The following is a 288,358-nucleotide window of genomic DNA, read 5'->3' as shown; positions in this document are numbered from 1 at the left end:
ATGACAATTGTCTGGTGACATCACCCCATTTGTCACTACAGTGGTCAGCAGATATGATCAGTATAGTGGAACACATGGAAGGTGTACGTGTACATGTCCTATATATGTCCATTGCCACAGGGATCATATGCCATCGTCTGGTTAGGAATGGAGTGTGGAGTAATGTTTCTTCCCACAATATGACAGCCAGCTTGCATTAATTACATTGTAAGTGGTTCCCAGATTGTTGTTTTCGTCCCGCACAGATATCGCCACAATGGAGTGATGAGGAATACCAGTTTACTGGCCACTCGTAGATCTTGATACCATGGAGGAGCCCCACATCATCATGGCCTATCGACTGAACCATTTGTGTATCAGGGTATTGGTTGCCCAGTTGAAGCCAGACCTCCTGCCGGGTTTGAGAAATCCCCATGCCATTCCTCCAACTGTCCAGGTGTTGTCAGTCCTACATTTTCTAGCCAGTGGCTCTTTTCAGGTTACAGTGGGGTTGGCTGTAGGGTTTTCACAGCCCCAGTTCAGCAAGGTGTTGCAGGATGTGCTGGATTCCCTACTCAAGCATGTGCACAGGTACATTAGGTTCCCACAACATCCTGAATTGCCCACTGTAAAAGCAGCTTTCTACAACATAGTAAATGTTCCACATGTAATTGGGGCCATGAATGGGACTCACATTGCATTGGTACCTCCGAGGACCAATGAACAGGTCTACAGAAAAAGGAAGAGTACATATTCGCTCAATGTACAAGTGGTGTGTCTTGAAGACGAGTACATGACACAAGTGAACGCAAAATTCCCAGGATCAGTACATGATTCCTACATTCTGAGGAACAGCAGGGTCCCTGCAATGATGTCACAGCTACAGGGAGAAAGGGCCTGGCTCATAGGTATGTGTACTACCCTCCATGTCAGACGTATGTACCCCTCAAAGCACAGTCAGCACTCTGCCCACCATTGTTACATATGGTCATGTTCCCTTTTCCACACAGGTGACTCCGGATACCCCAACCTGCCCTGGCTCCTGACACCTTTGAGACATCCAGCTACAGTATGGAAGGACAGGTACAATGAGGCTCATTGCCGGACAAGACGAGTGATTGTGCGGACTTTTGGTCTCTTGAAAGCTAGATTTTGTTGCCTTCATGTGTCTGGTGGTGCCCTACAGTACTGATGGAGGAGGGGGACATTGATGCTGGAGCAGTGTTTTGGGCCGGTGACTCTGATGCTGAGGGGGAGGCAGATGAGGATGAGGCACGTGACAACAGGACTGACCTGATTCATCACTACTTTCAATGATGCACAGGTATGTGTGAATTGTATGTTATCGTCACCAGCCAGTATTTGCATGCATCAAGGTGTGTGTGGGGACTACAGCCTTCCATCTTGGTTTCCAAGCTTGAAGGGTAGTAGGCTTACCATGAGCGGTAGTGATAATGCACTGCTGCTAAGTACTTGTGGAATGCTGGTGCCATTGCAGTACAACCTTATTGTTGTACCAAAGGTTTAGGGTCCTCAGTCTGCCTGTTTGGGATATGTTAGGAGGAATTGTCAGTCTTGTCCTGCTGTGTAGGCATGTCATGCTGCATTGTCAACAGCTATGTGGCAAGTCCCTATTCCTGACCACTCAGGGAGGTGAACAATAGAGGATGTTACCTATGTTACAACTTTCCTGTCCCACATGTGTGTGACTGCCTATACATACCCTTACATATGTAGTATCATAGCTGCTGGGCCTGTCATCCTGTGTATGTGTTAAAATGCTGTGGATGTATGTATTGTTTACATGCCTTACAACTCTGTGCCTGATTCCATTTCATTTTCCCTCTTAAGGTCACTCTCTGTCTGCAAGCTGATTTCTGTATTGTCTGTTGCCATCATTGACACTGGAAATCATTACAATTTGGATTTACTTACACACCTGCCTGGGTGTCGCACTACATCTGTCACTTCAACATTGTTGTGGTGCTGACATGTGTATTTGTTTGCTGCTTGGAAACAGGATTGACACTACATGCAATGAAGAGACATGCACCATAACTTCTATGAATTAGTGTTTATTAAGTGTATGGCATCACAGTCCAGAGGAGTAGGGTATTGGTGTGGGTGCTGATCAGAGTGGGTGATACAGCTGGCTGTCTCACAGGTCCTGTATCCATTTGCCCGGTATACTGTGTACTTGGTATTGGAGAGCCAACAGGGTGTGTCGCGTAGGCTCTCATTATTCTAATGAGACTACTGGATTTTGAGCGGCAGAATCGCCCGCGGTGTGTGAGACTAAGGGGGTCATTATGATCCCCGGCGGTTCAGCGCGCCATGCTGGTGGCGGGTAAAAAGACCGCCACCGGCATGGCGGGCTGAACCGCCATATAATACACACATGGAGGGCCGCCCTCCACCGCCCGGCTGCCTCCGACAGGCAGCCTGACGGTGGAAGGAATCATCATCCGACAGGGCAGCACTGCTGCCCCTCGGATAATGATCCCTACAGCCACCAGCCTTTCCCTGGCGGGTTCCCCCACCAGGGAAAGGCTGGCCGAAGGAGTGCTACGGGGCCCCCCTGGGGGCCCCTGCACTGCCCATGCACTTGGCATGAGCAGAGGTGCCCCTACGAATTCCAGCTCCATTACACTTACTTTGTAAGTGTGGGGAAGCCATTTTACCCATGTACTGGACACAGTACACCTGTCCAGCTGTGTCCAGCTTCATAATGGTAACTCCAAACCTGGGCACGTTTGGTATCAAATATGTCGGAATCATACCCCAATACTGTTGCGAGTATTGGTTGTATGATTCCATGCACTCTGGGGGCTCCTTAGAGGACCCCAGCATTGCTTCTACTTGTCTTCTGGGGTTCCAGGAAGCCTGCGCTGCTGCCACCCCTCAGACACGTTTCTGCCCTCCTGCTGCTTCACCAGCTTGGGCAGAGGAAGCAGAACAAAGGATTTCCTGTTGGGGGAGAGGGAGGCAACACCCTCTCCCTTGGAAATAGGTGTTACAGAGCTTTGGAAGGTTGCCTCCCCAAGCCACCTGTATGCTTTAAAGGGCACATTTGGTGCCCTTCTTGCATAAACTGGTTAGCATCAGTCAAGGGACCCAAAGTCCCTACTCTGGTGTGAAACTGGACAATGGAAAGATGAGTGGCCACTCCCCTGTCCATCACCACCCCAGGGGTAGTGCCCAGAGCTCCTCCAGGTGGCCACTTGTTTCTGCCATCTTGAATTCAAGATGGGCAGAGGCCCATGGGAGCATTAGAGTGGCCAGGCAAGTGATGTCACAGCCCTGCCCTAATAGGTGGTCACCCTGCTAGGTGACCAATCCCTCCTCCTGGGCTATTTAGGGTCTCCCTCTTGGGTTGGTCCTCAGATTCGACATGCAAGATTGCAGCAGGAATCCTCTGCACCATTTACTTCATCTTCTGGCCACCGGAACTGAAAGTGGACCCTACAGGAACCAACAATCTGCAACTCCAGCGATGGCTCCGCTCTGCAACATTGTTTCTTGGGCTCCTTCCAGCAACTGCAACATTTCACTGGCTGTGCATCCTGTGAGGGGTGAAAGAGTCACTCCCCTGCATCCGCAGGCACCAACTGCAATGACGACCGGCTGCGTGGATCCTTTCTCCTCAAGAAATGTATGGATCCTGCATCACAGGTGGTAGTCTGGAGTGGTCCCCTTGGTCTTCTCTACCAGGTATCCAACTTGGGAGATGGTGAGCCCTTTCTTCTCCTTGCAGGACAGTACCCCTGTGCACCATGACTGTTGCAGCTACCAAGGCTTGTTTGTTCTTTCTCCAAGGGATCTTCAGGATCCATGTAGCCCCGGCCTTCAGTACTCTTCTCTGTGAAGCACAGTCTCCTGCCTGCTACTCCAGCGATGTGGGACTCCTCTTCAGGTGTGCTGAGTGGGCCTCACTGCGACTCCTTTACCTGCTCCCCGTGGGTCACCCCTCTTGTTGTGACACTCCCAGCTGCTGAGGGTCACCTCGGACTCTTCTCCTTGGGTTGAGTCCTCTGGGCCTTGCTTGTCCTCTTCAGCCTTGCAAAACCCTCTTCTCTGACTCTTGCATTTGCCAAAGCTCATTGGTGGTTTTCCAGCACCACTGACCAACTGCATCATGACAGCTGACGATGGACATCACTTGCATCCCTTCTGGAACTCCTCTTCTTCTCCTGTGCTGCACTGCTGTCTTTCTTCGTCCACTGTCGTCCTTTACTGGTTCCACTTCCTTGGGTGGGGAACTGTCTTTAATATTCCACTTACTTAGTATATGGTTGGGTCTCCCCTAGGGCCTTCACTATTTGATATTGTTTTTACTATTTGCTATTGTTTTCTCTGCTAATCACTGACTTCTAATGTATACATAATAGTGTGTTTGCTTACCTCCTATTGGAGTATTGCCTATTCAGTATTTTAGTATTTGTGTTACTATAATAAAGTACCTTCATTTTTGTAACACTGTGTGGTTCTTTCGTGTGTGTAAATGCTGCTTGACTGTAGTGGTACTGCATAAGCTTTGTATGTCTCCTAGATAATTCTTGGCTGCTCATCCACAGCTACCTCTAGAGAGCCGTGGCTTCCTACACACTGCCTACACCTCACTAATAGGCGCTACCTGGACTTGGTATAAAATGATAACATCAGAGGTGCTCACCACAGACCAGGCCAGCTTTCTACAACTGATGCCACCCATTCTACTCTGAGAACAGTAGTATTTCCAAATCTACATCTCTCTGGAAAAACAATCCAAGTTGTTGGTGTGGAAAATAAAAAAATGATGGTTCAGGAAACCACCCCAGTGGTTCAAACAATCACCCAGTTAAAATAGGATTGTTTGAAGACAAGCAATAGTTCATATTTTGTGACCGCAGTCCAGTAAATCTCTGGGGAAAAGATTTGTTGGCAAAATTCAATTGTCATTTTTTGTACCCCAGCGGGAATAGAGGTTCATACTCAAGATGAAGATGCTCCCTTTAAGTTGATGAAAAATGAAGCATATTGGACGTTATTGTCTCTGTTAACAGTTGATGATCTGCCCTCGGATTTGAGGAAAACTGTTAAATACGAAGTGTGGGACTTTTCAGGAAAATAAATCGGACTAATAAAAGGGGTAGAAGCTGTCTGAATCACAAATGTGGAGTTTCTAAAGACTCCACAGTATAACTTGACCCCTGAGACGATTTCTGGAATAACTCCTATTATGGAGTCAGTGATTCAGCAGGGAATTCTGAAGGAGATCATGGGAAGTCCTTGTAACTCTCCCATCATGGGTCTTCAGAAACCAAATGGAAAATACAGAATTGTACAAGATTTGAGAAAAATAAATAATATTGTTGTTCCCTGTTACTCTGTCGTTCTGAATCCAGCTGTGATATTGTTTCAGATTCTATGTGCGGCTGAGCTGTTCTCTGTCACTGAGCTGTGTTAGGGTTATGAGGGGTAATGGCATTCGTGTTGTAACACATGCGTGGTAAAGGCAGGCGTCGCAACAAAATGCATTGTTCCAACATACAACCATGCCTGATCCGGTACCATGGGACATTCCTTCAACTGAGAGAATGTCTCTGTCGTACACTGGCCCTGGTAATGCCTGATTATTATAAATATTTTGTACTTTTCTGCAGTGAGAGGGAGAGCTGCACTCTCTCAGTACTGACACAAATGCATGGAAATGCCAAGAAACCAGTGGCATACTTTTCTGCTATGTTGGATCCTGTTGCTTCTGCTTTGCCTGTCTGCCTTAAAGCGGTAGCTGCAGGTGCGAAAATATTGTTATGGGTCATCCATTATTTGTGTACTTGCCTCATTCAGTCAAGCTTTTATTGACAAGGGCACACACTCAATATCTTATCAGCAGTAGACTCACAAAGTACGAGCAGGTGATGCTGGCCACAGAGAATGTAACAGTCAAACAATGTGGAATTTTGATTCCTGCGATTGCCAATGGTGGGTCAAGGATCAATTAAGTATTGTGAAGGAGACCACGATTGCCTTGATGTCACTGAACTATGTACCAAATCCAGACCAGACACACAGGACAAACCATTGTCTGAATCTGATTATGTCCTTTATACTGATGGTTTGTGTTTGTGAGACAACGGAGGCAGTCTGGGAGCAGTTGATGCTGGCTGTACTCTGTCTGGAGTTGTCAAAGCTTCTTAGCTTCAAGGAATATTTTCTCCCCAAGTAGCTGAATTGATTGCTCTTACAAGAGCATGTTGTGTCTCTGATCCACTGAAAGTGACGATCTTTACGTATAGTATGGCTTTGAATTTGTTCATGACTTCGGGCAACTGTGGTCTCAGCGAGGATTTATGATGTCTTCTGGATCTCCAATCCAGAACGGCAAACAAGTGAAGAATCTCCTTGATGCACTACAATTGCCTGAGAAGGTTGCAGTGGTCAATTGTCCTGCACACCACTCTGGAGATGACCATGTGACTTTGGGCAATAGGTACGCCGACAAGGTTAAAAAGTACTGCACACACAATGTCTGTACATCTAATGGGGAATTCATGAACGAGGGACTGGATGAGACTAGCATTAACCTCTTGTTGACAACAGCTGACACCTGGGATGAGGTGAAAAGGTTACAAGAATAAGAGTCTGAGGAGGAACATCAAAGTTGGTTTAGAGCAGGTTGTGTCAAAAGAGATGATGGCATTTGGCTTTCAATGGATGGAAGACCAGTATTGCCAAATAGTTAGTTGTCCCCATGAATTGACATTTTCATGGCCCTGCTCACATTGGTAGGGACTCTATGGTAAGGATGTTCAGACAAATTTGGTTCAATCCTGAATTCAGGGTGGTGGCTGAAGCGCTGTGTCACAGGTGTGCTGTGTGTCAACAGAACAACCTCGGGAAAAATTACTGCAGTTACATTGAGCCACATACGGAAACCAGAAGGACCTTTTTAAACAGAATTGATATGGATTTTGTTAGAAATTGGGTCTTTGGTTGGCAGTCAGGTTACCCCTGTCCAAGCAAGGACCCTCACTCTAGTCAGGGTAAGTCACACACAATCCAAATTATCCTGTGCCCACCCTCTGGTAGCTTGGCACTGAGCAGTCAGGCTTAACTTAGAAGGCAATGTGTAAAGTATTTGTGCAATAAATCATACAATAACACCATATAGCACCACAAAAATACACCACTCAGGGTTTAGAAAAATATATAATATTTATCTGGAAAAATGCAGGTCAAAACGAATAAAAGTCAATAAGTATATGTTGAGATATCACTGAAAAGTGATATAAAGGGGGTCATTTCAACCTCGGTGGTCTTTTCACAAGACCGCTGAGGGACCGCCGTGCTGAAGACCGCCAGTGCTGGCAGTTTTCCGCTCGGCGAATTATGATTGCTGGCAGCCCTCCGTCCTTTTCTGGATGGAGAGCCGCCAGCAGCCATACTGGCGGTCGGCGGGGAAGTGGAGGTTGCTCCACCTCCAACGCCCCGTCAACAGAACACCACCCACCGAATCACGTTACGTGATTCGGCGTGGCGGTGTTCTGTTGAAGGGGTGCTGGCAGCGGAGCAGCCCCCATGGATCCCGTTCCCTCCCGGAGGATTAACGGACCAGGTAAGTTGATCGTCAGTTAGGGGAGGGAGGTGGGGGGTGTTGTGTGTTGTATGCGTGCATGGGGGTGTGCGTGTGAGTATGAAGAGGGGGTGTGTGAGTGCGTGTATGCATGCGGGGGGTGTAGTGTGTTTGGAAATGTGTGCGTATCTGCCTGTATGTCTGTATGGATGTGTGTGTGTATGTCTGAATGTGGGTCTGCGTGTATGATGTGTGTGTGTCTGTTGGCATGTTTGTTCATGTGTGTGCGGGTATGTGTGTTGGTGGTGTCTGCATGCGTGTCGGGTGTGTGTCTGTGTAGTGATGTCGGGGGTAAGGGTGGGGAGGGGGGTCCTGCCACCTTTGGAGGGTGGCAGGGGGGTGGGGGGTGTCGGGGAAGGACTCGGGGGTGGGGGATTCCCTGGCACTGATAGTGCTTACCGACATGGATTTCATGGCGGTGCCCAACCCCATGAAATCTATGGCGGTCAGCCGGGTCATGATACCGCCAGCAGTCTTGTGACGGCCGCCGGGCTGGAGACCCAGGTCTCCAGCACAGCAGTCGTCTCCGCCCTGGCGGTCGGTTCGGAGAAGTGGCGGATGACCATGGCGGTTACCAATGTTGGAATTTTTTGCCGCCAGCCTGTTGGAGGTAAGACCGCCACTTCTCTGCCAAACGCCAGTGTCGTAATGAGGGCCAAAGTGTCTTAAGTCTTTTAAAAGCAAACAAAGTCTCTTTCACGCACAAAGTACATGGTTCGCGCGAAAAATCTCTGCAAAGGGAGGCAGAGGAGGAGAGGCGTGGAAACAAAGGGGGTGTGCGTTGATTTCTCAGGCCGCACACGGCGATGTGTTGTTTAGTTTTCACGCAGGGACGGCTGTGGGTCGATTTCCAGCGCTCGGTCGTGGATCCTCTTTGGGTTGTGGGGTTTTCAGAAGCCCGGGTACGGTGCGTGAATTTCCTGCGCTGGCAGGATGTAGTCACAGGAGCTGCGTCGATCCAGTGGGCGTTGCATTGAATTTTCTACCACACGGCAGGCGCTGCGTCGATTCCTCTCTGGAAGTCGGGCTGCATTGTTCCGGCTCGGCTACGCTCGTGCTGCGTCGATCTTCTCATTGCGAAGTCGTGCTGTGTCATTCCTGTTCGGTGTGGGGTGACATTTTCACTGCGGTGCAGGCTGATCGTTGTTTCTGGCAGGCTGTGCGTCGAATTTCACCGCAAAAGGAGTCCTCCTTGAAGAGATGAAGTCTTTTTGGTCCTGAGGAAAGCTCTACCCAAGCCCTTGGAGAGCACTTCTTCACCTCAGCCAGAGAGCACCAAGGCAGCAGGGCAATAGCAAGGCAGCAGTCCTTCACAGAAAGCAGTCAGGTGAGTCCTTTGGGCAGCCAGGCAGTTCTTCTTGGTAGGATGCAGGTTCTGGTTACAAGTTTCTTCTCCATGAAGTGTCTGATCTGGTAGGGGCAGAGGCCCTGTTTATATACCCAAATGTGCCTTTGAAGTAGGGGAGACTTCAAAGAGTGGCTTGAAGTGCACCAGGTCCCCTTTCAGTTCAGTCCTGTCTGCCAGAGTCCCAGTAGGGGGTGTGACAGTCCTTTGTGTGAGAGCAGGCCCTTCACCCTCCCAGCCCAGGAAGACCCTTTCAATATGCACATGTATGCAAGTGAGGCTGAGTATCCTGTGTTTGGGGTGTGTCTGAGTGAATGCACAAGGAGCTGTCAACTAAACCCAGCCAGACGTGGATTGTAAGGCACAGAAAGATTTAAGTGCAGAGAAATGCTCACTTTCTAAAAGTGACATTTCTAAACTAGTAATATTAAATCCAACTTCACCAGTCAGCAGGATTTTATATCACCATTCTGGCCATACTCATTATGACCTTCCTACTACTTTCAGATCAGCAGCTACCACTCAAACAATGTATGAGGGCAGCCCCAATGTTAGCCTATGATGGGAGCAGGCCTCAGGGATGTCTTATATGTAGAAAAAGGGGAGTTTTAGGCTTGGCAAGTACTTTTATATGCCAAGTCGAATTGGCAATGAAACTGCACACACAGGCCTTGCAATGGCAGGCCTGAGACAAGGTTAAGGGGCTACTTAAGTGGGTGGCACAATCAGTGCTGCAGGCCTACTAGTAGCTTTTAATCTACAGGCCCTGGGCACACATAGTGCACTCTACTAGGGACTTATAAGTAAAATAAATAGTCCAATTGGGTAAGATCCAATTGTACCATGTTTAAAGGGAGAGAGCCTATGCACTTTAGCACTGGTTAGCAGTGGTAAAGTGTGCAGAGTCTGAAAACCATCAAAAACAGTGTCTTAAAAGTGGAGGGAGGCAGGCAAAAAGTTAGGGGTGACCACTCTAAGGCTGTCAGATCTAACAGATTTCATTGAGATGCCTGTATGCAATGGATTGAAGTATGTTTTAGTCATTGTATGCATCTTTTCCTGTGGGGTTGAAGCATACCTAACTAAGCCAAATGATAGTCTCACTGTAGCTTAATTGTTATTGAGGGCCCTTATCCCTAGGGTTGGCTTCCCAACGTCTTCAGAAACAGATAAAGGAACTCATTTCAACAATGAGGGCCTACATTTATTGTGTACAGCATTACAGAGGGATCAGAAATTGCATTGCAGTTATGGATCTGAGGCTTCGGGTCTTGTTGAACAAGTGAATGGCACGCTGAAATCAAGATTGGCAAAGGTGTGTGCTTCAACTTCTCTGAAATGGCCTCTGAAACTTTACCCCTTGTGTTGATGAGTCTTCGGAGTGTACCTGATCAAAAGACTGGACTGTCCTCCCCACGAAATCCAGAGAATGCCAGCGATTCCTATGAATGCACTTGTGAATATAATTGATAACATGGTCCTAGACTATTTCAAAAGACTAGCTGATGTGGTGCATTCTATGTCTCATCAGGTTGGAAGAGTCACAGCCTCTCCACAACAGGAACAGTGCCATGTCTTCAGTCCCAGCTATTGGGTCTTGGAGACAAAACACATCAGAAAGACTTGTCTGGAACTTCGCTGGAGTGGACCTTATCAGATGATCCTGGTGACAACGACCACTGTCAAGTGCGGAGGTCTCCCCAACTGGATCCATGCTTCCCACACTCGTAGGATGGAGTGTCCCCTTGATGTGACAGCACCTGTCTCGGAACAGCCAGTAGTGCTCGAAAGACAACCGGCAGCAGGTCAGCCAAACTGCTGGGGACCAAACTGTGTCTGAAACAGCACTTGATAAAGGAGAAGAGGGTGAGGAACAAATCACGTCCAACTCTGAAACAGAACCAGTCGAAGTTTGCCTGAGGTGCAAGAATCAGAGTCTGAATCAGACCCCAGAGAAGGGACAAGTGCTAGCGGAAAGCGAGTGGAAACTGGAGACCATTGGCCTAGATGACAGGAGTGTGAAACAGTGAACCTGCCTAAAGGGTGTGTGCCATCAACAATTGCTGAGGAAACAGAAATTTTGAGCTGAGCAAAAATGAAGATTAGGGTGTAAAACTGAGAAAGTCAAAAAGAACAAGAGTACAGAGTCTCAGGTATTCTTCACCCGAATTGACCTTCTTTGCAAATGATGCAGATCAGGAATTCTGGGAATGTTGGCATCAGCATACTGGTTCGTTGTGATCGAGCTGAATTTGGAACTTTCATTGTCATCTGGGAATGTATTTTGTGAACATAGAGATATTTATATTGATCAAGATCGAGGATTAAGAAAATCACCTTGACCCCAGTAGAAGAAAGAGGGCTGTCATTTAGAAGAATACGGAGTAGGGTAAGGAAGTCTCATGAAGATTTATATGCGTTATTGCTGAATGAACTTTGAACGTTTGAGCTTTATTTCCTGATTGCATTGGTACAAGCAACAAAGAGATATTTTTTTGCTGCTATACTTTACTTGATAATAGATATGATTCTAAAGACGTAATGGAGTCAAATAGAGAAATAGATGTAGGTACATAGTAAGTGCTTTATTTCTTGTCTTGCTCACAATATTAATATCATTACTAGTGGGAGTGTTTCGCCCCATTAATCCTGTAGAGGGAGGGACGTCTTCTGATATTACTCCCCGAACTATTAGTTCTAGGAAAAGTAACAGGTTAAATGAGAAAGAATTACACATCAGTACATCTAGAGGAGATAATTCTGCAAATGTATATTTCTGTTTGTTATATGAATATGTAGAGAACATGAAGGCAAGGGACTGCTATGTATATACTCAGTTGCCTGCATCTGTTTCAGAAGGTATTACTTATCATCATTTCCCTGTGACTTATGGGATTTCATGCAGTTTGTTGTTGAGCATATTTTATGGGACAGGACATTATCAGTATTATTTTTCCAACTATGACATGGTTCTTTCAGAGGTTCCAATAGTTGAACATTTGAATAGACATCCAGCCCCTTTGGAAATAAAAATCATTGCAAGATTTTTCAAACCTATATCCAGCTTATATACCGTATATGCACATAGATACAACTTAACTTGTCTTTTATCAGATGTAGAAAAGAAGTTCTTGAATTTAGTTGAAGACAGGAGGAGAGAGTTGGAAGCAGGATCACAGTCAGATGAACTTTTCTGAAGTCAGAAAAGATGGAAAAAAGAAGAAATAGAACATCAGTTAGCTGGAATCCTAGCTGCTTTAGTTTTAGATTCTGAACATAAAGGGAGATTGTACATCTTGATGGAAAGGTCCACCACTGACAATGTGTTTGTGGGAAAGAGTGAATGTGAGCACACGTTTGAAATTCAGGGAAATTTCAAGTTGTATTTGAATGGAGAAGATGCAGTGGTTCCTGACGTTTTATTTTATTTGTGGAAAGTGGGCATTTTTTAGACTGCCAAAAGAATGGTATGGTACGTGTTATTTGGGAATTGTTTTCCCTAAGATTTATCATATTGAGCACTTTGATAATCCAGTTTCGACACAACTGGCATAAGCATAAGCGACATATGGGTGCAGGAGAAGTAGTTGGAAACATGTTTGATGCAATGATTTCATTTGTGGGAGTGATTTTGAACATTCTGAAAATCAGAAGGTTGTCTACTATCATTGACAAACTAGCCACTAATACTGATGGAGCGTTATTGGTTGCTAATACTGAAATGATAGCAATAAGATCAATAGTTTTGTCTAACGTAAAATTGACTTTCATTAGACATGTTGCTCACCAAAGAGGGCGGAGTCAGTCAGATGCTTAAAGTTCAATAATGCTACACTTTTATCCTGGATAAAAGTAAGGATTTGCAGAAGTATATCCAGAATATTTCAGATTTGTCAAGAGTCTTGAAAGAATTGGAAGCAACAGGTGCATGGGAAGCGACTGGGAATGGAATTTCTGCTATAGGCAAATGGTTTGGTAAACTGGGAAGTGGGATATTAGGGTTTGTGTGAAAAACATTGTTGATTCTTTTGACCGTGGCTATAGTTGTGTTTGTAAGATACTGAATTTTCCAAAGAATGAAAGTTCAACAAGGCAGAATGAGAATGAGAATGAGAATGGTGGTTAAATAGAAAGATAGTCAATGCAGATATTACAATGATAAGAACCGTTTGGAGGAATCCAGGTGAAAGTTGTTCAAACCAACTAAGTTTAGGGAGTCTCATTCAAGAATGAAAATGGTTTTGTGATTACTCTAAAAGTCATCAGAGGGAGGGTTAAAAGGTGTATCTTGGCTGTGCCACTACATCTCTGAAACAAGAACGTGAAAGGGTGGTCACTTTCTGGTCACAATTTGGTGCTCACATTTTGTATAACATGATGAAGTGCTTTTCAATAATTACTGCACTGCAAAGTATAGGAGTGGAGTCCACCATTACATGTGACATTTAAGTAATGTTTCCTGCGCATCTATTTGAAACTAAAGTTTGAAAGTATTATTCTGCATAATCATTTCATATATTCTCACATGTAATACTTAAAATTCATTTAATCTGAAAATATATTTTTGTTTTATTAACGTGTCTGGAGTGAAAGCCTACACATACATTTTTCTTTTCACAATTAACTTTCGATGTGGAGCTTGTTTTTCTTAAATGTTTTCTCTCTGAGATGCAGGTGATTGATAATGAGAGGGAGTTAACAAAAAGCTTATTGTACATGATAGATAAGAAAGCCTAAGATGAGCTATGCAAGGACGAAGAGGAATATTCTGGAAAGTGGCAGCCTTAACTCTTTTGAAATTGCTTAGACCAAAGAGTATCATGATTGAAAATACAAGGTCTCTGAAAGTTGTAACTTCTAATTAAAATTAATTGGGGGTTCAATCGAGAAGCTTCTACTGTGATGTCATCGTCTTGGGAAACTGATTTAAAGAAGGTTTAGTTAGAGAGAGAACACAGGTTCTTTTCACCCTTTGAGCTGAACGGACCCTTCTGAGGTACAGACCTCATATTTTATATTTGGCTTTAGGCCACCGTTCCTCTCTTAAAAGAATATTCTACTGAATTTCTGTTTGAAGACCCTTTCTTAAATACTCGTTTAGAATTAGAATAGTTTTGTTTTGATGTAAATGGTTAGGCAGGAGAGCTGCGTTCTGGTGCCCTAGAACCACATGCTTTTTCTGATTTTCTGTATATGGCAATTGAAGTCTTGGTCTTGAATATGCTGACTACGTTTACTATTGTACGACGCTTTAACTCTCCATTGGTGATTTCATATATCTATACTATGGATTTGGGACTCATTTATGTAACGTGGCCTTTGAGTCTGTAATCAAGACCCCTATGAATCTTCGATCTGACTCCGAAAATTATTGTGTGACATATAGGTTCCATTGGTGATTTTATATATCTATATTATGGATTTGGGACTCATTTCTGTAACGTAGACTTTGAGTCTGTAATAAAGACCCCTATGAATCTTCGATCTGACTCTGAAAATTATAGTGTGACATATGGGTTGCACAGAAATTGTTTAAATGATTTAATAACTCTCTCTTGCTACCCCCTCAAACTGAGAATAAAAGATTAATTGGACCCCAGAATTTGAGATAGGGCCACAGGCTCCCTCAAATTCAACTCTATCTTAAAAAGGTTTGAACAAACTCCTTTTTGCAGTATAGCAATATTTTGAAAAGTGTTAATCAATACATCCTTAGGGCTGATTCTCCTTTGGCATATCCTATGCTGTAGATATCTCAGTTCTGAACACCCAAACTGGAATATTTTTTGCTTTTAACGTCATCCCATGCTTATTCACTTTTGGTTTATCTCCTACCTGAAGTGATTTTATTGTAGTACGTCCACATGAACAGTGCATATTGTTATGTGTCAAAACGTTTGACAACAATAAAAACATGTTAAACAAATCCCATGCTTCTTTAAAATGTCCAAAACTTCCTTCACTGTAATCATGTGTTGTTCTACAGTGTCACCATAAATTAGAATGTCATCCTGAAAGAATTTAACTCCAGTCCAACCTCCCAATGGATTTGTCATGAGCAATTGAAAAACAGATGCTTCGGAACAAGGTTTTAACATAATTCTGTTAAAGTGTTATGTGCCAAAAGGAGTGATAAAAGATAGGAAATTAATTGAATTTCCACTAGGCCTTACTTGGTGATGTGCTAAATTCAGATCCAGATTGGTGAAGAATTTGGGGTCAGTTAACATTTCCCTATTCTCACCTATATTCAATATAGGGAATCTATTGTCTATAACTCTCATGTCTAATCCATGAAGATTAATTAATAGCCGAATGTTTTTGTTCTTTCTTTGAGCTATGACTACTTGAGCCAACCATTCAGTGGTTTCCACACTTTCAATGATTTTCTCCTCACACAGCCAATCTAGTTCGGCTTCAACAGCATCTCTATTACTGTCTGTAGGAAGTTGGCTCTGTATATACTATCTCAAAGTAAGAGATAGTGTGCACAGAGTCCAAGGGTTCCCCTTAAAGGTAAGATAGTGGCAAAATTAGATAATTCTAATGCTCTATTTTGTGGTAGTGTGTTCGAGCAGTAGGCTTATCAGAGGGTAGTGTTCAGCATTTGTTGTACACACACAGGCAATAAATGAGAAACACACACTCAAAGTCTTAACTTCAGGCCAATAGTTTTTATGTAGAAAAATATATTTTCTTAATTTATTTTTCGAACCACACGTTCAAGATTTGAAGTAAATACATAAAATGCAGGGTACTGGTAAGTTAGGAACTTTGAATTAGAGCAATGGCATGCACAGTTTTAGTAAAAATGGCAATAAGCTATTTTAAAAGTGGACACTGCAAAAATCAACAGTTCCTGGGGGAGGTAAGTAATGGTTAGTTTGTCAGGTAAGTAAGATACTTACAAGTCTAAGTTCCTGGGCATAGGCAGCCCACCGTTGGGGGTTCAAGGCAACCCAAAAGTTACCACACCAGCAGCACAGGGCCAGTCAGGTGCAGAGGTCAAAGAGGGGCCCAAAACACATAGGCGCCTATGGAAAACAGGGGTGCTCCGGTTCCACTCTGCCAGCAGGTAAGCACCCGCGTCCTCGGAGGGCAGCAAGGGCGATTTGTAGAACACTGGAGGGGACACAAGAAGGCAATCAAAACACACCCTCAGCGGCACAGTGGCGGCCGGGTGCAGTGTGCAAAGCAAGCATCTGGTTTTGTATTAGAAACAATGGAGGGACCCGGGGGTCACTCTAGCGGTACAGGAAGGGCACAGGGGGGCTTCTCGGGCCAGCCACCGACTGGGCTAGGCAGAGGGTCACCTGGTGGTCACTCCTGCACTGAAGTTCGGTTCCTTCTGTTCCTGGGGGCTGCGGGTGCAGTGCTTAGTCCAGGCATTGGTTCCTTGTTACAGGCAGTCGCGGTCAGGAGGAGTCTCTGGATTCTCTCTGCATACGTCGCTGTGGGGGTCCAGGGGAGTTGTCTCGGGTTACTCACGAGGTTGCAGTCGCCTGGGAGTCCTCCCTGTAGTGTTGGTTCTCTGGAGCTCGAGCCGGGGGCGTCAGGTGCAGAGGGTGAAGTCTCACGCTTCCGGCGGGAAGAGTGAGTTCTTTAAAAGTTGCAAGGAAGTTGCTGTGGGTGAACAGTGCCGCTGTTCTCAGGAGTTTCTTGGTCCTTTGGGTTTCAGGGCAGTCCTCTGAGGCTTCAGAGGTCGCTGGTCCCTGTCGGATGCGTTGTTGTGCAGTTTTGTTCGAGTCAGTGGACAGGCCGGTAGGGCTGGGGCCAAAGCAGTTGTCGTCTCTGTCGTCTCTGCAGGGCTTTCAGGTCAGCAGTCCTTCTTTTTGTTTCAGGTTGCAGGAATCTGATTTCCTGGGCTCTGGGGTGCCCCTAAATACTAAATTTAGGTGGGTATTTAGGTCTAGGGGGCAGTAGCCAGTGGCTACTGTCCTGAAGGGTGGCTACACCCTCTTTGTGACTCCTCCCTGAGGGGAGGGGGGCACTTCCCTAACCCCATTGGGGGTCTCAAGATGGAGGATTTCTAAAGGGAAGGGTCACCTCAGCTCAGGCACCTTAGGGGCTGCCCTGACTGGTGGGTGACTGCTCCTTGTTTTTCTCATTATCTCCTCCAGCCTTGCTGCCAAAAGTGGGGGCAGTGGCCAGAGGGGCGGGCATCTTTACTAGCTGGAATGCCCTGGGGTGCTGTAACAAAAGGCATGAGCCTTTGAGGCTCACCGCCAGGTGTTACAGTTCCGGCAGGGGGGTGAGAATGACAAAGGCACTCTCCCCATGTGGTCAGCAACTCATCTGGTTGTGGCAGGCTGGCAGAAACTGGTCAGCCTAGCACTAGGAGTCGAACTGGTATTCAGGGGGCATCTCTAAGATGCCCTCTCGGTATTTTACAATAAATTCCACACTGGCATCAGTGTGCATTTAATGTGCTGAGACATTTGATACCAAATCTCCCAGATTTCAGTGTAGCCATTATGGAACTGTGGAGTTCGTGTTTGACACTTACAATGTCTAAGGTTTTGCTTAGACACTGTAGGGGCATAGTGCTCATGCACATATGCCCTCACCTGTGGTATAGTGCAACCTGCCTTAGGGCTGTAAGGCCTGCTAGAGGGGTGACTTACCTATGCCACAGGCATTGTGAGGTTGGCATGGCACTCTGAGGGGAGTGCCATGTCGACTTAGTAATTTTCTCTCCACCAGCAAACACAAGCTGTGAGGCGGTGTGCATGTGCTGAGTGAGGGGTCCCCAGGGTGGCATAAGACATGCTGCCGTCCTTAGAGAGCTTCCCTGGCATCAGGGCCCTTGGTACCAGGTGTACCATTTACAAGGGACTTATCTGGGTGCCAGGGCTGTGCCAATTGTGGAAGCAAAGGTACAGTTTAGGGAAAGAACACTGGTGCTGGGGCCTGGTTAGCAGGGTCCCAGCACACTTTCAATCATAACTTGCATCAGCAAAAAGGCAAAAAGGCAGGGGGTAACTGTAGGAAAGTACCATCTTGCCTGGCATGTCACCCCCATTTTTACATGTATGTCAGTTTGTTTTGCCTGTCTCACTGGGATCCTGCTGGCCAGGACCCCAGTGCTCATAGTTTGTGGCCTGAATGTGTGTACCTGTGTAGTGACTAACTGTGTCACTGAGGCTCTGCTAACCAGAAACTTAGTGTTTATGCTCTCTCTGCTTTTAAAATTGTCACGGCAGGCTAGTGACCATTTTCACCAATTCTAATTGGCACACTGGAACACCCTTATAATTCCCTAGTATATGGTACCTAGGTATCCAGGGTATTGGGGTTCCAGGAGATTCCTATGGGCTGCAGCATTTTTTTTGCCACCCATAGGGAGCTCAGACAATCTTACACAGGACTGCCACTGCGGCCTGAGTGAAATAACGCACACGTTATTTCACAGCCATTTTACACTGCACTTAAGTAACTTATAAGTCACCTATATGTCTAACCCTCACTTAGTGAAGGTTTGGTGCAAAGATATTAAGTGTGAGGGCACCGTTGCACTAGCAAAGGTGCCCTCACATAGCTCAGGGCAATTTCCCCAGACTTTGTGAGTGCCGGGACACCATTACACACGTGTACTGCATATAGGTCAATACCTATATGTAGCTTCACAATGGTAACTCTGAATATTGCCATGTAACATGTCTAAGATCATGGAATTGTCCCCCCATGCCAAATCTGGCATCATGCATCCCCGGGGCTCCACTATGGACCCCGGGTACTGCCAAACCTGCTCTCTGGCGTTTTCTCTGCAGCTACCACTGCTGCCACCCCACAGACAGGGTTCTGCACCCCTGGGGTCTGGGAAGCCCAGTCCCAGGAAGGCAGAACAAAGGATTTCTTCTGAGAGAGGGTGTTCCCTTTGGAAATAGGTTTTAAGGGCTGGGGAGGAGTAGCCTCCCCAAGCCTCTGGAAATGCTTTGAAGGGCACAGATGATGCCCTCCTTGCATAAGCCAGTCTACACCGGTTCAGTGCACCCCCCAGTCCCTGCTCTGGCATGGAACTGGACAAAGGAAAGGGGAGTGACCACTGCCCTGTCCATCCCCGCCCCAGGGGTGGTGGCCAGAGCTCCTCCAGTGTGTCCCAGACCTCTGCCATCTAGAATCCGGAGGTGTGAGGGCACAATGGAGACCTCTGAGTGGCCAGTGCCAGCAGGTGACGTCAGAGACCCCTCCTGATAGGTGCTTACCTCACTAGGTGGCCAATCCTCCTTTGAGGGCTATTTAGGGTCTCTCCTGTGGGCTTTTCCTCAGATAACGACTTGCAAGAATTCACCAGAGTTCCTCTGCACCTCTCTCTTCGACTTCTGCCAAGGATCGACCGCTGACAGCTCCAGGACAAAGTAGCATAAAGACTACCAGCAACATTGTAGCGCCTAATCCTGCTGGCTTTCTCGACTGTTTCCTGGTGGTGCATGCTTTGGGGGCTGCCTGCCTTCATCCTGCACTGGAAGCCACGAAGAAATCTCTGTCACTGGTACTCTGGGACACCTCTCCTCCTGACGAGCGTGGCCCCTGGAACACAGGTGGTTGACCCAAGTGACCCAGACTGTCCAGTGGTCCAACTGTCCAAATTTGGAGGAGGTAAGTCCTTGCCTCCTCTCTTCAGACAGTAATCCTGTGCACCACATGAACTGCAGCTGCTAGGGCTTCTGTGCACTTTTGCAAGGAATCCTTCATGCACAGCCAAGCCCAGGTCCCCAGCACTCTGTCCTGCATTGCTCAACTCCCTGAGTTGACCTCCGGCTTCGTGGGACCCTCTTTTGTAGTGTTGAGATGACCGCCGTGCTCAGTCTCCTTGAACCCGTGTTCAAGGACTTCTGCGGGTGCTGCCTTCTTTTGCGTGGACTCTCTGTGTTGCTGAGGGCCCCCTCTGTCCCCTTTCCTAAGTGGCGACGTCCTGGTTCTTCCGGGGCCTGGGCAGTACCCTTTTTCTTCAACCGCGACCTTTGCAGCTACCAAGGCTTGTTTGTGGTCTTTCTCCAAGGAAACAACTCTGCATCCTCCAGCACTCCATGGGACATCTTCTGTACAAAGGAGAAGTTCCTAGCACCTTTCGTTGTTGCAGAATCTTCAGCTTCTTCCATCCAGAGGCAGCCATTTTGCACCTTCATCTGGGGTTTACTGGGCTCCTTCCTCCCCTGGACACTTTCACGACTCATGGACTTGGTCCCCTTCCTTTACAAGTCCTCAGGTCCAGGAATCCATCTTCAGTGCTTTGCAGTCTGTTGTGGTCTTTGCAGAATCCTCTATCACAAGTTTAGTGTGTTTCTGGGGAAGTAGTAGCAATTTACTCCTACTTTTCAGGGTCTTGGGGTGGGGTGTCTTGGACACCCTTAGTGTTTTCTTACACTCCCAGCGACCCTCTACACACTACACTAGCCTAGGGGTCCATTCGTGGCTCGCATTCCACTTTCTTAGTATATGGTTTGTGATGCCCCTAGGCCTATTGTATCCTATTGTATTCTACAGTGTTTGCCCTACTTTCTGACTGTTTTACTTACCTGATTTTGGTTTGTGTGTATATTTTGTGTATTTTACTTACCTCCTAAGAGAGTATATCCTCTGAGATATTTTTGGCACATTGTCACAAAAATAAAGTACCTTTATTTTTAGTAACTCTGAGTATTGTCTTTCTTATGATATAGTACCTATATGATATAAGTGGTATAGTAGGAGCTTTGCATGTTTCCCAGTTCAGCCTAAGCTGCTCTGCATAGCTACCTCTATCAGCCTAAGCTCCCAGAACACTACTTATTTACTAATAAGGGATAACTGGACCTGGCACAAGGTGTAAGTACCATCAGGTGCCCACTATAATCCAGGCCAGCCTCCTACATTGGTGGTGCAGCGGTGGGATAAGTACTTGTAACTGCTTTACCACTTTGTCATTGGTGCTTTTCATAAGAAAAACATATTCCAAATACTTAAAAATATACACAGTTAACCTAAACAGTGTAACTCTCTTTCTAAAAACGTTCTACAAAGTTTCTAAAAAGTTTTGAAAAGTTTAAAAAAAAATTCTCTTTTCTTTCAAAAATTTCTAAACTTTTTTCTCTCTATCCCAAACTCTTTCTTGTAACTATGTCTGTAATAGAGGCCACTGCTAAAGTTGTTCAGACAACTTATGGCAATTTAAACTTTAAAAGTTTGAGGGGTCTCTGCATAGAAAGAAGTTTAAGCATTGGTAAGAACCCTACCAAAGATCTTCTCCTTAGCCTTCTCCTAGAAAGTGACCAAAATCAGTCTGGCCCATCCCAGGATCAGGAGGTAGAGGAGGAGGGTATACAGTTAGAATCAGGGGAGGGCCCTGAGGACTCTGGGGACAGTTCCTCCAAAGACCTGTCAGCTAACAGGCCATCTAGTGAAGCTGGTAGTGGGAGGGGGTCACACATCAGTAGGGCACCTTTCACTCCAAAAGGCCAGGTAACTAGAGTTCAGGCAGTTAGATACAGGTCCACTTCTGACAATTCCCACATCACCTCTGTGTCAGAGAATTCCCAAGCCTCCCACCCGAGGATAACACCCTAGACAGGGAACTCAGAAAGATTAGGTTGGAAGAGGCCAGACTGAAGCTGAGACAGCAGCAGTTGGCCTTAGACACGGAGTTTCTAGATGTAGAGAGGGAGAGACAGAAGTTGGGGTTAGTTCCCCATGGTGGCAGCAGAAGTGGTGTTGATAGTCATCCTATAAGAAAAACAGATGCAAGAAACCTGCACAAAATTGTCCCAGGGAGGGGGATGACATAAACAAGTGGTTTGCTGCACTTGAGAGGGCCTGTATGGTACAGTTGGTCCCTCAAAGGCAGTGGGCTGCTATCTTGTGTCTATCTTTCACTGGTAAGGGTAGGGATAGACTCCTTACTGTCAGAGAAAGTTATGCCAACAACTACAAAGTTTTGAAAGATGCACTCTTAGATGGATTTGGCTTAACCACTGAACAATACAGGATAAAGTTCAGAGACACCAGAAAAGAGCCCTCTCAAGACTTTGTAGACTGTTCAGTGAAGGCCTTGGAAGGATGGTTACATAGCAGTAAGGTGACTGACTATGGAAGCCTATATAATCCTATTTTGAGAGAGCATATTTTGAATAATTGTGTGTCTGACTTGTTACATCAGTACTTGGTAGACTCAGATCTGACCCCTCCCCAAGAATTGGGAAAGAAGGCAGACCAATGGGTCAGAACAAGAGTGAGCAGAAAAGCTCATACAGGTGGTGACAAAGATGGCAAGAAGAAGGATGGTAAGTTTTCTGACAAGGGTGGGGACAAAAATAAAAAGCATTCTGAGTCTTCATCAGGCCCACAAAAATCCTCTGGGAGAGGTGGGTCCAAATCCTCTTCTAACAATCAAAAGAAGCCATGGTGTTATTTATGTAAAAGTAAAGGCCATTGGGCAAGTGATTCCACTTGTCCAAAAAAAAACCCACCAAGGCTCCCACCACCACAACCCCAACTGCGTCCTCTAGTGCCCCTAGTAATAGCAGTGGTGGTGGGAAGAATACTAAAAATAGCCAATGAAAGGGAGTAGCTGGGCTCACCATTGGTAATGTAGTTGGGGTTGGTCTTGTTAGGGAGACCACAGAGGCTGTTTTAGTCTCTGATTGTGGTACTGACTTTGCCACCTTGGTTGCTTGTCCCCTTAATACGGGTAAGTACAAGCAACTTCCCCTAATAAATGGTGTTGAGGTTGAGACCTACAGGGATACAGGAGACGGTGTCACTATGGTGATTTAAAAACTGGTTCACCCTGATCAACACCTACTTGGTCAGCAGTACCAAGTGACTGATGCTCATAACAACACTCTTAGCTACCCCATGGCTGTTGTGAATCTCAACTGGGGGGGTGGGTTACTGGTCCAAAGGAAGTTGTGGTAGCCGCTGATTTACCTGTAGGCTGCTTACTAGGCAATGATTTGGAGATATCAGCTTGGGCTGAAGCGGAGTTGGAGGCTCATGCAGCAATGCTGGGCATTCCAGGGCATATATTTGCTCTCACAAGGGCTCAGGCCCAGAAGCAAAGAGGACAGGGAAACTTCGATCCTGGAACAATGGACCAAGTGCTCCCAAAAGCTAGGGGTAGAAAGGGTAAAACCTTGCCCACTATCCCTCCGTCTCTAGAAGATTCCCCTTTTGAGGAAGAAGAATCCTCTCCCGGTGCAGGACCTACACCAGAGGAGCTGGCAGCAGACACTGCTGAGATTTTGGGTGCAGGGGGGCCTGCTAGGGAAGAGCTGAGTGTGGCACAGCAGACCTGTCCCACACTAGATGGTTTAAGACAGTGAGCTGTCAAACAGCAGAATGGGGATATCACTGATAGCCATAAAGCCTATTGGGAAGATAACCTGCTCTACACTGAGTCAAGGTACCCTAAACCTGGAGCTGCCAGGAGATTGGTCATCCCTTTGCAGTATAGGGAGTTTCTTCTGACTTTGGGCAGATGATATTCCTTTGGCTGGGCATTTGGGCCAGAGTAAAACTTGGGACAGACTTGTTACATTGTTTCACTGGCCTCATATGTCAGAGGACACTAAGGAGTTTTGTCACTCCTGTGTGACCTGCCAAGCCAGTGGCAAGACTGGTGGCACACCTAAGGCCCCCTTAATTCCACTTCCAGTGGTTGGGGTGCCCTTTGAGAGGGTAGGGGTTGACATAGTTGGCCCCATTGACCCTCCAGCAGCTTCAGGCAATAGGTTTATCCTTGTGGTAGTGGACCATGTCACTAGGTATCATGAAGCTATTCCCTTAAGGACCACTACAGCTCCTGCAGTGGCAAAAGCCCTCCTGGGATTTTTTTCCAGAGTGGATTTCCCTAAGGAAGTGGTGTCAGACAGAGGTAGTAACTTCATGTCTGCATACCTCAAAGCTATGTGGTGTAACTTACAAGTTCACTACCCCTTATCATCCACAGACAAATGGTCTGGTTGAGAGGTTTAATAAAACGCTCAAAGGTATGATCATGGGACTCCCTGAAAAACTCAGGAGGAGATGGGATGTCCTGTTGCTATGCCTCCTTTTTGCTTATAGGGAGGTACCCCAAAAAGGAGTGGGCTTTAGCCCCTTTGAACTTCTCTTTGGGCACCCTGTAAGAGGTCCCCTTGCTCTTGTGAAGGAGGGTTGGGAACAACCTTTAAAAGCTCCCAAGCAAGACGTTGTGGACTATGTACTTGGCCTAAGATCCAGAATGGCTGAGTACATGAAAAAGGCCAGTAAAAACCTTCAGGCCATCCAAGAGCTCCAAAAGCAATGGCATGACCAGAAGGCTGTCCTAACTCAGTACCACCCAGGACAGAAGGTGTGCGTATTGGAGCCGGTGGCCCCAAGAGCACTCCAGGACAGATGGAGTGGACCCCATCTAATAGTAGAAAAGAAAGGTGAGGTTACCTATTAGGAAGACCTGGGCACTGCCAGGAGTCCCCTTAGGGTGCTCCATGTCAATCGCCTGAAACCTTATTATGACAGGGCTGACTTAACCCCCTCTCATGGCAACAGATGAGGGGCAGGAAGAAGAGAGTGACCCTCTCCCTGACCTCTTCTCCACCACTGAAGCTGATGGCTTAGTGGAGGGAGTGGTGCTTGCAGATTACCTTACTGCTGAACAGAAGGACAACTGCTTAAATCTCTTAGATCAGTTCTCTAACCTCTTCTCACTGATCCCAGATACAACTACCTGGTGTGAGCACACAATCAACACTGGAGACAGTTTACCTGTCAAAAGTAAGATTTATAGGCAGCCTGACCATGTCAGAGATTGCATAAAACAAGAGGTACAGAAAATATTAGATCTGGGACTGATTGAGCCTTCTGAAAGACCATGGGCTAGCCCAGTGGTGCCTGTCCCCAAACCTCATAGTAAAGATGGTAAAAAGGAAATGAGGTTTTGTGTTGACTGTAGAGGTCTCAATCAAGTAACCAAAACTCATTCTCACACTATACCCAGGGCAGATGAGCTCATAGATACACTGGCTTCTGCCAAGTATCTAAGCACTTTTGACTTAACTGCAGGGTATTGGCAGATCAAGTTGTCAGAAGATGCTAAACCTAAAACTGCATTTTCAACCACTGGAGGGCACTATCAGTTCACTGTTATGCCCTTTGATCTGAAAAATGCACCTGCCACTTTTCAGAGGTTGGTGAATACAGTCCTGCAAGGTTTGGAAGCCTTTAGTGCAGCATATATAGCTCCACCTGGGATGATCATCTGGTCCATCTATGGAAAGTTTTGGAAGCACTGCAAAAAGCAGGCCTCACTATCAAGGCTTGAAAGTGCCAGATAGGGCAGGGGAAAGTGGTTTATCTGGGCCACCTGGTAGGTGGGGGACAGATTGCACCACTGCAGGGGAAGATCCAAACCATTATGGACTGGGCTCCCCCTACAACTCAAACCCAGGTGAGAGCCTTCCTAGGCCTCACAGGGTATTATAGGAGGTCCGTTAAGAACTATGGCTCCATTGTAGCCCCTCTTAATGACCTCACCAGCAAAATGATGCCTAAAAAGGTATTGTGGACAGCTAGCTGTCAAAAGGCTTTTGATGAGCTCAAACAGGGCATGTGCTCTGCACCTGTTCTAAAAAGCCCTTACTACCCCAAATAATTCATAGTCCGGACTGATGCGTCTGAATTAGGGATAGGGGTAGTTCTATCACAGCTTAACACTGAAGGCCAGGATCAACCTGTTGCTTTTATCAGCAGGTGGTTGACCCCTAGAGAAAAGCGTTGGTCTGCCATAGAGAAGGAGTCCTTTGCTGTGGTCTGGGCACTGAAAAAGTTGAGACCATACCTGTTTGGTACTCACTTTATTGTTCAGACAGACCACAAACCTCTATTATGGCTTAAACAAATGAAAGGTGAAAACCCTAAATTGTTGAGGTGGTCCATCTCCCTACAGGGAATGGACTATACAGTGGAACATAGACCTGGGAGTACCCACTCCAATACAGGTGGACTCTCCAGATATTTCCACTTAGACAATGAAGACTCATCTGGGCAAGGTTAGCCTTATTGTCACTCATTTGGGAGGGTTGTGTAGGAAAGTACCATCTTGCCTGGATTGTCACCCCCATTTTTACATGTATGTCAGTTCGTTTTTGCCTGTCTCACTGGGATCCTGCTAGCCAGGACCCCAGTGCTCATAGTTTGTGGCCTGAATGTGTGTACCTGTGTAGCGACTAACTGTGTCACAGAGGTCATAGCCATTTTACACTGCGCTTAAGTAACTTATAAGTCACCTATATGTCTAACCCTCACCTAGTGAAGGTTAGGTGCAAAGTTACTAAGTGTGAGGGCACCGTTGCACTAGCAAAGGTACCCCACATAGTTCAGGGCAATTTCCCCGGACTTTGTGAGTACGGGGACACCATTACAAGCGTGCACTACATACAGGTCAATACCTATATGTAGCTTCACAATTGTAACACCAAATATGGCCATGTAACATGTCTAATATCATGGAATTGTCCCCCCATGCCAAATCTGGTATTGGGGTGCCAATCCCAAGCATCCCTGGGGCTCCACTATGGACCCCAGGTACTGCCAAACCAGCTCTCTGGAGTTTTCTCTGCAGCTACTGCTGCTGCCACCCCACAGACAGGGTTCTGCCCCCTGGAGTCTGGGCAGCCCAGTGTCAGGAAGGCAAAACAAAGGATTTCCTCTCAGAGAGGCTGTTACACCCTCTCCCTTTGGAAATAGGTGTTAAGGGCTGGGGAGGAGTAGCCACCCCCAGGCTCTGGAAATGCTTTGAAGGGCACAGATGGTGCCCTCCTTGCATAAGCCAGTCTAAACCGGTTCAGGGAACCCCCAGTCCCTGCTCTGGCACGAAACTGGACAAAGGAAAGGGGAGTGACCACTCTCCTGTTCATCACCACCCCAGGGGTGGTGCCCAGAGCTCCTCCAGTGTGTCCCAGACCTCTGCCATCTTGAATCCAGAGGTGTGAGGGCACAATGGAGACCTCTGAGTGGCCAGTGCCAGCTGGTGACGTCAGAGACCCCTCCTGATAGGTGCTTACCTCACTAGGTGGCCAATCCTCCTCTGAGGGCTATTTAGGGTCTCTCCTGTGGGCTTTTCCTCAGATAACGACTTGCAAGAATTCACCAGAGTTCCTCTGCACCTCTCTCTTCGACTTCTGCCAAGGATCGACCACTGATGGCTCCAGGACACCTGCAAAACTGCAACAAAGTAGCAAGAACACTACCAGTGACATTGTAGCGCATAATCCTGCTGGCTTTCTACACTGCTTCCTGGTGGTGCATGTTTGGGGGCTCCCTACCTTCATCCTGCACTGGAAGCCATGAAGAAATCTCCAGTGGGTTGACAGAATATTCCCCCTGCTTCAGCAGGCACCAAACTTCAGCATCATCAGTACTCTGGGACCCCTCTCCTCCTGACGAGTGTGGCCACTGGAACACAGGTGGTGGACCCAAGTGGCCCAGACTGTCCAGTGGTCCAGCTGTCCAAATTTAAAGGAGGTAAGTCCTTGCCTCCCCTCTCCAGACAGTAATCCTGTGCACCACGTGAACTACAGCTGCTAGTGCTTCTGTGCACTATTGCAAGGAATCCTTTGTGCACAGCCAAGCCCAGGTCCCCAGCACTCCGTCCTGCATTGCTCAACTCCCTGAGTTGACCTCCGGCTTCGTGGGACCCTCTTATGTAGTGTTGAGATGACTGCCATGCTCAGTCTTCTTAAACCCGTGTTAAAGGACTTCTGCAGGTGCTGCCTTCTTGTGCATGGGCTCTCTCTGTTGCTGAGGGCCCCCTCTGTCTCCTCTCCCAAGTGGCGACATCCTGGTCCATCCTGGGCCCGAGCAGCACCCTTTTTCTTTAACCACAACCTTTGCAGCTAGCAAGGCTTGTTTGCTGTCTTTCTCCAAAGAAACAACTCTGCATCCTCCAGCACTCCATGGTACATCTTCTCTGTGAAGGAGAAGTTCCTCGCACCTTTTGTTGTTGCAGAATCATCAGCTTCTTCCATCCAGAGGCAGCCATTTTGCACCTTCTTCCAGGGTTTAGTGGGCTCCTGCCCCCCCTGGACACTTTCACGACTCTTGGACTTGGTCCCCTTCCTTTTCAGGTCCTCAGGTCCAGGAATCCATTTTCAGTGCTTTGCAGTCTGTTGTGGTCTTTGCAGAATCCTCTATCACGAGTTTAGTGAGTTTCTGGGAAAGTAGTAGCACTTTACTCCTACTTTTCAGGGTCTTGGGGTGGGGTATCTTGGACACCCTTAATGTTTATTACACTCCCAACGACCCTCTGCACACTACACTAGCCTAGGGGTCCATTCGTGGTTCGCATTCCACTTTCTTAGTATATGGTTTGTGTTGCCCCTAGGCCTGTTGCATCCTATTGTATTCTCCAGTGTTTGCACTACTTTCTCACTGTTTCACTTACCTGATTTACTTTGTGTGTATATTTTGTGTACTTACCTCCTAAGGGAGTATATCCTCTGAGATATTTTTGGCACATTGTCATTATACAAAGTACCTTTATTTTTAGTAACTCTGAGTATTGTCTTTCTTATGATGTAGTACCTATATGATATAAGTGGTATAGTAGGAGCTTTGCATGTCTCCTAGTTCAGCCTAAACTGCTCTGCTATAGCTACCTCTATCAGCCTAAGCTGCTAGAAGACTACTAATCTACTAATAAGGGATAACTGGACCTGGCACAAGGTGTAAGTACCATCAGGTGCCCACTACAAGTCAGGCCAGCCTCCTACAGTAACCATGCCAAGGAGGCATTTCCTCACACAACCCCCCCAAACGAAAGAGAATGAGACTAATCTTTCCCAAGAGAGTCTCCATTTTCTAAGTGGAAGAACCTGGAAAGGCCATCAGCATTGGCATGGGCAGTCCCAGGTCTGTGTTCCACTACAAAGTCCATTCCTTATAGTGATATGGACCACCTCAACAGTTTAGGGTTTTCTCCTCTCATTTGCATTAGCCATCTGAGAGGTCTGTGGTCAGTATGAACTATGAAGTGAGTACCAAAAAGGAATGGTCTCAACTTCTTCAGGGACCAGACCACAGCGAAGGCTTCCCTCTCAATGGCACTCCAATGCTGCTCCCTGGGGAGTAACCTCCTGCTAATAAAAGCAACAGGCTGGTCAAGGCCATCATCATTTGTTTGGGACAGAACTACTCCTATCCCATGTTCAGAGACATCTGTCTGCACAATGAACTGCTTAGAGTAATCTGGAGCTTTCAAAACTGGTGCTGTACACATTGCTTGCTTCAGGGTGTCAAAGACCTTTTGACAGTCCACGGTCCAGTTCACTTTCTTGGACATTCTCTTGTAGGTCAGTTCTGTGAGGGGTGCCACTATTGATCCATATCCTTTCACAAACCTCTTATAGTAGCAAGTCAAGCCAAGGAATGCCCTGACTTGAGTCTGGGTTTTTGGAGCTACCCAGTGCAGAATAGTCTGGATCTTGGGTTGGAGTGGCTGAACTTTGCCTCCACCTACAAGGTGACCCAAGTAAACCACAGTACCCTGCCCTATCTGACATTTAGATGCCTTGATAGAGAGGCCTGCTGTTTGCAGGGCCTGCAAAACCTTCTTCAGGTGGACCAGGTGATCCTGCCAGTTGGAGCTAAAGACAGCAATATCATCAAGATAAGCTGCACTAAAGGACTCCAAGCCAGCAAGGACTTGATTCACCATCCTTTGGAAGGTGGCAGGGGCATTTTTTAAGCCAAAGGGCATCACAGTAAACTGGTAGTGCCCATCCGGTGTAGAGAATGCTGTTTTCTCTTTTGCTCCAGGTGCCATTTTTATTTGCCAGTACCCTGCTGTTAAGTCAAAGGTACTTAAGTATTTGGCAGCACCTAATTTATCTATGAGCTCATCTGCCCTTGGAATGGGGTGAGCATCTGTCTTGGTGACAGAGTTAAGCCCTCTGTTGTCCACACAAAACCCAATCTCTCTCTTGCCATCTTTTGTGTGCGGTTTGGGGACCAAGACCACTGGGCTAGCCCAGGGACTGTCAGAGTGCTCAATCACTCCCAATTCCCGCATCTTATGGACTTCCACTTTGATGCTTTTCTTAACTTGGTCAGACTGTCTAAATATTTAGTTTTGACAGGCATACTGTCTCCTGTGTCCACATCATGGGTACACAGGTATGTCTGACCAGGGGTTAAAGAAAAGAGCTCAGAAAACTGCTGAAGGACTTGCCTGCAGTCAGCCTGCTGTTGGCCAGAGAGGGTGTCTGAATAGATCACTCCATCTACTAAGCCACCTTTAGGGTCAGTGGAGAGGAGATCAGGGAGAGGTTCACTCTCAGCTTCCTGGTCCTCATTTGTAACCATTAACATGTTTACATCTGCCCTATCATGAAAGAGTTTGAGGCGGTTCACATGGATCACCCTCTTGGGGGTCCTGCTAGTGCCTAGGTCTACCAGGTAGGTGACCTGACTCTTTTTCTCATGAACTGGGTAAGGGCCACTCCATCTGTCCTGAAGTACCCTTGGAGCCACAGGCTCCGGAACCCAGACTTTTTGCCCTGACTGAAATTCAACCATAGCAGCCTTTTGGTCATACCACATCTTCTGGAGCTGTTGGCTGGCCTCAAGGTTTTTGCTTGCCTTTTCCATGTACTCTGCCATCCTTGAACGTAGGCCTAGTACATAGTCCACCACATCTTGTTTAGGCTCATGTAGAGGTCTCTCCCAGCATTCTTTTACAAGTGCTAGTGGTCCACTAACAGGATGGTCAAACAGAAGTTCAAAGGGGGAAAACCCTACTCCCTTCTGTGGCAACTCTCTGTAGGCGAAAAGCAGGCATGGCAAGAGGGCATCCCACCTCTTTTTGAGTTTTTCAGGCAGCCCCATGACCATGGCCTTCAATGTCTTATTGAATCTCTCAACAAGACCATTGGTTTGTGGATGGTATGGTATGGTGTGGTGAATTTGTAAGTCACCCCACACTCATTCCACATATGTTTCAGGTAAGTTGACATGAAGTTGGTACCTTTGTCAGAAACCACCACCTTAGGGAATCCCACTCTGGTAAAAATACCAATGAGTGCTTTGGCTACTGCAGGGGCAGTAGTGGACATAAGGGGAATTGCTTCAGGGTACCTAGTAGCATGATCCACTACTACTAGGATATATTGGTTCCCTGATGTTGTGGAAGGTTCAAGTGGACCCACTATATCCATCACCACTCTTTCAAAGTGGACCCCCACCATTGGAAGTGGAATGAGGGGGCCTTTGGGTGGCCACCTGTCTTACCACAGACTTGACAGGTGACACAGGAGGTGCAAAACTCCTTTACTTTCTGGGACATATTGGGCCAGTAGAAATGGTTGACTAATCTCTCCCAGTTATCTCTGGATTGTCCCAAATGCCCACCAAGGGGAATGTCAAGGGCTAAGGTCAGAATGAACTCCCTAAACTCCTGAGACACTATCACTCTCCTAGTGGCAAGAGGTTTGGGATCTCTTGCCTCAGTGTAAAGGAGTCCATCTTCCCAATGGACCCTGTGAGTTCCACTGACATTTCCTTTTTCTTGCTCAGCTGCTTGCTGTCTTAGGCCTTCAAGAGAGGGACACATTTCTTTCCCCTTACACAGCTGTTCCCTTGAGGGTCCCCCTGGGCCCAAGAGCTCAACCTGGTAAGGTCCCAGCTCCAGGGACTCAGTTCCCTCAGGGAATAGAACATCTTCCTGGGAAGAGAGGTTCTGTTTCTTGTGCTGTGTTGAAGCTGGTTCCCCAGTCTTCTTTCCTTTTCTCTTGGAAGGTTGGGCCATTATTCCAGACTCCAACACTTCTTTTTCACCCTGAGCCCTGCACTGTGCCCTTGTCTTGACACACACCAGTTCAGGGATACCCAGCATGGCTGCATGGGTTTTGAGTTCTACCTCAGCCCATGCTGAGGACTCCAGATCATTTCCTAGGAGCCATGCTACTGGGATTGCAGAAGAGACTACCACCTGTTTCAGGCCAGTGACTCCTCCCCATTCTAAAGTTATAATTGCCATGGGATGGACTTTAGTCTGATTGTCAGCGTTTGTGACTGGATGTCTGTCCATCCAGGTGCTGTCCTGGGGAAACCAGTTTGTCTGTCACCATAGTGACACTGGCACCTGTATCCCTCAGGGCTTCCACTCTAGTCCCATTGATTAAGAGCTGCTGCCTGTATTTATGCATGTTAGGCGGCCAGGCAGCAAGTGTGGTTAGGGGTACCCCACCTCAGAGACTAATGTAGCTTCAGTGTGAACCCTGATTTGCTCTGGGCACACTGTTGATCCCACCTGGAGACTGGCTATTCCAGTGCTAACTGGAGTAGTAGTTGTGGGACTTTTCTTGGGACAGGCCTTGTTTCCAGTTTGGTGTCCATGCTGATTACAGATGTGACACCAGGCCTTCTTGGGATCAACATTTTTACCCTTATATCCATTTGAGGATTTGAGGAGGCTCTGGGCCCACCCTCCTGAGCAGGTTTTTCGGGCCCTGCAGAAGACTCTTTACTTTTTTCCCTTGAATGTCTCAACACTCTTCCCCTGGGGAGGCTTTGTGACCCCTTTCATTTGGTCACCCCCTGTGGAAGTCTTGGTCACCCTAGTCTTGACCCAATGGTCTGCCTTCTTTCCTAATTCTTAGGGAGAAATTGTACCTAGGTCTACCAGATGCTGATGCAGTTTGTCATTGAAACAATTACTTAACAGATGTTCTTTCATAAACAAGTTATACAGCCCATCATAATCATTTACACCACTGCCAGTTATCCAACCATCTAGTGTTTTGATTTCAACAAAATCAACCCAGGTCTGGCTCGAGGATTTTTGAGCCCCCCTGAGCCTAATCCTGTACTCCTCAGTTGACAAATCCAAAGCCTTCAATCAGGGTAGGCTTCATGAGGTTTAGGATTCTGCATCTTTACCAGAGAGTGTGAGGAGTCTATCCCTACACTTTCCAGTAAACACTTCCCAAAGGAGAGCACCCCAGTGAGATCTGTTTACAGTTCTGGTTGCACAAGCCCTCTCAAAAGCTGTGAACCATTTGGTGATGTCATCACCATCTTCATATTTTGTTACAATCCCTTTGGGGATTTTTTAGGATGTCAGTATCTTCTCTGACCCTAGTTATGTTGCTGCCACCATTGATGGGAGCTAAACCCATCTCTTTTCTTTCCCTCTTTATGGCTAGAAGCTGTCTCTCCAAGCCAATCTTTTGGCCCTCCTGGCTAAAAGGAGGTCATCCTCATTGAGGCTGTCCTCAATGTTTCCAGAGTTACTGGTCTCCCCCGTGGAAGAACCAGGAATCATCTTCCTGCTCACTAATTTCTCCCTCTGTCGGATTGTCCTCAGAGGGGTGGTCCTTGGCAAACTCTGCCAAAAGCTCCTGGAGCTTTACTTTGGTAGGGTTGGACCCAGTCTTTATATTTTTTAGCTTACAGAGAGGCCATAGGCATCCCTAGATGCAGGTAAGGGGTGGGGTTGAGTTCCACCACCATCTCATCTGTGCTAGACATTATTTCTCTAAAAGTTGGGATTACTTTTTAAGAATCTAAAAACTACTTCTAGAACTTAACTTAAATCCAAACTTTTACAAACTTTTAAACTCTAAAAGAAATGCTAACAGGGACTTACGCAAGGCCCTAGCAGGACTTTTAAAAATTTAGAAAAATAGTTCAAATTGCAAAAACCTGTTTCTAATGACAATTTTTGGAATGTTGTCCTGTGATCAGGTATTGGCTGAGTAGTCCAGCAAATGCAAAGTCTTAGACCCCTACCGCTGATCCACCAATGTAGGAAGTTGGCTCTGTATATACTATCTCAAAGTAAGAGATAGTGTGCACAGAGTCCATGGGTTCCCCTTAGAGGTAAGTTAGTGGCAAAATTAGATAATTATAATGCTCTATTTTGTGATAGTGTGGTCGAGCAGTAGGCTTATCAGAGGGTAGTGTTAAGCATTTGTTGTACACACACAGGCAATAAATGAGGAACACACACTCAAAGACTTAACTCCAGGCCAATAGTTTTTATATAGAAAAATATATTTTCTTAATTTATTTTTAGAACCACAAGTTCAAGATTTGAAGTAAATACATAAAATGCAAGGTACTCCACACAGGTAAGTTAGGAACTTTGAATTGGAGCAATGGCATACAAAGGTTTAGTAAAAATTGCAATACGCTATTGTAAAAGTGGACACTGCAAAAATCAACAGTTCCTGGGGAGGTAAGTAATGGTTAGTTTGTCAGGTAAGTAAGACACTTACAAGTCTAAGTTCCTGGGCATAGGCAGCCCACGTTGGGGGTTCAAGGCAACCCCAAAGTTACCACACCAGCAGCACAGGGCCGGTCAGGTGCAGAGGTCAAAGAGGGGCCTAAAACACATGGGTGCCTATGGAGAACAGGGGTGCTCCGGTTCCAGTCTGCCAGCAGGTAAGTACCCGCGTCCTTGGAGTGCAGACCAGTGGGGTTTTGTAGAGCACTGGGGGGACACAAGTAGGCACACAAAACGCACCCTCAGCGGCACAGGGGCGGCTGGGTGCAGTGTGCAAAGCAGGCACCAGGTTTTGTTTTAGAAACAATGGAGTGACCTGGGGGTCACTCTAGCGGTGCAGGCAGGGCACAGGGGGGCTTCTCGGGCCAGCCACCGACAGGGCAAGGCAGAGGGTCACCTGGTGGTCACTCCTACACTGCAGTTCGGTTCCTTCTGGTCCTGGGGGCTACGGGTGCAGTGCTGGTCCAGGCATCAGGTTCCTTGTTATAGGCAGTCGCGGTCAGGGGGAGCCTCTGGATCCTCTCTCCATGCGTCGCTGTGGGTGTCCGGGGGGGTCGTCTCAGGTTACTCACGAGGTTGCAGTCACCTGGGAGTCCTCCCTGTAGTGTTGGTTCTCTGGAGCTGGAGCCTGGGGCGTCGGTTGAAGTCTCATCCTTCTGGCGGGAAGAGTGAGTTCTTTAAAAGTTGTTTCTTTGTTGCAAGGAAGTTGCTGTGGGTGAACAGTGCCACTGTTCACAGGAGTTTCTTGGTCTTTTCAGGTTTCAGGGCAGTCCTCTAAGGCCTCAGAGGTCACTGGTCCCTGTCAGATGCGTCGCTGTGCAGTTTTCTTCGAGTCAGTGGACAGGCCGGTAGAGCTGGGGCCAAAGCAGTTGTCGTCTCCGTCGTCTCTGCAGGGCTTTCAGGTCAGCAGTCCTTCTTCTTGTTTCAGGTTGCAGGAATCTGATTTCCTGGGTTCTGGGTTTCACCTAAATACTAAATTTAGGGGTGTGTTTAGGTCTAGGGGGCAGTAGCCAGTGGCTACTGTCCTGGAGGGTGGCTACACCCTCTTTGTACCTCCTCCCTGAGGGGAGGGGGGCACATCCCTAATCCTATAGAGGGAATCCTCAAGATTGAGGGTTTTTAAAGGGAGGGGTCACCTCAGTTTAGGCCTCCTTAGGGGCTATCCTGACTGGTGGGTGACTCCTCCTTGTTTTTCTCATTATCTCCTCCAGCCTTGCTGCCAAAAGTGGGGGCAGTGGCTGGAGGGGCGTGCATCTTCACTAGCTGGAATGCCCTGGGGTGCTGTAACAAAAGGCATGAGCCCTTGAGGCTCACCGCCAGGTGGTACAGTTCCTGCAGGGGGAGGTGAGAAGCACCTCTACCCAGGCTTTGTTCCTGGCCACAGAGTGACAAAGGCACTCTCCCCATTCCCCATGTGGTCAGCAACTCGTCTGGCTGTGGCAGGCTGGCAGAAACTGGTCAGCCTAGCACTAGGAGTCGAACTGGTATTCAGGGGGCATCTCTAAGATGCCCTCTGGATGCATTTTACAATATATTCCACACTGGCATCAGTGTGCATTTATTGTGCTGAGAAGTTTGATACCAAACTTCCCAGATTTCAGTGTAGCCATTATGGAACTGTGGAGTTTGTGTTTGACAGACTCACAGACCAGATACTCTTTATGGCTACCCTGCCATCACAATGTCCAAGGTTTTGCTTAGGTCATGCACATATGCCCTCACCTGTTGTATAGTGCAGCCTGCCTTGGGGCTGTAAGGCCTGCTAGAGGGGTGACTTACCTATGCCACAGGCAGTGTGAGGTTGGCATGGCACTCTGAGGAGAGTGCCATGTCGACTTAGTCATTTTCTCCCCACCAGCACACACAAGCTGTGAGGCAGTGTGCATGTGCTGAGTGAGGGGTCCCCAGGGTGGCATAAGACATGCTTCAGCCCTTAGAGACCTTCCCTGGCATCAGGGCCGTTGGTACAATGTGTACCATTTACAAGGGACTTACCTGGATGCCAGGGCTGTGCCAATTGTGGAAGCAAAGGTACAGTTTAGGGAAAGAACACTGGTGCTGGGGCCTGGTTAGCAGGGTACCAGCACACTTTCAATCATAACTGGCATCAGCAAATAGGCAAACAATCAGGGGGTAACCATGCCAAGAAGGCATTTCCTTACACTGACTGCCACATTTCGAACCTTGCAGACAACCAGTTGGGGGCTCTTTTTAAGTTGAAAATGGTGAACATATCATTTCACACATCGAATCTTGCTAAACAAATCCAAGGTAACCTTTTCACATGCATATGTAACAATCTTTATTGACGTTGATGTTTTTATGCATGCAGTCACCCTGAGGGTTGTTCCACAAACCACCGGGACCAGTAGGCATGAAGGGCAGAATTGGCACGGTGGAATTCAGTGCTCGCCGAAGGTTGTCAAAGTTGGGCTAATTTGTCTGCCAAACAAACATGAGTTTTAGGAAAGTGGAGGGTACAAGCCTTTTAAACTGCACTTTCCAAGATGGTAGTCTGGGCATAGTATAGGGGGTCATTACAACATTGCCGGTAAAAGCCGCTTACCGCCGTGCAGAAGACCGCCAACACACCGCCGCGGAATTCTGCCACGGTCATTATGACCCACAGCTCGGAATCTGCCAAAATCCAGACACCCATACAAGTCCGCCACACCAAAGGTCAGTGATAAACTGGTGATAACAAAACCTCCACCGTCACGCCAACAGGAATAAGCCCACACTATCACGACCCACTAATCCACGCGGCGGTCTTTCAACCGCGGTATTCCATTGGCGGTACACACCGCCGCGCTCAAAATACACACACATTTACAAAACACAACCACATTGGACACTTACAAATACACACACCTGATACACATACACACACCACTCTCACACATCCAATACAATATAAAACACACACCCACATCACCCACAAACCCTTCCGACCACAATTGCGACTGAGGGCCAGAGAGAGACACCACCATCTACAAACTAGCATCCACAGGCTCTCAACACCATCACTCACACAAAATCCACGCACCTCACACAACACACCTCTAAATATCACCCCACACATCACAACACACACCACCCCACACATCACCCACACCACCCCATGGCACTGCAAAGACACCCCAGGTTCTCTGAGGAGGAGCTCAGGGTCATGGTGGAGGAAATCATCCGGGTAGAGCCACAGCTATTCGGATTACAGGTGCAGCACAGCACCATAGCTAGGAAGATGGAGCTATGGCGAAGAATCGTGGACAGTGTCAACGCAATGGGACAGCACCCAAGAACTAGGGATGACATCAGGAAGAGGTGGAACGACCTACGGGGGAAGGTGCGTTCCGTGGTCTCAAGACACCACATTGCGGTTCAGAGGACTGGCGGCGGACCTCCACCTCCTCCCCCACAACTGACAACATTGGAGGAGCAGGTCTTGGCTATACTGCATCCTGAGGGCCTCGCAGGAGTAGCTGGAGGAATGGTAAGTCACTCTTCACTACTTTCACCCCCCCACCTGCATGTCATCACATACCCCCACCCTCGCCCTCACCCCCATCACTCCTCACAGATGTCCCAATATCACAAACCACACTTCCCAAACCCAAGCCCTGCATGTAACACCAAAGCATGGACACACACCACCAATGCATGGCCACTACACATACCCATACACCCCCCTAAACCATTATCACACAAGGTCCTACACAGGAATGCAAGCACTGGGGTACACGGTCCCCCACCCATTGCACACCATGGCACACACAGATGCAATAATCATGCCTTTACACCCCTGCAGGACCCCTACCCAATGTCACCGGACAGGAGGGTCCAGATATGTCCACTCGACCCACAGAAGAGGCCCACAGTGATGACAGCAGCTCTGTCCAATTGGATCTAAATGACCAGACCGGCCCATCTGGGACTTCGGGACAGTCGGTTCCCCTCACACTGGCACAGGCCACTACAGAGCTTGCCCCCTCTGGAAACACCAGCGCAGCACCCACCCAGCGAGCCCATACCTCTGTCCCCAGGACACGTCAATCAGCAGTGTGTCCACCACTACAGGGAACCCAGGCTAATCCACCACCCTAACAACACCAGGGACCTGGGGGCAGTGGTAGTGGGCACACGGTTCAGAGGACAGAGGCCCAGGAACACAGGGGAACTGGGAGGGCTGCTGTGCGACAGGGGGAGGACAAGCCCAGGAACCCACTCTCCACGAGGCCCTCTCCAACATCATGCGAGCCTACCACCATTCCTAGGAGACAATGGCAACGGTACTGGCCAAGTTTCAGGAGACCCAGCGGCTGCAGGAGGCACAGTATTTGGGCTTCAGGGAGGACCTCAGATCCATCAATTCCACCCTGGGTACCATTGTAGGGGTGCTGAAGGAACTCGTCAACACCAGGAGGGACACTGTGGCACAACAAGGGGCCGCTGACACTAGCCTGGACGATGAACTGCCCACCACCTCCGCCGGCGCTAGTGGACAGGAGGCACCACCACAGGACCACCACACCAGCACCCCACCCCCTGCAGATGGAGAACCACCCCGCAAATGGTCCCTGAGATCCAGGACAAAGACAGAGAACAATGCCAAGACCCCCGCCAAGAAATGAGACCACCCCGATTTTCATCTTTCTGTCCCACTTTGTCACCCTGTCCATACTTAAACTGCCCCAGCTCCACTTCCTATGCCCCTTTGGACAATGCACCTGTGAGACTAATAGACTGGACTCTGCCATGGACATTCCTCTACCATCAGCCCTGACCATTTTACAACCCCATCCACTATTGAGCACTTAAATAAACACCCTTAAATCAAAAAACAACCCGGAGTCAGTCTGTGCTTTCGAAAATGTGTATTTGCAATTACAGTGGCAAAATGCTATATCAAATGTAATGTCAACATACCTATGTCACACAGCACTAGTCCATGCGTAAACAAAGCAGATGTCACACAGTGGGACCCACATCTGTGAAATTGTAAGGGAAAGTGACAACTCAGTGACCATACACTGGGTAAAAATGACAGACAGATGAGAGAGAGGTAGTAGAATTAAATCACATGTAGCAGGCTGTGTTGTCTTCTTACCTGTGTCTCACTGGAAGTATTGCAGGATCACCGTATTCCTGTTGTCTATGTCCTCTTCTTTATCTTCCTCGTCTTCACTGTCCACAGGCTCCACAGCAGCCACAACACCTCCATCTGGACCATCCTCCTGCAGAAAAGGCACCGGTTGTCGCAAAGCCAAGTTGTGAAGCATACAGCAGGGCACGACGATCTGGCATACCTTCTTTGTGGAGTAGAATAGGGAACCACCTGTCATATGGAGGCACCGGAACCTGACCTTCAGGAGGCCAAAGGTCCTCTCTATAACCCTCCTAGTTCGCCCATGGGCCTCATTGTAGCGTTCCTCTGCCCTTGTCCTGGGATTCCTCACAGGGGTCAGTAGCCATGACAGGTTGGGGTAGCCAGAGTCACCTGCAAATGTCGAGGGACACACTAACCCTTAGGGACAACCCCAGACCCAGACAACTATCCACACTGTATAGGGTCCATGTCCTCACCTAATAGCCACACACGGTGCCACTGGAGTTGCCAATCACATAAGGGATGCTTCTATTCTGCAGAATGTAAGCGTCATGCACTGAGCCTGGAAACATGACGTTCACATGGGAGATGTACTGGTCAGCCAAACACACCATCTGCACATTAATCGAATGGTAACTCTTCCGGTTTCTGTAAACCTGTTCACTCCTGCGGGGGGACCAAGGCCACATGTGTCCCATCAATGGCACCTATGATGTTGAGGGTATGTCCCAGGGCATAGAAATCACCTTTCACTGTAGGCAAATCCTCCACCTGAGGGAAAACGATGTAGCTCCGCATGTGTTTCAGCAGGGCAGACAACACTCTGGACAACATGTTGGAAAACATAGGCTGGGACATCCCTGATGCTATGGCCACTGTTTTGTAAATGACCCACTTGCTAGGAAATGGAGTACTGACAGCACCTGCACTTGAGGGGGGATTCCTGTGGGATGGCGGATAGCTGACATCAGGTCTGGCTCCAACTGGGCACACAGTTCCTGGATTGTGGCACGATCAAGTCTGTAGGTGATGATCACATATCGCTCCTCCATTGCCGACAGGTCCACCAGTGGTCTGTACACCGGAGGATGCCGCCATCTCCTCACATGCCCCAGCGGACGGTGCCTATGGAGGAGAACAGCGAGCAGAGAGTCAACCAACTCTGAGGTACGTAAACACAACATACTCAGAAATATTAGCAAATCGACATATGCCTGTATGAGTGTTTAGGCAAGGACTAGATATGTGTGATGCAGTCCAAAATAATGGCATGTGGGCCCATGAAATGGCGGCTGCCTGACCTGTAAAGTGGGACAAAGGGATATGAGGTAACTGCGCTGGTGTTGTACACCGTCGCGGTAGGCGATCGAAGACCGCAGCGCAATCCTGTATTGGTTAACATTGGACCCTATGGGTCCCAGGAGCCAATGACCATGTACGCCGGCGGTGCCGGTACGCACCGCCGCGGACGTGACTGCCATTTTCTCTCTGTTCAATCAATTGATACCTGATCTTCGACAGGAGAGGACCTACACTGCAAGTGCTGCTGTGACTTCAGTCTGGAAGAGACAATGGCTCGTGTGTCTGTGGAAAGCACGGAGGAGTTGGAGAAACTCATGGATGGGGTCCTCCCCCAGTACTCGCTACTCTACGGTCCTCCAGACAAACAGGTAAGTACACTGTGAGCATGCTGTATGGGCAATGGCTGTGTGGAGTGGTGTGGGTGAAAGATAGGGGGGGAGGATGAGGCGTGCCAGGGGTAGGGATGCGGGCCAATGACTGTGATGGTGCAGACGGTAATAACTTATCTTTTTCCCCTGTACTATTCATGTAGGTCAGCGCCCACCAGAAGAAGGACATTTGGCGTGCCATTGGCAAGGAAGTCCGGACCCTGGGGGTCTACCACAGACGGAGCACCCACTGCCGGAAAAGACGGGAGGACATTCGCCGCTGGAGCAAGAAGATGGCAGAGGCACAGCTGGGGATGGCCTCCCAACGTGGGAGGGGTGCATGTCCCACCATGACCCCCCTGATGTTCAGGATCCTGGCGGTGGCGTACCCGGAGTTGGATGGGCGCTTGAGGGCATCACAGCAGCCACAAGGGGGTGAGTACACTCTCATTCAGCTGATTCAGCGCGCAGTGGAGGTGTCTGGGTAGGGGAGGTGGGCTGTGGGTTTCCCTAGGCCAGGACGAGTGTACTAGTTAGGTCCCCTTTGTCTGGCAGACCCTGTGCCACCCCACCCCACCTGTGTACAGTGCCAACTACACCTAGTCAGGCTCCTGTGACATCCATGTGTGCAGATGTCGGCCATAGCCTTGTAGGCCATGTCTCAGGGATTGAACAGTGGACCCCAAGTGCGCGGCGTAGTGCAGGGGGCTTCTGTGTCTGTCGTGTCCGCCAACGGTAGCGGTAATGCATGCACTCAACATGTCTTTCTTCTGTCGTCGTCCCCTTTTTGTGGCCTCCCTGTTCTTGTGTGCATTAGCATCATCAGGCGGAGGAGCAGTGGCACCGGAGCAGGAGGGGGCTGCATCCCACATGGCCCTGGAGGGCGACACTACGGAGTCGGAATTTACCAGTGGGACGGAGGGCTAGGGGAGCTCCACTTTGAGGACAGGAGCTGACACCAGGGATACGGACTCCTTCTCTGATGGGAGCTCCCTTGCGGTGGCAGGCCCATCTGTGCCCCCGCATCTACAGGTACAGCCGCCACCCCCCCTACCAGCACCGCCCTCCCAGCAGCCCCTCTGCGTTTGCTCCGTGCCCGCTCATCCAGGAGGGTGGGCATCTCCTTCGCCCCAGGCACCTCAGCCCCTGCCCCTGTCAGCCCTGCTGCCCTCAGTGAGGAGGCCATTGACCTCCTCAGGTCCCTCACTGTTGGGCAGTCTACCATTCTGAATGCCATCCAGGGTGTAGAGAGGCAGTTGCAACAGACCAATGCATACCTGGAGGGCATTCATTCTGGTCAGGCAACCCAACAGCAAGCTTTTCAGACTCTGGCCTCAGCACTGATGGCAGCCATTGTCCCTGTCTCTAGCCTCCCCCCTCCAACTTCCTCCACCCAGACCCAAACCCCTGTACCTCAGCCTATCCCAAGCACACCATCAGACCAGCATGCACACACCTCAACACACAAGGGAAGCTCTGTGTCAGAGTCACCAGATCCTCGGGGTCCGTGCACGTTCCCAACACTTCCACCACAAGACAGCTCCAATACTCTGATTAGATTTATCACAGAGTCTAAGAGAGTCCAAGTGGGGAAAAGGGGATTAGGACAGGAACAGCTGGGAAGGAGACCTGTAGGAAGCAAAAGGTTAAAACACAACATCAAAATTACATCTCATGAAATCAGTACCATGCTACAACTCTAAGCTTCATCTTTTCCGAAAAACATGAACAACCCTAGAATAATCCTAAAACTGACTAGGCTTTAGATGACCGAATACCTGAGGAGGAAACAGGAAAAGTTAAATAGGACTTTCAGATTTAAGTACTTTCTTTAGCATGAGAATCAGGAAACACTCTGAGCAATTTCTAAACAACCATATGAATCTCCTTTTAGGAATACATATCAGGAACACACAGAATTACATCTAGAACTCTGGTATTGTTGTGTTCATCTCAGAAAAAACATTGGGAAGTAAATTGCGCACTTTGCAGATTTTTATATGAGTATTAAACACCATAAATGTTTTTGCACCATGAAATCACACAACGTAGATTCAAGGAATAAATCATGCGACGTGTCAACTTGAAATGCTACCAAGAAAATGTCTTAGAATGGTAGCGCACAGTAACTTACATTATTTATACACGAGGAAAGAATTGAGCGTCTTGCCGATTCAAATGCCACCATACAAAGGCCAAGAAATGGTAGCGCACAATGAATAACATGAAAAAACACTCAAGGAAAGAATCGCGCGTGTTGCCGATTCGAATGCCAAAAAATGGTAGCGCACAATGACCAGCATGAATTACACACGAGAAGTGAATTGCGCGTTTCGCCGATTCGAATGCCACCATGTAAATGTCAAGAAAAGGTAGCGCGCAATCAACAACAAAGTTAAATGCTCATGAAACGAGTTGCACGTCTTGCCAACTCGTAAAACATCATGTAAATGTCAAGAAATATCAGCGCGCAATGAACAGCAATGTAATAACGAAGTCAAATCTTTATGGAATAAATTGCGCGTCCTCCCTATTTGCAAACCACCATACAAATGTCAAAAAATGGCAGCGCACAAGTAATCTGTTATTCATTTAAGAATTAAAAGCAAGAATATGAAGATTCTCAATTACGGTGTTGGGAAATGTCCAAACACCGTCTTACTGCCTGGAAACAGTGATCACCAATGAGAGATGAGTGCAGAAGACTGGAAAATCCAAATAGGCCGCCGGGACAGGAGCTCAGGAAGAAGCTGCTGATCTGCACCGGGACCTCTGAATAGTGAGCACTGGAAGTTGGGCTGACTCTCTCTTATAGAGTCTTGGCCCAGCCTAGAACCACGCCCAGGCATGTTGTAGGGAAAGTCTCCAGAAGGCCCTGGAAAGGGACCACACCCTAACACACTCTGAATGTCTGCAGCAATACATTGTAAATGTACAGTATTTATAAGCACCTTAAAAATGAATCTTTTGGATGGAATTCTGCAATGCAAAAGGTTAAACAATAACATATCATCACAATGCATAAATTACTTTATTTTGCGAGTGTTGGGTTTTTGCATTCTAGATGCCCGTAGAGCGCGCACTGTCCTGGTGTTGACAGTACTTCCCTCTCCCAGGCGCGCTCTAGGGCCTGGTTTATCTGGATTGAGACGATGAAAGCGTCTCACAAGTACTGGAGCATGAACATCAGATGCGGAAACCCATGAATTACTTTCAGGGCCATAACCTTTCCATGAGATTAAGTACCATAGGTTACGCCCTCTCAGTTTAGAGTCCAACACTTTCTTAACTTCATATTCTTCTTCCCCCTGTACTAGAACAGGAGCTGGATGAGGGCGGACCTTTTGGACTGCCTTTTTGAAGAGGGAAGTATGGAACACTGGATGAATCCGTAATGATTTTGGCAATTGTAGTTTATAGGTCACAGGATTGATTTGTTGAAGAACAGTGTAAGGACCTATAAATTTGGGGTTGAAAGTGTGCTTCGTCTTGAAGTCTATGGGGGTGATTCTGATTCTGGCGGGCGGCGGAGGCCGCCCGCCAGAATTCCGCCACCATTATACCGCTCCGCGGTCAGAAGACCGCGGAGGGTATTATGAGTTTTTCCCTGGGCTGGCGGGCGGTCTCCAAAAGACCGCCCGCCAGCCCAGGGAAAAACTCCCTTCCCACGAGGATGCCGGCGGAGTGGGAAGGTGCGACGGGTGCAGTGGCACCCGTCGCGTATTTCAGTGTCTGCAAGGCAGACACTGAAATACTTTGCGGGGCCCTCTTACGGGGGCCCCTGCCGTGCCCATGCCATTGGCATGGGCACGGCAGGGGCCCCCAGGGGCCCCGCGACCCCCCCTACCGCCATCCTGTTCATGGCGGCATTCCCGCCGCCATGAAGGATTCCCCCGAGCAGCGGTAAGTCGGCGGTCCGCCGCGGTCAGAATGCTCGTGGGAGCACCGCCAGCCTGTTGGCGGTGCTCCCGTGGTCCGTGGCCCTGGCGGCCACCGGCCGCCAGGGTCAGAATGACCCCCTATATGTTTTGTGGAAAGCCACACTTTGTCACCTGGTTGATACTGCGGTCCCTCACAATGTTTCTTGTCATAATGCTTTTTGTATTTTTGTTTGGCTTTTTCTAAATGTTGTTGAATCGATTTCTGAGTTTGATGCAAATGTTGAATGATTTCTGACACAGCTGGAGTGAGAGAGCTTTCTTGAGGAATTGTGATGGGCAAGGTGTCAGGATGATAGCCAAACAAACCAAAGAAGGGTGTAACGCCAGTAGAAGTGTGGAAGGAGTTGTTGTAGGCTAACTCAGCTAACCAGAGCATTGATGTCCATGAATTAAGTGCTTTTTCAGCGTAAGCACGTAGGTATTGCTTCAAAGTCTGATTTAGTCTCTCCGTGTGACCATCTGTTTGAGGATGGTGGCTGGTAGATAGGGTAGATGTCACTTGGAGTGCTTTACACCATGTCTTCCAGAAGTTGGAGGCAAATTGCGATCCCCGATCGGAGAGGATCACTTTTGGCAGTCCATGATAACGAACCACTCTATTCAGTAAGATAGTTGCCAGTTCACTAGAGGTGGGTAATTTCTTACAGGCAATGAAATGTCCATATTTCGTGAGACTATCTACTACCACCAGAATTACTGAATGCTGTTGAACCACTGGCAGACCTGTAATAAAGTCTAAAGAGATGTGTTCCCACGGACGACTTGGGGTTGGGAGTGGGTGTAACAACCCTTTCGGTTTTGAATGACTTGTTTCAGTGCGAGCACAGACTTCGCAGTTGTTTACCATTGTTTTTACATCCTTTGTTAAGGTAGGCCACCAAAAATAGCGTTGGATTAATTCAAGAGTTTTGGGAGTACCAGGGTGACCTGCTGTAGGTATAACATGCAACCAATGAAACACTATCTTGCGAAGTTTGGTAGTGGGCACGAACAAACGAGCATTGTAAAAGGGTAATCCTTGCTTGATTGATCTTTTCGGATCTTCTTGGGCCCACGCCTGCCATTTTTCAACAGTGAATGAATTGCGGATGTCTTCAAAGAAATCTTCTGTTTTTATGATACATAGGACCTTGTCAGGAGTAATGATAGTTCTGGAGGTTTGAACTGCAGGCAATGTGGTAGACTCTTGGCGGGACAAGGCGTCAGCTTTGCGATTATATTTACCAGGCCGGAAGGTTACCACAAAATCAAACTCAGCAAAAAACAGCATCCAGCGTAATTGCCGAGGAGTCAAAAGTCTGGCAGAACTCATGAACTGAAGATTGCGATGATCAGTATATACTGTGACAGTATATTTGGCTCCCAAGAAATGATGTCTCCATTCTTTAAAGGCGTCACAAATCGCCAGAAGCTCTTTTTCAGAAATGACATAGTTCTGTTCGGCTTTGTTCAACTTCCGAGGCATGTAAGCTACAGGATGAAGCTGACCAGTGTCTTTGTTTCGCTGTGACAAGACTGCTCCTATCGCCACATCTGAAGCATCAGCTTCCACTATGAAAGGTCGATCTGCATCTGGATGAGTCAAGACTGGGGCAGTGGAGAAAGCTTCTTTCAAAGTTGAAAAGGCTTGGTCTGCTTCTGGGGACCATACAAATTTTTCTTTCTTTCTTAATAACTTAGTAATTGGAGCCACTGTCTGGGAGAAATGATTGATGAACCTCCGGTAAAAATTTGCAAACCCCAGGAAACATTGTACATCACGAACAGTCTTTGGGATGGGCCATTCAGATACGGCTTTTACTTTCCTTTCTGCCATCACCATACCTTGAGGGGTAAGGATAACCCCTAAAAACTCAACTGTGGTAACATGAAACTCACACTTGGTTAGCTTGCAATATAAATGGTGTTTACGAAGGGCTGCCAAAATTTTCTTGACATGTTGAACATGTTCATTCTCATTGTCTGAGTAGATCAAAATGTCATCAATGTAAACTATGGCAAAGATATTGAGGTACTCTCTAAGAACGTCATTTAAGAAAAATTGAAATGCTGCTGGAGCATTGCACGGACCAAAAGGCATGACGGTGTATTAAAAAAGGCCATATCTTGTTTTGAATGCCGTTTTCCATTCGTCACCCTCTCTCATTCTGACCAAATGGTATGCACCTCGAAGATCAAGCTTCGTGTAGATTTTTGCTTTCTTTACTTGTTCCAGTAAGACCGGAGTTAGAGGCAAAGGATATTTGTTCTTGATGGTGATTTTATTCAAGCCCCTATAGTCGATACAAGTTCGAAGCTCTCTGTTCGCTTTTGAAACAAAAACAAAGGAGAAGCTGTGGGAGACTTAGAGGGGTGGATGAAACCATTCTCTAAGAATTTATCCAAGTATTTTCGTAAATGTTGATTTTCATGTTCTGACAGGGCATACACACGACAGTTGGGAAGTATTCCCCCTGGGACTAGATCAATTTGACAGTCATAAGATCTATGAGGAGGTAAGTTCTCTGCTTCCTTCTCATCAAATACATCTTCATAAGACGAATACTGTTTGGGCAACTGAACTTCTTTCTCTGCGGCGGTTGCTATGTAAGAATGGCGAACTTCCGATTCTTGAGTCCTTTGGAGACAATGTTCTTTACATAGCACTGATGAGAACACGATCTTTCGTTCAGCCCAATTAATCTCTGGATTGTGATGAGTTAACCATGGCAAGCCAAGGATGATCCCATACTGGGGAGCATGGATCACGTCAAGGATGAGTTCCTCTTTATGTTTCTTTCTTTGATTTTTACCTTCACAAATTATTGTCAAGGGGACAGTCTGAAGAGTTATCGGACCTCCAGTCAAGAGTTTTCCATCAACTGCCTGGATGGTTTCTGGAGTCTTCTTTTCAATACATGAGATCCCCCATGCACGAACCAATTGGGCGTCAACAAAGTTTCCGGTAGCCCCAGAGTCGACTAGAGCCTTCTTGAAATAGGTCTTTTTCTTGACCTGAACTCTTATTCCCAATTTTAGATGTTTGGATTGTGAAGGATCCACGGTGACACCCAAGAGCAACCCTTCTCTGCAACTTGGGTGCTTTAGATTTTCATACTCGACTGATGCATTGGTTGCAACTTTCTGAACTGGGCCTCGCTTGCTCTTTGTTTTGATTGGACAATCTTTGGCGAAATGACCTTTTCGCCCACAATAGAGACATTGCCCATTTTTTCTGCGTAGGTCATTTTCGTCTTTGGTCAAAGGTCTCCTGATGGTTCCAATTTCCATCGGTTCCGGCATTCTTTCTCTCGGAGTTCTTGAGTCTTTGTTATCATGAGCATGCCAAGAATGTTTTTCAGTCTTTTTACGTGTTCCTTTTCGTTCATTTAAACGATGATCAAGCCTCAAGACAAGGTTTATTAAATCTTGACAGTTTACAGGTTGTGGGTCGATTTGCGCTAAGATGTCTTTTAGCTCCTCTTTGAGTCCCCTGTAAAACAAGGCTGCTTGTTTTTCTTCAGGCTAGGATGTCTCAGCCACCAGCCGATTAAAGTTGGCTAAATATGACACTAAGGGGGTCATTCTGACCTCGGCGGTAAAAGTCACGGTCATTCTGACCCGCAACTGGCAAACCGCCAAAAACCCGACATCCAGAAAAGTCCGCCACACCAAAGGTCAGCGTGAAACTGGCGATGACCAAACCTCCACCGTCACGCCAACAGAAATACGCCCATACCATTCCGACCCACAAATCCCTGCAGCGGTCTTTCAACTGCGGTATTCCATTGGCGGTACACACCGCCGCGGTCAAAATACACACACCTTTACAAAACACTACCACATTGGATAATTCAAAATACACACACCTGAGACACATACACACACCACACCCACACGCCCAATTAAATATAAAACACACACCCACATCACCCACAAACCCCTACGACCACAATTGCGAGTGAAGGACAGAGAGAGAGAGCACAGCATAGAGTACACCATCACACAGAGGCAAATCACAACATCACCCACACAATTTCCACGCACAAAACACTATACACCACCACACCCACCACACTCTACAACACATACACCACCCCTCACCTCATCCACACCACCCCATGGCACCCCAAAGACACACCAGGTTCTCTGACGCAGAACTCAGGGTCATGGTGGAGGAAATAGTTCGTGTAGAGCCCCAGCTCTTCGGGGCACAGGTGCAGCACACCAACATTGCCAGGAAGATGGAGCTATGGCAAAGAATAGTGGACAGGGTCAACGCTGTGGGACAGCATCCACGCAATCGGGACGACATCAGGAAGCGGTGGAACGACCTACGGGGGAAGGTGCGTTCCATGGTATCAAGGCACAACATTGCGGTGCAGAAGACTGGCGGCGGACCCCCACCTACTCCCCCAGAATTCACAGCATGGGAGGAGGAAGTCTTGCACATCCTGCATCCTGAGGGCCTCGCAGGAGTAGGCGGAGGAATGGACTCTGGTAAGTCAAATCTTCACTACTTCATTCCCCCCACCCCACCTGCATGCCAAATCATACCCCCACCCTCACCCCCACCCCCATCACACCAACTCCTTGCAAATGGCTCACCATCACATCCCACCCATCCCAAAACCTAGCCCTGCGTGCGTCCCCAAAGCATGGACACCCATCCCCAAAGCATGCCCACTGCACACACCCATCACCCCCACAAGCCACCGTCACAAAAGCCCCCACAAGGGAATGCCAGCACTGGGGGACACGGCCACCCACCCATTACACGAAATGCCACACACAGAAGCAATAACCAAACTCTTATACCCCTGCAGGACCCGAACGCCACCACACCGCCACGGAGGGTCCAGAGATGTCCATCCCACCCCCAGAAGAGGCCCCCAGTGATGACAGCAGCTCTGTCTCCCTGGACCCTGATGACCAGCCCGGCCCATCGGGGACCTCGGGACAGTCGGTTCCCCACAGACAGCCACAGGGTACACCAGACCTAACCCCCTCTGGGAACACCAGCACAGCTCCCACCCAGCGGGCCCATGCCTCTGTCTCCAGGACACGGCAATCAGCGGTGTGTCCACCACTACAGGGCACCCAGGTTGACCCACCACCCCAACAACAACAGGGACCTGAGGGCAGTGGTAGTGGGCACACCGTCCAGGGGACAGAGGCCCAGGGAAACAGGGGAACTGGGAGGGCTGCTGTGCGACAGGGGGGGGACAGGCCCAGGGAACTGACTCTCCAAGAGGCCCTCTCCTCCATCATGGGAGCATACCACCACTCCCAGGAGACAATGGCTACGGTACTGGCCAGGTTCCTGGAGATCCAGGTCATGCAGGAGCAACAGTACATGGGGTTCAGAGAGGAACTGAGGAACATTAGCTCCGCAATGGGGACCATCGTCGTGGCCCTAACCCAGATAGTCACCACATTGCGGGACCATGTGGCACCACAAAGGGCCCCTGTCACTAGCCTGGACCAGGAACAGCCTACCACCTCCGCCGGCGCTAGTGGACAGGAGGCCCCAACACAACAACGGGCCACCAGAACCCCACCTCCTGCAGAAGAAGAACCACCCCACAAGCGGAACCTGAGATCTCACAAGAAGAAGGGTAGGATTGCAAGACTCCCGCCAGCAAACGATACCCCCTGATGTCATCCCACTGTCCCACATTGTCACCCTGTCCAAACTTGAACTGCCCCTGCTCCATCCTTCCACAGGCATATGGACAATGCACCTGTGCGACTGAGAACTGGACTCTGCCATGGACATTACTCCACCATCACCCATCCCCGTTTTACAATCATGTTCCTTAAATTTAGCACTTGAATTAAATCACTTCTTGCACCAAAAAAATCTGGAGTCTGCTTGTATTTTGAACAAATGTATTAGACATAACAGTGCCAAAATGTTCAGTTACATTGTGATGACAACATACCACTGTCACACAGCTGTAGTCCATGGGCAAACAAAGCAGAGGTCACGCAGTGGGGCCCACAGCTCTGAAAACGGAAGGGAAAGTCACAACTCAGTTAACAGGAACTGGGGGGGAACTCAGACAGTAGAGAGGCAGGAGACTTTAAGTAAATGTAAAATGGCGTGGTTGATTCGTACCTGTGTGCTACTGAAAATACTGTTGTATCACTGTGTCCCTGTTGTCTGTGTCGTCCCCGTCGTCTTCCTCCTCTTCACTCTCCACAGGCTCCACAGCTGCTACAACACATCCATCTGGACCATCCTCCTGCAGGAAAGGCACCTGGCGTCGCAAAGACAGGTTGTGAAGCATACAGCAGGCCACGATGATATGGCACACCTTCTTTGGTGAGTACATTAGGGATCCACCTGTCATATGCAGACACCTAAACCTGGCCTTCAGGAGGCCGAAGGTTCTTTCTATAACCCTCCTAGTTCGCCCATGGGCCTCATTGTAGCGTTCCTCTGCCCTTGTCCTGGGATTCCTCACTGGGGTAAGTAGCCACGACAGGTTGGGGTAACCAGAGTCACCTATTAGCCACACACGGTGTCTCTGTAGCTGTTCCATCACATAAGGGATGCTGCTATTTCGCATGATGTACGCGTCATGCACAGACCCAGGGAACTTGGCATTTACATGGGAGATGTACTGGTCAGCCAAACAGACCACCTGGACATTCATCGAATGATAACTTTTTCTGTTCCTGTACACCTGCTCACTTCCACTGGGGGGAACCAAAGCCACATGGGTCCCATCAATGGCACCAATGATGTTGGGGATATGTCCAAGGGCATAGATATCACCCTCACTGTAGCCAAATCGCCCACCTCAGGGAAAACAATGTATCTCCGCATGTATTTCATCAGGGCAGACAACACTCTGGACAAAACCTTAGAAAACATAGGCTGAGACATCCCTGATGATATGGCCACTGTTGTTTGGAATGATCCACTTGCCAAACAATTGAGTACTGACAGAACCTGCACCAGAGGGGGAATCCCTGTGGGTTGGCGAATGGGGGACATCAGGTCTGGCTCCAGCTGGGCACACAGTTCATGTATAGTGGCTCGGTCAAGTCTGTATGTCAGTATGACATGTCGTACTTCCATTGTCGACAGGTCCACCAGCGGTCTGTACATGGGAGGATTCCTCCATCTCCTCGCAAGTCCCAGCAGACGGTGCCTAGGAAGGACAACATGGAGCACAGAGTCAAGCAACCCACAGGTACGTAACCACAGCTTGCACAAAACACGATTCACTATGCATTGAATGGCTTGTATGAGTGGCAATGCAAGGCCTAGGCCTGTGTGATGCAGTAGAAATTAAGCCATGTGGGCCCTTGAAATGGCGGCTGCCTGACCTGTGAAGTGTGACAATGGGATGTGAGGTCAATGCGCTGGCGTGGCACACCGTGGCGGTAGGCGGTCGAAGACCGCGGCGCAAAGCAGCATTGGTTAACATTGAACCCTATGGGTCTCAGGAGCCAATGACGATGTGCGCCGGCGGTCGCGCTACGCACCTCCACGGTACGCACCGCCGCGGGTGTGACCGCCATTTTCTTACTGCTTAATCACTCGAGACCTGATCATCCATAGGAGAGGACCTATACTGCAAGTGCTGCTGTGACCTCGGTCTGGGAGATACAATGGCTGCTGCGACTGGGGAAAGGGCCCCTGCCTTCACATCTGAGGAATTGGAGAAACTTGTGGATGAGGTCCTCCCCCAGTATGCGCTACTCTACAGTCCTCCAGACCAACAGGTAAGTACACAGGGAGCACGTAGTATGGGCTATGCCTGTGTTGAGTGGGATGGGTGTAAGATGGTGGGGAGGGGTGCGAATGAGGAGTGCAACGCACGACAGATGAGAGCATGTGCCAAAATGGAAGGTTGGGGAGGGGGGCCACTCACATCGACCATGCAGGAAAGTGATGATATTTCTTGTTCCATCCTGTCCATGTCACATAGGTCAGCACCCATCAGAAGATCGACATTTGGCGTGCCATCGCCAAGGACGTCCGGGCCCTGGGGGTCCACAACAGACGGGGCACCCACTGCCGCAAGAGGTGGGAGGACATCCGCCGCGGGAGCAGAAAGACCGCCGAGGCTCTGCTGGGGATGGCCTCCAAACCTAGGAGGGGTGCCACACGGCAATTGACCCCCCTGATGTCCCGGATCCTGGCGGTGGCCTACCCCGATTTGGATGGGTGCGTGAGGACATCACAGCAGACACAAGGGGGTGAGTATCAGCACATTCTGCTATATTAGCGCACAGTGGAGGTGTCCGGATGGGGGAGGAGGGCTGTGGCTATCTCTAGGCCAGGGCGGTTTCTGTAGGCTAGGCCCCTCCGTTAGGCATGGCCCTGTGCCCCCGCCCCCCACCTCTGTAGGGTGCTAAGTACAGATATCCATGGTTGGGCCTCACCTATGTGTGCATTTGTCGTCCATTGACTTGTAGGCCAAGTCACAATAATTGAGTAGTGTACCCCGAGTGCGCGGCGTAGTGCAGGGGGCTTCTGTGTCTGTCCTCTCCGCCAACGGTGCCGCCAATGCATGCACTCAACATGTCTTTCTTTCTTCTCCCCCCCCTTTTTTTGGTTTTCCTGTTCATGTGTGCATTAGCATCATCAGGCGGAGGAGAAGTGGCATCGGCGCACCAGGGAGCTGCATCTCACATGGCCCCGGAGGGCCATGCAACCGACTCAGAGTACACCAGTGAGACGGGGGTGAGGGGGGCTCCACAACGGGGACCCGTGGAGACGTCAGCGACACCGACACGTCCTCGGAAGGGAGCTCCCTTGTGGTGGCGGCACCACCCGTGCCCACCGCAACAACAGGTACAGCCGCCACCCAGCGCACCAGCCCCGCCCTCCCACCAGCCCCTCAGCGTTCGCCCCGTGCCCGCTCGGCCAGGAAGCCGGGCATCTCCTTCGCCCCTGGCATCTCAGGTCCTGCCCAGTTACCCCTGCTGCCCTCAGGGCGGAGATCATTGACCTCCTGAGGACGTTCATTGTTGGGCAGTCTACCCTTTTGAATGCCATCCAGGGGGTAGAAAGGGAGGTGCATCGGAGCAATGCATACCTGGAGGGCATTCATTCGGGTCAGGCTGTCCATCAGCGATCGTTCAACGCTCTGGCCTCAGCACTGACGGCAGCAATTGTCCCTGTGTCTAGCCTCCCCCCTCCAACTTCCTCAACCCAGTCCCACTCCCGTGTTCCTCTGCCTATCCCAGACACACCTACAGACCAGCCTGCACACACCTCAACACCCAAGGGCAGCTCATCCAGACATAAGCACCACAGATCACACAAGCATTCACCCAAGCAACATCCACATGCAGACATGCCAACAGCCACTGCCTCCTCTGTGTCCCCCTCCTCCTCGTCTCCCTCCTCCCTCCCTGTGACGTCTCCACTCACACCTGCATGCACACCACCATCAGCCAGTACGTCCATCACCACCACACCCACAAGAACAGTCCGCACACGTGCAGTCACCACCCCCACTGCCATTTACACGTCCCCTGTGTCCTCTCCCACTGTGTCTGTCACCCCCTCTTCCAAACCACACAAACGCAGGCAGTCACCCACCCAACAGCCATCCACCTCACGACAGCCTCCAGCACAAGCACCTGTACCCAAAGACAGCACACTTGACTCTCCTACAACCACATCCTCTCCCTCCACTCCCATACCCACTGCACCTACCCTTCCCATTGCTCCTAAAAAGTTGTTCCTCTCCAAAATTAACCTCTTTGCATCACCTGACCCACCCCCTCCATCTCGTAAGAGTCCAAACAGCACCTCAGCCACCACAAGCCCTGCACCTACTAGGACCATCGTTCAGGGCTATTGGAGTCCACCAGCTCCTAGGGCAGGAACATCGGCCAGCAGCAAGGGGACAGCCAGCCCACCCCCTGGGAAAAGAACCAAAAAAGGGAAGGGCCAGCGCGACAGGCCTGAGACGGCTGCCCCCAAGGACACCACCCTTGCACCGTCACCTGGCCCATCCACAAAGGGAGGCAAGGGCCCCAGAGATTCCGCCAAGGGGGGCAAGGGCAGCAGGGCGGACAAGTCCGGCAGCAGGCGAGCTGCCCAGGAGGGCCCCACCAGCCCCATTTGGGGTGTGACGGAGGACACCCACGGGCCCAGGAGTCCTGCACAGGAGGGCCCCGCAAGCGATAGGTCGGATGGCGACTGAGCGGGAATGATTGCCCAGATCTGGTTCCCTAGGAACACAAGACAAGCACCGCTGAACAGGGCCCCGCCGTGAGAAGCACCGCTGAACAGGGCCCCGCCGTGAGAAGCACCGCTGAACAGGGCCCCGCCATCTCTGCACCGCTCCGCTGGGCCCTTCCTCTCAAGCACCGCTCCGCTGGGCCCTTCATCTCAAGCACCGCTCCGCTGGGCCCTTCATCTCAAGCACCGCTCCGCTGGGCCCTTCATCTCAAGCACCGCTCCGCTGGGCCCCGCCGTCTCTGCACCGCTCCGCTGGGCCCTTCCTCTCAAGCACCCCTCCGCTGGGCCCTTCCTCTCAAGCACCGCTCCGCTGGGCCCTTCCTCTCAAGCACCGCTCCGCTGGGCCCTTCATCTCAAGCACCGCTCCGCTGGGCCCCGCCGTCTCTGCACCGCTCCGCTGGGCCCTTCCTCTCAAGCACCGCTCCGCTGGGCCCTTCCTCTCAAGCACCGCTCCGCTGGGCCCTTCATCTCAAGCACCGCTCCGCTGGGCCCTTCATCTCAAGCACTACTCCGCTGGGCCCCGCCGTCTCTGCACCGCTCCGCTGGGCCCATCCTCTCAAGCACCGCTCCGCTGGGCCCTTCATCTCAAGCACCGCTCCGCTGGGCCCTTCCTCTCAAGCACCGCTCCGCTGGGCCCTTCCTCTCAAGCACCGCTCCGCTGGGCCCTTCCTCTCAAGCACCGCTCCGCTGGGCCCTTCATCTCAAGCACCGCTCCGCTGGGCCCTTCATCTCAAGCACCGCTCCGCTGGGCCCCGCCGTCTCTGCACCGCTCCGCTGGGCCCTTCCTCTCAAGCACCGCTCCGCTGGGCCCTTCATCTCAAGCACCGCTCCACTGGGCCCTTCATCTCAAGCACCGCTCCGCTGGGCCCCGCCGTCTCTGCACCGCTCCGCTGGGCCCTTCCACTCAAGCACTGCTCCGCTGGGCCCTTCATCTCAAGCACCGCTGGCCCATTGGCAGGGCCAGATCTGTGTCGGGCAGGGCTTCACGAAGCACTCTGGGCACCATGCCTCCTCCATAACCAGTGGAGTCTGTAATCCACCAGATGGACTGTGGCTTTGCACTCCCCAGGATGGTACAGTGGGCAACCCACCCACTGTAGAGACTTGAGAGACTGTGGCTTTGCACTCCCCAGGATCGTACAGTGGGCAACCCACCCACTGTAGAGACTTGTGAGACTGTGGCTTTGCACTCCCCAGGATGGTACAGTGTGCATGGAGGCCCCTCGTGGATCTGGCGTCATGGACTCATGTGGCTGAGGTGGCCCCCCTTCCCTTCCCCCTGAGGTGCCTGTGGTTTTATTATCTGATGCCCCAGCAGTGTTCTCTCCAATGGAATCGGGTCTCGTGTGTGGGCTTTGCCCATGTGTTAATGCACATTGGCCCACGAACAATGGCATGTACCCAATATGTGCCGGACTTTTGGACTATGTATACATTGTTCATGTTGTGATTTATTTATTTTAAATATCTCATATTTCACTTCAGTTCAAATATGCTTTAATATACTTCTATTTTAAGGATAATTTTATTTTGTCTTTGAATTATTCCGGGGGGTTTGGGGGTGTAAATCTGACTTGTTGCTCTGCTTGGGTGTGTGGGGATTTGGGGGGGGGGTGTGTCGCGTATGTGTGTGCCCGTTACCTTTTCTCTTCCCCCCTCCCCTGTGTCGTAGGTGCAGTACTCACCGTTGTCTCCTGCGGCGGCGTTCGTGCTCCTGGTAGAGGAGCAGGTAGACAATCGCTGGTAGGATGTTTAATTCGGGTTCCATGCTGTCCAGATTCCTCGTGGAGTGTATAAAGGTGAGCTTTTTCCCGTTCGTGGTCTGTTTCCGCCGTGTTTTTATCGGCGGGGCTCCCGCCCCGGAAAAGGTGGCGGATTGGTGGGTCGTGATAGGGTGGGCGGTACATTGTCTGCCGCCTGTCTGTTGGCGGTGACCGCCGCGCTGTTTGTTTGCCCCGCCGTGGCGGTCGGAGTGTTAAAGTGGTGGGCTCTGTTGGCGGTTCCCGCCAGGGTCAGAATTCCATTTTTTTTACCGCCTGCCTGTTGGCGGGTTGGCCGCCACTTTAACACCGACCGCCAGGGTTGGAATGACCCCCTAAGTCCTGATTCCCTTGGCGTAAGTCTAATAATTCATGATCTGCTGACTGTGTTACAGTTCTACGATCAAAAACTCTCTCAAATTCACGAACAAAATTTTTCCAGTTGTACAACAGGAGACTATTTTTACGCTCAAGAGGAATAGCCCAGGTAGCTGCATCTCCAGACAGATATGACAACAAGAAAGCTACTTTAGACTGGGCATCGGGGAAAGTATGTGGTCTGCAGGTGAAGTGAAGTTCCACTTGAACCAGAAAAGATTGCGCTTTCAAGGGATCACCTGAGAAGCGTTCTGGGGGAGCTAAAGGAATGGCTGAAGGAACATTGAGGGAAATGTTAGTCGGACTACCTCCAGAAGTCTGAGAAGAAGTACCTGGCCAAGACACACCTGTGGGACTTTGTTTCCTTCTTCTCAACCTTATTCTGTAACTGACAAACCCTCTCAGCTAGACTATTTGTCAAATCCTTTGATGATACCACTTCTGACTGGAGCTGGGTGATAGCCTTGACTAGCTCGTCCAGTGTGGCCATGCTGAGAACATACACAAACCAGGAGGATAATAATTTGTGGGCTCACTATTCTGTCAGAGTCACCAGATCCTCGGGGTCCGTGCACGTTCCCAACACTTCCACCACAAGACAGCTCCAATACTCTGATTAGATTTATCACAGAGTCTAAGAGAGTCCAAATGGGGAAAAGGGGATTAGGACAGGAACAGCTGGGAAGGAGACCTGTAGGAAGCAAAAGGTTAAAACACAACATCAAATTACATCTCATGAAATCAGTACCATGCTACAACTCTAAGCTTCATCTTTTCCGAAAAACATGAACAACCCTAGAATAATCCTAAAACTGACTAGGCTTTAGATGACCGAATACCTGAGGAGGAAACAGGAAAAGTTAAATAGGACTTTCAGATTTAAGTACTTTCTTTAGCATGAGAATCAGGAAACACTCTGAGCAATTTCTAAACAACCATATGAATCTCCTTTTAGGAATACATATCAGGAACACACAGCATTACATCTAGAACTCTGGTATTGTTGTGTTCATCTCAGAAAAAACATTGGGAAGTAAATTGCGCACTTTGCAGATTTTTATATGAGTATTAAACACCATAAAGGTTTTTGCACCATGAAATCACACAACGTAGATTCAAGGAATAAATCATGCGACGTGTCAACTTGAAATGCTACCAAGAAAATGTCTTAGAATGGTAGCGCACAGTAACTTACATTATTTATACACGAGGAAAGAATTGCGCGTCTTGCCGATTCAAATGCCACCATACAAAAGCCAAGAAATGGTAGCGCACAATGAATACCATGAAAAAACACTCAAGGAAAGAATTGCGCGTGTTGCGATTCGAATGCCAGAAAATGGTAGCGCACAATGAACAGCATGAATTACACACGAGAAGTGAATCTCACGTTTCTCCGATTCGAATGCCACCATGTAAATGTCAAGAAAAGGTAGCGCGCAATCAACAACAAAGTTAAATGCTCATGAAACGAGTTGCACGTCTTGCCAACTCGTAAAGCATCATGTAAATGTCAAGAAATATCAGCGCGCAATGAACAATAATGTAATAACGAAGTCAAATCTTTATGGAATAAATTGCGCGTCCTCCCTATTTGCAAACCACCATACAAATGTCAAAAAATGGCAGCGCACAAGTAATCTGTTATTCATTTAAGAATTAAAAGCAAGAATATGAAGATTCTCAATTATGGTGTTGGGAAATGTCCAAACACCGTCTTACCGCCTGGAAACAGTGATCACCAATGAGAGATGAGTGCAGAAGACTGGAAAATCCAAATAGGCCGCCGGGACAGGAGCTCAGGAAGAAGCTGCTGCTCTGCACCGGGACCTCTGAATAGTGAGCACTGGAAGTTGGTCTGACTCTCTTTTATAGAGTCTTGGCCCAGCCTAGAACCACGCCCAGGCATGTTGCAGGGAAAGTCTCTAGAGGGCCCTGGAAAGGGACCACACCCTAACACACTCTGAATGTCTGCAGCAATACATTGTAAATGTACAGTATTTATAAACACCTTAAAAATGAATCTTTTGGATGGAATTCTGCAATGCAAAAGGTTAAACAATAAACACATCATCACAATGCATAAATTACTTTATCTTGCGAGTGTTGGGTTTTTCCATTCTAGATGCCCGTAGAGCGTGCACTGTCCTGGTGTAGACACTCTGGCAAACATAAGCACCACACATCCCACCGGCACTCACGCAAGCATCACACACATCCAGACACACCAACATCCACTGCCTCCACTGTGTCCCCCTCCTCCTCGTCTCCCTCCTCCCTCCCTGTTTCGTCTCCACTCACACCTGCATGCACTACATCCTCAGCCACTACGTCCATCACCAGCACACCCACCACCACACCCTGCTCACGTGCAGTCACCACCCCCACTACCATTCACACATCCCGTGTCCTGTACCAGTGTGTCTGTGAGCCATCCACCCAAACTACACAAACGCAGCCACACACCCACCCAACAGCCATCCACCTCACAACAGCCTCCATCCCATGCACCTTCACCCAAAGTCACCAAACGTACACCTCCTACAACCACTATCTCTCCCTCCACTCCCAAACCCCCTCCATCTACCTGTCCCAGTGTTTCCAAGAAACTTTTCCTATCCAACCTTGACCTCTTCCCCTCACCTCCCCCACCCCTTCAGTCTCCTAGGGCCCGACTCTACAGGTCCCAACCCAGCACCTCAGCCACAACATCTGCGGGACCAGTGGTGAAAGTAGTAACCGGCTTCTGGAGTGCGCCAGGCAGCAGGGCAGCCAGTGTGTCAAGGAGCCAGAGCACGGTCCCCCACCTGTAAAGCATAAAAAGTTGTCCAGTGCCCGGCGGGAGAGGGGAAAGAAATCAGCCACCAAAGCCGCTCCCAGGGGTACAGTTAGGGGTGTGGAGACAGCTGCGCCACCATCCAAGGTGGGAAAGGGGCACAGTAAAACCGGCAAGTCTGGGAAGATCTGCACGGCGGGCAAGACCGCCACCATCCCTGCTGCCCAGGACACCGCCCCACCATCCCCGCTGCCCAGGACACTGCTGCCACCATCCCTGCTGGCCAGGACACCACCGCCACCATTCCCCCTACCCAGGACACCGCCGCCACCATCCCCGCTGCCCAGGACACCGCCGCCACCAGCCCCGCTGCCAAGGACACCACCGCCACCAGCCCCGCTGCCCAAGACACCACCACCAGCAGCACCGCTGCCCAGGACACCGCCGCCACCAGCCCCGCTTCCCAAAACACCGCCGTCAGCAGCACCGCTGCCTAGGACACAGCCGCCAGCAGCACCACTGCCCAAGACACCGCCGCCAGCAGCACCGCTGCCCAGGACACCGCCGCCAGCAGCACCGCAGGCCAGTGAGTGCCAATGATTCCGACGCTACTGAGGCCGCCCTGGGCAGGATGAAGCACTCTGGGCACAAAGCCCCCTCCAGAACCAGTGGAGAAAGGCATCCACTACCTTTGTCCTTGCCAGGATGAAGCACTCTGGGCACAAAGCCCCCTCCAGAACCAGTGGAGAAAGGCATCCACTACCTCAGTCCTGGGCAGGATGAAGCACTCTGGGCACAAAGCCCCCTCCAGAACCGGTGGAGAAAGGCATCCACTACCTCAGTCCTTGGCAGGATGAAGCAGTCTGGGCATGAAGCCCCCTCCAGAACCAGTGGAGTATCACATCCACTACCTCAGTCCTTGGCAGGATGAAGCACTCTGGGCACAAAGCCCCCTCCAGAACCACTGGAGATTTACATCCACTACCTCAGTCCTTGGCAGGATGAAGCACTCTGGGCACAAAGCCCCCTCCAGAACCAGTGGAGAAAGGCATCCACTACCTCTGTCCTTGGCAGGATGAAGCACTCTGGGCACAAAGCCCCCTCCAGAACCAGTAGAGTATCACATCCACTACTTCTGTCCTTGGTAGGATGAAGCACTCTGGGCACAAAGCCCTCTCCAGAACCAGTGGAGTATCACATCCACTACCTCTGTCCTTGGCAGGATGAAGCACTCTGGGCACAAAGCCCCCTCCAGAACCAGTAGAGTATCACATCCACTACTTCTGTCCTTGGTAGGATGAAGCACTCTGGGCACAAAGCCCCCTCCAGAACCAGTGGAGTATCACATCCACTACCTCTGTCCTTGGCAGGATGAAGCACTCTGGGCACTCCTTTTGTCCTTGCATTCTTCCGGAGGGTTTGGGGGGTGTAACTGTGATGTATCATGATGTATTGGTGTGTGTGTTGTTGTGGGTGAGGGTGGGGGTGTTGCATGTTGTGTGTGTGTGTCACGTTTTTTTCCTTCCCCTGTGTCGTAGGTGCAGTACTCACTGTGATCTTCGCCGCCGGGGTTCGTGCTCCTGGTAGAGGAGGAGGAAGATAAGGGCTGGAAGAATCTGAAGTTCCGGTTCCATGGCGTACTGGTTCCTCGTGGGATGTGTAGAGGTGAGCGTTTTCCCTTCCAAGTCCTGTTTCCGCCGTGTTTTTGTTTGCAGTGAATCTGCCCCGGAAAAGGTGGTGGATTGGTGGCTTGTAATAATGTGGGCGGTACATTGTCCTCCGCCTGTCTGTTGGCGGTTACCGCCATGGTGTTTGTTTTGTACCGCCTTGGCGGTCGGAGTGTTAAAGTGGCTGTCTATGTTGGCGGTTTCCGCCACTGTCGTAATTCCATTTTGTTTTCCGCCGGCCTGTTGGAGGTTTTACTGCTGCTTTAACACCGACCGCCAGGGTTGTAATGACCACCATAGTGTTTTCCCATGATGTCAGTTTCTGTTTGAGTCATATATAAGAAATTATTTCCAATTGATGGATGTATCACAACACATTAGTTCCCTTGTTTCCACTGCTTTTTTCTTGCCCTTCCTCCTGTTCTAGTCCCAGATTATTCCTTCAAGCAATTGAAACATCTACTAGATCTACATCTGGATATTGTTGCTTGGATGTTCCTCTTCCCTGATTTTGGGGTTGTGGAGAGGGTTGGGGCCTTGCTTATATTTTCAGTATTAACTTCCATCTTTAATCAAAGCGCTATAAGATTGCACTGAGGTTTTTCCTTTTAAAGAGGACCCTCTGGGGCGGAGCCAAGATGGCGGATGAATAGGTTGCACGATTGCGTCTCTCCGTCCCACCTCTCGAGGTGTCCCTCGTCTGTTGCCCTGGGGGGGGCACCATTAGCGCAGTAATGGCATCCCTGGAGCTCGGGCACACCCCGCCGGCCACGGGGCACATGAGGAGGGTCCCGTCTGACCCCTGGATTGTGTAGGGCGAGGGCTGCTGACCCTTACCATCACAAGATGGCGGCACCCCTTGCCCAATAGCGGAGCGGCAGGACCCGGTGGCCTGTGCGAGGCATCGCCCGGAGGCAGGGGCCAGCTGCTGGAGGTCAGTGGCCGGCCGGAGAGGCCGTGTGGGCAAGCCGTGCGACTGGGGCACCAGATGAGGAGCGGACAGAGGAGGAGCTGCGGCACGTGCCAGCAACGACTGGAGGGCCCAGGTGGTAGGAGCAGTGGACGGTGAGGACCAGGGTCCCGGCCATCAGAGCAATTGGGCGGAGGCTGGCCTGGCCTAGAGCCATCATCGGGAAGCCCGACCGGAGCATCAGGAGCGGCGGTAGTTCCAGGGCCTGGCCTGGAGGAGGAGAAGGCCTGTCAGACGGCGAGAACTGCCTGCTGGGTGGACAGGTGGAGGGGGCGGGAGAGAACCCCGGGTGCAACACCGGAAGAGGGGCCCCCCAAGGGTGAAGGAGGGGGGCCCGAGACACCTGAAACCTTGGGGGTCCTGAGAGAGACAGTCTGGGGGAAGCCTGCCTGCGGGGGGCCCTGGGCCCTGCTGTTGTCTCCCGCCTGGGGATGGTGGAGTGGGGCCCCCTCCTGACGACTGGTGACTGTACTGAGGGCTGGGCCCCAGAGCGAGGGGTTGGAAGAGCATTGGACGGGATTGGAGGCTGAGAGCCCACTTGGAGAGTCACCCAGGTACAGCTGAACCGGCGGGGGCGCCACCAGTTTGTCCCTGAGTGCCGAACGAAGTCAGGTCACGGTCTGCAGAGCTGGGAAGGAGAGCCTCGGGCAGAATCAGCTCACCCCTTCCCCGGAGGAGAACGGCATGAGGCCTGACGGGCTGCGCCAAAGGGGTGCAGGACAATGGCGGCAATGCGAGGGAAAAAGGACAGATCCCTCAAGGACATGCTAACAAAACTTCCGGTTGGCAAAACGGAGGGGAAAATCCCTGGGTCTGGATAGCACAGAGAGAAGGAGGCAGGGGAGGACGTAGGGGCACCTGTTACTAGGTGCTTTTTAGAAGGCCTCTTTGCATTGTTCCGGGATGACATACAGGATGTGAAGAGGGACCTTTTGCAGGAGTTGAAGGTAGTGCGATGGGAGCTGGAGGAGGTAGGCGAAAGAGTGGGGTCTCTGGAGGAGCATGAAAATGCCAGAGGGAAGGAGGTCAAGCAGCTACAACAAGAAATTCTTCGGCTTCAGGACCAACAAATAGAGCTCCAGGCACATGCAGAAGACCGGGAGAACTGGTCAAGGAGGAATAACATCCGCATCCGAGGGGGCACCAACCGGGCACTATCATTTGTGCAGGCCCTATTCCATCAAATCCTGGGGGAGTCCATTGAGAGGGAGGTGCGCATCAATAGGGTCCACAGGGTGGGCCCACCAAGGCCGCCTCATGCCCCACCGGCCGATATTCTGGCCTGTATCTACAACTTCCCTCTGAAGGAATGCATCCTCCGAGCAGCAAGGGAGCAACATCCTCTGAAATTTCGTGGCCACACTCTGCTCCTTTACCAGGACTTAGCCTCCATCACCCTCCAAAAGCGGAGAGACTTTTGATCGATAATCTCCCATCTATGAGACAACAAAGTTCCCTACTCCTGGGGGCCTCCCTTCCGGCTAATATTTAGATGGGTGGGTAAACTGCACCAATTGAGTTCACTGAAGGAGGCCTATAAAGTCCTTCAGACGAAGGGCCCCCAGGGCGGGAGCCAGGACTTGCCCACAACGGATCGCAGGAGTAAGAGGCATGCATGTTGGCAGACTGTGGCATATGGCGGAACCAGGCCAGACAAAGAGTCCATGGTGTCCGAAAGGAGAGAGGTCCTGGAGTGCCTCAGCAGGGACAGGAAGATGGCCGCTAAGGACAAGGGGTGAAGACCATGGGCCTACCAGCCAGGGTAATAGTATCAGGCAGGGGAGAGGGGCAGGGGGGTGCCCAATGTACAGCGGACTGACTAGGGTGCAGGCCCCTTGGACTGAGGCTCGACTTCCAGACTATGCCGGTTCACCCGGCTTCCCTTTCTAGGGCTGTTTGACCTTGTTGTTTCAATATATTCAGTTTTTTGGGAGGGGAGGGGAGCGCGACACTTATGACCAGTGGCAGTAGCCAGACAACAGGACTTACACTCAGACTACGACCTCCCCCAGTGTCAGGCCGGGCACAATGGGACCCACTCCGGGGATACACAGACCGACATTGCTCTACTCACACCATCCCCATGTCAATAAAACTTGTCACACTTAATGTTAAGAGAGCGATCATCTCATACCTCGAGCACTCAGGAGCGGACATATGTCTCCTTCAGGAGACTCGCTTAGTCTCTTTGGACAAGCATAGAATGTGGTCTAGAGCCTTTCCCATACAACACTTCTCCGGTGGGAGAAAAGTGACGGGGTTACTCTTCTGGTGTCGTGGTCTTTCTGGAGAAAAGTGGGGGACAGGATTGCTGAGTTACGGGGACGTCTCCTGGCTTACAGAATCCACATTAGTGGTACCCAGATGGTGGTTACTTCTATCTATGCTCCCAACGATGGTCAGGAAAAGTTAATAATTCTCTGGGCCCTTGCAGAGGTAATGACTACCCAGGATAGACAGGTGCTTATTGGGGGCGACTGCAACATAGTTTTACATAGGGAATGGGATAGATCTGCTTCGCGGTACGAAGGGACTGGGCCCTTGCACGTGAGGGGCCTGGAGAGTTTAGAGGGGTGGGGGCTAAGAGATCTTTGGAGGGGAAGACACCCTAACTCTAGAGACTACACCTTTTACTCACACGCTCACAAGACCTACGCCCGTATACAATTTTTCTTGGGCACCAAGGAAATCGAACAGAGGACGTGAGACATAGAAATTGAACCCTGTTGTAGGAAAATGGCTCCCTGTTGCAGTTACCCCCCACTTTTTGCCTTGTACTGATGCTGACTTGTCTGAGAAGTGTGCTGGGACCCTGCTAACCAGGCCCCAGCACCAGTGTTCATTCACCTAAAATGTACCATTGTCTCCACCATTGGCACAACCCTGGCACTCAGATAAGACCCTTGTAACTGGTACCCCTGGTACCAAGGGCCCTGATGCCAGGGAAGGTCTCTAAGGGCTGCAGCATGTCTTATGCCACCCTGGGGACCCCTCACTCAGCACATACCCACTGTCTCACAGCTTGTGTGTGCTGGTGGGGAGAAAAGACTAAGGTGGTCATTCCAACCCTGGCGGTCCATGACCGCCGGGTTGGAGGACCGCGGGAGCACCGCCGACAGGCCGGCGGTGCTCCAATGGGCATTCCGACCGCGGGGGTAAAGCCGCAGTCGGACCGGCAGCACTGGCGGGCTCCCGCCAGTGTACCGCCGCCCATTGGAATCCTCCAAGGCGGCGCAGCTAGCTGCGCCGCCGAGGGGATTCCGACCCCCCCTACCGCCATCCAGTTCCCGGCGGTCCGCCCGCCGGGAACCGGATGGCGGTAGGGGGGGTCGCGGGGCCCCTGGGGGCCCCTGCAGTGCTCATGCCACTGGCATGGGCACTGCAGGGGCCCCCGTAAGAGGGCCCCTAAATGTATTTCACTGTCTGCTACGCAGACAGTGAAATACGCGACGGGTGCAACTGCACCCGTCGCACAGCTTCCTCTCCGCCGGCTCGATTCCGAGCCGGCTTCATCGTGGAAGCCTCTTTCCCGCTGGGCTGGCGGGCGGCCTGAAGGCGGCCGCCCGCCAGCCCAGCGGGAAAGTCAGAATTACCGCCGCGGTCCTTCGACCGCGGAACGGTAACCTGACGGCGGGACTTTGGCGGGCGGCCTCCGCCGCCCGCCAAGGTCCGAATGAGGGCCTAAGTCACCATGGCACTCCCCTCAGAGTTCCATGGCAACCTCACACTGCCTGTTGCATGGGTAAGTCACCCCTCTAGCAGGCCTTACAGCCCTAAGGCAGGGTGCACTCTACCACAGGTGAGGGCATATGTGCATGAGCACTATGCCCCTCCAGTGTCTAAGCAAAAGCTTAGACATTTCAAGTGCAGGGTAGCCATAAGAGTATATTGTCTGAGATTTTGTCAAACACGAACTCCATTGTTCCATAATGGCTACACTGAAATCTGGGAAGTTTGGTATCAAACTTCACAGCACAATAAATGCACACTGACGCCAGTGTGCAATTTATTGTAACCTACACCCAGAGGGCATCTTAGAGATGCCCTCTGAATACCAACCCGACTTCTAGTGCTAGGCTGACCAGTTTCTGCCAGCCTGCCACACACCAGACATGTTGCTGGCCACATGGGGAGAGTGCCTTTGTCACTCTGTGGCCAGGAGCAAAGCCTGTAATGGGTGGAGGTGCTTCTCACCTCCCCCTACAGGAACTTTAACACCTGGCGGTGAGCCTCAAAGGCTCACCCCTTTTGTTACAGTGCCCCAGGGCATCCCAGCTAGTGGAGAAGCCCGCCCCTCCGGCCACTGCCCCCACTTTTGTCAGCAAGGCTGGAGGAGATAATGAGAAAAACAAGGAGGAGTCACCTACCAGTCAGGACAGCCCCTAAGGTGTTCTGAGCTGAGGTGACCTCTGCCTTGAGAAATCGTCCATCTTGAGTTTGGAGGATTCCCCCAATAGGATTAGGGATGTGCCCCCCTCCCCACAGGGAGGAGGCACAAAGAGGGTGTAGCCACCCTCAAGGACAGTAGCCATTGGCTACTGCCCTCCCAGACCTAAACACACCCCTAAATTCAGTATTTAGGTGCTCCCCAGAACCTAGGAAACTAGATTCCTGCAACCTAAAGAAACAAGAAGGTCTGCTGACCTACAAGCCTGCAGAGGAGGAGGAAGACGACAACTGCTTTGGCCCCAGCCCTACTGGCCTGTCTCCAACTTCAAAAACCTGCAACCAGCGACACATCCGATAGGGACCAGCGACCTCTGAAGCCTCAGAGGACTGAGCTGGACTAAAGGACCAAGAAACTCCCGTCAACAACGGCCCAGTTCAAAACCAGCTACTTCTTTGCAACAAAGAAGCAACTTCCAAAGACTGCACGTTTCCCCCCGGAAGCGTGAGACTTCTCATTCTGCACCCGACGCCCCCAGCTCGAGATTCAGAGAACCAACACCTCAGGGAGGACTCCCCGGTGACTGCGAGCCCGTGAGTAACCAGAGACGACCACCCTGGGCCCCCACAGCGACACCTGCAGAGAGAATCCAGAGGCTCCCCCTGACAGCGACTGCCTGTAACAAGCGACCCGACGCCTGGAACCAACACTGCACCCACAGCCCCCAGGACCTGAAGGAACCGAACCTCAGTGCAGGAGTGACCCCCATGTGACGCTCTGCCTAGCCCAGGTGGTGGCTGTCCCGACAAGCCCCCCCTGTGCCTGCCTGCACCGCTAGAGTGACCCCCGGGTCACTCCATTGTTTTCTACCTCAAACCCAATGCCTGCTTTGCACACTGCACCCGGCCGCCCCTGTGCCGCTGAGGGTGTGTTTTGTGTGCCTACTTGTGTCCCCCCCAGTGCTCTACAAAACCCCCATGGTCTGCCCCCGAGGACGCAGGTACTTACCTGCTGGCAGACTGGAACCGGAGCACCCCTGTTCTCCATAGGCACCTATGTGTTTTGGGCACCTCTTTGACCTCTGCACCTAACCAGCCCTGAGCTGCTGGTGTGGTAACTTTGGGGTTGCCTTGAACCCCCAACGGTGGGCTGCCTATGCCCCAGAACTGAGACTTGTAAGTGTTTTACTTACCTCCTAATCTAACCTTTACTTACCTCCCCCAGGAATTGTTGATTTTTGCAGTGTGTCCACTTTGAAAATAGCTTATTGCCATTTTTACAAATACTGTATATGATATTACTTTTATTCAAAGTTCCTAATGTATCTAAGTGAAGTACCTTGCGTTTAAAGTGTTTACTGCAAATTTTGAAGCTTTGGTTCTTAAAATAAACTAGGAAAATATATTTTTCTATATAAAAACCTATTGGCCTGGAGTAAGTCTTTGAGTGTGTGTTCCTCATTTATTGCCTGTGCGTGTACAACAAATGCTTAACACTACCCTCTGATAAGCCTACTGCTCGACCACACTACCACAAACCACTACCACAAAATAGAGCATTAGAATTATCTAATTTTGCCACTATCTTACCTCTAAGGGGAACCCTTGGACTCTGTGCACACTATTTCTTACTTTGAAATAGTATATACAGAGCCAACTTCCTATACCTGTGCACTATCGTATCACGCAGCGGTGACCCTCACACTTAATGCTCCCCTCGGTCACACCCTTGGCGCCTGAGGTCTACACTCCTGATGAGGCCGGAGGTGGTTGCTCAGATTTCCAAAGCTATTTCCACTTGATTGAAATTTAATGATATATCTGACACCCAGCTACCCCTTCTGTGGGATGCACTGAAAGCGGTGATCAGAGAGGAGTTTATAGGGATTTCTGCAGCGGATAACAAACTCAGACATGAGAAAAGAGCACACTTACAGCAGCAGGTGACGGAACTTGAAAAGATACATAAGAGGACAGGGGCTCCGAGGGTCTGGAGACAACTCAGTGCACAGCTACAGCTGGCGGGGCTCGACATGGACAGGGCGTAATACGTGGCTCTCTGACTGCGGCAATCCTACTATGGGGGTGGCATAGATGCGGCCGCCTTTTGACCACTAGACTTAGGGCCCAGCGCCAGCGGCACACAGATTGCCTCGGCCTTCTGTGACTTCTACCCGGCCCTGTACCCGTTGCAGCAGGCCGACCCGGGGCCCTCGCTCCGTTAACTTGAACAGGCCTGCACGACTAAACTGATGCCGGTGGAGGCGGCCCCTCTTGAGGCTCCCATCAGGCTGGAGGAGGTCATCTCGGCAATAGCCCGATTTGAGGCCGCAAAGTCCCCAGGACTGGATGGCTTTGCTGGATCCTTCTACAAAACGTTTTGCTCTAGCTTGGCTCCAATCCTGACCCGACTCTTTAACAACACTAAGGGGCTGGAGGACATACCACCCTCTATGCTGGACGCTGTCATAGTGGTCATTCCGAAACCCGGGAAAGACCCAGTGGAGTGTGGCTCCTACCGACCTATATCACTACTAAACATTGATTTCAAGCTGCTTATGGGTATCCTTGAGGTCTGTCTGAACCCACTGATGCCTGGCCTGGTAGACCCCGAAAGCGTCTACTGTATACGGTGGACAAGGCACAGCGTGCAGAGCGGAACTCAATGCTGCTCAGCATAGATGCTGAGAAGACGTTCAACCGTGTCCAGTGAACACACCTCCACGCAACGCTTGGACACTTTGGCCTGGGGGCCCGGATTCGGGCCTGGATAGCAAGGGCCTATAGCCAGCCGAAGGCCTCGGTCAGGGTCAACGGGGTGTCATCTGCCCCCTTCTTGGTGGGCTGCGTGATCCGCCAGGGGTGCCCGCTGTCCACCCTTCTCTTTGCTCTATATATGGAACCTTTTGCGCAGAGAGTGAGAGATAGATCAGAGATTACAGGGGTCAGATTTGGAGGGGAAAAGTACATGATCGCGCTTTACACAGATGACATTGTGGTGACACTCAACGACCCGGTGAGAGCCTTTCCGGTCTTTCTAGAGGAGATGGAGGCTTTCGGTGTGGTGTCCGGCTTCTGGGTGAATCTATCGAAGTCCCGGATGCTCAACCTTGCGCTCCCAAGGGAGACGATGAATGACTGAATACAGCGCTACCCCTTTCGGTGGGAGGTGGACTCTGTCCCTTACCTGGGTCTCCAGATAGCCCGAACGGTGTTCGAGACTGCTTCCGAGAATTACCGGCTCCTCCTGCGAGGGGTCTGGGCCGACCTCGCAAGGTGGAGACAATATCCCATCTCATGGACTGGCAGAATAGCAGCCGTAAAAATGTCGGTCCTTCCCAGGGCCCTCTTCCTTTTTCAAACGCTACTGGCAGAGCCACCGCCCGGCACCCTACAGGCGCTGCAGAGGGAAATGAACCGCTTTATATAGGGGGGTAAGAGGCCAAGAATGGACGGCTTCCTGGCGAGTCAGGCCCCGTGAGGGGGGCCTGGGAGTCCTGGATGTGCGGCAGTATTGTAGGGCCGCGCAGCCAAGATACCTGGTGGAGTGGTCCAGATCGGCATCAGACAAGTGCTGGCTATTCATGGACCGTGCGGAGGCGGGTGCTTCTTTGTGGGGGATTCCATTCCTCCAGCGCCGTCATAGACCATGGGGTTTGTACTCGTCTCCTGTTACCAGAGTCACAATGAGGGTGTGGGACCAGGCAACCTGTTCGGGCGGTCTAACCTCCTTTCCGTCCCTCTTGACACCTATAGTGGGGAACCCAGATTTCTCTCCAGGCCTGGACTGTTGTGCCTACCAGGACTGGATGGCCTCCGGCCGACGCTCCGTCAGACATCTGTTCGACGAGCAGGGCATAATTTCCTTCGAAGACCTTAGAAGGTCCCAGTCTATCCCGGAGATGGAGAGAATGTGCTACCTCCAGATTCGGCATTGGGTGTTGCACCCCTCGAATAGAGAGAGGGACAGTCACCTCTTCACACAGTAAAAATGGTTGCTGAGCAGGAAATCAGATAAGCACATTATATCGGAGTTATATGACTTACTACAGCGTGCAGGCCCGATTCCCAGCATTCCGAGTCAGGCTCGCTGGGAGGCAGAACTGGGGACATCTCTGATGCCGGAGGACTGGGAGGCGATTCATTACAGGGCACACCACACAGCGTGATTTGCCGCGAGCATGGATACTGCGATAAAGATAGCTACTCATTGGTATCTCACCCTAGCCCGACTCCACCAAATGGACCGCACACGATTACCCCTTTGCTGGAGGGGACGCAATAGTATAGGCACTTTGACCCACTTACTATGGGATTGTCCGAAGCTGTCTGGGTACTGGGAGGGAATCCTACATGACATTGACACTTACATGAACACCCAACTCGCACGCTTCCCGGCTTATATCCTACTGGGTCTTCCAAATCCCCTAACGTTTCCGCTCAAATCCTTGCGGGCCAACAGATAGGTCTAGCGCTGGGGGCAGCTCTTCAAAGTATACTGACTCACTGGGGAACGCCTCGGATTCCTACGCAGCTGGGGTGGTTACATAGACTTTGGCTGACCCTGGGGATGGAGAGAACCACCCTATCCCTTACATCACACGGGGACTCCTACAGAGCGCTATGGCACCCATTCCTGACTTTGGAGAGCTTAGGGAATTGACTTGCCCTAGATATCTGCGACTTCTTTGTTTACAGGAATAGGAGATTCCTTGATGTGTGAACAGGGGGGCAGGGTCCGCGCAGTCCATTATCATTCACACAGCCACTACTACAAGCTAGCGCTCCCTCGGGGAGAGGGGTGGGTAGGAGGGAGGTTAAGGAGGGAACTGGCCTGTTGCCTGTTTCTCCTTGGGGATTGTTGGGTGCTGCAACACCCTCCTGTGTCTTTGTCTCTTTCTTTCCCTTTCTCCTTTTCTTCATGTTTAAAATCCTTAATAAAGAAATTTGAACAATAAAAAGGACCCTCTGAATGAGATACCTGCCGCCTTTCTATGTACTAAATTGTGCAGAATGGAAACATGGTTACTTGGTGGAGTCCCCATTTCCTCCAAAAATGAAGGAAGAGACTCAACAGACCTTCTCAGCACCCAGTCCTTGACAGTGTCCAACCCTCCTTATATATAAAATGTTTGGGTCCTTTAAATTGTACCAAATGAAGACGTATAAAAACCCATGTTGCATAGTAAAATCCATCATCATAGTGACTTCTTTCAAACTACACTACAGTGCCTAATTATTGTCACAGCTTATTCATTCTTCAATCAGATAAACATGTAAATGTTCTCTAAGGTTCTCACTGAAGAATCAGTAATTGAAACAACACCTATGGGAGATAAATCCAAAATTATTCCCGTAGTAGATAAAAATAGCTTCTGGAAAGGATCGACCAAAAGCACAGACATATTCACCTTCGTGATTTCGTCAAATTTTAAAGTCAATATTAAAAGAACTGCAAGTTCTTTATCAATATTCCGTTCTGAGAGAAATTTAGTTTTGAGTTCAGCGATGTATCTGGATTGCAATCTCATGAGAAACAATTCTTTTGCTTGGTGACAGTTTTTAAAATGTCTAGATTTTGGGTATTTATTATCCTCATTACTGATACCTCTTACATTTCCAACAACCTGCTTCATGACTGGGTCAAACATACTGTCCATCGTATGTTTACTCACATGGAGATGTCATAAAATATCTCACCAAATCCGAGGTAGAAGTGATAAACGTTCCTATAGCTCTTGCTTTTTAACTATGTTGTAACATATGTTTTGATATTCTTATTGTTTTATCTGCTTTCCATTTATAACACGTGAAAAAGCCCTAGACCTCTTGCCATGTATTATTGTTCTCATTTGTACTTCAGATATGTGCAACTGTCGGGCATGTAGCATGTTCAGCTCACTCTTACATCTAGATGTAAGGTGAACAGGTTAAGTATTAGCCATTTTTCCTGCAAATAGGGCAAACAGCACTAAAATCAAAAGAAGTATTAGAGAAATATGTCAGCAGAAACTAGTGAAGGTGTGACAATTATCACACAACTTAGAATTGTGATCCCTGTACAAACTTCTGTCCGACTGACAGGAAAAGCTACAGATAATGGTCTACTTTCCATACACAGATGTAAGTTGGGTTACTGCTTGAGGAGGGTGAAACCCTTTTCAAGCATTGACCACAATTCTTTCACGGTGAAGTCACAAGCAAACCCTAAATGAACCTCTGCTCAACCCTTGGGCAGATTGGCACAGAGCAGTCAGGCTTAACTCAGGGGCAATGTGTAAAGTATCTGTGCAATACTTCAAACCGTAACACAGTAAAATCACACCGCAAATGGAGCTCACAACCAAGTTAGATGAATAGAGTAGCATCTACTCAATAAAACAAGACCAAAATTACAAACATCCAATTAGTAGAGCTGGAGATACTGAATTTTAAAGTTTGTAGAACAAATAGCGCCAAAAGGCATAAAGCGTCAACAGGTGATATCTGGTTGCCCCAGACAGGGGAAACATGACAAGTTCAGGCAGACTGTGATGGATCATGGGCCGGCTATAGGGACCCAGTCAGGCCTATTGACCAAAAGTACCTTCAATCCTGGTTTGGTCGCATTGTGTGGATCTGCGTCGAAGATGTGTCATGCCGTCAAAGTGATGAGTTGCTTCTGAGATCCGGTGATGCTGCAGTGCGAGGTCCTGTTGCATCGACGTCAAGGATCCCATTGATGGGGTTCGCGCTGCAAAGTCCGGAGTTGAGCAAGCGTTGCACAATTGGGTCAATGCATTGGTTCCGAGGAGCTGTGATCTGTGATGCGGAGTCTGTCGTCATTGTCAAGGCTGCTTTTTACAAGAGATGCAAGGTCCTGCGCTGAGGATGTGTTGCGCAATGGCGGTTCTGAAGGTGATGCAGGTAGCTGTGATGCAAGTCTTTGTGATGGGTCCAATCCACACAGCAGCATAGATGCATCAGTTCTGTTCACGGTTGCGCATCAGAGCAGAGAAGATTTGTTGGTTCCCCTGGATCCACAGATGCTGGCAAAGTACCTTAAGCACACTTGTTAGGTTCTAGGACTGGAGTGGCGCCAGTTGGCAGGTTAGACTGACAGAGGGCAGAGTCCATGTGCAGATGAAAGGTTGTTGGATCCCTTTTATGTCCCTGAGGCTTCAGATCGGGAGAGCAGCCAAATAGCCTTTGGAGTCACTCTTGATTCTGGGTTTCCAGAGATGCAGGTCCAGTCTTTCTCACCCAGGCAAGAGAGCAGCAGACAGCAGGTCAGCACAGAAAATCAGGAGTCCAACAGAGTGGCAGTCATTCAGCAGCACAGTAGTCCTCCTTCATTGCAAAGTATCCACAGGTTTAGAAGTCTACTGAAGAGTTGGTGTCTGAGGTCCAGTTGTGTCGTTGCAGTGAGGGAGAAGCTTCTAAAGGTTTCCATTTGACTTCCCCCATATCCTGCCTTCTCTGCCCTGGCTCCAGACAAATACGGGGGTATGCAGTCCTTTGTGTAGAGACAGGACACAGCCTATTCAGGTGTAAGAGGGGCTGTGCCCAGCTACCCCCTCCCATCCTGCCAGTGATGGCCCATCCCGGCACACCTAAGCTCCCTATTGTGAATGGCTGTCTAGGAGGAATACACAAAGCACAACTGTCAGCTCCACCCAGTCATGTGATTAGAGACAGGCTGTAGGCACTAAGGCACATATTTATACTTTTTTAGCACCGCATTAGCGCCGCTTTTTGATGCAAAAGCGGCGCAAACTTACAAAATACAATTGGATTTTTCTACGTTTGCGCCGCTTTTGCGTCAAAATATGATGCAAATGCGGTGCTAAAAAAGTATAAATATGGGCCTAAATGGCTAGGGCAAGAAAATACGAACTTTCTATTAGACAGTGGCCCAGTCTTGCTGACATTAAAAGGGCCCAGCTCTGAAGTTTGTGGTAACTTTATAAAAATGGCATTTGTAGAATTGCAATTTACAATCCAGCTTCACTATAAGTCAGTATTTTAAATTGTGTTTCCAGACACACCAAACATGGTCTAGTCATCCCTTCCCATTTGGGAATTATACTTATAAAATGTAAATAAGGCAACTTTAATGTTATTCTATAGGGAAGATAAACCTTGCAGTGGTGAAGAATTCATTTAAGAGTTTTTCCACTACCAGGACATGTAAAATTTAAACATACATGTCCTACTTTTTAAATAGATTGAACGCAAGTGGTGTATTTTTCCAGGCTGAAATGGCAGTTTAAAACTGCAATTCTAGCCTGAGACATGTTTAAAGGGCTACTTACGTGGGTGGCACAGCCAGAGCTGCAGGCCCACTAGTAGTATTTAGTTCAAAGGCCCTGGCAACCTACATATATACCACTTTATTAAGGACTTAAAAGTAAATTAAATATGCCACTTGGGGATAAGTCAATGTTATCAGGTTTAGAGGAGAAAGCACAAGCACTTTTGCATTGTTTAGCTGTGGTAAAGTGTGCAGAGTCCTAGGGCCATCAAAAACTAGGTCAGTAAAAAGGGAGGATGAAGACAAAATGTTTGGGGAAGGCCACCCCAAGGTTGACAGGTCAAAAACAGACAAGAGGAGGTGGCACACAAGGATGTATAGAGACGGAAGAACATACACAACAATATTATCTGCACTTGTGAAAAATAGATACCTCTCATACTATAACTTTTGTGAGGCTAGTGCTGTACTCATTGGTTCATTCATAACAGGGCAGTCCCTAAGCCACATGTCCCTGGCAATTTGATGTTTTAAGAAGTTATAGTGGCAGAGCACCTGTGCCATAGTACATTAAACAGCATTAATGACTGAGGGTGACAAGTACACTGTATCATAAACTATACATGCCCCACATGTATAGAATTGGTCATGAATGACAGAAAAAGGCATGTGTCAATTAGATTGCGATTACATGTGCCATCCTTGGAGGGCTAATGTGCCATACACTGCATGTGACCTACGAGTGTGAGACCATTAGTAAGTTTAAGTGAATGGTCATTAATTAATTAAACAAAGTAAAATAAAAACTCTCACTAAATTGAAGCAGATTTTGGGCGGTTCCATATCCTGAGTACATTAATGGTAAAGCCCTGCTGCCTTGTTTTTTCTTTTTTACACTTAACTCCTGAATACAAATGATTCTTTGTTTTCTGACCCCCACACAAACCCATGTATGCACAGGCGCTGGAATTACGAGTTTGGTGATACTTAATGCATCAGGTAAATACTGACTGTGTTAAATGCCTCAATCTTCATTAACTTTCAGCAGGTCAAACCTGACAAAATTTAACAGGGAAAAAGTGTATAGTATTTATTGTACCATGTGAATTTTGGTGCAGTAAAAAACACATTCCACATGTTATTCCCGAATGATTGCTAATAGCCACTGTTTATTGCAAACACATAATAATATGCCAAGTGGTATTGTTATTTATGAGGAGTGATAAATAGCACCTTGCCAATGAAAAACTCGTAATCAGGGCTTTAGTCTCCAATCTAATGGTGGCCTGGCTCCAAGTGTGCCCAAAGCTACCGGAGGGAGTGAGCTTCTCCCACCGTCGGCGATCTGATGACATTGGTGAGCTCCGGGTGTGCCAACATCATCACGTGCAGCCGAGGATGCACTGGAAGCCATTTGCTTCCAGCGCATCCAGGGAGAGGATGCATTTTGATAAGACCTCCCTGGGGTGGGTTTTTTTCAGGGTTGAAAGACACAGGGGGAAATGACTTTCCCCCTGCGGCTGTTAAGAGTGGATTCCAGCTCTCTGGTCGCGGGTGGTGCTGTGATCGTGAAGCAGGAATCCAAACCACTGAGCCTTCAGAGATCCCTTTAGTGATGTTTAAGGGAGCACCCTCTTAGGCAAGGGTCACTCCCCAGGGGCCATTATGTGTCTGTGTTTCTGCCCTGTGGGCTGGTTCAGCCGTTTTTAGGCCAATCAGCCCTCCCCCCAGGGGTGTTTGGATAAAACCCACTAGAAACCAAGGAATTACAACAATTACTGATGATTGCAAGGAGAAACCACTTGGGTGAAGGTCGTTTCCATTGGGGGGGCATTTTGTTATGTATTCCTCCCTCCAGAGGGGAGATCAGCCATTTTTAGGTTGATCTGCCATCTGGGGGATGCGGGAGGTGACTAGACCCGAGGGATTTCATTCTTGTATGATGGGGAGTGGCCCTTTGGGTAAAGGCTGCTCCCCTTTATTGGGGAAATGTTTTGTTTTGCCCCCTGGGGGCAGATTGGCCATATTTTGAGGCCCATCTGTCCCCAGAAGGGGCAGAAAGCCAGTAGACACTAGTTTTTTTTTTTTATATGTCAGGGAGTGAACCCTTTGGCAACGGTTGCTCCCCTTTTTTGGGTCATGTATTTTGACGATTTCCATCCCATTTGGGGGCTGATTGGCCAGTTTTTCAGGGGGCAGAAAACCACTAGTGTGTGTGTTATTTGGAGTTCAGCTGATGGTCTCTGTGTGTGGACTAGAGCTGTGCTGGCAGGTGTGCATGGACTGGCGCTAAGCATGGACTAACGTTTGGCTGATGATGTGTGTGGCTGGCATTTGAGTGGTGATGGGCAGACTTCGTATTGTTTTACATTGTCAACTGTTTTATTTTTTCTCATCATTTGTGATTGTAATGTTTTATTTCTCCTTTTTTGCTAGTCCAAAGCTTATATTTTCCCTTGCTGCGACTCCTGCTTGCAGTTTCGGCTCCTGTTGATCTGCAGTTGCATGCATTTGGTAAGAAAACGTTTTTTTCCGTACAGTTTTATTGTCCTGCATGAATGCATTTTTTGTAAATGCTGTAATAATAGCAGCATATTTTATCTTTGGGTTTGTGCAAATTATCTTTGGGTTTGTGCTCCATGTGTATTGTGTTGTACTTTGTGTAATTTTCTTTAGTTTTTCCGTTCTAGTGAGATATTATTGGTGCTTGCTGCGTCTGTGCAGAGTAGGTGCTGGTGAGTCTGGCTGTCTTTGGCAAGTGAGTGGTATTGTTTTGGAGTATTTAGTTCTTTGTGATAAATCCACACTTATTTATTGGTTGTTGTTGACATATTTGTCAAGTTACTTTTATTAGTAAGGATTATGGCTAGCCACAAGATGACTGCTCAGCAGGTTGCTTGTATGCTTTTTAAATCGTCCTCTGACCATGATTATGAGATTGTCTCTGCATATGATGCAGAGGAGGAAGTGCAAAGTTCTGGTAGTGAATTTTCTGCCTGAGAGTAATCATCTAACGATGAAGCCACTCACAGTGCGGGGGAAGTGCCTCTTTTAGAGGAGGACACTGATGTGCTGATAGTGCTGCCAGAGTCATATGTATTGCAGCCTGGGGTTGAACGGCTTCCTATTGAAGAGCTGAAGTCTGGGTTGCACCAAACATGGTGCAGCCAGCTTTGCCTGCCTTTACTGGTGCTGCAGGGTGTACTGTGAACTTTTTGCCTATCAATTTCTTTCACTTGTTTATGAACAATGTATTTGTGGATGACATTGTTGAACAGACTAATTTGTCTGCTGAACAGTATTTGAGGGACAACAATGCCAGACTTAAGCCCCACTCTAGAGCTGCCTGGTGGATTCCCACAAATCTGGATGAGTTGAAGAAGTTCTTGGGTTTAACATTTTTGATAGGCTTGATAAAGAAGCTGTCATTGTCTTCATATTGATCTACTAGCCCCTTTATGGCAACGGCTATATTTCCTGCAACCACAAGTTGTGATCGGTATTTGCTTCTGCTTCAGATGCTGCATTTTGTTGATAATGCTTCAGCAGTGCCACAAGATCACCCTGATTGTGTCCACCTTTTTCAAGATTCAGCCAGTCCTTGATCACTTTGTAGATCGGTTTTCAGAGATCTGTGTTCCAGGGAAAGAAATAGCTATTGATGAGTCTCTGGTCCTGTTCAAGGGCCCTTTTTAGGCAGTACATTCTTAGCAAAAGGGCTCGTTGTAGAATTAGGATGTATATGCTGCCCAAGAGTAGGACTGGATATATCTATAATTTCCGGGTGTACACTGGCAGGGATTACAATATTGACCCCCCGGGTTGTCTGACCACTTTTGGGGTTAGTGAGAAGATTGTGTGGGAATTTAATAGAGGACTTTTTAACAAAAGTCACCATTTATGTGAAGAGAACTTCTACACTGGTGTGCAAATTGTTCAGGGAACTGATCAAAGGGGACAATGTTGCTTGTGGCACAATCTGCTCTAATCATAAAGATTACCAAAGAGAGTTTATTTGTAAACAACTTGAGAGGGGACAGTGCAGTACTTTGCATAGTGTTAGACTTTTCACCCTTGGCGTGGTCTCCCTTAACTTTTTGCCTCTGTTTCCCAGGTTGTTGATGTGTGCTGGACTCTGATTTTGTTGTTTTTGTTACTTTGGGCACTTTACCACTGCTAACCAGTGCTAAAGTGCAAGTGCTCCTTTACAAAATGTATATGTAATTGGCTCATCCATGATTGGCATATTTGGTTTACTAGTATGTCCCTAGTACAGTGCACTAGAGGTGCCCAGGGCCTGTAAACCAAATGCTACTAGTGGGTCTGCAGCACTGGTTGTGCCACCCAAATAAGTAGCTCTGTAATCATGTCTCAGACCTGCCACTGCAGTGTCTGTGTGTGTAGTTTTAACTGTAAATTCGACATGGCAAGTGTACCCACTTGCCAGGCCTAAACCTTCCCTTTTCTTACATATAAGACACCCCTAAGGTAGGCCCTAGGTAGCCCCAAGGGCAGGGTGCAGTGTATGGTTAAGGTAGGACATATAGGTGGTCATTACAACCTCGGCTGTCTTTTTGCAAGACCGCCGAGGGACCGCCGTGTTGAAGACCACCAGTGCGGCGGTTTTCAACTCTGCGAATTTTCCAGACGGAGAGCCGCCAGCAGCCATACTGGCGGTCGGCGGGGAAGTGGAGGTTGCTCCACCTCCACCGCCCCATCAACAGAACACCACCCACCGAATCACGTTCCGTGATTCAGCGTTGCGGAGTTCTGTTGACGGGGTGCTGGCGGCGGAGCAGCCCCCATGGATTCCGTCCCCTCCCGGAGGATCAACGGACCAGGTAAGTTGATTGTCCGTTAGGGGAGGTGGGAGAGGGGGTGTTGTGTGTTGTGTGCGTGAATGGAGGTGTGCGTGTGAGTATGTAGAGGGGGTGTGTGAGTGCGTGTATGCATGCAGGGGTGTGTTGTGTTTGAAAATGTGTGCGTGTCTGTCTGTCTGTATGTCTGAATGGATGTGTGCGTGTATGTCTGTATGTGGGTGTGCGTGCATGACTGTGTGTGTGGATGCTGGCATGTTTGGTGATATGTGTGCGGGTATGTGTGTTGGTGGTGTATGCATGCGTGTACGGTGTGTGTCTGGGTTGCGATGTTGGGGGTAGGGATGGGGAGGGGGGTCCTGCCACCTTTGGGGTGTGGCAGGAGTGTAGGGGGATTTGGGGGAGGAGACGTGGTGGGGGTGGGGGGTGGTGGAGACCCCTATCAGTGCCAGGGAAGGAATTCCCTGGCACTGATAGTGCTTACCGCCATGGATTTCATGGCGGTTCCCAACCAATTTACTGTTGCGGGCTCTAGGTCTACCCACACAAGGAAGGCACCATATTTTTTTTTAGAGAGATTTGGGGGAATGCTGGGTGGAAGGAAGTGTGTGGCTCCCATCAGATTCTAGAACTTTGCATCACTGAAATATGAGGAAATGTGTTTTTTAGACACATTTTGAGGTTTGCAAGAGATTCTGGGTATACAAATGTGGTAACAGCCACACACGTCACTCCTTGATTTCCCTAGGTGTCTATTTTTTAAAAATGTACAGGTTTGCTAGGTTTCCCTAGGTGCTGATTGAGTTAGGGCCCAAAATCCACAGTTAGGCACATTGAAAAAAACAGTCCGTTTTCAGTGGAAAAATGTGATGGGTCCACATTGCATTTTGGGGTGTTTCCTGTCGCTGGAATTAGGCCTACCCACACAAGTGAGGTACCATTTTTATTGGGAGACTTGAGGAAACATAAAATAGCAGAACAAGTGCTATTACCAATTGTCTTTCTATGGATTTGCTCCTTACAAATGTAAGACAGTGTGTAAGAAAGAAGTCCTTTTGAGAAACACCCTCTAATTCTGCTATTATGGGTAACCATAAATTCAGAGATGTGCAAATAACCACTGCTTCTAAACTCCATATCTTATGCCCATTTGTAGAAAAACATAAGTTTCCTCAATACCTATTTTTCACTCTTTATAATTTACCAAATTAATTACTGTATACCCGGTACACATTGCAAGGTGTAGCTCATTTATTGGCTCTAGGTACTCAGGGTCTTGGGGAACCTACAATCCCTATATATCCCCCAATCTGAAGGGTGTAGCAGAAGTAACGGTATATTGCTTTAAAAATCTGCCATAGCTGGAAAATGTTACAGATGAAAACGTAGACGGAAATGGCTGCTTTTTCAATATTTTGTATTTCAACTGTTACTTTCTATAGGAAAAGCTTGAAGGATCTACACAAATGACCTCAGAAATGCAATACTGTGACTACTTTTCTGAAATGTACAGTTTTGGAAATGGCTTATCTGCAGGGTCACCCCCAAACTTTTTGCCTGCCTCCCTCCACTTTTTTTACACTGTTTTTGCTGGTTTTATTACCTGGTTTCCTAGTTTTAGGACTCTGCACACTTTACTATTGCGAACCAGTGCTAAGGTGCATATGCTCTCTTCCTTAAACATGGTAACATTGGTTCATTTCCAATTGTCATATTTGATTTACTTGTAAGTCCTTAGTTACGTGCACTACATGTACCCAGGGCCTGAAAATTGAATGGTACTAGTGAGCCTGCAGCCCTGGTTGTGACACCCACATTAGTAGCCCATTAACCATGTCTCAGGCCTACCATTGCAAGGCCTGTGTGCAGTTTCACTGCTACTTCGACTTGCCATTTAAAACTACTTGCCAAACCTTACACTCACCTTTATCTACTAATAAGTCACCCCTCAGTTAGGCCCTAGGTCACACATAGGGCAGGGTGCTATGTAAGTAAAAGGCAGGACAGGTACATGTGCGTTTTATCTGTCCGGGTAGTAGAAAACTCCTGAATTCATTTTCCACTGCTGTGAGGCTTGCTCCGTTCATAGGGTAGCATTAGGGCTACCCTCATATGCTGGTTGAATGGCAGATTCTAATCAAAAGGGGTACCCAGGTCATGTTTAGTATGGCCAGAATGGTAATAGAAAATCCTGCTTATTGGTGAGGTTGGATTTTATATTACTATTTTAGAAATGCCACTTTTAGAAAGTGAGCACTTCTCTGCGCTTAAAATCTATCTGTGACTTACAGCCTCCTTGTGCATTTCTCCCAGACAACCACAAATACAGGATACCCGTCACACCTGCACTCATCTGCATTCTGAATGGGTCTTCCTGTGCTGGAAGGATGGAGGGCATGACACTTAAATTTCAAAGGCTAATGGCTTGCCCTCACACAATGGACTGCCAAACCCCCTACTGGGACTCTGGCAGACAGACCTGTACTGAAAGGGGAACTTGTGCACATCAAAACCACTCTTTAATGTCTCCCTCACTTCAAAGGCATTTTTGGGTATGTAAACCGGGTGCCTGACCTCACCAAAACAGACACTTCTGGACCTGAACCTGGAACCTGTCAAGAGGAACTGCTTGGCTGTCCAAAGGACTCATCTGGACTACTTTGCTGAGAAGGACTGCTGCTCTGCTGTTGCCATGCTGCACTCTGACTTTGCAGAGAAGTGCTCTCTAAGTGCTTGGATTGAGCTTACCTCCTGTTTTCTGAAGTCTCAGGGCCAAAAAGACTTCATCTCTTCAAGGAACTCCTTGTGTGCCAAAAATCAGTGCAGAGAACAACTGTGGTGTGACCGAGAAATTGCCGCACCACCGAACCGAAACGTTGCAGCCCGACTTTCCAAGTAAAGAATCGATGCAGCGCCTGCCGTGTGACAGAAAATTTGAAGCATCGCCATACCGGATCGACTCAACGACTGTGACTTTATCCTGCATGCCCAGGATTTCCACGCATCGTAACTTGCCATCAGAAAGATCCCCTTATAGCAGTGAGGGACCAAGACTGTGTGCCGGAAATCGACGAAGAACCTCTTGCAGCGTGGAAAGAAACAACGCATTGTCTGAGCTGTGTCAGAAAATCCAACGCACACCCTATTCTTCCATGCATCTCCTCCTCTACGGTCTCTGTGGGTGTTATTTTTTACGCAAACCAGGCAATTTGTGAAACCAAGAGACAATTGTTGATTTCTAAGATTGAAGACTCTTTTTAATTTTGCAAAAGTGATATCTCAACTTGTACTTATTGAATCTTTATCGTTTTTTACCTTAATTTAACCAGATAAATATCCTATATTTTTCTAAACCTGTGTGGTGTATTTTTGTGGTGTTTTCTGTATGATCTGTTGCAAAAATAATTTACACATTGAGTTCTAAGTTAAGCCTGACTGCTCAGTGCCAAGCTACCAGAGTGTGTGGGCACAGGATAATTTGGATTGTGTGTGACTTACCCTGATTAGGATTGTGGTCCCTATTTGGACAAAGGTGGATACCCCTTCCAACTAAAGACCCCATTTCTAACATATAGCTTCCTGGATCCACCATTGGTTTCATACCTATTTCTGTCACTAACTGGAAGGAGGTTGAAAGCACAAAAAATAGGAAAAATAGGTATGTCCCAGTAAAATGCCAAACTTGCGTTGAAAAATGTGGTTTTCTGATCATAGTCCGTCTGATCTTAGCACCATAAACCCTTTGTTGATGCCAGTTGCAGGGGAAAAACAGATGATATCCTCTGTAGAACTTTTTTCCCATTTTCCCCACCCAAAAACACATTTATTTGTATTTTGGCTAATTTTTCAGTCTGCTCCAAGAGAATCCAGAAACCCTGGGTACCTTTACAATCCCCAGGATGTTGGAACAAAGGGACACCAATTTGGTGTGGATAGCTTATGTGGACAAAAGGTTATGGGGGCCTAAGCACAAACTACCCAAAATAGTCAAAAAAGGCTCAGCACAGGGGAAAAGGCCTAGCAGCAAATGGGATAGGGGGCGCCAAGGTGGAGTTTGGGAGGTCATGGATCAGGGCATTACTAATGTCCAGTTGCAAAAGTATGAAGGTTTAAACAGCACTTCTGAACTTGTTTTCTGTGTGAATCACTTTCACTTTCTTTTTTTGGCAATGTGTTCTTTGAGGGTGAATTTGATGACCTGGGTGAATTCAAGAGTCAAGACAGTTGTTGAACGTTGAGGTTTGAAACTGCCAAGGTTCAGGTCAATGAGCTAGGTTTGTGCTATTTCTTACTTCCTGTTCTTGAGAAATAACAGGTGTTCTGCTTTGGTGGGGCTAAACTTCAGGTAAGTGCTGAACATTCAGGTTTGGATGAGATGCAGGGAGTGTTTGGCTGTACTGGATATCAGGTGTGGAGGACACTTTCAAGGAGAGGTGTGTTTTGTCTGCATACTGATAAATTATGATGCTGTTGTCTGTGAGCAGAGCCCCCAAGGGGCGCCATGTAAAGATTGCAGATGACAGATGAGAGTAAGGAACCCTGAGAGATCTTTTGGAATATGGAGGTGCCCATGTGAACAAACTGGTAGGGATTGGAAAGGTAAGAGGAGAACCAGTGAAAGACATTGAGAGTGAATCCCAATCAAGACTCTGGAGTGTGGGTGAGGGAGGGTTAGTAGACTGTGTTGAAGAGCAACTGAGAGGTCCAGGCATATGAGGAGGCATTGGTCATCTTCATCTGCACTCAGGAGGGCAATATCTACAATGTGCAAAGTAGCATTATCTGAAGTCGGACTGATAGTCATGAGGGAGATGGTTAGAATAAATGTGATCTTGGAGGTGTACGTAGACTGCTTTTTTCAATGATCTTGCTGATGAATGCTAAGTAAGTGATGGGACGGTAGTTGGTGAGGTCACCAGAGTCTAATGTAGGTTTCTTTCAAAGCGAGGGGCTTCTGCATGCCATATTACAAGTTGACCCATATGCCCTGGGATATCAGTTCAGTGAGCTGGAACGTCAAACCTGAAAAACTTTACATTTTTTCTTTCCAAATTATTACTTTGAAAGATTTACTTACCACAAAAAAGTCAAAATATTCAAAACTTTGATGCTATAATAATTAAACAATAATAATAATTGGTTAAACACAACAGAAATAACAGAGAGAAAGAAGAGGGGAAAGAATAGGAAAAAAGTAGGAGGGACATTCTCTCCTTTAAAAAAAGGATGAAAATGTTTTCAGAAAAACAAAAAATCCAAAAGAGATATTCGGGAAAAGAAGTGCAAGAAAGCAAGACGGTAAGGCAAAAGGAAACAAACAATAGAAAAAGTCAATAGATCTTGCCTCCTAAATGGTTATTTATTGACTTTGCTGAAGCTTGTTTCCAATCACAGGTTTGCACATAAATCAAGACCCATGCACACACAGCAGCAACCATGTAATGGGATTTCTAATAAACAAACTTATTCCAATATGGCTGTGGATGTGCATGCATCATGATTTTTTTGCACATGCATGTGTCCTGATATGTGCACACGCAAGAATTATCAAGCAAGGTAGTTGTTAGAAATGGGGTCTTTAGTTGGCAGTGGTTTTCACCCTGTCCAAGAAGGGATCCTCACTTTAGTCTGGGTAAGGGAGTCTCACAGCTAAGATAACCCCTGCTCACCCCCTTGGTAGCTTGGCTCAAGCAGTCACAGTCAGGCTTATCTTAGAGGAAATGTATAAAGTATTTGTACAGACACACACACACAGTGACACCGTGAAAACACCACAAAAGTACTGCACACTAGTTTAGAACAATAGCTAATATTTACCTGGGTAAAACAAGACCAAAACAACAAAAATCCACCATACACAAGTAAAGATACAAATTTTCAAAGATTAAACCTTAATATAGTGCTTAGGAACACAATACGACTGACTGGGTATATCACAGCGTCTTGACGGAGTCGTTTCCAACATTCCGACACCACTCACGAGGGAGTGCAGGTCAGTCATGGAGTCTCATGATCCCGGGTACAGTACCTTGGAAAACGTTGAAGTCCAGGAGTGTTCTAACTATATGGTGTAAGAGGTCCAGTACTTATACCCATTTCTGTCTTTAAAGTAGGCAAACTTCAAAGAGAAGTCTTTGTAGTGCACAAGACCCTACCTTTCCCTGCCTTGGCCCCAAACACACTCCAGGGGGTTGGTGACTTCTTTGTGTAAGGACAGGCACAGCCCTAATCAGGTGCACATGTCAGCTCCTCCCAACACTCTAGCTCAGGAAGACCCATCAGTCTGGTGATGGGCCATCAGGATATGCAGGGCACACCTCAGCTCACTTTGTATGACTATCTAAAGTGAATGCACAAACAGCCAAACTGTCATACTGACCCAGGCGTGTATTCCACACATGGGCAGAGGCACAGAATGGATAAGCAAGAAAATGCCCACTTTCTAAAAGTGCTGTTTTCAAACCTACAATTGAAATAAACAACTTCTCCAAAAGATGTATTTTTAAATTGTGAGCTCAGAGACTCCGAACTCCATATCTCTATCTGCTCCCAATGGGAAATTACACTTAAAAGGTTTTTCAAGGCAATCCTCATGTTACCCTCCTGGAGAGTAAGATCTTGCAACAGTGAACAATGAATTTAGCAGTATTTCACTATCAGGACATGTAAAACACATCTACCTTTTAAATGCACTACACCCTACCCATGGGGCTACCTTGGGCCTACCTTATGGGAAACTTAACAGGTATTAAAGAGGGAAAGTTTGGGCCCGGCAAATGGGTGCACCTGCCAGGTCTAAATGGCAGTTTAAAACTGTACACACAGACAGTGCAGTGGCAGGCCTGAGACATATTTACAGGGCTACTCGTGTAGGTGGCAAAATTAGTGCTGCAGGCCCACTAGTAGCATTTGATTTACAGGCTCTGGGCACACACCATGCACTGTACTGGGGACTTACTAGTAAATCAAATATGCCAATCATAGAGAAACCAATCAACAATACATTTTAGAGTGAGAGCATATGCACTTTAGCACTGGTTATCAGTGGATAAAGTGCACAGAGTCCTAAAGCCAACAAAAACAGGTCAGAAAAAATGAGAAAAAGAAGGCAAGAAGTTTGGGGATAGACCTGTAAAAAAAGGGCCATTTCCAACAGTGGTGATTTCAAATTTACATTTCTAACACAGAAAATGGGTATGTTTGAATGCTAATGTAACATGTTAAAAAAAGTAAAAAACAAGTGTGCATAAAGCATAAAAAAAGAAGTGAGAGACCTTGCAGCACTTTGCAACTGTCAGCCCCCCTGTAAATACATAAATATATAAATAAATGCTATGCATATCACAGAATTCATGATGTGGAGTGAGGCCGGCAGCATCAGAGAGGATGGAAACGAAAAGGGAAATTCAACTGGCCACTCAATGCAAAATAGTGTTCAGCACTGATTATATATTAAAGTTGCACATCAGTTGCTTCAAATCTGTCGCTGAAAGTTAACACACCAATAGTATAGCCGCGTTGAAAACTCGCTGCTGAAATATGCGGCACACTGCATGTAATAAGTTCAAATCCGTTTCAGCATTTCATTCTGAGGTGAAAAACTTACGTACCAAAAATAATTGGTATTAGTAGCACCATTTATTCACAGCATCGAGAAACTGCAGAGAGAAGCCTTTTAAAAAAAAGTTCATAGTATTAAGTTGTGTCACCCAGTGGAGGATGGAAGTATTTAGTCCCCTATTATTTGATGTTTAGTAATTAAGTAAAAATGTAAATTTGCACACCCCTGGTATTGATTTTCACTGCTGGTGTCAACCACTTCTCAGTACAGTGACTCCGATAAAGTGCTAATTAGCAAAAAAGCACGTTCAGGCGCAAGGCACTTTAGATATGTAAAACACAGACGATTCTCTATTTATATATTCATATAAGGCAGAAATCTAAAAAATGTGATGTATTACGCTGAGAATATGATTAATACTTGTATTTAGTTGTTAATAAAGCAATTGAAGCTGTTTGAGTATGGCCATATCTGTTCTGGGTTTTTGTACCCTGAAATGATAAACCATTGCCAAAGTCATAGGACCTTGTAGGAAAATGTCAAATACAGTAAAGACTGGATGCTATAAAGAACGTTCTTAATATACAGAGCACACAACACAACTACTATGAGCCAAATTAAATAGTTGCCTTTCTAATTGTCCGGTACAAGGCCCTGGTTGTTGGGATGCACTTGCCTGCCATTCACAAAATTATATTGTTGGTTGTGATGTGCACTTGGTACCTTGGTCATGTTTGGATGTTGTGGCCTGAATGAAAGTATTCCCTTTTGTGTGACAAGACAAGCCGTAAAAAATAACTTTTCCTGGCAGTGGAAAAGGAACATTTTTCTTCTAGAGTAGCCCATGTGCTCCTTTTGTGTGTTTCCCAATTTTTAAAACATAGGGTAACATAAAGGTCAACAGTGAATATTGGTGACTGGAAATATCTGAAAGTGGTGTGGCTCAAATTTCCAGTAGCATTGCCTATAGTGAAAGAAACAGTAGGACGGTAGTTTTTCCCGAGTTCTTGGGAGGTGTCCGCCCCTCAATCAGTTTAAAGTATATACCCTACATTTGTTAAAATGTAATAGGATCTGAAACAATACTCATGGAATAATTAGGTGTACAAATCAAGCTCAAACCTCACCAAGGTTTTTGGGGGTTTACGCTCTGCAAGAAATTATTAAAAACGGAGGGATTATTGTGCATTGTTCTGCCAAGTTTCAGATATTTTGCAAACATTTCATGGGTGTTAGAGGCAGTTCAGAAAGTATTGGTAAAATTAATAGGTCTGGCATGTTTGTTGCCTGACTCAAAACAACTATCGGAAAAAAGAAAAAACTCTAGTTTCTGTGTACAGTGCATCTACAAGATAGAGAAGGATTGAGTGTGCTTTTGGGGTGTGAAATAGTCCCTCATGAATTGTAAGGCCATCAGTCCATCAAAGGTGGAAGCATACATTAAAAAGCCAATAGCTTCAATTGAGAGAGAAACATACTGGTCAGAGCCAATGCACGTTTTGGGTATATTTTGAAGAAATGTTAACAATTGGTATTGTATGCAGCTGTGTTGTAGTGCATCTAAAAATCTATCTGAATGTACATTTCACATGGCCTATTTATATTTTTTATATTTAATATAGCATCTTTGTAAGAAATGGCCACCTTCTTTTGTTGTCCTTCCAAATGTTTGCCTTGTCTGCTTTGTTGGCTTTAGAACTCTGTCCACATTACTCCTGTTAACCAAAAGTAAAGTGCTTGTGCTCCCTCATTAAACGTGGTTGAACTGGCATACTGCTAATCGGTATATTTAAATTGGCTATGAGGTCGCTAGTACATGGTACAAAGTGAACAAAGGGCTGAAAGTTAAATGCCATTAGTGGACTGCGGCACATATTTTGACATCCACTGCAGTGGTGGTGCAAACATGGCTTCAGGCCTGGCTGTAGCAGTGTAAAAACTGTGATTTGAACTGTAAAAAAAAACCTTTTGACAGGTCAAAACCTTCCTTTCATGTAGGCCTTGAAGCCCACAATGCAGGCTGCATGGCATTTAAAAGTAGGATATGTAGAAATGTAATGTTAAGATTCCTTTCAATGACTAGCACCCAAAAGTTATTTTCACTAAACGAAGGCTGGCTGGCCCACAGAGAAACATTGGAAAGCACAATTAAATGCTGATATTTCTATTTCCAGTTAAGGAACACCTAGAAATACAATGTAATAACTATTTTTAATATTTTATAAAAGGCCCAACCTAATGGTGAAGTTGCATTTTTTAAAAGAAATCATAGAAAAATAACTTTCAGAAAGTTAACTTTTCTCCAACTAAAGCCTTAGAGGCTAATTTGCATTGACCTCAACCTGTGGCCCTCTGAGAACTTGGCCCTGAATGAGGTGTGAAAACTGATCCCCTGGAAAAATGACTATTTGGGCTCTGCCTAGAAACTCAAGTTACTTCAAAGAGGACCTTCCTTGTTACATACAGATGTCAGATGACACTAGGACAAGCCCTTCTTTTGTCCTCTGAGTCGGGCAGGCACCAAGCCCAGAGTTGCCCCCAGAAATGGTTTGGAGTGACCACAGAGGAGGAGCTGCTCATTACCCTGCAAACCTTACCCTAGCCACACCTGTCTGTGGACACCCAAGCTGTGCACAAGTGGGAAGGGCTGCGCTGTCTTGAATTTTAGGAGTGAGGGGCACTGTGGTATTGTTTGAAGTAGGGCAGACAGGAACTGCTGCAAAAGTGTGTAGTTATCCCTGAGAACGTTTAACCCATGGATAGGGAGAGGGCATGTGTCATTCCCACTCAGAAGCTATTGCTGGGCAAAAATGTGGCATTCCATGGCATCCTCTTTTGAACACTTCTGTGTTTTAGGATAGGATAGGAACCTGCTGTCTGTGACTGAGATTAGCTCCAAAGGACTGGATCTGCTCCCTCTTGTACCCGTGTCAAAGAAATGAACTACACAGGTCATAAGGCTGATCTTTTCCCCAAGCTTCTTGAACTCAACAAGCTACAAGAGACCTTTTGCCTGCAACTACACAGCTGACTAGTTATGATTGTTAGCCTCTGCTTCAGTGAGTCTTGATCCCTGCGGGTTGTTCCCAGGTCTTGGATCCATTGTTAAAAATCTGGGGTGACTTAGAAAGTATTTTAACTGCAGGGCCTCGAGGGGGCCAAGATAAACCCAAGGTGCTTTGTGGCTGGGCTGAAGATTCAAGTTGCTCCTGCTCAGAAGTTTTTAACTGTAAATCCTATTCAGTAGGACATCCCAGGGAAAGCATCCAACCCCATCGAGCCCTCTACAGCTATGCTGAAGCATACCGAGTGCCAAAAAGGGCCTTAGTGTGAATGTAGAAATCTAGACTGGGCGAAGGTGCCAAATGTATCAGGCGAGAGGACTTCCCTGGGTGCAAAATTCACAATTCTTCCTCTCTGAGCTTTTCCCACCAAAACCAACCGATTCACCAGGACCGCATACAAAGGCTATCCAACCTTGGGGAGCCCTATCTGGCTCCAGCCTAGTGCCTTTTCCCCCTAAAGATTTTTGACTTGTATTTCCCAAGGTAAAACTCCAAACTGGATTGTACATGGTGTCTGCGTCCGATCCTCGCTCCATCGCAGCCTGTCTCAAATTACACCTAGACAGATGTCTACCACATGATAATCAAAAAAGGTACACTGTTCCAAAAGACATAACGAACAATCCCAGAAAAAACTGGAATGGGATTGCTACAGAAGCGGAGGCCCTCTTAGAAGCAGGGGCCCTCAGGTATCATCATCAGGCTTGCTCCATGCCAGACTGGCACTGCAATGTCTGACGGGACCATCAAAGAGGGTCACTAAGCCAACTTCTGAGTTAAGTTGAATAAACCAGTGGAGAGAAAAAGAAAATACAAACAATACCTGAAATTAAAATTGACTCAACTCTCCTAAAAAAACTCTTTTACTTGGTGATGGGGGATGTTGGTCAAGATTAAAAACAATAAACAGAGTTTAAGGGAAATAATGGCCCTTTACTCTTTAAAATAAATGTGTGGTTGGGAGTGCTATTTCTGTCCCTGCCAAGAAAGTCAACATGTTTCGCGCCTACTTATGTCTTAACAGATCTCTTGCCGCTTCTTCAGGACTATAAACTATCTTCTCCAATCACAAATGGAACAATTAATAGTATCTCACAGGTAACTAAAGGTGAGATTATACTCACTTACTTAATCATTGAGCTCCTGCACGTCTCTCAAGCCTGGAATCAAAAACGGTACAATTGCAGTATGTTGCTAGTATATTTGAATTTTCTTTCATATTTGAACACAATTAAAACGTGAATACGCAAAATAAAGAAGACAAAGGAAATAGATGTGCTTCTATTGGAAAAGTGAGAGAAAGCAATTTAAAGGAAAAAGACTAGGGAAGAGAAATGTTTATGCAAACTTACCACCTATTCTGGAGGCAAGGTATCTCTTAGGTCAGGGTATCGCGACGATTTGCCATGTTTCCTGAAGAGGAAGGGGAAGAATGTGCCCACAAACAATTAAAAACACACACGTGGCAAAGGCGGCCAGGTGGTGTACAGAGACTCGAAGGCAGTAGGTGAGACTCGCCATCGGATGGCGATGCCAACGGGGTGCAAAACGGCCTCTGGACGTTGGTCGGAAGAACTAGGGGAGCCTGCGACGGACTTTCCTACAGCAATGGCACGGTCATTGCATATGCATGGCAAACGCCATGGGGGTGATGGCAAGGAGGCGCGGCATGGTGTATCGGATGCTAAGTATGCGAATGTGAGGTTTGACATAGATGTGAAGGATGAGGTGGAGCTCGATTATGAGGATGACAGCAACGAGATGGAAGATGGGGAGATTCAAGAAAGTGGAGGTGAGCAAGGGCAAAGGGAGGGATAAGGGGCGCAGGAGCAGCACCAGCCCCCCTTTGTTTGATGTTTTAAAGGGACCGAATCCGAGTGCGGCAGCAACTGAGGATGCACGTAAGGACGATCGCGGACGTGGTTGCAAGACGGTTCAGTATAAGGAGACCCAAGAACCAGGGCTCAAAGGTAAGGGTGAATGGTGGTCCGCGTGGGTTAACCCCAGCCCAGCTCTAGTACATCTCAGTTCAAGTCCATCAGGTTGGGGGATGAGTCAATACATGAGGTGCTTGGTGCACGGGCAGCACAGTACAGAGCCATGGTGCCAAAACTGCTTAGGAGGATGTGGTGTCTGGGGCGGCTGGGGAGAAAGTGATTGAGGGGGAGGTAGAGGGTGAACAGAAGGATGGGGAGGACATTAGAAACTGCTACCCTATATGGTTTTGGCGATGCCACTGGGCTCGCGCGTGGCTGACAAAATGAAAGCCAGGATATGGAAACACAAATATGTAGACATATTTAGGCTCCTCCACAGAGACATACAGGCAAAAGAAGGGTCCAAAGAAAAAGAAGGGTGGGAGCTTGTTCCCATTACTATGGAGAACTGAACATCCATTTTTCTTATTTATGCTAGCATTTATTGTAACAAATACCCTGAAAGAGCCATTGCGTTGTTTAAGTACATGGATATCATCTGTTCGGCACAGATACATTTTGGGGGATACATATGGCTTAGCTACGATGAGAAGTTTAGAGCGAGGAGGAGTGTGAACCCGGAGAAACCATGGGGGGGTGTAGATTCTGAATTGTGGATGCAGTAGATGGCATCATCCCATTCTGTGGCATCGATACACACGGCAAGCGGCTTTCCAGTGTTACTTAAGCCTTTTCACCCCCGTTTGCCCAGGTGGGGGCAGGTAACACACAGCGTACCCCTGTTCCTATTGCAGGAACCTGCTGGAATTTCAAGAAAGGCTTCTGCTCGAGACACCAATGTAAATTCAAACACTAGTGCTCCAAATGTGGGGGGTGGCACCTGCTCATGCAGCATTTCTCACTGGGCAGTCCAGAGGAGCAATGCAGATAAGCCAAGATTCACAGAGCTCCAGGCGCTCCTGGGCCAAAGGTGTCCTACACCAATTAACTGCCCTGGTTGCGCATGTATCCTGATAAGGAAGTAGCGCTGAGATTGGAATGGAGTTTCAGAGAAGGTTTCCGGGTGGGGTATCAAGGGCTGCGGGTGCGGCAGTGGGCTGACAATTTGAGTTCAGCCAGGGAGATGCCATGTGTGGTTTCAACCAAATTGAGCAAAGAGGTCGATGAAGGAAGGATTGTGGGCCCCTTTTACGGGTGGCCCATGAAGGACTTGATGATTTTGCCATTGGCTGTGGTGCCAAAGAAGAAGAAAGGGGAGTTTTGACTCATTCATCATTTGTCATGGCTGGAGGTGGCATTGGTGAATGATTTCATCATGCGGGGGACACACGAGTGGTGTATGCATCAGCTGACAAAACCATTCGCCTGATTTGTGGGAGTGGTAGGGTTTCGGAGCTGGCTAAGTGTGACATCAAAGCGGCTTTTCGACTCTTACCCATTCACCCAGACGATTTCTCATTGCCGGGTATGTAGTTGGATGGGGCTATCTATGTGGACAGGGTTCTTTCTATGGGTTGTGCTATCTCGCGTGCCTTGTTTAAAGCGTTTAGTACCTTTTTGCAGTGGGTTTTCACAAAGGTGAGTGGACATCGGGCAGTGTTGCATTACTTGGATGATTTCCTGTTTGTGGGCGAGGCAGAGTTTGGGGCATGTGGCAGGGCGCTGAAGTGTTTTGAACAATTGGCACTTGACATGGGGGTTCCTTTGGCTACAGAAAAGACGGAGGGTCCAAGTATTCTACTGACATTCCTGGGCCTTGAACTGGACAGCGTGGTACTCATAGCAAGACTGCCAGCAGACAAAGTGTAAGAAATTGTGTTCTTTCTTCAGCACCTTTGTTTGCTACATAAGATTGAAGGTGGCCCAGCAGCTATTGGGTTTTCTCAATTTTGCTTGCGGGGTGGTACAGGGGCAGGACGTTTTGCTGGCGAATGGGCCTTGCTATGTCGGGTGCATCGCTTCCTAATCACCGGATTCGGATGTCTGTGGGGCTGAGGGAGGACATCAGGGTCTGGGAAGGTGAAACGCCCTGAACGACGGCTCCGTAACAACGAAGTCGTGGACAGCGAAAGCGGGACAACGCTTTCGTTAACCTCGACTTCGTTGTTTTGTGCCTTAACCACGCATGTGCTGAACAACGCACATGCATGGTTAAGGCACAGAACAAGGGAGTCGGCTGAGGAGGATGACGCGATGAGTCAGGTAAGTGGGGCGGGGGTTGGAGTTTTAGTTTTAGGGGCGGGGTGGGGGGTCGGTGTTTTTTTTAGTTTTTGGGGCGGGGTGGTGGGTTAGGGTTTTAGTTTTTGGGGCGGGGTGGGGGGTTGGGGTATTTTTAGTTTTAGGGGGGTGGGGGTTGGGGTTTTAGTTTTAGGGACACAAGAAACCCAAGGCTGACCCCAACGATCTCAAAAACTTCTGACCGATCTCTCTCCTTCCTTTTCCAGCGAAAGCCATCGAGAAGATCGTCAACGCACAGCTCGCCCACTTCCTAGAAGACAACTCCATCCTAGACCCCTCACAATCTGGATTCAGACGAAACCACAGCACTGAGACCGCACTCCTCGCCGCCACAGATGACATCAGACAACAAATGGACAACGGCGAAACCTCAGCCCTCATCCTCCTCGACCTATCAGCCGCTTTCGACACAGTCTGCCACCGCACCCTGCTAACCCGTCTCCACGAAGCCGGCATCCAAGACAAAGCCCTCAACTGGATCTCATCCTTCCTCTCCGACAGAACCCAGAGAGTCCGACTCTCACCCTTCCGCTCCAAAGCCACCAACCTCATCTGCGGCGTCCCCCAAGGCTCCTCTCTTAGCCCAACGTTGTTCAACGTCTACATGGCCCCCCTCGCACAACTGGCCCGTCAACACAACCTTAGCATCATCTCCTACGCCGACGACACCCAGCTCGTCCTCTCCCTGACCAAAGATCCGCTCACCGCCAAAACCAACCTCCACGAGGGACTAAAATCCATCGCCGAGTGGATGAGCAACAGCTGCCTGAAGCTCAACTCCGACAAGACAGAAGTCCTCATCCTCGGACGCACCCCCTCGGCCTGGAACGACTCCTGGTGGCCCACCGCCCTGGGACCCCCACCCACCCCAGCCAGCCACGCACGAAACCTCGGCTTCGTCCTCGACTCTGCTCTTACCATGTCCAAACAGATCAACGCCGTCTCCTCTTCTTGTTTCAACACCCTCTGCATGCTCCGCAGGATCTTCAAGTGGATTCCAACAGGAACCAGGAAGACGGTGACTCAAGCCCTCGTCAGTAGCAGACTTGACTACGGCAACGCACTCTACACAGGCATCCCAACGAAAGACATCAAACGACTCCAACGCATCCAGAACGCATCCGCCCGCCTGATCCTCGACATACCCCGCCGATGTCACATCTCCCCCCACCTGAAGGACCTCCACTGGCTCCCCGTGGAAAAAAGGATCACCTTCAAACTCCTCATCCACGCACACAAGGCACTACACAACACCGGACCCACCTACCTGAACACCAGACTCAACTTCTACGTCCCCACACGTCAACTCCGCTCTGCCAACCTCGCCCTCGCCATCGTCCCCCGAATCCAGCGCAAGACCTCTGGCGGCAGATCCTTCTCCTTCCTCGCCGCCAAGACCAGGAACTCTCTCCCCACCTCACTACGCCAGACCCAGGACCTCCTCACCTTCAGGAGACTCCTCAAGACATGGCTCTTCGAACGCTAGCAGCACCCCCCCCTCCCCAGCGCCTCGAAACCCTGTCGGGTACATAGCGCGCTTTATAAATTCACTGATTGATTGATTGATTGAGGGACGGGGTGGGGTTTGGAGTTTGAGTTTTAGGGGAGGGGGCGTCGGGCGGTTTAGGGGCATGGGGGAGGGGTATTTTTAGTTTTAGGGGCGGGGTGGGGGGTCGGGTAGTTTTAGTTTTAGGGGCGGGTGTGGGGGGTTGGGGTTTTAGTTTTAGGGGCCGGGGTGGGGGGTCAGAGGGTTTTAGTTTCAGGGGTGGGGGTCGGGTATTTTTAGTTTTAGGGGCGGGGTGGGGGATTGGGTAGCTTTAGAGGAGGAGGAAGAGGGCTGTTTAGGTTTAGGGACGGGGAGGGAGGGAAGGGGTATTTTTAGTTTTAGGGGTGAGGGTGAGGGGTCGGGTATTTTTAGTTTTAGGGGTGGGGGGTCGGGCGGTTTAGGTTTGGGGGAGGGGTATTTTTAGTTTTAGGGACGGGGTGGGAGGGTCGGGTATTTTTTGTATTTGGGGTGGGGGGTCAGGTGGTTTAGGTTTTTACGGGTGGGGGATTGGGGTGGTTTAGGTTTTAGGGGTGGGGGGTTGGGGTGGTTTTAGGTTTTAGGGACGGGGTGAGGGGTTGCGGTAATTTTAGGGGTTGGGGTGGTTTTAGGGTTTAGGGGTGGGTTGGGGGGTCGGGTAATTTTAGGGGCGGGGTGGGGAGCTGGGGGGATTTTGGGTTTTAGTGGTGTGGTGGGAGGGTTGGGGGGTTTTAGGTTTTAGGGGCAGGGTGGGGGGCTCTTGCACTTTTCCAGATGTGATCTCCCCCTGGTAGTTTTAGGGGTGGGGGTGTTGGGGTGGTTTTAGGTTTTAGGGGTGGGAGTTGGGGTAGTTTAGGTTTTAGGGATGGGGTGGGGGTTGGGGTTGTTTTTGGGGCAGGGTGGGGGTCGCGGTAATTTTAGGGATGAGGTGGAGGGTTGGGGTAGTTTTAGGGGCAAGGGTGGGGGGTTGGTGTGGTTTTAGGGGAGGGGGTGGGGGGTTGCGGTAATTTTTAGGGGTGGGGTTGGGGAGCCAGGGGGGACGCATGCCGGAACCATGCATGCCTATCACTAATGCCTTTACCAGGAATGCCTTTACAACGAAAAATTGTTATTAAGGCATTCGTGGTAAAGGCATTAGTGGTAAAAACGCGGTCGTTGTTCCGACCTCGTTGTTCAGGCATGCGTTGTTCCAGCATGCATTGTTCCGACATACATTCTCTGGGAAGTGTTCCTTACTCAGTTTAATGGGGTCTCCTTGGTTTTTCAGGAGGCGGACATGGTGTGGCAGGTTCAGATATTCTCAGGCCCGGCAGGAGCTTCGGGCTGTGGACTGTTTTGGGACGACAAGTGGTTTGCGTAACCTTGGCCACAACAGTAGTGGGCTCAAGGCAGGAGTATAGCTATCCTGGATTTTTTTCCTTTGCTAGTGGCGCATTCCAGGGGTCAACAATTCTATTGCTGATACCCTGTCTTGTTCACAGTGCCAACGTTTCTGCAGTTTGGCACCTGGCGCAGATGAGCACAAGACAACAGTCCCGGTGGACATTTGCGAGTGGGGGGCATGATGGTCATTTGGCTTCTTGAGAAGTCATTAGTCCATTCAGAAGAGTTATTGTCTGGCATGGTTGGAGTTTCAATCTTTTGAAGGGATCGAGGGGCAGTGGTGGAGTCAGGATCATGGTGCACTTGAGGCACGAGTGATTCGTTTTGTGTTGCTTTTGATTCAAAAGGATTTGTCGCCTGCAACAATCGGGAGCAAGTTAGTGGGGGTGTTTTTATATGGGAAGTTGTTTTTTGGTTTTGACCCAGTGAAAGATGACATCTTGGCGAGAATGTTAAAAGGGTGGGGAAAAGAAAGGACCGGGCAAAGTACAACATTGAGGGAGACTATCACTTTCAAATTGCTACTGGAATTGTTGCACGTGCTGCCGGTCTGCTGTAAGGATGGATATGAGGCTTCTCTTTTTAGGATGTGCATGATATGGATGTTTTTTTGGGGGGTTTTCGTCTGTCTGAATTGTTGGGAGTGGACAAGGCTGTTGGTGTGAAGCATGTGGAGGTGTGCCAGGAAGGTGACCGGTTGGGCATTTGGCTGAGGAGGCCCAAGACATAGCAGCTTGGGAGGGAGAAATGGGTGTGGTTGAGTAAAGGAGGGAATGGTGAAGTGTGCCCGGTCGGTGAGTGGGGTAGCTTTCTGGCGGAGCAGTGCCTCCGAACGAAGGTGTTTTCTGTCACACAAATGATGAGAAGCTGACGGCATTTTAGTTGTTGGCTGTTTTGCGGATGGCATTGTGGTGGATTGGACGTCAGGCGAGTGACTTTGAGACTCATTCATTCTGGATTGGGGCGGCAACTGCGGCTACTCGACTTGGGTGGGATTGGACACAGATCAAGCGGATTGGAAGGTGATGTTCGAAGTGCTGTGAGCAATATGTGGGGGCATGAGGAGTCTTTTGGGCGTATGGGGATGGTGTGCGTACAAAAGGGGATGAGAACAGAGAGGGGGGTGCTTTTCATTCCCTCTACTGAAATTTGTTTGTCTTTAAAGGATGAGTGAGTGGCCCGGAAAGGTCCAAGGTGATCACGTGGCCGGTTGGGCATTACTTCATAAACTGGCCGGCAAAATATGCGGAGAAGCAGATCTATGGACTTTGTCTTGCATTGTTGGGCAGACGCCAGGAGGTTTTGTGGTGGGTGAAGAGTGAGATTAGATGGGGCAATTTGCTACCTTTTTTGACATCCATGATACCAAATTGGGGTTTTCCTGATGTTTTGGTGCTTCACCTGGGGGAAAATGATCTAGTGTGACTATCTGGGCTCTCCCCACTGCAACACGTGCAATGGGACCTAGCTTTGCTTTGGCAGAGGATGGCTGGAACTTGTTTGGTGTGGACAGAATTTGTGCCCTGGAGGAAATGGGGGGAGCAATGAAACATGGGGCGATCAACAGGGCTAGGAGGAACATCAATCGGGAAATTAAGGTTTTTTGCTGGGTCCATGACATTAAGGTTTTGACACATGAGGGGATCAAAGAAGAAGAGGCAGTACTTTTTTGGGATGATGGGGTGCATCTTTCGGACATGTGCAATGCATACTACATTTTGGAATTACGAGATTTGTTGGGAGAGTTGTGGAGCTAGAGGTTGTGGTTCAGGGATTCTGCTTAAAAGGTGTTGCAGCCGTTTTGCTGGTGGGGCAGCTAAACGCCCCCAAGGGTTTTGCTTGGTGGCAGTAGCTGGGGGAGGGTGGAGAGTCCGATGTGGGCCTGTCCACTCTTTCGGGTGGGGGAGAAGAAGCAGGTGAAGGATGACAGTATGGGGTATACACAAATGAAGCAGGGTATGAAAGGAGAGTATGGAAAGTAGGTGAATGAAGGTGGAGGCTGGCTGATTTTAGGCAAAAGTGGGGAACAAAATGGAAAGTGAAAGGTGGGGTGTTTCAAAAGGGGCGGACCAGAAAGGAAGCTGGAAAGTTGGAATGTTAAAATGTATTAAAATGTTTGTTGTTACTTGCAATTATGTCCCAATAAATGACCTTTTACACTATACAGTACTGTGGTGGTGATTGTGTCACAATGAAGGGCCCTGTGGAGAGCAGAGACGCAGGCTTGTCTCTCCATGGGATCCTTCGTGACAGAGAGGCATCACAAGGATGGGGCATCAAAATTAGCCCAATGGGGCCATGGCATTAGAGGTTAATGGGTGGGCATCTCATTGCTCCTGAGAGCATGTTAATACAATTGGGCAAAGAAATTGTGGATGTTTTAGAATCTAAATTAAAAGGGATGTTTGATCATTTGGGGCGCATAGAGAGCAAATTAGTTGATATTGCCTGCGATAGTTGTAACTGGGGTGGACAGGGGAGGGTCAGAGACTCAAATGCTGCCACGCAGGAGTCTTCTTGTCCAGCTAGCTCAGAGTCTACTCTCGCATTGCTGTCTTGTTGGGCTAGACATGGGCCATGTGGTTAATAAGTCTCCCTATTCTGCTGTATCTGCACCCCAGTCAGGGAAATCAAGGGATGAAGGCCCACAGAGCATGCCTCCGAGGAGCTTTGCAGTGGAATCAGTCCAGGCTTTGGATAACTTACCCACCCCTAGTGAGGCAACTAGGTTTCCGCTTGCACTTTTCCAGATGTGATCTCCCCCTGGCAGCTAGCTTGTATGTGGCCATATTAGTTGATATCCCTAAATTTCATTAGTGAGTCTACACTTGAGCTGATTAACAAAGTAGCTCACTGGGTTAAGGGGAACACCATGCTGCATGGCTACATGATTGCCTTCCATCTGAGATACTTCTGGCTAGGTGAACAAGCGGAAGGAGTTTGGGGGTGATTGTATTATTATCTCCTTTAGGAACCCCAGGTGGGTTAGGCACATTATTGAGCATCATAGGGTAGCCTATTCACCCCAAAGCAAGATTTGGGTCCTACCACTAGGTTATTTTTACAGGGATATTGCTAGTAGAGTGAGCTCCCTCACCGATACTGTGTTGGCACCCAATTGTGCTGTACAAGTTTCTAATCACTATTCCCTGTTGGGTGATTTGGATGCAACTGATTGACTCATTTGTTGCCCTGCTCAAAGTTCCTGCCCCTGTGAAGACCCTGGGTACACTCCCGCTATTTCCCCCCCTCTGGCTCAAAAATCAGTCCACTCAAGCCCAAGATATAGCTCTATCCAGTGAGTTTGACTTTTGCTCGGATGAGCTTGGTAATGGTGGTGTAAAGATCATTTCTTGGAACATGCATTGATGGTAATTTGGCATTTGATGATTGGGTCACCTTAGACTGTAAAGTTTCTCAAATCCCCTCTGATAGACTCCTCATCCAAGCCTTTCTAACAACCTGGCCTTTTGGTTTGTGTATTGTGATTATACATTTTTACAACGGCTACTTTGATTCTGGGCACATTGACAATCATAAAATGATGTCTGATTTCATGTTAGGCTTGGAAGAGTTGTTAGCATAATAATATCAGGATTATGCCATTAATTTAGGGGGGATTTTAGTGTTAAATTAGGCCTCTGCTGTTGGTAAGTGAACAGCAAATATTTGATTGTCAATGTATTGGTTTTGATACACCATCACTGGAGCAGGGGGGCCAGGCTCTCTTTCAGTTTGTGAGGCTGTATCAGTGAATCTGCTTGAAGTTTAGGATCTCCAGTATTACTCAAAATCCACGTTTGAAAGGGCGGAATGTGTGTCAGTAATTGATTATGTTAGAATTCTGTGCTTGGGTCAAAATTGGGATGAGTGCTGATAATGATCATAATCCCTTATGTGTGGAGCTCTGTATTTCAAAGAGGGTGATTGGCCTAACAACATTGCCTGCACAGTCCCTTGAAACTAACACTCAAGGGCTCTGCCTGGTGTGGAGAAATGTGGATATGGATTCCATCTTAAAGAACGTTTGTTTGAGCCATCTTCCCCTGGTACTTGCCTGTCTTCAGGGTTTTGATTCCCCTTTTGTTGTGTCTTCACATATTAGGGAGCTAGGTTTAGCACTGACCAGTCTATTGTCCAAAACCAGCAAACTGAAGCCTGATGCCCGTAAATGGTTCAATCAGGTGTGTCAGGAGGTATCCACTAATTTGCACGTTGCCCTTAGGTCATTTCCTAGGGATGCGCTAAAGGTGTGCCACTGTAGGTAGGTATTTAAAAACATGATGAGGGCCAGGCAGAGTGAGTTACAGGATGAGTTTTGGGGTGATATTGTGAAGATTTGCAGGTTGAATGATGCGAGAGCCTTTTGGAAGGCCATGGGAGCCATCAAGACTGTTGAAGTTAAATTGAATACTGGTATTGCCACCATAGGACAGGAAGCATGGGTGGTGGATTTTAAAGGGGTCTACTGCCCTTCTAACATTAGTATGGTTCCTGGGGAGGAGGTGATCATCCCTTCGTTAATAGAATTCTCAGTGTAGGAAGTTAGGGAGGCGATCTCCAAGAGCCCCTTGGTTAAGGTCCAAGGCCCTAATGGGGGTGCTAATGGATCTATATAAATCTGCCCCTGACCTTTGGGCCCTATTGCTCTGCGACTGCTTTAATGCCCTTTGTAAGACTGGTCTTCCGCAATGGTGGTGCTCTGCTATTATTGTTCCAGTTTTTAAAAAGGGTAATCTTCAGTCTACTGCATGCCATCACCCTATCTCGCTTCTGGACTCTGCTGCTAAACTGGTGGGCAGAATTGTTTTGGCTCATCTCCAGGAATGGGTGGGGGCTGCTGGTATCCTGTCGGAGGTGCAGTACGGATTCCAGGAGGGGCTAGACATGGTGGAGCAAAGCTTAAATTTACATCTTCTGATTAGCAAACATACTATTGCTAGGCAGGGCTCCGTGTGCCTGGCATTCATGGATCTGTATTGCACCTTCAATAGTGTTTTGAGGTCTAAGCTTTGGGAAAACTTGACTACTCTGGGGATTGACTATGATCTTGTTCAATTTCTGAGAGCCCTTCACTTTGACCTCTATACGGTGTGGTCCTTTAGGCAAAAGGTCAGAGAGCTTCAGCATTGTCTATGGTGTCTGTCAGGGGTGCCTCTTAGCCCCGCTGTTATTTTTATTATATATCAATGGTCTTGGCTCCACTCTGTCTGCGATAGCCTCTGACGCCGCTGTGATAGCTGGGAAAAAAGTCCCTGTATTGCTTTATACAGACAATGCTGTTTTGATTTCTAGTACTTATAATGATCTGAAGCTCCTATTTGATGAGTTGTTTCTTTTTATGGGTTCTCTAGGCTTGTCTACAAATCGTGCTAAAACTTTTATTATGTCAAGTAACTTGAAGCGGTCCAAGATGAGGGGCATCATTTTACAAGGACTACAAGTGGCACTTACCCACGAATTTCCATACCTAGGTATGATTGTTGATTCCAAGGGGAGTTGGGGGCCCTGTGTATCAGCGGTCAGGCATAAGTTCTCAGGCTCCATTGAGAATGTCTTTAGCTTAGCAAGACGCATAGGGAGAAAAACTGTGGCCCCCTTTCTGGAGGTTTACAGGAGGAAAATCTCCCAATTCTGTTCTACAGAAGAACCCCTCCTTTAGGGTTCTAGCAATTCAAAGGCTTTACAAGGGGTGCAAAATGGAGCACTGATTAGACTTCTGGGTGTTCCATCCACCTGCCCCAACTATAGTACGCACCAGGGATTAAGTATGGAGTATGTGGAGGACACTATTTGCCTTGCCCCTGTGATGCTGTGGTGTTCGATATGGAGCAATTCTCATGCTGTTTTCAACAGAGATATTAGTATGGACTGCTCAGCATGCAATAGAGGGCTGCAAATTCCTTGGTTCAATCACATGAAGTTGCTGCTTGTTGAACTGGAGGTCATGTAGTTTTTTAATAATCCAGAAACCCTGTCTAAGCAGGGTGTGGTCCAGATCAAACTTTTGTTTAAGACACACCGGCAGAACCTTAGGGCCGCAAAGGAACTTTCCAAACCTACAATTAGGGCTTATGATGCCCTAAATGACATTTGTGGAACGGCTGCATATTTGGGATGTATTGATTCTTCCTGGGAGAGAATGATTTTAATGCGGTTCAGACTGGGTTTTATAAGATGGCATCTGAATTTCCCGTTGGGGCAGTTCGACTCATCTTGCACTATGATATGCTCATGTGATGAGGCTTCGTCGCAAACTTTATTGCACTTTTTTTTCAGTAAATTTTATCAGGACCTTACTAGCCTTTATCTACTAGCTATTATTGGGAAGCGAGGCATCCGCTCCTCCTGGACTGCTTTGGGGTCTCTCCAGATTCTAGAGACTCCCACGATCTGTGTGAATATATGCTCTTATTTAAAAGGTGCAATTAAGAGAAGTAAGTTGATGGTTTTTCAGTGGTGCTAATTCTTTTAAGCAGTTTTAACTTGCTTTTATCTGTATTTTATCTTTAATATTATGTGGAAATGTAATGAATGTTTTTTATTGGGATGTTTTGGAGAATCGTTTCTTTTTATTTACATATACTGTGCACCAGTTTCTTTTCTTTTTTGATGCACATTTATGGTCACTGCTGTGCCCGAAATAAAGGTTTAAACTAAAAAAACTAAAAACTACAGTGCATTTTCTTTGGGCATGAACTGAATTACTATGATGTACAACTAGAAGTGGGAAACGTGAACATGTTGCAAGGACTGATGGGCCTCCACAGCATTGACTGACTGGTTTATGCATTACAGTGCACTTCCTATCCCATTCTAAAGAGAGAATACTTAATTCCCTGTCTGGAAGAACTACAATTGATAATAAAAAATCACTTTTAAGTCAGACCAATTGGCTTTGTGAATGTTTGTTTCCTTCTTGCTTGTAATTTGTATTTGTTCACCTTGGGCCGTAAGGGAATATATGTTCAAGGAATATAGGGGGTCATTGGCGGTAAAAGCCGCTTACCACCGTGCAGAAGACTGCCAACACACCGCCGCGCCCGCGGAAATCCGCCACAGCTATTATGACCCACATCCCGAAATCTGACAAAATTCAGACACCCACACAAGTCCGCCACACCAAAGGTCAGTGATAAACTGGTGAAAACAAAACCTCCACCGTCACGCCAACAGAAATACGCCCATGCTATCACGATCCACGAATCAACGCGGCGGGCTTTCAACCCCGGTATTCCATTGGCGGTACACACCGCTGCGCTCAAAATACACACACATCTCCAAAACACCACCACATTGGATTATTCGAAAGACACACACCTGATACACATACACACACCACTCCCACACACACAATACTATATAAAACACACACCCACATCACCCACAAGCCCCTACGACCACAATTGCGGCAGAAGGCCAGAGAGAGAGACTACAATCTACAACCAAGCATCCACAGGCACACAATGCCATCACCCACATAACATCCACGCACAAAACACCACACACCACTACATATCACCACACCTATCACCACATACACCACCCCACACATCACCTACACCACCCCATGGCACGGCAAAGACACCCCAGGTTCTCGGAGGAGGAGCTCAGGGTCATGGTGGAGGAAATCGTACGGGTAGAGCCACAGCTATTTGGCTCACAGGTGCAGCACACCTCTATTGCTAGGAAGATGGAGCTATGGAGAAGAATAGTCGACAGGGTCAACGCAGTGGGACAGCACCCAAGAAATCGGGACGTCATCAGGAAGAGGTGGAACGACCTACGGGGGATGATGCGTTCCGTGGTCTCCAGACACAACATCGCAGTACAGCGGACTGGTGGCGGACTCCCACCTCCTCCCCCACAACTAACAACATGGGAGGAGCAGGTCTTGACAATAATGCATCCTGAGGGCCTCGCAGGAGTCGGTGGAGGAATGGACTCTGGTAAGTCAAATCTTAACTATCATATCCCCCACCCTACCTGCATGCTATCACAGACGCCCACCCTCGCCCCCACCCCTATCACTCCAACTCCTCACAAATGTACCAATATCACAAACCACCCATCCCAACACCAAGCCCTGCATGCAAAAACAAAGCATGGACACCCATCACTAAAGCATGCCCATTGCACATACCCATAACACCCCCCTCAACCATCATCACACAAGCCCACACACAGGAATGCCAGCACTGGGGTACACGGTCACCCACCCATTGCAAACCATGAAACACACAGATGCAATAATCATGCCTTTCCACCCCTGCAGGACCACTACCCAACGTCACCAGACAGGAGGGTCCAGACATCTCCACCCCACCCACAGAAGAGGCCCACAGTGATGACAGCAGCTCTGTCCAACTGGACCTAGATGACCAGCCCGGACTATCGTGGGCCTCGGGACAGTCGGTTCCCCTCACACAGGCACAGCCCACCACAGACCTTCCACCCTCTGGTAACACCAGTACAGCACCCACCCAGCGGGCCCATACCTCCGTCCCCAGGACACGTCAATCAGCTGTGTGTCCACCACTACAGGGAACCCAGGATAACCCACCACCCCAACAACAACAGGGACCTGGGGGCAGTGGTAGTGGGTACACGGTCCAGGGGACGGAGGCACAGGAACACAGGGGAACTGGGAGGGCTGCCGTGCGACAGGGGGCAGACAGGCCTAGGGAACCCACTCTCCACGAGGCCCTCTCCTCCATCATGGGAGCATACCACCACTCCCAGGAGACGATGGCGACGGTCCTGGCCAAGTTTCAGGAGACCCAGCGCCTGCAGGAGGAACAGTATATGGGCTTCAGGGAGGAACTCAGAACCATCAGAACCACCCTGGGCACCATCATAGGGGTGCTGAAGGAGATACTGAACACCAGGAGGGACACTGTGGCACTCCAAGGGGCCCCTGACACTAGCCTGGACGATGAACTGCCCACCACCTCCGCCAGCGCTAGTGGACAGGAGGCACCGCCACAGGACCACCACACCAGCACCCCACCCCCTGCAGACGGAGAACCACCCCGCAAGCGGTCCCTGAGAACAAGGAACAAGACAGAGCACGATGGCAAGACCCCCGCCAAGAAATAAGACCACCCTGATTGTCATCCTACTGTCCCACTTTGTAACCCTGTCCATATTGGAACTGCCCCAGCTCCACTTCCTATGCCCATAAGGGCAAGGCACCTGTGAGACTCATAGACTGGACTCTGCTATGGACAGTCCTCCACCATCACCCCTCACCATTTTACAACCCCCCTCCAATATTTAGCACTGCAATAAACACCCTTGAAGCACAAAAAAACCTGGAGTCAGTCTGTGATTTAGAAAATGTATATTAGCAATGACAGTGACAAAATGTGTTCTCAATTGTAATGTCAACATACCTATGTCACACATCTCAAGTCCATGAGGAATCTAAGCAGATGACACATGTTGGAAACCACACCTGTGAAACCGTAATGGAAATGTACAACTCAGTTACCATATAATGGTTGAAATCGACAGACAGGATAGAGGTAGAAGTGTGAAAGTACTTGTAGTAGGCAGGAATGTTTTCTCACCTGTGTGTCACTGGAAATATTGCTGGATAACTGAGTCCCTGTTGTCAATGTCTTCTTCCTCTGCTTCCTCCTCATCACTGTCCACAGGCTCCACAGCTGCCACATAACCGTCATCTGGACCATCCTCCTGCAGAAAAGGCACCTGGCGTCGCAAAGCCAAATTGTGAAGCATACAGCAGGCCACGATGATCTGGCACACCTTCCTTAGTGAGTAGAATAGGGAACCCCCTGTCATATGGAGGCACCTGAACCTGGCCTTCAGGAGGCCGAAGGTGCGTTCGATCACCCTCCTAGCCTGCCCATGGGCCTCATTGTAGAGTTCCTCTGCCCTGGACCTGGGATTCCTCACTGGGGTCAGTAGCCATGACAGGTTGGGGTAACCAGAGTCCCCTAATAGCCACACCCGGTGCCTCTGGAGTTGACCCATCACATAAGGGATGCTGCTATTCCGCAGGATGTAGGTGTCATGCACTGAGCCAGGGAACATAGCATTTACCTGGGAGATGTACTGGTCTGCCAAACATACCATCTGTACGTTCATGGAATGATAACTCTTCCGGTTCCTGTACACCTGTTCACTCCTGTGGGGGGGGGGCAGGGCTACATGGGTCCCATCAATGGCACCTACGATGTTAAGGATATGTCCAAGGGCATAGAAGTCACCTTTCACTGTAGGCAAATCCTCCACCTGAGGGAAAACGATGGAGCTCCGCATGTGTTTCAGAAGGGCAGACAATACTCTGGACAACACGTTTGAAAACATAGGCTGTGACATCCCTGATGCTATGGCCACTGTTGTTTGAAATGACCCACTTGCAAGGAAATGGAGCACTGATAGCACCTGCACTTGAGGGAGGATTCCTGTGGGATGGCGGATTGCTGACATCAGGTCAGGCTCCAACTGGGTACACAGTTCCTGGATTGTGGCACGGTCAAACCTGTAGGTGATGATTAAATGTCGCTCCTCCATTGTCAACAGGTCCACCAGCGGTCGGTACAACGGAGGATTCAGCCATTTCTTCACATGTCCCAGCGGACGGTGCCTAGAAAGGACAACAGCGACCACAGAGTCAAACAACTCAGAGGTATGTACCCACAGTCTACACAGAACACGAAACATAATCCAAAAAGTTGCTTGTATGTGTGTTGAGTCTAGGCCTAGGTATGTGTGACGCAGTTGAAAATGAAGCCATGTGGGCCCCTGAAATGGCGGCTGCCTGACCTCTGACTTGGGACAATGGGATGTGAGGTAACTGCGCTGGCGTTGTACACCGTCGCGGTAGGCGGTCGAAGGGCGCGGCGCAATGGTGCATTGGTTAACATTGGACCCTATGGGTCCCAGGAGCCAATGACGAAGTGCACCGGCGGTGATGGTACGCACCGTCGCGGACGTGACCGCCATTTTCTATCTGTTCAATCACTCGATACCTGATCTTCGACAGGAGAGGACCTACACTGCAAGTGCTGCTGTGACCTCGGTCTGGAAGAGACAATAGCTCATGCGTCTAGGGAAAGAGCCCCTGCCTTCACTGCAAAGGAGTTGGAGAAGTTCATGGACGGGGTCCTCCCCCAGTACACGCTACTCTACGGTCCTCCAGACCAACAGGTAAGTACACAGGGAGCATGTTGTATGGGCTATGCCTGAGTGGAGAGGGCTAGTTGTAAGAAGGAAGGGGCCACGGTTCTGCGTGCATGATGGACTGTGAATGCATGTGCCACATGGCAAGGGTAGGGATGGGGGCCACTCACTTCGACGGTGCAGTTGCTAATGACTTCTCTTCCTCCCCTGTACATTTCATTTAGGTCAGCGCCCACCAGAAGAAGGATATTTGGCGTGCCATCGCCAAGGACGTCTGGACCCTGGGGGTCCACCACAGACGGAGCACCCACTGCCGTAAAAGATGGGAGGACATTCGCCGCTGGAGCAAGAAGACGGCGGAGGCTCAGCTGGGGATGGCCTCCCAATGTGGGAGGGGTGCCCGTCGCACCATGACCCCCCTGATGTTCCGGATCCTGGCGGTGGCCTACCCTGAGTTGGATGGGCGCTTGAGGGCATCACAGCAGACACAAGGGGGTGAGTACAACATAATTCAGCTGACTTTGGGCGCAGTGAAGGTGTCTGGGTGGGGGAGGAGGGTTGTGGGCTCCCCTAGGCCAGGGCGAGTTCCGTAGGCTAGGCCCCTCCGTAATGCAGGCCATATGGCACTCCACCCAACCTCTGTAGAGTGCCAAGTACAGGTATACATGCCCCTGTGTCATCTATGTGTGCAGATGTCGACCATAGCCATGTAGGCCATATCCCAGGAATTGCATCTGTAGAGTCCAACAGCGCGACGTAGTGCAGGGGGCTGCTGTGTCTGAATTGTCCGCCAACGGTAGCGGTAAGCCATGCACTCAACCTGTCTTTCTTCTGTTGTTCCCCCCCTTTTTGTGGTCTCCCTGTTCTTGTGTGCATCAGCATCATCAGGCGGAGGTACAGTGGCACCGGAGCACGAGGGAGCTGCATCCCACATGGCCATAGAGGGCCACACCACGGACTCAGAATACACCAGTGGGACGGAGGGCGAGGTGAGCTTCACGGCGGGGACAGGATCAGCAACCAGAGACACGGACTCGTCCTCCGATGGGAGCTCCCTTGTGGTGGCGGCAAAATCTGTGCCCCCCACTTCTACAGGTACGGCCGCCACCCCCCTACCAGCACCGCCCTCCCAGCAGCTCCTCAGCCTTCACCCCGTGCCCGCTCACCCAGGAGGGTGGGCATCACCTTCGCCCCAGGCACCTCAGCCCCTGCCCCTGTCACCTCTGCTGCCCTCAGTGAGGAGGCCATTGACCTCCTCAGGTCCCTCACTGTTGGGCAGTCTACCATTTTGAATGCCATCCAGGGTGTAGAAAGGGAATTGCAACACACAAATGCATTCCTGGAGGGCATTCATTCTGGTCAGGCTGCCCTTCATCGAACCCTTCAAACTCTGGCCTCAGCACTGATGGCAGCCATTGTCCCTGTGTCTAGCCTCCCCCCTCCAACTTCCTCCACTCAGACCTAATCCCCTGTACCCTTGCCTATACCAAGCACACCATCAGACCAGCATGCACACACCTCACCACACAAGGGAAGCTCAGGCAAACATAAGCACCACACATCCCACAGGCACTCACGCAAGCATCACACACATACAGACACACCAACATCCACTGCCTCCACTGTGTCCCCCTCCTCCTCGTCTCCCTCCTCCCTCCCAGTCTCGTCTACACTCTCACCTGCATGCACTACCACTACAGCCACTAGGTCCCGCACCAGCACACCCACCACCACACCCTGCTCACGTACACTCACCACCCCCACTATCATTTACACGTCCCCTGTGTCCTCTCCCAGTGTGTCTGTGACGCCCCCTCCCAAAGTACACAAACGCAGGCACACACCCACCCAACATACATCCACCTCACGACAGCCTCCAGCGCATGCACCTGCACCCAAAGCCACAAACGTTACACCTCCTACAACCACCTCCTCTTCCTCCACTCCCAGACCCCCTCCAGCTACCCGTCCCAGTGTTCCTAAGAAACTTTTCCTGACCAAGCTTGACCTCTTTCCCACCCCCCCTCCAATTCATAGGTCCCGTACTAGCACCTCAGCCAAACAATCTCCGGGACCAGTGGTGCCTGTTGTTAGAGGTATGTGGAGTGCACCGGGCACCAGGGTAGCCAGTGTGACACGGAGCCACAGCACAGCCAGTCCCCCCCCCTGTGAAGCACCAGAAGTTGGACAGTGCGCGGCGGGAGTGGGGGAAGACTCCAGCCAGCAAAGCTGCTCACAAGGGTCCCGGGTGGAGTGTCCACTCAGCTGTGACTCCTCCCAAGGTGGGGAAGGGTCAGAAGAAATCGCTACAGCCTGGGAGGAGCAGCACGGCGGAGAAGACCGACATCATCCCCGCTGCCCAGGAGGCCACCGCCAGCCCAATCGTCACTGGCCAGGAGGCCACCGCCAGAGTCAGTGCGCAGGAGGGCAGCCCGATCGTCAGTGGCCAAGAGGCCACCGCCAGCCACAGCCCAGCTGCCCAGGAGGGTCCCGGCAGCCACAGCCCAGCTGCCCAATGAAGGACCGCCAGCCCCAGCCCAGCGGGGTAATGAAGGACCCTCATGGCAAGCACCGCTGAACAGGTCAGAAACTTCAAACTCAAGCACCGCTGAACAGTGCAAAGACCGCCATGGCAAGCACCGCTGAACAGATCAGAAACTTCAAACTCAAGCACCGCTGAACAGGGCAAAGACCGCCATGGCAAGCACCGCTAAACAGGGCAAGCACCGCTGAACAGGGCAAAGACTGCAATGGCAAGCATCGCTGAACAGGGCAAAGACTGCTGAACAGGGCAAAGACCACCATGGCAAGCACCGCTGAACAGGTCAGAAACTTCAAACTCAAGCACCGCTGAACAGGGCAAAGACCGCTGAACAGGGCAAGGACCGCCAAGTCAAGCACCACTAGTGTAGGAGGCTGGCCTGGCTTGTAGTGGGTACCAAGGGGTACTTACACTCTGTACCAGGTCCAGTTATCCCTTATTAGTGTAGAAGAGGTATTTCTAGCAGCTTAGGCTGATAGAAGGTAGCTATAGCAGAGCAGCTTAGGCTGAACTAGGAGACATGCAAAGCTCCTACTATACCACTGGTGTCATATGCACAATATCATAAGAAAACACAATACACAGATATACTAAAAATAAAGGTACTTTATTTTTAGGACAATATGCCAAAAGTATCTCAGTGAGTACCCTCAGTATGAGGATGCCAAATATACACAAGATATATGTACACAATAACAAAAATATGCAGTAATAGCAAAAGGAAATAATGCAAGCAGTGTAAAGTTACAGTAGATTGCAATAGGAGCACATAGGTATAGGGGCAACACAAACCATATACTCCAAAAGTGGAATGCGAACCACAAATGGACCCCAAACCTATGTGAGCTTGCAGAGGGTCGCTGGGACTGTAAGAAAACAGTGAGGGTTAGAACAATAGCCCACCCCAAGACCCTGAAAAGTAGGTGTAAAGTGCACCTATATTCCCCAGAGAGCACAGAAGTCGTGATAGGGGAATTCTGCAAGGAAGACCAACACCAGCAATGCAACAACAGTGGATTTCTGGACCTGAGTGCCTGTGAAACAAGGGGACCAAGTCCAAGAGTCGCGACAATGTCGAGATGGGGCAGATGCCCAGGAAATGCCAGCTGAGGGTGCAAAGGAGCTGCCACTGGATGGTAGAAGCTGTGGATTCTGCAAGAACGAAGAGGGCTAAAAACTTCCACTTTGGAGGATGGATGTCCCACGTCGTGAAGAAGCATGCAGAGGTATTCCCATGCAGAAAGACCGCAAACAAGCCTTGCTAGCTGCAAGGGTTGCGGTTAGGGTTTTTGGGTGCTGCTGTGGCCCAGGAGGGACCAGGATATCGCCACTTGGCAGAGGAGACAGAGGGGGCACCCAGCAAGTCAGGGAGCCCTCACAGAAGCAGGCAGCTTCCACAGAAGTACCTGAACAGGCACTTAGAGGGGTGAACTGGAGTCCACCCGAAGTTGCAAAAGGGAGTCCCACGACGTCTGATGCCAACTCAGCGAGCTGGGCACTGCAGGACGGAGTGCCGGGGACCCGGGCTAGGCTGTGCACACAGGAATTCTGGGAAAGGTGCACAGAAGCCGGAGCAGCTGCAAATCACAGGAAACACAGCTTTGCAGCCTAGCGTGGGGAGGCAATGACTTACCTCCACCAAACTTGGACTGAAGAGCCACTGGACTGTGGGAGTCACTTGGACAGAGTTGCTGTGTGCCAGGGACCACGCTCATCAGGATGAGAGGGGACCCAGAGGACCAGTGAAGCAGTCTTTTGGTGCCTGCGGTTGCAGGGGAAGATTCCGTCGACCCACAGGAGATTTCTTCAGAGCTCCTGGTGCAGAAAGGAGGCAGGCTACCCCCAGAGCATTGCACCACCAGGAAACAGTCGAGAAGGCGGCAGGATAAGCGATACAAGGTTGCAGTAGTCATCTTTGCTACTTTGTTGCAGTTTTGCAGGCGTCCTGAGCAGTCAGCGGTCGATCCTTTGGCAGAAGGTGAAGAGAGAGATGCAGAGGAACTCTGATGAGCTCTTGCATTCGTTATCTGAAGAATTCCCCAGAGCAGAGACCCTAAATAGCCAGAAAAGGAGGTTTGGCTACCTAGAAAGGAGGATAGGCTAGTAACACAGGTAAGAGCCTATCAGAAGGAGTCTCTGACGTCACCTGCTGGCCCTGGCCACTCAGAGCAGTCCAGTGTGCCAGCACACCTCTGAATCCAAGATGGCAGAGGTCTGGGGCACGCTGGAGGAGCTCTCGGCACCTCCCCTGGGAGGTGCAGGTCAGGGGATTGGTCACTCCCCTTTCCTTTGTCCAGTTTCGTGCCAGAGTAGGGCTGGGGGATCCCTGAACCGGTGTAGACTGGCTTATCCAGAGATAGGCACCATCTGTGCCCATCAAAGCATTTCCAGAGGCTGAGGGAGGCTACTCCTCCCCAGCTCTGACACCTATTTCAAAAGGGAGAGGGTGTAACACCCTCTCTCTGAGGAAGTCCTTTGTTCTGCCTTCCTGGGCCAGGCCTGGCTGGACCCCAGGAGGGCAGAAACCTGTCTGAGGGGTTGGCAGCAGCAGCAGCTGCAGTGAAACCCCGGGAAAGGCAGTTTGGCAGTACCCGGGTTCTGTGCTAGAGACCCCGGGGATCATGGAATTGTCACCCCCAATGCCAGAATGGCATTGGGGTGACAATTCCATGATCCTAGACATATTACATGGTCATGTTCAGAGTTACCATTGTGACGCTGTACATAGGTAGAGACCTATGTACAGTGCACGCGTGTAATGGTGTCCCCGCGCTCACAAAGTCCGGGGAATTTGCCCTGAACGATGTGGGGGCACCTTGGCTAGTGCCAGGGAGCCCACACACTAAGGGCCTCATTCCTACTCAGGCGGGCGGCGGTCACCGCCATATGGCCGCTCCGCGGTCGAAAGACCGCTGGGGCCATTCCGACCTTCCCGCTGGGCGGGCGGGCGCTAACATTGTTAGCGGGAAGGCGGCCTGCAACACTGAAGCCGAATGGAGCCGGCGGTGTTGCAGGTGTGCGACGGTGCAGTTGCACCCGTCGCGCTTTTCACTGTCTGCCAAGCAGACAGTGAAAAGGATGCTGGGGCCCTGTTAGGGGGCCCCTGCACTGCCCATGCCAGTGGCATGGGCAGTGCAGGGGCCCCCAGGGGCCCCAGGACACCCGTTCCCGCCATCCTGTTCTTGGCGGTGAAAAAAGCCAGGAACAGGCTGGCGGGAAGGGGGTCGGAATCCCCATTAGCCCAGGCGGGGGGAATCCGGCGGCAAACCGCCGGACCCGGTTTTCCGACCGCGGCTTTACCGCTGCGGTCGGAATGGGCTTTGAAGCACCGCTAGCCTGTTGGCGGGGCTTCAGTCATCCGCGACCCTGGCCGTCATAGACCGCCAGGGTCAGAATGACCCCCTAAGTAACTTTTCACCCAACCTTCACCAGGTGAAGGTTAGACATATAGGTGACTTATAAGTTACTTAAGTGCAGTGGAAAATGGCTGTGAAATAACGTGGACGTTATTTCACTCAGGCTGCACTGGCAGGCCTGTGTAAGAATTGTCAGATCTCCCTATGGGTGGCAAAAGAAATGCTGCAGCCCATAGGAATCTCCTGGAACCCCAATACCCTGGGTACCTCAGTACCATATACTAGGGAATTATAAGGGTGTTCCAGTATGCCAATGTGAATTGGTGAAATTGGTCACTAGTCTGTTAGTGACAATTTAGAAAGCAGAGAGAGCATAACCACTGAAGTTCTGGTCAGCAGAGCCTCAGTGAGACGGTTAGTCATCACACAGGGAACACATACAGGGCACACTTATGAGCACTGGGGCCCTGGCTGGCAGGGTCCCAGTGACACATACACTAAAACAACATATATACAGTGAAATATGGGGGTAACATGCCAGGCAAGATGGTACTTTCCTACACAACCCCCCCCCCAAACGAAGGACAATAAGACTAGCCATGGCCTGATGAGTCTTCATTGTCTAAGTGGAAATATCTGGAGAGTCCATCTGCACTGGAGTGGGTACTCCCAGGTCTATGTTCCACTGTATAGTCCATCCCCTGTAGAGATATGGACCACCTCAACAATTTAGGGTTTTCACCTTTCATTTGTTTTAGCCAAAGTAGAGGTTTGTGGTCTGTCTGAACAATGAAGTGAGTGCCAAACGGGTATGGCCTCAACATCTTCAGTGCCCAGACCACAGCAAAGGCCTCCCTCTCTATGGCAGACCAATGCTTTTCTCTAGGGGTCAACCTCCTGCTGATAAAAGCAACAGGTTGATCCTGGCCCTCAGAATTGAGTTGTGATAAGACTGCCCCTACCCCTAATTCAGATGCATCAGTTTGAACAATGAATTTCTTGGAGTAACATGGGCTTTTTAGGACAGGTGCAGTGCACATGGCCTGTTTCAGCTCCTCAAAAGCTTTTTGACAGCTAGCTGTCCACAATACCTTTTTAGGCATTTTCTTGGAAGTGAGATCATTAAGTGGGGCTGCAATGGAGCCACAATTCTTAATAAATCTCCTGTAATACCCAGTGAGGCCTAGGAAGGCTCTCACCTGGGTCTGTGTTGTAGGGGGAACCCAATCTATGATAGTTTGGATTTTCCCCTGAAGTGGTGCAATCTGTTCTCCACCTACCAGGTGTCCTAGATAAACCACTTTCCCCTGCCCTATCTGGCACTTTGAAGCCTTGATAGTGAGGCCTGCCTTTTGCAGGGCCTCCAGAACTTTCCACAGGTGGACCAGGTGATCATCCCAGGTGGAGCTAAAGACAGCTATATCGTCCAGATATGCTGCACTAAAAGCCTCCAACCCTTGCAGGACTGTATTCACCAACCTTTGAAAAGTGGCGGGTGCATTTTTCAAACCAAAGGGCATTACTGTGAATTGGTAGTGCCCTCCAATAGTCGAAAATGCAGTTTTTGCTTTAGCATCCTCTGATAACTTGATCTGCCAATACCCTGCAGTCAAATCAAAGGTGCTTAGATACTTGGCAGATGCCAGTGTATCTATGAGCTCATCTGCCCTGGGCATAGGGTGAGCATCAGTTTTTGTTACCTGGTTGAGACCTCTGTAATCTACACAAAACCTCATTTCCTTTTTTCCATCTTTGGAGTGAGGCTTTGAGACAAGCACCACAGGAGAGGCCCATGGGCTTTCAGAGTGTTCAACCACTCCTAGTTCAAGCATTTTCTGAACTTCTTGTTTATGCAGTCCCTGACATGGTCAGGCTGCCTATAGATTTTACTTTTGACAGGCAAGCTGTCTCCAGTATCAATTGTGTGTTCACACCAAGATGTGGTGCCTGGCACAGTTGAAAAGAGTTCAGAAAACTGACCTAGGAGATTTATGCAGTTGTCTTTTTGCTCAGCAGTAAGACAGTCTGCCAAAACTACACCTTCCACTAGAGCATCCTCTTCTGTGGAAGAGAAGAGATCAGGGAGAGGGTCACTCTCTTCTTCCTGTCCTTCATCTGTTGCCATGAGCAGGGTGAGATCAGCCCTGTCATAGTAGGGTTTCAGGCGATTGACATGGAGCACCCTAAGGGGACTCCTGGCAGTGCCCAGGTCAACCAAGTAGGTGACCTCGCCCTTCTTCTCAACAATTAGATGGGGTCCACTCCATTTGTCTTGGAGTGCTCTTGGGGCCACAGGCTCCAATACCCACACCTTCTGTCCTGGTTGGTACTGAATCAGAACAGCCTTCTGGTCATGCCATTGCTTTTGGAGCTCTTGGCTGGCCTGAAGGTTTTTACTGGCCTTTTTCATGTACTCAGCCATTCTGGATCGTAGGCCGAGTACATAGTCCACTATGTCTTGCTTAGGAGCTTTTAAAGGTTGTTCCCAACCCTCCTTTACAAGTGTTAGGGGACCTCTTACAGGGTGCCCAAAGAGGAGTTCAAAAGGGCTTAAGCCCACTCCTTTCTGGGGTACCTCCCTGTAAGCAAAAAGGAGGCAAGGTAACATGACATCCCATCTCCTCCTGAGTTTTTCAGGGAGTCCCATTATCATACCTTTGAGAGTTTTATTAAACCTCTCTACCAGTCCATTTGTTTGTGGATGATAAGGTGTGGTGAATTTGTATGTTACACCACATTCCTTCCACATGGCCTTCAAGTATGCAGACATAAAGTTGCTACCCCTGTCTGATACAACCTCTTTTGGGAAACCCACTCTGGAAATGATTCTCAGGAGGGCTTTTGCCACTGCAGGTGCTGTAGTGGTCCTTAGAGGAATTGCTTCAGGATATCTTGTGGCATGGTCCACTACCACCAAGATAAACCTATTGCCTGAAGCAGTAGGAGGGTCAAGGGGGCCAACTATGTCAACCCCTACCCTTTCAAAGGGAACCCCAACCACAGGCAGTGGAATAAGGGGAGCCTTTGGAGTGCCACCAGTCTTGCCACTGGCTTGGCAGGTGACGCAGGACTTACAAAAGTCTTTTGTGCCCTCTGACATCCTAGGCCAGTGAAACAGGGGGACAAGCCTTTCCCATGTTTTAATCTGACCCAAATGTCCAGCCAAGGGAATGTCGTGTGCCAGAGTTAGGAGGAACTCTCTGTACTGCAGGGGAATGACCAATCTCCTGGCTGCTCCAGGTTTTGGGTCCCTTGCCTCTGTGTACAAGAGGTTGTCCTCCCAGTAAACTCTATGTGAGTCACTTACATCCCCATTTTGCTGTTTGACAGCTTGCTGTCTGAGACCCTCTAATGTGAGACAGGATTGCTGTGCCACACTCAGTTCCTCCCTGGCAGGCCCCCCTCCACCCAAAAGCTCAGCAGTGTCTGCTGCCAGCTCCTCTGGTGAAGGTTCTGCACAGGGGGGGAAATTTTTCTTCCTCAGAAGTAGAATCATCTGTAGAGGGAGGGATACTGGGTAGGGATTTACCCTTACTAACCCTAGCTTTAGGGAGCACTTGGTCCATTGTTCCAGGATCCAAGTCACCCTGTCCTTTTTGCTTTTTGGCCTGAGCCCTGGTTACAGCAAAAATATGCCCAGGAATGCCCAGCATTGCTGCATGAGCCTCCAACTCCACTTCTGCCCAAGCTGATGTCTCTAAATCATTCCCTAGTAGACAGTCTACAGGTAAATCTGAGGCAACCACAACTTTCTTTGGACCAGTAACCCCCCCCCCCCAGTTGAGATTCACAACAGCCATGGGGGGGCTAGGAGTGTTGTCATGAGCGTCTGTCACTTGGTACTGGTGACCAAGTAGGTGTTGTTTAGGGTGTACCAGTTTCTCTATTACCATGGCAACACTGGCACCTGTGTCCCTGTAGGCCTGAACCTCAACACCATTTATTAGGGGAAGTTGCTTGTACTTATCCATATTAAGGGGACAAGCAACCAAGGTGGCCAAATCAATGGCACCTTCAGAGACTAGCACAGCCTCTGTGGTCTCCCTAACAAGACCAACCCCAACTAAATTACCAAAAGTGAGCCCAGCTACTCCCTTGGATTGGCTATTAGTGGGTTTGCTCCCACTACCACTGCTATTACTAGGGGCACTAGAGGTTGCAGTAGGGGTTGTGGTAGTGGGAGGCTTGGTGCTTTTCTTTGGACAACTGGCATCAGTTGTCCAATGGCCTTTTACTTTACATAAATAGCACCATGGTTTCTTTACTTGATTAGAAGAGGATTTGGACCCACCACCCCCACCAGAGTGTTTTTGTGGGCCTGATGAAGACTCATTTTTAGATTTGTCCCCACCTTTGTCTGAAGACTTACCATCCTTCTTCTTGCCATCCTTGTCACCCCCTTGTTCTGACCCATTTGTCTGCCTTCTTTCCCAATTCTTGGGGAGAGGTCAGATCTGAGTCCACTAGATATTGGTGTAACAAATCAGACACACAGTTATTCAGAATATGCTCTCTCAGGATTAGATTGTACAGGCTTTCATAGTCAGAAGCTTTACTGCCATGTAACCACCCCTCCAAGGCCTTCACTGAATAGTCAACAAAGTCTACCCAGTCTTGTGAAGACTCTTTTCTGGTTTCTCTGAACTTAATCCTGTATTGTTCAGTGGTTAAGCCAAATCCATCCAAGAGTGCATTCTTCAAAACTGTAAAATTATTGTCATCACTTTCCTTCACAGTAAGGAGCGTATCCCTACCCTTTCCACTGAAAGATAGCCATAGGATAGCAGCCCACTGCCTTTGAGGGACCCCCTGTACCATACAGGCCCTCTCAAGTGCAGCAAACCACTTGTCAATGTCATCCCCCTCCTTGTAAGGGGGAACTATCTTATGCAGATTCCTAGAATCATGCTCTCTCACAGAATTGCTATCAGCAATACTGTTGCTGCCACCATGGGGTCCTAACCCCAACCTCTGTCTCTCTTTTTCTAAGTCTAGGGATTCCCTGTCTAGAGCCAGCTGTGGCTCTTTAAGCTTCAACCTGGTCTCTTCCACTCTCAATTTATTGAGCTCCCTTTCTAACATTTTGTCATCAGGGTGGGTGGGTTGGGAATGTTTTGACACAGAAGAAAGATTTGAATGAGCAGAGGAAGACCTGTCCCTAACAGTTGGCACCCTAACAACCTGGCCTCCAGGAACAAAAACATCCCTACTGTGATGGGAGCTTCTATTACTACCAGCATTGCTAGGTGGTCTGCTAAGGGGCAGATAAGGAAGAGAACCCTGTAACACTCTCTCAAGGGGCTCCCCTGAGTCAGAGTGTGAGCTGTCTACTAACTTTTCAGATGAGGTGCCACCCTGGGCCTTTTCATTCTCAACCAGCATATTAGACAGAAATTCTCTAGAAGGGTTCTTTCCTACCACTAAACCTCTATCAATGCAGAGACTCTTTAGGCTCTTAAAGTTAAGGTGGTCATAAGTTGTACTGACCAAATTAAGAGGAGTTACTACACCAGACATGATAGAAAAAGGTTTAGAGACAGATAAAAGATAGAAAAAGTTTCAGGACTTTTTAAGGAACAAGAAAAAAAAACTTTTTCAACTTTTTGAAACTTTTTGAAAGTTTTAGGAGTACTTTTCAGTACTTAGCAGATAGTGTAAGAGAAGGAAAGCAAAACTTTTTGGTTAGGTGTACATACACTGAACTTGTTTTGTATATTATTCTCTTATGAAAAGTACACAATGACAAAGTGGTAAGTAGTTGCAAGTACTTATCCCACCGCTGCACAACCAATGTAGGAGGCTGGCCTGGCTTGTAGTGGGTACCAAGGGGTACTTACACTCTGTACCAGGTCCAGTTATCCCTTGTTAGTGTAGAAGAGGTGTTTCTAGCAGCTTAGGCTGATAGAAGGTAGCTATAGCAGAGCAGCTTAGGCTGAACTAGGAGACATGCAAAGCTCCTACTATACTACTGGTGTCATATGCACAATATCATAAGAAAACACAATACACAGATATACTAAAAATAAAGGTACTTTATTTTTATGACAATATGCCAACAGTATCTCAGTGAGTACCCTCAGTATGAGGATGCCAAATATACACAAGATATATGTACACAATACCAAAAATATGCAGTAATAGCAAAATGAAGTAATGTAAGCAGTGTAAAGTTACAGTAGATTGCAATAGGAGCACATAGGGATAGGGGCAACACAAACCATATACTCCAAAAGTGGAATGCGAACCACGAATGTACCCCAAACCTATGTGAGATTTTAGAGGGTTGCTAGGACTGTAAGAAAACAGTGAGGGTTAGAAAAATAGCCCACCCCAAGACCCTGAAAAGTAGGTGTAAAGTGCACCTATATTCCCCAGAGAGCACAGAAGTCGTGATAGGGGAATTCTGCAAGGAAGACCAACACCAGCAATGCAACAACAGTGGATTTCTGGACCTGAGTACCTGTGAAACAAGGGGACCAAGTCCAAGAGTCGCGACAATGTCGAGATGGGGCAGATGCCCAGGAAATGCCAGTTGAGAGTGCAAAGGAGCTGCCACTGGATGGTAGAAGCTGTGGATTCTGCAAGAACGAAGAGGGCTAGAAACTTCCCCTTTGGAGGATGGATGTCTCACGTAGAGAAGAAGCTTGCAGAGTTGTTCCCATGCAGAAAGACCGCAAACAAGCCTTGCTAGCTGCAAGGGTCGCGTTTAGGGTTTTTGGGTGCTGCTGTGGCCCAGGAGGGACCAGGATGTTGCCACTTGGCAGAGTAGACAGAAGGGGAGCCTAGCAAGTCAGGGAGCCCTCACAGAAGCAGGCAGAACCCACAGAAGTACTTGAACAGGCACTTAGAAGAGGGGTGAACTGGAGTCCACCCAAAGTTGCAAAAGGGAGTCCCACAACGTCTGATGCCAACTCAGCGAGCTGGGCACTGCAGGACAGAGTGCCGGGGATCCAGGCTAGGCTGTGCACGCAAGAATTCTGGGAAAGGTGCACAGAAGCCAGAGCAGCTGCAAATCACAGGAAACACAGTTTTGCAGTCTAGCGTGGGGAGGCAATGACTTACCTCCACCAAACTTGGACTGAAGAGTCACTGGACTGTGGGAGTCACTTGGACAGAGTTGCTGTGTGCCAGGGACCACGCTCGTCAGGATGAGAGGGGACCCAGAGGACCAGTGAAGCAGTCTTTTGGTGCCTGCGGTTGCAGGGGGAAGATTCCGTCGACCCACGGGAGATTTCTTCAGAGCTCCTGGTGCAGAAAGGAGGCAGGCTACCCCCAGAGCATGCACCACCAGGAAACAGTCGAGAAGGCGGCAGGATAAGCGATACAAGGTTGCAGTAGCCGTCTTTGCTACTTTGTTGCAGTTTTGCAGGCGTCCTGAGCAGTCAGCGGTCGATCCTTTGGCAGAAGGTGAAGAGAGAGATGCAGAGGAACTCTGATGAGCTCTTTCATTCATTATCTGAAGAATTCCCCAGAGCAGAGACCCTAAATAGCCAGAAAAGGAGGTTTGGCTACCTAGGAAGGAGGATAGGCTAGTAACACAGGTAAGAGCCTATCAGAAGGAGTCTCTGACGTCACCTGCTGGCCCTGGCCACTCAGAGCAGTCCAGTGTGCCAGCACACCTCTGAATCCAAGATGGCAGAGGTCTGGGGCACGCTGGAGGAGCTCTGGGCACCTCCCCTGGGAGGTGCAGGCCAGGGGAGTGGTCACTCCCCTTTCCTTCGTCCAGTTTTACGCTAGAGTAGGGCTGGGGGATCCCTGAACTGGTGTAGACTGGCTTATGCAGAGATGGGCACCATCTGTGCCCATCAAAGCATTTCCAGAGGCTGGGGGAGGCTACTCCTCCCCAGCCCTGACAACTATTTCCAAAGGGAGAGGGTGTAACACCCTCTCTCTGAGGAAGTCCTTTGTTCTGCCTTCCTGGGCCAGGACTGACTGGACCCCAGGAGGGCAGAAACCTGTCTGAGGGGTTGGCAGCAGCAGCAGCTGCAATGAAACCCCGGGAAAGGCAGTTTGGCAGTACCCGGGTTCTGTGCTAGAGACCCCGGGGATCATGGAATTGTCCCCCAAATGCCAGAATGGCATTGGGGTGACAATTCCATGATCCTAGACATATTACATGGCCATGTTCAGAGTTACCATTGTGACGCTGTACATAGGTAGAGACCTATGTACAGTGCACGCGTGTAATGGTGTCCCCGCACTCAGAAAGTCCGGGGAATTTGCCCTGAACGATGTGGGGGCACCTTGGCTACTGCCAGGGTGCCCATACACTAAGTAACTTTGCTCCCTACCTTCACCAGGTGAAGGTTAGACATATAGGTGACTTATAAGTTACTTAAGTGCAGTGGAAAATGGCTGTGAAATAACGTGGACGTTATTTCACTCAGGCTGCACTGGCAGGCCTGTGTAAGAATTGTCAGATCTCCCTATGGGTGGCAAAAGAAATGCTGCAGCCCATAGGGATCTCCTGGAACCCCAATACCCTGGGTACCTCAGTACCATATACTAGGGAATTATAAGGGTGTTCCAGTATGCCAATGTGAATTGGTGAAATTGGTCACTAGCCTGTTAGTGACAATTTAGAAAGCAGAGAGAGCATAACCACTGAGGTTCTGGTTAGCAGAGCCTCAGTGAGACGGTTAGTCATCACACAGGGAACACATACAGGGCACACTTATGAGCACTGGTGCCCTGGCTGGCAGGGTCCCAGCGACACATACACTAAAACAACATATATACAGTGAAATATGGGGGTAACATGCCAGGCAAGATGGTACTTTCCTACACAACCCCCCCCAAATGAAGGACAATAAGACTAGCCATGACCTGATGAGTCTTCATTGTCTAAGTGGAAATATCTGGAGAGTCCATCTGCATTGGAGTGGGTACTCCCAGGTCTATGTTACACTGTATAGTCCATCCCCTGTAGAGATATGGACCACCTCAACAATTTAGGGTTTTCACCTTTCATTTGTTTTAGCCAAAGTAGAGGTTTGTGGTCTGTCTGAACAATGAAGTGAGTGCCAAACAGGTATGGCCTCAACATCTTCAGTGCCCAGACCATAGCAAAGGCCTCCCTCTCTATGGCAGACCAATGCTTTTCTCTAGGGGTCAACCTCCTGCTGATAAAAGCAACAGGTTGATCCTGGCCCTCAGAATTGAGTTGTGATAAGACTGCCACTACCCCTAATTCAGATGCATCAGTTTGAACAATGAATTTCTTGGAGTAACATGGGCTTTTTAGGACAGGTGCAGTGCACATGGCCTGTTTCAGCTCCTCAAAAGCTTTTTGACAGCTAGCTGTCCACAATACCTTTTTAGGCATTTTCTTGGAAGTGAGATCATTAAGTGGGGCTGTAATGGAGCCATAATTCTTAATAAATCTCCTGTAATACCCAGTGAGGCCTAGGAAGGCTCTCACCTGGGTCTGTGTTGTAGGGGGAACCCAATCTATGATAGTTTGGATTTTCCCCTGAAGTGGTGCAATCTGTTCTCCACCTACCAGGTGTCCTAGATAAACCACTTTCCCCTGCCCTATCTGGCACTTTGAAGCCTTGATAGTGAGGCCTGCCTTTTGCAGGGCCTCCAGAACTTTCCACAGGTGGACCAGGTGATCATCCCAGGTGGAGCTAAAGACAGCTATATCGTCCAGATATGCTGCACTAAAAGCCTCCAACCCTTGCAGGACTGTATTCACCAACCTTTGAAAAGTGGCGGGTGCATTTTTCAAACCAAAGGGCATTACTGTGAATTGGTAGTGCCCTCCAATAGTCGAAAATGCAGTTTTTGCTTTAGCATCCTCTGATAACTTGATCTGCCAATACCCTGCAGTCAAATCAAAGGTGCTTAGATACTTGGCAGATGCCAGTGTATCTATGAGCTCATCTGCCCTGGGTATAGGGTGAGCATCAGTTTTTGTTACCTGGTTGAGACCTCTGTAATCTACACAAAACCTCATTTCCCTTTTTCCATCTTTGGAGTGAGGCTTTGGTACAAGCACCGCAGGAGAGGCCCATGGGCTTTCAGAGTGTTCAACCACTCCTAGTTCAAGCATTTTCTAAACTTCTTGTTTATGCAGTCCCTGACATGGTCAGGCTGCCTATAGATTTTACTTTTGACAGGCAAGCTGTCTCCAGTATCAATTGTGTGTTCACACCAAGATGTGGTGCCTGGCACAGTTGAAAAGAGTTCAGAAAACTAACCTAGGAAATGTATGCAGTTGTCTTTTTGCTCAGCAGTAAGACAGTCTGCCAAAACTACACCTTCCACTAGAGCATCCTCTTCTGTGGAAGAGAAGAGATCAGGGAGAGATCAGGGAGAGGGTCACTCTCTTCTTCCTGTCCTTCATCTGTTGCCATGAGCAGGGTGAGATCCGCCCTGTCATAGTAGGGTTTCAGGCGATTGACATGGAGCACCCTAAGGGGACTGCTGGCAGTGCCCAGGTCAACCAAGTAGGTGACCTCGCCCTTCTTCTCAACAATTAGATGGGGTCCACTCTATTTGTCTTGGAGTGCTCTTGGGGCCACAGGCTCCAATACCCACACCTTCTGTCCTGGTTGGTACTGAATCAGAACAGCCTTCTGGTCATGCCATTGCTTTTGGAGCTCTTGGCTGGCCTGAAGGTTTTTACTGGCCTTTTTCATGTACTCAGCCATTCTGGATCTTAGGCCGAGTACATAGTCCACTATGTCTTGCTTAGGAGCTTTTAAAGGTTGTTCCCAACCCTCCTTTACAAGTGTTAGGGGACCTCTTACAGGGTGCCCAAAGAGGAGTTCAAAGGGGCTGAAGCCCACTCCTTTCTGGGGTACCTCCCTGTAAGCAAAAAGGAGGCAAGGTAACATGACATCCCATCTCCTCCTGAGTTTTTCATGGAGTCCTATTATCATACCTTTGAGAGTTTTATTAAACCTCTTTACCAGTCCATTTGTTTGAGGATGATAAGGTGTGGTGAATTTGTATGTTACACCACATTCCTTCCACATGGCCTTCAAGTATGCAGACATAAAGTTGCTACCCCTGTCTGATACAACCTCTTTTGGGAAACCCACTCTGGAAATGATTCTCAGGAGGGCTTTTGCCACTGCAGGTGCTGTAGTGGTCCTTAGAGGAATTGCTTCAGGATATCTTGTGGCATGGTCCACTACCACCAAGATAAACCTATTGCCTGAAGCAGTAGGAGGGTCAAGGGGGCCAACTTTGTCAACCCCTACCCTTTCAAAGGGAACCCCAACCACAGGCAGTGGAATAAGGGGAGCCTTTGGAGTGCCACCAGTCTTGCCACTGGCTTGGCAGGTGACGCAGGACTTACAAAAGTCTTTTGTGCCCTCTGACATCCTAGGCCAGTGAAACAGGGGGACAAGCCTTTCCCATGTTTTAATCTGACCCAAATGTCCAGCCAAGGGAATGTCGTGTGCCAGAGTTAGGAGGAACTCTCTGTACTGCAGGGGAATGACCAATCTCCTGGCTGCTCCAGGTTTTGGGTCCCTTGCCTCTGTGTACAAGAGGTTGTCCTCCCAGTAAACTCTATGTGAGTCACTGACATCCCCATTTTGCTGTTTGACAGCTTGCTGTCTGAGACCCTCTAATGTGAGACAGGATTGCTGTGCCACACTCAGTTCCTCCCTGGCAGGCCCCCCTCCACCCAAAAGCTCAGCAGTGTCTGCTGCCAGCTCCTCTGGTGAAGGTTCTGCACAGGGGGGGAAATTCTTCTTCCTCAGAAGTAGAATCATCTGTAGAGGGAGGGATACTGGGTAGGGATTTACCCTTACTAACCCTAGCTTTAGGGAGCACTTGGTCCATTGTTCCAGGATCCAAGTCACCCTGTCCTTTTTGCTTTTTGGCCTGAGCCCTGGTTACAGCAAAAATATGCCCAGGAATGCCCAGCATTGCTGCATGAGCCTCCAACTCCACTTCTGCCCAAGCTGATGTCTCTAAATCATTCCCTAGTAGACAGTCTACAGGTAAATCTGAGGCAACCACAACTTTCTTTGGACCAGTAACCCCCCCCCCCAGTTGAGATTCACAACAGCCATGGGGGGGCTAGGAGTGTTGTCATGAGCATCTGTCACTTGGTACTGGTGACCAAGTAGGTGTTGTTTAGGGTGTACCAGTTTCTCTATTACCATGGCAACACTGGCACCTGTGTCCCTGTAGGCCTGAACCTCAACACCATTTATTAGGGGAAGTTGCTTGTACTTATCCATATTAAGGGGACAAGCAACCAAGGTGGCCAAATCAATGGCACCTTCAGGGACTAGCACAGCCTCTGTGGTCTCCCTAACAAGACCAACCCCAACTAAATTACCAAAAGTGAGCCCAGCTACTCCCTTGGATTGGCTATTAGTAGGTTTGCTCCCACTACCACTGCTATTACTAGGGGCACTAGAGGTTGCAGTAGGGGTTGTGGTAGTGGGAGGCTTGGTGCTTTTCTTTGGACAACTGGCATCAGTTGTCCAATGGCCTTTTACTTTACATAAATAGCACCATGGTTTCTTTACTTGATTAGAAGAGGATTTGGACCCACCACCCCCACCAGAGTGTTTTTGTGGGCCTGATGAAGACTCATTTTTAGATTTGTCCCCACCTTTGTCTGAAGACTTACCATCCTTCTTCTTGCCATCCTTGTCACCCCCTTGTTCTGACCCATTTGTCTGCCTTCTTTCCCAATTCTTGGGGAGAGGTCAGATCTGAGTCCACTAGATATTGGTGTAACACATCAGACACACAGTTATTCAGAATATGCTCTCTCAGGATTAGATTGTACAGGCTTTCATAGTCAGAAACTTTACTGCCATGTAACCACCCCTCCAAGGCCTTCACTGAATAGTCAACAAAGTCTACCCAGTCTTGTGAAGACTCTTTTCTGGTTTCTCTGAACTTAATCCTGTATTGTTCAGTGGTTAAGCCAAATCCATCCAAGAGTGCATTCTTCAAAACTGTAAAATTATTGTCATCACTTTCCTTCATAGTAAGGAGCCTATCCCTACCCTTTCCACTGAAAGATAGCCATAGGATAGCAGCCCACTGCCTTTGAGGGACCCCCTGTACCATACAGGCCCTCTCAAGTGCAGCAAACCACTTGTCAATGTCATCCCCCTCCTTGTAAGGAGGAACTATCTTACGCAGATTCCTAGAATCATGCTCTCTCACAGAATTGCTATCAGGAATACTGTTGCTGCCACCATGGGGTCCTAACCCCAACCTCTGTCTCTCTTTTTCTAAGTCTAGGGATTCCCTGTCTAGAGCCAGCTGTAGCTGTTTAAGCTTCAACCTGGTCTCTTCCACTCTCAATTTATTGAGCTCCCTTTCTAACATTTTGTCATCAGGGTGGGTGGGTTGGGAATGTTTTGACACAGAAGAAAGATTTGAATGAGCAGAGGAAGACCTGTCCCTAACAGTTGGCACCCTAACAACCTGGCCTCCAGGAACAAAAACATCCCTACTGTGATGGGAGCTTCTATTACTACCAGCATTGCTAGGTGGTCTGCTAAGGGGCAGATAAGGAAGAGAACCCTGTAACACTCTCTCAAGGGGCTCCCCTGAGTCAGAGTGTGAGCTGTCTACTAACTTTTCAGATGAGGTGCCACCCTGGGCCTTTTCATTCTCAACCAGCATATTAGACAGAAATTCTCTAGAAGGGTTCTTTCCTACCACTAAACCTCTATCAATGCAGAGACTCTTTAGGCTCTTAAAGTTAAGGTGGTCACAAGTTGTACTGACCAAATTAAGAGGAGTTCCTACACCAGACATGATAGAAAAAGGTTTAGAGACAGATAAAAGATAGAAAAAGTTTCAGGACTTTTTAAGGAACAAGAAAAAAAAACTTTTTCAACTTTTTGAAACTTTTTGAAACTTTTTGAAAGTTTTAGGAGTACTTTTCAGCACTTAGCAGATAGTGTAAGAGAAGAAAAGCAAAACTTTTTGGTTAGGTGTACATACACTGAAATTGTTTTGTATATTATTCTCTTATGAAAAGTACACAATGACAAAGTGGTAAGTAGTTGCAAGTACTTACCCCACCGCTGCACAACATGCAAAGCTCCTACTATACCACTGGTGATATGCACAATATCATAAGAAAACACAATACACAGATATACAAAAAATAAAGGTACTTTATTTTTATGACAATATGCCAAAATTATCTTAGTGAGTACCCTCAGTATGAGGATGCCAAATATACACAAGATATATGTACACAATACCAAAAATATGCAGTAATAGCAAAATGAAGTAATGTAAGCAGTGTAAAGTTACAGTAGATTGCAATAGGAGCACATAGGTATAGGGGCAACACAAACCATATACTCCAAAAGTGGAATGCGAACCACGAATGTACCCCAAACCTATGTGAGATTTTAGAGGGTAGCTGGGACTGTAAGAAAACAGTGAGGGTTAGAAAAATAGCCCACCCCAAGACCCTGAAAAGTAGGTGTAAAGTGCACCTATATTCCCCAGAGAGCACAGAAGTCGTGATAAGGGAATTCTGCAAGGAAGACCAACACCAGCAATGCAACAACAGTGGATTTCTGGACCTGAGTACCTGTGAAACAAGGGGACCAAGTCCAAGAGTCGCGACAATGTCGAGATGGGGCAGATGCCCAGGAAATGCCAGTTGAGAGTGCAAAGGAGCTGCCACTGGATGGTAGAAGCTGTGGATTCTGCAAGAACGAAGAGGGCTAGAAACTTCCCCTTTGGAGGATGGATGTCTCACGTAGAGAAGAAGCTTGCAGAGGTGTTCCCATGCAGAAAGACCGCAAACAAGCCTTGCTAGCTGCAAGGGTCATGTTTAGGGTTTTTGGGTGCTGCTGTGGCCCAGGAGGGACCAGGATGTCGCCAATTGGCAGTGTAGACAGAGGGGGAGCCCAGCAAGTCAGGGAGCCCTCACAGAAGCAGGCAGCACCCACAGAAGTACCAGAACAAGCACTTAGAAGAACCGGGGTCCACCCAAAGTTGCAAAAGGGAGTCCCACGACGTCTGATGCCAACTCAGTGAGCTGGGCACTGTAGGACAGAGTGCCAGGGACCCGGGCTAGGCTGTGCACGCAAGAATTCTGGGAAAGGTGCACAGAAGCCGGAGCAGCTGCAAATCACAGGAAACACAGCTTTGCAGTCTAGCGTGGGGAGGCAATGACTTACCTCCACCAAACTTGGACTGAAGAGTCACTGGACTGTGGGAGTCACTTGGACAGAGTTGCTGTGTGCCAGGGACCACGCTCGTCAGGATGAGAGGGGACCCAGAGGACCAGTGAAGCAGTCTTTTGGTGCCTGCGGTTGCAGGGGGAAGATTCCGTCGACCCACAGGAGATTTCTTCAGAGCTCCTGGTGCAGAAAGGAGGCAGGCTACCCCCAGAGCATGCACCACCAGGAAACAGTCGAGAAGGCGGCAGGATAAGCGATACAAGGTTGCAGTAGTCGTCTTTGCTACTTTGTTGCAGTTTTGCAGGCGTCCTGAGCAGTCAGCGGTCGATCCTTTGGCAGAAGGTTAAGAGAGAGATGCAGAGGAACTCTGATGAGCTCTTGCATTCATTATCTGAAGAATTCCCCAGAGCAGAGACCCTAAATAGCCAGAAAAGGAGGTTTGGCTACCTAGGAAGGAGGATAGGCTAGTAACACAGGTAAGAGCCTATCAGAAGGAGTCTCTGACGTCACCTGCTGGCCCTGGCCACTCAGAGCAGTCCAGTGTGCCAGCACACCTCTGAATCCAAGATGGCAGAGGTCTGGGGCACGGTGGAGGAGCTCTGGGCACCTCCCCTGGGAGGTGCAAGTCAGGGGAGTGGTCACTCCCCTTTCCTTTGTCCAGTTTTGCACCAGGGTAGGGCTGGGGGATCCCTGAACCGGTGTAGACTGGCTTATGCAGAGATGGGCACCATCTGTGCCCATCAAAGCATTTCCAGAGGCTGGGGGAGGCTACTCCTCCCCAGCCCTGACAACTATTTCCAAAGGGAGAGGGTGTAACACCCTCTCTCTGAGGAAGTCCTTTGTTCTGCCTTCCTGGGCCAGGACTGGCTGGACCCCAGGAGGGCAGAAACCTGTCTGAGGGGTTGGCAGCAGCAGCAGCTGCAGTGAAACCCCGGGAAAGGCAGTTTGGCAGTACCCGGGTTCTGTGCTAGAGACCCGGGGGATCATGGAATTGTCCTCCAAATGCCAGAATGGCATTGGGGTGACAATTCCATGATCCTAGACATATTACATGGCTATGTTCAGAGTTACCATTGTGACGCTGTACATAGGTAGAGACCTATGTACAGTGCATGCATGTAATGGTGTCCCCGCACTCAGAAAGTCAGGGAAATTTGCCCTGAACGATGTGGGGGCACCTTGGTTAGTGCCAGGGTGCCCATACACTAAGTAACTTTGCACCCAACCTTCACCAGGTGAAGGTTAGACATATAGGTGACTTATAAGTTACTTAAGTGCAGTGGAAAATGGCTGTGAAATAACGTGGACGTTATTTCACTCAGGCTGCACTGGCAGGCCTGTGTAAGAATTGTCAGATCTCCCTATGGGTGGCAAAAGAAATGCTGCAGCCCATAGGGATCTCTTGGAACCCCAATACCCTGGGTACCTCAGTACCATATACTAGGGAATTATAAGGGTGTTCCAGTATGCAAATGTGAATTGGTGAAATTGGTCACTAGCCTGTTAGTGACAATTTAGAAAGCAGAGAGAGCATAACCACTGAGGTTCTGGTTAGCAGAGCCTCAGTGAGACAGTTAGTCATCACACAGGGAACACATACAGGGCACACTTATGAGCACTGGGGCCCTGGCTGGCAGGGGTCCCAGTGACACATACACTAAAACAACATATATACAGTGAAATATGGGGGTAACATGCCAGGCAAGATGGTACTTTCCTACAGCTAACCCACGAGCGTCAGGAGCAGTGACGCAACTGGGACCGTCACAGGGAGAGTGATGCACTCTGGGCACCAGTCCCCCTCCAGAACCAGTGGAGACATGCATCCACTCAGTCTGTCCTGCACAGGATGAGGCACTCTAGGCACCAGTCCCCCTCCAGAACCAGTGGAGAAAGGCATCCACTCAGTCTGTCCTGCACAGGATGAAGCACTCTGGGCACCAGTCCCCCTCCAGAACCAGTGGAGACATGCATCCACTCAGTCTGTCCTGCACAGGATGAAGCACTCTGGGCACCAGTCCCCCTCCAGAACCAGTGGAAAAAGGCATCCACTCAGTCTGTCCTGCACAGGATGAAGCACTCTGGGCACCAGTCCCCCTCCAGAACCAGTGGAGACATGCATCCACTCAGTCTGTCCTGCACAGGATGAAGCACTCTGGGCACCAGTCCCCCTCCAGAACCAGTGGAGACTGTTCTCCACTTGAGAGACTGTGGCTTTGCACTCCCCAGGATGTAACAGTGGGCAAACCACCCACTGTAGAGACTTGAGAGACTGTGGCTTTGCTCTCCCCAGGATGTAATAGTGGGCAAACCACCCACTGTAGAGACTTGAGAGACTGTGGCTTTGCACTCCCCAGTATGTAACAGTGGGCAAACCACCCACTGTAGAGACTTGAGAGACTGTGGCTTTGCACTCCCCAGGATGTAATAGTGGGCAAACCACCCACTGTAGAGACTCGAGAGACTGTGGCTTTGCACTCCCCAGGATGTAACAGTGGGCAAACCACCCATTGTAGAGACTTGAGAGACTGTGGCTTTGCACTCCTCAGGATGTAATAGTGGGCAACCCACCCACTGTAGAGACTTGAGAGACTGTGGCTTTGCACTCCCCAGGATTGAACAGTGGGCAAACCACCCACTGTAGAGACTTGAGAGACTGTGGCTTTGCACTCCCCAGGATACATCAATGGGCATGGAGCCCCCTCGTAGATCTGGTGTGGTGCACTCATCCGGCTGAGGTGCCCCCCCTTCCCTTCCCCCTGAGGTGCCTGTTGTATTTCTATCCGATGCCCCAGCAGTGTTCTCTCCATTTCTGGTCAGGTATCTTGTGTGGGCCTCGCCCATGCGTTTTGGGCCCAGTGGTCCACGGACAATGACTTGTGCATTACCTGCACTACTATTCATGGTGTATATATTTTTTAATGTGTATATATATATATATATATATATGTATATCTTGGTTACTGCATTTTGATATATTACAATGGTTCCACTCATTTCCTTTGGTCTATGCATTCTTCCGGGGGGGGGGGGGTTGGGGGTTGTTACTGTAATGTTTGGATATGCATTGGTGTGTGTGTTGTAGTGGGTGAGGGTGGGGATGGGGGTGTTGCGTGTGTGTGTCCCTGTCTTTTGCCTCCCCCTCCCCTATGTCGTAGGTGCAGTACTCACCGTTGTCTTCGCTGCCGGCGTTGATGATCGTCGTACAGGAGCAGGAAGACTAGTGCAGGAAGTATTTGGAGTTCCGGCTCCATGGTGTCCTCCTTCCTCGTGGAGTGTGTAGAGGTGAGCGTTTTCCCTTTGAAATGGCTGTTTCCGCCGTGTTTTTATCCGCTGTGAATCCGCCCCGGAAAAGGTGGCGGATTGGTAGGTTGTGATACTGTGGGCGGTACATTGTCTCCCGCCTGTCTGTTGGCGGTGACCGCTGCGCTGTTTGTTTGTACCGCCGTGGCAGTCGGAGTGTTAAAGTGGCTGTCTTTGTTGGCGGTTTCCGCCACGGTCATAATTCCAATTTTTTTACCGCCGGCCTGTTTGCAGTCTTACCGCCGCTTTAACACCGTCCGCCAGGGTTGTAATGACCCCCATAATAATTGGTATAAAAGCATGAGAAGAAAAGCAGTATTGTATAAACACAGACTTTCAAGATTTGTAATATTTGATGTTAATTAATGAGTGTACTTTTCTAACATTTATTTATTTCCTCAATTTTTGAATAGTGAAATGCTTATGATAAAACATTTAATCAGTGTGATATAAAAACGAGAGCAGGGATTCATAAGTATCTAATATAACAACTTATCTAGGAGCCATGAAAGACCTATAAACATGTTAAGCATAGAATAACATGTACATATAAATGTATATACACACACACATACACATACACACACATACACACACATATACACATAGATGCATATATATACACATACACACACATTTACACACACACACATATATATGTATATATATACATCCCAATACATATTTAATCGTGGAAAAGCAATGGCAGAAGCTCCGGTAAAGTGAATTCTTCAATGATTTACACGGACTATAATAGAAAACATTACCAATGCAGGCACTGGGACATGGATGTTTACTCGATTGCAGAGTTTCTAAAATGCTATTTTAGCAAATGAAAGTGAAATATACTCTGTAATAGTAAAACAACACTATCAGTGCATTACGGGAGATGTATGGTAATAGGAAGTCACGTGACATTGGATTTAAAAGCACTTGCTTCATTAAAAGCTGATATCACTTACCTATGATTAAGGCTGTTAGCCGAAATGCGTCATGACTCTGGGGAGCTGCTATTTTAATTTGAAATAAAGCCTTGATTGTGACTGGAACTGGGCCTCAGCATTTTGTTTTGGTTTTGCTGTTTAAATGGGATTCTCCACCTATTCTACTGAGGCCCTCTGCAGTGTTGAAGGCCCCGTCTGGAGATTGTATATGGATTTCATGTTGTTTAAGTAGGGGCACGACACTCTGGCCTCCGCATGAGCGAAGGGCATTTATCCCAGAAATATTTACAAGTGGAGATGAGAAAGGGACTAAGGAGAGGGATTTGACCTCTCTTTCAGCAGCTTCAGACTTTTCCTGTGCTTTGTGGAAACGTAGTGGCAGAAGCTCCGGTAAAGTGAATTCTTCAATGATTTACACAGACTATAATAGAAAACATTACCAATGCAGGCACTGGGACATTGATGTTTACTCGGATTGCAGAGTTTGTAAAACGCTATTTTAGCAAATGAAAGTGAAATATACTCTGTAATCGAAAAACAACACTATCAGTGCATTATGGGAGATGTATGCTAATAGGAAGTCATGTGACATTGGATTTAAAAGCACTTGCTTCATTAAAAGCTGATATCACTTACCTATGATTAAAGCTGTTAGCTGAAATGCATCAGGACTCTGGGGGGCTGCTATTTTAATTTGAAATAAAGCCTTGATTGTGACTGGAACTGGGCCTCAGCATTTCGTTTTGGTTTTGATAATATATATATATATATATATATATATATATATATATATATATATATATATATATATATATATATATGTATATATGTATATATATATCTACATCCACATACATATTTAATCGTGAGTAAATATACATTTGTTAAATAGGTTTAAAGAGTATGTGTATAATTTATTGTTATGACATAGTAGAGATCCATATTTCCTAAAGAACTATACATATCTAGAATATACGCATAATCAGATGAAAAATATTATCAACACATACAATATCAATCTCAACACAGGCATATGCAGTCCATTGATGTTTGAATATGGTGGTTATGAAGGAAAGAGCCGACTCGTGAGTAGTCTTCTGAAGACAAGATAGTTATCCGTGGATCTTATATTTGGGGGTAATGAATTCCATGGTTTGGCTGCTTTAACGGAGAAGGATGTACCATCTATAGTCTTTTTCTTGTATGGTGGTGTTCTAAGGCGGGGTGCCAATCTTGAGCGGAGGTTTCTTTGTTGAATGTATTTGGTTAGTTTGTTTCTGATAAAAAGCGGTCCTGTTGCGTGTATAGCTTTGTGGGTGATACAAAGCAGCTTGAAGGTGGATCTTCTGGCAACGGGTAATCAGTGCAGTGCTCTCAAGGCAGAGGAGATATGGGCTTGTGACTTTACATGTAATAGTGGCCTAGCAGTGGAGTTCTTAATACGTTGTAGTTTTTTCACAACAGATAGAGATGATCCATGGTAGAGGCCATTGACAATGCATCATTACATCTTTGTTTTATTTTGAAGTTTTATATAGCACAAAGTCGACCCGAACATATTGGGGCGTTTTACATGAGCAACTTGTTACATTAAACAAGGTCACATTTGTTCATTTTAGTGCTCAGGGAAATGACTTGCCTAGCCGCTGAGGCTCGACTCTGGTTCCCCAATTCAAAAGTCAGCAGCTGTGGTGTAAGAGCACATCCTCTCCAGCCATCTGCTCTCTGTGCTCATTCATGCACTCATCCATCCATGAACTTTATTACTGACTCAATTACTGTTTTTCTAACATTTGAATCTTTCTCAAACTGAACCACTAACCCACCTCTACAACCACACACAAAAAGACATCACCAGTCCAGAAGCACTTTCACTTATAAGCCAGCCAAATTGACTTTGAAAACATGTGTTTCCTTCTTGCCTCTCATTTGCATTTTTCTCCTCTTTGGAAGGGTGCCAGGATAAAGCCGTCGCCTTGCAGTCTGTTTGGGTTATGATATGTTCCTCACACTCAGAAGTTTTATTGTGGGTGCTGGTCTACCAGACGCAGTAGCTAAGCAGTGGGTGTTAAAATGTTTTGGCCTACATGAGTGAGGTGGTAATGAGGGGAGGGCGTTCAGGGTGCCGACCCCACCTCGGTGGAATTAAATGTTGCAGAGTGAGCTCCTGCTCCGTAAATCTTGGAGGTGCATCGTATGAAACATCTGTTAAAAAATTTAAAAAGATATTGATTGCGCAAGTGAAATTCTCACATTTTGAGACAGGAATTAATTCCACGTGTAATTTACAAATGTTTTTCATGGCTGTCAACAGAATCTGGCTTCATGGCACGTTCATTTGGTCCCTGGCCGAATAGACCTACGAGTCACATAATGTAGAGCTGGTATCTACAGTAAAGGTTTCCTGATGACTCAGTGGCACAAAGTTGCAGTGATCCAGTTCTTGAATTAAATTTAGCAGTATAAACCAGTATGGCAGTTATAGTCATGTTTCACTTCAGTTGATCCACTACCGTTGAACTTGCATACTTGTAAACAACCATTTGCAAAGAAATACAAGAACTGGCGCATTGGTTCTTTGGTGAGATGGAACCACCTGCTGACCTCATCTATAGGACTACCACTGGCAGCATCAGAGGTCACTCATGGCACGGGTTCACTGCGCTACTGTGAGTTTGCTTTAGGCTGGCGCAGATCTGACATTAATACCAGCATTTACAATTTTTTCGAAAACGTGCAATACAATATTGCTACATGTCAGTCAGTCAAAAGATCTTTATTCGGCGTTATGCCATAAAAGCACATATACGTTTCATAAAATATAAATAATTAAAAAACAATACGTGTAGATTAAGAGAAAATACAAAAACGTCTTCAATCAACTAAGGTTACAGAACTATGGCCCTCATTACAACATTGGCGGTAAAAGCCGCTTACCGCCGTGCAGAAGACCGCCAACACACCGCCGCGGCCGCGGAATTCCGCCACAGCTATTATGACCCACAGTTCGGAATCCGCCAAAACTCAGACACCCACACAAGTCCGCCACACCAAAGGTCAGTGATAAACTGGCGAAAACAAAACCTCCACTGTCACGCCAACAGAAATACGCCCACACTATCACGACCGCGGTATTCCATTGGCGGCACACACCGCCGCGCTCAAAATACACACACATTTACAAAACACAGCCACATTGGACAATTCCAAATACACACACCTGATACACATACACACACCACTCCCACACACCCAATACAATATAAAACACCCACCCACATTACCCACAAACCCCTACCACCAAAAATTCAGAAAGAAGGCCAGAGAGAGACACCACCAGCAAGAACAACAGCATCCACAGGCACACAACACCATCACCCACAGAACTTCCACGCACCTCACACAACACACCACTACATATCAGCACACTTATCACCACACACTCCACCCCACACATCACCTACACCACCCGATGACACAGCAAAGACACCCCAGGTTCTCGGAGGAGGAGCTCAGGGTCATGGTGGAGGAAATCGTCCGGGTAGAGTCACAGCTATTCGGATCACAGGTGCAGCACACCTCCATAGCTAGGAAGATGGAGCTATGGCGCAGAATCGTGGACAGGGCAAATGCAGTGGGACAGTACCCAAGAAATCGGGAGGACATCAGGAAGAGGTGGAACGACCTACGGGGGAAGGTGCGTTCCGTGGTCGCAAGACACCACCTGGCGGTTCAGTGGACTCGCGGCGGACCCCCACCTCCTTCCCCACAACTAACAACATGGGAGGAGGAGGTCTTGGCGATTCTGCATTCTGAGGGCCTCGCAGGAGTAGGTGGAGGAATGGACTCTGGTAAGACAAATCTTAACTATTACATCCCCCACCCTACCTGCATGCCAGCACATACCCCCACCCTCACCCTCACCCCCATCACTCTAACTCCTCAAAAATGTCCCTACATCACAAACCACACATCCTAACACCACGCCCTGCATGCAACAACAAAGCATGGACACCCATCACCAAAAGCATGCCCACTGCACATACCCATACAACCCCCTAAACCATCATCACACAAGGTCCCACACAGGAATGCAAGCACTGGGGTACACGGTCACCCACCCATTGCACTCCATGGTGCACACAGATGTAATAACCATCCTTTTATACCCCTGCAGGACCCCTACCCAATGTCACCGGACAGGAGGATCCACACATGTCCACACCACCAACAGAAGAGGCCCACAGTGATGACAGCAGCTCTGTCCAACTGGATCTAGATGACCAGCCCGGCCCATCGGGGACCTCTGGACAGTCGGTTCCCCTCACACAGTCACAGGCCACTACAGACCTTCCCCCCTCTGGAAACACCAGCACAGCACCCACCCAGTGGGCCCATACCTCCGTCCCCAGGACACGTCAATCAGCAGTGTGTCCACCACTACAGGGAACCCAGGCTAACCCACCACCCCAACAACAACAGGGACCTGGGGGCAGTGGCAGTGGGCACACGGTCCAGGGGACAGAGGCCCAGGAACACAGGGGAACTGGGAGGGCTGCTGTGCGACAGGGGGCGGACAGGCCAAGGGAACCCACTCTCCACGAGGCCCTCTCCTCCATCATGGGAGCCTACCACCACTCCCAGGAGACGATGGCAACGGTACTGGCCAAGTTTCAGGAGACCCAGCGCCTGCAGGAGGAACAGTATATGGGCTTCAGGGAGGAACTCAGAACCATCAGCTCCACCCTGGGCCCCATTGTAGGGGTGCTGAAGGAACTTGTGAACACCAGGAGGGACACTGTGGCACTACAAGGGGCCCCTGACACTAGCATGGACGATGAACTGCCCACCACCTCCGCCGGCACTAGTGGACAGGACGCCCCGCCACAGGACCACCACACCAGCACCCCACCCCCTGCAGAGGGAGAACCACCCCACAAACGGTCCCTGAGATGCAGGACAAAGACAGAGCACAATGCCAAGACCCCCGCCAAGAAATGAGACCACCCTGATTGTCATACTACTTTCCCACTTTGTCACCCTGTCCATACTTAAACTCCCCCAGCTCCACTTCCTATGCCCATATGAGCAATGCACCTGTGAGACTAATAGACTGGACTCTGCCATGGACATTCCTCGGCATCACCCCTCACCATTTTACTACCCCCTCCAATATTGAGCACTTAAATAAACACACTTAAAGCACAAAACAATCTGGAGTCTGTCTGTGATTTCGGACTAGTGTATTAGCAATTACAGTGACAAAAAGCTCTTACAATTGTAATGTCAACATACCTATGTCACACAGCTCTTGTCCATGAGGAATCTAAGCAGATGTCACACAGTGGGACCCAAAACTGTAAAATCGTAAGGGAAAGTGACAACTCAGTGCCAACACACTGGGTGAAAATGACAGACAGTAGAGAGTTAGTAGTGTTAAAGTACATGCAGTAGGCAGGTCTGTACTCTTACCTGTGTCTCACTGGAAATGTTGCTGGATCACTGAGTCCCGGTTGTTCATGTCTTCTTCCTCTGCTTCCTCGTCTTCACTGTCCACAGGCTCCACAGCTGCCACAACACTGCCATCTGGACCATCGTCCTGCAGAAAAGGGACCTGTCGTCGCAAAGCCAAGTTGTGAAGCATACAGCAGGCCACGATGGTCTGGCACACCTTCTTTGGTGAGTAGAATAGGGATCCACCTTTCATATGGAGGCACCGGAACCTGGCCTTCAGGAGGCCGAAGGTCCGCTCGATCACCCTCCTAGTTCACCCATGGGCCTCATTGTAGCGTTCCTCGGCCCTTGTCCTGGGATTCCTCACTGGGGTCAGTAGCCATGACAGGTTGGGGTAACCAGAGTCACCTGCAAATGGCGAGGGACAACTGTTAAACACGCTCTAACCTGGAGGGATATCCCCAGACCCAGACAACCATTCCCACTGTCTTGCTCCCAGGTACTCACCTAATAGCCACACACGGTGCCTCTGGAGTTGCCCCATCACATAAGGGATGCTGCTATTCCGCAGGATGTAGGCGTCATGCACTGAGCCAGGGAACATGGCATTCACATGCGAGATGTACTGGTCGGCCAAACATACCATCTGTACATTCATTGAATGATAACTCTTCCTGTTTCTGTACACCTGTTCACTCCTGTGGGGGGGGACCAAAGCCACATGGGTCCCATCAATGGCACCTATGATGTTGGGGATATGTCCCAGGGCATAGAAATCACCTTTCACTGTAGGCAAATCCTCCACCTGAGGGAAAACGATGTAGCTCCACATGTGTTTCAGAAGGGCAGACAACACTCTGGACAACACGTTGGAAAACATAGGCTGGGACATCCCTGATGCTATGGCCACTGTTGTTTGAAATGACCCACTTGCAAGGAAATGGAGCACTGACAGCACCTGCACTTGAGGGGGATTCCTGTGGGATGGCGGATTGCTGACATCAGGTCTGGCTCCAACTGGGTACACAGTTCCTGGATTGTGGCACGGTGAAGCCTGCATGTTATAATCACATGTCGCTCCTCCATTGTCGACAGGTCCACCAACGGTCGGTACACCGGAGGATGCCGCCATCTCCTCACATGTCCCAGTGGACGGTGCCTATGAAGGACAACAGCGAGCACAGAGTCAAACAACTCAGAGGTACGTACCCACAGTTTACACAAAACACCATTCATACACAAAAGGTGGCCTGTATGTGTGTTGAGTCTAGGCCTAGGTATGTGTGACGCAGTTGAAAATTAATCCATGTGGGCCCCTGAAATGGCGGTTGTCTGACCTCTAAAGTGGGACAATGGGATGTGAGGTAACTGCGCTGGCCTTGTACACCGTCGCGGTAGGCGGTCGAAGACCGCGGCGCAATGCTGCATTGGTTAGCATTGGACCCTATGGGTCCCAGAAGCCAATGACGATGTACGTCGGCGGTGACGGTACGCACCGCCGCGGACGTGACTGCCATTTTCAATCTGTTCAATCACTTGATACCTGATCTCCGACAGGAGAAGACCTACACTGCAAGTACTGCTGTGACCTCGGTCTGGAAGAGACAATGGCTCGAGTGTCTGGGGAAAGGGCCCCTGCCTTCACATCGGAGGAGTTGGAGAAACTTGTGGATGGGGTCCCCCCCATCACACGCTACTCTACGGTCCTCCAGACAAACAGGTAAGTACACTGGGAGCATGCTGTATGGGCTATGCCTGTGTGGAGAGGGCTGGATGTAAGAAGGAAGGGGGGAGAGTGCGGCGTGCATGAAACAACAGTGATTACATGTGCCACATGGCAAGGGTAGGGATGGGGGCCAATCACTTTGACGGTGCAGTTGGTAATAACTTACTCTTTCCCCTGTACATCTCATGTAGGTCTGCGCCCACCAAAAAAAAAAAGATATTTGGCGTGCCATCGCCAAGGACGTCCGGACCCTGGGGGTCTACCACAGGCGGAGCACCCACTGCCGGAAAAGATGGGAGGACATTCGCCGCTGGAGCAAGAAGACGGCGGAGGCTCAGCTGGGGATGGCCTCCCAACGTGGGAGGGGTGCCCGTCGCACCATGACCCCCCTGATGTTCAGGATCCTGGCGGTGGCCTACCCGGAGTTGGATGGGCGCTTGAGGGCATCACAGCAGACACAAGGGGGTGAGTACACTCTCATTCTGCTGACTTTGCGCGCAGTGGAGGGGTCTGGGTGGGGGAGGTGGGGTGTGGGTTTCCCTAGGGCAGGGCGAGTTCCGTAGGCAAGGTCCCTCCGTAAGGCAGGCCATGTGGCACCCCACCCCACCTCTGTAGAGTGCCAAGTACACCTAGTCATGCCCCTGTGTCATCTATGTGTGCAGATGTCGTCCATAGCCTTGTGGGGCATTTCCCAGGAATTGAGCAGTGGAGCCCAAGAGCGCGGCGTAGTGCAGGGGGCTTCTGTGTCTGTCGTGTCCGCCAATGGTAGCGGTAATGCATGCACTCAACATGTCTTTCTTCTGTCGTCCCCCCCCCTTTTTTTTGTCTCCCTGTTCTTGTGTGCATTAGCATCATCAGGCGGAGGAGCAGTGGCACCGGAGCACCAGGGAGCTGCATCCCACATGGCCATGGAGGGCCACACTACGGACTCAGACTTCACCAGTGGGACGGAGGGCGAGGGGAGCTCCACGGGGGGGACAGGAGCTGAGACCAGTGGGACGGACTCGTCCTCTGATGGGAGCTCCTTTGTGGTGGCGGCAACATCTGTGCCCCCCCATCTACAGGTACAGCTGCCACCCCCCCTTCCAGCACCGCCCTCCCAGCAGCCCCTCAGCCTTCGCCCCATGCCCGCTCACCCGGGAGGGTGGGCATCACCTTCGCCTCACCTCAGGCCCTGCCCCAGTCACCCCTGCGGCCCTCAGTGAGGAGGCCATTGACCTCCCCAGGTCCCTCACTGTTCGGCAGTCTACCATTTTGAATGCCATCCAGGGTGTAGAAAGGCAGTTGCAACAAACAAATCCATTCCTGGAGGGCATTCATTCTGGTCAGGCGGCCCTTCAGCGAGCTTTTCAGACTCTGGCCTCAGCACTGATGGCAGCCATTGTCCCTGTGTCTAGCCTCCCCCCTCCAACTTCCTCCACCCGACCCAATCCCCTGTACCTCAGCCTATCCCAAGCACACCTACAGACCAGCATGCACACACCTCAACACACAAGGGAAGCTCAGACAAACATAAGCACCACACATCCCACAGGCACTCACGCAAGCATCACACACATGCAGACACACTAACATCCACTGCCTCCACTGTGTCCCCCTCCTCCTCGTCTCCCTCCTCCCTCCCAGTCTCGTCTACACTCAGACCTGCATGCACTACCTCTACAGCCACTACGTCCCTCTCCAGCACACCCAACACACCCCGCTCACATGCAGTCACCACCCCACTACCATTCACACGTCCCCTGTGTCCTCTCCCAGTGTGTCTGTGACGCCCCCTCCCAAGATACACAAACGCAGGTACACACCCACCCAACAGCCATCCACCTCATGACAGCGTCCAGCGCATGCACCTTCACCCAAAGTCAGCAAACGAACACCTCCTACAACCACCACCTCTTCCTCCACTCCCAAACCCCCTCCAGCTACCCGTCCCAGTGTGTCCAAGAAACTTTTCCTGTCCAACCTTGACCTCTTTCCCACACCTCCCCCACCCCGTCCGTCTCCTAGGTCCCGAACTAGCACCTCAGCCACAACATCTCCGGGACCAGTGGTGCCTGTAGTCACCGGAATCTGGAGTGCACCGGCCACCAGGCAGCCAGTGTGGCACGGAGCCACAGCACAGACAGTCCCCCACCTGTGAAGCATCAGAGGTTGGCGAGTGCCCGGTGGGAGAGGGGGAAGACTCCAGCCACTAAAGCCGCTCCCAGGGGTCCCGGTGGGAGTGTGGACTCAGCTGTGACACCCTCCAAGGTGGGAAGGGCCACAAGAAACCAGGAAAGTCTGGGAAGAGCAGCACGGCAGACAAAACCGCCATCATCCCCACTGCCCAGGAGGCCACCTCCAGCACCAGCCCAGCTGCCCAGGACCGCCAGCACAAGCCCACCTGCCCAGGACAGGACCGCCAGCACAAGCCCACCTGCCCAGGACAGGACCGCCAGCACAAGCCCAGCTGCCCAGGACAGGACCGCCAGCACAAGCCCAGCTGCCCAGGACAGGACCGCCAGCACAAGCCCAGCTGCCCAGGAGGCCACCGCCAGCACAAGCCCAGCTGCCCAGGAGGCCACCACCAGCACAAGCCCAGCTGCCCAGGATGCCACTGCCAGCACAAGCCCAGCTGCCCAGGAGGCCACCGCCAGCAAAAGCCCCGCTGGGCCATGAAGGACCGCCAATGGAGACCACCACCTCAAGCACCGCTGCACAGGGCACGGCCATCTAAAGCACCGCTGAGCAGGGCTCCGCCGTCTCAAGCACCGCTGAACAGGGCTCCACCATCTCAAGCACCGCTGAACAGGGCACCGCCGTCTCAAGCACCGCTGAACAGGGCACCGCCGTCTCAAGCACCACTGAACAGGGCACTGCCGTCTCAAGCACCGCTGGCCTATGAGCGGCAAGGGCACTGACGCAACTGAGTCCGTCACGGGGTGAATGATGCACTCTGGGCACCATGCCCCCTCCAGAACCAGTGGAGACTCTCATCCACTACCTCTGTCCTTAGCAGGATGAAGCACTCTGGGCACCGTGCCCCCTCCAGAACCAGTGGAAACTGTCATCCACTACCTCTGTCCTTAGCAGGATGAAGCACTCTGGGCACCATGCCCCCTCCAGAACCAGTGGAGACTGTCATCCACTACCTCTGTCCTCAGCAGGATGAAGCACTCTGGGCACAAGGCCCCCTCCAGAACCAGTGGAGACTGTCATCCACTACCTCAGTCCTTGGCAGGATGAAGCACTCTGGGTACAAGGCCCCCTCCAGAACCAGTGGAGTATCACATCCACTACCTCTGTCCTTGGCAGGATGAAGCACTCTGGGCACAAGGCCCCCTCCAGAACCAGTGGAGACTGTCATCCACTTGAGAGACTGTGGCTTTGCACTCCCCAGGATTGAACAGTGGGCAAACCACCCACTATAGAGCCTTGTGAGATTGTGGCTTTGCACTCCCCAGGTATGAACAGTGGGCAACCCACCCACTGTAGAGACTTGTGAGACTGTGGCTTTGCACTCCCCAGGATTGAACAGTGGGCAAACCACCCACTGTAGAGACTTGTGAGACTGTGGCTTTGCACTCCCCAGGATTGAACAGTGGGCAACCCACCCACTGTATAGACTTGTGAGACTGTGGCTTTGCACTCCCCAGGATTGAACAGTGGGCATGTGGCCCCCTCGTGGATTTGGCGTCGTGCACTCAAGCGGCTGAGGTGCCCCCCCTTTCCCTCCCCCTGAGGTGCCTGTTTAGTTGCTGTCTGATGCCCGTGCAGTGTTCTCTCCATCATGGTTGGGGATCTTGTGTGGGCCTCGCCCATACCGTGTGGTCCCAGTGTTCCACTGCCTTTATTAGAGCACTACCTGGACTACTATGCTTGGTATTTATTTTGTACATGGTGTATATATATATATATATATGTTTCTGACTACTTGCTTTCAATATATTACAATGGTTACACTCATTTTCTATTGTCTTTGCATTCTTCCGGGGGGGTTGGGGGTGTAACTGTGATGTGTTGTTCCTGTTTTTCCCTCCCCCCTCCCCTGTGTCGTAGGTGCAGTACTCACTATGGTCTTCGCCGCCGGCGTTCGTGCTCCTGGTAGAGGAGCAGGAAGACTATTGCAGGTAGAATTTGGAGTTCCGGATCCATGGCGTCCTCGTGGGGTGTGTAGAGGTGAGCGTTTTTCCTTCGGGATTCCTGTTTCCACCGTGTTTTTGTCCGCAGTGAATCCGCCCCGGAAAAGGTGGCGGATTGGCCTGTCATAATAGTCTGGGCAGTACATTGTCTCTCGCCTGTCTGTTGGCGGTGACCGCCGCGCTGTTTGTTTGTACCGCCGCAGCAGTCGGAGTGTTAAAGTGGCTGTCTTTGTTGGCGGTTTCCGCCACGGTCGTAATTGCTCATTTTTTACCACCGGGCTGTTGGCGGTCTTACCGGCGCTTTAACACCGACCGCCAGGGTTGTAATGACCACCTATATACGTTGCCTTTATCAAACTGTCCAACAACCCATATATATGGGAATATAACAGTTTACACACAATGGAATCCCAACATCAGAATAAAATCATAAATTGTCAAAATTATGTTAATAAATAGGTACTTTGACCAATTCATAGCGATTCCTAATGGCAATGGCAGATTTGATAAAACTTAAAACTGAATGACACATTTGTATTGATGAAAGTCTTTGAATACTAATCAGCACTTCCTTATAAAAAGTAGTATGTAAGTTGTGGAAAATTGGCAATACAAAAGCTTTTCTAGGAGCAGAATAAAGCGAGCAAATTAAGACAAAATGGCAAGCACTTTGCTTAGAAAAATTGTCACAGGGACAAAGCGGAAGCGTTTTTTTGCCATATACATTTCTTTGTAAAAGCCACTCGAAAATGTATCATGTTTAATCTAAAAAGAACAAGTAGAGAATACCTAGAAGAATTTGAGAACCAAAACAAATATGGTTATGTCGAAGTTGAAATCTGCAGATATGGATCAAATGTTTTCAGTTTTGCTGCCTCTTGATTTCTATGGTTCGCAGTATACTCTATACATTGGGTTTTAACCACTTCCTTAGCATTGGTGGGCAGAAGCTCTGGGTTGGGAAACATATTCTCCAGTCCCAATTTCCAAAAAGAGTTATACACAAAAGTAAGCCATGGAATCTTGTTATGATTGGATAATTGAATGCAGTCAGTTAAACAGTCTTGCACTAGGCTAGCCGCCGGATTGAACCAAACTTTTATCCATAACAGGAGTGGGGCAATGCCAGTCAGATCCTCAATATACCATGCTCCCAACTCCTCATGGCAGATGATGTTCGCTGCATTCTTAGGTACCAGAAGCAGCCTGTGCAAAAATGTATTCTCTGTGCGTTGTAAAAGGGCTGAATTAGTGTATCCCCAAAGACCTGCCCCATAAATAGCTGCAGAAACGCATTTAGATTTATAAAGCGAAATAATCTGATGGACTGGTCTATGTCCTAATTTACGAGCAAAGCGGAAAATCGCTTCCATGTTTCTCTCCATTTGTTGAGTCTTAAAAATAAGATGGGGGTTCCATGACAAAGAAGAGCTTAAATATAGTCCTAGATAACAAAAGTCTTTCAACTTAGTTAAAATATTTCCCCCCATAATAAAACGTTTAGTTCGTGTGTTCCTAGGACCACAGGTCATAACATGTGACTTTCTAAAATTGACTTTCAAATCAAGCTCCTACATAAAAGTTAGAAAGAGATCCAATAAATTCTGAAGACCGTTTGCTGTGCGGGCAATTAAAACAGCATCATCAGCATACAGCAAAATCAGGAGTTGTCTAGAACCCATCCTAGGGAAATCCTTGCCATTTTTTACTAAAAAGCTATAGAAGCCATTAATATATAACAGAAATAAGAAGGGTGCTAAAGTACAGCCCTGTCTAACTCCTTGCTTAGATGTAAAGGGAGGGGACCTTTCGTCATGCTGGCCATATTGAACTGAAATAGTAAGATCAGTGTATAATCGTTTAATCAGCTCAAGCAGATCCTGATCAACCCCCATTGCATCCATAAGTGTCCACAGCTTCTCTCTATTCACCAAGTCAAACGCACTAGATAAATCAATAAAAAGCTAAATGGATAGATCCTCTCCTGGCGATGACATATTTACTAAGAATGAGGTACAAATTTAAAGCCTGGTCTACTGTGCCTAATCCAGGCCTAAAGCCGTATTGAATTGGGGAGAGAATTTTTGTCTTTTCCGCCCAATCCTCAAGCCGAGTCAAGATGACACTCCCCAAAACCTTAGCCGTAAAATCCATGAGGGAGGTCTATAACAAGTGGGGTCAAGCCTATTTCCTTTTTCAAAAATCGGGACAATTATTGCTGTTTGCCATGAAGAGGGGATGGTGCTTTTGACTGCGCTAGTCAATACGTTTGTAATTAGCGGGCCCCAAAGGTCAGGTAAAGATTTAAATAAGTCCACCGGGACCCCATCCGGGCCAGGGGCTTTCCCTGATTTCATACTTTTAATAGCTGTAGTTACCTCATGTACCTCAAAAAAATAGATCATTCGTTCTCAGGTTTGGGGCAGCCATAACTGGATTACTACAATCCCCTTTTTCATGACTGGGGTCATTTGCGGGTTGGAATACTTTAGTAAAATGTTTCACACAGGCCCCCTCAGATATCAAACAATCATCCTCCTTATTATACATTCTAGGAAGTAGGGATGGTTAACCACTTTCCGGAATTGTGCAGGGTCCTTCAGTTCCGTGGCTGCCAAAAGGTCTTCCCATGCTCTGGTTCTAATTTCCTTCCTTCTATCCTCCAGGGCTCTCTTATATCGCCCCCTGGCCCGTCTAACTAATTCACGACTAAATGGAACTGTCTTGATGGCTACTTTTAGATCTTTATGGGCAGCTGTACAGGTAGAATTAAACCATTGTCAGGGCTTTGAGCCCTGAGTGGGCCTACTGCACGCTAAAGCCTCAGAAATAGCACGGCTTAGAAGTTCGAAAGCAGCTACAAGGTGGGCGTAAGTTGGTTGTAGCAACAGACATTTATTAATAGGATCAAAATGTTGCTCTATGATTTCCTTATGGAAGGTTTTAGGATCCACTTTATCCCATTTCATGCGAAGACCAAAATTTCTGTTGAAAACTGGTTTACCCCTGCGTTCTATGCTAGATGAAGCTAACCTATTATTAAAGGCTAAGTTAATGCACAAGGGGTTATGGTCACTGGCACAATGTGGTATTATCTTAAAATCCAAAATTAAATGGGAGTCTAGAGAACTAATTAAAATAAAGTCAATTATACTGCCTTTAGAAATCCCCATATAGGTGGGTATCTTTTGAATGTGTCTGGCTGCCTTATCCCTTGCATAGAAAAGATCGAATTTATAAATAAGGGTAATTAGAGCTTCACCTTGATTAGAGTGAATAAAATGAGTGGGTGACTCTCTGCCCTCAATAAAGGAACCACATATATGAGGGAGTTCCTGATTGCATAACGGGACATTAAAATCTCCAACCCAAATCATTACTAACTCTCTGTCCTGGAACTTCCCAGAGGAATCGAGGAAGTCTGTTAGCTCCTTGAAACTTCCTTTCAAGGAGTCCCATGGGAGATTGTTATACAAATTTAGAAGCAAGATACCCTTATTCCCCTTCATCAATATTTGGACCACCATAAAAAATGCAGAGGACCAGATCAAAGACGCCTCCATTTTAGGAAGTTGTAAAGAGACAAGAACCAGGAGCCCCCCGCTTGCCCTACCCGCTGGAGATGGGAATGCTGGCTGGAACACAGAAAAATACCCATCCAAGTGGAAAGGGTCCATGGTCCAAGTCTCCTGAAGACAAATAACATCATGGGTGGATATAAACTCCAGCCACATTGAATTTCTAACCTTGGACCGAAGCCCTGCAATGTTCCAACTAATCAAAGATAAAGGTTTGTTAATGTTAGGGATCCTATCCATTGGCTCCTTATTTATAGCAACATCTATTGTGACTTGGGGTAAGATATCTGTCTCATCAAGCCCTGTCAATAATGTAGGGGACACTTGCCCAGCTTCCATCTCAGCTTCCTGAGGGGTGCCTATTATGAGCCCATTCCTGGCCGCCTGTCAGTCATTCGTGTCTAGGGAAGTCAGGTCCTGATGGCGGTCAGGAATAGGGATGTGACCCTGTAAAGGTGTCATAGGCAGTACCACATTAAAATCACGAGAGGCTTTAACAAAGGAGGCTAAAAAAATAGTTGAATCATAAAAGAAGCTTACAGGATGTAATTGGATCCCACCTTTTCCCTTAACACAGCATGAAGAAACCATCAACCAAGCAAGGATTAGCAAAATTAATCACAATACAATCACCTTCATATACTTTCTTTGATAGACCTACCCACTTCCTTCTGCGTACCATAAGGATTTTATTATTTAAATCGACTTGGTAACTAAGCTTTAGCCTCAGCCATTGAGCACATTTCCTCATTAGTGCCTGAGTGTCTTCCCTCTGAGTAGAATCAAGAGGAGGCACATTAGCTAAGACCAAAACATATGGCATGCAGTCCGGCAGAAGTTGCAGGACCTCCTTTTGGGCGATAGGAGGAATAATCTTAGGGACCGTTACACGTTCCAAAGAGGTGCCCATACTGCCAGCCAAGGTAGGTAAAGTCTTTATGGGTGGATTTCCATGATTTCCATGACTGGATGTAGAGCAAACCAGAGATTGATTGTGACCAATTGGTGGATTAATTTGCCGTGCTTCTTTATGTTCAAACATAGCTTCCTGTGTGTGGAAAATGCCCATTTTTGAAGAGCGTGCTTGAGTGATCAACTCGAACAGAGTGTTCTGGAGTTGCTCAAATTTAGTATTTATTAAAGTTACTGGTTTCTCCTCTAGAGCTGCAAAAAGGGATTTAAGCATAAAGTCCAAATTAAATGAATGGCCATCCTGAGGTGCTCTCAAATCCCTAATATCAGGGCCTAAAACATCTAATGATGGTCCTGGAGCTAATAATGGATCAGCCAAAGAATCCAGTGATGGAAGGGTATTTCCCTTTACCCTTGGAATCCGCTTTGATATCTTAGAATGTTTAAAGCGGCCTCCCTCTTTCCTTTTTTTTGATGGTGGAGGATCCGCAGTAAAGCGGTCCACAATAGCTTCATCACGTGCATTAAAAGGTTGCGGGTCAGATATACTATCTTCGGACTGGGGCAAATCATGATTGGGACTACTAATGGGGAGTCCCTGAGTCTCATGATGAGACAAAATATGCACCACAGGCTCAAGGGGGATTCTTTGGGTAAGGTTATGTGCAACCCCTATCTTTTCTTCCACATGCATGATTTCAGTTTCAATAGCCCCAATCACTGATGATAGATAGCTGGTTATAGACGATTGAATGTGTGCCCTGGGCACCATCAGCCCCTGGTATAGTACTTTTCCTTTTACCTATTGTGTAGGAGGATTGGGAGGCCAAAATGCCCAGTCTGAGGAACAAGAACCAGGGGTGATATGTATAAAAGGTGTAAACAAGAGCATATAAAAAAACTACTCACATGTCACTCCTAGTAGTGATTGTGCATTATGCTATCCTAGAAATGGATGGAGCATTACTGAATATGAGCGCGGGGCAAAATTCGTCTCAAAACATCTTACTGCGTTTCTCCCCGAAATGCGGTGATCAGAGGGGTGGCCCAGTCCGGCCTCCTCTGGTCACAGACGTGCACAAGATGTGCCCGCCCTTGGCCCGAGCTTTGCCCGGGCGCTGCCCGCACGCGCCCCGCCCCTCTACAAATGACTGGGACCGATGTCCCTTGCAGCAAAGTTCAAAAGCGTCCTGCGACGCAGGTTTCCTCAGCGCTTAGGAGCGCGCACTGGTGCGTCTGTGCGTCTGGCCCCGCCCCTCCACAAATGGCTGGGACCGATGTCCCTTGCAGCAAAGTTCAAAAGTGTCCCGCGACGCGGGTTTCCTTGGCGCTTATGAGCGCGCGCTGGTGCGTCTGGCCCCGCCCCTCCACAAATGGCTAGGACCGATGTCCCTTGCAGCAAAGTTCAAAAGCATCCCGCGACGCAGGTTTCCTCAGCGCTTATGAGCGCGCACTGGTGCGTCTGTGCGTCTGGCCCCGCCCCTCCACAAATGGCTGGGACCGATGTCCCTTGCAGCAAAGTTCAAAAGCGTCCCGCGACGCGGGTTTCCTCGGCGCTTATGAGCGCGCGCTGGTGCGTCTGTGCGTCTGGCCCCGCCCCTCCACAAATGGCTGGGACCGATGTTCCTTGCAGCAAAGTTCAAAAGCTACGTATCGATAATCGAGATACAGATATTCGGGGAATACCAGTACAAATAGTTTCCATGTTCTTTTTCTGCATTTGAAGACAGATAAAGAGTTAGCAGAAGTTCTTTGCAGGCATGGATTTCCCATACCGCACCAGATATGGAATGTAGTTATAGCACATTACTTTAAATAATAAACGCATGCTCCATGTGTGGTGATCCACGTGATGTGTGATTTACATTGCTTTTCATTGCTCGGCTACAGACAGTTCAGCTGTCTGTTTGCAGAACTAGTGTTTCCACTAGAGTACATATATCTCAGAGAGGTCTTTCAGTCAGCCATTTTATCATGATTGGATGGCTTTGTGCCTATCTCTCTTGTCAACTCCTGATTCAGTGGCTTCCCTCCCTTCTCGTGTGTTTGTCCTACCCAGGAATATTTTGGTCTCACAGCGGTTTGGTTGGATGAGTTGTGTTCTTACATTTTATAGGGAAGTAACTTTCTCTTTGTGCAGATAACACTTGGTTGTTAGTTTATTTTAACTTTTAGTTTCCAGATTTACGAATTCATGGCTGGATGTTGCTACCACTGTCAGCATTTTTATACACTATCATATCTGTATTTGTTAAGATATTGTCATCTGTGAAAACAGGACAGTCCCAGTGCTTAATTTGAGTCAGTGGTTGCTGTGAGGGGCAACAGCACTTACGTTTGGGGACCAGCACTTATTTGCCCACATCAGATATTTAACAAGTGCAGGAGAGGGAAACACAAGCAATGGGGTAGAGAAAGACAGCAAGCGTGTCATTAAGGGAGACCGCAGGAACCTCCAAGAGTGAGATAAAGGGGCACTGAGTGTCCTGTAGTGGGCCAAAGACTACCAGCCTTGGTATTTTGCATACCCGTATTTATTTTCACCAACTGCCGGCTTCTGAGCTGAGCTATAGGCACCAGCACTCTTTATTTCACAAATTAAGCACACTGGCCTGTGAATACTGTACGTTCTAAAGTTCTATGAGAATGTACGTGAGCCATTGGCAAAAGAGTCTGGTTAATGACAAACTCTGCCCAAATCCACTTGTTCTAAATAATTGTAAAGTAACACTTTACTCTAAATCTTTTTATGAGAACTTTCAAAAAAGTATACATTCAAACGTAGTCAATAAATGTCTGGTTTCCCTTTGTCTCCCTTTATGTGGTTTGTGTCTAGATGTACATAATATACTCAAAGGAATACTCTGACCCATAAGGTTTCATCAAATCTAATACACAGCAGCAGCCATGTTAATATCATGACCTAATACACCCCCAAAGAAAATATTCAGGCTTATTCCCTGATACTTGCCCTTGGAAGAACAACTCAGGACTATCAACGGTGAGAGTGCTAGCGTTCCACCACTACATGCAACTAGGTGGTTGGTCTGTGATGGAAAGTTAACCTCACAATTTTCTTTGACTCTGGGAAGAGAGATGTACAAGGCGTGAAAGTCTAGATTGAAGGAGGTGATGTAGGGTTCATCTAGACACTGTGCAACACATTTTCGATTGCTGTTGAAATAAAGATGTGAATCTGAAGCTAGAGTTTTTGTGATTACAAAACACCTTAATAATATTGCAACATATATTTCCAGTAAAAAGAGAAGACAAATACTAAAAAGTTCACAAATCACAAAAATCTTTAAAAAATCAGGCAATTCAGTAAGATGATAAAACTGAAGTCACTGTATATTAACACAATACACTGTTAACGATCAATAGATGACCGTGATTACTGGAATTCTCAAAAGAACAAGAAACACAACACAAAAGCAATGCAGTTACTGTAATGATCCAATAGTTGAAAGAGTGTTCACAAACATATAGGCCCTCATTAGGACCTTGGTGGTCGGTCCTATAGTGGCGGTAGTACCGCCAACAGGCTGGCGGTACATACCGCCATATTATGACATTGGCGGTTTGGCAAAAACACACCGACCGCCACAGTGTTAACGTGTATGCGCGCTGACGTCACAGGGGGGGTGGGGGGGGGGGGTCGGGGGTGGAAAGGGAAGGGCTTCCCCTTCCATCCCTGCCTTGGGGGGGTGGGTGGGGAGCATGGGGGGGGGAGAGCTAGCGCTCCCCCCAGTTCCCGGGTGTAGGACGAGGTGACCTCGTCCAAGGCACCCGAGTGGTTAAGGTTCTGGAACACCTTCCACAACCTCAATGGGAAAATCATGAGAAAATGTTCTCTCTCAAACATGATTCTTGAAATCCCAGCAGGGTAAAAGTACCTTAGAACACACCACAATTCCTAAAATTAGCATGGTACCATCAACAAATGATTTATATTGTTGTAACTAAAGTTTATCACCCTTTATACGTTCTCCTTTTTGTGACCCTCAAAACCTGTCATTCATTACAATACATCTCAATGGGTGCTATCATGGTTAATGGTCCCAAGATAGCTGCCATCACTTTCTGGTTGAAGTGCTGACAGCCAATCAAATCTCACCATAAGATCTGTGCTTAGGCTATACCCAGATATACACATTTCTATTCCCTTTAATATCTCAAAAACTACTGAACAAATTTACACCAAATAACAAAAAGCACAATCTGCCCAACAAAATCTATCTTTCTGCCAAATTTGGTCTAATTCTGTCCAGCGGTTCGGGCTGTAGTCGTGTTCAAAACTTCTATGGGAATTAACATGGGAAATATATATATGTAGATGTGTGTATATATATATATATATATATATATACTACCTATAGGCAGTCGCCACTAAGTAGTTATAGTTAGGACCTTTTTTTCCATAGACAGAGACTTTTTTGTTTTGCCAATAACTTTAGTGTTTGATGAATCTTCAAAACATTTTAAAAACTTAGACTTTGGTCAGTTTGTGTCAAAGCCCAGCTCACCTGAGTCCTTGTTCAGTTCTGATGGAGGTTGAAGACAATCCGACCCCACCCTGAAACTGCTTGTTCCAGCACACTAGTTTTTAAAACAGTGCACTAAGAACAGAAGCTCAAGGGAAGGGGGGAAGTGGATAAAATAAAATAAAGAGACAATAGCGTTCTGGGGTTTCCACTGTTGAAGTGCTGCACAAATCTGCGGCCCTCTCTGACTTCGGTAGAAACTGGTGCCTAATAAAACATAAACAAAGAACAGATAAGTACATCCTATTCCTAACTGGGTTCCTGACTATCCCTTTATTTATTAGAAATTTTCTTCTAAAAGTACCTCTTGGATCCTGGTCTCTAGTTTCCAGGTTTGGAATGTGTTACTGCTCTGGGATGTGCTTTCTATTACTCTAAAGCTTCTAAAACATTAAACAAATACCGTTATCAGAATTATCAATATCAAACATTCATCTTAATATAACTAAAGCCTAAATTGCCAATAGCAGACTCACTTTTCACATATTTCCAGAATCTTTTATAAAACAAATACTGTACTTTTACGTCAAAATACAGCATGTAATTTGTGCAAGTCCTTGATTTACTATTTGCCTTGCTGTTAATGGTTTCCACGGTTCGATTCTTAAAAGTTCCATAAAAAAATGTTTGCTTCACAAAGTTCTGCAAAGTATTGTTGTAACAAGGAGTTTGAATCACAATGTTCGTGGAAGGTATCTTGTTTCAAATTGTCTATACACGAATCCAGAAATTGTTGTCAAAGTTCTTTCAGGTAATAAAAGTTTTGCACTTACTTGTTGCTGGCAAGAGATACTGATCAGTCTAACCTTGTCTTCTTTCTCTTTTGCAGGTTGCTTGTAGGAGAGAGGCTGAGGCAAGGAGGAACCGGAAACCGGAAGAAGGAAGAGCCAGCAGCTGCGCCCATTGAAGCCAATGAAAGTCTGTAGAGAGCAGGAGTGCCAGCGCCGAGGGATCTGTCCTCAGGTAAGCGGGAGGTAGACGAGCACAAGCACTGGGCGAGGCTCGAGGGCTGCCTTTTATAGACAGGGCTGGGTGTGGTCCTCACATGCTGCACATGTTCTTGAAAGGTGTGCAGAGCTGGGTGTGGTTTGAAGAGCTGGGTGTGGTCCTCACATGCTGCACATGTTCTTGAAAGGTGTGCAGAGTTTCAGTTATTATGCAAATGAGTTAAATTAACACATGGCCTAGAGAGGAGTGTTTTAAAGAAGCCTTGGTAAAAGCAAGGCCCAATGTGTAAACAAAACAGCACATTAAACAACAAACACAGAAGCCTAGGGGGGGGGGAAGGTGAGATAACAAGAAAGGCTTTCAATAGTAATTTTAAAAGGGAGCTATTACAGAACCCACTAGTGCAGTGAGAGGGGACATGCTCTTTGCTGTGCTCAAACCCTAACAGTTGCCCCCCTCAAAGGCCCTCCTACAGGACGGGGTTTTCCTGGATTTTTTAAATAAAACCGTCTAATCAGCTGTGGGGCATGTACATATGATGCTGGTTCCCATGAATTCTCAGATTCATCATATCCTTTCCATTCTACTAAATAAAACAGACGTCCCCTAATTCTTTTTGAGTCTTTTATGCTTTTCACTTCATATTCTAGATTTCCCTTAATTGGTATGGGTGGAGGTGGTGGTTCAGGTCGGGTTTTTGGATTGTACGGCTTAAGCAAGGACACATGGAATGTAGTATGTACTGGATATTCTTTTGGTAAATCTAATTTTACTGTTACCGGGTTTACTATGGCAGTTATACTAAAGGGTCCAATGAAACTTGGTTGCAGCTTTCGGGATCCCTCTATGTTTAGGTTCTTTGTGGAGAGCCATACCTTGTCACCGATTTTATACATTGGGGCCTCAGATCTGTGTTTGTCTGCTTGTCTTTTCATGCTTTCCTTGTACTTTAATAAATGTTTCCTGGCTTTGTCTTGTATGTCACCTAACCTTGTTAGTCTATCCGTTACTGTAGGTAACAGAGAATCTTCTAACAAAATGGGTATAGCTCTTGGATGATACCCCTGCAAGAAATAGAATGGTGAGCAAAGTAGAGCTGAATGCTCAGTATTATTATAAACAAACTCCGCTACAGGGAGAGCTTCCAACCATTCACTAGAATAATCAGCCAATAAACAACGTAGCGTTTGAAGTAAGGTTTGGTTCAGTCGTTCAGTCTGTCCATCTGTCTCTGGGTGGAAAGCAGTGGATAATGCCACATCTATTTTCAGTTTTTTACATAATTTTTTCAAAAATTTAGAGTTGAACTGGCTCCCTCGGTCTGACACCACTTTGCTTGGCAAACCATGTAAACGCACAATTTCCCTTATAAAAATATCGGCAAATTCTGCCGCCGTGGGTAATTTCCGTAATGGTACAACATGTGCCATTTTAGATAAAAAATCCACTATAACCAACACTGTTGTGAAAGATTTTACAGGTGGTAAACCTACAATAAAGTCCACGCTCACAGTGTGCCAAGGTTGCTTGGGTGTTGGCATTGGTATTAACAAACCGTCAGGGGCCTTATGAGAAGATTTATGTCTTGCACAAATTGGACAGGTAGTGACAAATTGCTTAATGTCCTTTCTTATAGTGTCCCACCAAAAGTGTTTTTGCACATTTTCCAGGGTTTTTACCCAACCAGGATGACCTGCCAACGGTGAGGCGTGATGCCAAATTATCACCTGTGTTTGTAATTCAGAGGTGGGCACTAACAGCATGTTGTTGTGATACAATAAACCTCGTTGTATTGTGTTATGGGAATCTTTTAACCAATCCTTAGGTGCTATTTGCATGTGTGCATTATATAGATCTGTGATGAAATCCTTCTGTTGTACTGGTGCCAAAAACTTTTGGGGAGGAATAATGGGTTCTCCTATTTTATCTTGTTTCATGTCTGAAGTATGTCCGTATCTAGATAACACATCAGATTGAATTTGTTGTGCACCTGGTCTATAGGTTATTACAAAGTCAAATGTGCTAAAAAAAATTAACCAGCGCCTCTGACGTGGTGTTAGTGCTTTAAGTGATCCAAAAAACTGTAGGTTCCTATGGTCAGAAAAGATTGTAACTGGGTACTTGGCTCCCATTAAATGGTGCCTCCATTCTGAAAAGGCTACTTTGATAGCTAGTAGTTCCCTTTCAGCCACAGTGTAATCTTGTTCAGCTGGTAATAACTTTTTGGAATAGAAGGCTATAGGATGTAACTGGCCATCTACTGCATCTCGTTGAGAGAGAACTCCTCCTAAAGCTACTTGTGAAGCATCCGCTTCAACAAAAAAAGGCAAGTCATGATCAGGATGTTTCAGAATTGGGGCTGAAGTGAACTTTTGTTTTAGGAGTTGAAAGGCGTGTGCCGCCTCATCAGTCCAAAGAAATCGTTGCCCTTTCCGCAACAAGGTAGTTATTGGGGCCGCAATGTCTGCGAAATGTGCAATAAACCTCCTATAAAAATTGGCGAAACCCAGAAATTTCTGAATATCTTTTACAGAGGATGGTTCTGGCCAATCAGCAATAGCACTGATTTTCTTTACATCCATAGTTATTCCTTGAGGTGACAGGCAGTATCCTAAAAAGTCCACCTTGCTGACATTAAAAGTACACTTTTCTAACTTAGCAAAAAGATGATTTTCTTTTAACTTTGATAATACTGCACGAACATGTTGGGTATGTTCTTCTGAGTTCTTAGAGTAAATGAGGATGTCGTCTATGTATATTATGACACAAACGTCCAGGAATTCGTGTAGTACCTCATTTATAAAGAACTGAAAGGCCGCAGGGGCATTACATAACCCAGAGGGCATTACTGTGTACTCAAATAAACCAAACTTTGTCTTGAAAGCTGTCTTCCACTCATCCCCCTCTTTTACTCGGACCAGGTGGTAAGCTCCCCACAGATCTAGTTTAGTGTATACAGTAGAATGTCTTAACTGATCCAACAACACAGGTATTAGAGGAAGAGGATATTTATTCTTTATTGTAGCCTTATTTAGTCCTCTATAATCGATACACGCGTGCAGGGATTTATCCGGCTTCGGGATAAAAAAGAGTGGAGATGACACCGGAGATGTGGAATGACGGATGAACCCAGACTGTAGTAGGTCATCTAGGTAGGTTCTTAAGTATTTGGTTTCTTCGTCAGTCAAAGCATATACTCTGTTATTAGGTAAAGGGGCCCCTGGGATAAGATCTATACGACAGTCATAAGACCTATGTGGGGGCAGCACACTAGCCTTTACTGGATCAAAGACGTCTTTAAAGTCAGAATATTCAGGAGGGAGACTTGGTTCATCTTGTATAACACTAGCACAGTGTAATACTGTGCTCTGTTCTGTACCTGCTTCTTGATAGCAATTGGTTCTACAGAAAGAGGAATCCAAAGTAACATTTCTATTCACCCAATCAATTTTTGGGTTATGAGTTGTTAACCAGGGTACCCCGAGAATCAAACCAAAATTAGGAGTATCTATCAGATCAAAGCTAATCACCTCTGTGTGCCCGTTCTGACAGACCATAACAAGTGGACTTGTTTGTTTTGTGATTAATCCAGAGGTCAATTCTGACCCATCCACTGCACATACTGCTTCTGGACAAGGCTTTAGGCACATAGGAAGTCCTAAGTTTTCAGCTAACTTATTATCCACAAAATTTCCTGTCGCGCCTGAGTCCAGTAGGACAGGGAGAGAATGCCTCACTTGGGTAGTAACAATTAAAACGACCTGAATTATGAAATGTCTAGGTATGTGCGGTACCATGAAGGCTGCAGCATTAGAGGTTTGATTAAGATGTTTTCTCGAACAAGTAACCTCTCCCCTTGTCGAGCTTAATCGTTTCCCGATTCAGTTGAGGAGGTGGAGGAAACAGCACACTTTTGTAGATTTTTAGGCTTTACTGGACATTCTCTGGCAAAGTGACCTGCCCTTCCACAATATAAACATAATTGAAGTTTTCTCCTTCTTTCTTTTTCCTCTGATGTGAGTGAACCTCTGAGTGTCCCTATTTGCATAGGCTCAGGTTCAGGGAGTTTATTATCTGGGTCTTTCTTCTCGTGTCTAATACAAGTTAACCGTGATTCCAGTTTGTATTTATCTCCCTTTCTTTCTCCTAGTCTATGTTCTAATTTCACAACTAAATCTACAAAGTCCGAATAGTCTTCTGGCAAATCAACAATATGAGCCAGCGCGTCTTTTAACTCGTCTCTCAAACCTTTATAGAAAAGGGAGACACGCTTTTCTTCTGGCCAGTGTGTCTCGGTGAGTAAACGATTAAAACTAGTGAGATAGGTCAATAAATCCTTGTTACCTTGTTTAAGATTTAAAAGCTCATTATCACTTGCCTGCATGAAAGTGTGTTTTGCAAAAAGGCTGGTCATGGTACGTTTAAATTGATTCCAATTATGGAGGATGGGATCATCTCTCTCCACGAAAGGAATTGACCAATTGGCTGCTGTGCCACCCAAATAAGACAAGACGAATGCCACTTTCGTAGCATCAGTAGGGAACTGTTGTGGCTTACAAACGAAGTGTAATTGACATTGATTGATAAAAACATGGAATTTGTTACTATCTCCATGAAAACGTTCAGGTGCTGCTAAGGGCACAGCATTAGGAACATTAACAGTGACCTCAACTGGGGGAGGCAAAGTTGTATGTTTTGATGGCGCCCCTGTCTCTGAGGAGGTTTTAAACAAAGGCGTAAAAGCTGTGTTCCACTGAGATACCCTAAATTTATACCTGCTTAAATCCTGTTTTAAAGAGGTATTCTCCATCTTTAATCTCTCTATTTCCTCTTGCATATGTTGCAAGATGCCAGACACTGATTCATTATGAGCCAAGTCCTCATTTAGGGCCTGCGCCATTTCCGTGACGTCAATGCCCTCTATTTCTTCCCCGATATTCATCGTCCACCAGAACTGAATTTTTTCATTTATTTAAGGCTTGTGCTTCTGTCAAAGCCCAGCTCACCTGAGTCCTTGTTCAGTTCTGATGGAGGTTGAAGACAATCCGACCCCACCCTGAAACTGCTTGTTCCAGCACACTAGTTTTTAAAACAGTGCACTAAGAACAGAAGCTCAAGGGAAGGGGGGAAGTGGATAAAATAAAAAAAAGAGAGAACAGCGTTCTGGGGTTTCCACTGTTGAAGTGCTGCACAAATCTGCGGCCCTCTCTGACTTCGGTAGAAACTGGTGCCTAATGAAACATAAACAAAGAACAGATAAGTACATCCTATTCCTAACTGGGTTCCTGACTATCCCTTTATTTATTAGAAATTTTCTTCTAAAAGTACCTCTTGGATCCTGGTCTCTAGTTTCCAGGTTTGGAATGTGTTACTGCTCTGGGATGTGCTTTCTATTACTCTAAAGCTTCTAAAACATTAAACAAATACCGTTATCAGAATTATCAATATCAAACATTCATCTTAATATAACTAAAGCCTAAATTGCCAATAGCAGACTCACTTTTCACATATTTGCAGAATCTTTTATAAAACAAATACTGTACTTTTACGTCAAAATACATCATGTAATTTGTGCAAGTCCTTGATTTACTGTTTGCCTTGCTGTTAATGGTTTCCACGGTTCGATTCTTAAAAGTTCCCTAAAAAATTTTTTGCTTCACAAAGTTCCGCAAAGTATTGTTGTAACAAGGAGTTTGAATCACAATGTTCGTGGAAGGTATCTTGTTTCAAATTGTCTATACACAAATCCAGAAATTGTTGTCAAAGTTCTTTCAGGTAATAAAAGTTTTGCACTTACTTGTTGCTGGCAAGAGATACTGATCAGTCTAACCTTGTCTTCTTTCTCTTTTGCAGGTTGCTTGTAGGAGAGAGGCTGAGGCAAGGAGGAACCGGAAACCAGAAGAAGGAAGAGCCAGCAGCTGCGCCCATTGAAGCCAATGAAAGTCTGTAGAGAGCAGGAGTGCCAGCGCCGAGGGATCTGTCCTCAGGTAAGCGGGAGGTAGACGAGCACAAGCACTGGGTGAGGCTCGAGGGCTGCCTTTTATAGACAGGGCTGTGTGTGGTCCTCACATGCTGCACATGTTCTTGAAAGGTGTGCAGAGCTGGGTGTGGTTTGAAGAGCTGGGTGTGGTCCTCACATGCTGCACATGTTCTTGAAAGGTGTGCAGAGTTTCAGTTATTATGCAAATGAGATAAATTAACACATGGCCTAGAGAGGAGTGTTTTAAAGAAGCCTTGGTAAAAGCAAGGCCCAATGTGTAAACAAAACAGCACATTAAACAACATACACAGAAGCCTAGGGGGGGGGGGTGGAAGGTGAGATAACAAGAAAGGCTTTCAATAGTAATTTTAAAAGGGAGCTATTACAGAACCCACTAGTGCAGTGAGAGGGGACATGCTCTTTGCTGTGCACAAACCCTAACAGTTTGGCTGCAGTCTTGAAATTTTCAGGGTGATCTGTCAAGTGGGGGCCAAGAAAAATGGGGGTTCCCAAAACACTTTTCCCCCATTCTGAGTAAAGGGGCTTTGTCGAATCTTTGAGCACGACTATAGCCCCAACCACTGATCGGAATTACACCAAATTTGGCTAAAAGCTAGCTCTCGATCCAAAAAACATGCTTTTTGTGATTTGGTGTTAATCTGTTCAGTAGTTTCAGAAAAATTAGAGTGTGAAAAATTTAGATATATAGGGACGTGGATCCTCCGTGAATCCATACCCATCGATCTGGGTCCGGATCCGCAGATCGGCAAGAAAAGCAAGGCCCTGATTGGCTGGCTGCAACCTGACAGAACAGTTGCGGCTGCCATTTTGTTTGTCACATTGGCTCGGGGGTGGGAGGAGAAGAGTACGAAAACATATAAGGGCACAGGATACAGGTATCCTCACCTCAGAGGACACATTAGGGACCCCTCAAGGGCAAAAAAATGGCCTAATTTATTTTTTTTGTCAGATCCGTGGATCTACGGATCAGCAGATCCTTGCTGTCCCCTGAGAGAGTAAAGAGCTACAACAGGGTATTTGGGTCCCTGGTTACTTGAGAAGGACTCACATTCTTCTCAACTAATAGCTGACCTCCTTACATTGGTGCGGGTTGAGTGCAGTGTCTCGAATGCAGCGAGGGTTGGGCTCCTGCAAGGATATTGGTACAAGGCCTGGCTAGTACCTGTGCCCAACCTTCCACTGCATAAGGCTGAGGGAGGTATGGCCATCCCACTCCCGCTGCGCAACCTCCAGGTTGCCCGAGGAGTTTAGGCATACGGTCATCTTTGAATATGATGAAAAAACACAGAAATTCACAGAAAAAAAATAAAGGTTAAAGGGATTTTATAGTTAGGTATGATAATAAGATGTTAGCTTACATCAAAAATCAGCAGAACTTTATTGAAAAACCAAGGGTTAAAGTGACTTTAAATGTTGAAAGGGATATGAAGTAATTTTAAAAAATTTAAAAAATAAGCTGACTTACCAACTACTGCACGTTCAGGATTACAGGCTTGGAAAACTGGAGCTCTATCATAGATGGGAAAAACAGCAGTGGTCAAAATGAAACTCTTAACCCAGATCCTCTATGTCATGCCTTTCCTGACCAACCACCTCCTCAATCTCTACTTAAGCTCCAGCAACTTATCGAGAGCTTTGTTTGGGATGGTAAATAGCCACGAATGGCAAGGAAAAGGGCTTAAACAGCCATCACCGAAGAAGGACTGGGAATCCCTCTCCGGGGCAACTGCTTCCTTGCCGCACAACGCTTGGTAGAATGGGCAAGATTCTTTATGGAAAAGTATTGGTGCTTCGTAGACCAGGCAGTGGCGGGCATACACAAATGGAAAATACCATGTCTCTCCAAGAAGCACAGGCTACCCGGAGTGTGTATCCCCCCATTAGTAAGAGGGACGGTGGTGGCGTGGGACAAGGTACAAATCAAGAAGGAGATCTGCTCACTCCTGTCTCCACTCACATCACTCATTCGCAATCCTGACTTCCCACCAGCTGGACAGGAAAAGAGTATCAAGCATGACAAGAGACTGGCTGCAGGAGATTAGGAGACCTGTTTGACCATAATTGCCTTCTGACCTTTTCCCAATTGCAAGATTCGTACAGCCTCCCAACCCAAGAAAAATGGAGATATATTGCTGTCCAACACTAGGTCACCCAGCCCCATCTCCACCCGCATGTTAGCCACAGATTATCACCCTTTGAGAAATGTATAATGACCTGCATTAGTGACTGTCAACTGCTATCAGACTTTTACAATTTTCTTAATAAACTCTTCACGCAAACCAAATCCCCAGTAAAAAACAAGAGGGAAGCACAGCTGGAACGCACCCTTGCACCTAAAGAATGGGAAGACTTTTTTTTGCATAACCCGTGCCTGCGTCACGAAGAGGAAACCCTGGGTTGGAAACCCTGCTCAAGATCAACAATTACTGGTATCACATCCCAGCTAGAATGGCAGCATGGAGACCAGATGCTTCCAATAAATGCTGGCGCTCCTGCGGAGAGACTGGCACACCGATCCACCCTTGTTGGCGCTGCCCGAAGCTACATTGAAACTAGGAAGAAGTCCTACATGATATTGACGGAATCTTCGACACAGAGCTTCCTCACTTCCCAAGCTGCATTTTATTGGGTTTACCCAATGTCCTGACATATCCCTTACAGTCCCGCAAGGGGAAACCAATAACATTCACGTCTGCACAGCGAAAGCGGCAATAGGATATAATGGGACACCAGTAACACCATCTGCCAAAGTCTAAATCAGGCCCAAAGTCAGTGGTCAAAGTACATTAAAAAGTATGGGAACTGTGATGTTGCATGCAGTGGAGTGTGGTCAGTGAGCGTGAGGGCACGATTAAAGTTGCTGCCAAAAAAACTAAATATTCTGTGTGTTTTTTGGTATTTCACCTACAGGTAGCTACATATAAAATAACATGTCACTTAAATAAAAAATATATAAAAAAGTTAGGTTAATCAGTGCAAAGGCACTTCGGTACCTTATTAAACCTCTATTAGTTAATGCACTGCAGAGGTCTGGGTGTAAGCAGAGAGCCACATAATTAAATATTGGTTAAAACTGTGGAGATTAGCGACTGGTGTATTTTTTGTGCTAAAAAGTCCCAGCCTGTGACATAAAGCCCTGTAAATATTTGTCATTATTTTAATCTTGCATTACACTCAGTGTAAGATAGATTGCTTAAAAAGGCACAAAAAAGTTCAAGATAAAATGATGCTTCCAAATTATAGATTTTAGTAATACCCAGACTGTACGTAATCCATTTTATTTATAAAGCTGTCCCTTAAGAGCAAGCACTTCACAGCTCAGCTGGTAACTCCCTTGCACTACTGCTCAAAAAGAGTAAATCTTTGTCATCACAAATCTTCAAGTGATTCCATCAATTAAAGCCAGAACCGCTTCCACACACCCTTTACATTTGCAAATTAACCAGTTGTCACATTTGCATTCTTTCAGGGAAGCAGGCATACAGGTTCCTAGGCAAGAAGGCTTGTTTATCATTTAGCTGTCTGCCTGCCTCCAATTTCACAGCACAGGAGACTCCCTGAATGACACTTCGGCTGAAGCATTTAAACTATAGGAATTAACTGACCCTCGACGGTTGTTTTTTCTCATAGTAAAGGAACTTTTTTTCATAAAAAATTATGGGCTTGTCGTGCCCCTCAGATCCCACCAACTTCGGTCACTGGATTTAGGGCCATATGTATGAAAACTGGGGTCTGCGAATAGCAAAATGCGATTATTAAGAAATCGCTATTTCAGAGTCGCAATTGGCTATGTAACAAAATTGCGATTCGGAATTAGCGATTTCTTAAAAATCGCTATTTGTGCTTTGCGAGGCCCATTTACCGAATCGCAATTTGCATTCTCGCAATTTGCGGTTTTTTTGCGATTCGGTAAAAGATCGCAAAATGCGAGAAAGTTCGAGAATGCACACCTGGAGGAGTCTGATGACATCACCAGCAGGAAATGAGTCATCCCAGGCAGTTTCAGGTGCCACACCCAAACCAGCATCCTGAGTGAGAGCAGCCCAGCCACATAGAGCAGCACTCTGAAGAAGCAGCAACACCTGAGCCAGAATGGAGCCCCAAGGTACTTCACAGGAGAAGCAGGAGAGGAAGCGCAAACTCAAGTTCAGTGAACAGGAGCTGGAGGTACTGACAGAAGAGGTTGTGAGGAGCCATGACCGCCTGTTTGGTAAATCATCACTCCAGGTTCTTGAGAGCAAGAAAAGAAGGCTATGGCTTGACATCCAGGGTAAAATCTGCACCATTGGAGTGGCACAGTGCTCCATTGATGAGATTAAGAAAAGGTGGTACGACCTGCGGTCCCGGGCAAAGGAGAGGGTGGCAAGGAGACTTGCAGAGGCCAGGGGCACAGGTGGTGGACCACCAACCGAACCACCTGCCACACCACTGGAGGACCTGGTGGAATACACACTCCTCCCTGAAGCAGTGACAGGGGTCACAGATATCGACACCTCCGCTCAACCGAGTACCAGCCAAGGTAAGTGCAATGTTGTTGTGTGAACCCAATATGTGCATGCATAAAAGCCCCTTAAGAATTAGCATGTAATGTGAAGTAGTGTGTGAAGTAGTCCAGTCCACATCTGAGAAGCAGCACAACAATGCATTATGGGAGTTGTGGTCCACAAACTAGTACAGACAGTAGCATGACAATGTAAGGAAGCATAGTGACACCCAAGGTAACTCAACACACACAACACCATGCGGAGCAGTACCTGTACCTTTATTGCCATTTTTGGACAGATAATGTAACATACAGAACTGACATGCTGCATATTGTTGTTGCAGGTGGGCCTGGCCCAGCAGCCACACACAGTCCTTGTGTAGGGGAGACGGACACCCAGCAGCCCTCTGACACCAACACCAGTGGGTCCCTCAACATCTCCACTGTGTGCCGCAGGCCCAGGCCACTACCACTGCCAGACCTCAGTGGCGACTCGGATGTGCAGCAGGAGGGGCCAAGCACACCGTCTGCACCAGACAGGCCCAGCCAGATGCCGGAGGACAGGGGTCATGCAGCACAATGCAGGAGTGCCACAGTGTCCCAGCAGCAACTGCATGAGGCAGGTGAGGGTCCATCCTTGTTCGGGGGACGTGAGGCTGCTATGGTGCAGCAGCAGCGCCTGCAAAACAGGAGAATATTGAGTTTGGACCGGACCCTGAGAGTCCACAATAGACATATGATGGGCCTGCATCGGCAACTTGACACACTGAACAGCAACATCACCCAGCTGCGTGAGGGACAGGTGCAGGCCTCTGAGGACACTAGGGAGCTTACTAGTGCAGTGCGTGACCTCTGTGAGGAGCTGCGCCACGAAAAGGTGAGCCGACGCAGACATGAACACTGCTTCAGGACAATGTTTGCAAACTACTGCAGGTCCTCAAACAGGATGGCAAACTCCACAGCACTCATCGCCCGTCGTGCTGTGGCGGCCCAAGTGGAGGCTGCACACACCAGCAGGGATGTGGTCCAGGGCCTTGTACAAATCACTTATGTGATTGAACTAGTCCTGGGACAGAGATCTGCCACTCCCAGTGAGGTAGCCTTGGGGGACACTGAGGACAGTTCGAGCCTTTGTAGTGTGGCAGTACCTGCATCAGACACCAGACGGCGCAGTGCCAGGCGCAGCACTGCCACTGAGGGTGACATTCAGGGTGCCAGTGAGTCAACTGGGCACCCAAGTGGTGTGCGTGGGAGGAGGAAGTGACTCTTGCCACATTGACACTGGTGTTCCCACTATGATGTAATAGTGTGGGACTCAGTTCATTTGTTTATGTTAGTTTTTGCCAACACCTGTTTACTTCATTTTTCACCATTCATTACCTGACGTAAGGTAATAAATTTCTATCACTACAGGTACAGTTGTCAGTGGAGTTTTGTCATTCATACTCACGTCTGTAATTGTTGTGTGTGATGTCAGCACGCCTTTGCCTTCCCTCTGCTGCACTGGTCCTGTCTGCTGGCTGTAGAGGTGGTATGGGATCGTCATCCTCATCTGATTCAGTGTCACTGATTTCTATAGGTATGCCCCTGGTTGTAGCTGTATTGTGCAAGATTGCACAAGTAGCCACTATTCTACATGTGGTTTCTGGACTGTACTGTAGTGCCCCTCCACTTTTGTGGAGGCAACGGAAGCGACTCTTCAGGAGGCCAAATGTGCGCTCCACCACATTGCGGGTTGCCCTGTGTGCTGCATTGTATATCCATTCTGCTGGTGTTGTGGGATTGAGGTAGGGCGTCATCATGTAGGTGCGCACTGCATAGGCACTGTCTCCTGGAAGGGACAGAAGGTGTGATGAGTAACTCAGCCATCTGACATGGGTTTGTTATCTATGCGCCAATGTAAAGAGTGACAGTACCTAGTAGATATCCTTCACCAAACTCCCCAGCCAGCAGTCTTGTGTGAATGCCGCTGTGACGAAAGATGTATGAATCATGTGTGCTCCCTGGGTACCTGGCCACAAGATCAGTTATGATATAGGAGGCATTGCATATCACCTGTATATTCATGGAATGTTGGTGTTTACGGTTGCGGTACACATACTCTGTGACTGATGATGGACATATTGCCACATGTGTGCCATCTATGGCACCTAGGACGTGGGGGAACTGTGCTATCTGATAAAACTCCATTTTTGTCTGCTGTATTTCCTGTGGGGTGTGGGGGAATCTGATGTACTGTTGGAGTTTGCTTAGCATGGCGTTGATAAATGCATTGAAAAATCTGGAGAGGGTGCTCTGTGACAGCCCCCCAGCTGCTGCTATGACCCCTTAATAGCTCCCTGAGGCGAGTAGGTGTAAGGAGCATAATACATGCACATGGGTGGGGATACTATGTGTCCTTAGTGTTCTGTGCTGCAGTACAGGTTGTAGCTCAGCTATCAGATCAAGTATCATGGCTGAGTTCAACCTATACCTCTCATATATTTCCTCATCTGTCAGGTCAAAAAGTGTAATGCGCACTCTGAAAATGCGCTCCTGTCTCCTCCTCCCTCTCCTCAACCTGCCAGGATCCTCATCCTCCTCGCCATGACGTAGAGTGCAGCCATTGTGGAACAGAGTCTGAGTCATTCTGGGCCTCTTTATATAGGTTGCACCTGGTTACCACCTGCTTTCACTTAGTGGTATTTTGCATGTGCAAAATGCCATTCTGCGAAAAATCGCTATTTGCGATTTTTTGATGCATCTATTTGCGATTTGGATTTTGCAATTTGCATTTTGCACCTCGCAATTTCCTACTGGAAATACCGAATCGCAAAATGCGACTCGCAAAACCAGGTCGCACCGCAAAAAATCGCAAATTTTGCGATTTCTTATTTTTGGTCTGCGAATGCCTTTCATGCATCGCAGACCACGTTTTTGCACTTGCAAACGGCCGAATTTACTGATTCGCACCATTTGCGAGTGCAAAAATATTTCATACATCTGGCCCTACGTGTGGTGGAAAAGCTCACAGCAGCCATCAAGAGCAACCTGCAGCAGTTTGATAATATGTGGGTGCCCTGTGTACAATTTCGGGAGCAGGAATTCAGAGAACTGTCTTGCTCATGATATGTACAGGTCCTCCGACTCACGGAAGCTCAATCCTCATTCCCCACCTAGAGACTGTGGCTGAATGATATTCCTTACGTGTTTGATTATCTCCTGCCTTCACCTATGGACTCACCCATCCCAGAGATGTTATCCACTAAATTCTCCCCTGCCTCCCCATCCCCAACCCCTTCCTCTCCAAGTCAGGCCCCCCACTTCTTAGCTCCACCCCAGTTCCTCCCCAGCACCACTCTTTTGGATGTAGGTTAGGGTATTTGTTGACTACAAAACTTTAATAAAAATGTTCGGGATCATATAACATATGTAAAGGAACACCCTCTCAGATACTTACCCTGTCAGTTCGCACCTCTAATTCAGCCCTGGAATGCCCTGAGTCACTGGCAGCCAGTATCCAGAGCACTAGTGCCTCACCTCACATACTCATATGCTAAGGATGTTAAGTTTGGTGCTGAGGCTAAGACCTTGATGCATCAAGGGGTAGACTTGTTGGTGGATGTTGTGGACATCACAGTGGGACCAATGGGAAGGACTGTCATCACTGAACAAAGCCAGGGAAGTCCAAAGGTGACAACAGTGGCCAAAGCAATCAACCTGGAAGATAAATATATAAATATTGGTGTTGGTTAGTTGTTGCGCTACAAGATGTTCCCAATATAAAAAATGAAGAGGCTGGAGGTGGAACAACCACTGCAACTGTATTAGCATGTACCATTGTCAAGGAAGGATTTGTAAAAATAAGTAAAGGCATAAACCCAGTGGAAATCAGGAGATGCGTAATGCTGGCAGAGAAACTGAAAAAGCTATCAAGAACTGCCAAACACCAGAAGAAATTACACAAGTTGCAACAATTTAATCAAAAGGCGATCAGGAAATCAGAAACTTTAAAAAAATATTTTATTGGCATTTCATAAAGTACAATAGCAATTGACACATAGATACTATTAATTTGATTTGTGATCACAGGAGTACAAATACAAGATTGACTATTTCTCTTTGTTCTGTCATGACAGATCATACTTAGAGCACCTGCACACTAAAAGACTTAAACTTAGAACATTGGAATTGTCTTAACCATAACAGCTCATCCTCTACCCCCCACCCCATGCTCCATTTGTCAATCCAATCAGGGTGATCCAGCATCCTCCTTTGTTTCCTCAGTCTATCCTGAGGGTAAGTATGATTAACCATCCTTCCACAGATACCCAATTTCAGACTGGTACCCTATTTGCCTAATACAGCTTATTTGCCAACGGCAATCATATACTTTCCTGCAGGTCCCTCATGGGCACCTAACACCTGGATGGTCAGTCAGGGCTTGTATCATGGCTCCTCAGGATATCAAATCTTCTGCCAGTTTCTCATCTCGTCTCACTTTTCCTCACAATTGGAAACTTAATATCAGATGCCATGAAGAAAGTGGGCTCAAGGGTGTCAATACAGTGAAAGATGGCAAAACTCTTAATGATGAGCTGGACATCATGGAAGATATGAAGTTTGACAGGGGATACAGCTCACCATACTTCATCACCTCAGCAAAAGGTCACAAAATGTGAGTTCAAGGATGCCTTTGTTTTGCTCAGCAAAATGATTATTTCCAGTATGCAGTTCATTGTTACTGCTCTTGAAATAGCTAATGCTCATAGTAAACGTCTGGTCATTAATGCTGAAGATGTTGATGACAAACCTCTAAGCACTCTGGTGTTCAACCGACTGAAAGGTGGAATTCAAGTTGTTGCAAGCTGCTGCTATAAAAGCACCAGGTTTTGGAGATAATCGAAAGAACCCGCTTAAGGGCATGACCAGGCTCCTGGTGGTGCTGTATTTGGAAAAAATGGACTGACTATAGACCTTGAAGATATTCAACCTCGTGATTTTGGTAAAGTAGGAGAGGTGATTGTGGCTAAAGAGGATACCATGCTGCTCAAAGGTTAGGGGGATAAAACTCAGATTGAGAAGCGTGTTCAGGATATCTTGGAATAGCTGAAAGTTACAAATAGCGACTATGTAAAACAAAAGTTCAATGAAAGACTTGCCACGACTATGAAAAAGAAAAGTTGAATGAGAGGCTTGCGGAACTCTCTGATGGTGTTGCCGTTCAAAAGAATGCTGGTACAAGTGGTGTGGCGGTGAATGAGAAGAACAACAAAGTTAATGATGCACTGAATGCAGCATGTGCTGCTGTAGAGTAAGGTATCGTTTTGGTGGTGGCTGTGCATTGCTTCGGTGCATCCCAGCTTTAGATGCTTTAACCCCACCAGATGAGGAACATTGCAACTGGGATAATCCTCTGACAGAGCAGTGTAGTTTACTATCACCGTCTGGACCTGTCAAATTAGATCAAACTTTCCCTGATGCAACCTTTCTTAAACCTTACCAATACTGCAAGTGCAGTGATATCAATGCTTTGGATGTATTTGCTTTTTATGGATTCCACCAGGCAACTGCAGCATGATAGAAAACCTTCCCCCAGGAAACCGTACAATTCTCCTAGCTGACGCAAATGCTACTCTCTTTAATTACGAGGGGATGAGTCTCAAAACTGTATAAAATGTTTGGTGACTCCCTGCGCCTATGCAAGCATGATGCCTAAATACACTGAAAGACTGACTTGGGGGAGCACACTTCCACCAGGGTCAATAATAAAAAACACTATTCCTGTGTGTCCAATGCCCCTAGTTAAAGGTGTACCATGGAGCAAACAGTGACAGTGAGGCTTTACTGTGGTATGGCCTTTCCTTGAAATGCCCTCATTTTTCCATATAAGCATAACACCCAATCTGTAGAAAAATAAGAAATCCCCCTTCTGCACTCAATTGACTCCGATTCCCCCAATCACCATCCTTCACCCTATGGGAGAACATATTTTCGTGAGCATTCCATTACACCTAACTCTGCTTGTGCATGCACATGGGCCATTTATAAATTGGCTTGTTTTAGTTTCAGAAAACCGTTCAAAAATAACTTTTTGAACGTTTTCTTTTTTTTTTTAAAGCAAAAAGCATTGAAAGATTATCACCATGGATTGACGTGCATTTGCGGCAACCCTCTTTTCATGCATTTTGTCATTCTTAACAACATGCTTTTCCAAAGTAACTGCCACCAATGCACGTGTCTCGACGACAGACATCTTGACACAGACTTTTGTTAAAATAAAACTAAATGCATGTCCACTGTGAAAGCACGAGCAAAAAGCATTGGTAATGCCAACAGGTTTCAGAGGCAAGACATATCGGCTTTTCCAGGACTTGTTCACAAAGGCTGTCTTTCAAAATCCAGCTTCATACAGAAAAAGAAGCAGACAGATTTTATGCAGATTACTTACCATTAGATGCTGACATCGACACAGGATGTTTCTAGAAAGCAGTCCACCAAAATGAGAAATTGACAAGAGAAATCTGACGGGTCAGATTGGAACAGAAAATAGGCCCAGGCACCAAATTAATGTGGCCCTTATTAGTAAATTGAATAGCTAAAAAAGAGGCTCATGTCTGAAATGTGTGGCAGTTTTGAACTTGTAAAGACATGCTGCGTAGGTGTTTTGTAAGGTATGGAAAACTGCATGGATTTGAGCTTGCTGCATGTAGTGTTTGTTTTAATATCAGGGAAATCATAAGTAAAAACATTCTCAGCAGACCATACAACAGGCCATAAAAAAGCCCCAAAAAGTCCTACAGACTGACCTGTGAGTCCAGCCTGTCATGCTCTGTCTGATTGTTCAATGGGCCACTCTGACGCTGAGAGCCACAGCTGTAAATCAGTGCTCCTAGTTAAATAAAAAAGACATCTAGAATGTAATGTTATGTTTGCTTACATTTTGTATCCTCTTAAACTAAACTTGCCATGGAAAAGCAAATCAGGGTGAGTGGTTAGTGCAGCTATAATGATTCCATGCCCATCTGACATCTCCTAAAATGGCAAAGTAAAATGTAGGGCTAATAATTACAAAACAGATGGTGGAATAAAGTATTTGGTTCTGAAGAAATCGTTCCCAGTCACAATATTGTCAAGTTGGTTCTAAAACCAAACTGAAAGGAATATTTAAGATTTTGAAGCAGGTTAGTACCTCATAAGGCCAACAGTGCTGGTTCAAACTCGGGTTGATTAACAGGGATTAGACCCTTCTTTATGCTGAGAGAGAAGCTTACTGAGCTGCTAGATAAGTAGGGTAATTCCTGAAAAATGCCCAATGTCCTAGCCCTCCAGGACTCTTTTAATTTCTACATCAAGAGATTTGTGATTAGATCACCAGATGCTCCTATAACAAGTAATTATTATCTAATACAGAAGTCTGCAACTGGCTGATCTTGAGGACCAGTAGCTCACAGACTCCTTCAGAGTAGCTCACAGTCTTGAGTTCATGTTTAAATAAGCACGGGTCACATTTTCCTTTTAAAGTGAAGGGAAGGCTGTGTTTAGTTTACAATATTATCCTCAGGCTGCAGATAGCAGGGCCTGATAATGAGCAGGCTGGAGTCAGATTTATGACCCAGGGCACAGAGGTGAAGAACTGAAGCACTGAGGTATTTACATATAACTAAAAGTCCTTGTCAACTCAGTCAGTCAGTCAATCATAAAAAACTTAATTCCATTTTTAGTAAATCACAAAAGCACACATATTAATAAAAACAAAAATATCATGCATAAATATCTTTTTAGTAAATTAAAAAAATAAGAACTAAACTAATATAATTGAATAAAAAAAAAAGACCCTTCTCCACAGCAGATCTCATGCCTATTGTCTTATCCACCCCATACGTAAAACTAGGTACCTTCAACCATATTGTTTTCTTATAAGGGGTGCCCCTTTACTGAAATTGAGAACTGCCAAGCAGACTTCCTGAGATAAAGGGAGTCTGGCCTAGCAGATCTCAACAATGGAAGCAAAAAATAACGCTTCGGAAAATAATTCATTGAACAGAAAAAAATGAACAGTTGACTGTCTAGAACCGTCGTCTCAAGGACAATAGGGTAGATATCCGACCCAATCCCACCGGGTCGGAAAAGCTACAAAAAATTAAACAGTACCTAGACGCAACCTAATCAAGTAAAATCTATGTTGGGTTTTGCAACAAATTACAAATAAAACTGCAGCAATAAGACAGGCACAACCTTCTGAGGCAACATCACACTTTCCATATACGCCAATTTCACTAGAGATTTCGCTTGTGGGTGGATATGGGCTGGGTCATAGTAAACTCCCTAAAACCTGATTCTTCAAAAACTCGTTTAACATATCCTATCCATGGGATCTTGTCATGATTGGACAGAGACAAAGCAAGGACATACATTCTGTGAAGGCATCAAAAGCATTCTATAGGCTATTTCCTGTTCTGGCCAACAGAACTGCATCATCTGCATAGAGTAACAGGTGGGTGGAAAAATTGCCTATCCTTGGGTAATCTATTTTTGTTTACCGCAGAAACGCCTCCAGAGCATTGATATATACCAAAAACAAGAACAGAGCTAAAATGCACCCCTGACGGACACCTGCAGTAGAAGAGAGACATCAATAATTTCACCCCCCCCCCCGGGTCTTAACGGACTTTCACCGTGGTATTCCAGTGGAGCCTCCAGAGAAGATTGATCAATGGTTCCTCCACACCCATGGCCACTAACATGTTTCAAAGTTTCTCACAGTTTACCATATCAAAAGCGCTAGATAAGTCCATAAAGGCCAGATGTATAGAGCTCTTCATGGACTTGGTGTACTTGCTTACAATCAATGCAAGGTTCTGGCACTGCTCCACCATTCTCTGGCCTTTCCTAAACCCATATTGGAATCTTGACAGTATGTTATTATCATTAGCCCACGTTTCCAGAAGGGTTAACAGCACTCCTCCCAAAACCTTAATTGTAGAGTCCAACAGAGAAATTGACCTGCAACAGGGGCTCAAAGTGCAGGATTATTCCTAAAACGATCTAAGGGAACTCCATCTGGGCCTAGTGCTTTCCGGCAATTGCCCTGACTAATCGCTACCTCAACCTCATTCACTGTGATTGAATACTCAGGTTGTTAACTTGAATAGCATTATTGGGAGCAGAAAGACTATATTCTACCTCTGCAAGTGTCTCCCCTTGGGGGTTAAGTATATGGGTAAAATGGGCAATCCGTTCTGCCCCAGTGATCAGACAATTTATTTTGGAGTCAGGCTCCTCTGTAAACAGAGGTCGATTAACCACCTCCCAAAATATCTGCGAGTCTTTAAGCTGACTAGCAGCCTGTAGATCCAACCAAGTGCTCTTTTTCAGCTCCTCCCTTCTGGCCTCAAGCCTGATCTCATAGTTCCTTTGGGCAGCTGCAACTGTTTCTTTTACTCTAGGGACTTCATGGAGGGTGGCCTTCAAAAAAGTAGGGGCTTTCGTGCAGCACTGTTAAACCAGCGGGCCAAAGAGGCAGCAATTAGAGGCAGTTTGACAATTAGCTCGCTTGATATATCTTGACACAAAAACCCCAAGTCCCAAGTCACACCTGCAGGACTACCCTCAGAGGAGAGTCAACTATTTATCAAATCAATGTTTTCCCTAACAACGTTTCTATCAAACTTTGGGATCAATCCGATCCCACTTTAATCTAATGCCCTGGGTGAACTATGCTGGTGGGAAGTGGGTAATGGCAAGTGGGTAAGCTGGTTGCAGGCTTTCTCTAAATTTAAGTCGTAGACAAGATACCAGAGGGTTATGGTCACTAGCACAGGTGGGGTCCACACGAAAATCCAAGACCAAATGACTGTAATTATTTGAAATCAACATAAAATCGATAGGACTCGGTATCAGCCAGGAGGGGCAGAAAAGGCTTTGTCAGCGCAATCCATTACAAAATGTTGAATTGTTAACAGTATTAATACTATTTAAGGCATTACCATAATGTGAGTGCCTATAATGTGTCAGGGGCTGACCAGCCATGTTGTCCAGACCACAAACCCTCAAATTGCTGAACCCACATAAAGTATGAAATCACCTATCCACAAGACACAGATTTCATGGGTTGAAAGTTGTGACCTCTAAATAGCCTTACTCAACACCTCTGCAATACTATTATAGTACTGATCATAAATATGGTGATTAAGATGTATCAGCAGGAGGTCAAGCAAGCCCAACCCTCTAACCCACAACAATTGGAACCAGGGGGAAAAATCCAACTGCTTAATATTCACATTATGACATTTGTGAGAAAATAAAACAGTCACTCCTCCCCTTGCTCTACCTGAAGGTGCTGGCAATTTAGCAATACAAAAAGAGCAATAACCATTGTTAGAAATGGGGGCTTTGGTTGGCAGTCAGGTTACCCCCATACAACCAAGGACTCTCACTCTAGACAGGGCAAAGGAGGAACATACCTGGTTAACCCCCACTCACCCCCTTGGTAGCTCGGCACGAGCAGGCATGCTTATCTCAGAAGCAATGTATAAAGTATTTGTACCAACACACACAGTAATACAGTGAAAACACTACAAATGGACACCACACCAGTTTAGAAAAATAGGCAATATTTATCTAAATCAAACAAGATCAAAATGACAAAAATCCAACAAAGACAAGTTAAAATATACATTTTCAGCAGAATAAGAGTCGTACACCATAGAAAACAATGGAAATGTTGATTTTTCACAAAGTATCTGGTTAGCATAAAAAATAAAGCCGCACGGGCGAGTGAGTGTCAGAAAAGGCAGTGATGCGCTGATTCCTTTCTTGCAAGGGAGGCCATGCATCGTTTCTTCTCTGGTCAGGTCGGTGATGCGTCATTTTTCTCTCATGCTAGAGAGGGATGCTTCGATTTCCGGAAGGGGCACCTCTGATCCGCGCAGAGTCTGGTTGACTTTGTTGCCCAGGGACGATGCGTGGTAAATACTGTCACACAGTGTTAGAAAACCGCGCTGCGTGGGTTTGCGTCGTTATCAGCAGCCGCAAGCGGGTGTTGCGCATCGTTTCTCAAGGTACAATGTGTCGATCTCCCTGCCGCGATGCATGTGGAGTATCTATTTTAGCTGCGATGCCGGCTGCGTGGCATTTATCAGCCGCATTGCGTATGATGCATTGAAAATTTCCCCACACTGCATTCTGTGTGTGGATTTTCAGCTCTTGTCTGCCAACTTCACCTTTCAAGTGCCCAGGGACTGGATAGGACACCACTTGGTAGGGCAGGGCAGGAATCTCAGCAGAGAGTCCAGATGTTAGCAGAGAAAGTCTTTGATGGCCATGAGACTTCAAAATAGGAGGCATGCTCAGTTCAAGCCCTTGGAGATTCTTCACAAGCAGCAATATACCACAGAGTCCACCCTTTGTCCTCTTTTCCAGGCAGAAGCAGCAACTCCAGGATAGCCCAAAAAGCCAGTCACAGGCAGGGGCAACACTCCTCCTCAGCTCTTCAGTTCTTCTCCTTGGCAGAGTTTCCTCTTGGTTCCAGAAGTCACCTTGAAGAAATCTAACGTCTAGGGTTTTGAGTCCACTACCCCTTTCTGCCTTTGAAGTTGGTAAACTTCAAAAGGAAGTCTCTCTTTTTTATAGGATCCTGCATTGCCAAGGCCAGGCCCCAGACACACACCAAAGGGGGTTGGATTCTGCATTGTGAGAGGGCAGGCAAAGCCCATTCAGGTGAACGTGACCACTCCTCCCTCCACTCTAGCACAGATGGCTCATCAGGATATGCAGGCTACACCCCAGCTCCCTTTGGCTCACTTTCTAGAGGGGAATCATAAACCGCCCAACTGTCAAACTGACTCAGACAGGCAATCCACAAACAGGCAGTTACAGAATGGTTTAAGCAAGAAAATGCCTACTTTCTAAAAGTGGTATTCTCAAACTAACAATCTAAAATCCAAATTCACTACAAGACATATTTTTAAATTGTGAGTTCAGAGACCCCAAACTCCACATTTCTATCTGCTCTCAAAGGGAATCTACACTTTAAAGGTATTTAAAGGCAGCCTGCATGTTAACCTCTAAGAGAGATAGGCCTTGCAACAATGAAGATTGAATTTAGCAGTATTTCAATGTTAGGACATGTAACACACATCAGTATATGTCCCACCTTTAACATTCACAGCACCCTGCCCATGGGACTACCTAGGGCCTACCTTAGGGATGCCTTACATGTATAAAAAGGGAAGGTTTGGGCCACTTGCCAGGTTGATTTGGAAGTGCAAGACTGCACACACGGACACTGTAGTGGCAGGTCTGAGACATGTTTGCAGGGCTACTCACGTAGGTCGCACAACCAGTGCTGCAGGCTGACTAGTAGCATTTGGTTTACAGGCACTAGGCACCTCTAGTGCACTTTTCTAGGGACTTACTAGTAAATCAAATATGCCAATAATGGATAAACCAATAAACAATACAATTTACACAGAGAGCACATGCACTTTAGCACTGGTTAGCAGTGGTAAAGTGCCCAGAGTCCTAAAGCCAACAAAAATAGGTCAGAAAAAAATAGGAGGAAGGAGGCAAAACATTTAGGGATGACCCTGAAGAAAGGGCCATTTCCAACATTCATTAATGTGGAAATCTGTCTGAGACTGTTTTCTGGGCAAATATTAACTCATGTTCTGATACAAAACGCTTCCAATCCTCATTGCCTACTTAAGTGCATATTCCAAGAGACGACTTTGAAAGAATAGTTCCTGTCAATGCAAACAAACAGGTCAGTTCCTTTCTCAGGCACTAAATGCTCAAGATTTCTCGGTAATAGCACTCGGAGAGGGCCCCTATCTGAGGCATGGGTGGCAGTTATAATTGCACAGGAAATAGAACCACCTCAGGCTTTATCAGGAGCCAGTCAGTCAACCTCCTCCAAGTCGCGAAGGGCAGGATAAAAATGCGGTATCCTGGAAGGGGTGGCCGAATAGTCACTGGCCCCTTGGGTGACCCACAAAATGCCCTGCTGTTTCCTCCAGGGACCATAGAAAAAACCCAGGGTTAAGGCCCTTATGATACAATTCGAGTTCTCCAAATGACAAAAGGAACATAAGAGCTTTCTTACCAATCTAGGTGATCTGAAATTGACCACTACACAATCCTTATCTGTCAAAGCTTTACGGTGGCCAAGACTTGCCACTCGTCTGATCGTAAGGACCTCGATGTCAAAATCAGGGAAGCACCCTGCTTTGGACCCAACCTAATGCATGACTTCATGCTTCAAATCTACTTCCGACTCGTCCTCTACCTCCTTAAGCACAGGGACTTGGTCCAAGACAATAACATCAGGGGTTGACTCTGGGGAAAGATGAAGATGTGAACAACTCAGACGGATTTGAGAGAGCTTTGATGATGAAGCTTTGAGACTTGTGGGGGGGGGGGGGGGCGTTGGCAGATGTCATCCCTGATTCGAATTTGGGGCTCTGACGAGTGTTGCGGACTGGCTTCCATGTATTCCTTCACTCTTTTTTCAGGTATTAATAGAGTAGGCATTCTCTGAGGGTCGAAGTGGCTGGGCCGGCAAGGCCCTGGAGGTGTTAACTTCACTACAAGATATCTGTTAACCTTTGGATGCTACAATGTTGCCCACGCTGCCCTCAAACTCTTTAAAAATCTACTTTTTCAGGTCCAACACCAAGGCTGACAATCCATTGAATAACTCCTGGCAACAAGATTTCATCATGTCACTTAATTGATCGAAAACCCCTCTCTGGATGCCGTTACTTAATTTCAAGTCCCTAAGGGAGCACAAATTGGGTGACTGGGTGTGTTTTTTTTCTTCTTAAAGGCGGCTCCCTCATTTGTCTGCTCCATTTGGGTGGCGGGAGATTAGTACCCGAGACAGCATCAGAAAGGGATTCTTCCAAAGTAATAACATCATCACCCCCCACCCCCAGGAATGCTGCCGCAATATTAGCTGCATCCCCTGTCTCACCAACCAAATGACAAGGAGGCCCGACTGGCCTACCGGTTGGGGGTGGGTCAAGAGGGGAAAGCCACCACTATTACTATGGTCATCCATATGCAAGAGCATCTGGCCATTAGGCAAAACTGTGGAAATAGAAGGCTCTCATGAAATGGTTGCAGGCAGTGATCGTCTTCTAACTGCATTAATTATTTCTTCTACCCTTCCAATTTCAGAATGAAGAGCCCCCCATAAATGATGATAAATAGTTTGTGATTAGTGGGGTATGTAGCTGTACTGGCACAGTTATCGATGACGGTTTTGAATTCCCATGAACTTGAAGCTTTCTCTTGCCCATGATCCCCAGAAGTGCTAAAACGGCAAGGAAGATCACTGGTAGTGTGCACCCAATATTAACTTAATTAAAAACTACTGAGGCTTACCTCCAAGGACTTTGCAAAAGACAGAAGAAGCCAGCTGAAAGAGGGGTGGCCCCGGCCAGCCTCTGCCAGCCACGGACAGGTGCAGATGGGCCCGCTCTTGGCCCAGTCATCGCCCGGGCACGTGCCCTGGCACATCCTGCGTGCATCCTATGCCACGGAGGCAATTATGCACTACATAGCGCAATGATGACAAACTCCCTCCTCCTGGGGCTGGTGGATCCTTAGGGATCGAGTCCCACCCCAGATGGCAGCACAACAAGGAGCCTCAAATAGGCGTGTCCTGTGCCATGGAAGCAATTATGCACTATATAGCGCGACAATGTCAAAGCCCGTCCTCCTGAGACTGATGCATTCTGGGGGACCGAGTCACACCCCAGATTGCAGCACAACAAAGAGCCCCAATCTCAAACAGGTGCGTCCCGCGCCGCAGAGGCAATTATGTGCTACATAGCGCGACAATGACAGAGTCCATCCTCCCGGGGCTGATGGATTATGGGGGACCGAGTACCACCCCAGATGGCAGCACAACAAGGTGCCCCAAACTCAAAAGTGCGTCCCATTGTCAACTCAATATTGGATCATGAGAATAAAATTATGTTTTTGAAGGCTTTTAAATGTGAGAAAATTAAAATGAGTTAACTTAATGCTTAAGTTAACTCTTCATTTTAATTTTAAACCATTTCAAAGTGTTGCATTCACAAACAGAAGACCTCTGGCTCCCAATGGCCAGTAGACACTGTGCCATATATATAACTGAAAAATAGAGTCATTTTATCATATGGGCGAGATTTGAAGTGAATAAAAAAAATTCTATAAAACATTGAATTTGTGTTTTTCTCAACCTTCAATTAAGCCAATTATGTCTTAATTTTTTATGAAGCTTGTTTCTTCACTTTAAATTCCTCCTATTTCAACAAACGGCTGTATTTTTGTTTCTTTTATGAATATGGCACTGTGTCAAAAATAACACCTTGTCTACCAGCCACTGTGTGCAGGATGCCTGCTGCTTGTAAATGCGACACTTTAAAATTGGAGAGCATTTAAACAATGGGTTTATGGAATCCATATAAACATAAAGTTAGCCCTTCAGTTTAATTTTCTCTCATTTAAAAGTGTCACATTTACACACAGCATGCATCTTGCTCCCAGTGTCTGGTAGACAAGGTGTCATATTTATAACTGAAAAACACAGCCATTTTAGTGAATGGGAGAAATGTAGTGCAGAAAAATGTTCCATATTGTGAACATTTTCTGCAGAACATTTTTCAGACTTTAAATTTCTCCCATTAAGAAAACAAATGGTTGTATGTTTGTGTTATACATGTAACAGTGCCACATATAATTAAATGTATGTCCTGTGCCATAAGTGCCTATGTCACGGGCTGTCATACACTCATACACATACATCCCATTCATATGCACACATGTTCATAAATCCCCAATGACCAGACTCTCACTGACACACATGGCAGCCCTGTCATAGTGCCCCAAGTCAAAGTATTTTGTTCAAACCACAGTGTTTGGCTCCATGGACATTAGGCTTAAAGCCACTGGTCGTGGGTATGCCTAGTAACATTGCGCTAGTGGCTTGGCCTTCAGTAGCTCACAATGATTTTTACTGATCAGAAGTAGCTCTCACTACAGAAAAGGTTGGAAACCCTGATCTAATACATTGCCACCATCTCCCTGTGCTTTCCCAAAAGACTAAATAAACACCTGCTCTATCCATCACCCTCCAACCATCCATTTGTCCATCCTGCCTACAATGATTAGAAAAAGAAAAGAAAAAAGCCTGTCTTTGCTCTAAAACCAAAAGCCCCATGTAAGGCTGAATAAGATGGCTTCTCCCTACAGCTGAACAACTAACCTGAACAGCTAGAAACATCTTCCAAAAATACCATTATTTACTCTTATTTTCCAGATTCATTCAGTCAGTCATGTAAGGCTAAGACACCCTACAGATGGACGCAGCTAACTCCAGATTTTTTTTAACATAAAGCAATATTTTGCAAATCATGATACACAAATAATAGTTTTGTAATGTATTTCTGAGCATTAAAAATTTTCAAAATATAGTTTCCTGGTAGGAATCATTGACAGTAACACTTTCAAACTGTATCATCAAATGTGACATTTATTCCACACTACTACTTTTTGATGACTTTACTAACCACAATGAACGTAGAACCTTATTTTGTGGAATCTTTTCACAGCTAATGTACTATTGGAAATTGTCCAAACTATATGAATTGGCTCAGGTAGTTGAGCCAATGCAACCGTTGAATTGGCTCCACCCTTCTCGGAAGGGGGAAGAGGGTAGGCAGGTCGATATGCCAGCGGGGAGTTAAGGATGAAGACCCTGTTCATTTGCTCGCTCTTTCTCTTCCAATACCTTCTAGAAAATAGTCTGAACCTTTCATAAACTGCAACATTACCATGGCACAGAGTGCTGTTATATCTAGGGCCACCAGAATTCTGTGATTCTATGGCTGGAGTGCTTTTCACATAATTATGGCTTTATTGTACTTTCCACATAATTCATCCAGAGTCACTTTAAGGCATGGGCAAAGGGGGCAATTGCCCAGGGCCCTACCTTCTTTCGGGCCCTCTTTGAAAATGAACATTATATTTGACCTCTGTCTACTATGCCTATTTCACTTTCTACTTCACTGTCCTCTCTGCATGCCAATCCTCCTACTCTGCCAGCCTCTACCCAGTGTGTAGCATGTAATTCGATAGAGTTTGGGATTATGTGATTTAGCAGGCAATGGTTAATAAATATAAATTTTGTTCCACACAGGGGCCCCCAAATAATGTCTTGGCCCTGGTTCCTATGGTCCTTAAGATTACACTGAATTCACTATTGTCTCCATTATTTGCAGATTTCAAGAAGAAGAAAGATTTCTAGCTCATTTGGATCAAAGTGACAAAAAATGTGGCACACACATTGCTCTTCAGTGACAGACTCTTTGCAGAGGTTAACTGACCACGCCTTAGATGCTATTTGTTGCATTAAAGTGTCTGAATGGTACTAAGTTGGTGAAACGTTTGGCCAGATAGTATTAATGTGTTTTCAAATGACAAAATGGTGAGGTAATGTTGCACCAGAAAGTGCAACTTGGGTTGCCTCTTCTTGCTGCATAATTTAGCCAACAGTAATGAGTTATTTGGTCTCCATTACTGCATAATTCCAGTGGCCCTGGTTATATCCCCGACAATACACAGAGCACACATTTCAGGCAAAACCCATTCAGGTTAAATGACCCAAAGTTAACACAGGCTCAGCAGAGGCAAGTGGGCAATGCCAATGGTGAAATAAGGAAGGGCCTTATTTAGAGTTTGGCAGACGGGATACTCCGTCAAAACGTGGCAAATATCTCATCCGCTGCAGTACAAGTGCATTATATTTTATAGTTCTTGTAATAATGCAGACGGGATAGCCATCATGTTTGTGATGGAATACCTCATCTGCAAAATTCAAAATAAGGCCCTGAGGGGCATATTTAGAAGAATTTCCTCACAACTGTATAACACAGTTGTGCGTCAACATTTTTAACGCCACGCTAAGTCATTTGTTACCGCCATGTGTGCGCTATATTTACAAATTGCCACACCAAGGCGGTAGGAAAAGGCTAGTGTAAAAAAAATGATGCTCAACTTTACGACATGTCCCAAAGAAAAGAAAATGACGCTAGTGCCGCAAATATGGCGCTAGCCTGAGTAGCGGCACGTATTTTGACACTAGTCGTGCTACTGTCACTTTTGGGCTTAAAAGCATCTAAAGAAAACTTGTGAAAACACCACCAGAGCCATGAGTTGATACAATGTAGAATGCAGGAAAGGAGAGATCCCAGAGAGACCCCAATGAGCCCAGTACACGCCTAGATGTCCAGTCACACTTCCAGGAGAAGGGGAAAAGGAAGGGGAAGTGTAGGTTCAGTGAGCAGGAGAACAACATCTTGATCACAGAGGTGACGGAGCACCAACACCAGATTTTTGTCACCTCTAAATTGCCAATAGGAGGCCATATGGCAATCCAGAGTTGATAAAGTCAACAGTGTGGCAGAGGTGAAGAGGACTGTAACAGACTGTAAGAAGTGCTAGCACGATTGCAAGTGCAGAACAAAAGAGAAACTTACCAGCAACCGAAAGGCAGCACTGCAGACTGGTGGTGGAAGTCCTACACCCCAGGAGCAGCTGGATGAGCTGGACGAGATAGTGGAAGCCGTCATTCCTGAGGATTTGGTGGCAGGAGTCCAGGGACAAGACACTGCAAAATATGATGACCAACAACAAACAGAGAGTAAGTTGCAGCGGGGGACAATGTTGTGCCTAACAAATGGCATAAGGGGGAGGCACATATGAAGCACTGTATGCATGCAAAAGGGTTGCACAGGGCACAATAATGGCTAAACACATGTAATGTGCACTGAACCCCCACTCCACTATATTCACAGACCACTTCACAACCCTCACACCACTCCCTTCACTGTATCAACTTAACCATCTGGCCAAGTTTAACTCTCATTGGGCATCATGTACCAGGCCTGTTGCGCAGGGTGGGAGAGCAAGGGCTCGGGTTCGCCTTCTTGCACCACTGGGAAAGGGCACAAATGTAATGTACACACAACATGGGTGGCATTTCTGTCATTACCAACTGTGCTGGTGCACAGTTTGCTGCCATGCGCCCATGCAGGCACACCTGCACCATGCTGCAAGGGTACCTGTGTTTTGGGGATGATTGCTGTTGTGCATGAAGGGACAGCTTCCTGCACAACATCAGGCACAAATGGTGTTTTCCTCTTACTATTTGTGATGCACAATGTACTACACATAGAAACATGACATTAGTGGGACAAACAAAGATGTCACTCCCCCTCTGCCTTTGGTGGTGTATGAAACTGCAGCATTCCAAGACATGAAAATCTGGAAAGGCTTCAGAAGTTGGATGGGTTACATGTGTGTTGTGTGGAAATACCCCTAGCAACACACATGGAATGCCACCTACATGCAGTGTGAGGTCTGAAAGGGGCACATGATTGCGAGGCCATGATAAGGCACAAAAGGTGCCTTCCTTGGCCTGGTAAATATGCCTGGTACACTGCACCACTGGAGTGTAAAGTTAAAATTATGCTTTGTGGGGCAGTGTGCTGTCAGTGTCTGGGAAATGTGGCCCATTGTTAACCATGCATGATGAAATAATGCAGTGCAATGTGGCTCCATCACCTTGAATGTGTAGGGATGTGTAGTTGTTACTAACATGCAATTCATCCCTGTACTACCCTTGGTGATAGAGCACAAACTGCTGCCCAACACCAACACAGGCATACATTGAGCATGGTGTAGTGGTGCCTGTGTTGCAGGTCTGATTGAACATGTGCAGGAAGGGACACCTCGTAAAACATCAACAATCAGGAATGCCGTCTGCCACTTCCAATATCTGTTGCTGATTGCAACACACATTGAAAGATGCAGAAATAGGCCCACAACAATATTAGTCATATGTAGCACCAATACAATGCCACCCCTGAGGCGGTGTAGCAACCTGATGCATTCACACATTGACAAGTTTGGGAATGTGTCAGGTCCCTATGCCACCCCACATGTGTTGTAAGAGTAATGCACGGGGAAGAACTGTCCACATGCATTCTCCTTGTCACCTCTTGTTATGTGTGCTGTATTCTGCCCCACCCATGGTAAGATGCATCCACCTCTTGTGTATGTGATTGTACAGGAAGGTGTACCTTCATGCACAACAACACTCAGCCCTGTAATGCAGGCACCCTTTCACCCATGCTGCAAGGAGGCCTGTGTTGCAGATGATGTAATTTTCTAGAAGCCTTCTTTTAGCTAGTGAATAGCCATTTGTTATGTATTAGACAAATGATAGTGAGGTTCTCACCGAGAGGAGAGGAGATGGCAGGACACGTGACTTGTGGGAAGAGCTGTTTGAACTACAAGATCTACTCATTAGCAAACCAAGTACATGGTTGTGTAGCTCATTGTTAAAATATGAGTGACTGGGGAGTTTACCTGCTCCCAAAGTGCTAAAGACAAATTGGTTCATGGGAGTGAGGAATAGGAGAAATGTTACAAATAATGTTTTTTAGAATTGTATTAGCATGTGTTCCTTAGATTAGAGAGCACTTCTTTATAGGAGAGCCCTTTTCCTCCAGAGACCTTAGGTTAGGTTTAGAGTGCTTGCTGCAGAACATACAGGGCAGATCATAGGGATGCCTGCAGACTTTGAGCTGCAAATACGCTCCCAGCCTTTGCTAATATCCACTGCTTGAGTGTTAAGGTTTCATGCCTAGGCATTCTTTTTCTCTCATCAGAACCCTTCCTTTGGGGGTTTCTGAACTGACACCTTACCTTGCTTGGTGACATTAAATGCCCTTTTTACCAAATCTTCATTAATTCAGATGAATGATTTGTTTATGGGACACACATGCTGAATTTTCTCTAATCAGTTTGTAATTATTACCAATGTGGTATTCTATCTTGTTTTCAAATATTGAATTTTAGATTATTTGAATCTGCAGCAATGATGACTACAATTTTAAATACTTTTGGAACTAGTGATTGAATTGAATCAATTTGTTAATAAACTCTATAAACTCACCAAGACTCTTTGTCGATTCCTGCGAAGCCCCAATTGGACTTCACTGTTCATGGTAATTGATGAAAGTAATAGCTCAATATCATCTCTCCTTGTCGATTAAAAAAAGTCTACATAACTCGACGATTAATATTTAAGAATTCCAAATCTGGCATCATCATGTAAGTTGGTTTCAGTAATATGTGTTACAGGCTCCTCATACTGTTAACCATTGCAACTTTATCACAGTGCCCACTACTGCCAGGTTTTGCATTGTCTCCAAATGCCTGCTACATAGTCTTATCAGTAGTGCCAACTCGACATACAGCTGCCAGCACCACATTCTCAGATTGCACGTGAGTGGCAGGCTGTCATAATACTCCCATCTCATATACTTAAACTGTCCACTCATGCCTGTCTCCCACCTGGCCCACTAATGCCCTCTGCTCATACTTCTCACCAGTGCCAGCTCTTCAGCATTCAATAATGGTGTTTTTATACCATCATCCTTTTCAATTCCTCTCCTGTCATAAAGTTTATGTGCATTAACTTACTCTAACAATTAATTTCACTCTTCACTATTTCGCACTTTTATCAACCTCTCTCTGCCATTTTGATTCTGCCTTCATTACACCTATCACATTTTCTTCCCCTTTTCCTTCTTTTATCTCTCCAGATCTTCTAGATCCTTCTTTCCCCATCTTTTCTTACTCACTAGCATGTGCTCTAGTCCATGAACTAGCAACCACCACTGCAGAAACCTCTAAAGTGCTTATGCAAGAGAGACTCTCTTAGAAGAAAACAAATCAGGACAGACACAATTCTCCTGTGCACCCCATTAGAATCTAACCTCATTTTACACACATTTGCTATGAGAAGCAAGCCCATCTACTTGCTAAGGAACTTATATAGGGGTTAGCTGTAAATAACGTCACTAAAAAATAAGAATACAGGGAATAGCAGTTCTACCAGAGTTACTGTTGCTTTCACCATATGAAGAACTCTCATGGCAGAGCATCTGCTGGCATCCAATCTTTAGAGTTTCTGATGCTCTGTCTGTTGTCTTCTTTCATGTCCTGAACCACCATGGCCAGGAAAAAAATATCAATATCTGGCATGTGCTGCGAGAAAGCTCCCACCAAGATAGGATAACTGATTCTACATTCCCTAAAAGCAACCTCCAGCTTTAGAGGTTTGTCTTTGGAAAATATAAAAAAAAGGCCAGATAGCATTGTGTGTTTTTTCAGAAACTGCTCCTACATTTTGGATAGAAGTTGTAGGTGACAAATTACCATTGCACCAATTGGAAATTCTTAATTTATTAGGTGCACAGGTGGTTGCTGGTGGAGACAGTGCCTTCACAGTGCCAGCAACTTGAATCCCTTCCAGGCAAACCCTAAATGAGGCTCTAAGTGCTTGGAAAACCAAGCTAATGCATTTAAATATAAAGCTTGGGTTGGGTCAGGTCCTATCAGAAAAGGTGTCAAATCAAAGATTGAGACTTCCTGTTTCCCACTGAGCTCTCCAGGCAGAGGCCCACATGTACCCTCAGTTTCCCTGAGTAGGGGAAAAGCTGGGTGATGCCTAATGCAGACCCCTGCAGTCAGATACCTAGAGTATGCAGATTGTAGGAGGGAAAAGGTTTCATGTTATAATCATGATTCAGCCACAATACCACATCTGTTCCAGCATTGGATGATCTTCCAGTCTTGCTATGTAGTTTTTTGTGTACTTAATCAATGTGGGGTTGCTGTGCGCACCTTGTGAATGATAGATTCCATTTGTTCGGAAACCAGGAAGTTGGGATTTAGGGCCTGATTTAGAGTTCAGCGGATGAGTTACTCCATCATGTCTAAGACAGATATCCCATCCGCTGAAAAATAAATCCCATAGGATATAATGGAATTTATTTTGGCGAATGGGATATCCGCCACCGTTGTAATGGAGTATCTCAACCGCCAAACTCTAAATCAGGCCCTTAGTCTTGTTGTGAGCAGTAGATTTCTGTATTTCCAAAACAGTTTTTCTTCAAAAGTTGACTTTTTTTCTCTAACAAGCTGTTTTTATCTGGCTCTTATGCAGTGATTACAACAAAGGCAGTCCACTTTGAAATTGATCTAGGAATGTCCACACAAGCTAGACATCAGGTTCCAAAGTCCTCTTCATTCTAATTGGAATTCTTCCAAAGGGCAGCGGGCCTTTCATATTTTGGGCTTCGAGGCTCCAAAGGCAGGCTCCAAAACAAGATGCAGACTACCATGAAGACCAATATCCCAGTGTCTCTCCGAATCTGCTAATGAGACCGTCTGTAGTAGTACTAAAAAAGTATTTCAGGCAGATAGTCAGGTAAAAATTAGGGCAGATCTCCAAGTATTTCCTGCAGTAGTTGAAATAGGAATTCTTTCTTCTTCTACTAATTTGAGCCTTCAATGAAGTTTCAGTGGATGCTTTGTGCAGTCATGAAGATGATAGGTTAGTGGAGCAGTGTAATTTTGGCTCCACTCTTAATCGTCACCTATGCACAATATATATAGGTGCACTTAGCACTTAGCACTACATACTTTGTGTGTTCTAACGCTACTAATGTAAAGTGTTGCACTTGAACTCAATACTGGAGTACATTTGCTGTAGGACTACAATTGAATTGTATTTACTTTGGAAACGAGAAGAGTTCATGGACATGTGTGCATTCAAAATGTAGTTCTCAGTTGCATTTATACTTGTTTACTAAAAATTGCATTGCTTTTGCCAAAAACTGTAACATGAGTTTAACTTAAATTCATGTACTGAATTTCTCATATAGTTTTAGTAATATGTGCACAACTGAGAGTTATAAAATGTGCACCATGGAATTATACTTTTAAGCTTGAGATGGCTATGCCTGAGTTTCCTTTGACGTGTAATGTCATTTTCAATTTCTGCTTGCATGTTTTTTCTTTGCAGGAATTGTCACATGAACTGTTAGCTTGAGAATAGATGTTACACTGCACTTGTGATATAGAGCCTGAGAAAGAGACCTTGATGAGAAACATAGAGAAATGGTGTGTTAACTGACAATCTCTATTCAGTAATGTATCGAAGAGTCACAGTTACCAAGGCTGACAGCGTTCCCAGGACTTGTCTGGGACACTCCACAATTGTTGCAGTTCATGTGAGAATGGAGAGGACAATGGAATTCCTGATGGCGTGAACGGGGGTGTTGTTTAGAAGATTTTTGTGGTATTAACTAGTGCTCTCACAGGTTGTTATAGGAGACTGTTCCTCTGGACTTTGAGAGGCGGAGACGTCTATGCTTTCTCTCTTTTGCCCCTTAAGCTAACACTTAATTTTTCTCTAGAAGATTCTTGACCAAGCTTCTGAATTGCGGATACCTTCCCCGATATGCAAGTGCAAATATATATTTTTCTACATTTTTCCTGTCTTTTTGAGATTCTTCCTAATTTACTAAATTTTATTTATTTAGGTCCTAAGTTAGATGACCTTAAACATTATTTATGCTTAGGAGAGAAAATCGAAGACTTTACTCTGAACACCAGATTTGATTGCTAATTTTCTGTATTGCTGTAACTGAATTTCTGGTTTGTCTCATGTTGAGTCGCTTAAACTTCTTCAGGAGATTTAGTTATTCTGTTGTGATCTTGTACCTTTATAGTGTGTTTTTGAGAATAATTTATATGAAACCTGACGGTTAACTTGTAATAACACTTCTTAACTTTATTCCTGATTCCTGATCCTTATTGTGTAGCCTAATTGGTTACACTGTTAATTGGAAATTGTTTTGACTAAGGCTAACTCCCTCCACCTCTCGACTCAACAAAAAAGGTCCATTAGATAACCGTTTTTGAGAGGATGGCCGAGCGCTCCATCACTAGTGTTGCATTGCAGTGCCTCGTGCTTCCCATATTTCTTGATAGTATATTATTATCCACACACTGTGAAATTTGCGTTGTGGTTATGTAAATCTCACAGATCATATCCTGCCCAAATACAGCGTGCTGATGGGGATACCGGGAAGAAATCTTGTGTCTTTGTGTGGGTAAACATTTTGGTTTTATCTAATTTTCTTCTACGTTGATTTGAAAATTTATATTTAGCTGCATTTCCAACCTTCAAATTGAGGGTGTATGCATGCTGTATGAATCCAGAGTGACTCAGCTTCAGTGTTTTTTAACACATAGACCCATATTTATACCTTTTTAGCGCCGCATTTGCGCCGCTTTTTGATGCAAAAGCGATGCAAACTTGCAAAATACAATTGTATTTTGTAAGTTTGCGCTGCTTTTGCATCAAAAAATGACACAAATGCGGCGCTAAAAAAGTATAAATATGGGCCATAGTTCTTTAAAGCTGCATCCTTATTGGAAGGCAGCATGAGACATTTAAAATGATTAGTGTATTTAATGTATTTCTGACTGAGGTCTCCCTGTGTACTTGCTGAAGCAGGTTTTTTAACTAGAATTTATTAATGAGTGTTTATGTAGTTTGAATAATGAATCTTGTAGAAAATGAATAACGTAGAGAAAAATAATGCACACGTTTGAAATGTGACCTCGGAGAATAGCCATCAGTATTCACGAAATGTACTAATTGATGATTAATACTTATGAAATATCGAAAATGTATTAGATTAATATAGTAATATGTCATATTAAGGGTTATAAAGTATGCTTTAGCTTGTTAATTGTAGGCCCTAATTTAGCGAGTGTCTTGGCCTAGTTTTGCCAGGCCTCATGCAGAAGCTGTATTTCTTAGCAGGTTAATAAAATGCTGACAGAGTGAACTAAACTGTGAAATGTCCTTTGTCTTGTTAAACATGCTTAACAGAAGCTTTTCGTGAGAACTAACTAACCAACAGGAGACGATGTTACTAGCGGTGTAACAATTTGTGTGTAATATGTGTGTTAGGTAATGGCATTCACATAATGGCTGACCATTTACAGGGACTAATGTTTGACAAGTTATCCTGCTAAATTCTATGTATGTGATTACTTTGTTGCAGTTGAGTCTGCTATTGAAATGCACCGTAACCTTAGAATGTGTCGGGATTCAAGCTTTGATTAGATTGTGTTTCTTTTGCCGCTTTGGACAACCAGTTATGTTCTTATATGTGTTTCACTTGATTTTGAGATTAATCTACATGACTTTAGTATTGTTAATATAAGGGCAATAAAAGTACTAAACATTTACTAAATATGTGGTTATTCATGGCTGAAAGGTCATGGTACGTGACATTTACTGACTCTATCGATTATTGATTTTATTGATTACCAATGATTGTTGATTATTGTGATTTGATTATTGGTGCATGTACTGGAGCTATGTTGACAACTTCTTAAACAAGTCAAAAGGTTAATCGACCTATTCGCGTCCCCTTGTAAGTTTACTTATTAAGGTCTGACGCGTTAACAGTTATGGTAGCACAGGATGGTTTGTCTCTTTAAGAGCTTGTCACCGACATCCGGTACACAGCGACAGGTGTTAACAGTATGGTAAGCGACTGATGGACAGGTGCCCCCAGTTATGGTACTAGTTTAAAGATTGAACCTTTTGAGAATTCAGTATTATTGAGATTTGGATTTTGTTTTTCAGTGATGACATTTGGAGAGAAAATGATGTTCCCTTAAGCCCAGAAATGACTTTCCCAGATCCTGGATGCTGCTAGTGGTGTTTGGGTATGTTTCTGCCATTCTAGTGACAGAGTGAGTGAAATAGGTTGCGCTTGCCCAAGCTTATGCAAATCGCAGGTGAATTGTGAGGTTTGCAAGGATTTTAGGGAGATTGCGTACTCCAAATTAAGTTTTAGAAGGAGTGTGCGTACTCCGCAGTATGAGAGTAGGGAAGTCATCGAACTTCACATATGTGTGGTGCTTTGGGCTAAAAAATTGTCCATGTGGTTGTTGATGTACGGACCCTGCGTGGTCTAAGACTCCAAAGTATATTGAAAAGTGTATGAGACACTTAGTTATAGGTTGTAATTTGTCTGGTTTAATAGGTTGATTGGGCGTGGTCAAGAAGTCAGTGTGTGAGTTAAGGTGGGTGAGAGGAAAATGTCGACTGAGATTTGGCGAGTCCTATGTGCACCAGGACAGACCCAGTGATCAGTTGAGAGTAAAATTTGCGGGTCGAATTTTGCTTGCGAATCAGGGAGACCGAGAAAGAGGAATAGCTGCATGCACAAAAGAGCCATCAGTGAAAATCCGTAAGGTTTCTGAAGTGATTGTGTTACCTTTCCTCTAGTAAACCAGCAGATTTGTTTTTGGTTTTTGGTTTCTGACTAGTGCTCGCAATATTTTGCATTAGTTTTGTGTGAATCGAAGTTTAGGAGGACGAGCCGCAAGACTTTATCAGCCGCAGTACGTGTGAGTGTGACATCATCCGAGCTGCGCTGGGATAGGTTGGTTAGTGAGAAGGATCTCCCACGGATTGGCAGCCGTCCATGAGAGGCAATTGGTTGAGAACGTGGGTGAAAGGAATCTTGGGATTAAAAGTCATTTCCTGATTTGATTTTGAATGAACAAAAGTAGAAAAAATGAAGTTTTTCAATGCGTTGAAAAGTGCTTTAAGGGGAGATAAGTACATTAGAGCGAGTGTAGGAGAGCCTACCCCACCAGAGAATACACCGGCTTACATTGTAATGGAAGAGAGAGGTGTCACGCCATGTCTTTGGCTAAAGCAATGGTGCAAATTGACAGAGAAAATTGGGAGCATAGCGTTTCCTGAGAATGGGACGTTCAACTTGAGGATTTTGGAGCAATTACGGATGGTGCTGTATGAATCGAAGACCCTTCTGAGACCAGCACTGTTTGAGGCATTAACAGTTTGGGAGCTGGTAGCTAGACAGCAACAGCAATTGAAATTTGAGAAAAGAATAAGAAGGGTGGAAAAGACTTTAGCGGAAGCAAGATGGGATTGGAAACAGAAGAAATGGAGAGCAGAGACTTTGCAGGGAGTTAAGTTGTTTCCAGCTATTACACAGGAGGATGCGGCAGAAGGAAGGAAGGTGACTAGAAAGGCTAGTAAAAGTCCGTCTGAGAGTAAGGAAGCAAGAAGGTCTTCAGTAGTAGAGGAGGAATCAGATACTGAAAATCTTGTTACACAGATACTAATAAACCGACCACCACCATATGCAGTGCATGAGAGTGGTCCGAGTAGTAGTGCTGATCCAACAGCCCCGAGTCAGGTAACGGGGACAGTGAGTTGGGTACAGGTTAATGCTAGCCTGACACCTAATGTGGAACAAAGTAGTTCTAGTGTGTAGACTACTCCTGTAGTGCAGACTCCGATGCAGCCGTCACAGATACAGAGAATTTATCCAGATGTGCCTATTCTAGAGACAACTTCAAACTTAGTAGTGCCTACGGAACAAGTGGTTCCGAGATCAATGCTGGTCCAGACTGAGCCGACTCTGATTTTGTTGCCCCAAGAGCAGCCGCAGGTGATGTCAAGTTTTACGCCAATGACAGGGACACAGTCAGACTTGATTCGGAGTATGTGAGTTTCTCTCCCACAGAGTGCATGTGCTAGAGCAGCCACTGATCCATTATCGCTGCTGATTACTGTTGCTCCTGCAGTACCGTTATTTGCACAAAAGAAACCGATTGTGAGTGAACAGGGAGAAATGACTCAGAGTCTAATGAGAAGAGGACATAATGAACAAGTTCAGGTTGTTTCTTCCATGTGTTAGACTTTTGATGGATCGAGGTCATTGTTAGATCTTAGTCCATTTGTTGCACTTCCAGATGCCGTGACTGGACCAAATGCAGGTCAGAGCCCGAAATTATTGACACCGCAAACTCCGAGTGCAGTGGCACAGCAGGTGCCACTGGTCCAAGCGACTAACATTTTGTTACAAGGACTGACAGCTCAACAGTTGGCTGAATGGTTAGACAAGCGAAATACCCCACAGAATGCCTCTGAAGGAGAGGAGCAATTGAATTGCGTCAGTCTAAGCATGGAAGCGGGTGAACTCGTTAATCGGACAATGGGGGTGAATAGATTAGAGTCTTATACAGAGGCAGAATTGAGATACTTGTGCCCAAGGATTACGAGAGAGGTGCGTAAGGTGCATCAGAGTTTAGCAGATTTAGCAGAGAAACATGGCATAGAAATCGAGAAAACTAAACATTTGAAGAGGAGCTACAGATTAGATTATGAGGCAAAAGATTTTGAACATAGGAGGTCAGCCGGAATGAAGGCGCATCTTAAAGAATTATTGCAGAGTGCTCAGGTCTGGGGAGCTTTAGAGAAGTGGGAAGGCAGATGAGTAAAGAAAAGAGATTCTCTAGAATTGACTGAGAATGTACAACAGGACAAGGATCCAGTAAAGATTTTACCAATGAGGGAGATTCCAGGGGGAAATTTTGTTCATGTCCCTTGGAGTAGGAGTGACATTCTGTCATTTACGAATGATTATCCGAAATTGAGAGAGAAACCAGTAGAGTGGTATCAACAGACAGACAGGTTTGTGAAAGTTGCAAAGTGTTTGTGGGAGGACTTGAACACATTACTGGAGATAGTGGTTCCAGCTGACTTATGGGTCGAGTGTAAGAGGACTGTAGACTGGCCAACAAGTGAACCGGAGAGAGATAAGAATACAGATGCACCGTCTCCTGAGGTAATGAAATATTACTATAAGGTGATAGAGTTTATGAAAACAAGGATTTCACCCAAAAATATTGGTTGGCAGAGGATTGATAGGACAGTGCAGGAAGCAAAGGAGTCGATACATGCATACTATGAGAGATTGTTGAAGGCGTTCAAGGAATACAGTGGTAGAGAAGCAATTGAGCCGAAAGACATGCTGCATTTTGTATTCGGATTTGTGGAAGGATTGAGACCTGAGATTGGTCAGATGATTAGGAGTTATTTGATTAGTTGGAAAGCAAATTTGATTGATGAAGTGTTGCAGTATGCGAAATACTGTAGTGATGAGACTGAGTTGAAGCAGAAAAAATTGAAAGAGAAGGCGATGGTGATGCAGATTAAAGCAGCTCAAACAGGAGTGCAAGGAACGTTTGTGCAGCAGATGCCACAGCAGCAGGGAAATGTCATGTTTCAGCCTCAGGTGAGAGGTAGAGTTCGTGGAGGCAATATGAATCGTGGTCCAGATTTGAGTACTGTAGTGGTTCAGAGTGATGTGCAGGGAATGAAGAAGCTGTTGCCGTGTCACATTTGCAGAGACATGGGACATTGGAAGCGGGAGTGTCCTATGATGGTGCAGGCAGGTGTTGTTCAGCAAGGTAATGACATCAATACATTTCAGAATGTGAGAGGACCAAGAATAAGGGGTCCCAATCCAAACTTTCAGAATAATGTGAATCAAGTGTAGATTTTTCAGCCCATGCAACAGGTGCAAATACCTTGTGCACAAGTGTCACAATTGCAGCCGATTCAGCAGCAGGTTCCCATGGTACCTAGACAGCAAATGCAGATACCTCAAACCCCGATGGAGCAGCAACAGATGATGCTTTCTCAACAGGTCACAGGTCAGAGGAAAGACAGAAGTAGTAACACAGTGCTCCAATTACCATTACACAGTGAGAATAAAATAAATGGTGAATGGACGAATGATAGTTCAGATGAGGAGCCATATGTGCTTGCAACTTCTTTCGAGGTAGATCAGAGAGGACCCTATGTGAGGGGAAAGGTAATGGGTCACAGAGTTTCATTCTTGGTGGACACAGGAGCAATAGGCTCTACAGTGAGAAGTGGAGAAGTTCTGAATTTGCCCCTTTCAGGAAGAACAGTTCAGGTTGTGGGGGTAGTGAACCAGTATCTGACAAACCCTATCACAGACCCAGTGCAAGTCGAGATTGGAAATTTCCAGGGACTGCATAAATTTGTGGTCTGCGATTCGAGTCCGGTATCCCTATTGGGACACTTGCTGTGAAAGATAAAGTGTTTGATTACTTGCTCTAATGATGGAATTGAGATTCAGACAAATAGCGATGACAAGGAAGACCAAGCCCCAGAAACTGAGTGTGAAACCACAAATGAGCAGTATCCCTTGATTGCGTTTTTCCCAATGTTCACAGTGAAGGAGCTCCATTCTGATTTACAAGGAACGGTACAAGAGAGCGTGTGGGATATGACAGGAAAGGAAGTATGTCTGATGAAAGGAGTGGATCCAATCAAGGTTACCTTAAAACCGAATGCAGTCTTACCTCAGCTTCCTCAGTACAACATGACACAAGATGTCCTGATGAAAGTAGCTCAGATAATTGCAGATTTTGTGAAGCAGGGAGTTTTGAAGGAAGTGTTGAGCAGTCTGTGAAACTAAAAATGAGGAGTATCCCTTGATTGCTTTTTTCCCAATGTTCACAGTGAAGGAGCTCCATTCTACAGTACAAGAGAGCGTGTGGGATTTGACAGGAAAGGAAGTATGTCTGATTAAAAGAGTGGAGCCAATCAAGGTTACCTTAAAACCGAATGCAGTCTTACCTCAGCTTCCTCAGTACAACATGACATAAGATGTCCTGATGAAAGTAGCTCAGATAATTGCAGATTTTGTGAAGCAGGGAGTTTTGAAGGAAGTGTTGAGCAGTCCATGTAACTCACCAATAATGGGTTTGAAGAAGCCCTGTGGGGAGGTTCGGATTGTTCTAGATTTGAGAAAAATAAATGAGATTGTGGTCAAGTGCTGTCCCATAGTGCCCAATACAGCTGTAATAATGTTCCAAATTCCATGTGATGCGGAGTGGTTTACGGTCATTGATTTGTCATAAGCATTCTTTTTTGTGCCTCTTCATGAGGATAGTCATTTTCTCTTTTGTTTCAAATTCCTGGATCAAGTCTATTGCTGGTGTAGACTTCCTCAAGGGTATCCTTGTTCAACCAGATTTTGAAAAAGAATTTGGAGTCATTAGAATTGCCTTTTCAATTGACTTTGGTGCAGTACCTTGATGACTTATTGATTGCATCCAAGATAAGGGACGAATGTAAGTATGACTCGATTGCCCTGTTGAACCATTTGGGAAAATATGGTCACAAAGTGTCACTGCTGAAATTCCAGTACTGCCAGAAGGTAGTGAAGTATTTGGGTCACCAGATTGAGAAAGGGTAGAGGAAAATATCCAGAGAGAGGATTACAATGATACTGCAGATAAGTCCCCTGACTACACAGAGAGATGTCAGAATGTTCCTAGGAATGGTGGGTTATTGTTGCCAATGGATCCCGAATTTTTCAGAAATTTCAAGACCATTGCAGAAGCTGACTCATAAGGAAGTCACAGATCCCATAGTGTTAGATCAGGATGAGATGAGAGCGTTCACTGAGCTGAGAGAGTGTTTGTGCAGAGCTCCAGCATTGGGTATGCCTGACTACACGAAGCCTTTCACATTGTTTTGTCATGAGCGTGATGCATGTTCCTTGTCTGTCTTGACTCAGGTGCATGGAGGTGCTCATCGCCCTGTAGCCTATTTTTCACCTACTTTGGACCCAGTTGCAGCAGCCTTACCAGGTTGTTTGCGTGTAGTGGCCGCAGTTGGTGAGAGTCTTTCACAGTGTGAAGGCGTGGTGATGGGATATCCCCTGACTGTAATGGTCCCTCATTCGATTAAAATTTTACTGACATGGATGAAAACCCAATACTTGACTTGTGCTAGGTTGACTAGGTATGAGACGAGTATTTTGGGAGCACCAAACGTGACACTGAAAAGATGTACAGTGCTGAACCTAGCAACTTCACTTCCGAGTTAAAATACTGGAATCGAAAAAGAGGAAGATGTTGAACATGATTATCTTGAAGTAATTGAGTAGTGCACAAAACCGAGACCCGACATTAGAGATACCAGATTGGAAGAAAATGATCAAATTATTTTTGTTGATGGTTCATGTCTGAGAAGCAATACAGGGATACTGAGAGCAGGATATGCTGTATGCACAATTATAGGTACCTTAAAAGCTACCTGGCTTTGAGGAGTGTATTCTTCTCAGGTATCGGAACTGGTCGCTCTTACTAGAGCATGTCATGTTTCTGCTCAATTGAGATTTACTATCTGCACAGATAGCCTATATGGATTCGGAATAGTTCATGATTTTGGTCAATTGTGGTCACAGAGGGGTTTCCTGACCTCTTCTGGTTCACCAGTGAGAAATGGTGAGAGAATAAAGGAGCTGTTATATGCAATTCAATTGCCTGAAAAGGTGAAATGCAGTGCACTTCTAGAGTCACAGGACTACGTGTCATTGGTAAATGGATATGTGGATCAAGTCGCAAGGTTTTGCGCATTGAACTGTATATTGTTCAAAGACAAGAGGGAACTGTTACCTGAGGAAGACACAACATGTACGAGTTACGCATTGAGAGTAATTGACACTTTGGAAGAATTAAAATCTTTGCAGAGTAATGTCGACAAGAAGGAGAAAAGTTCATGGAGTAAAATGAAATGTGTTCAAAGACAAGATGAATTGTGGGTTTCTGAGGAGGGTCAATTGGTTTTGCTAAATAGCCTGTTGTCTCAAATGGCGAGGTACTATCATGGTCAGGCACACCTTGGCAGGGATGCCATGGTTCGTTTGTTCAAAATTGATTGGTTCAACCCAAAGTTTAGACAAGTTGCTGAAGCAGTTTGCCATTGTTGCATCATTTGTCAGCAGTTGAATGCAGGAAAAGGAACAGTGGTTAATTTGAGCCACATTGGAAGGGCAGGAGGTCCACTCAGCAGAATGCAAATGGATTTTGTTGAGATGCCTGTGTGTGGAGTTTTGAGATATGTGCTGGTGATTGTTTGCATCTTTAGTCACTGGATTGAAGCATACCCTACACGAAGGAATGATAGCCTCAAAGTAGCGAAACTGCTGCTTAGGGAACTGATACCGCGTTTCAGGTTTCCGATCTCTTTAGAATCAGATAGGGGAAGTCACTTCAATAACGAGGTGATCAAATTACTGTGTGCAGCATAGAACATTGAGCAGAAGTTGCATTGCAGTTAACGCCCTGAAGCATCAGGACTAGTGGAGCAGATGAATGGTACCTTGAAGACGAGAATTGCAAAGATGTGTGCAGCTACAAATTTGAAATGGCCAATGCATTGCCTTTAGTTTTGATGTCAATGAGAAATACACCTGACTGGAAGACAGGACTGTTGCCTCATGAAATCCTCATGGGCAGAGCAATGACATTGACAGCAGTACCAGCAAATGCACTTGTCAACATTACAGATCATATGGGTTTGGATTATTGCAAGGGTCTGGCTGATGTTGTCCGTTCTTTTTCTCAGCAGGTGGAGGCCACCACACTGCCACCAATCATGATCCAGGGCACAACCTGGGAGCTGGGGACAGGGTTGTTGTCCGAAAGCATGTGAGAAAGATGTGTTTCGAGCCTCGCTGGAAGGGACTGTACCAGGTGGTCCTGACAACTACGACAGTTATGAAGTGTGCTGGGATCTCGAACTGGATTCACGCAAGTCACACGAAGAAAGTGGCATGTCCACTGGACCATGAAGAAGCATTGTTGAGAGTACCAACAACAGTGAGACAAATCTCAGGGCTGGAAGAAGAACAAAGAGGAACTGAGGCCAGATCTGAGCTTGTTGAGGACGGTTCAATTACTCCTTTGAGAGATGAGGGTGGAGACCTCCAGGAGAGTATCGGAGAACCTATCTCAACTGAAGCAACAGAAGAACCTAGTCAAGAGAAGGCTCTCCCAGAAGCAGACGATTCTGAGAGACAAGCAAAGCAATTGCCAGACAGAGAAGGGGAAGGAGTTGAGGTGGATCAAAGTCAAAGTGATCTGACTCCTCCTGAACCGGTTGCAGGTTCGTCGGGAGAAGACACCACAGAGAAGGAAAAGGGTTTGAGTTCAATCTTGAAGAGAATATTGACAGAAGGTTCACTGAAAGGAGATAAGTGGCCAAAATCGCAGGTGGAGAGAAGGAAAGAGGTGGTTGACGAACTGACTACAGAGGAAGAAGTAGATACTATGAGGAAAGAAGAATTAAGTGAAGGAGAGTTGAATGGCGATCGAAAGTTGAAGAGAAAGAGACTAGAAAGTCGAAGATACGCAGGTCCTGAATGGACGTATGCAACTGCAAACGAATGGCAGCCAGAGTTTATGTCTTTTTGTTTTGATAGGGAAGTTCCAAGTCAATATTTTGAGGTGACGTGAAGAAGATTGATGAACTGAACTGTTGAAACAATCTGAGAGAAATATTTTTTGAGAAAGAGACTGTTGAAAGTAACCGGAAAAGACATTTGAAACCTGATTTGACATGCTGCTAACTGATTTTGACAAGGAAGAAGGGGTCCTGGAAGAACAACTGAACTGCTGAAAGAAGAATTGTCTATTTTTGATTTTTGCTGCAAGTTTTTATAAAGTTACTTCCGCCTTCTGATTCTTTACAGATCATGGCTGACTTAGATAAGCAGGTTATAGATGCTAGGCACTGTAAATATATGAGCATTGGGTTGGCAATTATGTGTGGGATGTTGTTTATGGTATTGATTGTGGGTATGTTTGTTCTTGATGCAAGAGGAGCCAACCATAGTTCTGCTTTTGAGATGCCTACTGCAATAACGGCTTTAGAGAGGTTTAAGTTAGATGAAAAGTACTTGCATGACTATACTAATGCGCAGGGAGAACTTTCTTCTAACATTTTCTATCGCTTATTGAGTGAGTATGTTGAGACAATGGATGCGAAGAATTGTCTTGTATGTACGCAGATTCCTTCATCAGTCGAGGATGGAGTCACCTATCATAGCTTGCCGTTAACATATGGAATAAGATGTAGTCTGTTACTAACAAGGTTCTATAACCAGTAGTATAATCAATATTTCTATTCTAACCATGATCTTGTGTTTTTGTTTGTTCCTATCATTAGATATTTGAGTAAAATAGCTAAGGATAATGACATAGTATTAGTTAGAGGATTCTTTAAACCTACATTGACTTTTGACACAGCTCATGCGCATAAGAAAAATCTGACTTGCTTGCTTACACCTTTAGGGAAGAGCTTCTTAGATCATACAGATGACAGGTGAAAGGTGTTAAAAGAGAACTTAGAAAAAGGTTTAGAGAAAAGAACTTACAAGAATGGTTATGCTTATACTGCAATTAAAACTCAAGGGAAATTAGCTTTTGATGCACTACACACAGGGAAGCTTTGTATATATGGGCCTAAATCACACACTGACACTTTATTTGTGGGTACAAGTGAATGTAGGCATGTGTTTTTGTTTCAGAGTAAATTGACTTTTATGTTGAATGGGCAGGACCCTTCGATTCCAGGGATTTATTATATTTGTGGACTTAATGCCTTCTTCTAAGTGGATGGTATGGAATAAGTCATTTGGGGATAGTCTTCCCAAAGATTTATCAGATGGAGGATTTGAAGAAGTTTCAGAAAGTGACTGAATTACATCATAAGAGACAGAGGAGGGAGTCCTCTTCTGCGATAGTGAGAGATATATTTGGTGCGGTGATTCCTTCAGTTGAAGTCATCCTGAATTCGATCAAGATTCGAAAGTTGTCTACTATTGTGGATAACATGCTGACAATTCTTTTTAGGGGATATACTCCTGATAGATACAGAATTAGCTGCGGATAGAGCTACGGCTCTTCAAAATTGTCTTGCTTTAGACATTCTTTTAGTGAAGGATGGCAGAGTCTGTAAAATTATTAACTCTAGGCATTGTTGCTCGTATATACCTGATAGCAGTAAAGAAATAAGAGACTTACTTACTAATATGACTAATGCAAGGAGTGATTTGAAAGAATTAAAAGAACCAGGTGTTCGGGAAAAAGTTGGCAAAGGGTTTGCTTCAGTGGGAAATTGGCTCAGCAACATTTGGAATGGGGTACTATTGAAAATATTACGGAGAATTTTAATTGTCGTGGGTTGTCTATTAGGGATATGGGCATTATTTAAATTGTGTAAAAGGATTAAATTGAAAAGGTCTTATACTAATCAGAGGAGGGAAGAAAAGAAAAGGGAAAGAATTTACAGGGAAAATTCAAGAAGAAGACAAATATTTGAAGAAATCAAATTGTAAAGGTTGTGGGTGGTAGTTAGTGTGATGACACATTTAGTCATCAGAGGAGGTATTGCTGAAGCAGGTGTTTTAACTAGAATTTATTAATGAGTATTTATAGTTTGAATAATGAATCTTGTAGAAAATTAATAATGTAGAGAAAAATACTGCACATGTTTGAAATGTGACCTTGGAGAATGGCCACCAGTGTTCACGAAATGTACTAATTGATGATTAATACTTATGAAATATCAAAAATGAATTAGATTAATGTAGTAATATGTCATATTAAGGTTTATAAAGTATGCTTTAGCTTATTAATTGTGGGCCCTAATTTAGCGAGTGTCTTGGTCTAGTTTTGCCAGGTCTCATGCGGAAGCTGTTTTTCTTAGCGGGTTAATAAAATGCTGACAGAGTGAACTAAACTGTGAAATGTCCTTTGTCTTGTTAAAAGTGCTTAACAGAAGCTTTTCGTGAGAACTAACTAACAGGAGATCAGGTTCCTAGCGGTGTAACAATTTGTGTGTAATATGTGTGAGATGTACTTTCCCAGGATGAGAACAATGAAGACACTGACTGGAGCTGAAAAATGCAACAATATTGTTACCTGACGAAGTTGGATGACGAGGACATCGTAAAGTGGACCAATCAACTTCATGAGAAGAACAAAATATTAGAATTCATAGATTTGGTATAGAAATATTATTGGGTAGAGTATAAATGTATGATTAACTGACCAATAGGGAATTAGGGGATAGTTTAGGTGACTTTGATATAACAATGCGACAGAAGGAAAAGACAGGCAGACCTTATTCCGATTTGAGATGCGATATTGGGAGAAGAAGAGACTTTTAGAAGAGATTTGAGATTCTGTCATTGGACTCATACTCTCTGACTGAGAGCCTGATGCGTTGCTGATCGTTTGATGACCTGAGGACGAAGACTGATTCTGCTTGCTGACTCATAATATGGATAGGTAGATATGACAATGTGACTGGAATGAATTTTAATGCCTTTCCTTTCTAGGTACCAACTGTGCTGTTTTTGTTAGATCCATAGCTAGATGCTTTTTCCAAATGTGTGTTCGAAATTGTTTTGCATGCAGCCCAACATGCTGATGCTAATCTGAATCTGAGGTTAGGTGATGTCATTCACATAATGACTGACGAACTACAGGGACTAATGTTTGACAAGTTATCCTGCTGAATTCTATGTACGTGATTACTTCGTTGCAACTGACTCTGCTATTGATATGCACCGCAACCTTAGGATGTGTATGGATTTAAGCTTTGATTAGATTGCATTTCTTTCGCCGCTTTGGACAACCAGTTATGTTCTTATATTTGTTTCATTTGATTTTGAGATTAATCCTCATGACTGTATTGTTAATATAAGGGAAACAAAAGTACTAAACTTTTACTAAAGGTGTGGTTATTCATGGCTGAAAGGTCATGGTGCGTGACATTTACTAAATCTATCAATTATTGATTTTATTGATTACTAATGATTGTTGATTATTGTGAATTGATTATTGGTTCATGTACTGGAGCTATGTTGACAACTTCTTAAACGAGTCAAAAGGTTAATCGACCTATTAGCGCCCCCTTGTAAGTTTACTTTTTAAGGTCTGACGCATTAACATACTCAATAAACACACAAGTGCATTAAAAATCTGCTAAACTAGTAGGAGGTAAATAAAAATAAAAGTAGTAGGAGAACATTCTATGATAGATAAGTCAAATAAATCGAAGAACAAGAATACGAGCCTGATTTAGAGTTTGGTAGTAACAGCGAATTCTTCAATTACTCGGTGTATTGGTAAACTTGCAGAATTCTTGATAAAATGTGACCTTCAAATACCATCTCTTATTTTCCAGGCAGAACATTTTACATGAAACAAGCAATGGCAAAGCCAAGGTCTCATCTATGCAAGAACATTCGGTTTTGCTAATGTGTCTTAGCCATGTTAGACTCCAGCGTGGCTTCTGTTCAGCATGGTTAAACATCAGTGGTGTAGAGAAGAGTGGCATGGAGTGGAGTGTTATAGACTAGAGTGGCATAAACTGGAGTAGAGTGGCATAGAGGGAAGTGGTGTACAGTGCCATATAATGACGTTGTGTGGATTGGAGGGTTAAGAAGTGGTGTAGAGTGGAGAGGAGTGTTATAGAATGGAGTGGTGTAGAGTGGAATGTCATGGAGTAGAGTGTCATTGAGTGGTGTGGAATGTCACTAAGTAGAGTGGAGTGGACTAGAGTGGAGTGTTGTGGGATAGAGCAGAATATTGTGGAGTAAAGTGTTGTGCAGTAGAGTGGAGTGTTGTTGATGTGAGTAGAGTAGAGTAGAATGGAGTAGAGTAGGGTAGAGTGGAGTGGAGTGGTGTAGAGTAGTGTAGAGTTGAGGGGCATAGAGTGGAGGAGTGGAGGGACATATATTGGAGTAGAGTGGAATAGAGTGTCATATAGTGGAGTGGCATAGAGTATTGTAGAGTAGGGTGGCATAGAGTGGTATAGAGTTGAGCGGTGTAGAGTGGAGTAAAGTGGAGTTGTGTCATAGAGTGGAGTGGAGGAAAGTGGTGTGGAATGGTGTAGAGGGAGTTGGGTAGAGCAGATTAGAGAGGAGTGGAGTATCATAAATTGAAGTAGAGCATTGTAGAGTGGACTAGAATGGAGTGCAGGGCATAGAATGTCGTAGATTAAAATGTCCTAGAGTGGAGAGTCATAGACTAGAGTGTCATAGAGTAGAGTGTTGTAGAGTGGAGTAGTGTCATAGAGTAGAGGATCATATATTGGAGGGTCATAGAATGTCTTGGAGTGGAGTAGAGTGATGTAGAGTGGAGTGAGATAGAGTGGAGTAGCATAGAGTGAAGTAGAGTTGGTTGCATAGAGTGGAGTATTGCCTTATGACTGATGTCCTGTTGTCCACATCCTCATCCTCACTGTTCTGAGGGTCCACTGCTGCCACAGGAGCATTTTCACCCTTCTCCTCCTGCAGATAGGGCACATGTCGTATGATGGCCAGGTTGTGCAAAATGCAGCATACAACAACTATCTGCCAGACATTCTCAGGGGATCCACCTGTCAGCTGGAGGCATCTGAACCTCGCCTTCAGGAGGCCGAAGGTCCACTGAATTATTCTCCTGGTCCGCCCATGAGCATCAATATACCTATTCTCAGCCCCTGTCCTGGCATTCCTTACAGGGGTCAAGAGCCATGACAGGTTTGGGTAGCCAGAGTCACCTGCAAGAATTGAGGAACAAACATTAGCCTTGCACAATGGTATGGGTGATGACTCCTGAAAGCATACACTGACATGCATTGGGTGGGACCCACCTATTAGCCACACCCTGTGCCTCTGTACTTGTGCCATCACATTTGGGATGCTGCTATTTCTCAAAACCAAGGCGTTTGGCAGTGATGTGGGAGATGTACTGGTCAGCCAGGCACACCATTTGCACATTGAGTGAGTGGAAACTCTTCTGATTCATGAACATCTGTTCATTGTGCCGGGGGGGCAAATGCTATATGTGTTCCATCAATGGCTCCAATAATATTTGGAATATGTCCCATTGCATAGAATCCCGCCTTCACAGTAGCCAAATCTTTCACTTCGGGGAAAGCGATGTAGCTGCACATGTGTTTGAGCAAGGCAGACAAAACCCTTGCCAGCACAATTGAGAAAATTGGCTGTGACATTCCTGCTGCCAAGCCCACTGTCACTTGCAAACAGCCAGTTGCCAGGAAACGGAGCACAGATAGAACCTGCACAAGAGGGGGGATCCCATTGGGATGACGGATATCAGATCAGGCTCCAATTGAGCACACAGTTCTGTGATTGTGGCACTATCCAGTCTATAGGTGAGTATTATGTGCCTGTCTTCCAGTGTAGCCAAGTCCACAAGGAGTCTCTACACGGGAGCTTGCCTCCTCCTCCTATTCCTCCACAGTAGGAGGTACCTAGAGGACACAAGCGTGAGAATGGAGTGACAAACTGAACAATGGTACCACCACTTCAGTGTACATTGAGCTTGTATGTAATTGGACATTGTAATGGCAATGGATGTACAATTGACAGCAATGACGCAGTTTTCAATTTCAGAGTGTTGACCAGCACCATAAAATGGCGACCACCTGTCCTGTATGTAGGGACAGGTGGAAGTGATGTAACTCCACTGGCATTGAGCGTCATGGCAGACGGTGGTCTTGCACTGCCGTGCTATTCCTTATTGGCTTACATGGGCTCAATGGAGTACACAGTCCAATGAGGATTACTGGTGGCAGTTCCTGACTTTCCACAGGACAACACATCCACTGCGTGTGCTGCTGTGACCTGAGTTTGGAACCTGCCATGGCCCGTGTGACAGGGGAAAAGGCCCCTGCCTTCACTTCAGAGGAGTTGGAGCGCCTGCTGGATGGGGTCCTACCCCTGTATGGACAGCTGTATGGGCCTCCAGACCAACAGGTAAGTACACCATGGGGACGATGCATGCAACAAGGTTGTATGGAGATGTGTGTGTGCTGGCAGTGTGTAATTCGGGTGGGGGACATGGCTGTTGGTAGTGTACATGCAGGGCTCCAGATGATGTGTGTGCCATTTCAGGGGAAATGGTATTTGTGGGCCATATGTGTGACAGACTGGATTGTATGGTTAATGGTGTCCTCCAGTCTATATTTCCTCTGCAGGTAAGCACCCATCGAAGAAGGGATTGTGGCGTGCCATCGCCAAGGACATGTGGACCCTGGGGGTCTATAGCAGGCGGAGCACCCACTGCAGGAAACGGTGGGAGGACCTGAGATGCTGGGCCCGGAAGACTGCAGAGGCCCAGCTGGGGATGGCCTCCCAACGACGGAGGGGTGCCCATCGGAACCTGAACCCCCTGATGGCCCTCATACTGGTGGAGGCCTACCCTTAGCTGGATGGGCATTTGAGGGCAGCACAGCAGCCACAAGGGGGTGAGTACAGTGTGTGTAACAACCATCTTTGTTGCCTGGCACGGAATCCTTGTGGTGGGTTTCAGTTAGTGGGTGCCCCTTAATGCCAGCTCGTACATTGTTGCGTGGTCCAGCTCAGGGTAAATGGGTGAATGGCAAAATCTTGTTAACTAGCTAGGTGGCTTTCCATATCAGACAGGGCTTATTACGTCCCAGGAGGGGTGCAGATGGTGGTGGTTGGCTCTCATGCTGTGGTACCTAGCCAATGGAATGCCAGTGTGGTGCATAGTGTTCAATCTTGATCCCTGTGTTTAATGGTAATGTGTATGCCATCTGTGGTGTTGGTGCTGTAATTGATCCAGTGCTCCCTTTCTCTCTCCCCCTATTTCTTTCTGTCCTACTGTGCATGTGTGCATTAGCATCATCTGGCAGAGGAGCAGGGGCACCGCCTACTGAGGGAGCTGCAGCCCATGGGACCCAGGAGGCAGAGTCCACAGACACCTAGGGAACCAGTGGGACGGAGGGTGAAGGGAGCAGCACGGCGGGGACAGGAGGTGACAACACTGACTCGGATTCCTCCTCTGATGGAAGCTCCCTGGTGGTGGCGGACACCTCTGGAACCACCCCAGCTACAGGTACAGCCGCCACCCCCGTACCAGCACCGCCCTCCCAGTAGCCCCCCACTGAGTTGCCTGTGCCCGCTCACCCAGGAGGGTGGACATCTCCTTCGCCCCAGGAACCTCAGGCCCTGCCCCAGTCAGCCCTGCTGCCCCCAGTGAGGAGGCTATTGACCTCCTGAGATCCATCTCTGTAGGGCAGTCAACCATAGTGAATGCCATCCAGGGGCTGGCATCCCAGATGCAGCAATGCAATGCCTACCTGGAGGGCATCGAAGGTAGGTTGGTGGCCCTACAGAGATTGTTTCAGGCTCTGACCTCCTCTCTGATGGCAGCCAGTGTCCCTGGTCCTACCGTCTCCCCTCCAACTACCACTTCCCAGTCCCAGTCTCCTCAACTCCAACCCATCCCATGCACACATACAGACAAGCATGCACACAAAACATCACACAAGAGTGGCACGGACAAACACAGGCAGCATACTCCAAGCCGCAAGCACTCACACAAACAACAGACAGTTGCACACACAACAACATGCAATGCCTCCACTGTTTCCCCCTCCTCCTCCTCCCTCACAGTCACATCTGCACTCACACCTGCATGCATTGCATCAACAGCCACCATCACCACATCATGTAGCACACACACCTCACTTGCAGACACCTCCACACTATCCATCCACACATCCTGTTTGTCCTCTCCCACCCTGTCTGCCCCCCCAAGAGACACAAATGCTCCCACTCAGACACCCACCAGCCATCCACCTCACACACGCACACTGTCCATGCACCTGCAGCCAAGTCCAGCAGACGTATGCCTCCTACAACCACTCCCTCTACCTCCACTCCCATCCCTCCTCCCACATCCCAACCCAATGTCCCTAAAAAGCTTTTTCTTGCCCAAATTGACCTTTTCCCTCCTTCTCCACCCCCCGTCCTGCCCGTAAGAGCAGGGTCCCAACGACCCAGCCCAGCACCACAGCCAAACAGTCTGCCACTGCTCCCACCAAAAAATCAGCTGTTGGCACACAGGGGCCCCTGAGTGTGACTGCAGACACTCCTTGCAAGTGCATACCTCTGCCTCAGAAAGGGAGGACTAGGGTGGCGAAAGCCAAGGAACAGAGGATGGGGTCAGTGGAGGCACGTCCAAGCCCTGGAGGCAAGGACACAAGTCACATGTCAAAGGCCAAGGGGGCCCATTACAAGAGGGAACATGGATTCCACTCCACCACCAAAGAAAGCCAAGGTTCCCTCTCCACCACCAAAGAAAGCCAAGAAGCCCACTCCACCACCACAGAAATGCAAGGAGCCCCCTCCACCAGCGGAGGCACCCAAGGAGCCCCCTCCACAAGCAGAAGGCAAGACGCCCTCTACACCAGCTGAGGCACCCAAGGAGCCTTCTCCACCAGCAGAGGCACCCAAGGAGCCCCCTCCATCAGCAGATGGCACAGAGCTGTCTCCACCAGCAGAGGCACCCAAGGAGCCCCCTCGACCAGCTGAGGGCATGTAGCCCACCCTCCAGAGACTGTTGGGCAAGGAGCCCCCTCCAGAACCAGTGGGCATGTTACCCACTCCAGATACTGTGGCCTTTCACTCCCCTCCAAAGACTGTTGGGCAAGGAGCCCCCTCCAGAACCAGTGGGCATGTTACCCATTTCAGCTGCGGACCCCCCACCCCCACATCTCCCGGAGGTGCCTGCCCATTTCCAACATGATGCCCCTGAACAATGGAGTCCGGATTATGTCAGGAGTCAAGTTGGGCCTTGGACTGTGCCCTGTGGCCATGTGGCCCTTTGGTACTTTGGAATGACCATTGGCCCAGTCTGGACATTGACGCCTGCATTTACATTTCATGTTTCATTATGGTGGCTGTTGGCACCAAATTACAGTGTTCATACATCAGAATTGTTGTCCTTGCATTATTTTCATGTGGGTCCTGTGACATTTGTTTTACTCTGCAGCTGGTTCTGTGTATGGTGTGTGTGCGAATGTTGTGTGATGTGCGTGTGTGTGTCACTTTCCTTTTCCTCCCTCCCTCCCTTGTGTGCTAGGCGGCTGCACTCATCGTCGTCGTCGTTGTCTCGTCGGAGTTGGTATTCCAGGACGGCCATGGCATGGTAGAGCATCTGGAAGACTTGGAGTTCTAGTTCCATGGCGGCGGTGGAGTCCTCTGTGTCCCTGATGTTGAGTCTTTCGTTTTCTGTACTGTTTCTGCCAGGCTTTTGATGCCGTTGGTACCGCCCCAGAAATCCTGGAGGTTTACTATGTCTGAATATGGTGGGCTGTACCTTGACTTCTGCCTGGCTGTTGATGGCTACCGCCGTGGTCAGTGGTGTTAAAGCCCTGGTGGTTGGTGTGGTACATTAGCTGTCTATGGGCGGTATCACCGCCATGGTCATTATTTGGCTGTAATTACCGCCAGGCTGTTGGCGGTATTACTGCCACTTTACCAGTCACCACCAATGTCATAATGAGGGCCGAAGTGTTGTAAAGTGGTGGTGTGAAGAGTGGAGGGGCATAGAGAATCATAGAGTGGCATGCAGTGGCATAGAGAAAAGGGGAGTAGTGAGGAAGGGCATAGAACGGAGGGGCATAGAGTGGAGGAAAATGTCATAGAGTAGAGTTGAGGAAAGTGTGTTAGAGTGGAGTGTCATAGAGTGGCGTGTCAAAGTAGAGGAGAATACAGTGAAGGAGCATAGACTGGAGTAGAATGTTGTAGAGTGGAGTGGTGTACAGTGGAGTAAAGCGTTGCACAGTGAAGTAGTAGAGTAGAGTGGAGGGGAGTGGAGTCGAGTGAAGTGTTGTAGATCACAGTGTCATAGAGTGGAGTGTGGTGGAGTGGATGTTCTGGAGTGGAGGGTAGTAAAGTGTCATGGAGTAGAGTAGAATGGTGTAGTGCAGAGTAGAGTGGAGTAGCATAGAGTACATTAGAGTAGGGTAATGCACAGTGGAATAGAGTGGAATACAGTGGAGTGGAGTAGTGCAGAGTACAGTGTAGAGTGTCATAGAGTAGAGTGCCTTAGAGCAAAGTGTTGTAGAGTAAAGGGGCATAGAGTGTTGTAGCATAGAGTGCCATGGAATGGAGTGGAGCAGAGTGTCATAGAGTGGAGGGTCGTATGGTGTCACAGAGTGAAGTGGAGTGTCATAGAGTTTAATGTTGTGGAAATGCGTAGCGTGGAGTGGGATAGAGTGGAGTGTTGTGGGGTGGTGTGTCATGGACTGGAGTGGAATAGAGTGAAATGTTGTAGAGTGGTGCATCATAGCACGAAGGGTCATAGAGTAAAGTGATGTGGTGTAGAGTGGAAAAAAACATCGTAGAGTACAGCATAGAGTGTTGTGGGGTTTCGTAGAGAGGAGTGGAGTAGCCTAGAGTGGTGTAGAATGGCCTAGAGTGCTGTAAAGTGTCATGGAGTGGAGGGTTGTAGAGTGAAGGGGCATAGAGTGGAGGGGCATTGAGTAGAGGGACATAGAGTGGAGGGGCATAGAGTGGAAGGTCATAGAGTAATGGACATAGAGTAGAGTGAAGTGTTGTAGAGTGTAGGGGTGTAAAGTGTTGTAGAGTCGAGTGTCTTAGAGTGGAGTGTCGAAGAGTGAAGAAGCATAAAGTAGAGTGGCCTAGAGTTCAGTGGCAGGGAGTGGCAGGTATTAGTATTGAGTTTCATAGAGTGGAGTGACGTAGAGTGGAGTAGAGTGTCATAGAGTGGAGTGTCTTAGAGTGTAGTGTCATGGAGTGGCATAGAATGTTGTGGAGTGCTATGGAGTGGAGTGTCACAGAGTGGAGCAAAGGGGTGTGGAGTGTAGTAAAGTGGAGTGGCACAGAGTGGCATATTGTCTTGGAGTGGCATAGAGTGTTGAACAATGGAGAGTAGAGTGTTGTAGAGCGGTATAGACTGGAGTGGCATAGAGTGTCATAGAGTGGAGTGCCATAGTGTGGAATGAAGTGTTGTAGAGTGGAGTGTCCTACAGTGTTGTAGAGTGGAATGTCATAGAGTGGCATGTCGTAGAGTGGCTCAGAGTAGAGTGGCGTGGATTGGCATAGAGTGGAGTGTCATAAAGAGAAGTAAAGTATCTTAAGTGCCGTAGATTGTCATAGAGTGGTGTGGCATAGAGCATCATAAAGTAGAGTGGTGTAGAGTGGAGTAGACTGTCATAGAGAGCTGTAGAGTGGAATGGAGTAGAGTGGAGTGGGATAGAGTGGAGTTGAGTAGAGTGGAGTTGAGTAGAGTAGTCTAGAGTGGCATAGAAGCATTGAGTGGAGTAAAGTGTCATAGAGGGAAGTGGCACTGGGTGTCGTAGAATGAAGCAGAGTAGTGTGATGCAGAGTGGAGTGGAGTAGAGTGGTGTATAGTGGAGTAGAGCAGCAAGAAGTGGAGTAGAGTGGCACAGAATGAAATGACATAGAGTGGAGTAGAGTGGTGTGTCGTGCAGTGAAGTAGAGTGAGTGGTGTGGAGTACTGTGGAGTAGAGTGGCATAGAGTGGAGTAGAGTGGCAAAGAGTGAAGTGGAGTAAATTGGAGTGGAATGGGGTAGAGTGGAGAAGAGCAGAGTGCAGTGGTGTAGAGTGGAGTAGAGTGGCATTGAGTAGAATGATGTAAAGTGACGTAGAGTGTAGTTGCATTGAGTGTTGTGTCGTGTAGTGGCATACAGTGGTGTAGAGTGGAGTAGCATTGAGTGGAGAGGCATAGAGTGCATAGGGTGGAGTAGTAGGGTGGAGTGCCATACAAGTATGCATGGTGTTGTAACGCACTGCCATAATAGAAAACACATTTTCAATGGAAATGACCATTACATTTGCACAGACATAGAGTTTTACTGGTAAAACCACACAGCACAGAAACAATAATGTATATAAATGGCATCACCTAGTGTATTCATTTATTTTGATCACATTAAAATATTTATTTCCACCACACTTCAGAACTACAAAAAATGTGATTTATTTGTGCTCTACTTGCTCTAATGCATTCTGACATATTTGCACAGTTCATTTACAAACATTTAAATTGTGTTGTGTGTGGAAAAAAGCCTTTCCCTTCACAATCTCAGATAGTCAGATAAATCTTCTCACTTTGAAGTCACAGAAAGAAAAGTAAACACCAAGTTCCCTCAGAAGACAGACAGTGGCATTTGCCCTCTGTCTTTGAATGCACAGCAAATGTGACAAGAGAAGAACATTTGAAGGCCTATTTACAGAAATTGGGAATTTATCAAAGAATACAGTAACAGGCTTTGCTCCACAGGAGGGACAGAGACATGCTGGATAGCGTAAAATAAATAAAGCTAGCCAATAGAAAACAAGCAAATGTGAGTTACAAAGCATAAAACCAATGGTGAGCAATGAGTGAACTGCATTCTTAGGTCAGCTTTAAGAAGGTCCCCAAGAAATCTTTAGCAACCAGACAGCTGTGCTGTCTTGTAGGGCTCCTCCTAAGAAGGAGTAATACGCCAGACGGTTCAGGGTCAAAGTGCATGAGTATAATGATCCTGTTAGCCACTTTACTTCTCTGCACTATACACACACTTGATGCAAGCATGACACATGCATTAAGTTAAGATTGTGTTTGATTTGGCTGACTAGAGACAAGCTGTGGTACATAGAGACTAATAATCTAGGAAGTAATCAATTATCTAAGGTTGTGAGTTATTTTCAAGTCACACCTTGTTTACAGTTTTCCAGGCGTAGAATCCCTTTGTGGTGCACGACCTGATACCACACCAGTTGCAAAAAGTGTGATTATAATAGCATAAGCGTGGGAAAACATTTGGCAACTGAGGAATCTTACCTGTTGTTATTGTGCAAGGGCTTCTCTGATGAAAGATCCTCTCACTGAACATTTAGTTCAGTCTTTTATATTGTTAGTACCATAAGCAGTTATTTTGTGTGCCACCCTTGTACAACAGTCTGCTAAAAACGTAATCTGTTAAAAAATGGAAGCCATTGTTGTTTCAATGGATTTTGTCTATTTTGGTCTCTGTTTGACATATAGCTGTGACATTCTTCTGGTCTAAAAGGAAGGGTTGAGTACAAAAATGAATCAAAAGGAAATTGGGTGAATCTACCCTTTTTTTAGTTTGCCCAATGAATGAAATTGAGAAAAGGAAATGCCCAAATCTCCCTGCACGTGACTAGGAAAAGAAATGTTGCCTTTTGCCTGTGTAGGGTGGCTACTTTGCATGGAGACATATCCTGGGCACAGACTTAAAATTCAAGACAAATGGTCAACATTTAGGACAAACATTCAGTACAAAAGATAAATTTTACAGACACATATGAGTAGGTCAAGCAATATAACAGTTGTAAGTAAATAGACAGCTGACACAAGTACAGCTCAAAATAGGTTTATTTTATTTTGTTTGTATATTTCATAGCAGTATTGAGAAAATAAGTAACTAGACATTTTTAAAGATTAAAAAACTACCAATTATATGCACACAAAGCAAAATTTCACACCCAACATAAGTGACACTTCTTACACAATTCTGTCTCCTGACCATGAATTTTAGTATCAGAAGCTCTGCTGACTTTCAGCTCAGGCGTTAGATCTAGTACTAGTAGTCACGGAGAGGAAGTGGAATGTAGGGTGTGTGTTTAGTGCAGATTTGGGAAATAGTGCATTTGTGTTTATGTGCTTGTGTATGTGTCATTGATATTGTTTCTGATGAAACCTCCATGCAATTTGCTACCCCTGCTTCCACTAGCAAAGAAAGGACTCCATCTCAGGTGGTAGGTTCAAGCGCTGGTACAAGAAGAAATGCCTGCTTTTTCTGGATGTCCTGTAGTCCCTGGGACAGGCTTGGCTTCAACCTCTAAACAATCTCACCTGCTTGACCCACAGGCTCTTTTCCTCTCGCAGCAGGGAGGAAGACTTCTAGGCACTCAGGTAGCCCCTCAGCAACTCCAGCTTGAGTAAAGGCGTCAAGTGATGTCCCCTCTGCTCTGGGAGGCTCACTGTCAGGCAGACACGATCTCTGGTCACATAGCAGCCATTCAAGTATTCTTCAGAACTACCCCTTCCCTTGCTGATTAAGAACTTGGAATTGAAACAAAGTGGGATGGTTTGGGTCCCACTTTTATAAGCATTTTCTAGACAGGAGATGTGTATCCAGTGTCTCCAACTTCAAAACTGGTTTGGGGTTGTTCTTTGTCTCAGGCTGCTCTCTAGACACAGCCATTGAGTAGAACTATGCTTCTCCCAGCATGTAGCACTCAGCTTGTCTCCAGATTTGTTATAAACACAACAAAGGTCCTACCAGGTACCATTAAAGATAGAACAAAAGTTTGGAAAATTGTATTGTGTTGAGTAGTATCAAATTGAAAACATTGCCCATAACATTTTAAAGAAGATCGTTTTTGTTGCACATGTTTTTAGGAAAACAATAAAAAGTTACGAGTCATTAAGTATATATATATATATATATGTGATTGATATAAAACAATGGTGCTTTGTGACAGAGGTGATCACACAGTGCAAGTGACAAGGACAACAAACCAAAACTATACCATGGAATTGTCTTAAATGGGCTGAAGAGTCGACAGCACTATATGGCAAAAAGACTACACAAAAATTATGATGGCTATCTAGGAGCTGATTTGGCTATTGTAAACATATTATACTCTGCTGAATTATTATTAATTTTATTTGGATGGTTGTTTGTGCCTGTTGCCTTGTATTTGATTATCTTTCTTTCTTTCACAATGCTTGTCTTTTCTGGCAGTGCAGAAGGGAGGGGAAAAGCAACAACTCAGGATGTGGCAGGAGGGTGTCACGATTTGAGTGCTTCTTACCACTATAATCAGCCGATCTCTGGACACCACTTGGTTTCTTGCTTGTTCCGGATTGAACTAGGTAGGGGCGACCCTTTCCAGTAGCCACAGTACTGCTGATAATATTACACCAAGCAGGCCATATCTTCCAGAAGGAGTCCCAAAAGAGAAAAACCCAACGTGGGAAAAAACCTCGGAATCAAGGACTCCTGAAAAAGAAGAACAAAAGCACAAAAAAGAACTGGAACAAACTGCAGGCGGAAAAAGAACAGAAGTTCAAAATCACAGGATTCGGGAGCGAGGAGCGCAACCACGAAGGAAGTGTTTGTAATGCAAGGAACAGAAAACCAACTGTGCTTGTATACTGAAAAACAGGAGGTGACATGCAGGAAATTATGAAGACACCATCTTGGATTGAGAAAGACCACATTCAGGTGAATGGAAAAATAGTCATAGTATAGAAAGGTAGTGAGCAAAGCATGTAGGGAAAGGAACACAGACTTTTGGGAAGAAGAAACATGGCCAAGGCAAGAAAAAAGGAAAAAGGGAGAAAAAAGAAGAAAAGTGGAAAACAGCAAGAACAGGTAAGCAAATGAAGAGGGCCAAGAGCGGGGAAAACATAAAACAGTGCCCAAGATGAAAGTTTAACCAAAAAGTGGACCGTGGCAGAAACAGCCGTCCGAGATGCGGACTGCCGATCTGACCGCGGCCTGTAAATGAAGTGGTAAGCAATGGTTTGGGGCTGGTGGGGGAGGGGCAAGCAATATCATGGAGAGGATTGAAAAGGGGCAAGCAACAACACAGAATGGGAAAGGAGGAGGCAAGCAGTAAAATGTAAGGGGACAGGAGAGTGGGAGAGGGCATGAAACAACACAGAGTGGGATGAAGGGTGAGACAAGGTAGGCAACAACACAGAGAGGGACAGGAGGATGGGAGGGAGTAAGCAACAACACGGAGAGAGGTGTGACCTTCAAATACATGCACTCTTGTGGAGTGCTTCAACTAAAAGGAAAAAATAGCTCCTAAACAACAAGCAGTGGATAGACAGAAGTACTTGGGGCATTTTCCAGTGGAGGGACAAACACAAAGAGGAAGTGAAGCCACCATGTGCTGACCACAGAAAAACATGGAAATGTGAATGACCATTGTTAGTTGTGTCAGCCTTAGGGTGGTCTTCCCCCAACCTTTTTACCTGTTTGCCTCATATTGTTGTTGAATTCTTTGTGTTGGCCGTAGGACTCTGAACACTTTACCACTGCTGACCAGTGCTAATGTGCATGTGCTCTCTCCCCTGAACATGGTTTGATTGGTACATCCACAATTGGCATATTTCATTTACTTTTAAGTTCCTAGTAAAGTGCACTACATGTGCAAAGGGCCTGTAAATTAAATGCTTCTAGTGGGACTGCGGCACTGCTTGTGCCACCCACTCAGGTAGCCCTTAAACATGTCTGAGACCTGCCATTACAGAGCCTATATGCGCAGTTACGTTGCCATGTCGACATAGCATTTAAAAGCTATTGCCAAGACTTAAACTCCCCTTGTATTACAAATAAGTCACCCCTAAGGGAGGACCAAGATAGCCCATAAGGCAGGGTGCTATGTAATTAAAAGGCAGGACATGCACTTTAAAATTTTACATGTCTGGTTAGTGAATAACTACAAAATTCATTTTTCACTACTGCGCGGCCTCCTCCTCTCATAGGTTAACATTGGGGATTCCTTATTACATTCAATAAGCTGTAATTCCTTATTGAGAAGGAGTAGACATGTCAAGTTTAGTACCTATCAAATTGTAATAATAAATCCTTCTTAATGGTAAAGTCGAATTTATTGTTACAATTTTGAAAAATGCCACTTTTAGAAAGTTGGCATTTTGCTACTCTTAGTCCTGTGTGCCTGCAGCCTGTCTCCAAATTGTGCCTGGGCTGGGGTGACTGCTAGGATTGTGCATTCCTTCTAGACAGCCACACACAAAGGACTCTTGGGTGTGACTGATGGGCCATCAACCTCCTGATGGGCCATCTTGGGCAGGATGGGAGGGAGGAGCTGACACTTACATCTGAATGGGCAGTGTCCTGTTTCAACACAATGGGCTTCATAGCCTCCTGAAGTGAGTCTTGAGAAAGGGCAGGAGAAAAAAGGACCTCTGTGCACTTCAAGGACCCTTCTTTGAAGTCACCCCCACTTTAAAGGCACAGCTGGGTAAAAGTACTAGACCTCTGACCCTACCAACTCAGTAAACTGCTGGACCTGTGACAAACTCTGCCAGGAAGGACGGCTGTGCTGATATCAAGTCTGCCACTCTGGACTGCTGCTCTGGAAGAACTGTTTTTCTGCCATGCTGCACTGCTGCCCTCTGCCCTGCTGAGGAAGGACTGGACCCATCTCACTTGAACTCTGAGTGACTCCAAGAGCTTCCTGACTTTCCTCCTGTTCTTCTGAAGTCTCAGGGACACAAATTACTTCCAACCCATCACCTTCAGTATCTGGACTTTGCTTGCAGCAAATCTTGCCCTGCCAAGTGGTGCCAATCCAGTCCCGGGCCCTTGGAAGTGGGTATAAAGTGCTGCAACCGCCAGAACCTGTCCATCAACGCTGTTGTACGATCATTGCATCTCCATCGGCGCCGACAGATCTCCGCTGCTGCTAGGATCAAGGACACTGCATCAGCATTGACGACAGCGCATCGTCACTGCTGCGAGGATCGGGAGCACTGCATTGACAACTGTGCAACGCATCATCTCCATTCCTGACGCATCTTCGACTTTGTGTGGCTTGGAGCTGACACCTGACACATTGCCTACATCTTTGGGACTGTTAGACTTGGCATACTTGGAGTGGTCTCCCCTAACTTTTTGCCTCTGTTTCCAAGGTTGTTGATGTGTGCTGGACTCTGATTTTGCTGTTTTTGTTACTCTGGGCACTTTCCCACTGCTATCCAGTGCTAGAGTGCTCCTTTGTAAAATGTATGTGTAATTGGCTTTCCATGATTGACATATTTTATGTACTGGTAAGTCCCTAGTACAGTGCACTAGAGGTGCCCAGGGCCTGTAAATCAAATGCTACTAGTGGGCCTGCAGCACTGGTTGTGCCACCCACGTTGTATACATGTGCCACCCACCCTGTATACATGGCTCAGACCTGCCACTGCAGTGTCTGTGTGTGCAGTTTTAAACTGCCAATTCGACTTGGCAAGTGTACCCACTTGCCAGGCCTAAAACTTCCCTTTTCCTACATATAAGACACCCCTAAGGTAGGCCCCAGGTAGCCCCATGGGCAGGGTGCAGTGTATGTTTAAGGTAGGACATCTACTAATGTGTTTCATATGTCCTAACAGTGAAATACTGCCAAATTTGGTTTTCACTGTTGCAGGCCTGTCTCTCTCATAGGTAATATGGGGGCTGCCTTTAAATGATTCCCTTTGGGAGTAGATGGACATATGGAGTTTGGGGTCTCTGAACTCACAATTTAAAAATACACCTTTTAGTGAAGTTGGTTTTGAGATTGTGGGGGTCATTCTGACCTCGGCGGTCTTTTGCCAAGACCGCCGAGGGACCGCCGTGCGGAAGACCGCCAGTGGTGGCGGTTTGCCGCTCGGCGTATTATGACCGTTGGCAGCTCTCCGTCCTTTTCCGGACGGAGAGCCGCCAACAGCCATACTGGCGGGCGGCAGGGAAGTGGAGGTTGCTCCACCTCCACCGCCACGTCAACAGAACACCGCCCACCGAATCACGTCCTGTGATTCGGCGTGGCGGTGTTCTGTTGATGGTGTGGTGTTGGCGGAGCAGCCCCCATGGATCCCGTCCCCTCCCGGAGGATCGACGGACCAGGTAAGTCGAGCGTCCGTTAGGGGAGGGGGGTGGTGGGGTGTTGTGTGTTGTGTGGGTGCATGGGGGTGTGCGTGTGTGTATGTAGTGGGGGTGTGTGAGTGCGTGTATGCTTGCGGTGGTGTTGTGAGGTTGGGAATGAGTGCGTGTATGACTGTAGGTATGTCTATATGGTTGTGTGCGTGTATGTTTGAATGTGGGTGTGCGTGTCTGACTGTGTGGATGTTGGCATGTAAGCCGGTGTGTGTGCGTGTATGTGTGTTGGTGGTGCTTGCGTGTGCGTATGAGTGATGTGATGTTGGGGGTCGGGGTGGGGAGGGGGGTCCTGCCACCTTTGGGGAGTGGCAGGGGTGGTGGGGGGTGTAGGGGAGGGGGTCGGGCCCCTTTGTGAATGGCCCTCAAAACTTTTTTCAGAGCAGGCAGTAGTCCTATGGACCACTGCCTGTTTGAAAAAATGAAACACAAACGTTTCATTTTTTTGTTTGTGTTGCAACTCGTTTTCCTAAGGAAAACGGGCTGCAATACCAAAAAAAAAACTGCTTTATTAAAAAGCAGTCACAGACATGGTGGTCTTCTGTCTCCAGCAGGCGACCATCCCTGTGAATGCTGCGAATCGGAAGGGGGTCGCAAATTACGACCCACCTCATTAATATTGATGAGGTGGGTCTTTGTGACCCCCTTGCGATTCGCAGATTGTGTCAGGGACACCATCCAGCATCCGGATTTGTGACTCTCGAATTGCGAGTCGCTCAGACTCGCAATTTGAGAGTCACAAATTCGGATTTTGCTACATCTGGCCCTAAGACTCTTATTCTTTGCAAATTCATAACTTGACTTGTGTATGTTGGATTTTTGTAATTGCAGTCATGTTTTGTTTAGATAAATATTCCCCATTTTCTAAACCTATGTTGTGTCATTTTGTAGTGTTTTCACTGAATTACTTTGTTGTTGGTACAAATACTTTACACATTGCTTCTGAAGTTAAGCCTGCCTGCTCGTGCCAAGCTACCAAGGGAGTGAGCGGGTGTTAACCAAGGGTGATTCTCCTTTACCCTGACTAGAGTGAGAGTCCTTGCTTGAACAGGGGGTAACCTGACTGCCAACCGAAGACCCCATTCCTAACATTGGTGATCAGCGGATGGGATTCAATTTGTATTTGTACTTGACATACAGTGATTAAGTGTACTCTACTGTTTTCAGTGCAGACCAATACGTGACCACATACAGCTTGTTTTTGCTTTTTCTCTTTTGGACTCTTTTTGTTCTACTGCCATGTTTTTGCTGATCCCCTGACTTACTTTTTGAACTTCATTTGGGAACTTGTTTTTCTGCCTTTGGAACTGTGTACTTTTAACTCTTCATCATGTCTCTAACTGGAGATGCAGCAGCTGGAGCTGCTTTTGATTTAGGAAAACTGGAGAGCTATACATTTGCCCAGTTAAAGCAGTTCTGCAAAAACCTTGCCTGTCTCATTAAAGGCTCCACCAGGAAGGAGGAGCTGCAGAAGGCACTGAGGGCCTGGGTAAAAGCCAAGGAAGCTGAGGAGCATACAGAGGAGGAGGATGAGGAGGATGAGGAGGATGGGGAGGATGAGGGGCAATCCATTCACAATGGTATAGTGGGTGGGCCTGTTATGTCCAGGGAGAGAGTCTCCAGGGCAGGTAGCAGTGTGTCCTCCAAGAGTCTGACCCCTGAAGAGTTACAGGACAGACAGGCAGAGAGGGTTCACCAGCTGGAGTTGGAAAAGATTAGAATGCAAAAGGAAATGGAAGAGAAGAGGATGGCTATAGAGGAAGAGAAGATTCTGCTGGCACATGAGCTTAGCTTAAGGGAGTTAGATCAGAGGAGCCAATCTAGTAGAGATGGTGGCAGCAATATCACAATGCAGCCTGAGAGGAGGGTGCACATTCCTAAAGATATTGTGAAGGATTACAAAAGGGAGGATGACATATTCTTGTGGTTCAAGGGGTATGAGTCTGCTCTCCACATGAATCTGGTCCCTGAAGCTCATTGGAGCTGTGGAAGCACTTTGAGGTAGAGGGGAGGGATACTCTGACATCCTTAGGAGATCCCCTGGGATCACCTATTCTATCATGAAGTATGCCCTACTCACAAGATATGATCTCACCCCTGAGCAGTATAAGGAAAAGTTCAGGTCCTATAAGAGGAAGGAATCCCAAACATGGTTGGAATGTGTTGATTCATTATGCAGGTCACTGGATGGTTGGGCAAAAGGCAGTATGGTGACAACATATGAGGGGCTTTACAATTTGATTGCTTGGAAGCACTTGTACAGTTTATGGTTTCCAGAGCTGCGCCGGCACCTAATTGACAGCAAGTTGACTGATCCCAGGAAGCTTGCAGAGGAAGCGGACCACTGGGAGAGCACCAGGGTCCAGAAGAGGTATGGGGGGACCACGCCAAGGGTGGGCAGGGTCCCCCTCAGAAGAAAGGGGGGGATAAGGGAAACTGGGAGTTCTCTCAAAGGTCCCAACTTGGTTCCAAGGGTAGGGATTCCCAGCCCCCCAGTGAAAAGAAACCATGGTTCTCCAAAGGGAAACCTGTGGAGGGGTCCCCCGTGTAAGTGTTATGCATGTGACCAGGTGGATCATGTGAGGGGGGACCCCAAATGCCCCAAGAGTACACTGGCACCTACTGGTGCTCAGTCCCAGGGTTTGCTAGTGTAACGCTTGAGGTGGACTTGGTTCCAGGTGGGTGGGAACCAGTTAAGATGACACTTGTCTCACTAGGGGACAGTGAATTGGTCCAGAGAACCCTCGTGCCAGAGAACACTAAAATGTTCAGGCAGTGGGTGACCATTAATGGACAGAGGGTGGAGGCTCTGAGAGAAACAGGAGCCAGTGTGACTACAGTGAGTAGACACCTGGTGTCTGAAGACCAGATAGACCCCCGGGTACTTCACCAAGTAGTTGCAGTAGACAACTCAGAGCACCTGTACAGGGTGGCGCAGGTTCCCGTTGAATAGGGGGGTCTCAGGTTCCTTGAAGGTAGCTGCGAGTCCAACCATGCCTGTGGATTGTTTGATTGGCAATGACCTGGAGGATTCCCCTTGGAAGGAGGTGGAACACAGGTCACACTTGAAGATGTTGGGTCTGCTTGGCTGGGTATGCGTATCCACCAGGTCAATGTCAGCCCATCAGGGTAGTCAAGAGCCCTTGGAGCCTGAAACAGTTGCCCAGGGGACCGCCAAAAAGAGGAAGGATAGGGGGCACAGGAAACTAGCCCCAGAAGTTCCCACGGTCCAGAAGGAGGCAGAGCCTGAGGGTGACGCCCCAGAGCCTACAGGGAAACAGGTGGCTGAGCTGGGTGAGGTCCCCGAGCTGTCACAGTGGCAGCAGGAAGGGGGACCCACCAGGGAGGCCTTCTGTGAGGCACAGAAAACATGCCCTACTTTAGTGGGTTTGCGGCAGCAGGCTGCAGACCAGGAGGCTGGCAAGGAGCCAGGATCTCACCTGATCTACTGGGAGGAAGGCCTCCTGTATAGTGAGCCTAGGGTTCCTGAGCCTGGGTCAGCCCGTGTGATGGTGGTACCCCAGTGCTTCAGAGCCTTTCTACTGGGTTTGGCTCATGATGTGCCTTTAGCAGGACATTTGGGGCAGGACAAAACCTTTGAATGGCTTGTCAACCACTTCCACTGGCCCCAAATGCACAGGCACTCAGATGCTTATTGTAGGTCTTGCCAAACTTGTCAGGCAAGTGGCAAGAATGGGGGGAAATGTAAGGCTCCCCTCCAACCTTTTCCTGTAGTTAGTACCCCATTTGAAAGGATCGGTATTGATATTGTGGGACCTCTGGATCCCAAGACAGCCATGGGCAACAGGTTGATCCTGGTCTTGGTGGACCATGCCACCCGGTACCTAGAAGCCATCCCTCTGAGGTCAATCGCTTCCCCTGTGGTGGGTTGTGCATTGATAGGGCTTTTTACCCACACAGGGTTCCCCAAGGAAGTGGTATCTGATAAGGGTACCAACTTGATATCTACTTATATGAAGTCTCTGTGGCAGGAGTGTGGGGTAACGTACAAGTTCACCACTCCTTACCACCCCCAAAGCAATGGTCTCATTGAGAGATTCAACCGCACCTTAAAAGGCATGATCATGGGCCTGTCAGAGCCCTTGAGGGGTAAGTGGGACATCCTCTTGCCATGCCTTCTGTTCGCCTACAGGGAGGTGCCTCAAAAAGGACTTGGATTTAGTCCTTTCGAGCTGTAAGGGGACCTTTGAGTCTGGTCGAGGAGGCTTTGGAGAAAGCTCCTAGTAAATCCCCACAGGATGTATTCAGTTACATACTGGCTCTGAGAAACCAGACTGCCCACTTCAAGGGTCTCGCACAGGAGAACCTAGAAGCAAGCCAGGAAGACATGAAATGCTGGTACGACCAGAATGCCACTCTGGTCGAGTTTCAACCTGGGCAAAAAGTGTGGGTAATGGTGCCAGTGGAGTCTAGTGTGCTCCAGGACAAGTGGACTGGCCCATTTGAGTTGGTGGACCGCAAGAGTGAAGTCACGTACCTGGTGGACTTGCAGACTCCGGGGAACCCTTAAGGGTCCCTCATGTGAACTGGCTCAAACCATACATTTTGTCTGAATTGTCCCTGCTGCTAGCAACAGATGATGGGGTGGAGGAAGAGTGTAAGCCTCTTCCTGACCTCCTGTCTGCTGGAGAAAAAGATGGGTCTGTAGAGGGAGTGATCCTCTCCCCTTCCCTGACCCCAGAGCAACAGAGGGACTGTCGCCATGTGTTGGGTCAGTTCGCCTCACTGTTCTCTCTGGTCCCAGGGGTCACACACTTGTGTACACATGATGTGGACACTGGGGACAGTCCTCCTGTTAAACACAAAGTTTATAGAGTGACTGACAGAGTAAGGGCTAACATTAAAGACGAAGGCCCTCATTACAACCCTTGCGGTAAATCCCACTGACAGCCGTGCCGATGGCCGCCAACATACCGTGTCCGCGGCAGAAATCTGCAACGGGTATTATGACCCACACTGAGAATTCTGCCACTATACAGACACCCACACAAGTCTGCTGGACCAAAGGTCAGTGATAAACTGGCGATAGCAAAACCCACACCGTTACGCCAACAGGAATACGCCCACAGTATCACGACCCACGAATCAACACAGCGGTCATTCAACCGCAGTAATCCATTGGCGGTACACACCGCTGTGCTCAACATACACACACACTTACAAAACTACACCACATTGGACAATTCAAACTACACACACCTGACACACATACACACACCACACCCACACACCCACACCACTATAAAACACACACCCACATTACCCACAACCCCTTACACCGACATTTTTTGAAGAAGCAGAGAGAGAGAAAAGCAAAGACCACACCAGCATCCAGATGCACACAACACCATCACTCATACACCATCCACGCAGATCACACCACACACCCCAACACATCACCCCACACATCACATCAACCATCACCTCACACATCACTCACACTACATCATGGCACCTCAGGACACCCCAGGTTTTCTGAGGAGGAGCTCAGGGTCATGGTGGAGGAAATCATCCGCGTAGAGCCACAGCTATTCGGATCACAGGTGCAGCAGACATCCATTGCAAGGAAGATGGAGCTATGGCGGAGAATTGTCGACAGGGTCAACGCAGTGGGACAGCATCCAAGAACAAGGGATGACATCAGGAAGAGGTGGAACGGCCTACAGGGGAAGGTGCGTTCCGTGGTATCCAGACACCAGGTAGCTGTACAGAGGTCTGGCTGTGGATCCCCACCTCCTCCCCCACAACTAACAACATGGGAGGAGCAAGTCTTGGCAAAAATGCATCCTGAGGGCCTCGCAGGAGTAGCAGGAGGACTGGACTCTGATAAGTCACCTCTTTACTATTATATCCCCCCCACCCTACCTGCATGCCATCTCATACTCCCACCCTCATACTCACTCCCATGACTCCACCATCTCCCACACACCACACCATCACGCCCCACCACTCCCACAACCAAGCCGAGCATGCAACAACAATGCATGGACACCCATCAGAGACATGCATGGACACTCATCACCAAAGCATGTCCAATAGAGAGACTCACCCAGGGCACACAATCACCACTCACACAAGGGCCAAGGCGATAGTGCAAGCACAGTAATAGAGGGAAACACACCCATTGCACAAGAAGGCACACACAGATAAAATAACAATGCATTTACATCCCAACCGGACCCTTACCCAACATCACTGGACAGTAGGTGCCATCCATATCCAGTCCCCCCACAGAAGAGGCCCACAGTGACGACAGCATCTCTGCATGCCTGGATCAAGATGACCAGCCTGGCCCATCAGGGACCTCTGGACAGTCGGTTCCCCTGCCACAGTCCCAAGCCACCACAGAACCTCCCCCCTCAGGAAACACCACCACAGCACCCACCCAGCAGGCCCATGCCGCTGTCTCCAGGACACGTCAATCAGCAGTGTGTCCACCACTACAGGGACCCCAGGCAACCCCACTAACACAGGACGATCAGGGACCTGGGGTCAGTGACAGTGGGCACACGGTTCAGGGGACGGAGGCACAGGACAACAGGGAAGCTGGGAGGACTGCAGTGCGATAGGGGGAGGACCGGCCCAGGAAACTTATCCTCCCCGAGGCACTATCAAACATCATGGGAGCATACCACCATTCCCAGGAGACCATGGGCACGGTACTGGCCAAGTTTCTGGAGACCCAGGGGCTGCAGGAGGGACAATACATGGGGATCAGCGAGGACCTCACCAACATCTACACCATCCTGGTCACCATAACAGGGATGCTGGGTGACATAGGCAAGACCATGAGGGAGGCAGTGGCACAACAAAGGGCCCCTAACACCAGCCAAATCAAGGAACAGCCCTCCGCTGGCGCTAGTGGACAGGAGGCCCCGCCTCAGGAACAACAACCCACCAGCACCCCACTCCCTGCAGAAGGAGAACCACCCCGCAAACAGTCCCTGTGATCCAGGCAGAGAACATTGCCAAGACCCCTGCCAGGAAATAGGACCCTCCTGATTGTCACCCTTCTGTCCCACTATGTCATCCTGTCCACCTTGATCTGCCATTACTCCCCTTCCTATGCCCCATTGGACAATGCACCTGTGATACCAAGAGACTGGACTTTACTATGAACCTTCCTCCACCATCACTCCAGCCCCTTCCACATACCCCTATACACATTAGCCCCTAAATAAACATCCTTGAATCACAAACCAATCTGGAGTCAGTCTGATCTTTCACAAATGTATTATTACAACATCTCCAACAAATATCAATGTAAATGTTCATTTGCTCATGCCAATGTATGACAGTTGTTGGGCAGCAGTACATATAGTAGAAGGCAGAATGAGGTACCCAGATCTGAAAAATTGAAAGCCAAAGTGAACTGTCAGTGTCCATAGACAGAGGTGAAGAGGCTGACTTATACAATGCCCTACAGTATTCAGAAATGTGAGGAGCAGTTACAGTCTCTTACCTGTGTGTCACTGGAAGTACTGCATGATGATGTTCGTTCGGTTGTCAATATCTTCTTCCTCTGCCTCCTCTTCCTCACTGTCCACAGGCTCCACCGCTGCCACAAGACCATCATCAGGCCCATCCTCCTGCAGAAAAGGCACCTGGCGTTGCAATGCCAGGTTGTATAACATGCAGCATTCCACAATTATCTGGCACACCTTCTTCGGTGAATAGTATGGGGAGCCACCTTTAGATGGAGGCACCAGAATCTGGCCTTCAGGAGGCAGAACGTCTTCTCAATAATACGCCTAGTTCGCCTATGTGCCTCATTGTAGCGTTCCTCTGCCCTTGTCCTGGCATTCCTCACTGGGGTCAGTAACCATGAGAGATTGGGGTAACCAGAGTCACCTGCAAATGTCGAGGGATAACTGTTAGACACACACTAACCCTTAGGGACTACCCCATACCCAGACACCTACTCATACTGTGTGGGGACCTTGGGCTCATCTATTAGCCACACACGGTGCCTCTGGAGTTGGCCCATCACATAAGGGATACTGGCCCTCATTACAACCCCGACGGTCGGTGTTAAAGCGGCGGTAATACCGCCAACAGGCCGGCGGATAAAAAAATGGAATCACAACCATGGCAGAAACCGCCCACACAGACAGGCACTTTAACACTCAGACCGCCACGGTGGCAGAAACAAACACTGCGGCGGTAACCGCCAACAGACAGGCGGAAGACAAAGTACCGCCGACTGTATTTCAACACGCCTATCCACCACCTTTTCCGGGGCGGAACCAACGCTATCAAAAGTATGGCGGAAACAGTACACAGAAGGGAAAACACTCACCTCTCAACACCCAACGAGGAACCAGGACGCCATGGAGCCCGAACTACAGGTGTTACCAATGCTGCTCTTCCTCCTGCTCTACCAGGAGCAGGACAGATGCCGTCGACGACCACGGTAAGAACTGCACCTACAACACAGGGGAGGGGGGGAAAGAGAGTGACACACACACTCAACACGCAATACCCCCACCCCCACCCTCACCCACAACATACACACAAATACATGCAGCAACATTACATATACACCACATCACCCCCTGGAAGAATGCAAGGACAAAAGGAGTGCAAAGCCACAGTCTCTCAAGTGGATGTCATTCTCCACTGGTTCTGGAGGGGGCTTGGTGCCCAGAGTGCTTCATCCTGCCAAGGACTGAGGTAGTGGATGTATCTCTCCACTGGTTCTGGAGGGGGCCTGGTGCCCAGAGTGCTTCATCCTGCCAAGGACTGAGGTAGTGGATGTATTTCCCCACTGGTGCAGTGTGGCCGGTACAATTCCCTCACCTGGGTGTGTGTGCCACGAGATTGCCGAGGTACAGGTAGCATGATACGCCATGGAGGCAGCGACATACCCCACACTGCTGCAGCTTCACCTTCCACCTGCAGGTGCAAACAGTGATGGAAGTCATGCCTCATGGAAGCTGGCCAGGGTCCAGGAAGTCTCCTCCAGCCTCGGACGACTGACCACTGGGGATGGTAGCCATGTCAGCGGTGGTGCCATTGTCCGAGCCCGTCGCGGGGCTGGTGGCGGTGCTTGCGGCGGTGTCTGTGGCGGCAGTGCTTGCGGTGGTGCATGGGTCAGCAACAGCTGAGGGACACAGCAGGACGTCTCCTGCAGCCTCGGACGGCTGCCCATTGGGGAAAAGGCTGGGGACTGTCGCTGAGGCTCTAGACTTGCCGGTGGCTGTGCAGGTGGCTGTGCAGGTGGCGGTGCAGGTGGCGGTGCAGGTGGCGGTTGTGGTGGCGGGGCAGCTTGCGGTGTTCGCCGCAGTACAGGTTGGTGTGGTCGTGGACAGAAGGTGTGACACTGGTCCCTCAGTCGGTGCCACCGTGCCCTTTCCTGACCTGCTCTTGTGCTTTTGTTCCTTCCCCACCTTTGATGGTGCCACAGTTGTCTTGCCACTATCCCCTTTTGTTTTTGCTGAGCCCTTGGTGGCTGGTAGGTGCGGCTTCTCCCTCCGGGATGTCGGCACCTTTTTCACCTTGGCAGGTGGCAGAATGTCCTTGCCCTCGCTACATGGCACACTGGCAGCCCTGATGGCTGGCGCACTCGATGACCCCGCAGTTGCTGGCACCACTTTGCCTGGGGATTTGGTGGCTGAGGTGCTGTTCTGGGACCTGGAAAGCCTGGCTCTAGGGGAAGGACGGGGGGGAGGTGAAGGGAAGAGGTCAAGGGTTGCCAGGAAAAGTTTTTTAGACACACTGGGACGGGAAGATGGAGGGGGTTTGGGAGTAGAGGAAGAGGTAGTGGTTGTAGGAGGTGTACGTCTGCTCAATTTGAGTGAAGGTGCATGGTCTACATCACTACACACCGCTCACGTGCAATCACTACCCCCACTATCATTCACACGTCCCCTGTGTCCGTGAGCCCTCCACCCAAAGTACACAAACGCAGGCACACCCTCACTCAACAGCCATCCACCTCACAACAGCCCTCAACCCATGCACCTTCACCCAAACTCAGCAGACGTACACCTCCTACAATCACTTCCTCTTCCTCCACTCCCACACCCCCTCCATCTTCCCATCCCAGTGTGTCAAAAAAACTTTTCCTAGCTAACATTAACCTCTTCCCTACACCTCCCCCCCGACCTTCCCCTAGGGCCAGGATGTCTAGATCCCAGCCCAGCACCTCAGCCACCAAATCTGCATCCACTGTGGTCCCTGCTACTCGAGTACGGTCTAAGGGGGCACCCGTCAGAGCTGCCAGTGTGCCACCGACGGAAAAGAAGAATTACCCTATTCCACCACCTGCAAAGGTCAAAAAGCGGCTGGCTTCCAGCAGGGGACAGTCACACCACTCACCCAGCAAGGCCTCGCCCAAACACCGAGTGGACAGTGCCAAGGTCCCTGTAGCGACTGTCAAGATAGGGAAGGGCCACAAGCCAAAGGGCACATCACCTCTGGGCACGATGTCTCCTGGTGAGGGGCTGGTGACCACCATATCATCAGGGATGGCAGCCACATGCACCACAGTCACCACCGCTGCTCCAACCGCCACCTACACCGCTACTTGCACCACCACCTGCACCGCCACCCGCCCGCCACTTGCACCGCCACCTGCACCGCCGCTGCCACAACGTCAGTCTGCAGCATCCTCCCCAAGGATCAGCCATCCGAGGCTGCCGGAGATGGTATGGTGTCTCCATCCACCATAACAGTCACTTGCACCACGGCCAGCACTGGCAGCATCTCTGCCGCGGACACCGCCACCTGCACCACCATCGTCACCGCCACGTGCACAGCCGATGCCACTCTGTCGGACGTCAGCCCCATCACCAGTGTGCAGCCGTCAGAGTCTGCAGGTGACGTCCTAGACCCTGGACATGACACTTGAGACACGACCTCCAGCACTGACACGAACCAGCAATTGGCAGCCTAAGTCGCCGCAGGATGGCATGTGGCTCTGCCTCCATGGAGTATCATGCTAGCTGTTCAAGGTACATTGTGTGGATAAGACACCCAGGTGAGACGAAGTCAACTGCCACACCCCAGGTGCAGCATCACTGGGAACAAAGCCCCCTCCAGAACCAGTGGAGAAAGGCATCCACTCACCCAGTCCTTGGCAGGATGAAACACTCTGGGCACAAAGCCCCCTCCAGAACAAGTGGAGAAAGGCATCCACTCACCCAGTCCTTGGCAGGGTGAAGCACTCTGGGCACAAAGCCCCCTCCAGAACCAGTGGAGAAAGGCATCTACTCACCCAATCCTTGGCAGAATGAAGCACTCTGGGGACAAAGCCCCCTCCAGAACCAGTGGAGAAAGGCATCCATTTGAGAGACTGTGGCTTTGCACTCCCCAGGACCAAGCAGTGGGCAGTGAACCCACTTGAGAGACTTGAGAGACTGTGGCTTTGCGCTCCCCAGGACCAAGCAGTGGGCAAAGCACCCACTTGAGAGACTTGTGAGACTGTGGCGTTGCACTCCCCAGAACCAAGCAGTGGGCAGTGAACCCACTTGAGAGACTTGAGAGACTGTGGTTTTGCACTCCCCAGGACCAAGCAGTGGGCAAACCACCCACTTGAGAGACTTGTGAGACTGTGGCTTTGCACTCCCCAGGACCAGGCAGTGGGCATGGAGCCCCCTCGAGAAGCAGTGGCGTAATACCATCATCCGGCTGAGGTGCCCCCACTCCCCTTCCACCTGAGGTGCTTGTTTTATTTTCGACCTGATGCCCCTGCAGTGTTCTCTCCGTTTTGAGGCAGGTGTCATGTGTCGGCTTCGCCCATGCTTTGTGGGACCACTGGTCCACGGACATTTCATGGGACGGTGTCCGGACTTGTGTACTTGCTGTAAATATTTGTGTCTACTGAATATTTGCTGTTCTCTTGATCTATCTGATTGTTCCAATATTACACTAGTTAAACTAATTTTGTTTGGTCCTTGCGTTCTTCCAGGGGGTGACGGGGTGTACCTGTGATGTTATTGGAAATGTGTGTGTGTATGTTGTTGTGGGTGGGGGGCTGGGGGTGTTTCGTGTCACGTGTATGTGTCACTCTCTTTTCCCTTCCCCCGTTCCCCCCCTCCCCTGTGTGCTAGGTGCAGTACTCACCGTCCTCGTCGCCACTGCCTTCTTTCCACTTTGTGGTGTATTAATAGATACAGCAACATGGGTAGGATCTGCAATTCGGGCTCCATGGCATCCTAGTTCTTCCTTGGGTGTCGAGAGGTGAGTGGTTTCCCTTTCAAGTACTGTTTCCGCTGTGCTTTTGATGGCGTTGGTACTTCCCCGGAAAATCTGGCGGATTGGTGCCTTGTAATAGTGTGGGCGGTACATTGTCTTCCGCTGGCTGTTGGCGGTTACCGCCGCGGTGTTTGTTGCTACCACCCTGGTGGTCGGAGTGTTAAAGTGGCTGTCTGTGTTGCCGGTTTCCACCATGGTCGTGATCCCATTTTTTTTACCGCCGGCCTGTTGGCGGTATTACCGCCAGTTTAACACCGACCACCAGGGTTGTAATGAGGGCCGAGGTCTCTACAATGCCAGTGTTAAGGGTTATTGAGTTTTCCAGCAGCTCTTGGGCCAGCACAATGGTGTTGGTCCCAAAGCCTGCTGCTCCTGGTGCTTCTGTGTGGATTACCGGGACTCAATGCAGTCACCAAGACTGATGCGCACCCCATCCCCGAGCGGATGAGCTCATTGACCGGTTGGGAGCTGCCAAATACCTAAGTAATTGATCTTACCTTTGGGTATTGGCAGATCGCCCTGACTAAGGGGGTTCAGGATAGGTCTGCATTCTCAACACCAGATGGGCACTACCAGTTTAAGGTGATGCCCTTTGGATGAAGAATGCCCCTGCCACCTTTCAGAGGCTGGTCAACTAGATGTTGGCTGGACTGGATGAGTTCAGTGCCACCTACCTGGATGACATTGCTGTCTTTAGTTCCACATGGGAGGAACATGTGCAACACCTCTGCAAAGTGTTGGAGGCCCTGCAAAAGGCAGGCCTCACTATTAAGGCCAGCAAGTGCCAAATAGGGCAGGGTTCCCTGGTGTATTTGGGACACTAGGTGGGGAGTGGCCAGGTGGCACCCCTACAGTCATAGATTGACACCATTCTGGCTTGGGAGCCTCCCAAGACCCAGACTGAGGTGAGAGCCTTTTTAGGCCTCACTGGCTATTACAGGATGTTTGTCAAGGGGTATGGCACCATTGTTACCCCCTTGACTGAGTTGACTTCCAGGAAGCAACCAAATAAATTGATCTTGGCCGAGGCTTGCCAGACCGCTTTTGATGCCCTGAAAACTGCCATGTGCACAGCACCTGTGCTGAAGGCACCTGACTACTCCAATGAGTTTGTTGCGCAAACAGATGCCTCAGAGCATGTTATAGGAGTAGTACTGTCAGAGCTTAACGAAGAGGGCCTGGATCAACCTGTAGCCTTCATTAGCAGGAGGTTACTTCTCAGGGAACATAGGTGGAGTGCCATAGAGTGTGAAGCATTTGCTGTGGTCTGGGCGCTGAAGAAGCTAAGACCCTACTTGTTTGGGACTCACTTCCGGGTTCAGACAGACCACATGCCCCTCAGATGGTTGATGCAGATGAGGGGTGAGAAACCAAAACTGTTGAGGTGGTCCATTTCCCTACAGGAGATGGACTTTACAATGGAACATCGCCCTGGTACAGAACACGCCAATGCTGATGGATGGCCCGATTATTCCGCCTTAGTGATGAGAACTCCTATGAGGTTGGGTAGTTGCTCCCCACTTTCAGCTGGGGGAGACACATGTTAGACTTGGCATCCTTGGTGTGGTCTCCCCTAACCTTTTGCCTCTGTTTCCCAGTTTGTTGATGAGTGCTGGACTCTGCTTTTACTGTTTTTGTTACTCTGGGCACTTTACCACTGCTATCCAGTGCTAGAGTGCAAGTGCTCCTTTGTAAAAATGTATGTGTAATGGGCTTTCCATGATTGGCATATTTGATTTACTGATAAGTCCCTAGTACAGTGCACTAGAGGTGCCCAGGGCCTGTAAATCAAATGCTACTAGTGGGCCTGTAGCACTGGTTGTGCCACTCACATTAGTAGCCCTGTAAACATGGCTCAGACCTGCCACTGAGGTGACTGTGTGTGCAGTTTTAAACTGCCAATTCAACTTGGCAAGTGTACCCACTTGCTAGGCCTAAACCTTCCCTTTTCTTACATATAAGACACCCCTAAGGTAGGCCCTAGGTAGCTCCATCGGCAGAGTGCAGTGTGTGTTTAAGGTAGGGCATATACTTATGTGTTTTACATGTCCTAACAGTGAAATACTGCAAAATTCAGTTTTCACCGTTGCAAGGCCTGTCTCTCTCATAGGTTAACATGGGGGCTGCTATTTAAGTGTTATTAAAGCGCAAATTCCCTTTGGGAGTAGATGAACATATGGTGTTTGGGGTCTCTGAACTCACAATTTAAAAATACATCTTTTAGTAAAGTTGGTTTTTAGATTGTGTGTTCAAAAATCTCACTTTTAGAAAGTAGCCATTTTCTTGCTTAAACCATTCTGTGACTCTGCCTGTTTGTGGATTCACTGTTAGTTTGACAGTTGGGCTGTTTGCACCTCTCCAGACAGTGACACAAAGGGACATGGGGTGTAGCCTGCGTATCCTGATGAGCCATCTGTGCTGGGAGGAAGGGGAGGAGTGGTCACTTACACCTGAAAGGGCTGTGCCTGCCCTCACACAATGCAGTCTCCAACCCCATGGTGTGTGTCTGGGGCCTGGCCTGGGCAAGGCAGGATCTCACAAACAATAGAAACTTTCCTTTGAAGTAGGCCTACTTCAAAGGCAGAAAGGGTACAAGAAGAGCACCCAAACACATGAAAATTAGATCACTTCTGGAATCAAGAGGAACCTCTGCCAAGGAGAAGAGCTGAAGAGCTGAGGAGACATGCTGCCCTGCTTGTTATTGTGCTTTGTTGGGCTATCCTGCAGTTGCTGCTTCTGCCTCTGAAAGGGGACAAAGACTGGACTTTGTTTTGCATTCCTGCTTGTGAAGAATCTCCATGGGCTTGAACTGAGCTTGCCTCCTGTTGTTGAAGTCTCAGGGCCATCAAAGACTTCCCCTGCCAGCACCCGGACTCTCTGCTGAGACTCCTGCCTTGCCAAGTGGTGCCCTATCCAGTTCATGGGCCCTTGAAAGGTGAAGCTGGCAGACAAAGACTGAAAATCCACGCACAGACCGCCGTGCTGGCAAATTTTTGACGCACCTTCCGTTTTGCATTGCGGCTGGAAGCTTGACACAGTGCGGTTGGAGAAACAACGCACAACACCTGCTAACAGAGGCTGATAACGACACAAACGCCACGCAGCACGGTTTTGTGATGCCGTGCGACCAGATTTTCCCCGCAACACCGCTGGGTGCAGAAAAACAATGCACAGCCTGCCCAGACCCAAGGTGCCTGTCCGGATTGACGCATCGGTCTCTTGCGGGAAAGAAGAAACGACGCACGCTGACTCGACCGGAGGAGGAACGACGCACAATCTCGCTTGCGAGTGAGAAAATGACACATCGCTGGCCTTTTTCGACGCACACTCGCCTGTGTGGCTTTATTTTGACGCTACCCAGGTACTTTTGAGCGCTAACCGTGTTCTCACTATTTTTTAAGGATTAAGACTCGTATTCTTTGCAAATTCATAACTTGACTTGTGTATGTTAGATTGTTGTCATTTTGGTCTTGTTTTGTTTACATAAATATTCCCTATTTTTCTAAACTTGTGTTGTGTCATTTTGTAGTGTTTTCACTGATTACTGTGTGTGTTTGAACAAATACTTTACACATTGCTTCTGAAGTTAAGCCTGTCTGCTCATGCCAAGCTACCAAGGGGGTGAGCAGGTGTTAACCAAGGGTGATTCTCCTTTACCCTGACTCGAGTGAGGGTCCTTGCTTGGACAGGGGGTAACCTGACTGCCAACCAAAGATGCCATTTCTAATAGGGACCAATGCCAATGCATCACCTCCTTTGCTCCTCGCATCTTGTTCTCAACTTCAACACATCTCTGAACAAAGGTCCTGTTTCAGCTGACCAAGGCCGGTCCCTATATTCGACCCACACTCCATCGCGGTTGACCTGACTTCTCAGGAGACACATAAAAATAGCAGTTATCTTCAGTACATGAAATACACCACTGCAAGAAAACAGCCCTAAAGTTCCATGTATATTTACAGAATTCAAGGAAAACAGATGCCCAGGTAACACGTAGCCCACACCATTCATTGTTAAACATGAAAAACAAAAGATAATTTACTTGATCCCAAGTTTTACTTTATAGAGCTTAAAACAGGTTTCTTGATATTTGACTGACACCAGAACTAACGCTCTTTAGTTGCACACATGATGGCGAGATTGGTAGTAATGTTAGTCTCAAGCATAGCATCCTTTCTGTGCTGCTTCCATCGCTGAAATACTTGATACGTAAATACCAGTTTTCTCTGTGTGTGCCAGTTTTGTATCATAGAACTACTGGTTCATTGTTATGGGGAAGCTGAATAGTCTGTTGATTCCTCGAGAGCTTAGAAAACATGCTTGATGGATGGATTCTTATGTTGAGATTTTGATGGTTAATCATCCAAAATCACATCAACCGGTTGCTATTTACACTGGGGAGCAAGCACTCCTCCAAGCCTTCTGTCTTTTTTCCTAACAAATTTGATAAATGTTATTTCTATCCCATGATAAAACACACATTTGATAGAGGATTTGTGTAGGGCTCAAAACGAGCTGCCAAGTATGCAAGTTCAGTCCTTTGGAATCGACCTTTACATGACAGCATTTCAGAAACAGAAAAGAGACAGTTTACATCATTGATAACCTACGTTTAGTACACATTATTCTACTTTACGGCCTGTAATCCATATTTCCTACTGTTACCTTGTTTAAACTGAAGTATTTTTTTTTAATCTGAAGTACACTATTCACAATTGATAATGAGAAATAATTCATTTTGCAGTGATACCTAAAGTGTAAATGTTTTCATGCCAGTTCAGAAGAAGGTATCAGATTAATAAACCATGTCTTGGCACAATATCAGCTGAGAACCTCGGAGGAGAAATGCCACCGGGTATTACCTGCCAAAATGGGTAAAAGGGAACCAAAGTGCAAACAAATCCTCCTTGTTATTTGTAAGACCTTTGGGAGATATTCCTCGTTCGATTTGTTGTCATAAAGTATGCATATTATTTGCTTATTCGTGACATCAATGTACCCATTGTCATTACGTTAACTTTATATTGATACCATTTTATGATCGTTTGTTTGTGTTCTTCCTATATATATATATAACCTTCTATTTTAATCCCTTGCAATTTGCTTCAGAAAAATAGAGATACAAGTGTAATTTATAGCTTGGAAAACTGTTGGCCTTTTACGCTTTGAAAATATTAATCAATAGCCTGAATTATTTTCTTAACTACCTTCACAGTTCTAGATGGTAAATAGGTGTTTAGCAGTCTTTGCAAACTACATCCTTTACAGGAGATGCTGCCACAAATATAAATGGAACTCACTTTGAAATGCTTCTGTAGCCACAAAACCTAAAAACTGTCTCTGTCATTTAGTGCATTTATACATATGGAGCCATATGTAACAACGTATTTTCCCATAGATACAGAATGGGTAAAACCCTTTGATACATCTGACCCATGTTTCCTAACTCTGTAGGTTACACTTTTATAGCTTGCCTTTATTGATACATCATCGCCTACTAGACTAAAATGACACATGCATTATGTCTATGAGAAACTTAATTAGTCGGGACATGGCCATGGCCAGGACCTGGCAAGAATTGTACTCACTGAGCTTCACTTGAGCTTCCGGTCGGGCTCATCATGGATTGCCTAGACGAGACTGAATTACTTCGGGTCCGAGTGGAGGGGGGGGAGGAGAGAACTCTCACATTGACAACGCATCTCCCTTCACAGTATTTGGAGGTGGCTCAACTTTTAAACAGCAAGCAGTAGAGGTAGGCCAGTGCTGATCAAAAATTGCGTCCCTGGCTGTATGTGGACTGCTGAGAGCTGTGTAACCTTAGGAGAGCTCCTGAGTGTAGCTGTAAGGGTGTAGGGAATGTCCTCAACCTCTGCCATTCTCCTTACATGCTGCCTTGCTCAGCAATAGCTGAAGACGTGGCCCCATGAATCCCAGGCTTGCACCACTGACTAGTCGCTTTCCCGCTACCCGTGAGGGCATCTCCGGCCGGAGGGCTTGAAGAAGGTTCAGGCCAGGGGAGGAGATGATACAACGAGAGGAGATATGTTTGAGGGCCCCCTTTCGAGACCATAAACTTAGACACCATCATGGGATTATGGATTAAAAACCGATGTGAGATGAAGGGCTCCAAAGAATCATGGGAGATATTTACTTTGTGAACTCCTGCGTCTCTACACATCCAGAGACTTTTAGTGCTTCAGCGAGTCTCTCTGGAGATGTGAGGCCATGTGAGAGAATTTGGCTAATTCTGACGCAATCCTGGTAGGACTCTGATGGGCGGAATATGGGGCGATTTTGTATTCTTGAGGACCTTGGCAAATAGATAATCTAACCAGTACCATGTTTCCCACGGAGGAAGTGTTTATGCCCTAGACTCCTTCAACTGGTAAATTATACACAACAAAGATTAAAGATATACAGTGATAATTTATTCACTGTATACTTCATGTACTGATATGACAGAACCAATCATTCATATTGTAGGTCATCCAAATATTATGGCCTAATGCTTCCGGAGGAAATTCCATAATCCTCCAGAAAGCCATTCATCAATACATACTATAGGATCAGTATTCTAATCTGTGGTGTGGGATTACTGGGCAAACTGGTAGTAATCCAGTTTACTCTCTGACAGTACCATGTACAATTCTTAAAAGTTGCCTTTCCACTATACTTATCAACATTTTATTTTCACCACTGATACAAAGTGAAAATAGCTTTAAATGAAACACATATAATTTTCACAGGCAACAATTATAAAAATATACTTTCATAACGAGGCCTGCTCATGAGAAATATAGGTTTACCTACACAATGTAAAATAGCTTTTGGCAACTATCCACTGTGGGGATATACATTTCCTTAATATCTAGTATGTTCCTGTGCGCTTACAAAGCACATTTAGGAGTGACTTAGCAGCATATAAAAACAGGTTTTCGTATATCAAAAACACTTTTCCTGCCCATGCAGTGCAAAATATTGTGCTCTTGATCCTTATACTCTAGTCATTTATGAGTGATATGCATATAAACACCTCAGTCCAAACATGACTTTGAACTTCCGTGCCAGTTGTGAATTTCCTGCACCAACACAGGTAAACCAATTGAATGAAACCAATATAAAAGTACAGTTTCAGGGACAGAGCACACACACAGTGGCACCGAATGGCAGGTTCCCAGTGCTATAGATCAGAGAAAATGAAGAAAAGAAGTTCACTAAAGGCACAAAAGCATAATAAATATTGCCTAACATAAACAGTGCCTTGAGGTATTTAGTTAAAAACAAGACTTCCTACACCAAAACATTAATTTAGTAATCCAGAATAAAGTTAGAGCAGCAAGAATTATTCTCACTTCAAGGCATTAAACCCAATCAACATTTCCCATTTTATAGGTCTTCTCAGAAAATATTGTCAACATCAATACCTGAGTCTTGAACATGTGAAGTATGATCTTCCCTGAAGTGTGATCTCTGTATTAGTAATAGTACATAATATCCATTTAGTTAGCAACAAATAGTGATGAGAAGCAACAATAAAAAAGCCAACGTTAATAATGAACATTTAATTTCAATAATCACCCATCATCATTTTGGAGTTTTGTTGTACAGCAAACGCATGTTTTGCCCCATCTAGGAATGCAGGCCTGGGGCTTACTCAAGGATTTCCAGAAACGTATGTATTTATAATGTAACCATAGTTGTATCCTCAATGGGTAAGGTTGGTGGATCAGAGAGGTGGCTACACTAATGTGGTCATTTTGACATTGGCGGTAAAAAACGCCAACCGCCGCGGTGACGGCTGCCAAAATACCGCCACTGCAGCTACCATCCGTCTGCCATATTATGAGCACTGCCGGACCTCCGCCACGAGAAGGGAGGAAATCCGGCAGTGTTCATGGTGGTAGGCGGTGGTAGACGGTGGTAAGGTGGCGCTGCTACCACCAGCACTGCCATGCCAGTAGAATGCATCCAGTCGTATTATGACAAGTAATACAGCCTGGTGGTAGCAGTGCCCGTTCCCGTTTCCTGCCGGAAGACCTCCTTGACAAAGGTAAGTCGGGCTTCTAAGTGGGGGGGTGGGAGGGTAGGAGGTGTTGTGTTTGAGTGTGTGCATGAATTTCTGGGTGAATGTGTGAATGCGCCTGTGTGTGTTGTGTTGTTTGTGTGGGTGTATGCGTGTGAGTGAATGCGTGTAAGAATGGTGAAGTGAGTGCGTGTCTGCATGTCAGTGTGATTGTGTGTAAGAATGTGTGCGAGCATGTCTGGAAGTATGGGTGTATGAATGCGTGTATGCCAGTGTGAGTGATTGGGTGTATGCGTGGTGCATGTCGGCGTGTATGGGGGGTGTGATGATCGGAGGGGGTGGGGGGTGTGTGATGATTGGAGGAGCTGGGGTGTGTGTGTGTATAGGGGGGATGGAGGGCTTTGGATGGAGGGGGGTGTCAGGTGTGTGTTGGGGGTTGGGGAGCCGCCTACCAGTGACAGGGAAGGAATTCCCTGTCACCAGTAGGGCCTACCACCATGGTTTTCATGGCATTGCTAATGCCATGAAAACCATGGTGATAGGCTGGTTCATTATGCCACCGGCAGTACTCTGCCGGCCGCCAGGCTGGATATTGACATCTCCGGCCCAGCCGCAGATACCGCCATCGCGGTATGTGTGGAGAAGTGGTGGGTTGGCTGCAGCCAGCCCACCATTCTTATAATGTGGAGGTATGTACTGCCAGCCTGTTGGCTGTACTACCGCCACATTAACACTCACTGCCGGGGTCATAATGACCCCTTAAGTGCTTATAATTCACATTAATGGGCCACATGTCATGTAAGAGAAAATTCCTGCGGTTCCTTAGAGACACCAAGTGAACATAAGACATGCACATGAGATATGCAATTTAAGTTGGAACTAACCCATCTGAAGCGAGAATCAAGTACGCATATGGACACACATACAGGTGATAGTTCTGGATTGTGAGTATGAAAAACAACTAATAGGGGTGTGTACAGGTAGAGTGATGAGGTGTTTCTTTAATTGTGTTTATACGGCGAGTGGGCCTGTGTGTGTTGTGAACTGGAATGCTGGACATTGGAGCAATCCTATTTGGTAAAATGGAACTCAGATCTATCTGTGCCCTGTTCCCCTGCTTCCTAGACTGTTTTTTGGACGTGGTTCACTGGAAGGTTGTGATAACTGTGGGGTGGACATAGCACCCCCTTCAGTAAACGAAACCTGTTAATGGCTAGCTGTCATTAATTGCACATCTAACCCATCCCATACACTTTGAGCAGAGAAATGCAATGCTTGCCAGGAAGCTGACGCAGGGAGTTTCATACTCGTTTCTGACATCTGTTGTGATGAATAGGTCACGACTTTTAATCCTGGCAAGGCCAGCTCAGTGTTTTATCCTTGTGAGGAAAATTACGTACCACCACATTGATTAAGAGTTACACGTTATTTACACAGCCTATACATTGCAGAATTTGGTATTGGATGAAGACATTATTTCCTACAGGAGAGGGAGAGTACTGTGACTGTACGTGGCAGTGAGAATGAGAGTTGGTTGTCAGAGGGAAAAGCAAAAGGATGCAATGACTTTGAGGCAGATGATGGGAGTTACACCCACTTTCACACCATGACGCTCCCATTAAATGCTGTCTGATAATCCATTTTCAATTGCAAAAAGGAGATTGTAACCAACAGGAATTACAACTGGATTAATAATACCACACTTTTCCCACACGCATTTTTTTGCCAGTTAAAACATGGAAATTTGTGTGCGGATCCACAATATTTTATTTTGGATGTCTCTCCTCAATTACATAAGTGCCCTGACTGAAAAATGTGGAATAACTTAAGCCTTCTGCTCCAGTCTCCTCTACCGCTAATAAAGCCTACAGTGAGCATTTAAAACCAAATAAATATTACAGCGCGATTAATCGTTTAGAATAAAAAGCAAGAAAACGACATACAGCCGTTAAAAAATAAAGTTATTTGAAGAATCCGGTTAACAGGGCTTCTTTTGAATGTTCTTATTGAACCAAGAATATGTTCATATTTCAACAGTGGAAACTAACTGAAGGGAAGAGCAATATCCTGAAGTGTTCAGCAGAAAATTGGGTTTATTCAAGGGTTTCTTGCACAACATAAAATTGAAAGATACTGCTCAAACAATAGTTCATAAAGTACGCAAAGGTACCGCTTGCCTGAGAAGAGAACTTAAAACAGAACTTGATAAATTGTGTGAAAGTGATGTAATTGAAGCTATTGAATCTTTAGATCGGGTGTCACTGATTGTATTAGCTCATAAAGCCAATGGTTCTATTAGCATGTGTGTGGATTTGCCCAACTTGAATGAGCAAAGCTGGGTAGACCAATTTCCCTTGCTGAATAGAACAGAGATGTTAGCCACCATTAACGGAGCTAAAGTCTTTAGTTTGTTGGACATGGCGTCTGCTTATCACCAAATTAATTTACACCCTCATTCGAGACATTACACAGCGTTTATTACTCCAGAAGGGTTATTTCAATTTAAAGGCATGCCCTTCAATCTTGCATTAGCTTCTGCTTTATTTCAGAGAACAATAGAGAGTATGTTCAGAGGCATGTGTTAATTGAAAGCATTCCAGGATGATGTCCTGATTTATGGGAAAACAGAGGTCAGAATGATGAGAGATTAAGGGGGTTATTCTAACTTTGGAGGAGTGTTAATCCGTCCCAAAAGTGACGGTAAAGTGAAGGATATACCACCAGCCGTATTACGAGTTCCATAGGATATAATGGACTCGTAATACGGCTGGTGGTAAATCCGTCACTTTTCCGTCACTTTTGGGACAGATTAACACCTCCTCCAAAGTTAGAATAACCCCCTAAGTCAGGTGTTGGGTAAACTAAAAAAGAAAGGTATAACCCTTAGTTTGGAAACATGTCGCATTAATGTAACATCAATAGATTATTTAGGCTACAAAATATCTGGTGTTGGCATAGAACCAAAAAATAGTTTAGTAAAAGTGATCGAGGATTTTACCAGTCTAGAGAACAAAGATCAATTAAGAACCTTTATGGGTCAGGGTGAATTCTATGCAAGATTTGTGCCCAAATGCGCTGAAAAAACATTTAACATGAAGAACCTTCTAAAGAAACGTTGAAAAATTTATGTGGGATGAGGCATCTGACAAAGAGTTTGACCTTATTAAAAAAGAAATCTCTAGGGCTATTCCCTTAAAGCCTTTTGATACTAGGGTTGCTACAATAATCATGAGAAATGCCAACAAAAAGGTTCAGGGGCGGTATTAATGCAGAAAAGAGAAGGAAAAGATGAAGTTGTAGCCTTTGCTTCTAGAAGTTTGAGGGGTATAGTGCATTTCAAGCAATATTCGATTCACAGTACGTATGGATCATAAACCATTAGTACAGTTATTCTCCACAAAAGGTGCAGGAAGAGCTACACCCAGGATAGCTAAATGGCAATGCAGACTTCAGCAACACAATTTTAAGGTAGAATACATATCTGGAGAGATGAATATTATTGCTCACTGTCTGTCAAAATTGTCGTGTAATGGAACCGAGTTTATTGAGGAAGAAAATTAAGACAATACTGAATTTGTCTGTACTGTGGAAAATCATTCTGAAGGGGCTATTTCAGAGCAAGAGTAGAGAGATGCTTGTGAATCTGACCAAGAAATCAAAATGGTTTTGCAAGGTGTAGTTGTGTGGTGGTCTAAATGGGATCTCAAAGACAACGATGGTAAAAAATATGAACATGTCTTTGGTGAATTATCCATCATAAATAACCTCTTATATCAGTCTAAAAGTTTGGTTGTACGTCAGGGAATGAGGGAGACGGTATTAAGGCTGGCCCATGTAAGGTCACATTGGCATGCGTTCCATGAAGAGAAGAATAAGGGAACATTTCTGGTGGCCTGGTTTGGACAAGAGTGAGGGCTATTTTGTTAGGGACTGCATGAATTGCGCCATTAGTGATAAATTTCAGGTAACTATTTCCAGTCCTATTGAGGCCGTTAAGGTTCCAGAGAAGGCGTGGGGCAAGGTGGCTGTTGATTTCATAGCCCCAATGTGTTTATCTGGGGGAACCCCAGAGTATGATCTGGTACTGATAGATTACTACAGCCAAAGTACCAAATTCATCTAATATAATAAAATGTCTAGAAAATATTTTTGCTAGGGAAGGAATTCCAGATGAAATTGCAACAGATAATGGTAGCCAATTTACGTCTTAACAGTTTTTAGAGTTTTACATTTTTGGGGGTATACCTCACTCACAAAACATCCTTGTATCACCCCTGGAGTAATGGTCTTGTTGAGAGGTTCAACAGAGTTATAAAGGAGAATGTGCAATTGTCCAAGGCAAGTGGGTTGGAGTGTAAGTTACAAATTTAAAAATTGTTATGGGTTGTAAGAACTACAAACAGTGCTGATACAGATGCTTCACCATTTGCACTGTTGAGAGGTTGTATTCCCATCTCTAAGTTAATAAGGGATTAGATGGGCCAATTTGAAATTTCTAAACAAAAAATTGATGGTGTTGTAAGGAAAAGAGAGGCAGCTCAAAGTAGACACATTTAGGTGCCACATAAATCAAGAATTGTGAGGATGAATATGAATGTAGGGAATGTAGTGAGAGTTAGATGTGCAAGAATAGTTCCGAAAGGGGAATCTAAATTTTCAGAAAAAAAGGAGGATAGTGAAGGTAAGGAACAGTGCTGTAAAATTGGAAGTGGTGGAACAAGGACAAAATTTCAGTGTCTACATCTCAAGAACAGAGAGGGGATGTATATAAATATGTGGAAGTGAGCAATAAAAGAGCTCTGGTCAAACGCAGTCCATCCATAAGAGAAAGCAACTTGCCTATGAGGTTTAGGGATTACTGCATGGACTAAGTATTAGTAATTTTTCTCTTTGTTCGCATGTGTTGTGTAATGTGTCTTTTGGTTAATTATCCAGGGCACATTGTTTTATAATGTGTTATTTTTACATTTGTGTTATCATAGGATAATTACTCTGTGTATCGTAATGTTGAATATTGTTGCACTTGTGTTGTGAACACATCTTGATTTTTTTTGTCCTGTTCATGTTCAAAGGAAGAGGATTTAGTGGGTTATTGTTAAAACAGGTCGTGTATTATAATGTTCCAATCTTAAAATGCTGGTGGAATGTTGGTTGTGATGATTTGAATGAGAGGCAGTTGGAGAGCTGGCAGAGAGTGAGTTCGATGTATCCTGACTGGACAGTGTACTTTCGGTTCCTGCTGCATGTGGTGTTAATAAAGAAGTTTACTCACCGAACTCTGACTTCTTAATTATATCCTTCCTGCCTCCTTGGGGTTTTTAAAATCTTTAAGCACAGTGAACTGACTTGGGCGGTTATTACAACATTGGCGGTAAAAGCCGCTTACCGCCGTGCAGAAGACCGCCAACACACCTTTGCGGCCGCGGGAATTCCGCCACAGCTATTATGACCCACATTTCGGAATACGCCAAGATTCAGACACCCACACAAGTCCGCCAGACCAAAGGTCAGTGATAAACTGGTGATAACAAAAACTCCACTGTCACGCCAACAGAAATACGCCCACACTATCACGACACACGAATCCACGCGGCGGTCTTTCAACAGTGGTATTCCATTGGTGGTACACACCGCCGCGCTCAAAATACACACACATTTACAAAACACAGCCACATTGGACAATTCAAAATACACACACCTGATACACATACACACACCACTCCCACAGACCCAATACAATATAAAACACACACCCACATCACCCACAAACCCCTACTACCAAAAATTCCGAAAGAAGGCCAGAGAGAGAGCACCAGCAAGAACAACAGCATCCACAGGCACACAACACCATCACCCACAGAACTTCCACGCACCTCACACAACCCACCACTACATATCAGCACACTTATCACCACACACTCCACCCCACACATCACCTACACCACCCCATGGCACGGCAAAGACACTCCAGGTTCTCGGAGGAGGAGCTCAAGGTCATGGTGGAGGAAATCGTCCGGGTAGAGCCACAGCTATTCGGAGCACAGGTGCAGCACACCTCCATTGCAAGGAAGATGGAGCTATGGCGAAGAATAGTGGACAGGGTCAACGCAGTGGGACAGCACCCAAGAAATTGGGAGGACATCAGGAAGTGGTGGAATGACCTATGGGAGAAGGTGCGTTCCGTGGTCTCAAGACACCACCTGGCGGTTCAGCGGACTGGCGGCGGACCCCCACCTCCTCCCCCACAACTAACAACATGGGAGGAGCAGGTCTTGGAGATTCTACATCCTGAGGGCCTCGCAGGAGTAGGTGAAGGAATGGACTCTGGTAAGTCAAATCTTAACTATTACAACCCCCACCCTACCTGCATGCTATCACATACCCCCACCCTCACCCCCAGCACCCCAACTCCTCACATATGTCCCAACATCCCAAACCACCCATCCCAACACCAAGCCCTGCATGCAACAACAAAGCATGGACTCCCATCACTAAAGCATGCCCACTGCACATACCCATACAACCCCCTAAACCATCATCACACGAGGTCCCACACAGGAATGCAAGCACTGGGGTACACGGTCACCCACCCATTGCACACCATGACACACACAGATGTAATAACCATCCTTTTATACCCCTGCAGGACCCCTACCCAACGTCACCGGACAGGAGGGTCTACACATGTCCACACCACCAACAGAGGAGGCCCACAGTGATGACAGCACCTCTGTCAAACTGGATCGAGATGACCAGCCCGGCCCATCGGGGACCTCGGGACAGTCGGTTCCCTTCACACAGTCACAGGCCACTACAGACCTTGCACCCTCTGGAAACACCAGCACAGCACCCACCCAGCGGGCCCATACCTCCGTCCCCAGTACATGTCAACCAGCAGTGTGTCCACCACTACAGGGAACCCAGGATAACCCACCACCCCAACAACAACAGGGACCTGGGGGCAGTGGTAGTGGGCACACGGTCCAGGGGACAGAGGCCCAGGAACACAGGGGAACTGGAAGGGCTGCTGTGCGACAGAGGGCGGACAGGCCAAGGGAAACCACTCTCCACGAGGCCCTCTCCTCCATCATGGGAGCCTACCACCACTCCCAGGAGACAATGGCAACTGTACTGTTCAAGTTTCAGGAGACCCAGCGCCTGCAGGAGGAACAGTATATGGGCTTCAGGGAGGAACTCAGAACCATCAGCTCCACCCTGGGCACCATCGTAGGGGTGCTGAAGGAACTTGTGAACACCAGGAGGGACACTGTGGCACTACAAGGGGCCCCTGACACTGGCATGGACGATGAACTGCCCACCACCTCTGCCGGCGCTAGTGGACAGGACGCCCCGCCACAGGACCACCACACCAGCACCCCACCCCCTGCACTGACAAAGCCACTGACTAACCAAACCATTAGCACCTCTCTATTCTAGTAGCACAGTCCAGTATAAGCACTAGTGAGAGCACTCATGCAGTGAGGAAGCCACTGGAGAGCGCAGCTAGAAAATGATGTCACATTTCTACGTTTCAAAATAATTGGCACTTTTGTCATCCCTGATTAAACATGACAAGTTCAAAAAAATATATAAATGATAATTTTTCAGATTGCACAGATTCTTAAACAGTCTCGGTAATCCTTAATCTTTATTTGTCAGTCCATTATTACATTGTATGCAGATTATTATATTTGTAAATGTAGGTTTGCCTACTGCCAAAAATATTAACTGGTTTACATTCAGGGACAACAAGTAGATCTACATACATTATTGTGACATTTATATGGCGTTTTCCTACCGCTTACATGCTAAGGGTTATTAAGCTCAATACTGTTACACGGACTATTGTGAAGTTCTGCCAGCAGGTGGCAGTAAATATGAATAAACAAATACATTTCATGCTATCCCTGGGTGCAGAACCAGTGTTAAAAAAACAGCTTTAAGGGCCAGATGTAGCAAGCCATTTGCATGTTGCAAACTGCGAAAATCGCAGTTTGCGCCATGCAAACGGCCTCACGCGATGCACATTCACAAATTGTGAGTCGGTAGCGACTCGCAATTTGTAAATGCGACTCGCAAATAGGAAGGGGTGTTCCCTTCCTATTTGCGACTCGCATCGCAATTCAGTATTGCTTTGTGACCGTGAATGCGGTCGCAAAGCAACTCGCAGCTACCACCAGTGTCACCCTGGTGGTAACTCATTTGCAAAAGGGAAGGGGTCCCTATGGGACCCCTTCCCCTTTGTGAATGTCTACAATAATATTTTTTCAGAGCAGGCAGTGGTCCTATGGACCGCTGCCTACTCTGAAAAAACCCAAACCAAATGGTTTCGGTATTTTTTTCATTTTGCAACTCGTTTTCGTTTAAGGAAAACGGGCTGCAAAATGAAAAAAAACTGCTTTATTTAAAAAGCAGTCACAGACATGGAGGTCTGCTGACTTCAGCAGGCCACCATCCCTGTGAGTGCAGGGACTCGCTATGGGGTCGCAAAATGCGACCCACCTCATGAATATTGATGAGGTGGGTCTTTGCGACCCCATAGCGAGTCGCAGACGGTGTCTGAGACACCGTTCTGCATCCGAGATTGCGACTCGGAAATTGCGAGTCGGACTGACTTGCAATTTCCGAGTCGCAATCTCGGACTTTCCTACATGTGGCCCTAAGTGCGGTGAGCAATTAGCGTTGTTTAAGAGTACAAATTCAAGCTCCTGAATGGCATAGTGAATTTGCAAGTGCAAGTAGAATACTCACAGTGTAAGTAAATCTAATTACAGGGACAGGTTATAGCCTTTCGCAGTGCATTTGCAGGTTGTTTTCCACACTGAAAAAAGGTGGGCTATCTTTTGAAGCCGAAGACGAAGTAAATCTGTTTTTTAGAGTCCAAAAATGGGAAGTGTGGAGGATGTGAAGTGGACACCGCAAGCCTAACAAAACACAAACAGAAATCTAGGGCTTCTAAGTGGGGGGGTGGGAGGGTAGGAGGTGTTGTGTTTGAGTGTGTGCATGAATTTCTGGGTGAATGTGTGAATGCGCATGTGTGTGTTGTGTTGTTTGTGTGGGTGTATGCGTGTGAGTGAATGCGTGTAAGAATGGTGAAGTGAGTGCGTCTCTGCATGTCAGTGTGATTGTGTGTAAGAATGTGTGCGAGCATGTCTGGAAGTATGGGTGTATGAATGCGTGTATGCCAGTGTGAGTGATTGGGTGTATGCGTGGTGCATGTCGGCGTGTATGGGGGGTGTGATGATCGGAGGGGGCGGGGTGTGTGATGATTGGAGGAGCTGGGGTGTGTGTGTGTATAGGGGGGATGGAGGGCTTTGGATGGAGGGGGGTGTCAGGTGTGTGTTGGGGGTTGGGGAGCCGCCTACCGGTGACAGGGAAGGAATTCCCTGTCACCAGTAGGGCCTACCACCATGGTTTTCATGGCATTGCTAATGCCATGAAAACCATGGTGGTAGGCTGGTTCATTATGCCACCGGCAGTACTCTGCCGGCCGCCAGGCTGGATATTGACATCTCCGGCCCAGCCGCAGATACCGCCATCGCGGTATGTGTGGAGAAGTGGTGGGTTGGCTGCAGCCAGCCCACCATTCTTATAATGTGGAGGTATGTACTGCCAGCCTGTTGGCTGTACTACCGCCACATTAACACTCACTGCCGGGGTCATAATGACCCCTTAAGTGCTTATAATTCACATTAATGGGCCACATGTCATGTAAGAGAAAATTCCTGCGGTTCCTTAGAGACACCAAGTGAACATAAGACATGCACATGAGATATGCAATTTAAGTTGGAACTAACCCATCTGAAGCGAGAATCAAGTACGCATATGGACACACATACAGGTGATAGTTCTGGATTGTGAGTATGAAAAACAACTAATAGGGGTGTGTACAGGTAGAGTGATGAGGTGTTTCTTTAATTGTGTTTATACGGCGAGTGGGCCTGTGTGTGTTGTGAACTGGAATGCTGGACATTGGAGCAATCCTATTTGGTAAAATGGAACTCAGATCTATCTGTGCCCTGTTCCCCTGCTTCCTAGACTGTTTTTTGGACGTGGTTCACTGGAAGGTTGTGATAACTGTGAGGTGGACATAGCACCCCCTTCAGTAAACGAAACCTGTTAATGGCTAGCTGTCATTAATTGCACATCTAACCCATCCCATACACTTTGAGCAGAGAAATGCAATGCTTGCCAGGAAGCTGACGCAGGGAGTTTCATACTCGTTTCTGACATCTGTTGTGATGAATAGGTCACGACTTTTAATCCTGGCAAGGCCAGCTCAGTGTTTTATCCTTGTGAGGAAAATTACGTACCACCACATTGATTAAGAGTTACACGTTATTTACACAGCCTATACATTGCAGAATTTGGTATTGGATGAAGACATTATTTCCTACAGGAGAGGGAGAGTACTGTGACTGTACGTGGAAGTGAGAATGAGAGTTGGTTGTCAGAGGGAAAAGCAAAAGGATGCAATGACTTTGAGGCAGATGATGGGAGTTACACCCACTTTCACACCATGACGCTCCCATTAAATGCTGTCTGATAATCCATTTTCAATTGCAAAAAGGAGATTGTAACCAACAGGAATTACAACTGGATTAATAATACCACACTTTTCCCACACGCATTTTTTTGCCAGTTAAAACATGGAAATTTGTGTGCGGATCCACAATATTTTATTTTGGATGTCTCTCCTCAATTACATAAGTGCCCTGACTGAAAAATGTGGAATAACTTAAGCCTTCTGCTCCAGTCTCCTCTACCGCTAATAAAGCCTACAGTGAGCATTTAAAACCAAATAAATATTACAGCGCGATTAATCGTTTAGAATAAAAAGCAAGAAAACGACATACAGCCGTTAAAAAATAAAGTTATTTGAAGAATCCGGTTAACAGGGCTTCTTTTGAATGTTCTTATTGAACCAAGAATATGTTCATATTTCAACAGTGGAAACTAACTGAAGGGAAGAGCAATATCCTGAAGTGTTCAGCAGAAAATTGGGTTTATTCAAGGGTTTCTTGCACAATATAAAATTTAAAGATACTGCTCAAACAATAGTTCATAAAGTACGCAAAGGTACCGCTTGCCTGAGAAGAGAACTTAAAACAGAACTTGATAAATTGTGTGAAAGTGATGTAATTGAAGCTATTGAATCTTTGGATCGGGTGTCACTGATTGTATTAGCTCATAAAGCCAATGGTTCTATTAGCATGTGTGTGGATTTGCCCAACTTGAATGAGCAAAGCTGGGTAGACCAATTTCCCTTGCTGAATAGAACAGAGATGTTAGCCACCATTAACGGAGCTAAAGTCTTTAGTTTGTTGGACATGGCGTCTGCTTATCACCAAATTAATTTACACCCTCATTCGAGACATTACACAGCGTTTATTACTCCAGAAGGGTTATTTCAATTTAAAGGCATGCCCTTCAATCTTGCATTAGCTTCTGCTTTATTTCAGAGAACAATAGAGAGTATGTTCAGAGGCATGTGTTAATTGAAAGCATTCCAGGATGATGTCCTGATTTATGGGAAAACAGAGGTCAGAACGATGAGAGATTAAGGGGGTTATTCTAACTTTGGAGGAGTGTTAATCCGTCCCAAAAGTGACGGTAAAGTGACGGATATACCACCAGCCGTATTACGAGTTCCATAGGATATAATGGACTCGTAATACGGCTGGTGGTAAATCCGTCACTTTTCCGTCACTTTTGGGACAGATTAACACCTCCTCCAAAGTTAGAATAACCACCTAAGTCAGGTGTTGGGTAAACTAAAAAAGAAAGGTATAACCCTTAGTTTGGAAACATGTCGCATTAATGTAACATCAATAGATTATTTAGGCTACAAAATATCTGGTGTTGGCATAGAACCAAAAAATAGTTTAGTAAAAGTGATTGAGGTTTTTACCAGTCTAGAGAACAAAGATCAATTAAGAACCTTTATGGGTCAGGGTGAATTCTATGCAAGATTTGTGCCCAAATGCGCTGAAAAAACATTTAACATGAAGAACCTTCTAAAGAAACGTTGAAAAATTTATGTGGGATGAGGCATCTGACAAAGAGTTTGACCTTATTAAAAAAGAAATCTCTAGGGCTATTCCCTTAAAGCCTTTTGATACTAGGGTTGCTACAATAATCATGAGAAATGCCAACAAAAAGGTTCAGGGGCGGTATTAATGCAGAAAAGAGAAGGAAAAGATGAAGTTGTAGCCTTTGCTTCTAGAAGTTTGAGGGGTATAGTGCATTTCAAGCAATATTCGATTCACAGTACGTATGGATCATAAACCATTAGTACAGTTATTCTCCACAAAAGGTGCAGGAAGAGCTACACCCAGGATAGCTAAATGGCAATGCAGACTTCAGCAACACAATTTTAAGGTAGAATACATATCTGGAGAGATGAATATTATTGCTCACTGTCTGTCAAAATTGTCGTGTAATGGAACCGAGTTTATTGAGGAAGAAAATTAAGACAATACTGAATTTGTCTGTACTGTGGAAAATCATTCTGAAGGGGCTATTTCAGAGCAAGAGTAGAGAGATGCTTGTGAATCTGACCAAGAAATCAAAATGGTTTTGCAAGGTGTAGTTGTGTGGTGGTCTAAATGGGATCTCAAAGACAACGATGGTAAAAAATATGAACATGTCTTTGGTGAATTATCCATCATAAATAACCTCTTATATCAGTCTAAAAGTTTGGTTGTACGTCAGGGAATGAGGGAGACGGTATTAAGGCTGGCCCATGAAAGGTCACATTGGCATGCGTTCCATGAAGAGAAGAATAAGGGAACATTTCTGGTGGCCTGGTTTGGACAAGAGTGAGGGCTATTTTGTTAGGGACTGCATGAATTGCGCCATTAGTGATAAATTTCAGGTAACTATTTCCAGTCCTATTGAGGCCGTTAAGGTTCCAGAGAAGGCGTGGGGCAAGGTGGCTGTTGATTTCATAGCCCCAATGTGTTTATCTGGGGGAACCCCAGAGTATGATCTGGTACTGATAGATTACTACAGCCAAAGTACCAAATTCATCTAATATAATAAAATGTCTAGAAAATATTTTTGCTAGGGAAGGAATTCCAGATGAAATTGCAACAGATAATGGTAGCCAATTTACGTCTTAACAGTTTTTAGAGTTTTACATTTTTGGGGGTATACCTCACTCACAAAACATCCTTGTATCACCCCTGGAGTAATGGTCTTGTTGAGAGGTTCAACAGAGTTATAAAGGAGAATGTGCAATTGTCCAAGGCAAGTGGGTTGGAGTGTAAGTTACAAATTTAAAAATTGTTATGGGCTGTAAGAACTACAAACAGTGCTGATACAGATGCTTCACCATTTGCACTGTTGAGAGGTTGTATTCCCATCTCTAAGTTAATAAGGGATTAGATGGGCCAATTTGAAATTTCTAAACAAAAAATTGATGGTGTTGTAAGGAAAAGAGAGGCAGCTCAAAGTAGACACATTTAGGTGCCACATAAATCAAGAATTGTGAGGATGAATATGAATGTAGGGAATGTAGTGAGAGTTAGATGTGCAAGAATAGTTCCGAAAGGGGAATCTAAATTTTCAGAAAAAAAGGAGGATAGTGAAGGTAAGGAACAGTGCTGTAAAATTGGAAGTGGTGGAACAAGGACAAAATTTCAGTGTCTACATCTCAAGAACAGAGAGGGGATGTATATAAATATGTGGAAGTGAGCAATAAAAGAGCTCTGGTCAAACGCAGTCCATCCATAAGAGAAAGCAACTTGCCTATGAGGTTTAGGGATTACTGCATGGACTAAGTATTAGTAATTTTTCTCTTTGTTCGCATGTGTTGTGTAATGTGTCTTATGGTTAATTATCCAGGGCACATTGTTTTATAATGTGTTATTTTTACATTTGTGTTATCATAGGATAATTACTCTGTGTATCGTAATGTTGAATATTGTTGCACTTGTGTTGTGAACACATCTTGATTTTTTTTGTCCTGTTCATGTTCAAAGGAAGAGGATTTAGTGGGTTATTGTTAAAACAGGTCGTGTATTATAATGTTCCAATCTTAAAATGCTGGTGGAATGTTGGTTGTGATGATTTGAATGAGAGGCAGTTGGAGAGCTGGCAGAGAGTGAGTTCGATGTATCCTGACTGGACAGTGTACTTTCGGTTCCTGCTGCATGTGGTGTTAATAAAGAAGTTTACTCACCGAACTCTGACTTCTTAATTATATCCTTCCTGCCTCCTTGGGGTTTTTAAAATCTTTAAGCACAGTGAACTGACTTGGGCGGTTATTACAACATTGGCGGTAAAAGCCGCTTACCGCCGTGCAGAAGACCGCCAACACACCTTTGCGGCCGCGGGAATTCCGCCACAGCTATTATGACCCACATTTCGGAATACGCCAAAATTCAGACACCCACACAAGTCCGCCAGACCAAAGGTCAGTGATAAACTGGTGATAACAAAAACTCCACTGTCACGCCAACAGAAATACGCCCACACTATCACGACACACGAATCCACGCGGCGGTCTTTCAACAGTGGTATTCCATTGGTGGTACACACCGCCGCGCTCAAAATACACACACATTTACAAAACACAGCCACATTGGACAATTCAAAATACACACACCTGATACACATACACACACCACTCCCACAGACCCAATACAATATAAAACACACACCCACATCACCCACAAACCCCTACTACCAAAAATTCCGAAAGAAGGCCAGAGAGAGAGCACCAGCAAGAACAACAGCATCCACAGGCACACAACACCATCACCCACAGAACTTCCACGCACCTCACACAACCCACCACTACATATCAGCACACTTATCACCACACACTCCACCCCACACATCACCTACACCACCCCATGGCACGGCAAAGACACCCCAGGTTCTCGGAGGAGGAGCTCAAGGTCATGGTGGAGGAAATCGTCCAGGTAGAGCCACAGCTATTCGGAGCACAGGTGCAGCACACCTCCATTGCAAGGAAGATGGAGCTATGGCGATGAATAGTGGACAGGGTCAACGCAGTGGGACAGCACCCAAGAAATTGGGAGGACATCAGGAAGTGGTGGAATGACCTATGGGAGAAGGTGCATTCCGTGGTCTCAAGACACCACCTGGCGGTTCAGCGGAATGGCGGCGGACCCCCACCTCCTCCCCCACAACTAACAACATGGGAGGAGCAGGTCTTGGAGATTCTACATCCTGAGGGCCTCGCAGGAGTAGGTGAAGGAATGGACTCTGGTAAGTCAAATCTTAACTATTACAACCCCCACCCTACCTGCATGCTATCACATACCCCCACCCTCACCCCCAGCACCCCAACTCCTCACATATGTCCCAACATCCCAAACCACCCATCCCAACACCAAGCCCTGCATGCAACAACAAAGCATGGACTCCCATCACTAAAGCATGCCCACTGCACATACCCATACAACCCCCTAAACCATCATCACACGAGGTCCCACACAGGAATGCAAGCACTGGGGTACACGGTCACCCACCCATTGCACACCATGACACACACAGATGTAATAACCATCCTTTTATACCCCTGCAGGACCCGTACCCAACGTCACCGGACAGGAGGGTCTACACATGTCCACACCACCAACAGAGGAGGCCCACAGTGATGACAGCACCTCTGTCAAAATGGATCGAGATGACCAGCCCGGCCCATCGGGGACCTCGGGACAGTCGGTTCCCTTCACACAGTCACAGGCCACTACAGACCTTGCACCCTCTGGAAACACCAGCACAGCACCCACCCAGCGGGCCCATTCCTCCGTCCCCAGTACATGTCAACCAGCAGTGTGTCCACCACTACAGGGAACCCAGGATAACCCACCACCCCAACAACAACAGGGACCTGGGGGCAGTGGTAGTGGGCACACAGTCCAGGGGACAGAGGCCCAGGAACACAGGGGAACTGGAAGGGCTGCTGTGCGACAGAGGGCGGACAGGCCAAGGGAAACCACTCTCCACGAGGCCCTCTCCTCCATCATGGGAGCCTACCACCACTCCCAGGAGACAATGGCAACTGTACTGTTCAAGTTTCAGGAGACCCAGCGCCTGCAGGAGGAACAGTATATGGGCTTCAGGGAGGAACTCAGAACCATCAGCTCCACCCTGGGCACCATCGTAGGGGTGCTGAAGGAACTTGTGAACACCAGGAGGGACACTGTGGCACTACAAGGGGCCCCTGACACTGGCATGGACGATGAACTGCCCACCACCTCTGCCGGCGCTAGTGGACAGGACGCCCCGCCACAGGACCACCACACCAGCACCCCACCCCCTGCACTGACAAAGCCACTGACTAACCAGACCATTAGCACCTCTCTATTCTAGTAGCACAGTCCAGTATAAGCACTAGTGAGAGCACTCATGCAGTGAGGAAGCCACTGGAGAGCGCAGCTAGAAAATGATGTCACATTTCTACGTTTCAAAATAATTGGCACTTTTGTCATCCCTGATTAAACATGACAAGTTCAAAAAAATATATAAATGATAATTTTTCAGATTGCACAGATTCTTAAGCAGTCTCGGTAATCCTTAATCTTTATTTGTCAGTCCATTATTACATTGTATGCAGATTATTATATTTGTAAATGTAGGTTTGCCTACTGCCAAAAATATTAACTGGTTTACATTCAGGGACAACAAGTAGATCTACATACATTATTGTGACATTTATATGGCGTTTTCCTACCGCTTACATGCTAAGGGTTATTAAGCTCAATACTGTTACACGGACTATTGTGAAGTTCTGCCAGCAGGTGGCAGTAAATATGAATAAACAAATACATTTCATGCTATCCCTGGGTGCAGAACCAGTGTTAAAAAAACAGCTTTAAGGGCCAGATGTAGCAAGCCATTTGCATGTTGCAAACTGCGAAAATCGCAGTTTGCGTCATGCAAACGGCCTCACGCGATGCACATTCACAAATTGTGAGTCGGTAGCGACTCGCAATTTGTAAATGCGACTCGCAAATAGGAAGGGGTGTTCCCTTCCTATTTGCGACTCGCATCGCAATTCAGTATTGCTTTGTGACCGTGAATGCGGTCGCAAAGCAACTCGCAGCTACCACCAGTGTCACCCTGGTGGTAACTCATTCGCAAAAGGGAAGGGGTCCCTATGGGACCCCTTCCCCTTTGTGAATGTCTACAATAATATTTTTTCAGAGCAGGCAGTGGTCCTATGGACCGCTGCCTACTCTGAAAAAACCAAATGGTTTCGGTATTTTTTTCATTTTGCAACTCGTTTTCCTTTAAGGAAAACGGGCTGCAAAATGAAAAAAAACTGCTTTATTTAAAAAGCAGTCACAGACATGGAGGTCTGCTGACTTCAGCAGGCCACCATCCCTGTGAGTGCAGGGACTCGCTATGGGGTCGCAAAATGCGACCCACCTCATGAATATTGATGAGGTGGGTCTTTGCGACCCCATAGCGAGTCGCAGACGGTGTCTGAGACACCGTTCTGCATCCGAGATTGCGACTCGGAAATTGCGAGTCGGACTGACTTGCTATTTCCGAGTCGCAATCTCGGACTTTCCTACATGTGGCCCTAAGTGCGGTGAGCAATTAGCGTTGTTTAAGAGTACAAATTCAAGCTCCTGAATGGCATAGTGAATTTGCAAGTGCAAGTAGAATACTCACAGTGTAAGTAAATCTAATTACAGGGACAGGTTATAGCCTTTCGCAGTGCATTTGCAGGTTGTTTTCCACACTGAAAAAAGGTGGGCTATCTTTTGAAGCCGAAGACGAAGTAAATCTGTTTTTTAGAGTCCGAAAATGGGAAGTGTGGAGGATGTGAAGTGGACACCGCAAGCCTAACAAAACACAAACAGAAATCTAGGGCTTCTAAGTGGGGGGGTGGGAGGGTAGGAGGTGTTGTGTTTGAGTGTGTGCATGAATTTCTGGGTGAATGTGTGAATGCGCCTGTGTGTGTTGTGTTGTTTGTGTGGGTGTATGCGTGTGAGTGAATGCGTGTAAGAATGGTGAAGTGAGTGCGTGTCTGCATGTCAGTGTGATTGTGTGTAAGAATGTGTGCGAGCATGTCTGGAAGTATGAGTGTATGAATGCGTGTATGCCAGTGTGAGTGATTGGGTGTATGCGTGGTGCATGTCGGCGTGTATGGGGGGTGTGATGATCAGAGGGGGCGGGGTGTGTGATGATTGGAGGAGCTGGGGTGTGTGTGTGTATAGGGGGGATGGAGGGCTTTGGATGGAGGGGGGTGTCAGGTGTGTGTTGGGGGTTGGGGAGCCGCCTACCGGTGACAGGGAAGGAATTCCCTGTCACCAGTAGGGCCTACCACCATGGTTTTCATGGCATTGCTAATGCCATGAAAACCATGGTGGTAGGCTGGTTCATTATGCCACCGGCAGTACTCTGCCGGCCGCCAGGCTGGATATTGACATCTCCGGCCCAGCCGCAGATACCGCCATCGCGGTATGTGTGGAGAAGTGGTGGGTTGGCTGCAGCCAGCCCACCATTCTTATAATGTGGAGGTATGTACTGCCAGCCTGTTGGCTGTACTACCGCCACATTAACACTCACTGCCGGGGTCATAATGACCCCTTAAGTGCTTATAATTCACATTAATGGGCCACATGTCATGTAAGAGAAAATTCCTGCGGTTCCTTAGAGACACCAAGTGAACATAAGACATGCACATGAGATATGCAATTTAAGTTGGAACTAACCCATCTGAAGCGAGAATCAAGTACGCATATGGACACACATACAGGTGATAGTTCTGGATTGTGAGTATGAAAAACAACTAATAGGGGTGTGTACAGGTAGAGTGATGAGGTGTTTCTTTAATTGTGTTTATACGGCGAGTGGGCCTGTGTGTGTTGTGAACTGGAATGCTGGACATTGGAGCAATCCTATTTGGTAAAATGGAACTCAGATCTATCTGTGCCCTGTTCCCCTGCTTCCTAGACTGTTTTTTGGACGTGGTTCACTGGAAGGTTGTGATAACTGTGAGGTGGACATAGCACCCCCTTCAGTAAACGAAACCTGTTAATGGCTAGCTGTCATTAATTGCACATCTAACCCATCCCATACACTTTGAGCAGAGAAATGCAATGCTTGCCAGGAAGCTGACGCAGGGAGTTTCATACTCGTTTCTGACATCTGTTGTGATGAATAGGTCACGACTTTTAATCCTGGCAAGGCCAGCTCAGTGTTTTATCCTTGTGAGGAAAATTACGTACCACCACATTGATTAAGAGTTACACGTTATTTACACAGCCTATACATTGCAGAATTTGGTATTGGATGAAGACATTATTTCCTACAGGAGAGGGAGAGTACTGTGACTGTACGTGGAAGTGAGAATGAGAGTTGGTTGTCAGAGGGAAAAGCAAAAGGATGCAATGACTTTGAGGCAGATGATGGGAGTTACACCCACTTTCACACCATGACGCTCCCATTAAATGCTGTCTGATAATCCATTTTCAATTGCAAAAAGGAGATTGTAACCAACAGGAATTACAACTGGATTAATAATACCACACTTTTCCCACACGCATTTTTTTGCCAGTTAAAACATGGAAATTTGTGTGCGGATCCACAATATTTTATTTTGGATGTCTCTCCTCAATTACATAAGTGCCCTGACTGAAAAATGTGGAATAACTTAAGCCTTCTGCTCCAGTCTCCTCTACCGCTAATAAAGCCTACAGTGAGCATTTAAAACCAAATAAATATTACAGCGCGATTAATCGTTTAGAATAAAAAGCAAGAAAACGACATACAGCCGTTAAAAAATAAAGTTATTTGAAGAATCCGGTTAACAGGGCTTCTTTTGAATGTCTCTCAATATTTCATTACCTTTCACAATATGTCCCTTCTGTAGATGGTAATGGCAAATGCAAGTGTTGCTTGACAGAACAGGCTGACCTAGGAAATGAAACCGTTAAGAGACAAAATTCGCCCTTTGATACACATTCTAAAAGGGAAAACTGGATCTGTGCGGTTTTGCCACCTTCTTCTGTGTTAACGTCATTCCACTTACATGGAGTTGACTTGTAAAAGTTCAGCACGTGGGCGTCATAATTTAAAAGAGAAATCACATTTTTGTGCAAGAAATCTGACGTTCTCCTTTAGTTATAGGGAAAGGCTTGCCTCTGTGCTCAGGCCTCCTCTAGTGGTCATCAATCGAAGTGCTCCTGCTTCAGGAACCTCGAGATAATTAATGACTGTATTATTAAAACAACAGCAGAGAAGTTCATCTACACTGCAGCAAAAAGCTGGAACAACCTCCCCCTGCATCTCAGACAAAGCCCCTTGCTCATCATCTTCAGAAAGAACCTCAAGAGGTGGCTCTTCAAATGTGCCTTGAGACCCTCACGGGTGAGTAGCTGCACTTTACAAATATTGATTGATTACAAATATTGATTGATTGAGCTGCCTTGGGAATGTGCCACAGACCATGAGGGAAACTGATAATCAATGTGTGTATGCTATTTACTAAACAAACATATATCTGCATAAAAGGTTCAGTGGCAGTGTGTGGATTCTAGAATGCAATATTTCAATGGAAAATGCAAAGGTCATTTGTTATGCTATGCTATGGCATACTACGTTCGACTACGTTACGTCACATTATGTTATGCCATGCTATGTTATGGTATGTTATGTTACGTTATACTATGTTATGTTACGTTACATTATGCTATGCTATTTTAGGTTATGGTATGCCATGTTATGCTTTGTTACTCTATGTTATACTATACCATGGTACGCTATGTTATGTTAGCCCATGTTACCTTAAGGCATGCTTTTCCATTCTCCCATAACACTTTCCAAACTCAGGCAATCGTAACAACTCTTGAATTCACATTGACCTGAGTCAAAGTGGTCTGTGGATATTGCATATTGTTGTAAAATGTTTACAAATATTAGTTTGTGGCCAACAAGGTCAAAATAGACTAATGCACTGTTTAGTAATCGGTAATTTTAGTAGTGGCTGGCTAAATCCCATTACAGATCAGCTGTGCACATAAATGTGTGTGCCAAAGGGCTTAATTTGTGGTGGGGCTGAGCACCACACTCACTTTATGGGGTGTAGGGTGCTTACATTGTAAGACTTTGGCTCAGAGCAATGGAGAGAAAGAAAAAAGTGGGAAAGAAGAAGGGTGACAAGGTGAAAAAGCAGTGACAGGGAGTAAGCAGTTGTGAAAAAGAACCTTTAGAGTATTATAAAGAGACAGGAAGGGTAGGATAAGGTAGCATGCGGCGGACTCAGGTGGAGGTAGGGTTGTTATTCAGCAACTCTGCCATTCTGCAGTATTTGTAATTGTATTTGGAAATAAATACAGCGCACAACTCATCGCCCAACGGATATCCCGGCACTAGAGAGAGTCAATACTGGCTCAAGTGAGGCCTGTTGTGGATATGGTCATGTTTTCAGTTTCTTCCTACATGACAGCAATTCTGACACAGTATCTAAATCCTGAGGGATTCTATTCCAATAAATGAAGCTAAGGAATTAAGAGAACTGCTACCTATATGGGATCTTTAAGTTCTTCTACAAGGTATAAAAGCCTTATTGGCTGATCTGAGATTCCAGGTTGGTTTGTGAAAATTTACTTTGTTTAGTAGTAGCAAAGGACCATTCCCGTAAAGTGCTCTATGCGTATGGCACAATAACTTAAAGATAGCTCGTTTACAGACTGGCAACCTATGAAGCTAGTAAAGACAGGCCGATGCTGAACTCCTTTTACCTTTATTGCAAATAAGTTTGGCCACTGTGTTTTGAATAGTCTGGAGCCCTGAGAACAAATACTCGGACTTGCCAACATACTTTGCATTTCCATAATCATTCCTTCTCAGGATTAAAGCTTGGGTTTTGTTCTTTCTCCAGATTTCTGTAATCCATTGAAATAGTTTCTGAAGGTTACGTAGTAGTCCGAAAAAAGTCCCCCGAACCCTCGCTACTTGTTCTTGTAAAAGACAGGGCTTAATCGATAAGGAATCCCATAATCGTAACCACTCTTTTGGGTATAGGTGCAGTGCCTAACATAGTTGGCCACCATGAATCATTCCAGAATTTTTCAGCATCTCCGAACAACAGAATCTGTATTTTGTCTACCTTTAATTTCAAACATTGGCTATGCAACCACTATGCAGTACCTGTGGTGGGCTCCTAACAAAATCATTGGGTCCCTGCTTGCATGATTTCTTTTTTCACAAATTAAGGGTATTATTTAGAGGTTGGCAGATAGGATTGTCGCATAGGTTCTCATTATTCTAATGAGACTACTGGATTTGGGTGGCAGAATCACTTGGACTGCGGGGACTGAGCCTGAACCCACACCATGTGACACCTGTCAGCCTAATCTGGGTTTTGTTCCGGCTAACTAGCAGTGCCTCATCTCTACCCAAGAGCAGGGCTGATTAGGCAATCAGGCGCATGACATAAATGACTCCTCAGGGAAATCGTGGTCACTCAGATCTCATCCGTTTCTTTCAATTGCATTAGTCTCACATATGCAAGGACAATCAGAATATAGCTCAATAAAGTTTTATTGAAGTAACTACATCTCAGATAATAAGGCATGTATTGCAATAACTAGGATGATGAAGCACAGCAAGATTAAAATTGTGACATGGAGAGTGAAAGATAAAAATAACACTACCATATTGTCACTAAGGTTTGAGAAGGATACTTCCTACCTAGGTTATATTAGAGAACAGCATGGTAAGCTCTAATTCTGCCCTTCAGGTTCCCCATGAGAAGACATCATCCCTCTCACCTGAGCAACAGGCCTGTAGTCTACATAAGCAGCTGCAGCGAAGCACTCAGCAATCAGCATACAGTCGTGGTCATCTGGTTGGAATCTCTCTCTAACGTACATGGGTAAAAAAATAAATAATAATAAAACAGCTAATGTTCCAAGAAAGGACCCCCACGTAAGAGTGTGTATGCTTCTGTGAACATTAGAGACAAAGCGTACCACTTTTGCCGGCAACCTATCTTACTGCAGCTTCTAAAAAAGCACAGAGTGAAAAAAGTGTCTTGTTTAAAAACGCAGTGCTGGTCTAGGTAAAGAACAGCTAAATAGAGAAAATAAAACAAGACCACAAATGTGGCTACTGTTGAAATGATTAAAAATCAAGCTGAATAAAATATATCTAGGTTAAAGTGCACAGCAGCAGTCTAAGTTTGCTAAAATAATGTGTATAAAACTGTAGCTAAAATGGCTACACAACAGGATACTCCATCACAAACATAGGGCTACACCTTCTGGGCTACCCCTTCTGTGCATTATATCAAATGACTCTTGTACTAAAGAGGTTTGTGACATGATGTCTCATCCTCCAACTCCAAATCAGGTTCTTACTACTTGGCTTTGCTATTTGTTGCAATCCAGTGGAGTGTGTATGTATCCATTCTTTAGCTTTAGTGTCTGCTCATGGCGGTTTTGTGGTTTGCAAACTGCCATGTAGAACTGTTCAACATGAACTGTCAAACACACAAAGGATGAGCTTTTGCTGCTCTTGTTATTGACCACAACCTTTCTTGCTCTCAGTTTAAAAACAATACATGTTTAAACAGATATAAGATATTCTAGCCATAGGATACACAAAAACAGTTGTCTGAAACCCACAGAAGTGAGATGTGAGGGAGTGAAACCAGCTTTTTACTCTGACATAATATCTGACGCGAGTCTTTAAAGCCATCATTTCAGGACAAGGGAGACTGTGCTTCAGGGAAGGTGGTTTATATGCAAACCATGATGATTTAAGTGCCTGCAAATGTAGATATTAGATGCATACTAATTGTGAAATGGAAATAAATAGAAGGAATCTACAGAAATGGGTGTTCAGCATTTGCAAACACAAAATGAGAACCCTGGTATTTCGATATCTCTGTCTAGGGAGCAAAGAAGGATTTTAAAGAAAATATCTGTTGGGTTATTGTTAAAACGCGTTCTGTATTATAATGTTCCAAGATTAGAATACAGTGATGTGGAGGTGGAATCTTAGTTGTGATGATTTGAATGAGAGGCAGTTGGAGAGCTGGCGGAGAAGGAGTTGGATGTATCCTGACTGGATGGTGTACTTTCGGTCCTTGCTGCATATGCTGTTAATAAAGAAGTTTACTCACCGAACTCCGACTTCTTAATAGTGGCGATGAGTTGCAGCAGGAACAGCCACATGTGCTCCGGATCGCAGATGTGGCTGTTTGAAGAGTCCGTAGGCTTTCAGTCCAGTGTGTCGTCCTTTGACGTCAGGTACGAGACTTTGCGTTGTTGTTGTGTGCGCTACCTTACGCACACTTACCATTTTTAGAAAACCTCCTTTTTCATTGGCCTCATCGCTCCCCGATGACGTTAGCACATTAATGTGTTACGTCACGCGGCAGCCATTTTGGATTGGGCATTTACACCATATGGTGCATCGGGCTCACGTTGACGTTAGCACATTTACGTACTACGTCACGCGACTGCCATTTTCTGGTGGATTTTCAGCATATGGTGCATGCACGGTGATGCGCACTCCAGATTAAAATTCAACTTTGTCAGCATGCGTTTCAGCGGTGACACGCACACCATCTTTGTATTAACCGTTCATATGGTGTGTGCACAGTGATGAGCACACCAAAGTGACTAACAATATTATTTTAGCCTGCACTGCAGCGGTGACACACACACACCATTACAGTCAATTAACAATATTAATTCAACATGCACTCAGCGGTTAGCCCTTCAAATGGTGTGTGTACGGTGATGCGCACACCAAAGCAATTAACAATATTATTTCTGCGAGCACTGAAGTGGTGATATGCATGCACACCATTACTGTGAAATCCTCATTTTGTGCGTACGTTCCATCTGTAACGTGCACACCACGTACTAAAATAAGAAGCTTTCTTCTCTTGTAGAGACTACATACTAAACTTTTCTTTATTTTTTTATTTTTTAACTTTCTCTTTTCTTTTTTCTCTAAAAAAGCATCAATCTATAATGCCACCTTCTGCTTTCCTACTTAATCTGTCCGCTCCCGACACAGATTGAGAACAATGGAAAGAAGCTTTTGAAGCATATTTAGATTCGCTAGAAGGTGAAAATTTCACACACAAAAGGAAGTATGCTAAAACATTGTTTAGGAACAGAGGGAAGTAAGATTCTAAAACATGCTCCCCGAGAAGTTGTTTTGGTTATTAAAGGTGAGGGAGAAGGAGTTGAAGATGAGCATAACACTGCAATTAAATCCTTAGATGTTGGTTTAAATCATGCAAAAATGTCACTTTAGAAAGACATACATTTTATAAACGGGTACAATTGGAAAGCGAATCTGATTCAAGTTCATGTTGGCGCTTTAAAAATGCTTGCTTTATCTTGTGAATATAAGGACTTCAAAGAAGAGATGATAAGAGACCAGATAGTTGAGAAGACTAATAACAAGAAAGTTCAGGAAACTGTTTTATCTACTCCGAATTTGTCATTACAAAAATCCCTGGAGATTGCTACAAGGATAGAAAGTACAAAGTCATATATGTAACAAATGGCCTTAACGGAGAGCAATATGCATAAAGCGCAAAGTGTCTTAACAGTTAAAAAGAAGAGTAAGAAACCAATTAAAGATGATGATCTGGTGCAACAGAAAAAACAAAGAAGAGACCGTTTTTTTAAACCATTAGAATGTTACAGATGTAGAAGCACAGACCATTTAGGTAATGCCATAATATGTCAAGCTACTGAGAAAACATGCGCCAAGTGCAAGAAAAAGGGGCATTTTGCTAAAGTTGTAGATCAGTCAGAAGAGTGAACCTAAACAAAGTAAACAGAATAAAGCCGTTGAGTGCTAAATCATCGAGTGAGGAAGATGAAGTATTAACGATTAATTAATCCAATTTGTTAATACTAAAAACGGGTACACAAAGAAGCACACATCTAGGGGCAAAGAGACCGTTTTGTCAAATAACGAATAATGAAGTAAATATTAGTGTTATGGCTGACTCCGGATCACCTTTCACATTAATTAGTGAAACTAAATGGGAAGAATTGTTTAACAAACAAGGAGAAACACTAAGACTTTCCAAAATACATCCTGTGGGGTATGGAGGAAAATCAATTGAGGAATTGGGAGAGTTTGATGCTGAAATAAAATTCAAGAATATTGTGACTCAAGGAACGGTGTATGTTACCAAGGATGAGGTGTGCCTTTTGGGGTGATGTGACCAAAAGAATGTAGGTATTTTACTGGATCCAAACAATCCTGGGCATGTTATATTGAACCAAGAATATGTTCATATTTCAACAGTGGAAACTAACTGAAGGGAAGAGCAATATCCTGAAGTGTTCAGCAGAAAATTGGGTTTATTCAAGGGTTTCTTGCACAATATAAAATTGAAAGATACTGCTCAAACAATAGTTCATAAAGTACGCAAAGGTACCGCTTGCCTGAAAAGAGAACTTAAAACAGAACTTGATAAATTGTGTGAAAGTGATGTAATTGAAGCTATTGAATCTTTGGATCGGGTGTCACTGATTGTATTAGCTCATAAAGCCAATGGTTCTATTAGCATGTGTGTGGATTTGCCCAACTTGAATGAGCAAAGCTGGGTAGACCAATTTCCCTTGCTGAATAGAACAGAGATGTTAGCCACCATTAACGAAGCTAAAGTCTTTAGTTTGTTGGACATGGCGTCTGCTTATCACCAAATTAATTTACACCCTCATTCGAGACATTACACAGCGTTTATTACTCCAGAAGGGTTATTTCAATTTAAAGGCATGCCCTTCAATCTTGCATTAGCTTCTGCTTTATTTCAGAGAACAATAGAGAGTATGTTCAGAGGCATGTGTTAATTGAAAGCATTCCAGGATGATGTCCTGATTTATGGGAAAACAGAGGTCAGAACGATGAGAGATTAAGGGGGTTATTCTAACTTTGGAGGAGTGTTAATCCGTCCCAAAAGTGACGGTAAAGTGACGGATATACCACCAGCCGTATTACGAGTTCCATAGGATATAATGGACTCGTAATACGGCTGGTGGTAAATCCGTCACTTTTCTGTCACTTTTGGGACAGATTAACACCTCCTCCAAAGTTAGAATAACCCCCTAAGTCAGGTGTTGGGTAAACTAAAAAAGAAAGGTATAACCCTTAGTTTGGAAACATGTCGCATTAATGTAACATCAATAGATTATTTAGGCTACAAAATATCTGGTGTTGGCATAGAACCAAAAAATAGTTTAGTAAAAGTGATCGAGGATTTTACCAGTCTAGAGAACAAAGATCAATTAAGAACCTTTATGGGTCAGGGTGAATTCTATGCAAGATTTGTGCCCAAATGCGCTGAAAAAACATTTAACATGAAGAACCTTCTAAAGAAACGTTGAAAAATTTATGTGGGATGAGGCATCTGACAAAGAGTTTGACCTTATTAAAAAAGAAATCTCTAGGGCTATTCCCTTAAAGCCTTTTGATACTAGGGTTGCTACAATAATCATGAGAAATGCCAACAAAAAGGTTCAGGGGCGGTATTAATGCAGAAAAGAGAAGGAAAAGATGAAGTTGTAGCCTTTGCTTCTAGAAGTTTGAGGGGTATAGTGCATTTCAAGCAATATTCGATTCACAGTACGTATGGATCATAAACCATTAGTACAGTTATTCTCCACAAAAGGTGCAGGAAGAGCTACACCCAGGATAGCTAAATGGCAATGCAGACTTCGGCAACACAATTTTAAGGTAGAATACATATCTGGAGAGATGAATATTATTGCTCACTGTCTGTCAAAATTGTCGTGTAATGGAACCGAGTTTATTGAGGAAGAAAATTAAGACAATACTGAATTTGTCTGTACTGTGGAAAATCATTCTGAAGGGGCTATTTCAGAGCAAGAGTAGAGAGATGCTTGTGAATCTGACCAAGAAATCAAAATGGTTTTGCAAGGTGTAGTTGTGTGGTGGTCTAAATGGGATCTCAAAGACAACGATGGTAAAAAATAGGAACATGTCTTTGGTGAATTATCCATCATAAATAACCTCTTATATCAGTCTAAAAGTTTGGTTGTACGTCAGGGAATGAGGGAGACGGTATTAAGGCTGGCCCATGTAAGGTCACATTGGCATGCGTTCCATGAAGAGAAGAATAAGGGAACATTTCTGGTGGCCTGGTTTGGACAAGAGTGAGGGCTATTTTGTTAGGGACTGCATGAATTGCGCCATTAGTGATAAATTTCAGGTAACTATTCCCAGTCCTATTGAGGCCGTTAAGGTTCCAGAGAAGGCGTGGGGCAAGGTGGCTGTTGATTTCATAGCCCCAATGTGTTTATCTGGGGGAACCCCAGAGTATGATCTGGTACTGATAGATTACTACAGCCGCTGGCCTGAGGTCAAATTTTTGAAAGTACCAAATTCATCTAATATAATAAAATGTCTAGAAAATATTTTTGCTAGGGAAGGAATTCCAGATGAAATTGCAACAGATAATGGTAGCCAATTTACGTCTTAACAGTTTTTAGAGTTTTACATTTTTGGGGGTATACCTCACTCACAAAACATCCTTGTATCACCCCTGGAATAATGGTCTTGTTGAGAGGTTCAACAGAGTTATAAAGGAGAATGTGCAATTGTCCAAGGCAAGTGGGTTGGAGTGTAAGTTACAAATTTAAAAATTGTTATGGGCTGTAAGAACTACAAACAATGCCGATACAGATGCTTCACCATTTGTACTGTTGAGAGGTTGTATTCCCATCTCTAAGTTAATAAGGGATTAGATGGGCCAATTTGAAATTTCTAAACAAAAAATTGATGGTGTTGTAAGGAAAAGAGAGGCAGCTCAAAGTAGACACATTTAGGTGCCACATAAATCAAGAATTGTGAGGATGAATATGAATGTAGGGAATGTAGTGAGAGTTAGATGTGCAAGAATAGTTCCGAAAGGGGAATCTAAATTTTCTGAAAAAAAGGAGGATAGTGAAGGTAAGGAACAGTGCTGTAAAATTGGAAGTGGTGGAACAAGGACAAAATTTCAGTGTCTACATCTCAAGAACAGAGAGGGGATGTATATAATTATGTGGAAGTGAGCAATAAAAGAGCTCTGGTCAAACGCAGTCCATCTATAAGAGAAAGCAACTTGCCTATGAGGTTTAGGGATTACTGCATGGACTAAGTATTAGTAATTTTTCTCTTTGTTCGCATGTGTTGTGTAATGTGTCTTATGGTTAATTATCCAGGGCCCATTGTTTTATAATGTGTTATTTTTACATTTGTGTTATCATAGGATAATTACTCTGTGTATCGTAATGTTGAATATTGTTGCACTTGTGTTGTGAACACATCTTGATTTTTTTTGTCCTGTTCATGTTCAAAGGAAGATGATTTAGTGGGTTATTGTTAAAACAGGTCGTGTATTATAATGTTCCAATCTTAAAATGCTGGTGGAATGTTGGTTGTGATGATTTGAATGAGAGGCAGTTGGAGAGCTGGCAGAGAGTGAGTTCGATGTATCCTGACTGGACAGTGTACTTTCGGTTCCTGCTGCATGTGGTGTTAATAAAGAAGTTTACTCACCGAACTCTGACTTCTTAATTATATCCTTCCTGCCTCCTTGGGGTTTTTAAAATCTTTAAGCACAGTGAACTGACTTGGGCGGTTATTACAACATTGGCGGTAAAAGCCGCTTACCGCCGTGCAGAAGACCGCCAACACACCTTTGCGGCCGCGGGAATTCCGCCACAGCTATTATGACCCACATTTCGGAATCCGCCAAAATTCAGACACCCACACAAGTCCGCCAGACCAAAGGTCAGTGATAAACTGGTGATAACAAAAACTCCACTGTCACGCCAACAGAAATACGCCCACACTATCACGACACACGAATCCACGCGGCGGTCTTTCAACAGTGGTATTCCATTGGTGGTACACACCGCCGCGCTCAAAATACACACACATTTACAAAACACAGCCACATTGGACAATTCAAAATACACACACCTGATACACATACACACACCACTCCCACAGACCCAATACAATATAAAACACACACCCACATCACCCACAAACCCCTACTACCAAAAATTCCGAAAGAAGGCCAGAGAGAGAGCACCAGCAAGAACAACAGCATCCACAGGCACACAACACCATCACCCACAGAACTTCCACGCACCTCACACAACCCACCACTACATATCAGCACACTTATCACCACACACTCCACCCCACACATCACCTACACCACCCCATGGCATGGCAAAGACACCCCAGGTTCTCGGAGGAGGAGCTCAAGGTCATGGTGGAGGAAATCGTCCGGGTAGAGCCACAGCTATTCGGAGCACAGGTGCAGCACACCTCCATTACAAGGAAGATGGAGCTATGGCGAAGAATAGTGGACAGGGTCAACGCAGTGGGACAGCACCCAAGAAATTGGGAGGACATCAGGAAGTGGTGGAATGACCTATGGGAGAAGGTGCGTTCCGTGGTCTCAAGACACCACCTGGCGGTTCAGCGGACTGGCGGCGGACCCCCACCTCCTCCCCCACAACTAACAACATGGGAGGAGCAGGTCTTGGAGATTCTACATCCTGAGGGCCTCGCAGGAGTAGGTGGAGGAATGGACTCTGGTAAGTCAAATCTTAACTATTACAACCCCCACCCTACCTGCATGCTATCACATACCCCCACCCTCACCCCCAGCACCCCAACTCCTCACATATGTCCCAACATCACAAACCACCCATCCCAACACCAAGCCCTGCATGCAACAACAAAGCATGGACTCCCATCACTAAAGCATGCCCACTGCACATACCCATACAACCCCCTAAACCATCATCACATGAGGTCCCACACAGGAATGCAAGCACTGGGGTATACGTTCACCCACCCATTGCACACCATGACACACACAGATGTAATAACCATCCTTTTATACCCCTGCAGGACCCCTACCCAACGTCACCGGACAGGAGGGTCTACACATGTCCACACCACCAACAGAGGAGGCCCACAGTGATGACAGCACCTCTGTCAAACTGGATCGAGATGACCAGCCCGGCCCATCGGGGACCTCGGGACAGTCGGTTCCCTTCACACAGTCACAGGCCACTACAGACCTTGCACCCTCTGGAAACACCAGCACAGCACCCACCCAGCGGGCCCATACCTCCGTCCCCAGGACATGTCAACCAGCAGTGTGTCCACCACTACAGGGAACCCAGGATAACCCACCACCCCAACAACAACAGGGACCTGGGGGCAGTGGTAGTGGGCACACGGTCCAGGGGACAGAGGCCCAGGAACACAGGGGAACTGGAAGGGCTGCTGTGCGACAGAGGGCGGACAGGCCAAGGGAACCCACTCTCCACGAGGCCCTCTCCTCCATCATGGGAGCCTACCACCACTCCCAGGAGACAATGGCAACTGTACTGTTCAAGTTTCAGGAGACCCAGCGCCTGCAGGAGGAACAGTATATGGGCTTCAGGGAGGAACTCAGAACCATCAGCTCCACCCTGGGCACCATCGTAGGGGTGCTGAAGGAACTTGTGAACACCAGGAGGGACACTGTGGCACTAGAAGGGGCCCCTGACACTGGCATGGACGATGAACTGCCCACCACCTCTGCCGGCGCTAGTGGACAGGACGCCCCGCCACAGGACCACCACACCAGCCCCCCACCCCCTGCACTGACAAAGCCACTGACTAACCAGACCATTAGCACCTCTCTATTCTAGTAGCACAGTCCAGTATAAGCACTAGTGAGAGCACTTATGCAGTGAGGAAGCCACTGGAGAGCGCAGCTAGAAAATGATGTCACATTTCTACGTTTCAAAATAATTGGCACTTTTGTCATCCCTGATTAAACATGACAAGTTCAAAAAAATATATAAATGATAATTTTTCAGATTGCACAGATTCTTAAGCAGTCTCGGTAATCCTTAATCTTTATTTGTCAGTCCATTATTACATTGTATGCAGATTATTATATTTGTAAATGTAGGTTTGCCTACTGCCAAAAATATTAACTGGTTTACATTCAGGGACAACAAGTAGATCTACATACATTATTGTGACATTTATATAGCGTTTTCCTACCGCTTACATGCTAAGGGTTATTAAGCTCAATACTGTTACACGGACTATTGTGAAGTTCTGCCAGCAGGTGGCAGTAAATATGAATAAACAAATACATTTCATGCTATCCCTGGGTGCAGAACCAGTGTTAAAAAAACAGCTTTAAGGGCCAGATGTAGCAAGCCATTTGCATGTCGCAAACTGCGAAAATCGCAGTTTGCGCCATGCAAACGGCCTCACGCGATGCACATTCACAAATTGTGAGTCGGTAGCGACTCGCAATTTGTGAATGCGACTCGCAAATAGGAAGGGGTGTTCCCTTCCTATTTGCGACTCGCATCGCAATTCAGTATTGCTTTGTGACCGTGAATGCGGTCGCAAAGCAACTCGCAGCTACCACCAGTGTCACCCTGGTGGTAACTCATTCGCAAAAGGGAAGGGGTCCCCATGGGACCCCTTCCCCTTTGTGAATGTCTACAATAATATTTTTTCAGAGCAGGCAGTGGTCCTATGGACCGCTGCCTATTCTGAAAAAACCAAAACCAAATGGTTTCGGTATTTTTTTCATTTTGCAACTCGTTTTGCAAACGGGCTGCAAAATGAAAAAAAACTGCTTTATTTAAAAAGCAGTCACAGACATGGAGGTCTGCTGACTTCAGCAGGCCACCATCCCTGTGAGTGCAGGGACTCGCTATGGGGTCGCAAAATGCGACCCACCTCATGAATATTGATGAGGTGGGTCTTTGCGACCCCATAGCGAGTCGCAGACGGTGTCTGAGACACCGTTCTGCATCCGAGATTGCGACTCGGAAATTGCGAGTCGGACTGACTTGCAATTTCCGAGTCGCAATCTCGGACTTTCCTACATGTGGCCCTAAGTGCGGTGAGCAATTAGCGTTGTTTAAGAGTACAAATTCAAGCTCCTGAATGGCATAGTGAATTTGCAAGTGCAAGTAGAATACTCACAGTGTAAGTAAATCTAATCACAGGGACAGGTTATAGCCTTTCGCAGTGCATTTGCAGGTTGTTTTCCACACTGAAAAAAGGTGGGCTATCTTTTGAAGCCGAAGACGAAGTAAATGTGTTTTTTAGAGTCCGAAAATGGGAAGTGTGGAGGATGTGAAGTGGACACCGCAAGCCTAACAAAACACAAACAGAAATGGGAAGTGCTGTTTCAGAATTCCAAGAGAGTGTGGCGTAAGGTACAGTGCTGCCTACTTAAGATCTGGGGAACTGGGTTTCAGACTGGGCATCAGCTCTCCCAGTTCCTATGCCAATCGGAACAAATTCAATGAAACAATGAAGTATCAGAACAAATTAATTTAATGCCGATCTGTACTGGCCGCTCTGTTCTGACAGCCACATCAAAGAAAACAAGCGAGCAGCAGAAGGAGAAGTGGGTGATCGCATTCGAGGCGGCAAAAAAACCAAGCCAAAGCATTTTGGCTCTCCTGCCACCATGGAGCATGAAGGAAAGTGAAAGGAAACAATGTGATGTAACTAGTGCTCATGCAAAGCACTCCTAAACCGCCAATCGAGTTCGCGCTGTACGAAACTTCAAAGTGCCAAGGAGCGAGAGACAAATGAAAAAAATAGTTCACCCACACTAAAGCATATCAACAATGGTGCAATTATCCGTGTAAGAGGAGCAGTCTGCAAGGTGTAACAAAACAGCCTGAAGGCAGGACAAATATAAAGCATTTACCAATGACATCAAGGGATTTTTGCAAGACAAGGTCAGGAATGAATGAAAGTAATGGTAATGAGAAGGCCATGGTTAAACCCCACAAATAGTTTTCAACAGGTCGGAAAAGCAGCGCTTGTGCGCTGCTATGCTCAACCTAAAAAGGGAGGTTTGGACTTTGTCATTAGTTAATAGGCAAAGTAGGGTTAGCAGTTCAAAACTGCTTTACCAGTCTGCAGTTGCAGCCCCTGAGGAACACATTAACTTACAGGCCCTGGGTACCCCTGGTAACATGTATTATGGACTAATAAGAAAGTTAAACTAAGCCAATTGGGTATAAGCAGTGCTTAATTTGAGCCAGAGGTTGCCAGTGGCCACCAGCACTTACTTTCGAGACCAGCACCTATTTTTCCTGCATCAGACATTTCTTGATAGAAAGGGAGGGAAAGACAGAAGAAGAAAAAAATGAAAAAAATATCACAAATGGAGAAAGCAGGAACCTGAAATAGTGAGATAAAGGGACTTGGAGTGCCTGGTAGGCAAATGAAGAGGAATGATTTGAATTGAAAGCTACCAGGCTTGGCATTTAGCATGCCATTGTTTAATTGCACCAGCTGCATGCTTCTGAGCAGAGACGACCACCAGCACTCGTTCGTTTACAAACTAAGCACTAGGTATAAGCCAATTCTAAAACTTTGGGTGATCATGCAAAACAAGGCATTTAGTTACATGGCCCCCTTCAGACAAAAAATGATAAGCACCTGACCTACATCCTGGTAGTCCTAAGTGGAATAACCTGGAAAGGTTTTCTGCATTGGCATTGGAATTGTCAGTCCCAGTTCTGTGTTCCACTGTGAAGTCCATACTGTGTAGGGAAATGGACCATCTCAGCAATTTGGGGTTCTCTCATCTGTATGAGCCACCTGAGGGATCTGTGGTCAGTTCCAACTCTGAAGTGAGTCCCAGACAGGTAGGGTCTCAGATTTTCCAGGGACCAAACTGCAGCAAAGGCTTCCCTCTCAATGGCACTCCAATGCTGCTGTCTGGAGTGGAGTCTCCTACTGATAAAGGTGACTGGTTGATCCAGGCCCTTTTCATTTATCGTTACAACACTGCCCCAATACCATGTTCAGAAGCATGTATCTGGACAATAAACTCTTTTCTGAAGTCTGTCGCCTTTAGGAAAGGCGCTGAGCACAATGCTTCTTTGAAGGTGTCAAAAGCCTTTTCACCCTGCTTAGTCCAGGTAACTTTTCTGGTTTGTTTTATAGAAGTAAGTTCGGTCATACCACAGCTGTTAACAAATCTTCTATAATACCCAGTCAGGCCAATAAAGGCTCTGACTTTGGTTTGGGTCTCAGAAGCCTCTCAGGACAAAAATGTATGAACTATGCATTGGAGAGGTTATACTTGACCTCAACCTAATTGGTAGCCCAAGTGCACAACTAAACCTTGCCCTATCTGGCACCTGCTTGCCTTGATAGTCAGTCCTGCTTGTTGCAGGGCCTGAAGCACTTCCTTGAAGTGAACTTCCCAATGAGAAGTAAACACAGCAGTATCATCCTGATATGCTGCACTGAAGCTTTCCAAGTCTGAACGAACACCGTGAACCAACCTCTATAAGGTGGCAGGGGAATTTTTTTAACTGAAGGCATCACTCTAAACTGAATGTGATCTTCAATGTTGTAAAGGCAGGCTTCTCCTTGGCTCCTTGTGTGAAGGCTATTTGCCAATAACCTGAAGTCAGGCCAAATGTACTTCTGTATTTGGCAGCCCCTAGCTTGTGAATGAGCTCATCAGCTCTGGGTATGGAGTGGGCATCAGTCTTGGTGACTGCATTCAGGCATCTTTAGTCCACACAGAAACTCATCTCAGCTTTCCCTCCTTTGGTGTTTGTTTTGGCCTAGTCTAAAGACTACTAGAGGGCTCTATCACCTCCCAACTCTAGCATCTTAGCCACCTCCGCTTTGATACTAGCTTTGGCCCGATCCAACAGCCTGTAAAATTGACTTTTGACAGGCACAACTGACAAAAGTACATAAAACTGTTAGACCTAGGTCAATACAAAGAGGCCACCAAACTGTTGCAACAAACTATGACAATCGTTGTGCTGTTGGTCTGTTAGGGTGGGAGAAATAACTACTCCCTCCATGGGTCCCTAAGGAGTTCATTTCAGACAGGAGTGCTAACTTTATCTTAGTCTGTCTAAAAGCAATGTGGGATGAATGTGGTGCGAGCTACAAGTTAATTACCCCCTACCTTCCCCAAAGGACATGGTATTGTGGAGAGTTTCAATAAGACCTTAAAAGGCATGCTTATGCTTTTGGGATGGTCACCAGTGGGTGACTTTTTGGTGCAAACAGCATCTTCCCTCTTGTACACTGGCTGCTTACAGCCATAACACACCCCAGCCTTTGAAGTGTTATAATTCTTTCCCAGGTATCCCTGCCCTTTGAACGGGATGTGCCTCTTGACCCCTTCCCCTGGGCATCTTTTTGGGTCCCTCTTCCTTTTTATCCTTGCCTACTTCTTTCCCCTGAAGGGGGGCCTGTCCCCTATTGTGAAGGTCACATCCATGGAACTTCTTGGGTAACCTGGTGTGTACCCATTCATCTGCCATCTTACCCAGCTCTCTAGGTCTTGATAGCTTGGAACCCACCAGGTGCTGGTGTACCTTCTCTGAGGAACAGTTAGTGAGTATGTGCTCTTTGACTATTAATTTGTTGAGCCCTTCATAAATGCTCACTCTGTTACCCTTGATCCATACTCCCAGACACTTCACAGAAGCATCCACAAAGTCTGCTACCTAAGCCGGATTGAAGGTAAAGCATCACGACACCAGGCTCCTTAGCGAGGTCAAGCAGGATATGAGGATTTGGGAGTCATTCCTGTGTGACTTTCATGGAACAGTTGTGCGGACAGGGCAGCCTAAGTCCAATGGAGAGCTTGACCTCTTTACAGATGCAACGGGAAGTGAGGGGTTTGGAGCCATCTTTGGAGCTGCACTATGTGCATAGCTCTGGCCTAAGGAATGGGTGCAGTCTGTGTGTTGGCCAGTATTGGTTTTCTGGTGTTGCTCCTGATCCTTGTGGCACTGACAGCTTGGCCTGAGCAATTGCGCAATCAGTCAATTATTTTCTGGTTAGACAACATGACAGTGGTAGAATGTATCAAACAGCAAGCTGCAAAATGCAGCAATTCTCTGGAATACTGAAGCGTGATATGTCAGCAGCGAGTTTTGGCTCGTCCGAGTTTGGCTCACATTCCTTTAGAATCGTGGCAGCCGTGGCTATGGGGCTTTCAGGTGCGTATGTGCGGAGGATTGGCAGCTGGTCTTCGGACTGTTAACCTTATGTGAGATTGCATATGACTTTAAATCCTCTGCCTCATCTCGTTTTGTCTTCTCCCACTCTTTCTCTTAGGTGTTGGGTTCAGGGAGTGGAGTGACCAGTCAGAGGTCCTGCAGGTTCTGGTGCACCCAGGACCTGAGGGGATCAGGGATGTTTTGGTCATCTGCCACTCTTATGTGTGGCGAGATGTATACAAGATGTGTCTTTGCAGGCCTCGAAAAATCTTCTCACCTACATGCCACAACAAGTCTTTTTTTTTTTTTATCAGGTCAAGCTGTTTTTAGGACCTACTCTACCCTTCTGGCGAGTTGCCAAAGAAGAAAAAGATGCCTTTAAATCTTGTTCTTTTTACATTTTCATTGTGTTTAGAAACAGGTCAAAAGTCAGCTTGTCTTTTTTCATTCTGACTGCAGAGTTCCAGGTTCCAGGATTTTGTAAGCCGACCTGTCTGACCTGCTGTAAAAAGTGTGAAATTAAAGACTATCTGGGTTTTCTTGGCACACATTTAAATAACTAAATGCCCTATTATGAGTTTGGCGGATGGGAACACCCATCTGCCAAACTCCAGACGGGGTGGTCACCGCCATGCTGGCGATTCTCCCGCTGGCCCCATTCAGACTTTCCTACAGGGCTGACCGGGCAGCCCTGCAGGAAAGTGGCAGCAGCATTGTCGCCGGCATATAATTGAGCCGTCAGCAATGCTGCTGCACGCAGGGGGCACCAGCACCATCAAAATGCACACTGTCTGCACATGAGACAGTGCTTATTTTGAGGGCCTGGGCAGTGCAGGGGCCCCCCTGTGGCCCCTGAACCAGTTCTCCACCAGCCTTTTAATGGTGGTGGTACTGCCATGAAAAAGCTAGCAGGGAACAAGGTTGTAATCAGCAGGGTGGCGCTACGTTCAGCATTGCACTGGCTGATTACAACCTGCACCTGCTGTCAGCCTGTTGGGATCAAAGATCCTGGCAGCGGCGGCCGTAGGTTGGTGGGTCTGCCTGCCAACCTTGTAATGTTCTTGGACCACCAATTTCATAATTGGGCCCCAAGTCAACAGTACAAACATTTCAAAATACATCAGTGGCTGTGAAAGACCATTTTCTGTTCTTCAGTGTGATGAAAAAATATTTTACTAGGATGAAAACAAATAAGAACACTTTACTTGGTGACGTGCAAATGAAAAATATGTTTTCACAGATTATTAATACACTACATAGTTTTACCAGTAAAGCTGCACGTTAGTAGGAAGGTTTGTGGACATTTCTTGGAAATTTACTGTTGTAAATGACAGTGTGCTACAACATCATGCTTCAGTAATATATTTACTAAAAGTGAGTGTTTAAACATAAACTGGGAAATACTTCTGCCCTGAAAGCAATGCGATCAGTGAACTAAGAGAAGTCATGGATCATGTGAACCCTATATGTGGGCTAGATTCTTATTGTACATGAAGCAAACATTTAGGGGGTTATTCTAACTTTGGAGGAGTGTTAATCCGTCCCAAAAGTGACGGTAAAGTGACGGATATACCACCAGCCGTATTACGAGTTCCATAGGATATAATGGACTCGTAACACGGCTGGTGGTAAATCCGTCACTTTTCCGTCGCTTTTGGGACGGATTAACACCTCCTCCAAAGTTAGAATAACCCCCTTAGTCTATTTAATCAAACAAAATAGGTTTTTTGTACAGCAGAAATGCTAAACTCACATATTTGAAGGGGCACTCATATGGAAAAGGTGACTCTATAAAATAAAATATTTGCCTAGGGTCACACAATTTGAGACCCTTTTACAGGTCAAGTACTTTGCAGTTAGGTCGAGTAGATTATTCAAGTTACTCGACCTGCAGGTCAAGGAACAATTTTATGATTTTTTTTAGGTCTGCTTTGCGTCTCGTGCATTGCAGGCAGAGCACTGCCTTGCTTTCTACAGTCATAGAGGGCTCCAACTCGCACAATTGAGACAGTCCATGGACACAATGCTGCCACAGAAGTACAAGCCTCAAGACTTCATCATTCTGCACCTAGTTGGTAACGAATTGGTACATGTTGGGCAGCAGCATCTGTAGCACCCCCCGCCATCCTCCCAAGCGCCTTGAGACCCCTACGGGTGTGTAGCACGCTCAACAAATAAGTTGATTGATTGATTTGAATTGGTAGTTTCAGAAATAAGTTGGTTGGCAAAGACATTGCCACATGTGGTGCTTGCTTGGTCAAGTATTATCCCCCAGCTACAGTGGAGGGGTGGCGTATCAGTCAGAGCTCTAAACAGGTCGGTGAGACAGATGAATAAATAATAAGATTGCCAAGCTGTTCAGGCCAGCCAGGCTGCCCACCATTCCACATGGTTACGTGAAGGGGGAGCGCATCTTCTTGTGGGATGGGATGCTCCTGTCACAGGCTGTCAATGAGATGGTTTTGGAGAGCTTCTTGACTTGGTTGGTGCACCGCCCACAACAAGAGAGCACCTGTAGGTGGGTGGCCCAGATAGTAGGTCTGCTATGCTGGCCTGTGGTGGGGGTAAGATCATGATTGGTGGGGCAATTAGGCATTTCTTTCTGACTTAAGGAGGATACCAATGTCACGGGACCCTCCAAGGGGTACTGGGAGTGAATCAGAGGCAACAACACTCAGGGGTGCGGGGACGCATGTGCAGTAGGTACGAAGCTAGCAAGGGGCCTTGAAGGGTGGGGTGGGGGTGTTTCCTGGCAGGACCCCTGCACAAAGGTTGCACCCAGAGGACTTGTGGGGGTGGAGTTTTCCCATATGGAGGGACCCATCCCGATTCACATAGCCGGAGGGGTGGATCTGGGATTGGGAGTCACCATCAGGGGCCTGTAATGATCTCATCCACAGTCACTGAAGCGGATATGCAGCAACAGAATTCAGAAGGTTTTAGTAATCATATGTATTAGCATCTCTGTTAAGGATAGTCATCTACTCATAAATTAATCTGTAAATACCATGGGTTACTGTGTATAAATGTTTGAAGTGATGATTGATTTTAAATTGCTGTTTGTAAGTAAAAGACAGCAGGGGGATTACTACCCCTAACCCAAGAAGTGTGTCTTATTGTCTAATTGTGTGAAACGCCATGTAGGAGAGTAACTGTGGTCAGAGGGAAGCCTCAGCGGTACCGGGCTAAATATACTCTGATAAACTCCATCAAGTCAGTGTGGCAACGCATGTGACCCAAGTCACATACCACCACACAGACACCCACAAAACAAGTTCTGGCAGTGATTAAAACACGTATACTATGGCCGCGAACATCAAAACCAGACAATGAAGTCAGTGAATACAGAATCTCTCACCCTCCACATACACACAAACTACAGAAAGTACCCTGTTCTAAAATGCACATGCCCTGATGATCATGAACATTAAAACTTACACATCATTGGCGATGGAGTGAACATGGCAGACTGGAGTTGCACAAATATCGCACGTGCCACACAGTCCATCAAGTTTCGAAAAATACCTACTTTGATGATTGTGAAAATGTATTCAAAGACATCCATGAAGCAGGTAAGGGTGAAATAAAAAAACTGTCTGGCCCACATCTACCACATACACACATAACAAGCCCTGTTCATTTCTGAAATACATGTTTTCTGATAATTGTCAAAATCTAAGCAACACCTATAAAAAGTTGAAAACCTGAGTAGAACGCATGCCTTGGCATGCTCAACTGTCATACCTATTGCACGTGTATCCCCAGAGACCAATTATACTGGGTGCAAAAATGAGACCCACATCAATGTTTGTAAACATCATTTGTGTGTGAAAGAAACCTATATCATGATGCGTTCAACTGTTACATACTGGCCACAGATTATTTTAAGTGCTTACATTCAGCATACTTCAATGTTTGTGGTGAAGCTAGCACCATGGAGAACCCAAACGTTAAGCCTACCTCATACACCTACAGGCCACCAGCTATATCGGGTTTCAAAATCAAACTTTCTCCACAGAGAATGTGAACATCAACAAACCAGGGTTTAACAGAGTTTTTTATACTCTGAATAAAATACATCACAGCAGTGTATGCCAGCTTCTTAACAGACACACCTGCCCACAACTACAAATGGTTCATAAAAGCTGCTAACTTTGAAAAACAATGAAATTCTGTGATTTCCTTTTAGTCACGGCTAACGTCGCCAAGGATGTTAATATCGCCTTAGAACCCGCCACAGCAGGCTCTACCGGCCATTAAAGGCCTGCACCCGAATGAAAGGCCTTAGCCGAAGGCCCGCTACGGCAGGTTCTAAGGTTATTAGAGAATTGTGCCACTAGAGGGAGTAATGTTCTATCAAATAAAAAAAAATCCTCACAACACCCGAGGGGAGGGAATTATTTGTGAAAACTCTTGATAAAAAGAAAAAGGGGAAAGTGTGTCTTTCTCAATAAACAAGGTGCGCTTTTCTCAGCATATTTAAGCCTGTCTTTAAAGGGCTTGACTTAAAAGATTTCCCAACCTAACTACAATGTTGATGGATCAATTAATAATAATATGAATACATTGCTGGTCTTAAAAGTCTAGCTATAATAAACTGACAACTTTAATTGTTACCATGCTTCTTAAAATACAAGGAGAACCACCATATGGAGAAACCATCCCAAAAATAAACTAATAGCTCGAGAATGGTAAGTTTATCATTGAGATCTCCATTTTATTTCATATTGTGATACTTGCTGTGTTGTATTTCTAATGGAAGAATGTAAAACAAACATCATACAAGGGGGCAATACACAAGTTGGTGTTCTTTTATTTTTCCTTTGCATACGATTACCTTCAGTTCTGATGCTTTTTGTTAAAGACATAAACTTGTATGTCCCTGAATTCAAACAAAAACAAGCATTTGCAATGCAATGGGTCTCGCATTTGGGAGAGCTATTGGGTTTGTAAATGCATAATTGGACTTTTCTTGCCCCATAAATTGGTCAACCCTGCCTCATAATTTTGTCCTTTCCTTCCACATAGTTCTGCTGGCCTTGCACATCTAACTAAAGCACTTACATTTACCTTCTTCCTCTATCTGCAGCAAAAAATGAAAATGTTGCCATTTAGCATCCTAAATTAAATCTGCCATGCTAATTCCAATGTAATGCCACTTTTACCACCCTACCATCAGAGTTGTTGGCTGGCTAACACAATTTTCAAAACGCAGACACAAGACAGCCACAGAGGGCTAACGAGAGAAATAAGATTAAAATAAACTAGAAGGGTCACCAAACATATCAAGAGTGTTCAAACAGTTATAGTAAACTAAAAGGGTCACCCAAACATATCAAGAGTGTTCAAACAGTTATAGTGTAATAAAGATGTTATGTTGGCCTGAATCATGGTCAATCAAGAGAAAAGTGTTTATCATGGTTAAACAATAGAGAAAGCAGTCATTACTTGATGGTCCTTTTGAAGCGATACTGCAATTGCATTATTAGAAATCAAAGCTTCACCTAGGCTCCAATGAGGCGGAAAATGGTAGTTTCCTACCAAAATACACATCCCCACAACTGCAGATTGTGGTTCAATTCTGGAGACATGTGCAGGCTAAGAAAGCACAGGGAGAGATGAGATTTGTAGATGAAAGTGGAGGAAGTAAATATTTTGGTGAACAGCAAAGAGCTTGAGTTTCAACATTCATTTGCCTAGTCGTGTGGTTAAAAGGCCTGAGGAAAAGGGGTAAGCTGAAATGGATGGTGATTCCAGCTTCCAAAATTGTTTCCCTGTTGAGTCTTTGCAACCGGTGTACACGTTACCTAGTATTCAATGTTGGAAGGCAGTGTTACAGACCAATCCTAAAGCACCATGGAGCAACAAATAACCCTATTAAAAACACAACAGCACTGCTAAGTCATAAGGCAGGATCTCAACCAGTAGTATTCGAAGGGCTTCCAGATTAACCCAATTGTGCTTCATATGCCATGCTCCTTCAGTATAGTTGAAAAGGCAGAGCAACTGCAGGACTGACCTGGTAGCACCTTCCAATACAGTTGACTATGAAGGAGAAAACAAAATCACCTGTAAGTACATGCATTGTAAACATGAGGCATGTTCACCCAATGGATTGGTTTCCCTCAGGTAGGGTAGCTAAGGCTAAATAAGCGTACCACAAAACTAATTATCTCTGGGTTATCAATAAAAATATCCAAGCTTGTACATATTCATCACTGAAAGTGAAGAAAAGCACTAAACTACCAAAATTTTCTTTAAGATCGGTACCATTAGTACAGCTTAAATTAGGTAGCAGTGAACACCGGCTGGCTACCGTCAAAGCAACGCAAGTGGTTGGCATGCCCTTTATATAGATAACATGCCCTTTATTATGTAGATAACGTATGTAAAAGGGAGTCTAAACAAGCTAGGAGTTACACATGACAAAAATCTTTCTCAGTAATTCAGAAATGTAGACGTCTCCAATCAACTCCCCTCCAAAAAAGATGGTTTAGGTGACTTCCTTTTAAATTAACATGCCGCGGGGAACATGCAGTTAGTGAAAATCTCGGTCTTACCCTTGCAGGCCAGTGTGGGTATCCTTTCATCTTGGCAAAGACCAGGTCCCCACACTTGTACTCCATCTGCCGGTTACAGGCTTTTGTTTGCAGGCGGCAAAGGTGCTGAAAAACTGCTTCTAGGTGCGTTGTTTGTGTTTGGCAGAGGGAAAGAAAAACAAGCATTTGAACTGCAATGGGTCTTACGTTTGTTCGCGTGGAATGAGTGTGTGAATGAATGAATGTGAGTGTACGTGAATGTTGTGTATTGTGAATGCGTGTGTGCTACAATGTATGTTAGTGTGTGTTGTGGGGTGTGGGTATGTATGTGTGCATGTGTGGGTGGATGTGGGTATGTATGTGTGTGTATGAGTGTGTATGTGTGCGTATGTGGCTGTGTGGATGTTGGGTGGGTTGGGAGAGGGAGGCCTCTGGGGAGGGGGAGGAGGCTGGGGATACCCCTATCAGTGCCATGGAAGGAATTCCCTGGAACTGATAGTGCCTACCGCCATGTTTTTCGGGGCAGTAGATTTGCCACGACAACCATGGTGGTAGGTGGGGTCATAATCCCAAGGGTGGGATTGTGACGGCCGCCTGGCTGGAGACCGAAGTTTCCAGTCCAGAGGCTGCTACCACCCTGGCAGACGGAGTGGTACATTGGCAGTTTGGCTTGAGCCAAACCGCCAATGTCATAATTTGGGAAAAGGTACTGCCATCCTGTTGGCAGTACCTTTCCACAAATTACCGCCGTCCCCTAGGGTCGTAATGACACCCAGAGTGTGTGAAAACACGAATGCTTCAAGATAAAGTACAAGCAGTTAATCCACTGTGTTATTTCAATGCATTACGGTTCTTACTCTTTCAATGTAGGCAGGAGGTTCTAATGAGCGAGTGCAGGCTCAGCTTTGGAGGACACCTCAAGCCCACCCTCGGCCCCCAGTCTGAAGGGCACAATGAGATGCCATCAGAGCCATTGCCGCAAATAGTTATGACTCTAAAGTGTGGCGGTAGGGGGCAGAAACAGGCACCCTCATAAAACAACCTCTAACATTTGGACCCCTTCCCCTTTCTGAATGGTAGCAAAAATATCTTTACAGAGCAGGCAGTGGTCCCAGGGACCACTGCCTGCTCAGAAAAAATGAAAAGAAAAATTTTCATTTTTGTTTTTGAAATGCAGCCCGTTTTCCTTTAAGGAAAACGGGTTGCATTTCAAAAACAAAAAATCTGCTTTATTTAAAAGCAGTCATAGAAATGGTGGTCTGCTGTCCCCGGCAGGCCACCATCCCTGTGAGAGCGACTATTCCCAAAGGGTTGCAAATTGTGACCTATCTCTTGAATATTTATGAAATTTATGAAGTCGCTATGACACGCAATTTGCGAGTCGCAAAACCTAATATTGGTACATGTGGCCCTAGGTCTCAAAATAAAATGAGAAACATACAGAAACAATACTGGCTGTCCAAAGTGGCAAAAGAATCTCAATCTAATCAAAGCTTGAGCTACTACACATTCTAAGGTTACAGTACAAATCAATAGCAAGAATAACTGCGCAAATGATGTAAGATACATTTAGAATCAGCAAAGAAAAGACATAAACTGTGGCGACTTTCTTCTGTGAGGACCCTAACTAACATCATATTAGCATCGCATTTTGGCCTTCATGCGAATCAATTTAGTCAACACAAATTTGGAAAAACATCTAACTATGACTCTGTCAAAATAGTGGTTGATACCTAGGAACAAGAGCAAATAGACATAGCAATCAGTAACGTCATTGTATACCTGTCCTCAATATGGTTCAGCAAGCTGTGACAGTCCTCGTCAATAGGACATCAGTTCGGTCAGCAAGACATCAGGATTCAGTATCAAAGTTCAGAAAAGCAAAGTCTCTTCATGCAGTTTAGAAAAGAATAGAGCTAAACTCTCAAGACAGTGAAGAAAAATATTGCTGAATGGCCTGTCTTCTCTCTGTGCAGTCTGGCTTCCATATCCTCATAGAATCGCATGTTTGCATTTAGTCCAATGAAAATAAATTCCTAAATCTAAAGTTTTACTACTACATGGTTCACATGTCAATGATTGGCTTCTCTTCTCCTGTTCCCATCGTTCGGCTTGTCAGGTATCAATATTGTTGCACCTTATACTCCAGTCAGTGCATTCATTGTCTTCTCCTGGGAAGGACAGTCTTACACATACTACATTATACAATGTTTCCCTAGCTAGTACAGCATCTTCTAGCAAGCAGTTTCTCATGAGAACGAACTTCAGCTACGAGCACATGGCCAATACAGTGGAAAATCACAATTTAATTCTCTAATCATCCATTTTTATAAAACGCCTAAGAAATGCAGCTTGACATAAGGCTGTGCAACTAGGCAAAGACCTCGCACAGTTAAGGCCTTCAATTAATGAAGCTAATACACAATACACAACCCTTCATATGATATATTACTACATTAATCAAACATAAGCTCAACATTTCATATTAATAAGCCATTAATAAGTACACTTCATGAACATTGATAGACACTCTGTTGGGCGCATCATCAAATGTGTGCATTATTTTTCTCTACATTAATACATTTTCTATGCAAATTCAACACGCAGAATACAGGAATATTAATTAATAATTCTCAGTGTTAACAGTTGTGCACTGGGAGTAGGACATAATGCAGCAGGCAGAGCTGTTTTTTGTTCAAAGAGTCCCATACGTGGAAGCAAATCTGGTGCCCTTCACATTAGCCCTCTTTAGTTGTCTGTATATTGAAAAATTGAAAAGTGGAAGAAGAAATAGAGATGGGACAAGACGAAGGAGCCCCTTGAAAATAAAAATAAAAACAGATGATTGCCCCTGTAGCCTTCAAGTATAGTATTTAAACACACTTTTCTATCAACCAAAGTTGTAGGGAGACAGCTGGAGTGTGCTCCAGCGCCCCCTGGAGGTCGGTGCCCAGGGCGCAAGCCCAGTTCCCACATGTTAATGGCCTGTCAGTAGGATAGGCAAGAATTTGCAATGCAATAGGTCTCGCATTTACTTGAATTGGAGCTATTGGCATTGTAAATACATAACTGGACTGTTTTGGCACCATAATTGGTCAAGCCTGCCACATAATTTAGTTCTTTCTGCCACATAATTCCAGCGGCTCTACATATAACTAAAGAGCCAGTAGGCTTACTGGTATGTCTTTTTGAACCAGGCCCTTAATACATAAACTACTCCCAGGTGCAAAACATACTTGGCACTTGGTACAGATGACATTGCCCGCGGGGCAATAAATAAATAATTGTATTCCAAGAATGTGTGACTACTGGATCACTGTCCCTTTATTGCAGTCTGGGGAGTGGAACAAAACACCCATGATTTTTCACATGCTTGAGGAGAGCCATCTCACATGACATTAATGATCCTCAGTTAGTCTTGAACTGAAATATTAGTTATAAAATATTGACCATTGTACAGTATAATAACTGTAGTTTTATAAATACATGCATACACAGCTCAAGTTTCACAGACTCAAATGTGTAGTTCATCTAGCCAAGTTTCTGCTTTGTATTCACAGTGTGTATCACTTTATAAAAATGAAACAACAAGCCACAGAATGCAAAGCAGAAACATAAACTAAATGAGCGAATCACACATTGAAGTAGGAAGCTGGACAACTCTATGAATACTACTCCAAGGGCTGGTTTCCAGCTTGTTTCACATTATAAAAATAAAACTACAAGTCCCAGAATGCAAAACAGAAACATAAACTAAATAAGCGAATTGCGTTTTGAACTAGGGAGATGGACACCTCTATGAATACTTTTCCAAGGCTGGTTTCCAGCTTGTATCATGTGATAAAAATAACAAGTCCCAGAAAGTAAAGCAGAAACAAACTAAATGAGCGAATCATGTTTTGGAACTATGGAGCTGGACAACTCTACAAATACTACTCCAAGGGCTGGCTTCCAAATCTTTACGATATTACAGTTGGAATGCCCTATTGAATAGTAGTGTATCATAGTAAAAACACAGCAAAGTCAGGATTTCAGCACCCTACCTGACTGTTTTCATCACGGCCTGCAGCTACAGCTCATGAGCTGGGGTTGGCTGCCTGCACAGGGTTTGGAAGCGGACGCAGTGCACACATTTCAAAGCTATTTATTAAGGAGTTCAGCAAAGTTTTAATATTGCGCTGAAACAAATAGCTCATTATTCCTGGAGGCTCAAAAAACAAACATCTTCAAAGCAGAACATAGCTATAAAGCGTTATGCAGTAGCAAAGCTGCTGCATATAAATGTTAAAGCACTAAATACTAAGGCAACGTAATTTTAAAGCTATATCGGGCCTTTATATTCCATGTCCAGCCACTCCCCGCCCTTCATCTCACTGATACAGCTGTTGTTTTTCCATTACTGACATTTTTCTGTTTAGAGTGCATGTAATGTAAAAATTTCAAAAA

General features: G+C 46.8%; 1 pseudogene; it reads left to right on the top strand.

Annotated features, from left to right (window-relative positions):
- The first annotated feature begins 92,600 nt into the window (after positions 1-92,600).
- Positions 92,601-201,064, top strand: LOC138287150 (60 kDa heat shock protein, mitochondrial-like; annotated as a pseudogene).
- The last annotated feature ends 87,294 nt before the right edge of the window (positions 201,065-288,358 follow it).

Source organism: Pleurodeles waltl, chromosome 4_1 (assembly GCF_031143425.1).
Source record: "Pleurodeles waltl isolate 20211129_DDA chromosome 4_1, aPleWal1.hap1.20221129, whole genome shotgun sequence".
Classification (NCBI taxonomy): Eukaryota; Metazoa; Chordata; class Amphibia; order Caudata; family Salamandridae; genus Pleurodeles; species Pleurodeles waltl.
Note: the sequence above shows the minus strand (reverse complement) of the source record. Positions and strands in the feature narration are given on the sequence as shown.